At 41.4% G+C, this 250,076-nt stretch overlaps 1 protein-coding gene across 4 annotated transcripts; it reads right to left on the bottom strand.

Moving 5' to 3' along the window:
- Window positions 1-25,796: 25,796 nt before the first annotated feature.
- LOC121282541 (AMME syndrome candidate gene 1 protein homolog) lies at window positions 25,797-167,801 on the bottom strand. 4 transcript variants are annotated; one of them, XR_005944065.1, is made up of 7 exons: window positions 167,486-167,801; window positions 93,895-94,005; window positions 65,517-65,631; window positions 61,531-61,621; window positions 61,186-61,282; window positions 60,863-61,048; window positions 30,468-30,583 (listed from the first exon to the last, which is right to left on the bottom strand). XR_005944065.1 is itself a non-coding variant. In XM_041196276.1 (6 exons), exons 1-6 carry the CDS (start codon window positions 167,767-167,769, stop codon window positions 26,019-26,021), a joined length of 702 nt encoding a protein of 233 aa, XP_041052210.1. In that variant the 5' UTR covers window positions 167,770-167,801; the 3' UTR covers window positions 25,797-26,018. The 4 variants fall into 4 exon arrangements, 2 of the variants coding, with proteins under 2 accessions (XP_041052210.1, XP_041052209.1); XR_005944064.1 differs by lacking the exon at window positions 30,468-30,583 and adding an exon at window positions 32,501-32,546; XM_041196276.1 differs by lacking the exons at window positions 30,468-30,583; window positions 60,863-61,048 and adding an exon at window positions 25,797-26,022.
- Window positions 167,802-250,076: the final 82,275 nt, after the last annotated feature.

Below are 250,076 nucleotides of genomic sequence, written 5' to 3'. Positions count from 1 at the left end.
ATAAAATGTAATATACCCTCTTCTATTTACCCACCGAACTCCTGTAAGATGCAAAAATGTTTGTCACCTCTGATTTCTCTTTTGATCTCCAAACAAACTCTCGCCTTATCCAAAAATGAAAATGTTACATCCAACCTATTTACTTGTATCTTAAGGCCGCCATAATATCTAATCACAAATGCACACCCAACACCTCTATCCTTTCATGTCTTAAACCTCCCAGACAATCTGTCTCCAGTGACTTTTCCCCAGCTTAATCAAATCATTTATATACATGTGCACCACAGAATAACACCATATTCCCCAAAAATATTTTAAAAATAACATCCATTCTCTCACTTTGCAAAACATAACCCATCATGATTTCAAAAAGGTTTCATTTTCTCAACCCAGTTCATATTCCTTACTACATTTATCTATACAAACAAAACTATTACAGTAGTGTACATGCATCAACCATGAAAATATATATACCAATCTGCTGTAAAATAGAGTTCCTTCCAGTCTTTCTCCATTTATTAATATCCAAGTTCTTTGAATTTTAAACCCTTGACAAAGCATCTGCAATTAAATTTTCTCATCCAGTCACCTGTATAATTTGTAAATTGAACATTTGCAATAATAAACTCCACTGGCATTTTTGTTTCAAAACTTTTCCAGAAACTTCAAAGGGTTGTGTTCAGTATATATAACTTTCTCTCAAGACTTTTTTGCAACATACACTTAAATGCTGCAAAGCTAACATCAAACTTCGTCTCTTTCTCTATAGTTGAATATTTCTTCTGTAGTACATTCAACTTCCATGAGAAATATCCTACCGGCTTTTCAATTCCCACTTCATCTTGTAGCAACATAGCACCAATACTCACATCACTGGTGCCGATAACCAAATTAAACTGCTTTGTATTATCAGGTGCTACAGCCTTTAAGCTGCCAAATGCATTCTGACACTCCTGTGTCCATTGGAATTTTCTGTTTAACAATCCAGTTGTGGAGTAACGACACGGCTGTAATTTGGCATGAATCTCTGCTAAAATCCATTCATGCCTAGAATCTCAAAACTTCCCATTTTGTTATATGTGCTGGGAATTCCACAATAGCTTTTACTTTGACACCTCATGGGGCCACTTGACCGTGTCCAACAATGTGACATAAATATGTAACTTGCACTTTTGCAAATTCACTTTTAGCCAAATTAGCTTCCTGTAGTTGATCAAACAGTTCCTTTTAAATGTTGTAAATGTTCCTCCCCTGTTTGAATACTACTAAGACTTCAATATAAACAGCACTTAACAAACCACTGTTACTGTTGACTTTAGATCCTTGCTGTCACACTAGCTCTTAATCCAATTACAGCCTAACTTCCAGCATATAAGAAAATATGCCAGGTAATTATCAGAAGGAAAATATTACAATTTCTTAAGATAAAAGCAAAGCTTTTCACCCCACCAGCCTCTGCATCCAAAGGATCATCCTCTGCCATTTCTGCCAATTCCAGCCTGATGCCACCACCAAACACATCTTCCCTTCACCCCCCACCCCCCCACACCACGACCATCAGCATTCCACCCCCACCCCCCCAAACCCCCGTCAGCATTCCATATTCCATAGGGACCGTTCCCTCCAGGACACCCTGGTCCATTCCTCCATCACCCCCAACACCTTGGCCCCCTCCCACGGCACCTTCCCATGCAATCGCAGAAGGTGCAACTCCTGCCCCTTTTCCTCCTCCCTCCTCACTGTGCAAGAGCCCAAACACTCCTTTCAGGTGAAGCAGGGCTTCACTTGCACCTCCTTCAATTTGGTCTACTGTATTTGCTGCTCCCAATTTGGTCTCCTCTACATTGGAGAGACCAAACATAGAATGGTTGACCGCTTTGCAGAACACCTTCGGTCTGTCTGCAAGCATACCCCAGACCCTGTCGCTTGCCATTTCAACACCCTATGCCCACATGTCTGTCCTTGACCTGCTGCAATGTTCCAGTGAAGCCCAACGCAAACTGGTGGAACAGCGCCTCATCTTCCAATTAGGCACTTTACAGCCTTCCGGACTTAACATTGAGTTCAGCAACTTCAGACCGCCAACTCTCTCCTTCATCCTCATCCCCTTTTTATAATAGTCATTTTCATTTTTTATTATTTTTTTCATTTTTGAATTATTTTTTATCCACTTATTCTTATTTCCATTTATTTTCATTTTTATTCATTGTTTTATCCCCACCTTTTATGCTATTTTCAATCTTTTTTCCCACAACTGTCCGCTCCCCCACTCCACCCCATTCCCACAAGGACTATCTGTCACTAGTTCATGTTGTTCTTTCCAGAGTTCTTACCCTTGTGCTGCCATTATCACTTTCTGATCTTAATGCCACCATCAGCACCACCTTTATCCAGTACCACTATCATTAACACCCTTTTGCCCATGACATCTCTGACAATCTCTCCTTTGCCTCCACCTATCCCTGGCCTCCTATCCAGTTTCACCTGCTCAACCCCCAATAAACAGTACAAATTTCATCACATTTTACTTTTCTTTAGCTCTGAAGAAGTCGTATGAACTTGAAACATTAACTTTTTTTTTCTCTCCGCAGATGCTGTTTGACCTAATGAGTATTTCCAGCATTTTCCGTTATTACAATTTCTTGTTTTCTTGACGAAGGTCAATTTCAGAATCCTTAATTTCTACCCCCTTTTCCTTGCTTTGCAACTACAACAGTACCACCACCTGTTTATCCTCTGTCAAAGTATTTTTTGAGCATATTTACATGGCACACTTGCTGACTCCTCTATCTGGGGCATTCACTACATAGTTTATCTCACTCAGTCTCCTTTCGATCTGGTAAGGCCCAATAAACCTTGTCTTCAATGGTTTGCCCGACACTGGCAACAAAACTAACACTTTTTCCTCAGTCACAAACTTATGAGCCTTTGCCCTTTTATCTGCATTTGCCTTGTTGAGGTACCTTTAAATACTTCCCATTAGCTCACATACCTTGCTTAATCTTCTCTGAATTTCGTCACATAATCCAGGAGAGTAGTTTCAGAACTTTGACTCACTAATTTCTCCTGAATCAATTTGAGTGGTCCTCTTAACTTCATGACCATAAATTAACTCGAAAGGACTGAACTCTGTTGACTCATTAGGGGCATCCCTAATTGCAAACAACAAGAATGGGATCCCTCAATCCCAATCATGTGGGATAGTCTTGACTATAATCATAATCTTTAAAGTCTGATGCCACCTTCCTAAGGCACTTTGTGATTCAGGGTGATAGGCTGATAACCTAAATTGCTTTATTCCCAGGCTGTTCATTACTACTTTAAACAGCTGTGACATGAAATGTAAACCCTGATTTGATTACAAGATATGGATCAAAAGAAATGCAAAGACTTTGGTTATCTCTTCTACAATCACCTTTTCTGTAATTTTCCTTAAAGGTATTGCTTCTGGAAATCTCATGGACACATCCATGATTTTCAGTAAATACTGATTTCCACCTTTAATCTTAGGGAGTGGTCCGACACAATCAGTGCCTATGAAAAGGTTCCTCAAACGCTCGAATTGGAATTAAAGGTTTAATTACTACTTGAAGTTTTCCTATTACCTGACATCGATGAATGTTTGACAGAATTTGACTACATCTTTATGTAGGCCAGACCAATAGAAATATTTTTGTATCTGAGCTTGCATTTCCCTAGTTCCCAAATGTCCGGCCATTGGAATTTCATGAGCACTCTCAAAGTTTCATTCCGGTACCCAGATGCTATCACTACTGGGTGCACTATTGGCCACTTTTCATCTGCCAGAACATGAGGAGGTTTCCATTTCCTCATTAACACATTGTTCTTAATGTAATAACACTCTGGGACTGTATTCTGCTTCTGTTTCAGAATAACTGCTTTAAGACTGGATCCTGTTGCTGTAACTCCACTAACTTCAATAAACTAAACACCTCAACCTCATGTTCTTCGACCTTCTCCTCCTGGGTAATGTTTTCAAAAATAGATTCAGCCAACTGAATTTCATCATCCTTCCTCCGGTCTTTTAGATTCTGCTTCTTCCTGTTCATCTGTTCTTCCTTGTGTATCTGTGATGCCATCACCACACAATCTGGAAACAATCCAGGATGCTCTTTCTGTGAAATCCCTGTTGATTGTGTCTCAACAGGCTGATCTTCTACAGTAGGCATAGTCACTATCTGTGATTCAACTGTATCATTCGCTAGAATAAACTGAACCATGCATTGGGCACCTCTACCACCACAACAATCACCTCTCCTGTTTTCACATCACTTTTTCTAAATTTACTTTATACAATGCAATAGGTTTGACTCCTCTATGAATCCCATGCATTAAAACTCTCTCCTGCAAAAACCCTTCTGGACAGCAGATGGCACTATCCCGTAACATGAATGACTGGCTAGCCCCCATGACCCTTAAAATTTTGACATTCTTTCCTGCTCTTACCTGTAAACATGGATATACATATCTCTCACATATAAAATCTTTCAACATCTCTATAACCTGCCCTTCAGAGCTCCCTTGGGTAGGCTGTGAACACATCACCACTTCTCTAGCTACCACTGATGCTTTCTTCTACACCTGTACAAAAGCTACTGGTTTGTGGTGCCCCAGGATCTCAGAGCCCACAGTACTCTTACTTACAGATCTCTCAGTTCCTTTCACTGCAATCGGCTTCCCGTTTAACCTCCAACAATTTGATCTATCCAGTCTTAATTACAATGGTAATATACCAGTCTCCCTCCTTTTTTTATTCATTCACAGGATGTGGGCTTCGGTGGCTGGGCCGGCATTTATTACCCATCCCTAATTGAGCTTGAGAAGGTGGTGGTGAGCTGCCTTCTTGAACTGATGCAGTCCATGTGGTGTAGGTACACCCACAGCACAGTTAGGAAGGGAGTTCCAGGATTTTGACCCAGCGACAGTGAAGGAACGGTGATATATTTCTAAGTTAGGATGATGAGTGACTTCGAGGGGAACTTCCAGGTGGTGGTGTTCCCATCTATCTGCTGCCCTTGTCCTTCTAGATAGTAGTGGTCATGGGTTTGGAAGCTGCAATCTAAGGAGCCTTGGTGAATTCCTGCAGTGCATCTTGGAGATGGTACACACTGCTGCTCCTGGGTGATGGTGGTGGAGGAAATGGATGTTTGTGGATGGGGTACCAATCAAGCAGGCTGCTTTGTCCTGGATAGCGTCAAGCTTCCTAAGTGTTGTGGGAGCTGCACTCCTTCAGGCAAGTGGGGAATATTCCATCACACATCTGACTTGTGCCTTGTAGATGGCGGGCAGGATTTGGGGAGTAAGGAGGTGAGTTACTCAACACACGATTCCTAGCCTCTGAGCTGCTCTTGTAGCCACAGTATTCATATGGCTAGCTCAGTTCAGTTTCTGGTCAATGGTACCCCCAGAATGTTGATAGTGGGGGATTCAGTGATGGCAATGCCATTGAACATCAGTCCTATCTATCACTTGCTGCTTCTGCTGTTTGGCTCGCAAGTAGTCCTGTGTTAGAGCTTCACCAGGCTGACACCTCATTTTTAAGTGCTGGTTCTACCATGCCCTCTTGCACACTCCATTGAACCAGAGTTGATTCCCTGGCTTGATGGTAATGATAGAGTGGGGGAATACGCCAGGCCATGAGGTTACAGATTGTGTTTGAGTACAATTCTGCTGCTGCTGATGGCCCACAGCACCTCATGGATGCCAAGCCTTGAGTTTGCTAGATCTGTTCATCTGAGGGAGGGCAGAATGTGGTAATCAGCAGAAGGTTTCCTTGCTCACGTTTGACCTGATGCCATGGGACTTCATGGGGTTCAGAGTCGATGCTAAGGACTCCGAGGGCAACTCCCTCCCAACTGTGTACCACTGTGCCGCCACCTCTGCTGGGCCTGTCCTGCCTGTGGAACAGGACAGACCCAGGGATGATGATGGTGGTGTCTGGGACATTATCCATAATATGATTCTGTGAGGATGACTATGTCAGGCTGTTGCTTGGCCAGTCTGTGAGACAGCTCTCCCAATTTTGGCACTAGCCCCCAGATGTTAGTAAGGAGGAATTTACAGAGTTGACAGGGCTGAGATTGCCGTTGTTGTTTCCGGTTCCTAAGTCGTTGCCGGGTAGTCCATCCAGTTTCATTTCCTTTTTGTGACTTTGTAGTGGTCTGTTACAACTGAGTGGCTTGTTAGGCCATTTCAGAGGGCATGTAAGAGTCAACCACATTGCTGTGGGTCTGGAGTCATGTGTAGGCCAGACCAGGTAAGGACGGCAGATTTACTTCCTTAAAGGACATTAGTGAACCAGATTGGTTTTTACAACATTCAACAATGGCTTTGTGGTCATCATTAGACTTTAATTCCAGATTTTTAATTGAATTTGAGTTCCACCATCTGCCGTGGTGGGATTCAAACCCGGGAACCTAGAGCATTACCCTGGGTCTCTGGATTACTAGTCCAGTGACAATAACACTACGCCATCGCCTCCTTGAACTCTATTTTCCACTTTTCCATCTTTAATGGACTGGCATCCTTCAGCTTGATCCTTATTACTAACACTTTTACCAACACTAGGTTTTCTATATCTCCAATTTCCTTGCTGATTTCCATATGACTCTTTTCCCACACTCAGCTGTTTGTGTGAAATATCATACATTTTGGCTAAAACAGCGGCTTCCCTGATCGATTAGGCCTCTTTCTTATAGCCCTAAACTTCAACTGATGAGCTTCATGGCCAAGCTCATAAGCATTTAATATTGCCTTTTTTACTATCCTGTAGTCTGCAGATTGTTCCTCTGATAAGCTTGCACACACATTAATTGCTGTACCTGACAAAACACTCTGTAACATTATAGTCCATGCATCTCTAGGCAAATTCAATTCCTTGGCTATGTTTTAAAATGAGGTGAAATATCTTTCAACTCCATCCTCTGGAATTTTAGGCATCAACCGAAGATTCTTAGTTAAATCAAATTGCTCAAAGGAATCAAAGCTACCAACTAAATCACGATCTCTCCTTTTTTCCTTTATTTTAATTTTCACTTTAGACAATTCATACTGTCTGGCTTCTTTCTCTCTCTGAAGCCCTCTATCTCTTTCGCTCTCTCTTTCCTCACTTGTTAACTTCTCTTTCTGAAGTTGAAGTTCAAGCTTTTGCATTTCTATTTCTTGTAATCTCTTCATAGAGTCATAGAGGTCTACAGCACAGAAAAAGGCCCTTCAGCCCACTGAGTCTGCACCGGTCAAACAAGTACCTAACTATTCTAATCGCGTTTTCCAGCACTGGGTCAAAGCCTTGTATGCCTTGGCATTGCAAGTGCACATCTAAATACTTCATAAACGTTATGAGGATTTCTGCCTCTACCACCCTTTCAGGCAGTAAGTACCAGATTCCTACCACCCTCTGGGTGGAAAAAATTCTTCCCCAAATCCCCTCTAAACCTCCTGCCCCTTACCTTAAATCTATGCCCCCTGGTTATTCATCCCTTCATATTTGGGGAAAAGTTCCTTTCTGTCTACCTTATCTATGCCCTTCATAATTCTATACACCTCAATCATGTTCCCCCCCCTCCCTCAATCTCCTTTTACTGCTCCACTTTTTCCCATTGAAGCTTTTTCAAATTTCTATTTATTTTAATCTATCCTTTTCTTTCTCTTTCTCCTTCCTTTCTAACTTGAGTCTTTTCAGTTCTCTTTCTTTATCTTTTTCTTAAGGTTCAATTTTTTTCAGTTTCATTACTTGTTCAAGTTCAAGCTTCTTCATTTGCAACTGAAGTTTTACTACCTCTAGCTGTGAGACATGAGTTTCAGGTGTCCCTTCCTCTAACTTTAAATGCTAGATAAGTAATGTTACCATATCAGCCTTATGAAATTCTGCTTTATCTCTGCTTGCACTTTATGTGCTAACTCTCTCAGCTGAACTTTAGTCAGAGATTTCAAATACTCCACAGCCACATTTTCTACTCCAAGAAAAGTCTTAGCAATTGCCAAAGCCATTTTGTAGTCCAACCACTTTAAAACCCCTCAACACAAAACTTCTGAGTTCAATGTTCTTCCCTTACTTGTATCCCTTGGATTCAGAAACTTCAACCCAATCAAAGAATTTTAACCCCAGATAAGCCCCCAAATTTGTTGTGACCACAGCAGATGTTAATTGCTCATTAAACCAAATCCCAGAGGAATGGGCCATACCTTTTTTTTGTGTGCTCTGAAAACAAGAAGAAAACATACTGGACTCCTTGCTGTTGGGATAAGTAACACTTTTGGAATTTTAAAAATTATAAGTAAAAGTTTTATTAACAAGAAGAAAAGAAAACTTAAGCACACAAGATTACAGTTACACAGTTAAAATTAGTCTTACAAAACATTCCCCCAAAGGACTCCCTACTTGGTCAGGCACACAAGAAAACACTTTCCAGGCAACAGTCCCTTATAGATGGTTAACTATACAAACTCGGTAACATTACCCAAGGCAAACTGCTGTAGCTTTAATAAAGGCATACCACATTGCTGTGGAAACCCAAGAATTCAAAACAAGACTGCTTTTTGCAGACCAAGATATTTTTGGCTTGACTGGATAGCTGATTCAAACTGCAAATTCTCCCAACCAAGAGCTATTTCCAGGAAATCTTCCTCACATAGACAAAAACCAATAGCCAACAAGCCACAGTACCCCAGAAATACCTTTTTCTTCCTTTCATCACCTGTTCCATTGTTCTCACACCTCTTTGAAACTCAAATCCTTCCAAATATAAAATATTTCATGTTTCTATTTTTTCTCTGCTTTTGGGTCATTAAAATGTAATATACCCTCTTCTATTTACCCATGGAACTCCTGTAAGATGCAAAAATGTTTCTTGTTACCTCTGACTTCCCTTTTAATGTTCAAAAAAACTCTCAACTTATCTAACATTCAAATGTTAGATCCAACCTATTTACTTGTACCTCAAACCCACCATAATATCTCATCACAAATGTACATCCAGCACCTCCATCCTTTCATGTCTTAAACCTCCCAGCCAACTTGTCTTTAGCTTTTCCCCAGCTTAATCAAATCATTTTCTCTCTCACACACACACAGACAGCCTTCTTCACAGAGTAACACAACCTTCCCCAAAAATATTTTTAAAAATATCCATTCTCACACTTAACATATTGGTATCCCTCTGCAGACTCTTTGTGTCTTCACAACTTGTTTTCCTGCCTATCTTTTTATTGTCAGTGAATTTGACCACTGTACACTAGGATCCTTCATCCAAGTCTGTAATATAGATTGTAAATAGTTGAGGACGAGAACTGATGTCCGACGCCACCCCATTTGTTACAGTTTGCCAGCTTGAAAATGGGCCATTTATCCCTGTTTCCTGTCAGTTAGCCAATCCTTTATCCATGTCACTATTACCCCAAACCCCAACACCTTGGGCAGAATTTTGCCCTTGGTGGGCGTGCAGGCCCCACTGACAGACAGCTGACCCCCGCCACCGAAAAGGGGCCTGCCGCCATTTTGAGTGGGTGGGCTGGCCGATGGGAAGCGTGTGCACTTGCTGTGCGGGGGTTGGAGGGATTCCCTATCTGTCAAAGTGCGCTCTTTCGTGCATGCGCAAAAGAGCGCACTGCTCCCTGAGACCAAGTGCTGTCTCAGGGAGATTACTGGCAGGTAAACAAACACCAAAAACAGAAAAATATTAAAATTATTAACATGTCCCTTTCATGTGACAATGTCACACAAGATGGGACATGTTAATAAGAAACGCATTAACTTTATGACACTTTTTAAAAACGGACATGAAACCTCATCCTGCCAGTGGATGAGGTTTCATGTATTATCAGAAGCCCGCTGGGGCTCCTGGCCTGCCTGCCAGCCTTAAGGTTGGACGGGCAGGTATTTAACAAAACAAAAACAGAATTACCTGGAAAAACTCAGCAGGTCTGGCAGCATCGGTGGAGAAGAAAAGAGTTGACGTTTCGAGTCCTCATGACCCTTCAACAGAGTTCTGTCGAAGGGTCATGAGGACTCGAAATGTCAACTCTTTTCTTCTCCACCGATGCTGCCAGACCTGCTGAGTTTTTCCAGGTAATTCTGTTTTTGTTTTGGATTTCCAGCATCCGCAGTTTTTTTGTTTTTAGGTCTTTAACAATCTTAATGATCCTGTCAATGGCCTTAATTGGCTATTGACAGGTCAGTGGGCGGACAGCTGATTTCGCTGTCTGCCCGCCTTCCTGAAAATTTAAAGGAACCGGGATGACGTCGGGGGTCACTCCCAACATCATCCTGCGTCATTTTCCTGTCAGCGAGCGGGCCCCGCCCCCAAATCGCCGACTGGAAAATCCTAGCCCTTGAATTTTTATCTTGTGTAGTAATCTTTTATACATCAACTTACTGAATGGCTTTTGGAAATCCAAATATGCTGCATCTACAGGTTCTCCTTTGTTCCTCTGCTTGTTATATCTTCAAAGAACTCTAATAAATTTGTCGGACATGATTTCCCTGTTAGTCTAAGTGGCCTATAGATCCCTGTTTTGTGTTACATTTATAGTTTTCCAATCTACTGGAATTTTTCAAGAATCTAGGGAATCTTCAAAGATCACAACCAATTTAACTACTTCTTTTAAGACCCTGCGAAGCATGCCATCAGGTCCAGGGGACTTTTCCTAGTTTTTCTTTATTGATCATATTTGTTTCAAGTTCCTCCCTCCCTTTTGCTCCTTGATTTTCTACAATTCTTGAAACTTCTTGTGTATCTACTGTGAAGACAGGTGCAAAAATCCTTGTTCAAAGTCTCTGCCATTTCCTTCTTTCCCATTATTAATTTCACAGTCTCATCCTCTAAGGGACCAATGTTTACTTGAACTATTCTCTTCCTTTTCATATTATTGGAGAAGCTCTTATTGCCTGTTTTTATATTTTTGCTAGTTTATCCATGTTCTCATTTCTCCCTTTATAAATCTTTTAGACATCCCTTGCAGGTGCCTAAAATTTTCCAAATCTTATGCCTTGCCACTAATTGTTGAAGAATTGTATTCTCTCAATTTGATAGCATCCTTAATTTCCTTAAGTTAGCCACTAGAAATGGAAAGATAGTGAGAAGACGGAGGGGTGTAGGGAAGGATTGCAAGAGTTTAGCGCCTTGGCAACTGAAGGCATAGCCACTAATTTTGGGGATTAAAGATTAAAATTGGGGATGCCCACAAAGTTAGAGTTAGATATCTTGGAGTGTTGTGGCGGCTGGAGGAGATTACAGAGATAGGGAGGGGCAAGGCCATGGAAAGATTTGAAATGAGGATTTTAAAATCAAGGCATTGATTGACTGGGATTGTGGCCCTGTTCCCTCAGAAATCTGACAAATCTTTAACATTATTGATGTTTTTTTAAATTTATTTGTTCACAGGGCATTGGTGTCACTGGCTAGGCCAACATTTATTGCCCATCTCTAATTGCCCTTGAGAAGGTGATGGTGAGCTCCCTTCTTGAACAACTGCTGCCCATGTGGTTGTAGGTACACCCACAGTTCTGTGAGGAAGTTCCAGGATTTTGACTCAGCGACAGTGAAGGAACAGCAATATAGTTCCAAGTCAGGACGGTGTATGGCTTGGAGGGGAATTTGCAGGTGGTGGTGTTCCCATGCATCAGTGTCAGGATCAGTCTGCTTGCACATGAGCAGGGGAGAGACCTCATCCTGATGGAGACGCAGCCAGAGTGAGTGTGGGTATTGGCAATTTGGTGCACAGTAGGAATTCGGTGCAGAGGGGAAGAGGTGCCCTTTGCAATTTTTCTTTGCTATCCAACTTCTTAAATCTTCAGAGTGGTCTTGTCCTGCTGCAGCAGTAGAGGCTACAAGGGAGAGAAATCACTGGTAAGTAGTGGGTAAGGTCAGGTAAGTACTTACTACTTTTATCACTTATAGTTTAAGGTCTTTTGGTGGTTTGTAGTTTGTATATTCTGTAGTAACGAGGATCATGAAAGAAGGGCCCTAGAGTAATTGATTTAAGAGGTTTAATTGAAAGGGCTAAGTCATGGTAGGGGAGCTCAAAGCCGTGGTGTGCTCCTCGTGGGAAGTTGGGAATGTTTCCAGTGCCCAGGACCAGCATGTGTGCAGGAAATGTGTCCAGCTGCAGCTCCTGGGAGCTCGGGTTTCAGAGCTGGAACGGTGGCTGGGGACACTGTAGAGCATCTGCAAGTCTGAGAGCATCATGGAAAGCATGTTTAGAGAGGCGGTCACACTGCAGCTGAAGGGACTTGAGGAAGGAAGGGAATGGCTGACCACCAGGCAATCCAAGAGAAACAGGCAGGTAGTTCAGGAGTCCCCTGGGGTCCCGCTCGCAAATCGGTATTCCATTTTGGAGACTGATGAGGTTCCTCCAAGGGAGTACAGACAGAGCCAAGCTTCTGGCACCACAAGCAGCCTGTCTGTACAGGAGAGGAGGATGAGCAATAGTAATGGGGGATTCTATAGTCGGGGGAACAGATAGGCGCAACTGTGGCCGTCAACATGACTCCATGATGGTGTGTTGCCTCCCTGGTGCCAGGGTCCGAGATGTCACTGAACAGCTGCAGGGCATCCTGAAGGGGGAGGGTGATAAGGCAGAGGTCATGGTACATGTTAGTACCAATGACTTAGGTAGAAAGAGGGATGAGGTTGCATCAAGAATTCAGGGAGTTAGGCAGTAGACTGAAAAGCAGGACCTCTCTGGTTGTAATCTCTTGATTACTCCCAGTGCCAAGTGCTAGCAAGCACAGAAATAGGAGAATAGCACAGATGAATACATGGCTTAAGAGTTGGTGCAGGAGGGAGGGTTTTAGATTCCTGGATCACTAGGACCGTTTCTGGGGAAGGTGAGACCTGTACAAGCGGGATGGTCTACATCTGAACCAGAGTGGGACTAACATCCTTGAGGGTGGATTTGCTAGTGCTATTGGGAGGAGTTTAAACTAATTTGGCAGGGGGAGGGGACACCATGTTAGCAGAATAGGGACACATCATAATACAGTAAAACAATCAAGTCAGAGGGACTACAGCTGCATTAAGTTTCAGCGGAGTAAGGCAAGATTGGATGGCCTCTACATTAATGCCAGGAGTATTACAGGTAAAACGGATGAGCTAAGGATGAGGATTGACAAGTGGAATTGTGATACAGTAGCCATTACAGAGACGTGGTTGAGTGAGGGGCAGGATTGGCAGCTCAACATTCTGGGATATAGAATCTTCAGGTGAGACAGGGGAGGGGGTAAAAGAGGAGGAGGCATTGCATTATTAGTTAGAGTCAGTTACTGCAGTAAGGAGAGATGATATCTTGGAGGGGGCATCGAATGCAGCTTTGTGGGTAGAGCTTAGGAATAAAAAAGGGGCAGGCACATTGTTATTATAGACCCCCAGATAGTCAGCAGGAAATTGAGGAGCAATATGTGCACAATTTGCAGAGGTGTGTAAAAACAATAATAGGGTAATTATATTAGGTGATTTCAACTTTCCTAACATTAATTGGGATAGACACACTGTTAAGGGCTTGGGTGGAGTGGAGTTCTTGAAATGTGTACAGGAGAACTTTTTAGGTCAATATGTAGAGGGTTCAACAAGGGACGGCATAGTGCTGAACCTAATTCTGGGAATGAAGCCGGACAGGTGGTGGTGGAGGAGCATTTTAGTGATAGCAACATGGTACAGTTTAAGTTTGTTGTGGACAAAGAAATCGACAAGTTGCAAAAAATGTTTTGGACTAGGAGACCGTGGATTTTAGTAAAATAAGGCAGGATCTGGCCAAGGTAGACTGGGAAAGAGTAGGGCCCATTAGGGACCAAGGGAGCAATCTATAGGTGGAGCCAAAGGACATCAGTAGAGTGTTGAACGAATACTTCACATCTGTCTTCACCCAAGAGAATGAGGATGAAGGTAGGGAACTCAGGGAGAGGGACTGCAAGGTTCTTAAGCAAATTGATATAGGATTGACAAGGTATTGGAGGTGTTGGCAGGCTTAAAAGTGGACAAATCTCCAGGTCCGGATAATTTGTGTCCCAGGCTGCTGAGGGAGGCAAGGGAGGAGATCGCAGGGATTCTGACCAAATTTTTAATTCCTCTCTGGTCACAGCGGAGGTGCCAGAGGATTGGAGAACAGCTAATGTGGTTCCACTATTTAAGGGTTGTAGAGATAAGCCAGGGAACTACAGGCCAGTGAGTCCCATGTCAGTGGTAGGGAAACTATTGGAGAAAATTCTGAAGGAGAAAATCTATCTCCACTTGCAGAGGCAAGGTTTGATCAGGGATAGTCAGCATGGCTTTGTCAGAGGGAGGTCATGCCTAACAAATTTGATTGAATTTTTTGAGGTGGTGACCAGGTGTGTAGATGAGGGTAGTGCAGTTGATGTAGTTTATATGGATTTCAGGAAAACCTTTGACAAGGTCCCACATGGGAGACTTATAAAGAAGGCATGAAGGGCCTCAACAACAATGTAATTCTGTAATCTACTGTCCTTGTCCTTCTAGGTGTTCGAGAACACAGGTTTGGAAGGTGCTGTTGAAGGAGCCTTGGTGAGTTATTATAGTGCCTCTTGTAGATGGTGCACACCGCTGCCATTGTGCATCGGTGATGGAAGGAGTGAATGTTTAAGGTGACAAATGGGGTGCTTTGTCCTGGATGGCACTGAGCTCCTTGCTGCACTCATCCAGGCAAGTGAGGAGTATTCCATCACACTCCTGATTTGTTCATTGTAGAGATGGACAGATACTAATAGCTCAATACTGAATAGACTTGAACATTAAATGCCACTGCCCTACAGAAACAAGGTCCTGATATCTGCTAATTGTTTTGGCCTACTGGACTGAAATATATATATGCTTTGGAACTTGCCGAAACTGGTAGCAACCAATTATAACTATATATTCAGTAAGAATGGGGTAAATTTTAACCCCAAAACAGGTGGGTTAGATTTAGATGATTAATTTAAAAGTCCTAACCTGCTCACTTCTAAATTTGACAACAGCATGATAAAGGAGTCTGGGGCATCAACCTAGTCCCAGGGGGCTGGTTAGCAATTTAAATATTTTAATTAGGCTGGCAATATCAGGTTTAGTCAGTTTTGCAGGTTTAACTTTAGGTGGCCAGGTTTCCTAAGCCTCAGGTAACCTGGCAGATCAAGGGGCTGCTTTGTCCTTATGGTGTTGAGATTCTGGTGTTGCTGGAGCTGCAATCATCCAGGCAAATGGAGAGCATGTCATCACATTTCTCTTATGCTTTGTAGTTGGTAGAAAGACTTAGAAGAGTGAGGAGATGAGTTTCTTGCTGCCAAACATCCAGCCTCTAACTTGCTCTTGTAACTACAGTAATTATGAACCTGGGCCAATTAAGTTTCCGGTCAACATTGACCCGCAGGCTGTTGCTAGTGGGGAATTCAGGCATAGTAATGCTATTGAATATCAAGGAAGGTGCTTAAAATCTCTCTTGTTGGAGATGGTCATGCTGATACTTGTGAGGCACAAATGTTACTTGCAGCTTCCTAGCCCAAGGCTGAATATTGTTCAGGTCTTGCTTCATGTAGTCATGGATTGCTTCTGTATGGGTTACAAATGGTACTGAACACTGTGCGATCATCAGTTAACTCCAGCATGATACCACCATCAAACACATCTTCTCCTTACCTCCTGTCAGCATTCCATAGTAACCATTCCCTCCATGACACCCTGGTCCACTCCTCTATCACTCCCAACATTTTATTCCCTGCTCACAGCACCTTCCCATGCAATCACCAGTGTAAAAGCTGCCCCTTTAACTCCTCCCTCCTCACTATCCAAGGCCCCAACCACTCCCAGGTGAAGCAGCAATTCACTTGCATTTCTTTCAATTTAGTCTACTGCATTCACTGCTCACCATGCAGTGTTCTCTATTAATTGGTTTCACCTGAAAGATTATGCAGTGTTCTCTACATTGGGGAGACTAAACGCAACTTTACGGAATACCTTTGCTCAGTTGACACGCATGATCCCGACTTTTCTATCATTTGCCATTTCAATTTGACATCATGCTTTCATGCCCACATTTCTGCCCTTGGCACTCTACAATGTTCCAGTGAAGCCCAATGCAAACTGAAAGAATAGCATCTCATCTTCTGATGCTTAGACTTAACATTGAGTTCAACAACTTCAGACTCTCCCCTCCCCATTCTGATATTACATTTTGCTGAACTTTATGTCACTATTAGCACCTGCCTTAGACATTAACACCATCATTATCACTCCCTTTGTCTTGTGCCCATGACATCTTTGTCAAATCTCTCCTGAGCTCCCATCTATCCCTGACCTATTTTGCTCCATCCCTTCTCTTCAACAATATAAAACTCATCACATTTCCATCTCTCTTCTGCTCTGAAAATTCATATGGATTCAATGTTACCTGTTTCACTCTCCACAGATGCTGCCAAACCTGAGTTTTTTCAACATTTTGTTTTTTGTATCTAAAAATGAGGTGCCTCCTAAATGGAGAAAACCACCATCAGTTTCTAGCTGAAGTAGCTGATTTAGCCTGCTGAACATATTGCACATGGTACTACAACAAATATTACCCAGGAACCTATAGCCAGACTGCAGGCGACTCACCTTGTCCAGTGACATAAACAAAGGCTACAATAGGAGCTGGAATGAAATACTGCTGCAGATCCTTCCAATGCACATATGTGCATTCAATTAAATGACCCAGTTAAAAGTGCCACTGAGGCTAGATTCAGAGTATAAAAACAGGCCATCTTAGTACTGACTTTGTCTGCACTGGAGTGCCGCTCTGGGCTGCAGTAGACTGCTTAAGTTGGAGTTTGGTGAGGAGGGAACAAGATGATCATTTGAGTACCGTGAGTATGGTTGAGTAAGTATTTACTTTTATCACAGTTTTTAAGGTCTTATTTTGTGGTTCATTGTTTGTAAGGGCTGTGTTCTGTAACAAGGAGCAGGGAAGAAGGGCCCTAGAGTAATTGATATTATTTGATATTAAGTATCTTCCAAAAGCTTTAATTTAATTTAAAGGGGTAAGTCATGGCAGGAGAGCTCAAAGCTACGGTGTGCTCCTCCTGCTCTATGTGGGATGCTGGGAACATTTCCAGTGCCAGGGGCCAGCATGTGTGCAGGAAGTGTCTCCAGTTGCAGCTCTTGGAAGCCTGGGTTTCGGAGCTGGAGTGGTGGCTGGGGACACTGCGGAGCATCCGCGAGGTGGAGAGTATCGTGGATAGCACGTATAGAGACAAGAGACAAGGTCACACTGCAGGCTAAGAATCCACAGGCAGGAAGGGAATGGGTGACCACCAGGCAGAGCAAGAGGACTAGGCAGGCAGTGCAGGAATCTCCTGTGGCTATTCCCCTGCAAAACAGATATACTGCTTTGGATACTGTTGGAGGGAATGGTCTGTCAGGGGAAAGCAGCAACAGCCAAATTCGTTGCACCACAGTTGGCTCTGCTGCACAGGGGAGGAGTAAAAAGTGTGGGAATGCAATAGTTATAGGGGATTCAATTGAAAGGGGAATCGATAGGCATTTCTGTGGCCACAAATGAGACTCCAGGATGGTATGTTGCCTCCCTGGTGCTAGGGCCAAGGACGTCTCAGATGCTACAGAACATCCTGAAGGGGGAGGATGAGCAGCCAGTAGTTATAGTACACATTGGTACAAATGACAGGTAAAAGGGATGAGATCCTAAAAGCAGAATATAGGGAGTTAGGAAGTAAGTTGAAAAGTAGGACCTCAAAAGGTAGTGATCTCAGGATTACAACCAGTGCCACGTGCCAGTCAGAGTAGAAATAGCAGGATATATCGGATGAATACGTGGCTGAAGAGATGGAGTGAAGGGGAGGGTTTCAGATTCCTGAGACATTGGGACCAGTTCTGGGGGAGGTGGGACCAATACAAACTGGACGGGTTACACCTGGGCAGGACTGATGTCTTAGGGGGAATAATTGCTGGAGTGGTTGGGGAGGGAGGGTGTAAACTAAAATGGCAGGGGGATGGGAACCTATGCAAGGAGTCAGGGGAGGGGGAATCAAGGGCAAGGACAAAAGACAGAAAAGGGGAATACGAAAAGGCAGAGGAATCAAGGGCAAGAATCAAATGGCCTTAGTGAAAAACAGTGGGAACGGGACAAGTAATGTTAAAAAGACACACCTTAAGGCTTTGTGCCTTAACACAAGGAGCATTCGCAATAAAGTGGATGAATTAACCACGCAAATAGGTGTAGACAGGTATGATATAGTCAGGATTATGGAGACATGGCTGCAGGGTGACCAGACATGGGAACTGAACATCCAGGGGTATTCAGTATTTAGGAAAAACAGACAAAAAAGGAAAAGGCGGTGGAGTTGCATTGCTGGTTAAAGAGGAAATTAACACAATAGTGAGGAAAGATATTAACTCCGACGATGTGGAATCTGTATGGGTAGAGTTGAGAATCACCAAGGGGCAAAAACAGTTATTGGGGATTGGATATTGACCCCAAACTGTAGTGGTGATGTTGGGAATGGTGTTAAAGAGGAAATTAGAGACACATGCAATAAAGGAACATCTAATTATGGGTGACTTTAATCTGCTTATAGATTGGGCAACTCAAATTAGTAACAATACTGTAGAGGACAAATTCCTGATTTGTATACGGGATGGTTTTCTGGACCAATACGTTGAAGAACCAACTAGAGAACAGGCCATCCTCGACTGGGTATTGTGTAATGAGAAAGGAATAATTGGCAATCCCTTGGGGATGAGCGACCATAACATGATAGAATTCTTCATCAAGGAGAGTGACGTAGTAGATTCTGAGACAAGGGTCCTGAATCTTAATAAAGGAAACTACAAAGGTATGAGACGCAAGTTGGCTACGATGGATTGGGAAATGTTACTTAAAGGGAAGACAGTGGATAGGTAATGGTAAACGTTCAAGGAGCGCATGGTGAACTGCAACAATTGTTTATTCCTGTCTGGCACAAAAGTAAAACAGGAAAGGTGGCCAAACCATGGCTTACAAGAGAAATTAGAGATAGTATTAAATCCATGGAAGAGGCATACAAATTGGCCATAAAAAACAGACCTGAGCATTGGGACCAGTTTAGAATTCAGCAAAGGAGGACCAAGGGATTGATTAAGAAGGGGAAAGTAGAGATTAAGAAGGGGAAAGTAGAGTACGAGAGTAAGCTTGCAGGGAACATAAAAACCGACTATAAAATTTCTATTGGTATGTGAAGAGAAAAAGATTGGTGAAGACAAATGTGGGTCTCTTACAGTCAGAAACAGGGGAATTTTTAATGAGGAACAAAGAAATGGATGATCAACTAAATACATACTTTGGTTCTGTCTTCACAAAGGAGGACACAAATAACATACCAGAAATGTTGGGGAACACAGGGTTTAGTGAGGGGGAGGAACTTAAAGAAATCAGTATTAGTAGGGAAATGGTGTTGGGGAAATCGGTGGGATTGAAGGCTGATAAATCCCTGGGGCCTGATAATCTACATCCCAGAGTACTTAAGGAAGTGGCCCTAGAAATAGTGGATGCATTGGTGGCCAACTTCTGAGATTCTAGAGACTCTGGAACAGTTCCTACAGATTGGAGGATAGCTAATGTAACCCCACTATTTAAAAAGAGAGGTAGAGAGAAAACAGGGAATTATAAATCAGTCAGCCTGATGTCAGTAGTAGGGAGTGCATTATAAAAGATTTAATAGCTGAGCACTTGGGAAACAGTGGCAGAATCGGACAGAGTCAGCATGGATTTATGAAAGGGAAATCATGCTTGACAAATCTACTGGAATTTTTTGAGAATGTACCTAGTAGAGTTGATGAGGGGGAACCTGTGGATGTGGTTTATTTGGACTTTCAGAAGGCTTTCGACAAAGTCCCACATAAGAGATTAGTGTGTAAAATTAAAGCGCATGGGATTGGGAGTAGTGTATTGAGATGGATAGACAACTGGTTGGCAGAGAACAAAAGAGTAGGAATAAACGGGTCTTTTTCCTGAATGGCAGGCAGTGACTAGTGAGGTACTGCAGGGATAGGTGCTGGGACCCCAGTTATTCACAATATATATTAATGATTTAGATGAAGGAATTAAATGTACTATCTCCAAATTTGCAGATGACACAAAGCTGGGTGGGAGGGTGAGCTGTGAGGAGGATGCAGAGATGCTTCAGTGTGACTTGGACAAGCTGAGTAGGCAAATGCAAAGCAGATGCAGTTTAATGTGGATAAGCGTGAGGTTATCCATTTTGGTAGCAAAAACAGGAAGATGGATTATCTAAATGGCTATAAATTGAGAGGGAAATGTGCAACGAGACCTTGGTGTCCTCGTACACCAGTCGCTGAAGGTAAGCATCCAGGTGAGCAGGCGGTAAAGAAGGCAAATGGTATGTTGGCCTTCATAGCCAGAGGATTCAAGTACAGGAACAGGGATGTCTTGCTGCAATTATACAGGGCCTTGGTGAGACCATACTTGGAATAGTGTGTAGTTTTGGTCTCCTTATCTGAGGAAGGATGTACTTGCTATAGAGGGAGTGAAGCGAAGGTTTACCCGACTGATTTCTGGGATGGCGGGACTGACATATGAGGAGAGATTGAGTCGATTAGGATTATATTCACTAGAGTTCAAAAGAATTGGGGAGGGTGGGGCAGGGGGCGGTCTCATAGAAATCTATAAAATTCTAACAGGATTAGACAGGGCAAATACAGGAAGCATATTCCCAATGGTGGGGGAATCCAGAACCATAGGTGTCAGTCTGAGGATACCAGGTAGACCATTTAGGATTGAGATGAGGAGAAATTTCTTCATCCAGAGAGTGGTGAGCCTGTGGAATTTGTTACCACAGAAAGTAGTAAGGCCAAAATCATTTAAGTTTTCAAGGAGTTAGATATAGCTCTTGGGGTGAAGGGATCAAAGGATATGGGGAGAAAGCGGGAGCAGGCTATTGAGTTGGATGATCAGTTATGATCATAATGAATGGTGGAGCAGGCTCGAAGGGCTGAATGGCCTACTCCTGCTAATTTGTTTCAAAACATAGGGATGCAAGGTGTGTAGAAATTACACTTACAGCAGTATTATGTTTATCAAGAGCGGTTTGGCAAATTTTACTGTGAATTATTTGCACTATCAAATGGGCTCCAAATATCAAGTTTAATATATTTGCAATAAGGCTAAGAGAAATGAAAAAAATTGCTTTGGAACATATGAATATAACAATGCTTATGGGTTAACATTGTAGGAATGGTACTTTATATACCAACAGATCTTATATAATCTGAATGACAGTATTGTTTGGAGTTTTTTTATAGCAAATTATTGAAGGCTTTATCTCATATTTCATAATTAAATATTTTTGACTGCAAATATACATCCTGTGGCATTGCTTACAGGTTTCTATTTATCATGGTTCCACAACAATCTAAACATAACTGGATTTGTACAGCATTATAATTGAGCAAATTTACTGAAGCAATACATCACAGGTGAGAAGTTATGCAGCATTATGAATAGTTAAGCCTCTCAAGTGTCAAAGCTAATATTTACAATACTATTTACCAACTTTGCAAAACTTGCTTAAAATGTGAAATTTTTGTACTTATTTACATTATAAGCATTTTCGTTCTACTTCCCAAATTAGAATGCAGCATTTGCTCAATTTGTTCCACCTTTCTCCCTATTTTATGCAATTGAACTTGTTTCTTTCTCCAGTTCTCTCTATGCCTCACCATGCCTTCTGAACTCACCTTATCCATGTGGCCCAGCACCTGCTTCTTAATGCTGTTCACATAATCTGCTGACCACCCAAGTTCCATTCCTGGCCCTTATAACATTGCTAATTCTAACCCTTGCCTGACCAGTTTTGATGAAATTTGGAAGTCACTGAGCTCAACCATCTGTGAAGCATTAGAAGCATCATTTGGTAAAGGTGGAACCCGCAACATGGATTGGTTTGGGACTTAGTTGGCTGAGATCAGAACCATTATCAATGCAATAATACAAAGCCTGTATGATGCAAAACAAACCTCCAGCTAAAACACTGCACAACCCAAAAGTAGCTAAGACAACCAGGCAAATGATAGGGAATACTGTGCAAATAAACAATGGATCAACTTATAGCAAGATATCCAAATTGCCTGAGAGAATGGAAATCTACGAGCTATGCATGAAGAGATCAAGAGGGCACTTGGTCCTCCATCACCAAAGTCGACCCCCTAAAGTCAGCAGATAGTGAAGTATTCAATGACAGAAACAAACATATGTCCCGCTGGGCTGAACCTACTGTTGTACTCCAGGGAGATGGATATTTCCAAGTCTGCACTTGACACTCTCCCGCAGCTTCCTGTCATGGATGAGTTAGATGACAAACCTTCATCACTTGAGCTCAAGAAGCCATGGACTGCTTAGCAAACAGACACCCAGCAAGGATAGAATCTGGTCAAGCATTGGAAGTCCTATCTATTACCACACTTTAACGACCATCACCTCCTCTATTGGAGGGTAGGATCCGTTCCACAGGAGAGGCGCGATGCAAAAATCATCACACTATACAAAAACAAAGGCGATGACTACAGGGCATCTCACTCCCTAGTGTTACGGGAAGGCTGTTCCTAGGGTCATACTTATTACTTGTAGACCGAATGTACTCAAACAATGCAGTTTCCATGATGGCAGATCTACCATGGACATGATATTCCCAAATGTCAGCTACAAGAGAAAAGTATAGGGAACAGGGCATACCTCTACCTCACTTTCATAAAGCTCACTAAGGAATTTAATACTGTCAACAAAGCAGGACTCAGCCAATTTTCCCCAAAATTTTGTAGTCCACCAAAGCTCCTCAGTCTCACCTGCTCCTTCCATGACAAATGCTAGAACTGTTTAGTTTGATGACTCAACTTCCAACAAATGAAACAGGGCTGTGTCCTAGTCCCCAGTTTGGCATCATCTCTATGCTCTTGATCTTTGCCTTCCCTGCAGATATAGGAGTCTACTTACATGGCAAGCTCTACGATCTATCAAGACTGAAAGCAAAGTCAAATACATGTTGTGTCCCGATCAGAGAACTCTTCTATACTTGATGCTGTGGTGGTCCCCATTAGGAAACTCAGCTACAAAGACTTGTTGATTGTCTCTCTCATAGCTGTCACTTGTTCTCCCTGACTATGAGCATCAAGAAAACCATGGTTGTGGGACAAGGTCCATCTCTAGCTCTGATCACAGAATCACAGAGCAGAAGAGGCCCTTCTGCCCATTGAGTCTGCACTGACACATGAGAAACACCTGATCAACCTACCTAATCCCATTTACCAGCACTTGGCTCATAGCCTTGAATGTTATGACATGCCAATGTTCATCCAGGTACTTTTTAAAGGATGTGAGGCAACCCACCTCTACCACTCTCCCAGGCAGTGCATTCCAGACCGTCACCACCATCTGGGTAAAAATACTTTTCCTCCTAAACTTCCTGCCCCTCACCTTGAACTTATGTCCCCTTGTGACTGACCTTTCAACGAAAGGGAACAGCTGCTCCCTATCCACCCGGTCCATGCCCCTCAATCTTGTACACCTCAATCAGGTCGCCCCTCAGTCTTCTCTGCTCCAATGAAAACAACTCAAGTCTATCCAACCTCCCTTCATTACTCTTACTAAACAATACCCCACTGGAAGTGGTTAGTAAATTCTGCTATAGTGGGTCCAGCGCCAGACAATCTGTCTCTTGATACACACTATAGGGAAAGCAGCTCCACCTTTGGCTAACTCATGAAAGACTGGCCCATAGGACCAAGGTGATGATTTAAGGCCTCTGTCACAGCACCTTGTTGTACGGCTATGAAACATGGACAACTTACAGTTAGGAAAATAAACCCAAAAATTTCCACCTTTGTTGTCTGCAGCACATAAGGGTATACGCTGGCAGGACAAAATCATGAATGCCTCGTAAAGACCATAAGACTGTAGGAACAGTAGGACATTTGGCTCATCATGTCTGCTATGCCATTCAATGCGATCGTGGCTGATCTGATAATCCTCATATCCACTTTCCTGCCTTTTCCTCATAATCCTGGATTGTGTACCTCAGCCTTGAATACACTTAAACCCAGCCTTTACAGCCCTCTGTGATAAAGAATTCCATAGATTCACTACCCTCGAAGCGAAGAAATTCCTCATCTCTTGTCTTAAATGGGCACTTACTCTGAAATTATGCCCTCTGGTCCTAGACTCTCCCACAAGGGGAAATAATCCCTCAGCATCTACCCTGTCAAGCCCCTAAGAATCTTATATATTTCAACCAAGTCATCTCTCATTCTTCTAAATTCCAATGAGTACTGTCCCAACCTACTCCTCATAATAAAATCCCTCTATACCTGGGATCAACCTAGTGAGCCTTCTCTGGACTGCTTCCAATGCCAGTATATCTTTCCCTAGATAAGGGGACTAAAACTATTCAGTACTCTAGGTGTGGTCTACCTAGTGCCTTGTATAACTTTAGTGAAACTTCCCTATTTTTATACTCTACTTCATTTGCCTTCCCTATTACCTGCTGAACTTGTATGCTAGCTTTTTGTGATTCATGCATGAGGACCCTCAAATCCCTGTGCAGCAGCTTTCTCCATTTAAATAATATTCAGCTCCTCTATTCTTACTGCCCAAGTACATAACCTCACATTTTCATATTATATTCCATCTGCCAAGTTTATGACTACTTACTCAACCTGTCTATATCCATCTGTAGACTTTTAGCATCATCCTCACCACTTGCCTTCCCACCTATTTTTGTCATCTGTAAACTTGGCAATAGTACATTCACTTCCCTCATCTAAGTCATTAATATATATTGTAAATAATGGTGGCTCTAGCACTGATCAGTAGCACTTGTGGCAGAACCTGCCTCTGAAGGATTGGCCTCTTCAACTTTCAGCAAAGGTGCACCATATGAAGACACCGCACCTGAAATGGATCGTGTGCTGTGTCCATCATCTTTCGCAGATAGAAGGATGCCGACGATGACTATATTTAGTTGCACAAAGGCACACTATATTTTATGAGAAAGGCCGCAGTGGAACTAGGAAATTAAACTATAAAACTAAAAACTACAAACATTGTAACTTCTTAAATTTTTGGCATCTCTGCTACTTTTCCTTTAGCATAATGCAGAAATATATCTGACTTTGGTCTAAACAATTTTAACAAACAGCCACACCCAAATCACACTTCCAAGACATCCCCCTCAAAATAGATGAAAGATTTAACAAAAAACATATACTGAAACATAACTGCAGCAAACTCTGAGTGTTTTCATTGACTTTAAAAAGTCATTATCTGGAAGGTCCCAGATTTGATGACTGGTTAGTTTTGTCACTTGACCTTAGTCTGGACAGCAGTGATTTTGATGGGCACCAAGCAAGCTGGGGAGGAAATCAGACTACTTCTCAATCAATATCCAGTGATCCCTAACTGAAAGATGTTCAGGGATACAATTTAGGTCACAGCAGGTCTCAGCTGTAATGCATCCCACAAACAAACCTACACACACATTACACAAAGATTACACACAAACTTCATCAATTAAACTACACTCCACCATGGATCAACACAGTGGTATAGAAGTTGTGAATATGCTTTAAGGCAGTGTGGGTTACAGAAAGGCTATGCAAGAATACTTGTAAATGTAATACTTTATGAAACTATTCAATAAAAGGAGCCATTTGTTTCAACACTTATATGTGCTTTTATTGATAAAAAAAATTGTGGAGAAAATGCCCCACATATTTCACTAAATATCCTTATAGATTCCCCCACACCCCCCCTCCCCTCCAATAATCTCGAGTTTAGAAAAAGTCACTGTAGATTTCTGCAGGTTCTGGAATTCACGATGTTCTGATTGTATGTGGACTCGCTTCACAGAGCATTGGTAGGTGGACTCCGTTTGCTGTAAGTCCATTTGGATCCACTGGTACTGTTCATACTTTGTGAAGTGGTATCGCTCCCAACTTGAGTGGAAATACTTTCAGTGCCTGCTACCTCCACCATCACCTATTGTACAACATTTAAAAATAAAGTCCATTCCATCAAATAAATTTCATTTCTAATCCACTAAACCCACAATATTTAGCTATTGTGAGGTTTTTCTGGAATCTGTTCATAACTAATATAATATACATAGGCACATGAAACACTCATTTCATCCTGTGTACCAACATAGAGACCAATTAAGTATTAATCTTAATATTTTATTGGGTAAATGCTTTAAAATGTAACAATAGTGTTAAAACTACTACATTGTTCCACAATCCATGTCTCACAGACCCACTGATCATTTTTATTATAAAGTCCCTCCCCCCACTTTTTGACTTACAACCATATTATAAATGCCCATTTCAACAATCATCACACAAATAGTAATTGCAAAATTTTAATGTGGAAGGAAGATCTAGTCATAATGGAAGGGGGTTCTTCACATATACTGTGGTGCCATTATTTAACAGTTACTAACAAGAAAAAAAAAAATTTGGGCACAAGCTACACCAGGTAGCCGTCAACCCAACATCACTGTAGCATCAGTAGGTAAATCAGTCTGCTGGTGACAGTGTTAACTCATCTCATTTTTAACATATAAAAAAAACACTAAAATAACTTAGAAACTAGATCCAAAAATTCTGAAAAGAATCAATTTCAATGTACAAAAACTGTCATACATGTGTTGTTACAAAAGTTTGAAACACAACTCTCTCGCTCTCTCAGTGCGATTGACAACCAGTGCAGTTACTGGGTCCAGAGTAAAATTAAGAAACAAGAGTTCAAACAACAATGGTAAAAATAATTAAACACATCTTTAGTATAAAGATTTCTTGCTGGTCTCTAAGATACAGATTAAAGAAACCCTTAGGTCTGAGAGGCACACTATGGGTCTTCTTCGATACAGCCACTGCATGGCAAAGTTACCAGTCATCAATGTTCAACAGTGCTCATTGAGAATCTTCAAATTAAACTTAATTGAATCAATGTTACTAGCAAAACCAGTTAGAAATTGTACAAAAATAAAAAACAAATTGTTAAAACCTCCTGCAGTAGCCTTGAAGGACTGGAAAGCAGGCTTAATTCACAGCAGCATTAGATCATGGCTGGAGGCATCTTTGGTTCGGTCTGAACAACGACGTGATGTAACCTCTACTGCACAACAGTATATAAAAATTGAACATGTTCAAGAGGTGGCAGGTAATGTAACAGCCCCATAAAAATATTAAATATCTAATGCTTCAGTTTAACTATTTTTCTCAAAGGAAAAAAAAAATGACCAGCATGGACACATTGTCATGCTCCTATAGCTACACACAACGAGATATGTCCCGTTCCACCACGCCATGCAGAGAAGTATTGCTGACCTCGTCCTTGCAAGGCTGCAGGATTTTATTTATTTGTTTTCATCATTATTACACTGGTAGTAAAGTTTTGTATAATATCTGCATATATCAAGATTATTCCGATATGATCTCGGAGTCAGCATGACCAGTCACGTGACCCATTCAGAGTCGTATAGCACCATTTTTTTTCCCCACTAGTGGTGAGCTCAAGGAAAGGGTGAGCATGCCGAGATGATGGACATGATGTTCAGAGAATTTCAGTAAACTAAGTTCCACTTGGCAGCCAACAAGATTGCTCAGTTTGTGCTATTTTTTTTTTCAAAATTAAGGCAACACAAGTGAAATATAAACCATTTCTTTTGGACAATTACTATGGATGCACAACTCAAATTCTTTCAATGTGAATAATGGAAGGAGTCATCTTAAGCTGCAAATTCACACACTCAACTGGCTTTCACAGGATGGAGGCAAAATCTTCTACTGCCAAAGTCTTACCAAGTCCAAAGACTGTACCTTTAATCACCATTTCATCTACACATTTGAGGATATTCATAAGGGCAATTGATGGTTTTCTCCAACTCTGATTAAATTTAAAAATCAGCCTGTTTGAACATATCCAATAAAGCAAACCATTAATGGATACTAGAAATTGCTATAGATCCTTTACAAAGCAGACAGTTTTTACTATAGGGTCTCAAACTTAGCTGATCCTTAATAATTAGCTGGATTTTTAATAAAAGTGCCTTCAAACGAAAACTGAGGTGACAACTGATCTTAAGGTTCTAATATATAATTAATGTTGGTGTATAATTACAATTATTTCAAAATTACATAGCCATATCCATGGCTAAAATTTAAATAGATTCAAAGTTAATGAAATAATAGGTGGATGAGGAAATGCTATTGAGGTATCGTCTGAGATTTGATTCAACTGTTTTAATGACAGTTAATGATCTAAATTGATCTAAAACAGATTAATCTGCTCTCCCAAACCACGACAAAGGAACACTGTCCTTCAATATCAACTGTATAATAATTCCATGTACACGTAACCTAAACTCGTAATTTAGATAGTCACCTGCAGTCTTTTCTTTCCTGATACATGAATTTTTTTTTTTAAAAAGGAAGAACAGGCAAAAGTAGAGCTCAGCAAATAACACCATATTATTAATCTTCATATTTCTAACATATTTTACCATACTAAACCAGAAATTGATGATCTGAAACCTGTGAATGTTCCAGCTAGGATTTGTGGCAACTGAGAGCAGATATCTAAATTAACCCACATCTGATCATCCTGTTTTCCCAAACAGTTCATTTAATTGGAAAATTCGCACGGTCATAAAAAAAACTTTGCTAATTTAAATTTCAAACCCTGACCATAAGTGGCTGTGAAAAGTAAGTTTTACACAGATGTGTTGGGGGCCTCAGGTTGCACAAATACTCCACGTTAATAATTCCTGAGTTATAGCACCTTGCTTGCCCAGTCACCTTGAGTCTCAACTCCCTCTTTTCCAGTATAATTAACAATGCCTCACATTGACTAATGCAATCGTATTTAAGTTCAAAACATAGAAAATTATGTTTAATCATCTATAAACTAAGCAGCTTAACTCAAACTATATTGGTTTTACCAAAGATTACAGGTATATAAACAGGTGCTCGAAACAAAGAATCACAGAAGGCCTTGCTAACAATTGGAAAAAATTAAGCCAATGTTTAGTTTCCTAGAAGAAATTCCACATCCGTACTGTTTTTTTAAAATACTAATTTGGTCAGAAATTGAGCTGGGAGAATTAATTTTTTTTTGAAGAAATATTCATCATTCTGCTGCACTGCCAAAGCCAAGTTAAAATTCAACAAATGGCTGATTATACATTTCAAAGGTGTTTCCTTATAGCTCCAAGATATGCATATTGGGTATACCCATCTTCATGGAAAGAAATTCTAAATCTAGTCATTATCTTCACTAATTCAAAACTAAGTGCCCAATCCCAAAGGAAGTACTGAACACAGAATATATGGCCTCCTAGGTAGTCTTATATACCTTCTTTAAAATAGAAGTTTCCATTATTCCTGGGGAAAACAGCAAGTAGGTAGAGACTGAGTACACAAACGCCAACACAATGTTGTGCAATTTTGATCTGCATAATTACATTTATGCACTTTTAACCCATAAATCAAATTAAATTTAATTTCACTCCATGCAAGTTTTTGAAAAAAACTTGAGTTTTGTCTCAAGTTCCATAATGAAGTCTTTCCCCACAAGGAATAAAAAACTGCATTATATAGGAATTTTATTTATATAATATATACCTACCCACATATGCACACACACACACACCCACCCACCCACATATACACTGCCATATGGTATGAGGCATATTTTTGATTACTTTTCACCTGATAAGTATACCCAATAACAATTCTATGGTGGAAATTTTGAGAAGTATCTCAGTCATGGGAGGCTAAATGCCTATTGAGTACCACACTTAATAGTTTGATACTTGAATAATTCAATGTAGCCCTTTTTATAAACTCTTGTTATCCTCTGAAAGCTGCATTTTAAAACAAAAAGGTAGCTAGTTTAAAAAAGTCATTCATACTAAAATGTTGAGGATGACAAAGGAATTTATGCCAATCAAAAGCAGCAAAGCTGCAATGATGTATAACTCTTTTACAGCATTTGAAACTATATAGTATACTGACTTTTAAGAAAGTTTATCCAATCATTAAAGAAATGGAGGTCTAATATCTGCCCAAAAACAAAGGTACTATTTGAAAAAACTGTTCTTGCAACTTACAGCCTACCTCATTTCAACTCTCCTTCCATTCAGCCACAGGTTTAGGAAATTTTGGGAATGCAAAAACAAAATGTGACAATTTCATTGGAACTTATTTTAAAAAGGCATGCTGAAAGAAAATATATTGATTCGTAATTATGAGATGATACCACCCGTTGCCAAATTGACATCAGCTAATAGCTGCATGCCAATATGGCAACGGAAACTATCATCATAAAATGGTACAGTAATAGAGATAGCTAGACCAAGAAGGGGAAGGGTCCCCTGGGAAGAGGTCCGCTGAAAGATCAAGTGACTGGTCATGCAAGTCATTGTCAGGAATAATGGTTGTACGGTGGTAGAGGGTGTGCAATGCCATTCTGGTAGTGATGATGCTGGCGGTGAGCTAGATACTCTGAGTAACTGAGTGTCATCTTTTCACTATGGTACCTGCAGAGAACAGAAAAAAAAAAGTTCATTAGAGATTTTTTAAAAAGCCTCATAAAAGCACTCAACCAATATGTTGAGCATCCCCATTATGGGTATTTAGACTGCAAGATTATCCTGGGACACAGGATCTCCCTTCCACACCAAATGAATCAAAAAAACTAGATTCTGCGTTCTTTGAAAGGAGGATAATACAGGAACAAAGGTACTATATAACTGAATAAAACAATTCTGGTTTTGGCAAAAAAGCAAATAAGGATTAGTGCTCTAGATCTTACCTCAAATTCTTTATACCAAGACAGCAATTAACAGCTCTATGTTCCATCTATGCCTGGTATTGTACTGTGGCATTCAAGAAATCCGATTCTCTTTTCTGCAACCTTGGTACCACATTCAAGTGTCAATCTAGTTTATGTTCTCAAAGTTTACTCCAGGACTTGAATAGAATATAATCTAACCTGACTGGTTCAGTATCGAGTGAGTGCTACGTTGGTGCTGTTGCCAGCTTTTGGATGAAGTGGTAAGCTGAGGTCTGAGGGGCAGGGACGTTCTCTTGCTGTCCCAAGATTTACCCTGCAACCAACACCACCCCAAACGTATTAACCTGATCATTTATTACATTATTTGTAGGGCTTGCTATGCATAAATGTGCTACCATAACAGATTATACCATAAAAATAAATCATTGGCTGTGAACTGTATAGGGGAATCCTGAGGGCATGGAAAGCGTTATGTAAATACAAGCTCTATTTACAGATGGCTGGAATTGAACAGTGAAGCTGTACTTGAACTTCAAAGTTTGGATGATGTTTAAAATGGTGAAGGGTAAATCCCCAAATATATCTATTTTACCCATAATTACCCTGTGCGTAATCAACCTTTATCTCATTAAATTTTTAACTTTCGCAATTCTGATGAAAGATCAGAGCTGAAATTTTAACTGTTTCTCTTTCCACAGCTGCTACCTGAACTGCTGAGTATTTCTAGCATTTTCTGTTTTTGTTTTATGCAAATATTGCAAATCAGTAAAATGAAAATTCTAAGGATTGTTATAAGTGACACCAAAATTATAGGAACAAGAACTACTGTGAGTTCGACACTCCAAATTCACTACACAGTTCCTGTCACTTTGCAGCTGGAAAGGAAAATTAGAGTATAGATATTACCATAGCCTTTTAGTATTTGTGTCAACACTTACAAAAGACAGGAAGCAAAAGAAAGAATACAATGGTTATATTACATACAAACATACGAATTAGGAGAAATAGGCCACTCGGCCCCTCGAGCCTGCTCCGCCATTCAATAAGATCATGGCTTATCAGATTGTAACCTCAACCCCACATTCCTGCCTACCCGATAACTTTTCACCACCTTGTTAATGAAGAATATATTTAGCTCTGCCTGAAAAACATTCAAGGACTTTGGAACAAGACTCAAAACCCTCAGAAAAAAATTTCTCCTCATTTCGGTCTTAAATGAGCATCTGCTTACTTATAAACTGTGACCCCTAGTTCTAGATTCTCTCACAAGAGGAAATATCCTCCCTACATCCACTCTATCAAGACCCCTCAGGATCTTAAAGATTTCATTCGAGTCACCTGGTGCTCTTCCAAATTCCAGTGGATACAAACCAAACCTGTCCAACCTTTCCTCATAAGACAACCCGCCCATTCCTGGTATTCATCTGGTAAACCTTCTCTGAACTGCTTCTAACGCATTTACATCTTTCCTTAAATAAGGAGACCAGTACTGTACATTAGTGCTCTGTATAACTGAAGCATAACACCTCCCTACTTTTATAATCAACACCCCTTAGAATAAATGATAAAATTCTATTTGCTTTCCTAATTATTTGCTGTACTTGCATACTAACCTTATGATTCATGCACTAGGACACCCAGATCCTTCAATCTCAGAGCACTGCAATCTCTCACCATTTAGATAAGCAGCTTCTTTTTCATTCTTTCTGCCAAAATGAAGAATTTCACATTTGCCCACTTTATATTTTATTTGCCAGATCTTTGTCCATTCACAACCTTTTTTTTTCATTCAAGGGATATGGGCTTTGCTGGTTAGGCCAACATTAATTGCCCATTCCAAATTGCCCTCGAGGTGGTGGTGGTGGTGAGCTGCCTTCTTGAACTGCTGAAGTCCTTGTGTTGTAGGTACACCCAGTGTTATTAGGGAGGGAGCTCCAGGATTTTGACCCAGCAACAGTGAAGGAACTGCGATATAGTTTCCAAGTCAGGATGGCGAGTGGCTTTTGGAGGGGAATTTCCAGGTGATGTTCCTATGCCCTTGTCCTTCTAGATGGTAGTGGTCATGGGTTTGGAAGGTGCTGTGTAAGGAGTCTTGGTGGGTTTCTGCAGTGCATCTTGTAGATGGTATACACTGCTACTACTGTGCACCGGTGGTCCTTATGTCTCCTTCACAATTTACTTTCCTTCCTATATTTCTGTCATCAGCAAATTTAGCAATCATACCTTCGGTCCTTTCATCCAAGTCATTTATATAAATTGTAAAAAGTTGGGACTCCAGCACTGATCCCTGTGGCACACCACTTGTCACATCTTGCCAACCAGAAAAAGGCCCATTTATGCCAACTCTCTACTTTCTGTTAGCTAGCCAATCTTCTATGCCAATATGTTACCCCACCATGAGCTTTTATTTTCTGAAATAACCTTTGATGTAACACTTTATCAAATGCCTTCTGGAAATCCAAGTACAGTACACCCACCAGTTCCCCTTTATCCACAGCATATGTGACTCCTTCAAAGAAAGACAATAAATTGATTAAACATGATTTCCCTTTCACAAAACCATGTTGACTCTGCCTGATTGCCTTTAAATTTTCTAAGTGCTCTGTTATAACATCTTTAATAATAGCTTCTAACAATTCCCCTATGACAGATGTTAGGCTAACTGGCCTGTAGTTTCCTGCTTTCGGTATCCTTCCCTTTTTGTATAAAGGAGTTACATTTGCCATTTTCCAATCTAATGGAACCTTCCCCAAAAGGAGGGAATTTTGGAAAATTAAAACCACTAGACACTTTTTTCAAGACCTTAGGATGAAGTCCATCCGGACCTGGGAATTTGTCAGCTCACAGCCAAATATTTGCTCATTATCACTTCCCTGGCGATCGTAATTTTTCCCCAAGTTCCTCTCTCCCTTCCATTTCCTGATTTACAGCTATTTCCAGGATGTTACTTGTGCCCTCTATAGTGAGGGCCGAAGCAAAATACTTGTTTAATTCACCCGTCATCTCCTTACTTTTCATGATCAATTCCCCAGGTGCACTCTCTATAGGACCGATGCTTTGTTAAGTCTTTTCTTATTTAAATATCTATAGAAACTCTTACTATCCATCTCTATATTACTAGCTAGCTTTCTCTCTTACTTTAATTTTTCCCTCCTTCTTAATCTTGTCATTCCTTGCCGTTCTTTATATACTTTTCAATCTTCCGACTTGCCACCCATCTTTGCATAATTATATCCTTTTTCTTTAAGTCTGATACTGCCTTTAAATTTTTTTTAAAAAAAAAATCATGGATGGTGGGCCCTCCTCTTGAAATTTCTCTCTCATTGGAATTGTGTACTCTGAAATAACCCTTTAAATGTCTGCCACTGAACCTCTATTGACCTATCCCCTAACCTCATTTCCCAGTTCACTTTAGCTCTGCTTTCATGCCCTCATAAGTGCCCTTATTTAAGTTTAAAATACTAGTCTTAGACACACTCGTTTCTCCCTCAAAATGAATGTTAAATTCAATCATATTGTGATCGCTGCTACCTAGGGGTAGTTTCACTATGAGGTTATCAATTAATCCTACCTGGTTGTTCAATATTAGGTCTAGTATAGCCTGCTCTCTGGTTTACTCCAGAACGTGCTATTCTAAGAAACTATCCCAAAAACATTCTATAAACTCACAACGCTACCTTCGCCCATCTGATTTTTCCACTCTATATGTAGATTAAAATCCCCCATGATTATTGCTGTACCTTTCTGACAAACTCCCATTATCTCTTCTTTTATACTCTGTCCTATCGTGTAATTACAATTAGTGGGAGTGGTGCACAGGACCCAAGTGACTTCTTGCGTTTATCATTTCTCATCTCTACCCAAATTGCTTCTACATTCTAGTTTCTTGAACTTAGGTCATCCCTCTCAAATGTGCTAATACCATCATTAATTAACAGAGCCACCCCTCCTTTTCCTAGCTTCCTGTCCTTCCTAAATGCTACATATCTTTGAATATTCAGATCCCAATCAATGTCATCCTGTAGCCATGTCTCTGTAATTGCTATCAGATCATATCTGTATCTATTTGTGCTATTAGATCATCTGTTTTGTTTCGAATGCTACATGCGTTTAGATAGAGCCTTCAGTTTTGTCCTTTTATTATTTTTGTAATGTCTAGCCTTACCTGCCGATTTACTCAGATTTGTACCCTTTGTCCCTTCCTGTCATGGGCTGTTTATCATTTCCCATATTAATACCTCTCTCTCTCTGGCCTTGTCCTTAATCTTTGGTTTACCATATCTTCCCGAATTTGATCTCTTGCCCCCCCTATTCAGTTTAAACCCTCTCTACTTCCTTAGTAATGTGGTTCACGAGCCCCAGCACGGTTCAGCTGTAGACCGTCCCGACGGTACAGATCCCACTTTCTCCAATACTGGTGCCAGTACCCCAAAAACCAAAACCCAATTCTCCCACACCAGTCTTTGAGCCACGCATTCATTTCTCTAATCTTATTTGTCCTATGCCAATTTGTACATGGCTCAGGTAACAATCCAGAAATTATTGCCTTTGAGGTTCTGCTTCTTAATTTGGTGCCTAGCTCCTCATACTGACTGTGCAGAGTCCCTTCCTCATCCTCCCTATGTCATTGGTACCTACATGGACCACAACTACTGGATCCTCCCCTTCCCACTAAGTTCCTTTCTAGCCCTGAGCAGACATCCCGAACCCTGGTACCAGGCAGGCAACACAGTCATCTGGACACTCACTCTTTGCTAGAGGACAATGTCAATCCCCCTCACTATACTGCCCCCTATTGCCACAACATTCCTTCTTGTTTATTTACTTGAATGGCTTCATGCACCATGATGCTATAGTCAGTTTGCTCATCCACTGCTCTCATCCAAATAAGCTGAGAGAACCTCATACCTGTTGGACAATTGCAGAGGTTCACAATCCTGCTCTCTGGATTCCTTTACCTGTCTTACTTGCAGTCACACCCTCCTGCCCCTGACCAAATCAGAAGACCCTATCCTAAATGGTGTGACTGCTTCCTGGTACAAAGCATCCAGGTAACTTTCTCCGTCCCTTATGTGTCACAGAGTCTGCAGCTCAGCCTCCAGCTCAATGACTCTGAGGCAAAGTTCCTCAAGCTGCAAACACTTAATGCAGACGTGTTTGCCCTGGATCCTAAGGTTATCCAGGAAATCCCACATGCTGCAGCCTTGACACATCACTTGTCATGCCATCCTTAATGTGTTTCAATTAATTACTTAATTATTTATATTGCTTTCTTATATATTTCATTAACCTTACCCCCAATTTGCATATTATTTTAAACCTTAGGGATAGAATAGAACTTATCAGATACTCAAACAACTGGCCCCTTTCCCTGCAATAACCAATTCCTACAGGGTGAGAAAGATAGAAAAGGAGACAAACACCTCCTTCCCCCCCCACTTAACCAAACTCCAAGTCTTCACTCAGTTAGCTCAGCTGCACTGTTTGCCTTCTACATTATTTTTAAATCCCTCCCTCCATGGGCTCACCCCACCCCATCTCCATAATCTTTCTATCCCTCCCACTCCCAACTCCATAACCTCCTTCCCCCCCACCTCCATAATTTCCTCCCTCTCCTTCCTGAAATTTCCTCCCTAAACCTCTCCGCCTTTCATTCCTCCTTTAAGATGCTCTTTAAAACATAACTCTGGCCAAAGTTTTGGTCTCTACTATAATATCGCCTTACTTGGCTCTGTCAATTTTTGCTTTATAATGCTCCTGTGCTGCGCCTTGGGACATTTTATTATGCTAAAGATGCTATAAATACAAGCTGGATAAAGAAAACCTATTGCAATGTCGTTTCAAATGATTAGGCAGGCATGAGGTCTCTAAATATAAATTCTAAAGCAAAGCTTTCCATTTCAAAAAAAGCTGAAACTGTATTGTTCAATACTCAGGTTCATCACTCAACAGAAGTCAGAGCACAACTAATCTTCCCACAAATTATGAATATTTTACAGAGCTGCAAACCTATTCCACTAACGTGCAATGTGCAAACAAAGCTCTGTCTTAATGACATTGTGATTTTTCTATACAGTGAAGTTACCTATGAAACTCAAATTTGATCTACACATTGATAGCACAGCAGAATGAAATGCTCATAGACTGGGGATATCAGTGACTTGGGGTGGAATACACACAAAAACAGTTGACTTCTCTTTGCATGTCTCCCCATGTCACCAATTTACCCATCTCACGCACATTTTATTCAGTTGTCATACTGATTCAGACTTTAATAAAATCAAAATGTTATCAAAATTCTACCAGACACAGGAATTTACCATCACACTAAGCCTTGTCAGTCAGTAGGAATGCACCAAGGTTTCCAGGGGTTTGTCCAATAAAATGGAGGCAACACTTCTTCATATTCTGCCTCATTTCCATTGTACTAAATTAATGTCCCAAGAAGCTAGGGATAACACTCAATGGACTTACTTCACCTGTAAAAAGGTTTCTGTGCAATACAGGAATTTGTTGCTAGAATGGATTTTATGTAGCAACCCAACCGTACCATCAGTGTTTCTACTGATTATGACTCAGATTGCATCTAGTATTTTGTCCAAGTGACTGTATTTTATCTGTGAACTCAGTAAGTGGTAAAAAGCTAATAATCTGTGGTAACATTACAGCTAAACCCATCCCTTACCTCAGCCTCTCACTTTGCACCAGAGGTTATAAATATCCAAGAGTGGAATCTGAAATTAATAATTTCCCTTCTCCTGCTCAAGAATGCAGAGATCAATTCTCATAACCCAAATAGGGCCATGGCTGAGAATAATCAACTCAGGACAGATTAGAAATCAAACCTCTAAACTTTGCTTTGTTTTGTACCCTTTGATAATACAAAGAAAATTGACGGACTGCAGCAGTTCATCACCACCTTCTTGCAGGTACTCAAGGATGGGGAACAATTGCTGGCTCTGCCACCGACGCCCACATTCCATGAAATGATATATAAACAATTTTTGTTCCCAGTAGGACCAACAATGCATGCACTGTAGACAACTGGTATTACCTATGACAGACTGAGTCAGTCCACTGCCAGTTTAGAAAACTGCAATAATTGTTACATCAAGAATTGCGAGTAGAGAATCATAAAAAACAAATAAATTCTTGTAAGGCCCAGAGAGTAATTATAACTTTGCTTCAAGGTATTCATTGTTTGAATGTGATGGTAATTCAATATACATTATTTTGATGTATTTCAGATTTGTGTAAGAGACTGATTTCAGATCTATTTCATATTAATAACATTCCAAGAGGCATTAAAGTATTGCCATCTATCCATCATTTCCATATTTTTGTATATTCCCTTTAGTGCCATCATGTCTCTTTACAACCATATGCTTACACTGCATTAAGATAAAAACAAAATACTGCGGATGCTGGAAATCTGAAATACAAACAGAAAATGCTGGAAAAACTCAGCATGTCTGACAGCTCTGAAGAAGTCATACGGACTTAAAATGTTAACTCTGTTTCTCTCTCCACAGATGCTATCAGACCTGGTCAGATTTTCGGGCAGTAAGTCCTTATTGTTTACATTGCATTCCTTTGTTAGTTGTCAACTTGCCCACATTTACTGTCTTACACTGATCCTTTCTCTGTACCCGGACCTTTGTGCTCCCCATCTCCTTCTTTTTACTGTCCACTATTGATGATAATGCCCTTCACCATCTGTTATCCCCATCAAACAAGTTTAAATTTGCCACCATTGTTTTATTGGTCTTTTCAGCAAGGAAATTAGTACACAAAAAAGACCAATGGTAAAAGAAACAAGTAGCATTGTGGGGTGTAAGGGCAGGTTTAGAAGAAGTCTGTCTCTCCCAAATAGCTCATATTATACCTACCTTGCATGCCCTGGACCTTCATCAAAAATAAGGATCATAGTTCCATAGTGAAAAACATGGAAGTCTCCAGAATCAAATTTTAAGATTGGCCAAGTTAGCACAATATATGAGGATTTGCTCAATGAAGAAATTACAGTTGAGTATGAATAATTGCTGCCCTATTACAATTGCAGCAATGCCTAATGCTCTAGACAGTTTATTTATAAATGATGCTGTATCCTACTTAATTAGTGGATGAGAGAATCAAAGACCAGTCAAAATTTTAATGCTAATGCTAGAGGTCAGATCAACTAGGTTTGCGAGTGCATTAAAATTTACATGTCAAAAAAAGATGGTTTGCATCTGAATAAAATTGCTACACAAAGCCAGCTACACAGCATGTTTTAGCTTTCTTCCATAATTCAAAATTTTTACATGGCTGATATTCATTACAGCACCAGGTGATTGCTGAGTAATATGTATTTAGATTTCTTCATTCTGTAAACCGTGATTGTGGAATGGTGGGGGAAGTTCCCATCACGATACTGATTTCCCTTCATAGGCATTTAACTATACTTTAAGTTTACTGAATTGCAAACATTTAATCAATCTGTAATTAGCAATATTGCTGCAGGTATTTTCTTAAAACTGTTGCCTGCATCCATTACTAAACTGTTGCAGAATGATTAAACAATGCAAGATAGCAGTTTACTCAAATATTTTTCCAAGTTTGAAAACATTGGGATAAAGAAATGGAAACTCATCACACTGGGCTTCCATCTCATTTGCCTTCCATTTACACTTGCAGGGTACTTCCAGAATGAGAATGAAACTCTTCCACCTGAAATAGGTGGCCATATATAAATAGTGTGCCAGTATTATCGGAACACCTCCTGTATTATCTTCCAGGGTTTCTAACTAGTGGAAGCACAATGGTGCAACATCTAAATCGGAACCAAGAAATATGGTGGGTTCAGCTTCAGTCATAGGACAGCCTGGGTCTGCTTTGTGCTGGGGTGGGGGAACAAAGGAAGTCTAGCATACATATATGGATTTATAATAACATTTACATAATATTTTAATTGATGCTTTTATACCAACATTTAGATTTAAAATTGCCTTTGTAAACACTTATATTTGTTATTCCTTTTATTGTTGAAAAAAGACATGCTGTCAAAGCTTTTCATCTTCCACTCATCAAGACAGCTGCAAGAATGCCGAAGGGAGCAACAATTTATATTACATGAGAAAAGGGTGCTGATTGGTTGGCAAGTTGGTTCTGATGGGTTGAGGCGCTGCCATGAAGAATGCATCGGGGGCTACTGTCCCCATGCTTTTGTTCAATTCATAAAAGGTACATTGTCTGGACACATTCCTTTTGCCTGCAGCGGACAGATCCCTGCATACAAATGTACCTCCAAGCAAGTGTAAGTGAGCCACATTGTGAGCCTAAATTGATTGTTAGTGTAATTCTTAGCACACTCAGGATCGTTCAGCAAGTGCTGCCCAATCATCGAATCACATCTAACGTTACACACCATGTTGAGTTTTGCAAGCATGGGCTGGTTGAGTACAGTCAGTGCTCTGCTTATTGCAAACAGTTGAAGGGATGTGCTGTGTGATACAATCCAGTTGTCAGGACGTCGTACCGCCCTACGTGCCTGGCAACAGGCCAGCAATTAAATTCATATGCCACATTATTCATTTGTATGGTAGGCAGAACATCTTTTTGGTTTGACATCAGCAACCCAATAGTGGAAAATTCCATTTGTCTTGCTACTACATAGTGGCAACATGAAATGGCCAGCTTCAACTCTGGCTCAAACTTTTGAAGTACTTTACCCTTCTAGGGTAATTTGAAGTAGACTGGGCAATTTTTAGGTCTGAAAATATCAGTCTTAGGCCCATTCGTGAGCATGCACGATGCACAGCGAGTAATGATCTGATGCAGCAGCCATTATCCTGCAGTATAGCTTTGATGTGCCTCATTTCGGCATCAAGTTTGCAAGCTGAGCAAGTGGCTCACTCTATTTACTAAATTGCCGATAAGGCCAATCATATTATGCATTGGGAGCTGTAGGAATCACGGTGTACATTGTAGGCTTCCTTTTACTTCCCCTTTGTTTGTACTGTGGCCTCCATGCCCGTCCATTCAGTTTCATTTTAGCGTGTCCACTTCTTTCTGGGTGTGGATTCCAAACCCAATACACAATGGGACAATTTTTCTCTACTAGCTTCTTCACCCTTCTGCTATAATCAGTCAGCTCCCTCTTCCTTTACTGCTTTTCAAACTGTCCATAAATCATGCTCTGCTTTGCCTGCTGTAGCTCTTGCTCCTCTCGCTGCCCAATCACACCAGATCATACAAGCAACTCCCTACTCAAATTCAGTCTCTTTATAGTCCTGAACTCCACTTGAGCCCTGAATTTCAGGTGTGTCCAGCTGCCATTTTTCATATTTTGATAAAATATATATCGATATCCTTATTGTCCAGTTCTTAAAATTTAGAAATGAGCAAATATCCTTTCCAAATGGCTGAAGTTATATTTGCCAGTGACCCTCAAACAATAGGAGCTAACATTGCAAAAACTTGCATCCTGTTATTTCTGAAGAGACACTAACGCCTGTGGGCTGCAGGGACCAAGTTCAATTAGAACGATACAAAGGCCATTTGCATTTCATAAGCCAGACCTAGCCAACTGAAGCCCATCCATCTGCTAGGGCAAAGAATCCCACACCTCCCTTTCAAGTCTCTGTGGTTGGAACATTTAGCAATCTTAGGGGCCACAACAAAGGGATACATACCCTTTGTCAAAGCCAGAGAAGAGAGGTGAGGGCTATGTGACATGGGCCCTACTTGTGGAACCAGTAATATTGCCCTGTGGAACTGCAAAGCTCAGTCTGCTATTTTAACATCTACAGGCGACAGCACAGAAAAGGGGCTCTGCCCAGATTGAACACGTCACCCTCATTTACACTGTTTCTACTGGAGCTTCTGCACCATCACCTACAAAACTGTTTAATCTCTGCATGCCCATCACCTTGTGCTATGTCAACTCCACTAAAAAAGTGAATTATACAGCATTAGTTTTCAGTGTGCTGTCCTCCATGAAGGAATACCTCATTGGTCTTTGATTCTGGACACACATTAAACAATAATTCTTCTCTGTGGCCTTTGCCCTGTAAATCTCTCTTTTCTCTATCCCTCGAGTGCAAAGTGGGCTACGTGGCAAACCACCCTCCCTCATTTTTGAGTTGTGCAAATAAACTAACCCTATGAGTTCATCCCATCACGAGTTTGCTGTGGGTTATTAATAGAAATTGGATCACACCAAAATTGAGGGGTTGCGAAATGCATCACTGCATATAAAGGGGGAAGCAAACCAAAACATCTTTGTTTATGGACGGGTGACGAGAAGAGAAATCAGGGCTGTTATAATTAAAATCCTGGAATTCCTTGACAGCAATGTGCAAGCACCCATACCACATGGACTGCAGCAGTTCAAGGCAACTCACCAACACCACCTTCAAGAATAATTAGGGATGGGCAATAAATGCTGACCATGCCAGCAAGCCAGCAATATCCAATGGACGAGAAAAAAAATCAGAACACCTGGAAGGTAGATATGAATTAAAGAGCATGTAGAGAGAGGAGCGAGAGGCCATTAAAGAATGGAGGAGGGGGAAGGGGCGCGAGGTGCCATTAAAGAGCACGGAGAGTGAGAGGCAAGAGGCCATTAAAGATCACGAGAGGGAGAGACGAGACACCAATAAAGGGCGCGGAAAGAGAGATAATGAGACACCATTAAAGAATGTGAGGGGGAAAAAAGTGCAGAGAGCAGCTGATTGGCGAGTAGGATTGGTGAGTACTTCTAGGCTTTAAAGTAAAAGTCTTTAGTTTGTGTTTAGGGCTATAGTCTTTTTTTTTCTCTTTTTCTTAAAAATAGCTTGCTAAGTATAGGATCGATACTGGTAGCAGTAAAAATATACAAGAGCAGGGGATTCTTCAAGTGTACTACAATGATTAATGAATAAGTTAAACAAAATACAATAACGATGGCTGGACAGGTGATGTGTTGCTGCTGCAGCATGCCCTGAGGGCTGCTGGACACCAAGGCGATCCAGTGAACACATCTGTAGTAAGTGTTTGTATCTCAAGGAATTTCGGATCAGAGTTAAGGAGCTGGATTCCAAGCTGCAGACATTGTGCCACATCAAGGAGGGGGATAATTACCTGGACACTTTACTCCAGGAGGCAGTCATACACCTCAGATTAGGTAATTCAAATTTGGTCTGTGATCAGGGACAGGAGGGTGTGACTGCAGGTAAGGCAGGTATGGGGACCCAGGGAGTAGCTTTCGAGGGGCCATGGTCCTGCAACTGTCCAACAGTTACAAGGTTCTTGCAAGCTGTGTGGACGAGAACGGGGACTGCAGGGAGGATGACTGAACTGGCCACAGCACTGTGGTACAGGGAGCCAGTCAAATTTGGGGGGGGGGGGGGCGGTGGGGGAATAGGAATATGGTAGTGGTAGGGGACAGTATAATTAGGTGGATAGATACTGTTCTCTGCATCCGTGAGTGTGGCCCAAAGGTTGGTGCTGGAGGAATGGGATTCAGTTCATGGGGCACTGGCACCAGTATTAGGGTAGAAGGGAGCTGTTCCGGTGGGATGGTCTTCACTTCAACCATGCTGGGACCAGTGTCCTGGTGAATCGATTAACTAGGGCTGTAGAGAGGGCTTTAAACTAAATGGGCGGGGGGGGGGTGGGTGGGTGGGAGAGAGAGAGCGAGCGAGCGAGCGAGAGAGAGACGAGAGAGAGAGCGAGAGAGCGAAAAAGAGGGTGGGTTCTGGAGAGGGGATATGTTAACTTACAAAACAAAAGGATATGGCAGCTACTTAGGTAATGATACCCAGAGTGTGACAGCAAGGGGCAGTGCACAAACAAAAAAAGCAACAAATAGGGTCAAAGGGGGAAAAAATGGTAAAAAGGCAAAGTGAATGGTTCTTTACTTAAATGCACGGAGTATTTGGAACAAAATAAATTAATTAATGGCACAAATAGAGGTTACTGGGTATGACCTTATAGCCATAATGGAGACTTGGTTACAAGGAGTGCAAAGCCGGGAACTAAATATTCAGGGGTGTGTGACTTTTTGAAAAGACAGACATGAAGGAAAGGGTGATGGGGTAGCTTTGTGGGTGGAGGTAAGAAATAACAGGGGGAAGACGACACCGATGGGAGTAGTCTATAGGCCCCCTAACAGTAATTATACTGTAAGACAGAGAATGAATCAGGAGATAATGAGATAAAAACAAAAAAACTGCGGATGCTGGAAATCCAAAACAAAAACAGAATTACCTGGAAAAACTCAGCAGGTCTGGCAGCATCGGCGGAGAAGAAAAGAGTTGACGTTTCGAGTCCTCATGACCCTTCGACAGAACTTGCGTTCGAGTCCAAGAAAGAATTGAAATATAAGCTGGTTTAAGGCGTGTGTGTGGGGGGTGGAGAGATAGAGAGACAAAGAGGTGGGGGGGGGGTGGGTGTGGTTGTAGGGACAAACAAGCAGTGATAAAAGCAGATCATCAAAAGATGTCAACGACAATAGTACAATAGAACACATAGGTGTTAAAATTAAAGTTGGTGATATTATCTAAACGAATGTGCTAATTAAGAATGGATGGTAGGGCACTCAAGGTATAGCTCTAGTGGGTTTTTTTTTATATAATGGAAATAGGTGGGAAAAGGAAAATCTTTATAATTTATTGGAAAAAAAAGGGGAAGGGGGAAACAGAAAGGGGGTGGGGATGGGGGAGGGAGCATGAGGGCATGTAAAAAAGGCAGAACATTAATCATGGGTGACTTTAAATCTTCATGTAGACTGGGAAAATCAAATTGCCTTGAGCAAAAATTAAGAGTTTATTCAGGACAGTTTCCTAGAACAATATGTTATGGATCCAACCAGGGATCAGGCTATTTTAGATCTGGTAATGTGTAATGAGGCAGGTTTAATAAATGATCTGAGAGTAAAAGATCCCCTAGGAAACAGTAACGGTTGAATTTAGCATTCAGTGAGAGAGAAACGTGGGTCAGAAACAACTGTGCTTAACTTAAATAAGGGTAATTAAAAAGGGATGAGGGCAGGGTTGCCTGGAATGGTCTGGGAAAGGAGTTTAGCAGAAACGACAGTTAATGAACAATGGCAGACATTTAAGAAAATAGTTCATGGCTCACAACAATGATATATCCCAGTGAGGAAGGAGGATTCTAGGAAGAGGATAAGCCAACCATTGTTAACCAAGGAAGTTAAGGATAGTGTCAAATTGAAAGCAAAAACATACAATGTGACAAAGATTAGTGGTAAGCCAAAGGATTGGGAAAGTTTTAAAAACCAACAAAATATAATCAAAAAATAAAGAGGGAGAAAATAAACTTTGAGGGTGAACTAGCAAGTAACATAAAAGTGGACAGTAAGAGCTTCTTTAAATATATAAAAAGGAAGAGAGAGGCCAAAGTGAACGAGGCTGGGGAAATAATAATGGGGAACCAGGAAATGGCAGAGGAGTTGAATAAATACTTTACATCAGTCTTCACAGTAGAAAACACTAATAGCATTCCAAAAATGCCAAATAATCAAGGAGCTGGGGTGGGGCAGAGGGGAATAAATCTATTATCACTAGAGAAAAAGCACTAGGGACACTGATATGGCTAAAGGCTGATAAGTCCCCTGGACCTGATGGGTTACATCCTAAGATATTAAAGGTAGTAGCTACACAGATAGTGGATGCACTGGTAGTAATCTTCCAAGAATCCTTAGATTCTGGAGAAGTCCCAGAAGATTGGGAAACTGCTGATATAATGCCCTTATTCAAAAAGGGAGGGAGACAAAAAACAGGTATCTAATAGACCAGTTAGCTTAATATCCGTCACTGGTAAATGTTAGAGTCTATTGTAAAGGATGTAATAGCAGAGCATTTAGAAATGCATAATATAATCAAGCAGAGTCAGCATGGCTTCATGAAGGGGAAATCATGCCGGACAAATTTATTAGAATTCTTTGAGGAGATAACAAGCAGGATGGATAAAGGTGAATCAGTAAATGTAATATATTTGGATTTCCAAAGGGCATTCAGTAAGGTACCACACACAAGACTACTTAAGAGCCCACGGTGTTGGGGATAGTATATTAGCATGGAGAGAGGATTGGCTAACTAATAGAAGACAGTTGGAATAAGGGGGGCATTTTCAGGATGGCAACCTGTAACTAGTGGAGTGCCACAGGGATCAGTGCTGGGACCACAATTATTTACAATATATATTAATGACTTAGATGAGGGAAGTGAACATACTATCGCCAAGTTTACAGATGACAAAAATAGGAAGGAAGGCAAGTGATAGGATGACAGTCTACAGAGGGATATAGACAGGTTAAGTGAGTGGGCAAAAAATTGGCAACTGGAATATAATGTGGGAAAATATGAGTTTATGCACTTGGGCGGGAAGAATAGAGCTAAATATTATTTCAGTGGAGAAAGACTACAGAAAGCTGAGGAATTTGGGAGTCCTCATGCATGAATCCCAAAAAGCTAGTAAGTTCAGCAGGTAATAGGAAAGGCCAAATGGAATGTTGGCCTTTATTTCAAAAGGGAGTATAAAATTAGGGAAGTCTTGCTAAAAACTATACAAGGCACTAATTAGACCACACCTAGAATACAGTGAACGATTTTGGTCCTCTTATGTCAGGGGAAATATACTGGCATTGGAGGCAGCCCAGAGAAGGTTCACCAGGCTGATCTTGGGTATGGAGGGATTTTCTGATGAGGAGAGGCTGAGTAGGTTAGGCCTGTACTCACTAGAGTTTAGAAGAATGAGAGACGACCTTATTGAAACATATAAGATTCTTAGGGGGCTTGTCAGGGTAGATGCTGAGAGGCTGTTTCCCCTTATGGGAGAGTCTAGGACCAGCAGACATAATCTCAGAGTAAGGGGCTGCCCATTTAAGACAGAGATGGGGAGGAATACCTTCTTTCAGAGGATAGTGAATCTGTGGAATTCTTTACTGCAGAGGGCTGTTGAGGCTGGGTCGTTAAGTATACTCAAGGCTGAGATAGACAGATTTTTAATCAGGAAGGGATTCAAGGGTTATGGGGAAAAGCCAAGAAAGTGGAGTTGAGGGTCATCAGGTCAGCCATGATCTCAGTGAATTGCGGAGCAGACTCGATGGGCTGAATTACTTCTGCACCTATGTCTTATGAATTAGTTTCAAATTTAAAGACTAGAAAGTATAGAATTTAAGAGCCATGAAAGGTTAATGACATAATGCTTCACGTTGGATTTACAGAATCTACAATATATCTAGGGCTACATATGGATTAAGTTATGTTGGTAAAACAGATAAATGCTAAGCTTGAAGAACAGCAGGCATCACTGTATTAAACATTGGGAAGAAAGGCTTATACAAGATCTGTTTCAGAATGTGGCCAGCCAACAGACAGTGAACCAGGAGAGAGGATGACGGTGACTACTTGTTTTTACATAGTGCCTTTATTGTAGTAAAATGTCCCAAGGCACTTCACAGGAGTGTTATCAAACAGATCTGACACTGAGTCACGTAAGGGAATGTTAGAGCAGATGACCAAAAACTTGGTCAAAGAGGTATGTTTTAAAGGACAGAAGAAAAGTCATGATGGGGAGAGGAAAATGAGGGAATTTCAGAGTTTAGGATCTTGACAGCTGAAGGTACTGAAGGGGTTGCTTAACTGGGAGCCAATGTGGATCAGTATATACATAGGGGCAATGGGTGAATGGACAACACTTTTTGATGACATCAAGTCTATGGAGGGTAAAAAATGGAAGTCCAGCCAGGACTGTTAGAATATATTAGGCTAGAGGCAATAAAGTCATCAATAACTGTTTCAATATCAGATCAGCCAAGGCAGGGATGGAATCAGGCAATGTTAGGAGGTGGAAATAGACAGACTTCGTGATCGTCCAGATATGCCATTGGAAGCTCATTGTGGGGCTCAATATGACACCAAAGGTTATGAACAGTGTAAAACAAAAACAAAAACAGAAATACCTGGAAAAACTCAGCAGGTCTGGCAGCATCGGTGGAGAAGCGCACAGTTGACGTTTCGAGTCCTCATGACCCTTCAACAGAATGCCTACCTTGAAGAAGTTTTGCTCTACTCTCCATCAGGATTTTCGTATCTCTCTTTTGCCTTATTTCTGTTTTTGTTTTGGATTTCCAGCATCCGCAGTTCTTTGCTTTTACCTCTGTGTTTAATTGACTGCCACTTCTCTTCAAGGAATGCCTACCTTAAAGAAGTTTTGCTCTACTCTCCATCAGGATTTTCGTATCTCTCTTTTGCCTTATTTCTGTTTTTGTTTTGGATTTCCAGCATCCGCAGTTCTTTGCTTTTATCTGAATTTAATTGACTGCTATTTCTCTTCAAGGAATGCCTACCTTGAAGAAGTTTTGCTCTACTCTCCATCAGGATGTTCGTATCTCTCTTTTGCCTTATTTCTGTTTTTGTTTTGGATTTCCAGCATCCGCAGTTCTTTGCTTTTATCTCTGTGTTTAATTGACTGCCATTTCTCTTCAAGGAATGCCTACCTTGAAGAAGTTTTGCTCTACTCTCCATCAGGATGTTCGTATCTCTCTTTTGCCTTGTTATTTCTGTTTTATTTTTGTTTTGGATTTCCAGCATCCGCAGTTCTTTGCTTTTATCTCTGTGTTTAATTGACTGCCATTTCTCTTCAAGGAATGCCTACCTTGAAGAAGTTTTGCTCTACTCTCTGTCAGGATTTTTGTATGTCTCTTTCGCCTTGTTATTTCTGTTTTTGTTTTTGTTTTGGATTTCCAGCATCTGCAGTTCTTTGCTTTTATCTTTATGAACAGTGTAGTTCAGCCTCATCCAGCCAAGGACTGTAACGCAGTTGGTGGTTAAGGAACAAAGTTTGTGGCATGGACAGTTTCCCCAATATTTTATTAAAGGAAATTTCTGCTCACCCACCCAGTACTCACTGTAGCAATCTGACAATTTAGAAATGGTGCTGGGATCAATGTTAACATGTACAAGAGCTTTGGAAAGGAAAGGGTGGTTGGATATGGAGCGTTAGTCTGCAAGGAAGATGCCAAAGGTTTGCTTGAGGAAAGGGGTGATGGTGGCAGATTTGAAGGAGCAGGGAATGGCACCTGAGCAGAAAGAAATGTCAATATCAGTAAACATGGGAGCCATGAAAGGAAGTTGGATAGTTAGCAGTTCAGTGGGAACAGGATCAAGAATAGCAACACATGGGTCTCAGGACAAGATGAACTTAGAAAAGGCATGAGGGGATATAGGGAAGAAACTAGAGGAAGATAGATTGGTTGGAGGGGGTGGTGGGAGAATGAGCAGAGGGATATTTAGGGGAAGTTTGGCCTAGTGGGTAGACTAGGGGAGGGAACCAGCAGAAGCAACTGAACAGATGGTCACAATATTAGTGACAAAGAAATCCACACACTCTCTACACTTATTGTTGGAGGAGAGGGGTTTAAGGCCATTTTTCAGTAGAGTAAAGCAGGCAATTGTTTGTGCATTCCAAGATGATTCTGGTAAAGTGAGCAGTTTTGGCAGATGAGAAATGGATCCAAAAGAGCTTTATGTGGTCAATGGCTAAGCCAGTTATCCACTGTATCCATTCAAGTTTGCATCCCTTGAATTTGAAGCAGCAGAGAAAGAGAAAACGAGAGGGAGGTGGAGGAGGAGGAGGAGGAATAATAGGAAGGCGACAAGAGTGATGAATGGAGAAAATGGCCTGTGTAGGAAATCACTGTGCGTCTGGACTTGTCCAACTTGTTGTCCTCATAATATGTTAGCCAAAGACAAAGGCAACAGAGAGGGCAATCAAGACAAATAACTTGCATTTATGTAGCACCTTTCAGGACTTCAGGATGTCCCAAAGTATTTTATAGCCAATAAAGTAGCATTTTTGAAGTGAAGTCACTCTTGCAGTGTAGGAAATGCAGAGCAACACCATAACATCATAGATTAAGGGATTACCAGAAGAAGAAAAAGGACGCTAGCTGTCTTAATAGGAGAATGGTAGCTGTGGGGAATTCTATAATTAGGGGCTTGACAGCCAGTTTTGCAGCTGTGATCGAGTGTCCCAATGGTGCATTACCTCCTGGAATGCCAAGGAAAGGGACACAAGGGAGCAAATATATCTGGAATCAAAGAGAAAGCAGCCAAGATTTGTGGTTCACATAGAAATTAATGAAACTGTACGACGGAGCTCTTGAAGACAGATTAAAAAGAGGTTTAGCTAAAATGCAAAACTACTAGGAAAATTTCAGGATTATTCTTATAGTCACTTGTGAGTGGCAGATTAGTCAGGCCAATGCAATGTGCAGCTAGGAAAGATGGGCTAGGAGAGTTTCATTTTTTAGGATGCAGGATAAATTCTTGGGGACGGGGGGCAGGGCGGGGGGAGCTATTTAAAATGGATGGACTGATGTTAATGTCCTTTCAGAGGGTAACGGGAACAAATACTCCAATACTCCAGCCGACATCTAACTAGAGTTTTACACAAGTTCAGCATAACCTCCTTGCTCTTGTACTCTATGCCCTTTATTAATGAAGCCTAGGATACTGTCTGCTTTATTAACTGCTCCCCCAACTTGTCCTGCCACCTTCAGTGATCTATGCACATATTCCCCGAGGCCCCTCTGCTTTTGCACCTCCTTAAGAATTGTACCCTTTATAATGCCTCATGTCCATCTTACCAAAATGCATCACCTCACACTTCTCCGCATTGAACTTCATCTGCCGCCTATCTGCCCACTCCAACAGCTTGTCCACGTCCTTTTGAAGTTCTATACTGTCCTCCTCAGTTTACAATGCTTCCAAGTTTCGTATCATCTGCAAACTTTGAAATTGTCCCCTGCACATCAAGGTCTAAGAGGTCTGGCAGCATCTGCAGAGAGAGAAACAGAGTTAACGTTGAGTCCACATGACTCTTCGGAGTTAAAGAGAAACATAAATATGATAGATTTTATACTGTTTACGAGGATGGAGCAGGTGGAACGTGATAGGTGGTCAGGGATAGGTGACAGCTAAGGAGAGATTGACCAATCAATCTCTCCTTAGCTGTCACCTATCCCTGACCTTCTATCTCGTTCCACCTGCTCTAACCTCTCACCCACCCTCTCAAACAGTATACAATCTATCATATTTCTGTTTCTCTAACTCCAAAGTCATACGGACTCGAAACGTTAAATCTTTCTCGCTCCGCAGATGCTGCCAGACCTGCTGAGTTTTTCCAGTATACCAACTCCACAAAAAACTTTCCTCCAGCCTGAAAAATATCCATTGACCAATACTCTCTGATCATATATTCGTTGTCCTTTTAACAGTGCTAGCCAGGCCAGTTTTTAAAAATTCACCCCACTCTCTCCCTTTAAAATCTACCTTTCTAAATGCTTCCATTGTAGTCATTCTTTTCTAGCCTAAACCTCAGCTGGGTCTCCACTTTATTAGGATAACTCTCCTAGTCCTGGCTTGCTTCACTATCATGCAGATGTTATTTAATATCTCTACCTGCAGGGTTACTTACATTGGAACAGAATTAAAGGTTCCAGTGTATATGGTATATCAGCACCCTTACCAGAAAGGGCCATTTCCATTATAATAGTTTTCTTCCATTAAAAAGGCAATACCACCTTGCTGTTTGTCTTTTATCTCTGCAAAATAATAAATTTCTGTATTTTGTTGCTAACTTTCGATATTGTTGAACCAAGTTTCTGATACCCATGGTTTCATAACCTATGAACCACATTAGAACTTTTATACCACTGCAGTACCTGCTACTTCAACGGAAGATGAAGGATAACCAATAATATAGCTGCCATGGGTCTATCGAAGCATCTTGTGGTTATTGCTCACCAAGATCCTTCCTTGATGAAATAATTTCTATTCAGTCTACATCACCAAAAGCCATAATATGAATGACACGACAGGCCGAATGGCGTCCTTCTGCGCCATAACAATTCTGTGATTCTGAGAGCATTTTCAGTAATACTTTTACACAGAGTGCAAAAGCCATGCACATCACTAGCGAACAGCACCAAAGGAAAAGTACTGATGTAAGCAACAATGGAAACAATACATGAAAGGAGAGAAATAAATTAAAGAGTAAAGCTACGAATAGCGTGGCGAACCAATACAAACAAAGTAAAAGAGGTCAAGAGATTGGTTCGGAAAATAGAAAATTAACTTAGGAATACAGGGGGTAACAGAAGAAATTAGCCTTTCTAAAAATGTTTGCAACAGGAAATAGTATCAAGTGACCCCTCAACAATTAGAAAATACAGTTAAGGCTTTTCTGTGAATCTTAAATTTATGGGGGTAATGGAAAGAGACTAAGTTACTAGAGAGGAAATAGAAACTTCAGATAAGGAAGTCACAAATTGATTGAAGTTAAAGGAAAACACTCCTTTTCCCCTGATGGATTTTATACATGGATAAGGTGGCAGCTGGCAAAATCAAATTATGTCCTTGTCACTATCTTTAGGGAATCCTTAGAAATGCCAGCTTACCCAAAGGTTGGAAAATAATTAACGTAGTGCAATCCTTAAAATGGAGAATAATTACGATTAAGGAATACATAGGGCAGCAAGTTAAAAGTATTAAGACACCCCAAAAAGAAATATAATAAAACAGGTAACAAACAGTATGGTTAAAAAAAAGGAAGTCAACATGGGTTTTTGGGAGGGGAGTCTTGCCTAACAAATTTACTGGATTTATGTCTGAGGAAATGATCAACTTTCCCGACAATGGAAACTTTGTGGAATAAGGTATTTACATTTCAGCAAGATTCTTAATACTGTGCCAAGAGATTAGTCCACAAGTTAAGTAGGCCGAGAATAGAAGGCAGGCTTCTGAGGCGGATTGATAATGGTCTAACACAGCAAAAACAAAAAACAGTTGTGAATGGAGCTGCAATGAGAGGACAATGGGTTACCAGCAGCTTGCCAATTTGATCAGTGTTGAGTGTAAACATACAATTGGGAGCTGGGGACAGAACCAAAATTGCTAAATTAAAAAAAAACGTGATGACATCAAATTTGGTGGTTGAAGGTGTGTGGGGAAGGGCAATGGAGGAGAAGGTGGGAATTGATTACAATTAACAGGGAAACCAAATCGATCTGGACTGATCAGATGTAGCATGGCAAGTGCAAATGGCATTAAACATGAGCAATGCATAGTAATGGTCTGAAGGGACTAAAACAAACAGTAGGAATTTAAACTAAATGGTTCTAGGTTAGAGTGCATAAAACAGGGGAAATTTGGAGTTTTGATGTGCAGCTCAATAGAACTAGTAGTGGAATATACAGCAAAATCAACGAAAACCAACTATATTTGCAAAGTTGCAGTCTTATTGAATGCTGGTAATTTGTTTGAGATTAGTCCAAACTCTAGAACCAGGAACTTTGAGTTAATCCTATAAGAGGGCAACCACACAGATGGTTTAGACAAAGTATACACAAAGGATTGTTTCCAGGACTGTCACTGACCTGACCTCATCTCCCCTGGAGATCTTCCCTCCACAGCTTCCAACCTCAATCTCCCAACTTCGGACGGCCCGCTTCTACCTCCTACCCAAAATCCACAAACAGGGTTGTCCCGGCAGACCAATTGTATCAGCCTGTTCCTGCCTCACGGAACTCATTTCTTGCTATCTTGACTCCATTCTCTCTCCGCTTGTCCAGTCTCTTCCCACCTACATCCACAATTCCTCTCACGCCCTACGTCATATCAACAATTTCCAGTTCCCTGGTCCCCAAACCACCTCCTCTTCACCACAGACGACCAATCCCTCTACACCTCCATCCCCCAGGATGGTCTGAGGGCTCTCTGCTTCTTCCTCGAACAGAGGTCCGAACAATCCCCATCCGCCACTGCTCTCTTCCATCTGGCTGAACTTGTTCTCTCACTGAACAATTTCTCCTTAAACTCGTCTCACTTCCTCCAAATAAAAGGTGTGGCTATGGGTACCCGCATGGGCCCCAGTTATGCCTGTCTCTTTAAGGGGTATGTGGAACATTCCTTGTTCCGGTCCTACTCAGGCCCCCTCCCACAATTCTTTATCCGGTACATCGATGATTGCTTTGGTGCTGCTTCGTGCTCTCGTCTGGATCTGGAAAAATTTATTAATGTTGCTTCCAATTTCCACTCCTCCATCATTTTCATGTGGTCCAACACTGACACTTCCCTTCCCTTCCTTGACCTCTCTGTCTCAATTTCTGGTGATAGACTATCCACCAATATTCATTACACGCCTACCGACTCCCACAGCTACCTTGACTACAGCTCCACACATTCCGCTTCCTGTAAGGACTCAATCCCATTCTCTCAGTTCCTTCGCCTCCGTCGCATCTGTTCTGATGATGCCACTTTCCAAAACAATTCCTCTGACTTGTCTTCCTTCACTGAGGTTTTCCACCCACGGTGGTTGACAGGGTCCTCAACCATGCCTGGCCCATCTCCCACGCATCCACCCTCACACTTCCTCTCCCTCCCAAAACCATGATAGGGTCCCCCTTGTCCTCATTTATCACCTCACCAGCCTCCACATTCAAAGAATCATCCCCTGCCATTTCCGCCAACTCCAGCATGACGCCACCACCAAACACATCTTCCCTTCACTCCCTCGGCGGCTTTCTGCAGGGATCGTTCCCTCCGGGACACCCTGGTCCACTCCATCACCTCCTACACCTCAACCCCCTCCCACGTCATTATCCCATGCAACCGCAGAAGGTGCAACACCTGCCCCTTTACTTCCCCTCTCCTCACCGTCCAAGGGCCCAAACTCTCCTTTCAAGTGAAGCAGCATTTCGCTTGCACTTCCCTCAATTTAGTCTACTGCATTCGTTGCTCCCAATGCGGTCTCCTCTACATTGCGGAGACTAAACGCAGACTGGGTGACCGCTTTGCGGAATACCTTCAGTCTGTCTGCAAGCATGACCCAGACCTCCCTGTCGCTTGCCATTTCAACACACCACCCTGCTCTCATGCCCACATGTCTGTCCTTGGCCTGCTGCAATGTTCGAGTGAAGCTCAACGCAAACTGGAGGAACAGCACCTCATCTTCCAACTAGGCACTTTACAGTCTTCCAGACTTAACATTGAGTTCAACAATTTCAGATCATGAACTCTCTCCTCCATCCTCAGCCCCTTTCCGACCCCCCCTTTTCCAATAATTTATAATTTTTTTACAACTATATTTTTTTCTTTTCCCTCTTATTTTTAAATTTATTTCGATCTATTGTTTCATCTCCACCTTTTAGCCCATCTCGATCCCTTCTCCCCAACCCACCCGCACTAGGGCCATCTGCCACTAGCTTGCCCTGCTTGCTTCCCTTTATGTCCCCATTAGCACATCCTTTAGATAACACCACCTCCCTCAACACCCCTTTGTCCTTTTGTCTATAACATTTTTGGCAGTCTCTTCTTGGCCTCCACCTATCACTGGCCCCCTAGCAAGCTCTCCTGTCCCACCCTCTTCTACCAGCTTATATTTCATCTCATCTTAGTTCTTATGAAGGTTCATACAGACTCGAAACATGAACTCTCCGCAGATGCTGTCAGACCTGCTGAGTTTTTCCAGGTATTTTTGTTTTTGTTCTAGATTTCCAGCATCCGCAGTATTTTGCTTTTATACATAAAGGATAGCACTTATGTGGAACGGACTGTCAAGGAAGACTCTGCAGAAGCCTTTAATGGCAAATTAGATAGATATTTGAATGAGTGGCCAACTGGGAGTTAAAGTTTTAAAGACTGGTCAGATGGCCTCTTACATTTTTTTGATTTTTCTCTATTTTCCCACGTACCTGATTAATTTCAGGAAAGATCGCTGTAACAGCAACTTGAACGTAGAATTGGCAAAGATATAAATGTTCTCATTTTTGAAAGAAGCCATACTGCTTTTCTGATAGCTCAGCCAAGTGTACTAAATGGAGCCATATAGATTAGGGAGGTCCTAGACACAATCCCTGGTCTTTTCTAAATTAATATCAGTAGCTGGAGTATTACAATTGGCCCCAGTGTTAAGGCCATGCAGGGGAATTCTGACAGGAAAAATACAACAATTCAATTTATAATTTAGGAATCCCATAGAAAATTTACATGTGTATAGCCATCAGATAAGGACAGATTCAAACTGAGCTGGAATGGCTCCTGCAGTCAAATAGCTTGTTGACATGAATAATGCCCACTTGGGTGTCTGCCATCTGTGGACTGTACTTCAGAGAGCGAAAACCTTCAAAGGAGGAGACGGAAGAAAATTTGCAAGAACGTTGAAGAAATCTTGGTGACCTTGACGAAACTCAGTGACACATGCAAATTGTTCTCGGTATTGTGCATTCTGTGAAAGTGTTGGTCTATTATTTTAAGCTAGAATAGTATGTTTTCAAGACAGTTCAACTTGATTAACTGGCAATGATAGTACTGACTGCATATGGTAATTATAGTCCTTAGTTTAAGATAAAAATAAAAACAGCTTCATTTTGGTGTAGTGCAAATATGCTGTGAGAGTTGATGTGGCAAGATGCTTTGGAACAGCCTTAAATTTCTACACTCGGGCAATTATGCTTCCTTTTTTAAAGTTTCCATATGAAATACATTATAGAAGTTATGAAAATTGAAAAGGTAGCCCAAAATGACAAATGAACTATTGCAAATAAAATTTAACATAGTAACGTTCTACTGAAATCCAAGAGCAAGCCAAAAAGCTTTGATAAACAATCGAAGCCACAATAGGTAGAAACCATTTTCGCTGAGAAAAACAAGATTTAGTACTATGTCAACAAAAGCAAGTAAACAAAGTTCATAATGGTTCTTGCACTTCAACAGCGTGGTCACTCCTTTGATTACACAGCTTATTATACTCTCGTTACTGTGAACATTTCACCAGTTTCATGTTCTTCTGATCAGAGTACTTCAAACCTCATTTAGGCAATCCAAGTTGCTGTGACGCATCACTTGTAGGAAAACCATGCATTTGAGTGCCATTGTGAAGCTTCCTTTCATGCAGGAGTAAAAATGTTTAAACACACTGGTAGATCTCCATTGATGTTGGATGCATGCGCAGTCAGAAGGAAACAGAGAACAAGAAGAAGAATGGAATGTAACAAGGTGCCAGAGTGCTTTAGTTAGGTGAACAGGATGAAGACACCAATCTCTGATGTGCTCTGAATGGCCAGTCTTGGCAGTAATTCAAATTCTAGTGCTGTTGTACACCCCTAGCTTACTGTCAACAGTTTCAGAATGTTCATCCCTTAAATTGCATTTTGAAAGTTATCCTGCATCAAGAGACACAAGTGCATTTCTGCAGTTGCAGTCTGCTACCCTCATTCAAGCTAGCTAATAACCGGCTGTGGCATCTGTGGCAAGTGCTTAAAAAATCTATTCGTTCCTTGATGCAAAGGGAGAAATTGCAAACACATAAAAGGTTAAACTATGAGCAAGTTTAATTGTTCTGGTGTAATTTTTTTTCTGTAGGTTTATGTTCCAAGCTTTAGTTTAGTACTACGTTCTTGGTTATAAATACAATCCAAAAGCGTTTGTTTTAAAAAAAAAAAATTTCCCTGGTTTTCCTTATTGGAAGGTAGTGATGCACAAAAGGCCAGACACAGGGAAGGGCGAGTGGTTATTGTATAGGTTGATAGGAGATTGGTACTAGGTACAGAATAGGATATATACAGGGATTTTTATAAGCAGAAGTTTACAAAGGGTAGAGATTGGCAGTGCATTGGAATAATCCAGGCTGGAAGTGACAAAGGCATGAATGAGGGTTTTAGCAATGGATGCTGCTTAAGGAGATGAAGACCGAGCACTAATGTTGGAAATTAAGGAGTGGTTGTATGCACACATCAGGACAGGTAATAATGAACAGCATAGTAATGCTATGGGAGATTAGGCTCAGGCAAAGCCATCTTGTATTCTACGCCAAGCAAAAGACGAGGTATGGATATTTGTAGAAGCAATAAATTGTGTGGCAGTGAGAGGGGTACACTGTTTGTTAGTGGCTCAGTCAATTCTGCTGCAGCAAACTTGGAGATATAGACTCCCTCCCTTTTTTTCCTGCTCCCGAAAGCCAAGGTGGATAAGACATGTGAAGTTTGGTAGTACTGAATTGGAATATTGCTGAAAACAGAGACATGCTGTTGAAGCTGTGTCTTCCACTCATCAGGTAAGACAATACCACCAAATTTCAAAGAGAATAACAACCTATACTGCATGAGAAAAGGGTGCTGATAAGGTTGGCAAGCCAACTGATTGGTTGAGACATTGCCATGGGGAATGCACCAGGGAACTGTTTCCCTCCTTGCTTTTGTTTAATTGAAAAAGACATTGCCTGGACATATTTTTTCTGCTTGCAAAGGATAGGGACCTGCATATGACAAGTTTTGAATTTTGCAAGCATGGGCTGATCGAGTTACTACTCTACTTGTAGCAATCAGCCAAAAGGGCATGCTGATTGATGCAATCCATCAGTCATTGGGGCATTCAGCCTGCATACTTGGCATCACACTGGCATGAATTTGTATACCACATTACTCATTTGTGTGGTAGGCAGAACATCTTTTGGCTTGAAGGCAGCATCCTGTTGGTGGAGAATGCCACTTTTTTAATACTGCATAGCAGCATGAAACAGTTAGCTTCAGCCATTGCTCAAATTTTTAAGGCACCTCACCCTTCCAGGGCAATCTGAGGTAGACTGGGTAAGCTACAGCACTGAAAGTGGCTGCTTTACGTCCAATCACGAGTTTGCATGATATACAGCGAGCAATGATCTGATAGGGGTAGCCATTATCCCACAGGAAAGCTTTAAGGTGCCCTATTTCAGCATCAAGCTTGCATGGTAAGCAAATGGCTCAGGCCATTTACAAGTTTGCTGATAAGGCCAATCTTATAGCATGTGGAGCTGTACGAATCCCAAAGCGTATACTGACCAGTGAAAAGTAGGCTTGCGGTAGAGGGTAGTAGAGAATCCATTAGCAGATTTCTCAATTAGCACATTGAGGAAAGGGAGCACATTTCAAAGATGAACTCAGCACAGGATGGGGCCCATTTAAGGTATATAAGAAAGCTCTTACATGTAGCTGCAGATTTAAATGTAGCAAACATAGCATCTATGCATCAGAAATATGAAAGGGGCAAGAGGTTAAACTTACACTAGCAATCAATTTAAGTTATCAGTCAGGCTCACAACGTGGTTCACTTACACTTGCTAGAAGCTACATATATTCATACGCAGGGTCCTGTCCTCTACAAAAAGAAAGAACATGTCCAGGCGCTGCACCTTTTTCAATTAAACAAAAGCAGGGAGTATAACTGTCCCCTGGTGCATTCTCCATGGCACTGCCTCGACCAGAGTCCACTTGGGAACCAATCAGCACCCTTTTTTTCCCAAGCGGTATAAATTGTTGTTCCCCTTGAAATTTGGTATTCTTACATTTGCCCAATGAGTGCAAGACAAAAAGCTTTGAAAGCATCTCTTCTATCCAATAATACTCACATGAGATTTCTAAAATAAGGATGAACACAACTCCAAACGCAAAAGACTGAATTGTTAAACTTGCATTAGATGTAGACAAGTGTTCAGTAAGCAGAAAATAAACATACACCTTCCATCTGGCAGAGAATTGAAAACTTGGATGAGGAATTGTGCAATATTTATTACAACAGTTAATGACACCAGGATGTGATTGCAGAAATTGGACATTTGTGCACCCAAAAAAAAGTACTGATGTGGAATATTAATTGTTGTGTAAGAAAGAATTCAGGACAAGACCAGTGTGTGGGGTTTGGAGGTAGATACCCAGCACCAGTAATCACTCCTTCCTGGTTGAGTGATATAGCTTTAGTGGATGAAATTGAGAATTCTGGCAAGACCCAAGGCTTATATGATGAGGGACAGTAATTTTGTTATGAGTGTGATGTACTAAATCTTGGTCTGCGTTTTTGAATCTTTAGGTACAACTTCTCAAACAAACTAATCAGGATTGCTATCCTAATATACTGAGCACCATGACAAAAGTATTCACACATACATATCCTCAAAATCCCAGACTGGAAGTTCTCTACATTTTATTTAATACATCAGATTGCTGCCTAGAACTGCAGTTATCAGGGTTTTCACTGAAGGGACTGCTAGATTTTGAAGATAGATTTCAAATGAAGTCATGTGTACAGATGATTCAGCTGTATCTAAAGCGATGCACGAAGATAACTGGTAGGATAAAAGCACTATTGTAAAGCTCTAGTAAGAACAGTTCTTCAATCTTAAATACTAGCATACTTGATCTCCATGCATGTGAACATAGCATGCAAATCACTAACCCTGCACTTAGTTTATGGCAGAATTTATGCCATGTAGTGAGCTACAAATCAAAAATCATTTCTGCATACATCCAATAGCAAAGTCAACTCATGATGCTACTTTCCAGCATACATTTGCAGTGCCTTCATCCTGTGCAATCAAAGCTCCTGCTGAAACAATGCCTGTGCCTCAGGTAACTTCTTTAAAAAAATATAAAACATACCTGCTTCACTCACAAGCTACTACATGATGTTTAATTGTGTCCAATGTGGCGAATGAGACTATTCCTTTATTGGATGTTTTTTCACGAACTAATCCATTCTTAATGAGCTTATATTTAAATAATCAATGAGGTTGCGCTCAAAAGGCATGGCATAAAAATAGAATTTTTTATTCCCAACTGCAAAGGCACAAAAATGCCTATTTATTTTGATGGTGCAATGTTAAAAAAAATAATTTTAAACCCCAGTTTCTTTTCTTGAACCCCATCTTCTATCTAGTTTTGGATTTGTGAAAATATACCAACTCCATTAATCACTGTGGGTAGGCTTTACACAGGAGATGCAAAACAAACATGACCAACTTACTAATAATTTAATTGGGAGAAGGTGCAACAGCAACTTGCGTGCTTTTAATTGAACCCAAAGTAGGTTGATCAGAGAAATAAGGCAGCTCAAGAAGCATGGCAAGACAGGATATTTGGGATAGTCCTAAAATTTCAGCTACACAAATTTTTAAATATTACACTCCAGTGCATCACATGAATACTTGAATAAATATCACTAACCTAGAAGTACCAAAAGTTCATTTATTCTTGCATATCTCTAGAGTAAGAGATTTGTAAAAGCGATTCATGCTGATCTTAAATTACTTATTTTCTAGGAGTCCTTGCTGTTCAACAGACAATCACTGCAATGGTCCTCATATGTTACCAGTTTTGGAATTGTTTAAATGAGGATCCAAGTAGGCAAGCCTAATGTAAAAGGAGTAAAACAATTCAACAGCTTTCTGAAAATATGGTTACAGCATGTCAAAACTGTTCTGCATTTAGTAATCTAGCAATTCTGTTCTGAATATTTTAGGGCTGATGTATTTAAAGAGTGTACTTACCTGGTCAGTTTAATGGTCTTCCTGAAGTCATTAGTGATGGGAGGTTTGTAGCCACCCTTTCGTAACAAGGAATCTATGGTCTGAATGTGGTCCCAGCCTGTAGAAAAGCACAAGAAAGGCCAGATCTTAAACTAAGGGGGAAATGTTACCTTCCTTAGATACAAATTGAACAGGCATAGGAGCATCAGGCCACAGGTTGCAATCCAATCACTATTTTTTAAATAAGCATATGGAGTACAGCAGTATGGTTAAACGCAGAAAAAGAAAACACTATTAAAAAATGTTACTTTAAAATTGGGAAAGAGGGAAATCTGTGTTATACTGTACATAAAGCACAACATTGACCTTGCTCCTTCGCAACCTCCGGCAGGTATGTGGCGGTGCGTTTTGATCCTTTTTCATTGATGAATTCTATTCTAATGCCATGTACACCCACCTGGAAGAAATTGGCAGCTTCATTAGAATGAGATATGTAAAAATTGAACTATGAGGTTTTAGTACTTCATTTAGACTTGACCTTCCCCAGGGTATTTTTTTTTCTTAAGAGATTATATGGTTTTGCACAATACAAATTATACCTCCAATGCAGGACCAATGAGCAATACAACACTGCACTAGGAAAGGTGACTCAAGAACAAAATATAAAAGGTAAGTCAAATCCTGATGGAGAAAGTCAATAAAGATGCAAAGAAAAATACTAAAGGGTGTGAGAAAGAGCAGGGGAATGGATTGAGGGTAGAAAGCACAGCTGTGGAGGTGGGGCTGACACTATTGTGTGGAGGAATGCCATTGGTAAATTGAAATAAACATTAATGCTTTACTATATCCTTGAGCAGAAACACCAAAGCAATTGAATGGAGATGCAACAAACTTCACTGAGCAACTGGGAAATAATATCCACTACTGACATTTGCTCAAAATTGATCACAATGGTTACAGCACAGAAGTCGTCCATGCGGTCTACCATGTCTGTGCTGGCTCTCTGAAGGAGTAATTCACTTAGTAGCATTCCCCTACCTTCTCCCTGTAGATTCTTCCATTTCAAATACTAATGCCTTGATTGAACCTGCCTCTGCCACATTCAAGCTGTGCATTCCAGGTGCTAACCACGCGCTGTGTGAAAACAGATTTTTCATGTCTCTATTATTTTATTTTACCAATTGGCTTAAATTTCTCTCCTCTGGTTCTCAATCCTTCTACCAATGGGAACAGTTTCTCCCTAACTACTCTGTCGAGACCCTTCACGATTTTGAATACCTCTATCAAATCTACTCTCATCCTTCTCCAAGGAAAACAATCCCAACTTCTCCGATCTATGTAACTGAAGTTCCTCATCTCTGGGGCCATTCTCATGAATCTTTTCTGCACTCTTCTCTAATACCTTCACATCCTTCCTAAAGTGTAGACACCCTGAACTGGACACAATATTCCAGTTCAGTCTGAACCAGCTGTTTTGTACAAGTTTAACATAGCCTCTTGCTTCTATGTCCCTATGAATTACAGAAATTTAATCCTAATTAATTTGTAGGATTTAGCAGTAACTTGATCCAAAAGGTTATACAAGTGCAAATGCCGTTTTAGGCTTTGCCTGGATACAAAAAAAAACTATAATATTGCCAAAATAACTGGTGTAAACATTTTAAATGTGCTTTAAACATATGGAAATATTTTATGATTACCTATTAACATAAATGTTGGTTATAAGAGTTGGAGGAATGATGCCAGAGGATTACAAGTCAGTAAGTACATAGGGACTAGATATTAAACTAAGCTTCATTCTCATAGCTTTAACTACTCTGAATCCCAAAATGATATCGTAAACTTTTACTCTATGCATATTTTCTAATAGCATTCAGGGGTCATTTTATTTTTCTATTTTGTTGATGTTGCACAACATAGGAGAATTAAAGACATACCTATTGCCTTTCAGGGTGAACAAAAGTCAATTTCTTGCTTTAAAACTAAACAGCAAAGTTCAATTACATCAACATGGTAAAAAAGTACATTTATATAGCACAAAAGTAAAAACAATCTTTCAGAGCAGTTTAAAGGGGACAGCAATGGGAACCAAGCAAGAAATGGGAGAAAATTATGGGATGCGACTGAAAACATGGTCAAAGAAACATGTTTTGTGGTACAGAGGCAGCAAGATACATGGGGTTTCAGGTGGGATATCGAAAGTGCTGGAGCATGATTCCCAAAGGCTTAGGCACCAGTGCACCAATGAAGTAGTGGAATTGAGAGATGTGGCAGAAGCACAGTAGTCCATAGTTGGATGAGCAGAGACTATATTGAGATGGAGAGTTGGAGAAGGTAATAAAAGTAAAATGTAGTAAGGTAAATGAAAGAATCTGAAGATTAGGGTTTTGAAGTTAAGACTGCGGACAGCAAGTGACAATGGAGGATGATCAGTCGTGGGACAAATTGCAGATCTACAGTGAGCTGGAGTGGTTGCTTTTGTATTGCGTGCCCCTACTCAAAACCCCAAATATAAAACTTGCCTTTATGACTTTACCCACTTACATAAACACTTAAAAATGATGTATTTGCAACCTGGGTGTCTGTTACTTAAGCTCCTCCAACATCTTTCCATCAGATATTCCTCATTTTACCTACTCCAAGAAAGGCATCAGCTCACACTTCTGTATTAAATTGTATCTCCCATCTGTCATTCTTAGTTTTATAATCCTCTTTCACCCTCCAAAAGTCCAATACAACTGCTCTTGCATGGTTTAATTCCTACCTATCTGGGTGTTATCTATACATCTCCAGCAATAGTTCTCTCTTTCCTCTGTCATCATCATCATTCCTTAAGGATTTAACTGTTGCCCCTTCTTTATCCACATGCTGGCCTTTGAGCACATTATTTTTTTATTCTTTCATGGGATGTGAGCATTGTTGACAAGGCCAGCATTTATTGTGCATCCTTAATTGGGTTCGAGGGGGGCATCTGGAGGCACGAGGTAAAATTTTTCAAGGTACACAAATGATATACAGTTCTACCTCTGTACTGACAGGCTGCTTGATGTACATCAGATCCTGGGATGAATCACAAATTTGTACAGCTCATGAGAAACAGTGAGGCAATTGGTTTTGGCCCTTGTCAAACAGCCTGGCGTGTTTTTACTGATCCCATCCTGTTTGCAGTCTTGGTGCTTTGTGAAACCCTGATGCGAGCTTTAAAGCCATCGAAACCACTTATACCCACCCATGCTGTGCTCGGTCTCTAGCTTGACTGTTCCACAGCACATGGATTTTTCAACTCCAAATTCTACCATTCTAACTTCTTGACTTTCACATCCTGTAATTTTCATAAACTCTTTTTCCAAACTTCTATGGCATGGAACAAATCTCTCATGTATCACCTCCCATCCTTATTGAACTCACTGGCTCCCTGACCCACAATGCATTTAATTCAAAAACCTTATATACAAATCCTATCATTCTTCATCCATAGTATCTCCACAACTTCCTCTAGCCCTGTTAATTTCTGAACACTCCATACCTACCTCTAAGCCTTCAAACACCCAGCCTAATGTTTCATCTAATGTCAATCATTAACTATTTGCGCTCCTCTGAGGCATCTCAAGATGTTAAATTTACATTAGAAACACAAGCTATTGTACATGAGGCTGTCTAATCATTTCTCCTTCAAGAACCTCGGAGTTTGACAACCTCAAAATTACAGCCAGTTTAGGGTGAAATCAGGAAGCATATTTTCCCACACTAAAGGTAGTGGAAAGCTGGAATTCTCCTCCAAAAGGCCATACATGCTGGATCAACTGAAACTTATGAGTATGGAGAAAAACAGATTAATGGCAAAGAACAAATCAGTTCTGATCCAACAAAATGGTGGTCTGACTTATTCCTGTTCTAATGTCATACGTTTTCAACTTATACTAACTTTTTAAGTCCCATGATGCAAAGTGGAGATAGCAATAGGTTCTTGCTCTCAAATGGCCCCTAAGACAGTGTTGTACAAAACCTCTTGTACTAGCAGTATGCAATAAATGCTGACCAACCAAAAAGCACTAAGGTAGATGAAATGCTGCATAATGTGGATGCAAAAGGGGAAGGTCATGGGGTATGTCAAGTATGCATCCAGTATACGTCCATCCCACTTTATCCCCCTGCCCAGGTGGGCTACAGTGGCTTCAAGTTATTGAAAAACCAGCCCAAAATTTCCATTATAAAAGTTAAACAAACTAATTACTTTTTGAAAATTGCTGCCACAACCTCAGGAGAATGCAATTCGAACTTATTTTGAACTACATTAGTACAAATTTAGAGTTAGTTTTTCCAGGAAACAGGTTCAGTAAAAAATTACTTACCTCCCAATCTAAATAATCCCCAACATCTTCAAAGTTGGTAAGAAGAGACACTGAGCAGAAAAGCCGTGGTAATTCTTCCCTCGTCATTGGAGGAAAACGACTGTCTTTAAGGGCACTACAAGAGACAGAAAAATTCCTTGATGAAACTGCAATTCACGCCATTACAAAATCATGGATTCATTTTCCTGGATTTTGCAGTTGGCAGTGGAAATGACCTCAAAGTTGCTTGATCTCTGTCCCTTTTCTAACATTAGCGTGAATCTGTTATAAACTCAAGGGATCTCCAGGTGGTGAGCAACATTGATGCCATTAAACAGGTAGGCAGCTAATCACACTGAAATATTCACATAGATAGCAAACCAGGAAGTAAAATGTAATGATTAACCTTCGCTTTGAATTACATTTTATGGAAATAAATGATTGGGGCATACATATGGGATTAAGGTAGAAGCTGAAATATCAAACAAACTTAAACTACAAAGGTGGCATTTATCATAAGAGAAACTTGACATTCCACAAATATAAAATACATTTTCATATTTATAAGAGCCAGAGAGGGTTTTTCAGACATAATTATGAACTTAACATCCCTTTAAGAATCCAGTTACACTTCATTCAACAAGGTACAACTTTTTCCAAGTGTTTTTACAGCAAGGCTAACAGTGTAAAAGAGCAAGTTCTCATCTGTTCAGTGATTTCTATTTGACTGCAGCCTGTGGGAACTTCCACATGGCACCCTATGGAGAAGCATAGAAACTGAGCCATTTCTGAATTTTGGCACTCAACCATACATGTGCAAACTTCAGAAGTTGCTGTCAGTTTCAGAGGAGCAATGACAGCAACGGATGTATTACTACGGCAAAATCCAGTCCTTGATGCTAGTGTTTATAGCATAATAGATCAATATGAGAAATGTAATGCATACTAGAGCTATATAGCTTGGTCAATAAGCCCATCTTTTACAGTATATGACTGGGCTACAGTAGCAAGATACATTTCACTCACACAACTTTCTATGTGTGCTCCTAAAAGATCCAACTGGATAGCCTTTGCAAAATTCTACATTCAACTATGAGTAATACAGGTACAGTACCTCAAAATCCAGCTATCTGAAAATTGGCAGTGTTTGTAAACTGGGCATTTTGTTTTTTAAAAGCAGGCCATGCAAGAATTTTAAGCACTATTAAACGAATGAAGAAAACTTACTGGCTTGTTTGGGGAGTTGTAACATCGGCGTGGTGGCATGCCAGGTAGTTATCCTCTTCGTGTGCCGGTCGTTTCCAGTGCTCCGAGTGGTCGGAGGACCCTTGACCCCACCCAACCCAGCACGGAAAAGCTCAAGGAGTTGCATTTCTCTGCACAACTTCTATTGAGTGATAAAAACAGAAAATGCTGGAAAAACTCAGGTCTGGCAGCATCTGTGGAGAGAGAAACTGAGTTAACGTTTCAAGTCCGTATGATTCCTCTTCAGTGCTAAACAGAAGTAGAAATATGATGGATTTTATACTATAAAAAAAAATTTAAAGAAAAAAATGAAATAAATAAATAAAAATAAATTTTAAAAATGGGATTAATAAAGGGGTGAAAATGGAGGAGTATGTTCATGGTCTAAAGTTGTTGAACTCAATGTTAAATCTAGAAGGCTGCACCTAATCGGAAAATGAGTTACAGTCCCTTGTTTGCATTGGGCTTCTCTGGAACATTGTAGCAGGCCAAGGACGGAAATGTGGGTATGAGAGCAAGATGGTGTATTGAAACGGCAAGTGACAAGGTCTGGGTCATGCTTGCGGACTGAGCAAAGGTGTTCCACAAAGCGGTCACCGAGTCTGCGTTTAGTCTCCCAAATGTAGAAGAGACTGCATTGAGTGCAGTGAATACAGTAGAGCAAATTAAAAGGAGGTGCAAGTGAAGCACTGCTTCACCTGAAAGGTGTGTTTGGGGCCTTGGGCAGTGAGGAGTGAGGAGGTAAAGGAGGTGTTTCATCTCCTGTGATTGCATGGGAAGGTGCTTTGGTAAGGGGTTGAGGAGTTGAGGGTGAAGGAGGAGTGGATCAGGGTGTCACGGAGGCAATGGTCTCTACAGTACCTCATCTTTCGATCAAGCACTTAACAGCCTTCCGGATTTAACATGGAGTTCAACAGCTGCAGACCATGAACTCTCTCCTCACTCTTCACCCCTTTTTAAAATCTTTTTTTATTTTTATTTATTTATTTCAATTTTAAAAAATCCTTTTTCCCCAACCTGCCCCACCCCCACACCCATCCACAGGGCCATGTGTCACTTTTTCCTACGTTGTTCTTTCAGAGCGCTGAACCTTGTTCCAACTATTCTGCCCTTACCTTTATGCCACTCTCAGCACCTTTTTTAGTCTTTAACATTATCATTAACACTCCCTTGTCTTGTGTTCATGACACCTTTGTCAGTCTCTCCTGAGCTCCCACCTATCCCTGACCTTCCATTTTGCTCTACCTCCTTTTAAAAAGTACAAAATCCATCATATTTCTACTTCTCTTTAGCTCTAAAGAGTCATACAGACTAGAAATGTTAACTTTGTTACTCTCTTCACAGGTGCTGCCAGACCTGCCGAGTTTTTACAGCATTTTGTTTTAATTTCAGATTTCCAGCATCCGTAGTATTTTGCTTCTGCTTCCATCTCAAGTGTTTCTCTAGCGCTCCTGTGACTCAAAACCAATAGTTTTTAAGCTGTGGCCTTACCAGTGTGGCTGCCTTAGATTTGACTTCTGTCGATCTTTATCTAACTACACTACAGGTACAGCGAAATACTTTGGGAACTTTTTCCTGAAAACCAGCAAGATCCGAAATACAGCATGGGCTTAGTTCTGAGGTTGCTGGTTTTGAGACACTCTACCTGTAATATCTATGTTTAAAATATATATCCTACTTTGCTTCATGGAATTAAGACTCAAAAAAATGATTCATATTGTTTCAAACTTCCTATACAACATTTGAGAACTTGAGAAGTTGGAACAGTAATTGCAGGTGACTTGTTTCTATAATTTATTGCGTAGAATGTTAAATATTTTATTCCATTAACAAATGAAATTGCTGCACTGCTATTCCATCAAAATGTAGCATTCATTAAAATCAACGCAAAAATAAACACACAAAGTAGCTACTATCATAGGCTAAAAACATAGATCATGAGTGTCAATCATTTCTAGTATTCCAATATGCAGTACATAGAATGCACAGAGAATCATAGGCCAGGATTTTCCATCCATCGGGCAGGCTCGGCAGGAGTAGTCACGGAGGCGCCCACCGCCTGCGATCGGCTCCGCACTGCAATTTCACGTGGGCAGGCCAATTAAGGTCCCCCCTTGCGTGGATTGAGAGTGGTAGCACTGAGCGCTACCTGTGTGGGTGGGGTAGGAAGGGACAGTCGAATCCAGCTGGCGTGCCTCAGAGAAACTGCAGTGCTTTTAAAAAAAATACAATAGATATTTAATGAAACATGTGCCCTCGTGTGACTGTGTCACATGAGATAGGGCATGTTTTTATTTTTCAAAAAAAAAAAAAGTTTTTATTCAATTTGTAAAAGCTTTAGGAAACCTCATCCCACTTGTGGATGAGGTTTCCTAAAAAACATAAAGGCCGCTTGGCCTTTTTGCCTGCTCGCCAACCATTAGGTGCGCCCGCTAAACGAAATACCGCATGACTTCGGGACACACGCCCAACGTCATCACGCGTCATTTAACATTCCGGCGTGTCAGGGGCGTCCCACACGCTGAATGGAAAATTCTGCCCATAAGGTACTTTGCTGTGATCACAGGTAAGGGATCACAAGGGTTTGCACTCCCAGTGTGGCGTTTCATTGTTTGGAAATGCATTATCAGGAATAAATGTGTTTTTGTTTTAACGGACAGAAAATTGTTAGAGTTGGTAGCTGACTTCTTACTATGTTTCTGACAGGTGAAGAGTCATGTCTGGAGCACAATTTTGCAGAATTGTCCCTCTATTGAGTGTATAGCCATTTGACTTTTGGCTGTTGATAAGGGATGCGATCAGAACAGTAGTGAGAAATGATCTTGGTTTGGAGGATCAAGATGTACAATCAGTTTGGGTGGAGATAAAAAATAGCAAAGAAAGAAGTTGCTGTTGGGAATAGTTTATAGGCTAAAACAGAATTACCTGGAAAAACTCAGCAGGTCTGGCAGCATCGGCGGAGAAGAAAAGAGTTGACGTTTCGAGTCCTCATGACCCTTCGACAGAACTTGAGTTCGAGTCCAAGAAAGAGTTGAAATATAAGCTGGTTTAAGGTGTGTGTGTGGGGGGCGGAGAGAGAGCGAAGTGGAGGGGGGGTGTGGTTGTAGGGACAAACAAGCAGTGATAGAAGCAGATCATCAAAAGATGTCAACAACAATAATACAAAAGAACACATAGGTGTTAAAGTTAAAGTTGGTGATATTATCTAAACGAATGTGCTAATTAAGAATGGATGGTAGGGCACTCAAGGTATAGCTCTAGTGGGGTGGGGAGAGCATAAAAGATGTAACAAAAAAAAAAATAAATAATTTTTCCCCCCTCTTTTTATAATGGAAATAGGTGGGAAAAGGAAAATCTATATAATTTATTGGAAAAAAAAAGGAAAGAAAGGGGGAAACAGAAAGGGCGTGGGGATCGGGGAGGGAGCTCACGACCTAAAGTTGTTGAATTCAATATTCAGTCCGGATGGCTGTAAAGTGCCTAGTCGGAAGATGAGGCAAGACTAGGCACTTTACAGCCATCCGGACTGAATATTGAATTCAACAACTTTAGGTCGTGAGCTCCCTCCCCCGTCCCCACCCCCTTTCTGTTTCCCCCTTCCTTTTCTTTTTTTTCCAATAAATTATATAGATTTTCCTTTTCCCACCTATTTCCATTGTAAAAAGAGAAAAAGAAAAAAAAAAAATATTTATTTATTTATTTTTTACATCTTTTATGCTCTCCCCACCCCCACTAGAGCTATACCTTGAGTGCCCTACCATCCATTCTTAATTAGCACATTCGTTTAGATAATATCACCAACTTTAACTTTAACACCTATGTGTTCTTTTGTATTATTGTTGTTGACATCTTTTGATGATCTGCTTCTATCACTGCTTGTTTGTCCCTACAACCACACCCCCCCTCCACTTCTCTCTCTCTCCGCCCCCCCACACACACACCTTAAACCAGCTTATATTTCAACTCTTTCTTGGACTCGAACTCAAGTTCTGTCGAAGGCTCATGAGGACTCGAAACGTCAACTCTTTTCTTCTCCGCCGATGCTGCCAGACCTGCTGAGATTTTCCAGATAATTCTGTTTTTGTTTTGGATTTCCAGCATCCGCAGTTTTTTTGTTTTTATAGTTTATAGGCTCCCTGACAGTAGCTACACTGTAGCACAGGAGTATAAATTAAAAAATAATGGGAGCTTGTAAGAAAGGGACTATAATAATCAAGGGAGATTTTAATCTTCATATAGATTGGACAAATCTGGAGGATGAGTTCATAAAAATATATTCGGAGCAGTTTCTTAGCACAATATGTTCTTCAACCAGTGATCAGGCTATTTTAGCTCTGGTAATGCATAATGAGACAGGATTAATTAATGACTTTCAAATCCATTCTCATCTTTGCTGGAACTTCGTTTGAATCTATCCAATCAAGTTTCTTCTCCTGTTAAAGTACCAGAACAGCTCTCAAAATTACAAATGACATCCTGTGACTGTGACATAGTTAAACTTATCTTCCTCCACCTTCTTGACCTTTGAAATGGTTAACCACACCATCCTTCTCCAACACCTCTCCACTGTTGCCCAGCTAGTTATTATTGCTCTCTTGGTTCCATTCTTATCTAATTGTAAACAGAGAATCACTTGCAATAGTTTCACTTTCTTCATCTGCACCGTTTCCTCTAGTGTTACCCAAGGATTAATCCTTGGCCCCCTTCTATTTCTCAATGACATGTTGTCTCTCGGCGACATCATCCAGAAGCACAGCATTAATTTTCACAAGTAAAATGATGACATCAAGTTCTACCTCACTACCACCTCTTCGACTGTTACTAAATGAACAGGCTGTTTATCCCACCTTTGGTCTACGCCCGAACCATGCTGGGATAACTAGGGAAGTAGAAATAGTTTTAAACTAAACCGGGGCAAGGGATCAAATGTGCGAAAATGTGGTAAATTAAGGAGCAGAGAGAGGGTAAGAGAAAAAGGCATTAATTTAGAAAATGATAAACAGAACTTGACAGGAAGGGACAGAGAGTACAAGTCTAAGAGTAAACCAATAGAGAAGGTTAGAGGTTACAAAAATAATAAAAAAAGGCTCTGTATCTGAATGGACATTGCATGCAAAACAAAATAAATGAACTAATAATGCAAAGAGAGATAAATAAGTACAATCTAACAGTCATTACAGGGACATGGCTACAGGGTGTGATAGATTGGGACCTGAACATTGAAGGGTATGTGACTTTTAGGAAGGATAGGAAGTTATGAAAAGGTGGAGGGGTGGCTCTGTTAGTTAAAGACAACATTAATACAATAGAGAGGGATGGCCTAAGTACAGGAACCCAGGATATAGAAGTAGTTTGGGTAGAGATAAAGGCAAGTCATCGCTTGTGGGAGTGGTGTACAGTAATCACATAGTAGGATGGGGTATCAAAGAAGAAATAGCTTGTCAGAAAAGTAGTGATTATCATGGGGGATTTTAATCCACATACCAGGTTGGAACAACCAGATGGGCAAAGGTAGCATAAATGACGAATTCACAATGTTTTTGGGATAATTTCTTGGAACAGCAAGTTCTGGAGCCAACCAGGGAGCAGGCTACACTGGGCCTGGTATTGTGCAATGAGAAAGGATTAATTAATGGCCTCATAGGTGAAGGCATCCCTAGGTAGCACTGATCAAAATATAATTGAATTTTACTTTCAGTTTGAGGGAGGGAAGACTGGGTCTAACGCTAGTATTTAAACTCAAATAAAGGCATTTACGAGGGCATGAAAGCAAAGCTAGCGAAAATGGACTGGCAATTTTGGTTAAGGTCAATAGAGATCCAGTGGCAGACATTTAAGGAGATATTTCAGAATACACAGAATAGATACATTCCAACAAGAAAAAAAAATTCCCAAGGGGAGGACCCACCATCCGTGGTTAATTAAAAAAGTTAAAGATTGCATCAAACTTAAAGAAAAAGCTTATACTTATGCAAAGATGGGTGGTGATCAGAAGATTGAACAGAATATAAAAACAGCAAAGAATGACTAAAAGATTAGTAAGGAAAGAAAAATTGGACTACAAGAAAAAGCTAGCTAGAAATATAAGACAGAAAGTAAGAGTTTCCATAGATATTTGAAAAAGAAAATAATTAACAGAGTGAGCATTGGTCCTATAGAAAGTAAGTCTGGGAAATTAATAATGCAAAATAAGGAGATGGCAGATGAATTGAATAGGTATTTTGCATCGGTCTTCACAAGTAACATTGCGGAAAAGCTGTAGAGCAGGAATTGGAAGGGAGGCAGGAGTTCAAGAAAATTACAATCACAGGGAGGCGGTACTGAGCAAATTGTTGGAATTACGGGTTGACAAGTCCCCGGATCCTGATGGATTTCATCCTAGGGTCATAAAAGAAGTGGCTAGTGTGATAGCTGATACGTTGGTTTTAATTTTCCAAAATTCAATAGATTCAGGAAAGGTTCCGTTAGATTGGAAAATAGTTGAAAAATTATTGGAAAATGTATTTAAGAGAGGGAGACAGAAAGCAAGCAGGAAAATACAGATCAGTTAGCTTAACATCGGTCATAGGGAAGATATTAGAAGCTATTAAAGACATTATAACAGGGCACTTAGATAAATTCAAGGTAATTCAAGGCAGTCAATAGGGCTGTGTGAAATGGAAATCATATTTAACCAATTTATTGGAGTTCTTTGAAAAAGTAACAGTGCTGTGGATAAAGGGGAACTGGTGGATGTACTGCACTTAGATTTCCAGAAGGCATTTAATAAGATGCCTCATTAAAAGGTTATTGCAGAAAAGCTCATGGTGTAGAGGGCAACATGTTGGCATGGATAGAAGATTAGCTAGCTAACAGGAAACAGTAGGCATAAATGGCTTTTTCTGGATGGCAGAATGTGACAAGTGGTGTGCACAGGGATCAGTGCTGGGGCCTCAACGTTTTACAATTTATATCAATGATTAGGAAGAAGGGACCGATAACATGGTTGTCAAATTTACAGATGACCCAAAGGTAGGTAGGAAATTAAGTCAGAAGAGGGCATAAGGAGGCTACAAAAGGATATAGATAGATTAGGTGAGTGGGAAAAGATCTGGAAAGTGGAATATAATGTAGGAAAATGTGAAGTTGTCCATTTTTGCAGGACAAATATAAAAAGGCATATTATCTAAATGGCGAGAGACTGCAGAGTTCTGAGATGCAGAGGGTTCTGGGTGTCCTAGTGCATGAATTACAAAAGGTTAGTATGCAGATGCAGTAAGTAGTTAGCAAAGCTAATAGAATGTTATCAATTATTGCAGGGGGAATTGAATACAGAGTGGAGCGATTATGCTTCACTTATACAGGGTGTTGGTGAGGCCACATCTGGAGTACCGAATACAATATTGGTCTCCCTATTTAAGGAAAGATGTAAATGCATTAGCAGTTCAGAGAAGATTTACTAGATTACTGGAATGGGCAGGTTATCTTATGAGGAAAGGCTGGACAGGCTAGGCTTGTATCTGTTGGGAGTTTAGAAGGCTAAAAGGCAACTGATTGAAACGTAAAATACTGAGGGGACTTGACAGGGTGAATGTGAAAAGGACATTTCCTCTTGTGGGAGAATCTGGAACTTAGGGTTACTATTTCAAAATAAGGAGTCGCCCATTTAAGGCAGAGATGAAGAGAAATTTTTTGAGGGTTCAGACACTTTGGAATTCTCTTCCTCAAAAAGGTGGTTGAGGCAGAGTTCTCGAATATCTTTAAGGCAAAGTTGAAGGATTCTTGATGAGCAAGGGGGTGAAACGTTATCAAGGGTAGGCACAAATACGAGGTTGAAATCAGATCAGCCATGATCTTTTTGAATGGCAGAGCAGGCTTGAGGGGCCGAGCAGCCTACTCCCACTCCTAACTCGTAGTTCATATGGCTTGTGAAATGGGCAGGCACGTGGTAGATGAAATTTAATGCACAGAAATGTGAAGTGATACATTTGATAGGAAATAGGAGAAGGGGCAATATAAAATAAAGGATACAATTCTAAAAGGGGTGCAGGAGGACGACCTGGGGGGATGGGGTATACATTCATAAATTTTTGAAGAGCAGGTTGAGAGGGAGTGGTTAAGATGACATATGGGATCCTGGGTTTTATAAACAGAGCCACAGAACACAAAAGGATGGAAGCAATGATGAACCTTTATAAAAACACTGGTTTGGCTTCAATTGGAGCAGTGTCCAATTCTGGGCATTGCACTTTAGGAGGGATGCAAAGCATTGGAGAGGATGCAGAAAAGGTTTATGACAATGTCCATGATGAGGGACTTCAGTTAAGCAGATAGACTGGCAAAGTTGGGTTGTTTTCTTTACAGAAGAGGGCTTCAAGAAGGAAATTTGATGAAACTGTTGAAAATCATGAAGGGTCTGGGCAGAATAGATAGGGAGAAGATTCCACTGGAAGAAGGATCAAGAACCAGAGGACACTGACTTTTAAAAATTCATTTAAAGGGATGTGGGCTTCGCTGGATGGGGCAGCATTTATTGCCCATCCCAGTTGCCTTGAGAAGGTGGTGGTGAGCTGCCTTCTTGAACCACTGCAGTCCCTGTGATGTGGGTACACCCACAGTACGGTTCAGGAGGGAGTTCCAGGAATTTGACCCAGCAGTGAAGGAACAGCAATATATTGCCAAGTCAGGATGGTGAGTGACTTAGAGGGGAACTTCTAGGTGGTGGTGTTCCCATCCATCTGCTCCCTTGTCTTTCTAGACGGTAGTGGTTATGGATTTGGAAAGTGCTGTTGAAGAAGCCTTGGTGAATTTCTGCAGCGCATCTTGTAGATGGTACACACTGCTGCTACTGTGTATTGATGGTAGAGGGAGTGAATATTTGTGGATGTGGTGCCAATCAAGTGGGCTGTTTTGTCCTGGATGGTGTCAAGCTTCTTGAGTGTTGTGGCAGCTGCCCTCATCCAGTCAAGTGGGGAGTATTCCATCACACTCCTGACTTGTGCCTTGTAGATGGTGGACAGGCTTTGAGAAGTCAGGAGGTGAGTTATTCGTCACACTATTCCTAGTGTCTCACCTACTCTTGTAGCCACAGTACTTATATGGCCAGTCCAGCTCAGTTTCTGCTCAATGGTAACCCCCATGATGTTGATTGTGAGGGATTCAGTGATAGTAATGCCATTGAACATCAAAGGGTGATGGTTAAATTTTCTCTTGTTGGAGATGGTCATTGCCTGACACTTGTGTGGCACACATGTTACTTGCCACTTGTCAGCCCAATTCTGGATATTGTCCAGGTCTTGCTGCATTTGAACACAGACCGCTTCAGTTTGAGTCGGCACGAATGATGCTGAACATTGCGCAATCAGCAGCGAACATCCCCACTTCTGACCTTATGATGGAAGGAAGCTCATTGAAGAAGCAGCTGAAGATGGTTGGGCCAAGGACACTGCCCTGATGGAGTCCTGCAGTGATGTCCTGAAGCTGAGATGACTGACCTCCAACAACCATATTCCTTTGTGCTAGGTATGGCTCCAATGGACAGTTTCCCCCCTGATTCCCATTGACTCCAGTTTTGCTAGGGCTCCTTGATGCCACACTCTGCCAAATGTTGCCTTGATGTCAAGGGCAGTCACTATCACCTCACCTCTGTAGTTCAGCTCTTTTGTCCATGTTTGAACCAAGGCTGTAATGAGGTCAGGAGACAAGTGGCCCTGCCAGAATTCAAACGGGGCATCAGTGAGGTTATTGCTAAGCAAGCATCGCTTGATAGCACGGTTGATGACCCCTTCTATTACTTTACTGATGATCAAGAGTAGACTGATGGGATGGTAATTGGCCGGGTTGGATTTGTCCTGCTTTTTTGTGTACAGACATGCCTGGGCAATTTTCCATATAGCCAGGTAGATGCCAGTGTTGTAGCTGTACTGGAACAGCTTGGCTAGGGGAACAGCAAGTTCTGGAGCACAAGTCTTCAGTACTATCCAGTGCCTTCAGTCATTTCTTGATATCACGTGGAGTGAATCAAATTGACTGAAGACGGGCATCTGTGATGCTGGGGACCTCTGGAGGCGGCCGAGATGGATCATCCACTTGACACTTCTGGCGGAAGATTGTATCAAATCCTTCAGCCTTATCTATTGCACTGATGTGCTGGGCTCCTCCATCATTGAGGATGGAGGTATTTGCGGAGCCTCCTCCTCCAGTGAGCTGTTTAATTGCCAACCACCATTTACGACTGGATGTGGCAGGATTGCAGAGCTTAGATCTGATCTGATGGTTTTGGGATCGCTTAGCCCTGTCTATCACTTGCAGCTTCTACTGTTTGGTATACATGTAGTCCTATGTTATCGCTTCACCAGGTTGACACCTCATTTTCTTTTAAGGTATGCCTGGTGCTGCTCCTGGCATGCCCTCCTGCACTCTTCACTGAACCAGGGTTGATCCCTTGGCTTGATGGTAGAGTGGGGAATATGCCGGGCCATGAGGTTACAGATTGTGTTCGAGTGCAATTCTGTTGCTGATGGCCCACAGCGCCTCATTGATGCCCAATCTTGAGCTGCTAGATCTGTTTGAAATCTATCCCATTCAGCACAGTGGTAGTACCACACAACACAATGGAGGGTGTGCTCAATGTGAAGCCGGGACTTATCTCCACAACGACTGTGGTGGTCAATCTTACTGATACTGTCATGGACAGGTGCATCTGCGGCAGGTGAGGATGAGGTCAAGTATGTTTTTCCTTCTTGCTGGTTTCCTCACTGCCTGCCGCAGACCCAGTCTTGCAGCTATGTCCTTTAGGATTCGGCCAGCTGGGTCATTAGTGGTGCTACCAAGCCACTCTTAGTGGTGGACATTGAAGTCCCCCATCCAGAGTACATTCTGCACCCTTACCTACCCTCAGTGCTTCCTCCAACTGACATTCAACATGGAGGAGCACTAAGTAACCAGCTGAGAGAGGGCAGTATGTGGTAATCAGCAGGAGGTTTGCTTGCCCTGTTTGACCTGATACCATGAGACTTTATGAGGTCTGGAGTCAATGTTGAGGACTCCCACGGCAACTCCCTCTCGATTGTATACCACTATGCTGCCATCTGCTAGGTCTGTCCTGCGGTGGGACAGGACATACCAAGGGATGGTGCTGGTGGTGTCTGGGACATTATCTGTAAGGTGTGATTCCATGAGGATGACTGTGTCAGGCTGTTGCTTGACTAGTCTGTGGGACAGGTCTCCCAATTTTGGCACTCACCCCCATATGTTAGTAAGGACGACTTTACAGGGTCGACAAGGCTGAGATTGCAGTTTTTGTTTCCAATGCCTAGGTCGACGCTGGGTGGTCCGTCCAGTTTTATTCCTTTTTTGTGACTTTTCAGTGGTTTGTTACAACTGAGTGGCTTGCTAGGCCATTTCAGAGGGCATTTAAGAGGACATTGCTGTGGGTCTGGAGTCACATGTAGGCCAGACCAGGTAAGGACGACAGATTTCCTTCCCTGAAGGACATTAGTGAACCAGATGAGTTTTTACAGCAAAAAACAATGGTTTCATAGTTTTAATCAGACACTTAATTTTTATTGAATTCAAATTTCACCATCTGTCGTGGCAGGATTCGAATCCAAGTCCCCAGAGCATTACCCTGGGTCTCTAGGTCACTAGTCCAACGACAATACTACTGTGCCATCGCCTCCCCATAAGGTGAATGGCAAAAGAACCAGAAGTTGACGCGAGAAAATGTTTATTAAGTAAAGGTTCTGGGATGCACTGCCCAAGTGTATGGTGGAGGCAGATTCAATTGTGGCTTTCAAAAGGGAATTGGTTAATTATTTGAAGTGAAAAAATATGTAGGGTTACAGGCAGGATTCAATATACATGGGGTGGGAAGGAGAGAGGAGGGGGGGGGGGAGGTAAACAGGCAAATTCTCCCTTGGAAGGCCCCAGAAAGCCTGTGAAAATGGAATAATGGGGGTGATCAAAGAAAAGTCGTCCTTGTATATTGAAGGAACAGAATCTGTGAGCAGCTGATTGTCCAATCACAGGTTCCCTCTCTCCCAATTTTGCTGCTCCTCCAGAAACAGAATCTATGATTGGAGGAGCAACAAAGGCAGGAGGCCTAGGGCGCAGATGGACCACAGAGCACAATCAAGAGTTAACTGAAAGCAGTGAACAGATCAGAAACAGGTTAATCCACTGTTATAATGACTCCATTTTGGACTCTCTTCAACAGTAATCAGCTCTTTCACAGTTCCTGCAAGTGGCTCTGAAAAGGGCATTTGAATTATTAGGTTTACATTTTCCTCATTCTACACTGAACTAGCAGCACTCGCAGTGAGAGAGGAGGCTCTACCCCCTTCTGGACCTGGACTCCAAATCCTTGCTATCCCTATACCCTCTGGGAGTAACAGGGCAAGCTTCTCCAAGCTTTCCAGCGATCCCCCACTGTTACGATCCCAGCTGCTTTTAATACTGGACAAGTCAAATCTGAAACCTGGCTTGTAAATCTTAACTTTTTTTTAAAGAAACCATGGAGGAAAGTTGCTGAACAAATTCACAGGAGTCTAATGAACTTTTAATACAAAGAATAACATTTTAATTGAAACAAGTGAACTACATTACACCAGACAAAAAGGTTGGAAAGATCTCAATACAAACAAGATGACAATTCAAATTTCCACTATTCCTTTACCCCAACAATACCTTTCAATGGTCTGTCTGTAAGAGTTACGTCTAGCTTGACACAAAGGGTTCTCGCTTGGAACTGGCACAATTGCCAACAGTTTTCTACCAGTAAATTCCTCAGCATTTACTTGATGCTCTCACCTAGCTCTCATCTCTGAGACACCCAAAAACCACACACTAAATTCAGTTTCTTCAGCTGCACAGCAAATGAATGCCCTACATGCAGTCTTCCAGTAGCACCTCTGCTAAATTGCTCACTTTTCTGAACCCCATAACTGATTATTCAGTTAACTACTGTCCCAATGGCCTGATACTTTTTCTTCTCAGAGCTCAAAAATCCCCATCTGCTCTATCACACACACTGAACTCCAGGGCATCCCCAACCCGTCTTTTTTCCATCTGTGTCCTTGGATTACTGTCACTAGGCAACAGTAAAGCTTTCCTACCTTGTGTTTTAAAGGGATCCAAGCACAAGCCCAGTAGCATCATGTGCCTTCATCCACTTTACAACCCAGCAGAACTCACTTCCAATAAGTGCAGCTAGCATCAGTCTCAATAATGACTGGAGCCAAAGTGAGCCATTTTTAAAAGAAATCCCATGAATTCACTGGTGCACTTCCAATAATTAAAAAACCTGCACAGGAACAAAATAGTACATCACACATGTAACTAATTATTTTCTTATTTATATTCAAACTATGCAACGGATCACTGCCCTTTGATATCTCATCAAGCTTTGTAATGTTAAACCTTGCTAGCCAAGCTAAAAGGTAAAGTGGCAGAAGGTAAGAAGGGCTATCTCATAATATGGGGATGGAGATGGAAAAGTTAGAGTGAAATGCCCCAGAAATTTATGCCAGAGCCTCGTGATCTAACAAATAACCCAGACTCAATGTTAGTGCTAGCAAACTAAGTTTGAAGATATGGGAGTTGGAATCAGAAGGCCTGAAAGCCTTAGATGGACAACAAACCAGCATTTAGATCAGAGTAAATGAAGTCAAATACAGCAACATAAATCTATATAGTGCCTTTAACATAATGAAATGTTCCAAACCAGAAAACAAAGTATGACATGAAGTCACTTAAGGAGGTAGTAGACCAAAAGCTGGTGAAAGTGTGTCTTAAAGTAGGAAAGTGAGGTAGAGGAGAAATGGAAAGGTGTAGGGAGGGTATGCAGAACTTAAGGTCTAGGCATTTGAAGGCATGGTCACCAATAGTGGATTGATTAAAATTAGGGATGCCTCAATTAGATATCTTGGAGGGTTGTGGAGCCAGAGGAGATTGCAGTGGTAGACATGGGTGAGGTCATTTTAGGGGGAGGGGGGAAGAAAGAGGAGATATGAAAATATGGATGAAAATTTTCAAATCAGGATGTTGCTTGATTAGGAGCCAACGTAGATCAGCGAGTACAGGGGTGATAGGCAATGGGACTTGCTGCGAGTTAAGACACAGGCAGAGTTTTTGATGACTTTGATTATGAGGGGAATAGATAGAGTGGACAGGATAAAACTGTTTTCCTTGGTGAAGAATTCTAGAACCAGGGGACATAGATTCAAGATAAGTGGCAGAAGGTGTAGGGGGGAACATGAGGAAGAACTTTTTTTACGCAGAGGGAAGTGGGTGGCTGGAATTCACTGCCCAAGTTGGTGGTAGAGGCAGAAACTTTAAACTCTTTTTAAAAAGTACCTAGATCTGCACCTAAAGTGCTATCAGCTGCAAGGCTATGGGCCAGGTGCAGGAAGGTGGGATTAGAAAGGGCACCTGGGTGTCCTCGGGCTGGCATGGACAAGATGGGTCAAATGGCCTCCTTCCGTGCTGTAACTTTTCTATGGTTCTATGACCTCAAGATTGAGGATAGAATGTGGGAGACCAGCCAGGGATGTGTTGGAATTGTTGAGTCTAGAGGTAAAGGTGGCAAGAATGAGGGTTTCCACAGATTCCAAGTCTATAAAAATTCAACACAAACACAGGAGGTAATGAATAAAGGAGTTAGTGAGAATGAAAAAGGAGTCGTTGAAAGCCAAAAAGTAGCCCCTGAAAAACAAAAAGCAGTCCTCAAAAAAATGTTAAAAGCCCTCGAAAAAGGGAAATTATTTTGACCCCTGGTTACAGGGAAGGGGCAGGGACGTGAGATTATCCGAGTTGCTCTTTCACAGAGTTGGCATGGTCACAAAGATCTGTATTATAACCATTCTAATGATTCATTTTTTGGTCATTTACCCTAAAGGGCAGCTTAGATTTTGTTCCATGCTCCTCGATAAGTTTCTGTAGTATATCTTGAAGATGGTACATACTTCTGCTACTGCCTGTCAAAGTAGCTACTTAATTAAATTTTTGAAGACTGAAGAAGGAAATTTTCAGGCACTTAATTGGGATCTTGACACCTTTATTTAAGCAATCTATGGTAACTTGCCATCCCAAGTGATAGAAAAGGTTAAAAAAATGATAACTGGACTTGTACGCATGTATTGTCTCACTGTTGTTTACATGATTAGACAAAAAAGGACTGAAAAAGGTCTTTTAATTACTGATGCATTTAAATGCAATTAAATGCTTGTTTAAAAGCAGCCCATTTGATTGGCACCCCATCCACCACCTTAAACATTTACTCCCTTCACCATCAACACACAATGGAAGCAGTGTGAACCATCTACAAGATGCACTGCAGCAACTTGCCAAGGCTCCTTCCATAGCAACTTCCAGACCCATGACTTCTACCACCTAGAAGGACAAGGACAGCAAGCCCAAGGGAACACCACCACCTGCAAGTTCCCCTCAAAGCCTGACTTGGACTTATATCGCCATTCCTTCACTGTCGCTGAGTCACAAGTGAATGAATAGCAAATAGTAAAGAACAGTGAATCAAAGTTCTTTAGTCTTAATACTTAAAATGAAACCATCATAGGCTCTCTCTAAACATTGCCTTTAAGTGATAAGCTTCACAATTGCAATGTAGAACAGGTTTCCATTTAAAATCAAAAATTTTGTGCTAGCTAGCACGATGTTAACAGAACACTCATTGCAGACTGAAACATGAAGTACATACGAAGCCCAATGTAAACTATAATTAAGACACTCCTTGCCACTAAGCTGCCCGTCAGAGAGAGCTACAGCCAGTGATCCTGCCCCTTTCTCAAAAGGTTTTAGATGCAGTCAATCAAATCCAGTAAGCCAATAACATGTGTCAAGTGGCTTGAGACATTCACTGCAACCATGCTTACCCACAGAAATATTATGTAAATGAATCCTATGCAATAGAATAAAAGGATTATTTCCCTATTGATTTCAACTGGAAAACACATGTTGGGAAGTTTTGAGCCCAATTATGTTACTGTCCAGGGCAGCTACAAAAAATGCTAGAAAAACTTTACAATGTTTACAATCCAAACAATACATAACGCCCAACCATTTGGACAAGGTGCGAAGGGTCAATTACTTGTGGAATTTCCCCCCAAAGTGTGATGGGGAGAAAAATAAAAAGGAAATTCTTATTGTTTAGATGGCTACGAGAATGTGTATAATAGAGAGTAGCAGTGCACCCTAAGAGCGTATTCTAACTGTATGAAGTCCACATCTTTGTGTTTGTAAGACAACTGCTCAAAATTGAACTTAAAATATCTGAATCAAAACCCAATATGAAAGCGAAAAGTTTTACATCAAAATGAAATTTGCATCCCAATACATTGTTATGGTGACTATCATTTTTGTAGAAAGCACAAGTATTTGGAATTTCATTACGATGCCATGTGCTTCACACCAAAAGAGAGATGGTTCAAGTTAGTAATTACTTTACTCAATGTTGTACTCAATGTTCCATTTGGAGGGGTGAAAGGAAAAACACTGTAGTCATTTGGCAAAGTACAAAATGTGAGATATCTAGGCAGAATAATTCACTCCAGATTTGTGAAAAATGTTTTAAATTAAGCAAGCATGATGCTTCTTATAAGCAAAGATGAACACATGAGGCAGTTTTGCCTTCAGAATTTGAAATACACAATTGAAAAACAAGTAATTTTTATTGCACAGATATTTTTCATACGTCAGTTAAGTCTAGTAATAACATTCAAATATCAGACAGAACCAACATTTAAAAAAACAGTAGGCTATCTGGTAAATAATGAAAGAAATGTTTATACCACTAGTTGATCTTGTAATTATGCTCATTGTCTTCATTTTTCTACATCGGCCTTTCATCTATTTCTTTCTTACTGTGCATTTCACAATCTTTTACTGATATTGAAAATTACAATTTTGAAATGCTAAGCCATGCAGTGCAAACAAACAACAAAAAATACATTTACTTGATCAGAAATAAGAATTGAGTAAGGGGTGGTTTCATTCCACTGGTATTAAGAGAAACATTGATGCTAACCTTGGGGACCACCAGAGTAATGCCCAATTTGTAACTGAGTTTCAGTGAGGATTGCAGGCCAAATCACTGATGGGAACAGGATCTCAAAGCCTGCTACTTCTCAATGTTAAATTTTTAACATGGTATAAGAATAGTGCCCAGCAAAGTGATTTATCTTGATACTGAATGTGATGGTTTGTCACTTAGCACAGACAATGCAGTCTGCAGCACCCTCCCACCCAACTTGGATGCAGGGCTGCTCCTAAAACCTCAGAGGGAGGTAACAGGATTAGAGCACTGGGTTGAGAAAGAGGAGCACAGTGAGTAAGACTGGATAAGAAAAATTATGACAGGCAAAATAAAAGTCACAAATATTGTTCCAGTGTGATGCAGTTTGTCCCAGCTAATTTTAGTCCTTACTAATCATGGACCAGACACTGCTTCAGTCTCAATATATCACAATCATACAGACAAAAATACAGTAGAGAGAAAACGATTCTTTGCTACAATGAAAAGGCAATAGCCCCAATAAAACTGTTTTCAATAAGTCACAAAGAAATTCCATAAGTCCACTAATGAAGTAATTTGTATGGTCAAAGCAAGTAACTTTATACATTATATGCAATATTCCGAAACAGTAAATTCACTCAAACAATGGAGTAGCCAGAAGAAATTAGCCACAGCTCATTTGGGTATGATCTCTTAACCAAACCAGATCAACCAATAAGAATTAAACACTGTTTTATAGAAGACTATGCACAGTGCTCCTTGAATATTTGATTACTAAAATGAATTGCTTTAAAGATATGCTTTTCATGGGTACCAATTGAGAACTAACGTCACAGTTCAACGTAACTGCTAGTTTGCTCTTCATCTCTACTTTTCTGAACCAAACATGAACTTATTCTTCTCTGTCAGCATTGGTTTGAGGATGTCTTTAATAAAAGCAGGTACGGTCCAACCAATAGCTGCTTCTATCCACTAGAGGTAAAGAATGGATGCAATCCAGTTTTAAAGTGATTTCTTTTTAAATACCATGGATTTTAGTCAGCTGAATTTTTCCATTATGGAAAAACAATTTCAAATGACATGACTGACACACCCCTAGACAGATGGGAAGTTCCAGAAATTAAATGGCAATACAATTTGTGTTAGTAAATTAATAAGAACATAAGAAATTGGAGTATACAGCCCATCAAGCCTGCTCCGCCATTCATGCCTGATCTGATCTTGGCCTCAACTCCACTTCCCTGCTTGTTCCACATAACCCTCAACTTCATTATGGTTTTAAAAATCTGTACTGCAGCCTTGAACATATTCAAGGAATCAGCCTCTATTCCTGTTCTCTGGGGTAGAGAATTCCAAAGATTAAATCACGAGAGAGGATTTCTTCTTCATCTCCGTCTTAAATAGCGGTCCCCTCATTCTGAAACTATGAGACCTACCACCCCCCCCCGTTATAAACTCCACATGAAGGGAAGTATCCTCTGAGCATCTACCTTGTCAAGCTCCCTCAAAATCTTATAGATTTCAATAAGATCACCTCTCATTTTCCTAAACTACAATGAGTATGGGCCCAAGCTGCTCAACCTTTCCTCATAAAACGCCTTCATCTCAAGAATTAACAGTGAGCTTTCTCTGACTGCCTTAAATGCAAGTATATCCCTCCTTAAGGAAGCCAAAACTGTATACAGTATAATAGGTGTGGTCTCAGTACAGTTGTAGCAAGACTTCCCTACCTCTGTACTCCATCCTAAATTGGTAGGCAAAGTGGGAATTAACCATTAATAAAGCATTTATTGAATATACATTTCAATGCAAAAATTGAAACATTCACTGCAGTGATTGGAAAAATTATACATCAAAAAAGGATTGAGATTAAGTTTGAATCTAACCGAAATCCTATTCAATGAACACCTCAGAAGTGTATCAATTTTTCAATTAGAGATTCTAGTTTTGCTACCATGCAAATTGTATTGAAGCTTTCAGGACCGGGAAAAATGCATATGGAACTGTAGTAATATTCATGAAAATTAGGTCTGATAGTTTAATAGCAAATGAGTCACAAGGTAAACCAAATGCTCACTGTAGAACAGGTGCCAAATCAACAGTTCATTCATACTGTAGGAAGTAAACTGAGCAAGTTATACCAAAAACTGCTTTAGGTTTGGACAGCGGTCTATATTGTTTGCAAATGCTGTTACATTGTCAAGGTATGCACATGCAAGTTGATTAAACATGGGTACAATTTAAAAGCTTTTCTCTATTATCCCTAATTCAAAGATTGTTATTTTCCCCTTCCTTGCCCTACTAGCCATGCCCTTGTTTTACTTAGCCCCTTGCAGCCTGAATTGCAGAAGATCATGTTTACATTGCTGCTGGTTCTACTTCTGAGTCAGCATGACATTGCAAATGCTCACAAGATCATCTTTAGCACTGCATCTATGTGGAAACTGCTATGCTGTGCTGACTACATGCATCACTTTGCAACACACACACAGATACTTCAAGTAATGCGTCACTAGTATGCTTAAGATGTTCGAAGAGGTATAATTTGTGATGTTTGCTGTTTCTCTATGTAATCAGTTAAGAGCATATATCATAACTGGTACAATAATAATGAAAAAGCTACTTCACGCAGCAAGTCTGGAGCTGCTGCAGTTGAGTGAAATTCAAATGTAGACAAAATTCTTTTCTAATAGCTTCCTGGGCATTTGATACATTCAATTTGCTGATTCGCTTATAAATAAATCAGTTACTTTCTTAATACTGTAAAACTCAAATTGTTGAAATATTACTCAGAAGTCATGAGGCATGATAAGTTGTATTTAACAGGTTAAGAATCTGAGTTTCCTCACTGTTGCCAGATATTTTAATTTAATATGAACACAAATAAACTGCAGTAGACCAAAAGCACATCTCTCCATAATAGAAATTCCCACTACTCACATTATGCCCTTTCTGACAATATTATTCCTTGTTTTCATCAGCAAGATGCCATGGATGGGAAACTATAATAAGAGATTTGACATGATAGTTACTCCAGTGGAAGTAAGGCATCCTCGATTATTCAAGGGTTGCTGAACCACAGCTTATGCCTGATCTTACTACAAGGCAGGGAGAGGAGGCAGGCCCCAAGTCTACCTCAGATAGAACAGGAATCAAACCCCATGATTTTGGCACTATCCTGAAACACGCATTAGCTATCTAGCCAACAGAGCTAACTGGCACCCCAACAGGAAATTTCATTACAATTTTATAACTATGAAGGCTTTTGTCAGGATGAACAAGGAAAGACTACTTATTCTGGTTGGGGAGTCAGTGACAGGACTGTTGTATCTTTTAATGGAAAATGGGTAAATATTTGAAACAAAGGTAGGTACAAGATTATGGGTGGTGTGCAAAGAGGAGAAACCCCCCCCCCCCCAAAAAACTAAATGGGGTGCTTCCATACTGCAAACTTCGATGGTTAAATGAACATTTAAGCATTACATTATTTAATGGAAACTAAAACACCATTTGTGCGTGCACATCCTAAACATCCACAAAACCCCAACCCTGCCCAGCACCAGTGTACAATGGTTGCAGTGTATACTATCTACACAGTACACTACAGCAACTGAAAGATACTTGGGCAGAACTTCGACCACCTCAAAAGAAGAGCCGCAGCAAGTACATGGAAACGCCATTTGCTCCAAGTATCCAAATCACATATCAATTCTGACTTGGATACGTTTTGATATTCCTTCATTACCACAAAGTCAAAATCCGAGAACTCCCAACCTAACACTGGTGATTTAAAAAGGCAACCCGCAAGGATCTTTTCAAGGCAACGAAGGATTGGCAACGTTAGGTTATCCTTATTCACATCAAAAGAATGGAATAAAAAAGAAAAATCAATCACATACAACAGCCTATTTTTACATTGTAGCAAGAGGGGGAAAGTTTTGAATTGATGAAAATTGTTTTCAAATATTAAGTACAGCACTTAAAAGCAATAAATCATACATGTTCTTCCTATTCTCTGCATTTCCTCCCTGGAAGTTAACCTTTAAAAATGGTACAAAAAAAAAGGCAGGAATTAAGTTATGCAGTCGTTTGCTCTTTATTTAATCTGGTCAAAACTTCCTTTCAAAAAGGCAGATTTACAATTGCAGTAGTGTTGCCTAGTCCCAAGAGGTCAGTAATGCAGTCCTAGAATCAGAGCTGATATACTTATTAGTGCCACATTTTAGTTGAAATCAAATGCCAAAATGAGGCATATAAAGACATTTATATAGCACACCTTTCATGACATCTCAAAGTGCTTTACAAGCAATGATGTTTACAGCCAATTAAGTAATCTTTGAACTGCAGTCATCAGTTTGCAGCATTAAGTTTATATTTTACTTTCGGCAATAATATGAAAACAAATTTGCAAAGATCATAAAAAAGTTAGTACTGACTGCTAGAAGTTGAATGAAGTATCTCACATTTTGATTCTTAATGACCAAATGCAGTAGATGTACAAATTTGACTGCTTTTAATTGTCATGATCCTGTGCTAGGTCATTTTGATAAGTTCGAACTACCACCCACATTTATATAACAACCTTTAAAGTAGGAAAACAGCCAAGGTACGTCACAGGAGTGTAATCAGACAAATTTGACAGAGCCAAAGGAAGAGCTATTTGGATGGGTGACTAACAACTCTAGAGGTAGGTTTTAAGGAGGGTCTTAAAAAGGAGTGAAGGATGGAGTGGCAGTGGGGTTTAGGGAGGGAATTCCAGAATTAGAGTTAGAACCTTGGCAGCTGAAAGCACAGTGATCAATGGTGGGGTAAAATAAGGGGAGGAGAACAAGAGGTCATATTTTAGAGGAATGGAAGTTCTTGGAGGATTGCAAGAGGATGAAGAGATAGACAGGCAAGGATACTCAAGGGTCTGAACATGAGGATGGGATTTTTAAAAACAACAGCATTGGTGGACTGAGGCCAATGTAGGTCAATTAATATAAGTATGATGGATGATTTGGTACAGATTGGGAAACAAAGGCAGCAAAGTTTGCTTAAATATAAAATGAGTGTCACAGGGGAGGGGGGGGGGGGGGGGTGGTTCTTTTAAAAGAAAGATTCCTCCAAGAAGAATTATTGACCAGAAATACCACACCAGCTTTTACTGGACCATGAATACTCAAAATATTATTTTTTAATCTAAGAAAGCAAATGAGAAAAAAAAGATTCCTCAACAATAATTGCGTTAGAGCTTCATGGATATTAGAGGCCAAGAATTAATCAACGTCATCAACAGTTTTTTTTTGAAAAAAGCATGAAACAGCACAAAATAAATTCAGGCATATCAATTCCCTTTGTGCCAAGGAACTTATAACTTGTTTAATATAATGCTGTTCAAAAGGGCTGGAAGTGAGGGAGCGTGTGGAAAGCAGTGCCTTTGTTAGACCTTACATTCAGAACTCCAATCAGAGAAAGTCCAACACATACTGAAATCTGTCCTTATTGCAAGGTCACTGTGGATGTAGAAGGATAATCAGCCCATCTTGATTCATCCAGACCCTGTAGAGTTTCCGATTGTAGCATCCAATTGTGCTTTTCTTAAAAAAATGATTTCAGAGTTTTTGCCTCCACTATTCTGCATGTTTGATCCAGCATAAGAAATCATTTCCTGATATCAGTCCTAAAATTTTATTTTACTAATTTGAACCTGTGTCTTCAATTCTACTCATGGTTTGAATGTAATCGGCTAGTTTTATAAAAAACTTTACATTCTGATATACCCCCATCCAAAGGTCATTTCTCAGATGCCTGCTTTACAGGCTAAAATAACAAGTTTCTCTAGCCTCTGTAGACATCAGCATCATGGCTCTTACTGTACTGCCTCCAACGCTTTAATGCTCCTAGTTTCTTGGCAACCTAACTAAACACAGCATTTAAGGAAAAGTCTGACAGAAGTACTATAAAAGCTTCATTATTACCTCCTCCATCATATTCTACTGTATTCTTGGGTCTCTTTCAATTTCATCCTGAGCTATTTCATCATCAGTCATGGTGCGCATGTTGTCAACTTTTCCTTCCCATGTGAAGCACTTTATACTAGTCTGCATGAAATTTTATGTCATCTACCCACGTACTTCATCCAACTTCTGTAATTTTTGAGCTGCTTCCTCCAATTACATGTACCCTCCTGATTTGAACTTAAGTGAAAATTTAACTAAACTGCATCAAGTTCTTAAATCCAAGCCATTTTTAGAATTTTGAAATAGTAGTTCCAGCACCAAGCCAAGGAACTCCACTCTGACACAACTCCTTTAAAGGGCACTCATTATATACGTGCCATAATAGTTGCAGCATTTTACTTACTGGAAATCACAAAGGCTGCCCACAATGTTACCCCCTCTCTTCCACATGATAAAAAAATACCATACCAGTGGATTAGTGAATTTTATAACAAGGAAGACAATGGTCAGTGTCTGTGCTGGCTGCCTGCTGGAACAATTGAATTGCTCTTTTTCCCCAACACCGAATGCCTTAAGGTTGCAACAACTTGGACAATATACTTACAAGTTAAATTCACAAAAGCCACATGACACAGCAAGATACCAAAACAGCCCAACTTAAGTATAAAATTGGATCAAGTCTACAAGAGGTTAACATACCTTCTCTGTAAGAACATGACTCCATAAAGCAACAGGACAATTAGGTGAAACAGTCCTTCACAGTATGTCATGAAGCACCATATGTGGATGATGCAAATTTCCAGGTTTACCCCAGAGTTTGGATATTTTGCCAGAACTAAAAACGAGAGAGAGAATTCCAAATTTTTATGTAGTTTTAAGAGTCTCCGCCTACAGTTCTGTCAACTGTCCAAGATCAAACACACATTAAGTACAGGCTACTGCATAAAATGCTCAGGAACAATTTATGATAATTGGATATCAATTTTTTGTCAAGGCCCCAACAATTTACAATTCAATTTGCACCTAAAAGAAAGCACACGCTACAGTCTTATATCAGTTCAATGACATCAATTTAAATCACCCAAACAGCATACACAAGTACATCCATGTGACAGTCAGTATTGTGTGCGCTCAAGTGTGGCTGCAGGATTCTTGGCCTTTGACGATGTAAATATCCAACATTTGCTTTAAAACCACTAAAGAGGTCACACTATTAAGGTAGTAAAATACCTTGATATCTTTCCCCTTTCCACTCAATGCTCCAGCAAGTCCCAAAAATATGAATATATAAAAAGTTTGCTCCAAGTAACATCATACAGATGTCAGCAGCCTTCCGGACTTACTCAATACGTGGGCATTTGTGTAGTAGGCTGATCTAACCTTCATGCGTGCAAGGTCTTCTATCTGATACTGATAATAACAATGCAAGAGATATCCCAGTAGTTAGTTCATGCAATTCTGCTCTACTAAAGCGAAATTAAATAAGAAATGCATTAAACATAAAAATTGGACTATCCTAGGAAGCAAATTCTGTGGTACGATATGGAATTGAATCTGATCGTTCTGCAGTCTAGGCAGAAAGCAGTGAGTAAGATGCCGGTACAGATAACTCCTGTTGTAATTCCAGCTCTAATACCATTTGACTTCCATTCCAAAAATGGTAGTATGGCCACTGGCACCAGATGATCAAAAACTCCAGGTACAGCTAACACCGCAGTTTTCCCAGATGGATTTTTTTGAGTGTAGAAGGTCAAATGGAGGCAACTTGGGTTTGAAAGTGTATGTTAATATCAGAGGTCATGACCTTATAAATGTTCCTGCTTCATTATAAAGTCATCTTGCAACCTACAAAGATCTTCCAATGACTGCCATGAATATTTGAATTAACATTACTTTTAATTGTTGTAAAAGGAAGATATTTATTTCAATTGTACAATTATAAGCATTGGGAAAATTAGATTAAGAGTTGAGCAACGAACAATATCACTACAAGTAACTATGAGGTGATTTTGTACTAAGGATGTGTGTTACTTCAGTGTATCGGTATTTTTTGACAATTATTATTTGCAATTTAGGGTTCAAATTTCTACTACTGTGCATATTCTTGAATGAAGCTTCCTGGTAGCTATATAATGATCAAGGATTCAGCTCATTCAAATTAATATTCTTTCATGGGCATATTTGTGAATTACCAAAATTATACTACCAAAACTGTCAGCAGTTTTGTTAAAAATCTTAAATCTGGATCTTTGCATATATTCTCCACTTGATTAATTTTTCTCCTTTTTGCACAGTTCTGGCTATCCTCGTTGTAGACAGCATAGCCCTGCAAAAAGTCAGTAGTCATTTACTGTTGTTTAGGCCTTTTGGCTTGTTACAACACAGAAACTGGAGTTGCTGCAGTTGAAGCAAAAAAGAATGATGAGAAGCACTGCTAATAAAAAAATGAGAGAGAATTGTGTGTGACAATCTGTTAACGTAAGACTTAGCAATACAGACAATGGAGCAAATTACTGTTAAAAACTGTTGTTACCATATTTAAACAGAGCTATTGGGAACTTGACAGATCAGAGACAAACAAGCAAAGACATACAGAAAGGGAAAGGAGGAAACAGTGCATGGCTATGTTCATATTTGAGTCACAGTTGTGTACTTTGCTCAGTCTCTAGTACAAGCGAGCTACTTAAGCATACCAACAACGGATGGGACATTAATAACTTTGGCGGAAATACAAACCAAATAACTATGACTTAATAGAACGTCAATTTAAGCTAGCTTTGAAAAAATTGTTTTATTCTAGAATTGGAACCCATTTCACAACTGCCCATCTTCAATTTTTAAAACTTCATTCTTTGCATATGGGTGCCATTGGCAAGCCCAACATTTTTATTGCCCCTTGCTATTTACCCTTGAGAATGCAGGGTGATTTCGTTAAATATATCCTTTTAGGGGAAAACCTAGAACAGCAGTGGCAATGAAGTTGAGTCTCTTTTCCCCCCTCCCCCCAAACTTGGGTATGGACTGTTAATGTATGCACAATGACCTTCAGAATGAAAGACTTACATCATTGCTGAATATTTAGGGCAATTATTTATAGTTGATAACTGGATAGTCAGTACATTTCAGAAATCAATGCAAAGTTTGTTCCTCCAATGAGTCTACTTCAGATATTGAGCAAATCAGTTTCAATTATAGTATTTAAAGTAAATGTACTATTTATGCCATTTTGCTTCCTTTACTCTCCCAGATAGCAACATTTATCCATATATGTACAAAGAAAAAGAGTCCCTGAGAAGATAAAAATTGATTTGTGGTCAATTAACACATTTTAAGAATGAGCTAGATTAGTATTTGTTGTGATGAGAGTTAGAGATATTAATAGCATTGATTTCCTGTACCTTCAAGGGAAGTAGAGGAAGTAACAGGGTGTTCCCTAAGCAATTGATCAAGTGGTGATTACAAAAGTGCATGAACTCAATAGGCAATGTTGAGAAACCAAATGGGCTTCTTTCAGATGTGAACTTAAGCCTTCAAGGTGCCCTATGGCCAAATTCCTCAGAAGCCTTGCTTGCACTTTAATATTAAACTTATCTGCATGGACCTAGTCTGGTTCTGCTGCTGAGTTATTAAAAAACATACCAATTATTTTTCTTACATACACGTTTTTCTTCCCCAAGCTGAAATCATTAGACAATAGTGCATAAAGAGACCTTCTGAATAAACTTAGCATTTTACAATTTTTAAAATGAAACTGCACAAAGTAAATATGCTATGATTATAGAATTGCGTAGACAGGGTCTACTAGCAATTCAGTACCATAGTTTACTCTATTTCACCTAACACAGATTTCCAACTATATATGCAACAAAAAGCCAGCACCTTAAGTGCTAAGGACATGTAAAGAACCTCTTGCAAAAACACAAGTTTCCATATGCTTACCAAGCAATTTTATGCCCAAAATGTAATAGTGTCAAGAGTTGTTCCAGCACAATAAATTAGGTTAGTTACATTTGTATACACCCCCATATTGATATACACTCACCTATTGCACTAGTTACCCATTTAATTTCATTTCTTACTATTTGGACAGGAAATAAAGCTTCAAATAAATGTACCAATGTGCATATCTTTGGGAGTAGCTGGCAAACAAGTGGCATAATATGAGTGCTGAAACAATGCAAGAAAACAAAGCCTCAAAGCTCACCTGGTAAGAGTGTACTCCCTGAGTCCTGAATGTAGGTTCATGGCAGAAAAAGTACCTATGCATCCTCGCAACCGTTTATCACGACCAATCTTCCATGTCACAAATAATGGGCTGGAAAATAAATTAAGTACATAAGCATTAGGGTAATAAATGCTTTTTGCAGAAGTTTCATATCTCAAGTACACACGTTTTGTCCTGACCAAAATTTGAAGCATTGCAGATAATCTGATTTTTCTCCTTTTGATAAACTATTTGTTCAACTTTTACAATTCACTTTTAAAATTCAAAACTATACCATAAATTCTGTTTGTAGTGAACATTTGCTGCCATATTCTAAGAAGGGAGAAAGTGGCAGCAGCAGCCATAATTTATAGTCAGTTGGCTTAAAACTATTACCTCAAAGTTCAGCATTTCAATTCAAAGCTTCCAGTTAAAAACAGGATGCATCACAGGATATTAGCAGCTTACTTTCCACGAGCCACTTAACACATACCAATTTAAGCTGGGCGATATGCAAATCTCAAAAAGCAGCATAAGAAGGAGAGACCTGATGACAGTTGAGAAGCAGCATAAGGAGTAGCAACCCCGCAGGAGTTGAGTAGTGGTGAGAGGGAAGGGAGTAAGAGGGAAAGGCCCAGCGAGAGTCGCAAAGCAACACAAGGAGACGACACCCAGCGAGAATTGAAAAGCAGAAAGCAATGGGGGGGGGGGGGGGGGGGGGGGGGGGGGGGGGTAAGAGATCTGGCAAGAGTTGAAAGGTCAAGGCTGTGGACTAATTGCATTCTGAAATTAAAATTAAGTGTGACATCACAAGGAAACATGTTTGGTTGGCAAAAATATTTGCTTGTTTCTCTTTGAAAATTTGTGTAACTTTTTAGTAATTGTAAGATTTCATTAGTAGTAGTAAGGATTATTAGCAGTAAAGCTTATTGGAGTGGTAAGGTTCATTTCTTATAACAAAATAATTAATACATAATAAAGGTGGCAATACTGGTGATGTGTTGTGGCTGCAGAATGTCAGCGTAATTCTTAGCACAGAGGATTATTTAGCAAATGCTGTCCAATTGCGGAATCACATTTAATGTTGGACACTGTTTTGAGTTTTGCAAGGAGTAGGTGGGGGGGGGGGGGGGAGAGAAGAGAGAAGGCATTGTGTCGAGTCCATACGCTGCCCGTTGCAACAGTGGCAGAAACATGCTATTTGATATGATCCACTAGTCTTTGGGATGTTCGGCCTACATACCTAGCATCACAGTGGCACTGAAATTCATATACCACATTACTCATTTAGGTGATAGGTAGCAGCCTGTTAGTGGCGAATTCCTAAAGTGTTGCTACTGCATCGTTGCAGCATGAAACAGCCAGCTTCACTTGTTGCTCAAATTTTTGAGATACCTTGCCCTTCCAGGGTAATCAGAAGTAGGCTAGACATTTTTCAGGGCCTAAAGTGATGGCTTTAGGCCCTTTCATGAGTTGGCATGATACAGTGCGAAATGGTCTGAGCGGAGTAGCCATTCTCCTGCAGGAATCCTTTGATGCATCCTGTTTCAGTATCAAGCTTGCATGGTGAGCAAATGGCCCTACTTACAAGATTGCTGATAAGGCCAATCTTATACCTTGTGGAACTAAAAGAATCCCAACACTTATATTGACCAGTGGGGACAGGCTTGCGATAGAACATGGTAGAGAACCCCTGGTAGATTTCTCAACTAGTACATCAAGGAAGGGGATCTCAATTGACTGGTCCATTCAAAAGGTGAATTTGAGGGCAGGATGGAGCCCATTAAAGGAAATTATTACATGCAGCTGCAGATTTAAAAATAGCGAACATATCATCCATACTTAAGAAATAGGTAAGCGGTTTGAGGTTAGGTGTCATTCCATCGAAGACATGGTTCTCATGGAATCCAACAAAGATGTTTGAGAGAGCTGGACCGAGAGGAGATCCCACGGCAACACCATCTATTTGGGCATACATGGTGTCATTAAAACTGAACTCAACTGCGCGAGTTGCCAAGTTCAACAAACATTGATTCACACAATGGCGGCAGGTCCAGATCACCATGATGTAGTGCTATAGTGCAAATATCTACGGCTTCCTTATGTGGAACATTGATGAATAGGCTAGCAATGTCAAGTGAGCACACAAATTGCTGTTTTCCCCTTATATTGGTGTTCTTGCAAAGTGTCCTGATAAGTACAAGATGAAAATCTTCTTTTTCAGCAATATCTAGGGTCTTAAAAGTAGCTGCTCCTGAAATAGTAGATAATTGGTTTCAATTTTCCAAAATTCCCTAGATTCTGAAAAGGTCCCAACAGATGGGAAAATAGTGAATGTAACTCCTCTATTCAAGATAAGAGACAGACAGAAAGCAGGAAACTACAGGTCAATTAGCTTAACATCTGTCATAGAGAAAAGGAGGTTATAACAGGGCACTTAGAAAATCTCAATGTAATCAGGCTGGGTCAATTTGGTTTTGTGGAAGGGAAATCATGCTTGATTGATTTACTAGAGTGCATTGAGAAAGTAACAAGCAACGCGGATAAAGGGGAATCTGTGGATGTACTATGCTTAAGATTTCCAGAAAGGCATTTGACAAGGTGCCAAATCAAAGATTACAACACAAAGCAAGTGCTATTGATGCGGGGTAACATTTGCACAGATAAAGGGTTGGTTAGATAACAGAATAGGTAGAAATGGGTCATTTTTTGGTTGGAACAATGCAATGAGTGGAGTTTCAGAGATCAGTGCTAGTGCCTCAACAATTGTTTTTATTTGCTCATGGGATACAGACATCGCTGGCTAGACCAGCATTAATTGCCCATCCCTAATAATCTTTGAGGTGGTGGTGGTGAGCCGCCTGCTTAAACTATTGCAGTCCACGTGTTGTAGGAACACCCAGTGTTGTTTAGAAGTGAGTCCCGGGATTTCAATCCAGTGAAGGAATGGTATTATGGTTCCAAGTCAGGATGGTGTGTGGCTTGGAGGGGAACATTAAAGTGTTCCAAAACAAAAACAAAAACAGAATTTCCTGGAAAAACTCAGCAGGTCTGGCAGCATCGGCGGAGAAGAAAAGAGTTGACGTTTCGAGTCCTCATGACCCTTCGACAGAACTTGAGTTCGAGTCCAAGAAAGAGTTGAAATATAAGCTGGTTTAAGGTGTGTGTGTGTGGGGGGCGGAGAGAGAGAGAGAGAGAGAGAGGTGGAGTGGGGGTGTGGTTGTAGGGACAAACAAGCAGTGATAGAAGCAGATCATCAAAAGATGTCAACAACAATAGTACAAAAGAACACATAGGTGTTAAAGTTAAAGTTGGTGATATTATCTAAACGAATGTGCTAATTAAGAATGGATGGTAGGGCACTCAAGGTATAGCTCTAGTGGGGGTGGGGAGAGCATAAAAGATGTTAAAAATTTTTTTTTTTTTTTAATGGAAATAGGTGGGAAAAGGAAAATCTATATAATTTATTGGAAAAAAAAAGGAAGGGGGAAACAGAAAGGGGGTGGGGATGGGGGAGGGAGCACACGACCTAAAGTTGTTGAATTCAATATTCAGTCCGGATGGCTGTAAAGTGCCTAGTCGGAAGATGAGGTGTTGTTCCTCCAGTTTGCGTTGGGCTTCACTGGAACAATGCAGCAAGCCAAGGACAGACATGTGGGCAAGAGAGCAGGGTGGAGTGTTAAAATGGAAAGTGACAGGGAGGTTTGGGTCATTCTTGCAGACAGACCGCAGGTGTTCTGCAAAGCGGTCGCCCAGTTTACGTTTGGTCTCTCCAATGTAGAGGAGACCACATTGGGAGCAACGAATGCAGTACACTAAGTTGGGGGAAATTCAAGTGAAATGCTGCTTCACTTGAAAGGAGTGTTTGGGTCCTTGGACGGTGAGGAGAGAGGAAGTGAAGGGGCAGGTGTTGCATCTTTTGCGTGGGCATGGGGTGGTGCCATAGGAGGGGGTTGAGGAGTAGGGGTGATGGAGGAGTGGACCAGGGTGTCCCGGAGGGAGCGATCCCTACGGAATGCCGATAGTGGGGGTGAAGGGAAGATGTGTTTGGTGGTGGCATCATGCTGGAGTTGGCGGAAATGGCGGAGGATGATCCTTTGAATGCGGAGGCTGGTGGGGTGATAAGACTCCACCCTGCTCTCTTGCCCACATGTCTGTCCTTGGCTTGCTGCATTGTTCCAGTGAAGCCCAACGCAAACTGGAGGAACAACACCTCATCTTCCGACTAGGCACTTTACAGCCATCCGGACTGAATATTGAATTCAACAACTTTAGGTCGTGAGCTCCCTCCCCCATCCCCACCCCCTTTTTGCTTCCCCCTTCCTTTTTTTTTCCAATAAATTATATAGATTTTCCTTTTCCCACCTATTTCCATTATAAAAAAAAAAAAAAATTTTTTTAACATCTTTTATGCTCTCCCCACCCCCACTAGAGCTATACCTTGAGTGCCCTACCATCCATTCTTAATTAGCACATTCGTTTAGATAATATCACCAACTTTAACTTTAACACCTATGTGTTCTTTTGTACTATTGTTGTTGACATCTTTTGATGATCTGCTTCTATCACTGCTTGTTTGTCCCTACAACCACACCCCCTCTCCACCTCTCTCGCTCTCTCTCTCTCTCTCCGCCCCCCCCACACACACCTTAAACCAGCTTATATTTCAACTCTTTCTTGGACTCGAACTCAAGTTCTGTCGAAGGGTCATGAGGACTCGAAACGTCAACTCTTTTCTTCTCCGCCGATGCTGCCAGACCTGCTGAGTTTTTCCAGGTAATTCTGTTTTTGTTTTTGTTTTGGATTTCCAGCATCCGCAGTTTTTTGTTTTTAACATTAAGGTGTTGGTGCTCCCATGCATCTGCTGCCATTGTCCTTCTGGGTAGTAAAAATACTGATTTGGAAGGTGTTGTTGAAGCAGCCTTGGCGAGTTGCTACAGTGCATCTTGTAGATGTATACACTGCTGCTATTGTGCATCGGTGGTGGTGGCACCTGGCACTTAAGTGGCAAATAACATGCCACACACCAGCCTAAGCCTGAACGCTGTCCAAGTCTTGCTGCATATGGACACATACTGCTTCAGTATCTGAGTCGTCGCGAGCGGTGAACATCGTATAATCAGTGAGCCTCCCCACTTCTGACCTTATGATAGAGGGAAGGTCATTGATGAAGCAGATTTGCAATCTATATAAATGACTTGGATGAAGGAACCAAATGTATTGTTGCTAAATTTGCTGATGACATGATAGGTAGAAAATCTAGCTGTAAAGAGGGCATAAGGGGTTTGGGTAGGTTAATTGAGTCTTCAAAAGTTTGGCAGATGGCATATAATGTGGACAAATGTGTACTTGTCCATTTTGGCAGGAAGGAGAGGAAAGTAGCATATTATTTAATAGGAGAGAGATTTCAGAACTCAGTGGTACCGAGGAATCTGGGTGTCTGAGTACATAAATTAATAGAATGTTGCTGCTTATTGAGAGGGGAATAGAATATGTAGGGATGTTTTGCTATAGTTGTACAGGACATTGGTGAGACCACAACTAGAGCACAGTATACAGTTTTGGTCTCCTTATTTAAGGAAGAACATAATTGAATTATAGTCAGTTTAAGGTTCACTCAGCTGATTCCTGGGATGAGGTTATCTTATGAACAAAGGTTGGACAGGCTGGGCCTATATCCACTGGAGTTTAGAAGAATGAGAGGTGATCTTATTGATAGATAAGATCCTGAGGGGATTTGACTAGGTAGATGCTGAAAGGGTATTTCTCCTTGTGGGAGAGACCAGGACTAGGGGGCACAATTTAAAAATAAGGGGTCTCAAGAGGAGAATTTTTTTTTGAGGGTCATGAGTTTGTACAACTCTCTTCCCCAGAGAGTGATAGAGGCAGGGTTATTGAATATTTTAAAGGCAGAAGTACATAAGTTCTTGACCGCAAAGTGAGGGAGAATATCAGGGGTAAGTAGGATAGTGGCATTGAGGCCACAATCAGATCAACTATGATCCTATTGAATGGAGGGGCAGGATTAAGGGGCTGAATGACCTACTTCTGCTCCGAACACATATGCTTGTAAGTCATGAGAAAACGTATTCAACCTTAATTTAAAAATTGAACTAGAGATAAAAACTGAATAGGAAACACTGCCCTGTGTAGATCTGGCCATAACAGGAATTGATACGATTACGCTTAAAAAAAGAAGAAATGAATGAATGGTATCCACATTTGGGTGCTCTTCAAATTATATTTAAGTGAATAGTACAAAATTAGTTTGCTTAACTTATCTGCAATTTACCGGATGTGGGTTTGAAAGGCTCAAACCAGTTCTCCTTTTTGATAGAATATAATTTGATTCTAATTTGTAAAACCTATGCTTTTTAGTTATATGCAGAAGCTTGTGATTCATAAAGAGATATCAAGTAAGCAAAGGCGTAAAGAGCTGTTTGGTACAATTCCATAATTAGACGTTGGGTTAAGAAAAATAATGTTTGGATTAAGATTTCACATAATTCAGATTTGGTGAATGAGAGTTTGAACGAGGATAAGAATTATTCTCCACCCAGTTTCTGAAGGAGGCAGTTGATGGTGTGATTCCACTAAAATCCGAAAAACTTCGGAGTGCAATTTTCTACTAAATGATAATTGGCAAACAATGAGTCATTTGAAAAGATTGTTGGAAAGAGAAATTTCACAACTTTCAGTGAATCTGCAATATTGAGAAAATGTGCAAAACGGTTTTTATTCTTTCAAGGGGCTGGTGCGTTGCTGGCAAGGACAAGATTTGTTGTCCATCCCTAACTGCCCCTAGAGAACTGATAGAGGCTAGAGGCAGGTAGTTCTACATCCCAACAACAGTCAACTGTTAGAATACCTCTGTAGTGCAAAAATTGAATATTGCTAAAAAAAAAAGAAACATGTTGTTGAAGCTTTGCATCCTGTACAAGAATGCCAAATTTCAAACGAGTGAATGTTTTTGAACTTTAAAGCTTCTGCAATGCTAGTATGCCTCAACTGGAGGATCATATAAAATACCATGTGCTTGCAAAACACAAAATAATTTCTAACATTAGATGTGATTGGACAGCACTTGCTGAACAATCCTGAGTGTTCTAAGAATTACACTCTCAACCAATTTGAGTTGGGCTCACAATGAGATTCACTTGCACTTGCTAGAAGCTACATATGTTCATATGCAAGGACTGTCCTCTGAAGGCAAAATGGACATGTCCAGGCATTGCACCTCCTTTAGATTAAACAAAGGTGTTGAGGGCAATAGCTCCCTGGTGCATTCTCCATGGCAATGCTTTGACCAGAGTCAACTTGCCAACCGATCAACACCCTTTTCAAACACAGTAGGACTGTGGTTCCCTTTGAAATTTAGCACTCCTTTCTGTCCTGATGAGTGCAAGACGAAAAGCTTCGACAGCATGTTTCTTTTTTCAGCAAAAATTAAGAGCTCCCCAAAACGAAACCATAAATTCCCAAAATAATGTTACACGCACAATCTTTGGTAAAGAATTATTCTACTTATCCACCTAACTCACAAATCAGCTACATTAAAATAATGAAATTGAAAGTAAGAGCAAGAGATTGAGAGAAAGGGAAAAATAAAGAGGTGGGGTGCAGCAATGAGAAACACTGACAATCAGGGGAGACAGAGATTGAGTGAGTACATGTAGGAATTTGGTTTAAAGTGGGAAATCGGTGCATGGGGGAAGGAGAGGTGCTTTAGGTAAGGTTTACTCAAAGAAATAAAGTGTGCTGAGTGCGGAGTTTGGCGAAGGGTGGGGAGGTGGTACTTTTTTTTTTAAAAACTTTTTTTCAACCTCCGGTAAGGAGGAGCAGGTAAACCAGTAACTGGTATTATTAGTTTTATCAGTATTGTAAAGTTTATTGGCAGTGCTAAAACCTATTGGGGAGGGGTGGGGGTGTGTAGGCTTTATTAATTATAATTAATTAGCACATGTTGGAGATGGCAGGGCAGGTGACATGCTGCGACTGCAGATGTGGGAGCTCCTGGATAACATTGTGATTCAGGGCAAACATGTCTGCGGTAAGTGTTTGATGCTGCAGGAAGTTCAGCTCAGAGTTGAGCTGGAGGCAGAGTTGCAGACATTGCGGCAGAACATGGAGGGGGAAAGTTACCTGGACACTCGTCCAGAAGGCGGTCACACCCCTTAGGATAGAGTCTTCTGATTTGGTCAGTGGTCAGGGACAGAAGGGTGTGACTGCAAAGGAACCCAGAGGCCAGGAGTGCAGGAGCCTTGGCCCTTGCAATTGTTCAACAGGTTTGAGATTTCTTCAAGCTTGTTTGGATGAGGGTTGGGGAGTCACAAGGAACGTGGTACAGTATAGTCATAGGGATTGAGAGTGTTCTATGCAGAACCGGTGTTCTTGCGAGCTGCATAACAAGGGCAGTTTAGAGTGTTTTGAACTAAGTAGTGGGGGCAAGGGTACAAATTTGGGAAGACATGGTAAATCAAAGAGTAGATTTGGAAAAAGAGAAGGGTATTATTACAGGAACAAAAACCAGACCATGACAGGAAGGGATAGAATGTACAAATCTAACAGTAAATCAACAGAACAGACTAGAGGTTATAAAAAGAATAAAAGGATCAAACTAAAGGCTCTGTATCTGAATGCATGATGCATTTGAAACAAAACAGATAAACTGACAGTACACATAGTAATAAATAAGTATAATTTGATAGCCATTAGAGAGACATGGCTGCAGGAGGACATAGGTTGGGACCTGAATATTAAAAGGATATTTAGGAAGGACAGAAAGCAAGGAAATGATGGAGGGATGGCTCTATTAGTTAATGATTAGCACAATAAAGCTGAATGACCCAAGTTCAAGAAACCAGGATGTGGAAATAGTTTGGCTGGGGATGAGATGAGAAATGGTAAAGGCAAGAAGTCACTTGTGGGAGTCGTGTACAGGCCCCTAACAGTAACCACATGGAGAATTAAGGAAAAAATAATGGGAGATCGTCAGAAAGGCATGATGATAATCATGGGAGATTTTAATCTACATATAGACTGGAAAAATCAGATGGGCAAAGGTAGCCTTCATGAGGAATTCATAGAATGTTTCAGAGATAGTTTCTCAGAACAACATGCTCTGGAACCAGAGAGGCTAAACTAGACCTGGTATTGTGCAACGAGATAGGATTAATGACCTCATAGTGAAGGCACCTCAAGGTAGCAGCGACCTTAATATGATTGCATTTTACATTCGGTTTGAGGGAGAGAGGAGTGGATCCAAGACTATGTTTTCAAACTTAAATAAGGGCAATTATGAGGGAATGAAAGCAGAGCTGACTAAAGCAAATTGACAAATTAAGTTAAGGGATAGGTCAATAGAGATGCAGTGGCAAACAGTTAAGAGGATGTTTTGGGATACACAGAATAGATACATTCCAACAAGTCCAAGGGATGGACACACCAACGGTGGTTAACTAGAAAGGTTAAAGAAAGTATCAATCTTAAAGAAAAAGTATATAATTGTGCAAAGATAGGAAGGCCAGAAGATTGGACAGAATATAAGGATCAGCAAAGGATGACTAAAAGATTAATAAAGAGGGAAAAATTAGAGTACAAGGGAAAGCTAGCCACAAACATAAAGACAGATAGTAAGAGTTTCTTTAAGTATTTAAAAAAGAAACGAGTTAACAAAGTGAGAAATGGTCCTTAAGAAAGTGAGTCTAGGGAATTGAGAATGGAAAAAAAGGAAATGGTAGATGAACTGAACAGGTATTTTGCATCAGTCTTTACACAGGAAAATTACAACCAGAGAAGCGGTACTGAGTAAATTGTTGGAGCTGTGGGCTGACAAGTGCCCAGGTCCTGATTAACCTCATCCAAGGGTCTTCAAAGTGGCTAGTGAGACAGTTGATGCATTGGTTTTAATTTTCCGAAACTCCCTACATTCTGGGAAGGTCCCATTACATTGGACGATAGCAAATGTATCTCCATTATACAAAAAGGGAAGGAGAAAGAAAGGGGGAAACTACAGGCCAATTAGCTTAACATCTGTCATAGGGAAAATGTTAGAAGCTGTTATTAAAGAAGCTACAGCAGGGTACTTGAATAAGTTCAAGGTAATCAGGCAGAGTCGACATGGTTTTGTGAAAGGGAAATCATGTTTAGGCAACTTATTGGAGTTCTTTGAGGAAGTAACATGTGCTGTAGATAAAGGGGAACTGGTGTATGTACTGCACTTAGATTTCCAGAAGACATTTGATAAAGTGTCACATCAAAGGTTATTGCAGAAAATAAAAGCTCGTGGTACAGGCAGTAACATATTGGCATGGGTAGAAAATTGGCTGGCTAACAGGGAGCAGAGAGAAGGCATAAGTAGGTCTTTGTCACATTGGCAAGATGTAACATGCAGTGTGCCTTAGGGATCAGCGTTGGGACCTCAACTGTTTACAATTTATATAAATGACTTGGTTGAAGGGATGGACGGAATAGTTGCCAAATTTGCTGATGACACAAAGATAGCTAGGAAAGTAACTTGTGAAGAGGGCATAAGGAGGCAACAACAAAAAAAAGATATGGATAGGTTAAGTGATTGGGCAAAGATCTGGCAAATGGAGTATGTTGTCAGAAAATGTGAAACTTTCCATTTTGGCAGGAAGAATAAAAGTAGTATATTATCTAAATGGAGAGAAATTGCAGAGCTCTGACATACGGAGGGATCTGGGTATCTTAGTGCATGAATCACAAAAGGCTAGTATGCAGGTACAGCAAGTAATTAGGAAAGCTAATAGAACATTATCAGTTATTGCAAGGGGAATTGAATACAAATGTAGAGAGGTTATGCTTCAGTTATACAGGGTACTAGTGTAGAGTATTGGTCGCCTTATTTAAGGAAGTATGTGAGTGCATTGGAACCAGTTCAGAGGAGGTTTACCAGACTAATGCCTGGAATGGGCAGGTTGTCTTATGAGGAAAGACTGGACAGGCTAGACTTGTATCCGCTGGAGACTTAATTAAAACCTTTAAGATCCTGAGGGACTTGATAGGGCGGATGCTGAGAGGATGTTTTCTCTTGTGGGAAAATCTAGAACTAGAGGTCACTGTTTAAAAAAAGGGGTCGCCCATTTAAAACAGAGATTAGGCGAAATATTTTCTGAGGGTTGAGTGTCTTTGGAACTCTGCTCCCACTGCGTTTTCAGGAAGAGAAAAACTTTGAATATTTTTCTGGCAGAGGTAGATAGATTCTTGGTAAGCAAGGGGGTGATGGGTTATCAGGGGTAGGCAGAATGCAGATTTGAGGTTACTACCAGATTAGCAATGATCTTATTAAATGGTGGAGCAGGCTTGAAGGGCTGAATGGCCTATTCTTTCTTGCTCCTTGGTCATATGTTCAAAAGAGGAAAGTTCAAGATCTTGACTTAATCCTTTGAAGCAATTTTAGCCTATCCACACCATTTGTAATGATAGTTCACTTGCTTGTCTTATGAGAAAGTCAAAGACTGCCTAGGCTCATAAATCCAGCTGGTGTCTTCATCCTGTCAAGTAAATAGCAATCACTTAACATATAGTGTGGTAACTGCAGGCCTACAAGGATATTAAAAAACAAAAAACTGCGGATGCTGGAAATCCAAAACAAAAACAGAAATACCTGGAAAAACTCAGTAGGTCTGGCAGAATCAGCGAAGAAGAGCAAAGTTGACGTTTCGAGTCCTCATGACCCTTCAACAGAACTAAGTAGAAATAGGAAAGGGGTGAAATATATGAAATATAAGCTGGTTTAAGGAAAGGCGGGGGCGGGGGGGGGGTGGTTGTTGGGACAAAAGAACAAAGAGGTGTTGAAGGCGGTGATATTATCTAAAAGAATGTGGTAATTAAGAGTGGAGAGCAGGATAAGCAAGGTAGCTCTAGTGGGGGTAGGGTGAAATAAGTGATGACTGGAATACATTTAAAAATAATGGAAATAGGTGGGAAAAGAAAAATCTATATAATTTATTGGAAAAAACAAAAGGGAGGGGGAAGAAACAGAAAGGGAGTGGGGATGGAGGGGGGAGTTCAAGATCTAAAGTTGTTGAACTCAATATTTAGTCCGGAAGGTTGTAAACTGCCTAGTCAGAAGATGAGCTGCTGTTCCTCCAGTTTGCTTTGAGCTTCTGGAACAATGGAGCAAGCCAAGGACAGACATGTGGGCAAGAGAGCAGGGTGGAGTGTTAAAATGGCAACAGGGAGGTTTGGGTAATGCTTGCGGACAGACTGAAGGTGTTCCACAAAGCAGTCACCCAGTCTACGTTTGGTCTCTCCAATGTAGAGGAAACCGCATTGGGAGCAACGAATGCAGTGGACTAAGTTGGGGAAAATGCAAGTGAAATGCTGCTTCACTTGAAAGGAGTGTTTGGGCCCTTGGATGGTGAGGAGAGGAAGTGAAAGGGCAGGTGTTGCATATTTGCGTTTGCATGGGGAGGTGCCGTGGGTGGGGGTTGAGGAGTAGGGGGTGATGGAGGAGTGGACCAGGGTGTCACGGAGGGAACGATCCCTACTGAATGCCGCCAGGGGGGGTGAAGGGAACATGTGTTTGGTGGTGGCATCAAGCTGGAGTTGGCGGAAATGGCAGAGGATGATCTTTTGAATGCGGTGGCTGGTGGGGTGATAGGTGAGAACAAGGGCGACCCTATCATGTTTCTGGGAGGGAGGAGAAGGCTTGAGGGTGGATGTGCGGGAGATGGGCCGGACACGGTTGAGGGCCCTGTCAATTACCGTGGGTGAAAAACCTCGGTTAAGGAAGAAGGAGGACGTCAGAGGAACTGTTTTTGAAGGTAGCATCATCAGAACAGAGGCGACAGAGGCGAAGGAACTGAGAGAATGGGATGGAGTCCTTACAGGAAGCGGGGTGTGAGGATCTGTAGTCGAGGTAGCTGTGGGAGTTGGTAGGCTTGTAATGGATATTGGTGGACAGTTTATCACCAGAAATTGAGACAGAGAGGTCAAGGAAGGGAAGGGAAGTGTCAGAGCTGGACCATGTGAAAATGATGGAGGGGTGGAGATTGGAAGCAAAATTAATAAATTTTTCCAGGTCCCGACGAAAGCATGAAGCAGCACCGAAGTAATCATAGGTGTACCGGAGAAAGAGTTGTGGGAGGGGGCCAGAGTAGGACTGGCACAAGGAATGTTCCACATACCCCATAAAGAGACAGGCATAGCTGGGGCCCATGCGGGTACCCATAGCCACACCTTTTATTTGGAGGAAGTGAGAGGAGTTAAAGGAGAAATTGTTCAGTGTGAGAACAAGTTCAGCCAGACGGAGGAGAGTAGTGGTGGATGGGGATTGTTCGGGCCTCTGTTTGAGGAAGAAGCTGAGAGCCCTCAGACCATCCCGGTGGGGGATGGAGGTGTAGAGGGATTGGACGTCCCTGGTGAAGAGGAGGAAGTTGGGACCAGGGAACTGGAAATTGTTGATGTGACGTAAGGTGTCAGAGGAATCACGGATGTAGGTGGGAAGGGACTGGACAAGGAGAGAGAGAAGGGAGTCAAGATAGCGAGAAATCAGTTCCATGAAGCAGGAACAGGCTGACACGATCGGTCTGCCGGGACAGTCCTGTTTGTGGATTTTGGGTAGGAGGTAGAAGCGGGCCGTCCGAGGTTGGAAGCTGTGGAAGGAAGATCTCCAGAGGAGATGAGGTCAGTTACAGTCCTGGAAATAATGGCTTATGTCCAGTGGTGGGGTCATGGTCCAGGGAGAGATAGGAGGAAGTGTCTGCGAGTTGACGCTCAGCCTCCCCGAGGTAGAGGTCAGTGCACCAGACAACAACAGCACCACCCTTGTCAGCGGGTTTGATGACAATGTTAGGGTTGGACCTGAGAGAACGGAGTGCAGTAAGTTCAGAGAGAGGAAGGTTAGAATGGGTGAGAGGAGCAGAGAAATCGAGACGACTAATGTCACGCCGACAGTTCTCAATGAAAAGATCAAGAGAAGGTAAGAATCCAGAGGGAGGGTTCAGGTGGAGGGAGAATATTGGATGTGGGTAAAAGGATCCGTTGAACGGGGAGAGGACTCCTGCCCGAAGAAGTGAGCACGGAGACGGAGGCAGCGGAAGAAGAGTTCAGCATCATTCCAAGCCCGAAATTCATTGAGATGAGGGCATAAGGGTATGAGATTAAGCCCTTTGCTGAGCACTGAACGTTTAGCGTCAGAGAGGGGAAGGTCAGGGGATATACTCCCAATGCAGTTTCCTCTACATTGGAGAGACCAAATGCAGACTGAGTGACCGCTTTGCGGAACACCTTCAGTCTGTCCACAAGCATTACCCAGACCTCCCTATCGCTTGCCATTTTAACACTCCACCCTGCTCTCTTGCCCACATATCTATACTTGGCTTACTGCATTGTTCCAGTGAAGCTCAACGCAAACTGGAAGAACAGCACCTCATCTTCCGGCTAGGCATTTTACAGCCTTCCGGACTAAGTATTGAGTTCAACAACTTTAGATCTTGAACTCCGTCCTCCAACCCCACCCCCTTTCTGTTTCTTCCCCATCCCTTTTGTTTTTTCCAATAATTTATATAGATTTTTCTTTTCCCACCTATTTCCATTATTTTTAAATGTATTCCACCCATCGCTTATTTCACCCCGCCCCCACTAGGGCTACCTTGCTTATCCTGCTCTCCACTCTCAATTAGCACATTCTTTTCGATAATATCACCACCTTCAACACCTCTTTGTTCTTTTGTCTGTGACATCTTTTGGTTATCTCCTCCTATCATTGCTTGCTTGTCCCAACAAGCGCCACCCACCCACCCCTCCCATAAACCAGCTTATATTTCACCCCCTTTCCTATTTCTACTTAGTTCTGTTGAAGGGTCATGAGGACTCGAAACGTCAACTTTGCTCTTCTCCGCCGATGCTGCCAGACTTGCTGAGTTTTTCCAGGTATTTCTGTTTTTGTTCTACAAGGATATTTGTCTGGCGATTACAACTTTAGGTATCACTTCTTGAATACAAAAAAAAATTGGACATTACAACAAGTGAAGGTGGAGCTGCTGAAGCTCTCAGTATGGCAATGTCCACTATATCCTGAACATCACATGCAGGGCAGACTACTTTCCTTAATTATTCACAATCTAACTGACCAGGCTTCTGGAAAATTTGAGACTAAATGGAACCTACTGAAAATAGCAAGTAACATCTGTACAAAATACGAATTGCAATGCCAGTGCACAGGGGAAGAAATGAAGAACTTAGAATGAAACCTTGAACCTAGTGTGTGCTGGATGAGGAATGTCATTGATATAGATTGTCTTGCATGGTATGAAGCTCTTAAAAGGTGATTCTGCCATACCTGAAATTGCATCTCATTTCAGGAATATATTTGGAACAATTACATATTACAGAATCACAATCTCTCAGTGCAGAAAAGGCCCTTCGGCTCATCAAGTCTGTACCGACACGTGCGAAGCACCTGACCTACCTACCTAATCCCATTTACCAGCACTTGGCCCATAGCCTTGAATGTTATGATGTGCCAAGTGCTCATCCAGGTACTTTTTAAAAGGATGTGAGGCAACCCACCTCCACCACTCTCCCAGGCAGCGCATTCCAGGCAGTCACCACCCTCTGGGGAAAAAAGTTTTTCCTCACATCCCCCCTAAACCTCCTGCCCCTCATCTTGAAATTATGTCCCCTTGTGACTGACCCTTCAACTAAGGGGAACAGCTGCTCCCTATTGACCCTGTCTTTGCCTCTCAATCTTGTACACCTCAATCAGGTCGTCCCACAGTCTTCTCTGCTCCAACGAAAATAACCCAAGTCTATTCAACCTCTCTTCATAAGTTAAATGTTTCATCCCAGGCAACACACTGGTGAATCTCCTCTGCACCCCCTCCAGTGCAATCACATTCTTCCAATAATGTGGTGACCAGAACTGAGCGCACTACTCCAGCAGTGGCCTCACCAAGGTTATATACAACTCCAACATGATCTCCCTACTTTGTAATCTATGCCTCGATTGATAAAGGCAAGTGTCCCATATGCCTTTTTCACCATCCTACTACCATGCCCCTCCACCTTCAGAGATCTATGGACACACACGCCAAGGTCCCTTTGTTCCTCAGAGCTTCCTAGTGTCATGCCAATCATTGAATACTTCCTTGTCAAATTACTCCTTCCAAAGTGTATCACCTCACATTTTTCAGGGTTAAATGCCAACTGCCACTTATCTGCCGATTTGACCATCCCGTCTATATCTTCCTGTAGCCCGACACTCAACCTCACTGTTAACCACCCGGCCAATCTTTGTGTCATCTGCAAACTTACTAGTCCTACCCTCCACATAGTCGCTTATGTCATTTATATAAATGACGAATAATAGGGGACCCAGCAGAGATCCCTGTGGTACGCCACTGGACACTGGCTTTGTCACTAAAGCGCACATATGTGGAAGCTAAAAGGCTTCTGAACACAGCTACTGGTCAACAATTTCTAACATGCTCCCATCACTTAATTTATTCAAAAAATGTTCTCACTTGCTATTGATCAAACTTTCATACTGAAAATATTCAGAAATTTTAAAAATCAGCTTTATCAAAGATTAAAAGCCTTGCACTGGTTTTTTGCAACATTTTGTATCAGTAATTCACCACAGAAAAAGCTGCATGTCATTATCTCTTCATACATTTACACCTCTTTACAGCCATTTTTGGTCATTTGATTATTCTCTTAACAAATAGTAATGATGAGAAGGCATAACTACTTTTCTGCACCAGCTGCCTAAATCTGACTGTAAAGAAGTAGATAAACCCAACTGTTTGACGTGGGTTAAATAACTTCAGGTCTTAGATGAAAAATAAAATGAAAATAAAATCCTACTTTGTTTTGAAGTTAAAAAAATGGAATGAGATCAACATTTCAAACAGGTAATTAAAAATCCCAGTATTACAGTTTGTTAAGAGTTTAGTAGTCCTGAATATTCTTGCATCAGCTTCACAAGTTTTGAAATTCTTCAGCATTTTTGCTCCTTGCACATTTTATGGTTTTGGTGTTTCTATACTCTCCTGCTCCATTAGCAAAACAAGCTCTTAGGCTTGGGCTTAGTTTTAAGGAACGAAATTGCGCAGGTGAATGGAGCATCAGTGATGACACATTTTGGTGGCAGCAATGAGAAGGCCAAAGGTAGGTCAAAAGTTCAAGTTTAAAATTGGGAAAACATCAATTTTGCCAAGCTAACATGTAATTTGGCCAAAGTGGACCGGAAGCAGCTACTTGAAGGTAAATCTGTGTTAGAGCAATGGGAGGCAAAGAGATAGAGAGTTTGTGAGCAGGCTGAGTGATCTGAAATGCCAGGCTCAAAGAGAAAGTCCTGCAACAAGTCAGGTGTCCTGATCTCTAACTAGAGGTGTGCGATTGAATCCCTCTTCTGACACACCTTTTACATCTTACAGAATGAATGGGAAAATAATTGGCAAATGAAGTTCAACACAGATAAATGTGAGGTAGTAAATTTTGGTACAAACAATTAGGAGGCCACTTATTACTTAGAAAGTACAAATCTAGATGGGGTAGAGGAACAAAAGGGAGTACAAATACATCAAGCAATAAAACTTGCGCCACAGGTTAGTAAGGCGGTCTAAAAAGCAAACCAAGCACTAGGCTTTATTTATAGAGGAATCGAATGGGAAAGTAATGAAGTAATGCTGAACCTGTATCAAAACTTTGTTAGACCACTGCAGGCAGTTCTGGTCACCATGTTATAAAACAGATATAGAGGCACCAAAGAAAGTGCTGAGAAGATTTACAAGGATATCAGAAATGCGCAGGTATGCATATCAGGAAAGAATTGACAGGCTGGATCTTTTCTCCTGAAAATAGAAGGTTAAGGGGTGACCTAATAGAGGTATTCAAATTTTGATGAAAGGTTTTGATAAATTGGATAAAGAGAAAATATTCTCTCTTGTGCAGAAGAGCATAACTGGAGGCCATCAATACAAGATAAGTCACCAGGAAATGCCAAAGATTCATATCCCTTTGAAGACATTTCTCATCACCTCAGGCCCAAATGATCAGCTCTTTAACTTGAAGTTGTGTCCCTTTGCTCTAGATTCCTCAGCCAGGGGAAACAACCCCTCAGTATCTATCCTGTCAAGCCCCTTCATAATCTTGAATGTTTCAAAGAGATTACCCCTCATTCTTCTTAGCTCCAGCTAATATAGACCCAATTTACTCAGCCTTTCAATACGGAACTCGCTTACTCAAGGAGTGGTTGAAGCAAATAGTACAGGTGCATTTAAGATGAGCTAGACAAACATATGAGGGAGAAAGAAATAGATGGTTATGATAAATTTAGATGAGGAAAGATGGGAGGGGTTTGAGTGGAGCATAAAGACGAGCATGGACTCCTTGGGCTGAATAGCCTATTTCTATGCCATTAGTCCCATGTAATCCTATGTAACAAATACGTCCCCACAAATAAATCGCAATTGCCCTGGATGTTAAAGGGCATTCAGGCAGGGTAAGGCAAAAATGGGAAGCGTATATCAGATTTATTTAGTAAATAGGCGAGTAAATAGTCACAGAGCCAAGCAATAGCCTCATCAGTGGCTAATTGGAGTTCTTCAAACCCACCTTCACGTTTAGTTAGCGGACACTCCAGCAGTCGTTGTTTGGACTGCACCACAGCTACAGCCTGGATGCTCTTTGCGACCCCACTGATGTTGGATGGCTGTACAGGCACCTTGGACAGTCAGGAAACAGCTTAAAAAGGACCCACTGTCGCTGTGGGAGATCAAAGCCAGGTTGCTAAGCAGTGAGTCTACAATCAGAGTGTAGTTTCTGCTATACATTTTCTCCTGCCAATCCTCCTGCCATAGGTCCTCAGCTATTAGTCCTCAATGTGGTGGGTTTAACCATACCAGGTGGCTGAGGGAGGGCATACTGCTGGTGGGTTGAGGAAGTACTTGAATAATAGCAGGCTTGGGTTGGATATGTCTTTGCCAATAGTTTGCCTGTTGCATTTCCCCTGCTGAGATTTGTGTGGGCGGGGGGTGGGGGGCAGTGTTGGAGAGTTCCTATGGTGATGCACACTGTTCAGCTGAGTTGCGATAAGTCAGCGATAAGTTTGGTGTGGGCAGATTGGTACTATACTGGGGCGCAGTTTTCTACCATCATTTTGGTACATGATGGCCAAAAGCAGAGGTCCTTAGGGTCTTGGCCTGTGATCCCCAGGAGGTACTGGCCAGTTTATTGAGGAGATTATTGCAGGTTTTAAGTTTTTCTGCGGTCTTGATGGAGCTGCTGTTTGCATGTGAGGGTTCTGTCAAGGGTGTCTTTTAGATAAACGGGGTGGGGGTTGTGCTTCAGTGTCTGGCCATCCAGTTGTCTTTTGGCGCTGGCATTGTGAAGGGCTAGCAAGAGACTGTTTTATTGGTGTTCGACTTTAGGCACCATGCTTTGGAGTAGTCAGCCAGCTTTGCAATATCGTCATTTACTGCGTCTTCCAGCTCAGGGAAAGTCTGAGCCTGTACGACACAGTAGAAGTCATCTGCATAGATAAACTGGATTGGGGGTAGGCTGTTGGTGTACAACTTGAACAGGGTTGGGGCTCACAAGACATAGCCTGGAGTAGCCCATTCACTGGTCTCCAGGTGCAGTCTTGGCACCCATATTCACCCGAACTGTTCATTAGATACCAAGAGCTCAATACCACAGAAAGTTTAGATTCAAAGTGCGGGGGTGAAATTAAAAATAACTTTAGGTAAGCAAAGAGAGGGTATGAAAGAAGTACTGGCATGTAAAATTAAGGAAAACTAAAAATGTTGATAGTTATCCTCTTTATATATGTCTAAGGAAAGAATAGGACCTATTAGATACTAAAAAGGGAACATGCATGTGGAAGCAGAAGACATGGAACTTTACGAATACCTTGCATTTTCTTCACAAAGGGAGCAATGTAAACATTGTAGTTGAGGCAGAGTGTATAATATTGGATGGGATAAGCAGAGGAGCTATTAAGGGATTTAGCACCTTTGAAAGTAGATGACCAACAATCACAGGTTAAGGTGCTGATCCCAGGGTTGTAAATTTCCATGATACAGCACCATCAGTGGCAGCAACTATGAATTACTCATGGAAAGAAAAGGGAAGGGGAAAAAGCTTTTTGGGGGTGTCCTCATGCATGACGCGCTGAAAGCTAGTATGCAGGTACCGCAGGTAATAAGGAAGGCAATTGGAATTTTGGCATTTATTGCTAAAGGAATAGAGCATAAAAATAAGGAAGTGTTGTTGCAACTGTACAAGGTATTGATGAGACCGCACCTGGAATACTGTGCATAGTTTTGGTCCCCTTACTACAGTAAGGATGTAGTTGCACTGGAGGCGGTTCAGGGAAGTTCATCAGATTAATTCCAGAGATGTGAAGCTTGTCTTATGAGGAGAGATTGAGCAGTTTAGGCCTATACTCGCTAGAGTTTAGAAGGATGAGAGGAGACCTAAGTGAGGTATATAAGATGCTAAAGGGGATAGACAAAGTAGACGTGGAGCGGATGTTTTCCCTTGTGGGGCATTCTAGAACGAGAGGCCATAGTTTTAGGCTAAGGGGTGGTAGATTGAAATCAGAGATGAGGAGGAATTACTTTTCTCAAAGGGTCGTGAATCTGTGGAATTCACTACCTTAGAGTGCAGTGGATGCTGGGATGCTGAATACTGAGGAGGAGATAGGCAGATTTTTAATTAGTAATGGGTTGAAAGGTTGTGGGGAGAGGGCAGGAAATGCGAGTTGAGGCTGAAATGAGATCAGCCATGACCGTGTTGAATGACGGGGCAGGCTCGAGGGGCTGAATTGCCTACTCCTGCTCCTAGTTCTTATGTTCTTATAATCATGTAAATAGTTTGGGGAGAAGAGGGAGTAAATAAAAGTACTTGGATTTTGCATAAGCACTGTAAATAGGACAAAAATAGGATATTGCAAATAAGTGAAAAAGGTTTTAGTGAGGTAACTAGCAAATTTTCTGAAGTGGTAGGTAAATACAATTAATTCATTCACATCCAGGATATTTCAGTATTATATTGTTCATTGAATTTGCTGTGAACAAGTTCTTAGGTTTTAGATTACCACAGGCAAGGAGTAAGCATCAGAAATTACTACCAGCATTGTTTAACACAAAAATTAAATAGTTTTAATTTAAATCTGTTTAAATTTCATACAACACTAATTCTGGCTACTCAGTGAAAGCACAAAATGCATTTACAGGAGAACCATTGATACAGCACAAGGGGCCATTTGCTCCATCTAGGCAATGTAAGATCAAAGCAGCTGTAAGCCTACAACTGTCTCCACAGGAACCAAAGTGAAAGGAACCTCATTTTGAATTCGTAAGGTGAAAATGCTTTGCCTGGTGTCTGGTTAAGTCTATGAGTTGCTGTTGCCTTAACGGAGGCTAGTTCAAGAATCTGTTAAAAGTCATGATAGTAGCAATTTGTAGCCATGTGTGTGTTTGTTTAATGTGTTGTAACTTAATAAAGTGTTTAATTTAGTTTAATTCAAAACCTCTCGAGAACTGGTGACCTGATTCCTGCATCTCAAACAAATACAGGTTATGACATTGTTTAAAGTTTCCCTCTTTTTTTAAATAACTCAGCTTTACTGAAAGGCTGTCTCATAACAATTGTGACAATATGCACTGGCTCTTTGGTAGAACTATGCAATTAGGCCCACTCCTCTGCTCTTTGCCTGTAGCACTGCAAATATTTTCTCTTCAAGAATTTATCCAATTTTCTTTCAAATGTTACGACTGAAATTGCTTCCACCACCACTTTGAGCAGCGCATTTTAGATGACAACTCAGTGTAACAAAGTCCCCTCTGCTTCTTTCAGCAATCACCTTAAATCTATGCACTTATGTTACCAATCCATCTGTTACTGGAATCAATCCTTATCTATTCTATAAAATACACATTCACAAATATGAAAACTGCTATAAAGTCTACACATTACTAGTCTCTGCTCTAGTTTGGTCAGTCTTTCTACATAACTAATTTCCTTCTTCCCTTGTACCACTCCAGTTCTGCACCCTCTCGGGGGTCTTGACATCTTTCCTGAAGTGTTGTGCCCAGGATTAAACACACGACTCCAATGGGACCTCGTGTTTTAGAAAGGTTTAGCATAACTTCCTTGCTTTTGTACTCCATTCTTACAAATGCACATGAAATGATCTCATTGAAACTTACAAAATTCTTACAGGGTGTGACAGGCTGAATGTAGGTAAGATGTTTCCCCTGGCTGGTGAGTCTAAAATCAGGGGGCATAATCTCAGGATAAGGGGTAAGCCATTTAAGACTGAGATGAGGAGGAAATTCTTCACTCAAAGGGTGGTGAATCTTTGGAATTTTGTACCCCAAAGGGCTGTGAAAACTCAATCATTGAGCACGTTCAATATACTTCTGGAGGCCAATGATATCAAGGGATATAGGGATAGTGCAAGATAGTGGCATTAAGGTAGATGATCAGCCAGGATCAAATTGAATGGCAGAGCAGGCTTGACAGGCCGAGTGGCCTGCTCCTGTTCCTAAGGAATCCCTGGCCTCAGTAACAAACTTGCCATGCCACCTTTAAAGGCGGTGTACATATATATATATATATATATATATATACACACCTACTGATCTCTCCTTCTACACACCGTTTAAAGATGTACTATTTAGTTCGTATATCTGGATGAACGAGAGCAGCAATGTGTTGCCAATTCTCGTTCTCAGTGCCCAACTGGCAAAAATAATCCTGTTTGCTCCAACGGTACACATGCTGCACTTGCATTTCCCAGCCTTTTGAGTAATTGAGGCTTCTTTGAACTGATCTTTCCAACGAGATCCAGTCACTGTTGTCAACCCCATTCTTACTTTAAATGTTAACCACCCACTTCCCCTCCTAGCCCCATGGCTCCCATTGAATTACTGTACCTGTCCCTTTCAAAACTGCTATCACCAGCCCCTAAAAATTTCTGCCCACCCCAACTCTATCCTTGCAAACACATTACATTTTGTTCTCAAGTCCTGAAAGTGCAGTCACCTTCCAAGTCCATGCCCATATAACCCATACCTCATGTCTGAATCTCAATCATGTTTCCACTTGCCACAATACTGAAGTCACCCTAATCCAAGTCACAAATAATGCTGTGGTATCTCCTACAAGGGCTTCTCTTCCCACACGTGCAATGTCACCTCTGTAGTCCCCAAAGCACCAATTCTTGACTATTCCTCTACCATAGCTACATTTTGACCTTTGATGACTTAATCCAAAAGACACGAGGCAAGGTTCTATATCTGTGTTGCTGGCAGCCATCTCTACCACCTCTTGACCGCTCTGTTGCCTCTATCAACTACTTGCCTAACATTCAGTCCATGGTAAGGCACCATTTCCTCCAGTTAAACATTGGGAAGACCAAAACTATCTTCAGTGCTCACCATAAATTCCATACCCTTTCCACTGATTCCATTGCTCTCACCAGCCAACATCTCAGGTTGAACCAGAATGTTGAGAGCCTAGTTGAACTAGAGCAGAGCTTCCTATACCACATTTCCTTGATCAAAATTGCTACCTTGAACATCAACCACTTCCACCAAGGCCTATCTGCTGCTAAAATATCTAGACCTTTATTACTTTCAATGTTCCACTGACCAGCCTCTCAGATTGCATAAATTTCAGCTCATTTAAAATGGTGTACCAAGTGCCACTCATCCATAATCACCACGCTCACTAATCTACAGTGGCACTTGGTTACAAACACTGTAAATTTAATATTTTAATTTTCATGTTCTGGCTTTCATGCACTTGACCCTCCCCGTGCCCCTCACCCTCACCCCATTTCTGTAACGTTTTCCAGCCCTTCAACTCTGAACTCAGCATTCCTCCATAGCCAGCCCGCTGTTTTTAAAATCCCCACCACATGCACCATGCCATTCTAGAATCAAATTCTGGAAATTCCTCTTTTCACCTCCCTATTCTCTAGCAGTCCTGAAAGTTAACCCCATTAAACATTGTCAACCCTTAGAATAACTTCTCCCTTGCCTCAGTTTTGTCTGATTGCACTGATGTGAAGCATCTTAGGACATTTTTCCATGTTAAAGATGGTATACAAAACCAAGTTATTGTTGCTCATCTACTCTGGCTTTAATAACAGATAAGAAAAGACCAGCAAAGCTTCCTGGAGCAACAAATGAGATGCAAACAAGGCACTTAAAGCTTTTAGTCAACTGACAATTGCAGGCATTTATCCATTTTAAATGAGCTTTTGTGCTCAATGGCTTTTAGAAAAGAACAGACGAAAGAAATGTGAAAGCTATCAAGCTTCAAAATAATGTTAGCTAAAGCTGAAGACCATAGAATTGAAGGCAAATTACTGACTTGGTTAGAAAATTGGCTGAGTGCTAGGTGCAGTGGGTAGGAATAATACAGATACTCTAATTGGTAGGGTGTAACAAGTGGTGTTCAAAGATCTGTGTGGAAAGTCAACTAACTATTCACTGTATTCATTAATGATATAGATGATGGGATAGAAACTCACATCCAAATTTGCTGATGACACAAAGATAGGTAGCATTGTAAGCAGTGCAGATGGAAGCATAAAATCAGAGATAATAATAGGTTAAGTGGACGGGTAAAATTGTGGGAAACAGGAGGTCATTCAGAGATAGAAGTCATGCTTCGGCTAATCAAAGCTCTGGTTAGACAACACTTTAATACTCTGAGCAGTTCTAGGCACACACCTTGGGAAAGGTATATGGGGCCTTGGAAGAAGTGCAGAATATGTTTAACAGAATAATACCTTGACTCCAAGTGCTTAAGTAAAAGGTGAAACAAACTAGGGATGTATTCCCTGGAAATGAGAATGACATAAGGGTGATTTGATCAAAGTTTCCAAGGCATTAAGGGAAACTAATAGAGCACAAGAGGAATTATTTCTGGCAGGAGAGTTGGGGAGTCTCAGGCTAGGGGGCATAATTTAAAACCTGGATCCATCCCTTTCAAGAGTGAAATTAGGAAACATTTGTACACACAAAGGATGATAGAAGCTTGGCACTCTTCTGCAAACGGCAACTGACGCTAGATCAATTGTTAGTTTTAAAACTGAGATCAATAGATTTATTAAGGAATATGGGGCAGAGGCAGGTACATTTGAGTTAGGTCCCAGATCAGGGGGAGGCGATGGCATTGTGGTGTTATCACTGAACTAGTATTCCAGAGACCCAGGGCAATGCTCTGGAAACCCGGGTTAGAATCCCACCATGGCAGATGGTGGGATTTGAATTCGATAAAAATCTGGAATTAAAAGTCCCATGACCATGAAACCATTGCTGTAAAATCCCATCTGGTTCACTAATGTCCTTTAGGGAAGGAAATCTGCTCTCCTTACCTGGTCTGGCCTACGTGTGACTCCAGACCCACAGCAATGTGGTTGATGCATAACTTCCCTCGGAATAAGGGCAATTAGGGATGGGCAATAAATGCTGGCCTGGCCATTGACACCCACATCCCGTGAATGAATAAAAAAAATTGCAGGACCAGCTTGGGGGGTTAAATGGCCTATTCTCAACATAAGAAAGCCCTACACTAATTGAAACAGAACGAGTAGGAAAGAAGCAACTTCTTTGATATAGCATTGGAATATCATCTTTTATGCACTTAAAACATCCCAAAGAACTTCACATTCAATTAAATAGGGAATTAATGAAGGAAAATGCAGAAGCCAGTTTGTGCACAGCAAGGAGATAATGTGCTTAAGCCCATCAAGATTGCTTAGCTAAAGTATTAAGGAGCTGTAAAAACAAAAAACTGCAGATGCTGGAAATCTAAAACAAAAACAGAATTACCTGGAAAAACTCAGCAGGTCTGGCAGCATCGGCGGAGAAGAAGAGAGTTGACGTTTCGAGTCCTCATGACCCTTCAACAGAACTAGGTGAATCCAAGGAAGGGGTGAAATATAAGCTGGTTTAAGGTGTGTGTGTGTTGGGGGTGGGGGGGGTGTGTGTGTGGCAGGGGGGAGAGAAGTGGAGGGGGGGTGTGGTTGTAGGGACAAGCAAGCAGTAATAGAAGCAGATCATCAAAAGATGTCACAGACAACAGAACAAAAGAACACATAGGTGTTGAAGTTGGTGATATATATCTAAACGAATGTGCTAATTAAGATTGGATGGTTGGGGAATTAAGGTATAGCTCTAGTGGGGGTGGGGGGGAGCATAAAAGATTTAAGAATATTTTAAAATAATGGAACTAGGTGGGAAAAGAAAAATCTATATAATTTATTGGAAAAAACAAAAGGAAGGGGGAAGAAACAGAAAGGGGGTGGGGATGGAGGAGGGAGTTCAGGACCTAAAGTTGTTGAATTCAATATTCAGTTCCTGGAGGAACAACACCTCATCTTCCGACTAGGCACTTTACAGCCTTCCGGACTGAATATTGAATTCAACAACTTTAGGTCCTGAACTCCCTCCTCCATCCCCACCCCCTTTCTGTTTCTTCCCCCTTCCTTTTGTTATTTCCAATAAATTATATAGATTTTTCTTTTCCCACCTATTTCCATTATTTTAAAATATTTTAAATCTTTTATGTTCCCCCCACCCCCCACTAGAGCTATACTTTAATTCCCCAACCATTCATTCTTAATTAACACATTCGTTTAGATATATATCACCAACTTCAACACCTATGTGTTCTTTTGTTCTGTTGTCTGTGACATCTTTTGATGATCTGCTTCTATTACTGCTTGCTTGTCCCTACAACCACACCCCCCTCCACTTCTCTCCCCCCCCACCCAACACACACACACACACTTCCTTGGATTCACCTAGTTCTGTTGAAGGGTCATGAGGACTCGAAACGTCAACTCTTTTCTTCTCCGCCGATGCTGCCAGATCTGCTGAGTTTTTTCAGGTAAATCTGTTTTTATTAAGGAGCTGTGATAGTTCTCTACTGCCCTTAAGCAAATAGTCAAGCCTACAAAAGACACACATCTTAGAACCATGAAATGCATGAGTTTTCCTAAAGTATGCAGAAACATTATTTATACTAATCGATCCCCCATGTATAGCAAATGAAGTGAAGAGCTACTGTAACAAAAAGAGGTTTGAGGGCAGGGTATAACTGGACCAGGATATGAAGACAATTCAGTTCCTGTTTTAGAGTTGTTTCTTCTGCCCACATTTTTATACAATACTTTGACAAAACATACTGCCATTTGGAAAATAGTTACTTGTAGCACAAGTTTCTTCCAATACAGTTTGATAGGAAAAATAGAATACTAGAAACTATTAAATGTTGGCGTTCAGAGGGATTTGGGTGTCCCTGTACACAAAACAAAGATAACATGCCATTACAAGAGTCAATTAGGAAGGCATTGCATGGTATGTTGACCTTTGTAGCAGGGAGGATGGAGTACAATAGTAAAGAAGTTTTGTTGCAATTGTACAAAGGTTTTTGTGGGAGTACATCTAGAATACTGTGTACAGTTTTAGTCCCATACCAAAGGAAGGATATGCTGATCTTAAAGAGGTGCAATGAAGGTTCACTAGGTGAATTCCTCAAATGAGAGAGTTGTCCTATGAGGGGAGATCAAGCAGAATGGGCCTAAACTCCAAGCAGCATAGAGGAATGAGGGGTGATCTCATTGAAACAAGGTTCTGAGGGTGACACAGGGTGAATGCTGAGATGCCTTTTCCCCTGATTGCAGGGTCTGGACAGGGGCATAGCCTCAGGATAAGGAGGTCAGCTGTTTAGGACTGAGATAAAGAGAAATACCTTCGATCAGAAGGTTGAGAATTTTTGGAATTCTGTAACCTAAAGGGCTGTGGATGCTCAGTAATTGAGAATATTCAAGGCTGAGATCGATACGTTTTTAGGGGAATCAAGGCAAATGGTGGGACAGTGGTATTGAAGTTGAAAATCAGCCATGGTCTTATTGACTGGTGCAGCAGGCTTGAGGGATCATGTTGTCTGCTCCGCTCCCATTTATGTTAAAGCTCATTACACTTAAAACAGGTTGAAGCACAGCAAAAATCACTGCCTGCAGGATGGGGTAACTAAATGATCTGTAGTATCTAATTGCCTTTGACAAAATGAACAAATTTATAGTGGATTTTTTTTAAAAAAAAATTATCACCAGCAACAGCTGGCAATAAGAACATGCACATCTGAAGTTAAAGACTCTACTCGGCGCATTAGTATTGTAAAGGTAATGCAACCTAAGTTTAATTCATCTTTCTGTTCTGTTTTATTCAGCAGGAATTATTCAAATACATTTGGATCCTGCACATTTGACAGAGATCAGATCACTGTTTATAGGCCAAAGATTTCCACTTAAATGATCAAGTCAGTGACTTGGGCTCTGCACCAATGCTAAATATCTGAAGCCTTGGACCAGAAGCGCTCTCAGCCATTGCACAAGAGTATGTGGAAAGAAGGCACATTAGTGATTGAAATCCAGATGCTTCAAGTGAACATTTGTTTGGTATGGTCCAGAAAATTTCATTTTCTGAAATCAGTAATACCTCCAACAGCTGGCTTCATACACTTGAAATAGCAGATCAAATTTTGTTAAGCACAGAACTAAAAAGCGTTTCATTAGAAATATGAAAGCTGCCATACTGGGAATCAAGGTGGGTGAAGAGTGGTCTTGGTGGTTTGTTTGTGGCGTGTGCGTGGCCGGGGCGGCGGGGGGGGGGGGGGGGGGGGGGGGGGGGTGCAGTTTGGAATATCAGTTGAAGCAAGGGAAAGCACTGCAGTATCATTCTGCCCAATGCAAACTGCATAGAACCGAACAGTATAAAGCCTTCTATTTTCATGCTCCTGAAATTGACAGTAGGCTATTTTGCACATTGTATACTTGATCCATTGCCACCCAAAATCAGGAGATTATGGGTTCATGCTCTATTTCAGGGCCCAAGTGCATAATCTAGGCTGACACATCAGTGCAGTAGTAAGGGCACTGCATTGTCAGAGATGCCATTTTTTTAGGTGAGACTTTAAACCAAAGTCTCTATTTAAGTGGATCACACTGCATGCACTATTCAAAGAGCGAAGAATTTACCTATTGTCATAGATAACAATCATCTCAACCCCGACCATAACATCAAATCAACTGATCGTTTATCTCACTGATGTTTGCAGAACTTTGTAAAACTTGGCTGTGTATAAATGTGTAAAACAACATTGATTGTACTTTTCAAAAGCAATTTATTGGCTCCAAAGCAGTTTGGGATGCCCTGAGGATGCAAACAGCTTCAGATACATACACATCTATTGTTGGTACAGCCCAAAATGCTTCATCAACAAAAGGGTGTCCACAATAAATGATAAAAATACAAATTGATGTGGCTGGCTAACAAATTGCACATCAATAAATAAGCAGTTTTTAGAATAACTCTGGTATAGGACAAGTCAGAATTAATGCTGAACGAAATATTCTATGCTGTAACAGTTACATTTTTAGGTCTTCTAACTTTCTTACCCTAAATTGTTTCGGCTCATTCTACTTTAGATCATTCTCCTGGCCGAGTCCCAGCTGCACAAATTTTTGAGTGTCTATCCTTGCCTCGAATTCTAGGCAAGCTTGCGATATCATGCGTAGGAAACGAACAACCCTGTCCGCCAATTGCCTTTTGCTACTGAACTTACGCCTTCATAAGATCTCATTCTGGCCTTCAGGAAAGTAAGAGCATCACATCAGATTTAGTTTTTAAATTTAAAATATCAAGAAAGAGGCAAGCAAAAACACACAGACATCTAACGATCCCTGGTGTGGATTTCAGCTTTCCCAATGTTAATTTGAATCTGGCAGTAAATCGAGGAAACTTCCAGGTGTCCAGCAACTATGATGTAAGCAAGCAGGATAAACAGATATTCCACTGAAAATTTTTCAAAGTCAGCAAACCAGGAAATTAAAAACAGATGATTATTTTTCACTTTATGGGAGCAAACATTAGGACACATGCATGGAATCACGATGAAATATCAAAAACTTAAAAATTGAACACACCTGAATTTTTATCAGAATGGAGAAATTAGGCCATAGAAAATAATTTTTCAGGGCTAGGCAAGTTGTTCATCAGTAATTATGAATTTGTATACCTAGTTACATCTCAATGAAACTTTTTCAAGAGTTTTACAATGGGGCTAATAGTATAAAAGTGGGAATTTGTCAGTTCAGTGGTTTCTGATTGATTGCAATCTAGGGACATTTCAACAGTGTGCCCTACAAAGAAGCACAGAAACATTGAAAGCAACTTCTGGCTTTTCCGGTTTAACTGCAGGCTCCAAAAGGTTGCTGTCAGTTTCAGGGGTAATGACAGTGAACGCTAACACTTTTTGCCATCATTACCATCATAAAATCAGTCCCATTGTGTTTCTCCTTTCTTTTAAAGATATCAAACTCAATAATGCTGACTCGTCATTTCTCACTTTAGATAGTTTTCCCAAATGCCTAAAATTCAAACAGATTTGTTCTATTCTTATCCCTGCAAGGAGTGTTACCTGGATTTCAACAGTCAATTAAACATTTTTAAAAATAATTTGCTGGCTATGTACATACTGAGCCAATCACACAGCATTGTCTAAAACTGAATTTCATTCCAACCTATAACTACTGAAGCTTACAACATTTTTAATGACAGTGAGTCAATAAAAGATTCTGGCTGAGCAAAGTGTTAAACTCCTTGCATATTAACATTCAGTTTAAAGGGGCAGTCACTAAACAAGTAACATTTTTGTCACAACCAGAATAATAAAAAAAACATGAGGTGAAGGAATAAACAATGAGGTGAAGGAGATCATGTATCTGGCGTAATTCTTATTACCTTGGGCTCACACAGTGCTTTGGCATTAAATCAATAACGGGTTACTTTTCCATCTACCCCACCTAGTTGGTCTTGAAGTTTGAACTGGATAAAGAACTAATCATTGACCTGCCAGGTGATATTTTTGCTTTCCCAAATAATTTTTTATATTGTATGCTACTCAGCACCCAAGTTCTGGTAACCTAGTTATTCGGAAGAGTGTCATATTGGGGTCAGTCTCAGAACAAATTTGCAAACCCAACTTTTTCAGAACGACAGACTTGAAGCACAGGAACAAGGGGAGGACAGCTTACACAGCATTTATTGAAAAGCAATGCAACTTTTGTTAAAAAGTTTTGAAAATACATGTACATGGGGAATAAAATCAGTTGATGACTTCAGTTAATTTCTCCTGTGCTACAATTTCTCCACTTCAATGAAGCATATGATACTGTGAGCTCAAAACAAAGATAAAAACCATGTCTGAAACTAGTCAGGCAGACTTAAATATTCAAAGTGCAATAAACTAAAAATTACACCAAAATACTGATATTTTTAAAAGCTAAAGAAAGTGTATCTGCAGTGAAATAACACTCTTCAATGTCTCCACAAATTGTTTTGTCATAAAGCCCAACACAACCAGTATTGCACTGAGGCACAGTCTTTTGGAGGCCACACCTGCTTCTGAGGTGGACATGAAGATTGCAGCAATGTGTAGCAGGGGAGTCCCTGCATTTTCATGGTCAATACCCATTCCTGAACCAATTAAAAACAAATCAGTCATTATCTCACTGCTGTTTTTGGGACCTTAACTCTGCATGAATTGGCTGTCATGTGTTTACTTTTCAAACATATTTTGTTGGCTGTAAAGTGTTTTGGGATATCCTGAGGTTTTGAGAGGTGCTATGAAAATACAGAATCTTTTTTTTTAAAAAAACTACAAATTGGATTTGCAAACTACTTGAAGTTTGTGGACATGGAAGGGTGTGTAATATAAGTGAGTTTACTTCCAGTCAGTTGATCATAATGGCATCTAATGTCAACATTTTTTTCAGTGGGTCCTGGAATAAGAACTTCGAAAAATTTTTGAGTGACCTAAAATTCATGCACCACCCTCTTCACTCCTATCGCCTCTTCCCCCCCCCAACCACCCACTACTATTCCAGCTGACATGTGCTCCTCAGTAGTGGTTAGCTCATTTGTGCCAACCTGAATTTTGTGCTCAAGTCTTGGGAGTGGGCTTGAACCCACCACCTCTAATCAAGGAGCAAGTGTGTCATCAACTAAGCTATGACTGCATCTTCAAATGTAAAAAAACTCCTGCGCAAGTTTTAAATGTGACAATGCATAATCCAAGATGTAGCAGAGCAGAATACAGGTCAGGAACTGAGTAGCACAGAAAGTGAACTTTTATAGGAAGAAAAAGGTTTAACTGGAAGAAACAAACTGAAGTGATTTGGTCACACTTGCATGTAACTGTGGTATTACTATGCTTCAGTTAGCTCCAGAAAGTAAAAAATATGATCTAAGGCACAGAAAAAGATAACTAAATATACTCTAAACTTCAGGCATTCATTACACTAAGTTTTGCCCAAGCATAAAAAGGATAATAGTCACCTAGTATTTATCATTAGACACTCCCCTTTCACCGATCCTTAACTTATCCACAATTCAGCCAACATTATACTTTGCACGTTAACCTCAACCATTTCGGTATTTGTTGCGCCGAAGAGTTTACTTCAACACACAGCTTTATGATTTTTTTCACTAGCCAGTATTGTAGCACCATATCTCAATGCAAAGTGATATTACCATGTTGTTGAATATCCAATATATTCATTGTGTAATTTGCTAGAAAATTAAAATATGAATTCAAAATATGAATTTACAAGTCTCAAATGGTTACAGAATGAGTAGGCATTTTAATCAACAAATCTGTAGATCATTTTGTCAGGCTTGTATGTTAATTCCAGGAATTCTTAATTGTACAGCAAGTACTAAGTGGGACGCGTTTCCCAAATGCTTGAATCAAGTTATCAATCAAGAGATGCCATATGGCCACAAAGAAAATAAATTTCAAATGAACTCAGAACTATTCTATTCAAAATTAATTATTCCTTTGTTATGAATGATTACAAGACATAGACAAAAGGTAAACCATAGGCCTAATATATATATATATATATATATATATATATATATATATAAAAATAAATAAAATAAATAAATAAAACTGATTGCGAGATGAAAAACAAGCAGAGACCAGACTTTGCCCATACTTATTTCTTGCACAATTTATGGCTTAGAATTAACCACTTGGCAATGACACACCTTTCTGTAAAAGTGATATTTCCATTACTGTGGCTAATAATGTTTACCACTCCCAGCTACAATTAACATTCAACTGGGTCACTGATCTACACCTCCAGTCTATTAACCACCACTGCTCCAGATCCCTCGATACCATTATTTAACATAAATCTATCAACCGCAGTCTTAAAACTTCCAACATCACAGCCTCTTGGAGGAGCAAATTCAGATTTCCACCAGCCTTGCGAAAAAGTGCTTTCTGGATTTTACTCCCAAATGGTTTAGCTCTAATTTTATTATGCACCCTTATTCTGGATTTCCCCACCAAAACAAACAGTTTCTCTGCATATACCCTATTGAATCTCAATCATTATCAAAAAACTATTAGATACCCCTTCAACTGTCTAAGATCAATGAAACACACACCAAGTTTTAGCAACCTGTCCTCAATTTAACTCTTTAAGCCCAAGTATCATTTTGGTAAATCAGCACTGTACCCCTTCAAAGGTCAATATATCTTTCCTGAAGCCTGGTGCTGAGAACAGTACTCCAGGTGAGGTCTGAAAAATTATGGACAACTGAAGCATTGCTTTAAAATTGCAACACCGAGTTTAAAAAAAAACATTTTGTTTGACCTTGATTACTTATCCTATGTATGTATATAGACACAGATCCCAATGCTACTCCACAGCTCCTGATCTTTCACCACTAAGAAAAAATTGACTTGTATTTCCCAGATCAAAAGGGGATGACCGCACTTTCCTGCACTGAACTGCATTTGCCACATTTTGCTCGTTCATTAAGTCAGTTAAGTCCTTTTGTATCCTCTTACCCACACAGCTTACTGAACATTATTGCAATTGTTACTAATAGTGCCACCTCCCTAAAACCAAAAGTTACGCAATAATGTGCCTATGACCGAGACTTGGCTAAAAGGGCAGGATCAGCAGCTCAACATTCATGGTTATAGGGTATTCAGACAAGATAGAGAGGGGGATAGAAGAGGAGGGGGTTTGCAATATTGATCAAGGAATTAATTATATCAGTGAGGAAGGATGATATCTTGGAAGGATCAAATGAGGCCATATGGATAGAAGTAAAAAACACAAAGGGGAAAACACTGTTGGGTGTGTACTATAGGCCCCCAAGCAGTCAGGGAGAGATGGAGGATCAAATATGTAATCAAATTTCAGAGAAGTGTAAGAATAACAAGGCAGTAATAGTAGGGGATTTCAACTACCCAAATATTAACTGGGACAGTTCTAGTGTGCAAGGTAGGGAGCAAAGTTCTTAAGTTGCATCCCGGAGAGCTTTTTAGCCTGTACATAGAAAGCCCAACAAAGGAGAGGGCAGTTTTGGACCTAATATTCAGAAATGAGTCCGGGCAGGTGGAAGGCGAATCAGTAGGGGAGCATTTTGGAGATATTGACCAAAACTCAGATTTAGAATAGTTATGGAAAAAAATAAGGTTGAGCCAGGAATAAATTTCTAAACTGGGGAAAGGCTAATTTTACTAAGATGGGATACGATTTGGCCCAAGTGGACTGAGAGCAGCTACTTGCAGATAAAACTGTGTCAGAGCACCGGAAGGCAATCGAGGAGGAGATACTGGGAGTACAGGGCAAATATGTTCCCGTAAAGACAAAGAGGGGGATCAAATCCGGAGGATCCAGGATGTCAAGGGACATGAAGATTAGGATTAAGAAAAAAGAAAAGCTTAAGGCAGATACTGAGGGCTCAATACAGCAGAGTCCCTAGAGGCGTATAAAAAGTGCAGGAGGAAACTTAAAAAGGAAATTAGGAAAGCTAAGAGTGCATGGGAAAGCATTGATGGGTGGAATAAAGGAAAACCCAAAAGGTTTTTGAAAATATATAAAAAGCAAGAGAATTACTAGGGAAAGAGAAGGGCCAATTAGGGACCATTGACCTAATGCGTCTGAACCCAGAAGAAGTGAGTACACTCCTCAAAGAATACTTTGTATCGGTCTTCATTAGAGTGGAGGACTGTGAAATAGAGGACATTAACGGGGCGGGGGGGGGGGGGCACTAGCTGGTTTAGCAGCCTTATAAAAATGGATAAATCCACAGGCCCAGATGCGATGCGTCCCAGACTATTGAAGAAGGCAAGGAAGAGATATCTTGGCAGTAATTTTCAAATCCAATCTGGCCACAGGTGAGTTGCCAGGGGTCTGAAGGGGTAGACCAGGAAATTACAGGCATCAGTCAGTCTAATCTTGGTGGTGGGGAAGTTACTAGAAATATCCCGTCCCTCAGAATTCTATCTGCACAAGGAGAGACATGAATTAATCAGGGATAGTCAGCATGGATTTAAGGGAAGGTTGTGTTTGACAAATTTGATCAAATTTTTGAGGAGGTAACCAGGAATGTCGATGAGGGTAATGCATTTGATACGGTCTATATGGACTTTAGCAAAGTTTGTGATAAGGTCCCTCGTGGCAGGCTGGTCAAGAAAGTAAGAGCCCATGGATCCAAGGCAAAGTGGCATGTTGGATCCAAAATTAGCTGAGAGGCAGGAAGCAGACGGTAATGGTAGAGGGATATTTCTGTGACTGGAAGTTTTCAGTGGGGTTCCGCAGGGTTCGGTGCTGGGGCCCTTGCTGTTTACGGTGTACATAAATGATTTGGACTTAATGTAGGGGTTATGACCAAGGAGTTCATGGATGACAAAAATTGGCAGGGTGGTAAATAGTGAGGAGGATAGCTGTGAACTGCAGGAGGATGTCAATGGACTAAATAGAATAAATGGAATTCAACCTGGAAAAAAGTGTGAGGTAATGCACTTGGGGAGGGCTAACAAAGCAAGGGAATACACGATGAAGAGAAGGGCTCTGGAAAGAACTGAAGATCAGAGGAGCCTTGGTGTGCATATCCACAGATCCCTGAAGGTAGCAGGGCAGGTAGATAAGGTAGTTAAGGTGACCTTATTTGCCTTAATAATTGCCTTTATCAGCCCAGGCACAGAATACCAGAACAGGGAGGTAATGTTGGAACTGTATAAAACGCTGGTTTGGTCACATCTGGGGTACTGCATGCAGTTCTGGTCACCACATTACAGGGATGATGTGATTGTACTGGAGAGGGTGCAAAGGAGATTTACCAGGATACTGCCTGGGCTGGAGGGTCTGAGCCATGAAGAAAGATTGGATAGACTGGGGTTGTTTTCCTTGGAGCAGCGACGGTTGAGAGGGGACCTGATAGAGGTGTATTAGATTCTGAGTGACATAGATCGGGTGGATAGAAAGGCACTTTTTCCATTAGTAGAGGGGTCAATAACCAGGGAGCATAGATTTAATTTAAGAGATAGAAGGCTAAGAGGGGAGTTAGGGAGACATTTTTTCACCTAGAGGGTGGTGGGAGTCTGGAGCTCTCTGACTGAAAGGGTCAGAAACTCTCGTAACATTTAAGTAGCATTTAGATATTCAGTTGCATTGCCATAGCCTCCAGGGTTGTGGGCCAAGCACTGGAAAATGGGAATAGTGTTGTCAGATCTTTACAAAAAAACTGCGGATGCTGGAAATCCAAAACAAAAACAGAATTACCTGGAAAAACTCAGCAGGTCTGGCAGCATCGGCGGAGAAGAAAAGAGTTGACGTTTCGAGTCCTCATGACCCTTCGACAGAACTTGAGTTCGAGTCCAGGAAAGAGCTGAAATATAAGCTGGTTTAAGGTGTGTGTGTGGGGGGCGGAGAGATAGAGAGACAGAGAGGTGGAGGGGGTTGGTGTGGTTGTAGCGACAAACAAGCAGTGATAGAAGCAGATCATCAAAAGATGTCAACAACAATAGTACAATAGAACACATAGGTGTTAAAGTTAAAGTTGGTGATATTATCTAAACGAATGTGCTAATTAAGAATGGATGGTAGGGCACTCAAGGTATAGCTCTAGTGGGTTTTTTTTTATATAATGGAAATAGGTGGGAAAAGGAAAATCTTTATAATTTATTGGGAAAAAAAAGAAGGGGGAAACAGAAAGGGGGTGGGGATGGGGGAGGGGACTCACGACCTAAAGTTGTTGAATTCAATATTCAGTCCGGAAGGCTGTAAAGTCCCTAGTCGGAAGATGAGGTGCGGTCTGTCCGCAAGAATGACCCAAACCTCCCTGTCGCTTGCCATTTTAACACTCCACCCTGCTCTCTTGCCCACATGTCTGTCCTTGGCTTGCTGCATTGTTCCAGTGAAGCCCAACGCAAACTGGAGGAACAACACCTCATCTTCCGACTAGGGACTTTACAGCCTTCCGGACTGAATATTGAATTCAACAACTTTAGGTCGTGAGTCCCCTCCCCCATCCCCACCCCCTTTCTGTTTCCCCCTTCTTTTTTTTTTCCCAATAAATTATAAAGATTTTCCTTTTCCCACCTATTTCCATTATATAAAAAAAAACCCACTAGAGCTATACCTTGAGTGCCCTACCATCCATTCTTAATTAGCACATTCGTTTAGATAATATCACCAACTTTAACTTTAACACCTATGTGTTCTATTGTACTATTGTTGTTGACATCTTTTGATGATCTGCTTCTATCACTGCTTGTTTGTCGCTACAACCACACCAACCCCCTCCACCTCTCTGTCTCTCTATCTCTCCGCCCCCCACACACACACCTTAAACCAGCTTATATTTCAGCTCTTTCCTGGACTCGAACTCAAGTTCTGTCGAAGGGTCATGAGGACTCGAAACGTCAACTCTTTTCTTCTCCGCCGATGCTGCCAGACCTGCTGAGTTTTTCCAGGTAATTCTGTTTTTGTTTTGTCAGATCTTTGTTGACTGGCACAATCACAATGGGCCGAATGCCCTCCGTCAGTGCTGTAAACGTCTATGAGTCATTGACAGAATAAGATCTTAAAGTCAACGACAAATTCAATTTGTGTATTCAAATGTGTTTTCTTGAAATGAATTATCACAAAAAAGTTGTTTTCGAATATAGCTTATGCAATCAATTCTTCATGAAGTAATTTAGCCGATAGCCTCCATATCAGTGTGCAATGTGTCAGTTTGCATTGAGTTGGGATTATAAAATCTCAATTTAGGTACAGTCTACATTATTGGTTCTTAAATTTTGCCAAGCTTATGGCCAAATACATTAGGTACTAGAATCCCACTGTTTTCAACAGGCAAATGCAATTTGCCTAAAATATCTAGTCATAAATGTCAAAGTGCAAAAGCTGCAGAACGTTTTGCAGTGTATTCAAAGCTCAAACTCTGTATATTTCAAAAACATTTAAATTTTGATTTATCTTTTGATTTAATCACACCTGAAAATTGAAATAATTTAACTTGAAATTTAAGCAAAAGAAACCTAGTTCCAAAACAGCTGTCAAGTCAATGGTATGCATAAAGAATAGCAGGGTGTTCTACATGCGGAGTTCAGCATGGATAAGAAGATTTCTTCTTCAGTTCTCTGTCTGAAGGCAGGTTCAACCCACAGCGCCACAACTGCCACCACAGGTAGGGCACAGAGGCAGCCCCCGAATCCATCCCAGCCACAACAAGAACATTGTGCTATTAGCACCAATCTGATCCAGGCCAGCCATCCAGTCAATGAGCCCTGTAAGGAATCAGTTTTTGTGGCAACGTGCACTTTTACATGCATGTTGTAGTCTGGAGCTATGAACTGTGATGGTAGAGGCTCCAATTTTCCATCACATGGCATCTCTCCTACTCTTACTGCCTGTCATTGGCATAGGAAGGATTTACAAGTTTACTCAACTTGTTTTGGCTGCATTGTGAACACACCTTCCTTCCAGGACCATCAAGTCCTGGAGTGGGACTTGAACCCAGAGCTTTTGGCTCAGAGGCAGGGTTGCCACCCACTGTGCCACAGGACCTCGACTAAGAAACTAATTGATTTATTTAACAAGGTTAGAAACTGTGAAAATAGATTTGACCCCTATCTATGCATTTGGGAGTACCAGTAAATTCGGACAAAGTGACTAACCTCTGGGAATTTTGACATCCTGATATCCATCCATTCTGTTAAGTCTTTGCAGAATTTCAAGTTAGGGAGTGCCTCACTCAACAAGTTACCTCTAATAATATTAAAAATTTAGGAACTCAGTCTGACAAAGTACTTGCTTATAATAAATAGTTGCTGAATTAATTGCATCAGCTAAGAATTTTAAACACAATCACTTGATTAACAGAAATAAAATAATTGTTTTTTGCTGCTAATAATCCAAACTTGCAATTTGAACAGTAAATCATATTCCTGATTAAGTTAATCTTGTCATCTGGTGTTTGAGAAAACACATTCTAAACTAGCTCACCAACCTATAACAATTTAAAATCACTAAAACTGAGAATTTAAGAAAATCTCACGCTTTCATGCATGTTTTTACTGAAAAACAAGGTAGTGATATTGAATTTATTTAAAACATCAGCTCTGCACAATGTAGTGTACAGTTCTCACTTTCCACCAGCATCACTCATCACTACCAGTTTCTCCCCCTCCTCTTCTTGCCCCTCCACACCCCTACTACTCATTAATGCATAGCAACTTAACTGATTAAATGTGAACAGATGAAAAAAATCAGTCACATTTGACTGGCAACTTAAAAGGCAAGTACTTGTTTCAGGTAATCATTCATTTTAATCCCATCAACATGTGACATCTTAGAAAGTGATTTGAGGCATAATGCAAGACTTAAGGCAAACTACTGGATCTCCCATTGTCCTACTATGAATCATTGTGTGGCACTGATGAGGCAAGGGAGGAAATGGTGTTTGGAAAGCGAAAGCGAGACAGAGAAATGCAAGAAAACAACCCAATCAATTTATCCTAGCCACAATTAGCGAATTTTGAGTGCCCTCTTTCACCCATTGATCAACTCCTGTTTAATTAATACATTTGCAGATGCATCTCACCCAGATTCTATGCGTTCAGGAAGCATTTATCTTGTTATTTTACTGCTGTCCCAGGATTTCTGGAAAGCCTTTCTGGTTTTATATTCCCATTTACTCTGATTTCGAGCCACCTCCTCTCCTTCCCCCTGAAGCCAACTTGATTAATTCAATTAATTCCCACATGATGCCCCAAAAGCCAGATTCCATGAATCGAGACTGCAATTAGATATTTAATTAATTTTGGCTGCTCTGATGCCAAATTAATGTTGAGGCTGTATCGATTTAATTAATTCATGGCTGCCTGGCTTCACCAAAGCCTAATTTAATATGTTGAAGCCACATTTTTGATTCATGTTCTAAAGGTTCCTAAAGGCCCTAAAGGTTCCTAGAACTATGCACATTTTAAATCCACTACATTTTCAAAAGATGTCTTGCACTCAAGCGGCAGGAGTGCTGGCCGTTGACATGGCTTGGAGGAGAGTTGAGGCAAGACAGGACCATCTAAGGTAGCAGGGCTGGAATTAGAATGGTATGCATGGAGTAAAAACATTATAAGCAGGCAATGCTCAAATGGTTCATTTCTCATGCCAATAGTGACACAAACTGCATGCCATCCCAAGAATTGCAATACAATGTCAGAGATTGATTAGTAATATATATGTGGGGAATGAAACTCCAGTGCAGTCTTCAGATGAAGTGAGGTTTTAGAAGAAAAAGTAGATGCACAGATGCAGATCAGCTCCCATTTGATGTCATACATTTTTTAAAAATGTATTAATACTTTAGCTTTATTTAATTTAGTTAAATAGCAAACTTACTCCAAATTGAGAAGCTGAGCCTGCTGCAACAGAGATTTCCTTATAACACATGAGGAGGGGCTGAGAGATGCCAAAACAGATACCAAGTCACCAACAGTAAGAAGCCAGAATTAGGGCGACAAGTTTACATAGGCAGTTTTCATTATAAAATGTTGACAAAAAAATTTAGGTCATAAAATTGCTGCGAAATGTTGACTACAGAAATCTTTAAGATTGGAACTTTATGCAGCTGTAGGATTTTTAAATAAATCAAATATCTATGAACTGAACTGACGTTTAAACCAAGTAACAAAATACCAAATGATAGAGATCAAGTTTAAAGCAGGTTCAAATTGGATTAGAAAATTCTTTTTGCAGTTAGTTTTATTGCAGTTAGTGGAAACTTTGCAGCGAAATGTGGTTTTAGACAAAATATTTCAGCATTTTGACTGATACACCAATCACAGTGCAGCCAACACTACAACTGTTACTTCATCTTGCAAAGCTATCAACTCAACTCATGATCATTTTCAGGAAAATGGAGGGCCTCAAAAGTAATCTTGTAGGGCATCAACAGGACTATGAAGCATGGTACAGCTCACTGAGAAACTAGCTTAGTTTAATGCATTGCTAAACAGCAAGATTCTACCAGAAGTGCAAGCAATGCATGATCAGCTTTGAGATGTAGCTCAAGTATCAATTTTCCCTTTCCAAAGCAAGTTGATTAACATACAGATCTTGTTGCACAGAGGAAACTATAGTATTTACACTTTTAGCATTGGTTCAACAATTCAATTTCCATATCTAGATCAACTTTGCCAGAAACATTTTTTTAAAAATCAAAATTAACAGGATATCAGAGGAAGTAAAATCACAATGTTTTTCCCTAAAGATCTGACTGTCAATCTAAACAGAAGCATTAGTTAACTGGAAATTCTTCATACATCTAGTCTTATCTTCATTCACTTACAACATATCAGATGATATGAAAATTGTTAGAGTTGATTTTCCAGGCAACTTTTCTTGGTGGAAACATTAAACTTTATTTACAAGACAGCAGCAGCTACATGTGTGCATCTAACTAAAGAAAAACTCTAGAGGTTCCCCATGCTAACTCATTGGTTTACACAGGTCATGTGATCTTACAAAGGGTTATTCTTAAAGCTACATCCTACGTTTCAGAACCATAATTACTACAATCATAGAATAGTACAGCACAGGAGACAGCCATTTGGTCCATCAAGTCTGTGTCACCTCTTTCAAAGAGCAATCTATTTCTCCCCCCAACCCCACTTTCCCCATGCCTACAGTTTTTTCTCCTTCAAGTATTTATTCAATTCCCTTTAGAAGGCTACTATCAAACCTGTATCCACCACCAGTGGATAGATAGTGCATTTCAAATCCTAACCTTGCGTAAAATATATTTTCTTCATGTTGCCTCTGGTTCTTTTGCCAACCACCTGAAATTTGTGCCTCCTGGTTATCAACTTTTCAGCCATTAGAAACTCACTTTATTCACTGTCTAAACTATTCATGATTTTAAAATATCATAAAAATCATCAAGTATCTATTAGTCTTCTCTGCTCCAAAGGAAACCCCAGCTTCTATCTATCCATGTATCAGCGAAAAAAAATCAAAGTTGACACTCCAGTATAGTACTGAGGGAGCACTGCACTGTCAAAGGTGGTGCCTTTCAGATGAGACATTAGCCCAAAACTATCTGCCTGCCTGGGTGGATGTACAAGATGCCATGATACTATTTCAAACATGAGAAGGGGAATTTTCCCTGGCGTCCTGACCAATATTTATTCCTCAATTATCACAAAGAACAGATTATTTGCTCATTATCACAATGGCGTTTATGGGAATTTGGCTAAGTGCATATTAGTTACCAAGTTTCCTACATTACATTACAGCAGTGACTACAATTCAAAGGTACTTAATTGGTTTTGAAGTGCCTCGAGAAATCTAGTGGTCATGAAAAACACTATATAAATGCAAGTGTTTTCTTTCTTAATCCATCATCCTTGCAACTGAAGTTTCTTCTGTGCCCTCTAAAGTCTTCACATCCTTTCTAAAATGCAGTGCCCAGAATTGGAGTTTCTCCACCCACTCAGCTTTTACATTGATGTTGTACAACAAGAAAAAAGGCAAATCTTTGTACTTAGCCATCATCAGGGTCAATTACACTAATAACTAATAACTGACAATTAAGACTGATACTGGACTCTTCTTACAGCCATCCCAACTCTCAAAAAATTACACCCATGTAATGGTCTTTGTTTTGATATTCAGAGCAGCAGTATAACACATTTTGGATTTTGAATATTCAAGTACTTGTTCTAGGACCGCACAAACCATGTAGTAGATTTTTAAAAATCTCTTATTTCCATTTTATATGCTGAATCTATGAGCTGCTAAATTAAAGACGGCAGATATTTTGCCAATTTTATCTCAATACTGCCCAGAGCATAGCACTCACATATTACAAGATCCAAGTTGACATGGCAGCTGTCAGTACCATTCCATAGTCTAAACCTCAACTGGAAAAGATTGATTAAAGGTGGCTTTAAGGAAAGTAAATGTGGGACTGTAGAGTCTCTGCTTGCACTGTTATGGCGAGTACGCTTATTATACAGGTGAACCCCATACAAAAACACCCACCTAATTTTAACAGTAAAGAAAAATAGCAGCTCTCCCCAGTGCAGGGAAAATAAGTTAGAATACAAAGCCACGTTTAGATAAGCAATATTATATGTCAACAAGTGTAAATTTTCCAATGCCTGATGTATGCTGGTTCAATTCTGGTTTAACAAGTGATCATCTTCACCCACATGGGGTGAATTAATCCAACAGCTAGAAACAATGAGAAAATGTTGCAGCTTGGGTCACAAGTGAAAGCTTCAAATGATGCAAGGTTGAGGTGCAATTACTACTATACTCCTACACTAAAGACTCACTTCAATACAACTTGCATTTATGAAGTGCCTTTAACATAAAAAAAATTCCAAGGTGCTTCAAAGGCATTATGAAACAAAATGACATCAAAACACAGACAGCCAGACAAATAACTAAAAACTTGATCAAAGAGGTAGGTTTTAAGGAATGCTATTAAGGAGGAATGTAAGATAAGAGAGGCAGAGAAGTTTAGAGAGGGAATTCCAGAGTTTAGAGCCCAGCAGCTGAAAGCACTGCCAACAATGGTCAAATGACTAAAACCGGGGACGCTCAAGAAGCCGGAATTAGAAGAGTGCAGACGGCCGAGGATTGGAGGGCCGGGGATATTAGAGCAATTGGGAGGGGCCAGGTCATGAAGGGATTTGAAAATAAAGAGCATTTTTAAAATTAAATTGTTTAACCAGAAGCAATATAGGTCAATGAGCACAGGTGAACAGCTTTGGGTCAGAGTTAGGACATGGGCAGTGGTTTAGATAGCCTCAATTTTCAACGTGGGAGGCCAGCCAGGAGTGCATTAGCATAGTCAAGACTAGAGGTAACATTGGCATGGATGAGGGTTTCAGTAACAGAAGTGAGGCAGGGGCAAAGACAGGTGAGGGTATGGAGGTAGAAATTGATGTTGTCACTCAGACTGCCTACGTATTTGAAAGCTTGGCCTGGCATCAAAAATGACACCGAGACTGAATAGTCCAGATCAGCTTCAAATAGTTGCCAGGGAGAGGGATGGAGTTGGTGGGGTGGGAGCAAAGGCTAGTAGTGAAACCGAAGATGTTGGCTTCGGTCTGCCCAATATTTAATTGAAGGAAATTTTTGCTCATTCAGTACTGTATGTCAGATAAACAGTCCGACAACTTAGAGACAGTAACACTGCAATCAGCCTCCAAGGAGATGATTCTACAAGGTGGCCATGATGAAAGTTCTAGGCATTAATAACAAGCTGCTCCTGGACAAAGAAAGAGTAATGCTGCAGGGATTGATTCTTTATTGTTACAATACATGGAATTTTCTGAGTTTTAGCCCCACTGACATGTAAAATTTTCATTACTGATCACCAGTTTAAAGTCTAGCAGATTATATTTTAATCAAAAATAAAACACTCAAACCCTATAAGCAACTTGCCCTACTAGGTGAAATACTAAGCCAATGAGGTTAGTTCTTGGGAGATGTTATATTGAAGAGAGGGAAAGCAAGAAACTAATTTAACATCTACAATTCAATTTCCACTTCTCCCTTCCCTTTGTTTGCAGTGATATTTAGATGTCCATACCAAACGTAGACATTACATGCTGAACAATGTACTTTGAGGGGTGCTTATTTAAAAAGAGGCACTAGAAAATATTTAAAATGAGGGAACAGAACTCGAGTAAAAAGGACTTACACATTTATACAATATATTCTTGCCAAGTCAAATATTAGTGGAGATCAATGTAAACATTCCAATTGGAATCTCAGATTGCGTAGCAGCTCAATGGGGCGGTAACATAGAATCTTTACAGTGCAGGAGGCCATTCAGCCCATCAAGTCTGCACCGGCTCTCTGAAAGAGCATTCTACCACTCCTCTGCCTTATCCCTGTAACCTTGCACTCTCTTTTTCAAACAGAAACCCAATGAAAATTTGATATTAAACCTGTTTTGCCACATTATGAATGCACCTCCCATGGCCATCATATGTGTAAAAATATCAAAGCTTCATCACTCCAAATGAACGCAGCCATAAAAATACAATCAGTTGTAAGTGAAAGTAAGAAGAAATTGATATCTACATCTGAAATTACAATCAGATCAGCCATGATCTTATTGAATGGCGGAGCAGGCTCGAGTGGCCTACTGCTGCTTCCAATTCATGTTTATATATATGTATGAAATGTAACTAGCTTCTCACCTTGCTACATTTGTTGCATCACCCCATCCAAGAATGGGTAATTTATGTTTAGGCTTCCGTCAATGAATCATAATTACCAACCGCTAGAAAATGCATAAGCTTAGAACATTGCTGCTTCTAAAATCTTTACTGTTTGTGAAGTGCCTGGGTTATTGCATTTGGTACCTTTTATGGCATCACAAGGATAAGACCATGCCAAGATCTTGCCACTGTTGTCAAAATACTAGTACAGTTGACACTACATTTACCTATCCTTGGAAGTTTCAATTAAAGCATTGGTTAAATTAATTTTCAGCATATATTGGAAAGAAAATTGCATACCTTGCTAGAGGAAAAAGTCTCTGCCTTGCTGGCAAAATGTACTTTGTTTAACAAGCTTTACTACTACAAAATAGCATAAAAAGGTACTTCTTAGAAAAACACAGCACTAAAAAAAGTGAACCAATATTTGTTTTTGAAATAAAAAGGCCATTTTAAGCTTGTGCAGGAAAGGGACCCAAGTGCTGTTCCAGTGGAGTGAAACGATTTAGAGGCAAGCACAGAATATGCCCTTAACAACTGTATAAAGCTACTGAATTTCAAAACAAAACATAAAACTACATTAAATTGGTCCAGTCACTATCAAAAGGCATTGTAAAAGGCAGCATTCACATGTATGGATAATTCATCCTTGGGTATGGTGTCCAACAATGAAGCTTAATCACAATGAAATGTTGTGCATCACTATGTTGGAAGGATCAAGACTAATGCCTTATTGGCAGAAACTTGAGAATATAATTCTTATAATAAGAATATCCATCCGTATTAAAATTTAGCTTTACCTTTGTATTGTGATATTATTAGTGAAGATAGGCACATGCCATTAAAAACAATAATCTTCATAAACATTTCTGTATATGCAACCAGTACTTTTAAAAATGTTACTGTATATAGAACTTACAGCAGATACAGGGCATTTCACTTCAAGAGGCTCCTCACATTTTATTTTTACTTCACTCTATCATATCCTTCCATTCCTTTCTCCTTACATAATATTTAGCTTCTCCTTAAATACATCCAATCTTTTCACCTCAACTACTCCACTGGTAGCAAGTTCCACATCCTAACCACTTTTGGGTAAAGATGTTTTTCCTGAATTCATCACTGGATTAGTGACTATCTTATATTAACAGCTTCTAAATTTTTGTACTCCCCAAAAATGGAAGCATCTGTCTGCCCTATTGGACACTTTATAATTTTAAAGACCTCTATAAAGGGCCACATCAGTCCCCCAGACTGTCCAGACGTTCCAGATGGGCTTTAAAAAAAGCTACTTTATTGAACCCAGGTGTGATGGCCATGTGCAGTAACCAGTTGCTCAACGTCCAAATTCTGCTTTAAACAGCTGATAAATTGAGTTGATGAGCAGCACAATGCTAAACTTAGAAATGGAAAAAAATGAAAATTCTTAGCAGAGGGCACAAATCCAATTAAGGTGCCACAGATCCCAGAGTATAAGTCGACCTTTGAAGTCTACAAAAATGTATGCCAACTAAAAAATGTGAACCAGTGTGGATGTGGTTGGTCACCAATTACAATGTGAAAACAAACACTGATAATTCATGTTAAATTAATGTGGCACAGTTTACTGAATGAATTAATTGTGGTTAAAGGTATATTTGTGCAAAGTTTTAAAACCATTAAATAATTCATTGAAATCTGTCAGGTGCCAAAGACAATGAATTCACTGAGTCACTTTGGCTATGGCATCTTCATAAGGATCTTACTCTAGATCATGTGGCACTTTCAGAATAATTTCTCCACAACAAATCATTGCCCTCTCCATCCACTGAATCAGATATTCGCATTTTCTGAGTGATCTGATAACACTTGGTGCAATTATAGCATCCCACGATTTGATAAAATCACAAAACATCAAACAAGACAGCGCACATTTTTCTACTCTTAGAGGTTTTTTCCTCTGACAACCATCCACCTATTTCACTCAGCACAAACATGATCCTTCAATGGCTTGTCAAGGCACGCATTCAAAAGGTTGAAATACGGATGTCAGACCCTCTGGTATAACTGCAGCGTGGGTGTTATTTCTTCACCGGCACCTCTTGATCTCATCGGTTACATGGGACCTGAACTTGTTCCACACTAATAAGCTGCATTCTTAACTGGGATGCATTATCAATCCATAACTTCACCCCATTGTCATCCATCCAACTGTTGCCATGGACATGCTAAAAAAAAACTACTGCAGGGAACATGCTCAGCATGGTTTTATGTTGTGAAAATTACCATAAACTTTAATTTTGTTCTGTCAGCCATGCAGGCTAGCTCTACCATGAATCATGACTTCTCGTGTCCAGTTGTTTTTGCTAGAACTACTTTCAAACCTTTCCACTCCAGTTTGGCTGCTGGGCATATCGAAATTCATGGGTGCTTCACCCATGTTGCCGATGTGCCTTAATGGATACTTGTGCTTTTTCTGCCGTCTGATGAACCATTGGAAACTGGTCATTTTGGCATTTTGGAGGTGTCTTGGTAGTCTGAGCAATATTAGGTTTCTGCTGCAACACGAGGCTTTCGTGCCATAAAGGGCTATGCCAACTAGCTATTGGTCTGTAATCCCTGCTGGTCTCAAGGTTTGTTTTGACCCACTTAAGTGCGTATATTATGTAGCCATGCCTACAATTTGAGGACCCATCCCAATACATGCTTCTCAAGATCAGGCCAGAGGCTGGTCCCTGTTCTGATGACATATTTGGTCTTAGGTATCTTTTTCAAGGCGAACTTCATCTTCCATTCTTGCAACAGTTTTTCATGAACAATTTATTGCCCTGCTGCAGCATAGTTATTTGATGAGTTCACAAATGTTATGACTTTTAGCTTGAAAGCAGCTTCGTACTTCATTCTTTTTGCTGGAGGATACTTCTGCTCATCACACGCCATGCTTTGCACATTCTACTTTGTGGGCACATCTTAAACTCTCGCACATCTTTGCAACAGAACTTATATTGCCTGCTTGATCCCATGTGCTGACTTACATTATATGTAAAATGTGCATTTCTGGAGTGAAAAATTAAGGCCAACTACTAAGTAGGATTTCTGAGCTGAAGTTTGGGGGGGGGGGGGGGGAGGAGGAGGAGGAGGAGGAGGAGGATGGGAGGAGAAAGAACCATTGGTTTGGGGTTGATTTATGGGCCAAGTATATGCAAAAGCACATTTGGTGCCAAAACATGGGGTTGTCTTATATGCCAGGTTGATTAACATACTCAGCTTGCTTTCCTGATGTGGTAATGAGCTATTTACTGTTTAACTTGCCAAGATCTGCTGTACGGCACTGCTTAGGAGCATAGCATAACTTTGACCACTGTAGCTGATCAGTATAAGCAATCGTTTAGACTACTGGCTAACGATAATAACTGGATATCACTATGTACAAAGTTTAACTTTCTTACTCATTAAAATGCTTATTTTACAGGGCTTCCACAAACTACAGAAAGGAGTGCTCATTCTTAAATATGGTAAATCCATTAACACAGAATTGGACTGAAGTTATGCAACCCAAATATGAACAAATTAGAAGCCAGAGTAGGCCATCAGCCCCTCTACCCTGCTCCACTATTTGATAAGGTCATGGCTGATCTGATTGTGACCTCTAATTTTCTACCCCCTATACTCTGACCCAACTCAGCCTTCAAAATTTTCAATGACCATGCCTCCACTGCTCTCTGGAGAACAGAATTCCACAGGCTAATGACCCTCAAAGATTTCTCCTCATCTCCATCTTAAATGGGAGACCCCTTATTTTTAAACTGTGTCCACTAGCTCTGATCTCTCCACAACAGGAAAATGTTTCACAACTTCTAAGTTAAAACAAAATTAGTAAATTTTGCAATCACATCAACAACTTGCATTTAGTGTTTTTATCATGCTAAAATGCCCCCAAGGTGCTCCATGAGTGTTAACAAACAAAATTTAATACTGAGTCAATACGGACAGAGACCAAAATTTTGATCGGAGGTGGGCTTTAAGCACATCTTAAATGAAGAGAAGTGGCAAGGCAGAGGGAGTGAATTCTAGGGACTAAGTCCTAGGCAGCTGAAGGCTGCCAATGGTGGAGTGATTAAAATCAGGGATAGGCAAGAGGCCAGAATTGAAGTGCACTGAGAGATGTAGGGCTGGAGCAGTTTAGAGATAGGAGGTGGCAAGACCATGGAGGGATTTGAAAACAAAGAGGAGAATTTTAAAACTGAGGCAGTCAGATTGGGTGCCAACGTAGGCCAATGTGTAACAGGGATGATGGGTGAACAAGGCTTGATGCAAGTCAGGATACAGGGACCGGAGTATGATTGAGTTAAAGTCAAAATTAATTGAATTCACTGTGCAGTAATAATAAACTAACATTGAACTGGCTTTGCCCAATTACTTGGCAATGGTAGGTGATTATATAATTTCATGACAGTTCACAAGACTCTCAAAAATCTGGATCAGTGATGTTCTCTGAATTGGAGACTGATAAACTTACACGAAAGCAGAGTATGGAAGATAACTTTTTTTTTTAAAAAGGGAGAGGACAAACTAGAGTTTTAATCTTTAACATTTGTAGGGCATATTTAGTGCAGCCTCAAGTGTATTAGCTAGCTTATGAGAGTCTGAAGCTATGATGAGTCAGTAAGTTTGCTGTATGAGAACAATAAACTGGTCACATCTATGCTTGTAGTATGCATCAGAAACTGTGTTCCAATCAAACTTAGTAATACCCACCAAAGAGCAACTAATTATTCTGACAATAAGATTCAGATCTCAAGAACATATCCAAATTTGGTTTAAACCAAAATGTCTCTTTGGCAGGGTAAAGCTGGCAAGGTAAAGCTAGTCAGTGCCACGTGTGCATGACGTTCAATGAAACAAGGCAGCAAATTGTTAATAAAAACAGAAGATGCTTGAAATACTCATCAGGTCAGGTAGCATCTCTGGAGAGAAAAGAGTTAACGTTTCAGGTCAATGACCTTTCAACACTCATTTCCGGCAGCCACAGTATTTTGCTTTCTCATTACTAATGAATTGTTATACAGCTACAAATGAGTATATTAGTTCAAAATAGTTTCAAAAATAAAACAAACGCATTTCTATTTTGTATTACAATAAAAAAAGGGCATTATATTAACAACTCTGACAGCATTCATTGATCTTCCTTTGAATATGATAGGCTAAAAAGGTTTATGAATTCATATTGGCATTTTGACATTACAATCTTTACAAAGTTTTTGTTTTGAATACACATACTTGGCCGATAAGTTGTCCTTGCCTTATTCTTTTCATACCTGCAATGTCATATTGTGATTTGTGATGTGAATCATTTTTATTGGGGTTAAGTTTAGATGTTTGGAATACTAATTTTGTTCAACTGGATGTGCTGAATTTCCAATTCACAAAGCTATTTTAGTAGCTATATTTTTATTGCAGTGGCTTCATCATTACAAGTTCATGCACTACACCATTTGCCCATGCTTCTCTTTATAGCTTATTCGCCACAATTATGAAATGCAAAGAAACAAAATGTCAAATTTGCAGAGTACCACAGAATTTTGATTTTTTTTTTAAAAAGTGAAGAGTTAATTTTATGAATACATATGCATCTGGTTTAAATTTACAGCACAACTGAGTCTGTGTCTGAGTCTCAGAACTTTCCTCTGCCAGTACTGAATGGACCTCTGAACCAAATGTATGTTGATATAAAAATAGATCTTAGGTAGTGGGATGGAAAAGACCTGTGGAAAATCATTGACATCTTCATTTTATTAGTAGCAATGATTTAGGTATTTTTTTTTTTAAATGGGGCCTGCTAGTGTAGCAAGACAGTGAACCACTCAAGTCATTCCTAAACCTTTACACAAATGCACCAAACTCTTGAAACAAAGCTACTGATTTGTGATTCTTGGGGAAGAAAACAAATGGAATCTCAAAATATAAAATCAGAAAAATATCAGGTAAAAATTCAATAAACAAATAAATTGGATTTCACTATCATAGTAATTCTGGCCATAAGTACTAGAAGCATTGTCAAATGTAATTTACAGATATGCTGCACCAAAAGTTACAATATTTCGTCCTATTTAGTTTAACTTTCCATTCAAGTGAAAACACTAGTAATATTGTCTGAGATTAACACAATACTGGAAGCAAATTGCTCCTTAATACTTGAAATTGGAAGGAAGCAGAAACAATATTAAACACGGAGATGCTAGTTAACCATCAAGCATTAGGGTTTCAGAATAATAATTATGGGGCAAGAAAAGCGGGAACTTGTATGTGAAAGTGGAATCTCTTCCAGAGGGTGAGAACTCTTAACTCTCTACTTAAGAGTGCGTAATTTATTATCCAACTGTCATATTGAGGCTTGGAGTTTCTGCTCGAGTGCACTTTTTCGGTGCAATTCGCTTGATAAATTGACGTAATAAAATTCTGTGGTCCTTTACGTCTTAAGTGCAAATTGCTTTCAGTGCGATAAGGTTCCATGAACTTTTGCGCTGGTTTAAAACACACACTACAGGCCATGTCTGCCAAACTGCCATACACATAGCGTAAATTAATCACGATTGGGAGTTTCTGCTGATCAGAGGCCTACAAATGAGCTCAAGGAGTGAAGTGTGAAGTGATTCATTTTGGTAGAAACAACATGGAGCAACAATATAAAATGAAGGGTACAAATCTAAAGGGTGTGCAAGAGCAGAAGGACCTAGGGGTTTTTGTCCACAAATCATCGAAAGTGGCAGGACAGGTTGAGAGAGTGGTTAATAAAGCATGCGGATCCTGTGATTTATAAATAGGGACAGAATACAAAAACAAGGAAGTTATGATAAACCTCCATAAAACACTGGCTTAGCCTCAAGTTCCGTCCAGTTCTAGGCACCATACTTTACAAAGGATGTGAAGGCATTAGAGAGAGTGCAAAAAAAATTCATGAGAACAAAGTTCCTAATCCCTGCAACCAATTACATAGATTGGAGAAGTTAATTGTTTTCATTGGAGGAGAGAAGGTTGAGAATACATTTAATTTTGTGTCTGACAACATGCCAATGTCGAGTGGAAACTCAGGGAGGAAAAGAAATACTTAACAGGCAAAATTTGCATTGGAATCATCAATCCTGCCCAATCCAGGACATGTATTAGGGTAATATGGATTCTGGGACTGGAAGACTCAAATGTCCAAACCAACTTGCTGAATTAATGTGCTTTTGAAAGCATTCAAATTGCTGTGTAGCTGCCTTACACAGATCGTGCCAATAGAAACTGATTTGCCTATTGGCACAGGAAACTGCCACAGCATGGGTTAAAGTGGCTCCCAATTGTCCCATGGGACTCTGATTGGCTCGAGGACACAACCTACATTCCACTAGCAAATTGGAAATTACTGAAATTACTAACATAGGGTTTTATTCACATACACAGCAATTGTTCAGAATGGTGAATATTCAGCGCAATATAGTATAAAGCCCTTTGTACAATAAATTGTTCCTTTCAACAGACATTGCAATTAAGTGCGATTTTTGGCAGACCAGGTCTTATAACTGCATTATCCACCCGATTAAGACAGCAGCGGCCCTAGAAAAGCATGAAGTTCACTTATACTACATGCTCAGATGACTGATAACAGGACCAGTTTTCTATAGTCCAAAAGGTAAAATATTACTTGAAATAATTCAGCCATCTTGAGTCTGGTAGGAAATGGCTTATAAGGCAGTGCAGCTTTCTTGGCATTTTTCATTGACAATAGTTTGTGGCCTCTAGGTTAATCTTTAATAATAAGTATGTGATAGTTTATGAGTTATTTTGTCCCAAATGAGTTGGACAAGAAGTCCTGATCACCTCATGCGTAGACAGGATAGCTGGAATAACTGCTCTTAAGTAATGCAGTTGTGATGTTGAAATCAGAGGAACAATTTATTTCAGCTGAAAAGGAATTTCCCCAGAAAATGAAAACCTGAATGAAAATTATGATGAATAGACTGTCCCACAAAGGCAACAAGGATCACAATCACACCTAATCCTCTGCATCACAATGGAAGAATATTGTGATCCTCAGTGCTGTAAAGCTGAAATCTAATTTTATTCTGTGAGAGGTTACTAGGATTCTACAAATGCTACCATCTGGTTAAGGTTCTCTGATCTTGGCCATGAGGGGAAAATTTAATCAGAGTTGATTTGTCTATTCACAATTGGCTTCTTCACTAGATTTCAGTCAAATTTGCCCTTTGTGACATTAGTAATGTTGTATTTCTAACGTGTACAACTTAACAGACTGCAACATAAAAGTGAGCATGCTTTTCAAAAAGTTTAAATCTATAATATGCAGTTTTTGTCTTACACATTTTCTGACTGGTTGATGTTGATTTGGTGGATGAGGCTTGGTGCACACGGAGATATGTGAAAGAGTGTATGATGGATGTGCGGCTGCTACTGTTGGTGGAGAAAAATAAAATAGCAGAAGGTAAGGGAGCTGAACAAGTTATCCTGGCTGGAGGGACTGAAGCAAGTGTGGGGGGGGGGGGGGGGGGGGGGGGGGGAATGTGTGTGCAGATGGGAGATGAGATGATGATGATGGAATTGGTGAAGTATACTAATTTGACCACAAGTGTTTTGCAGGTCTTTGCTAGTTGAGAATACTCTTAGGCTGAAATCTTGGAGGGAAGGTTTATGGTAGTTCAGGTGTTCAGATAATTGTGTGCATATTTACACGCAGTCTTAAATGCATTTAAGCAAAAGTTCTTTGACATTTGATTATCTTCTTCTATATTATCAAATACAGACCCATTTAGAGCATCAGCCATGCCTTAGTTGGTAGCCCTCTCACTTCCAAGTCAGAAGGGTGCGAATGAAAGTTCCCCACTCCAAGGCTTGAGCATAATCAAGGCTGAGACTTCAGTGTAGTTCAAAGGGAGTGCTGCATTGTCAAAGATGCTATCTTTTAGATGAGACATTAAATCAAGGTCCCATTTGTCCTCTGGAGGCATAAAAGATCCTAAGGCACTATTTTGAAGAGGAGAGTGATTGCTGGTGTCCTGGCCAATATTTAACCCCCAACCAAACAATCTGCTCATTATCACATTGCTGTTTGACAGTGCTTGTTGCAAGTACTTCATTGACTGTAAAGCGCATTGCGACATCCTGTAGTCTGAAATGCACTATATAAATGCAAGTCTCTTTAGGTATTGCTGGTCTCACTAACTAATGTTCTTGAAGGTTGTGCCATACATTGCCTTGAACGGTTTCCACCAGCACAGACTTGTAACCACCAGTAGGTAAATAAAGAGAAAGTTGCAATCAGGAAGTAACTACTTAACATGGGCAGGATATGCAGAAGGACTTTTCAAACTTGGTGCCCTACAAGGGGACAATTATAACCAAGTTTGCAGATTATATCAGCAGATTTCAGGAGAGCCACAATCCACTATTGAGTACCAGAGGCTAAAAGGTTTGCTTAATTAGCACATTTATACTACTCGAAACTCAACAATCCTTAAGTGTACACAGGTTGTCCAAAGTTTAAGTTACAGATTGGATTGTCATACCACAACATTTCATGCAGAAAAATACTAATCAAGAAACTAAATTAAGTGGCAGAAACTCTGAAAACGTGTTCATTTAGTACTTCTGGTTCAGGCAAAGCGACCTGGCACACAAAGGTATTAATTTTACACTGTATTTGAAACAAGTTTTCTAACGTCCTAATGGAAAGAAACATTAGGGTAACTGTTTGAACTGTATTTAAATTTTCCTGCTCAGACAGCTCTTCAAACAAATTGTACTCTGCCCCATTATCCTGACTGCCAAAGCATGAACAAATGTGATATAACCATTGCTCTTTAAATCAAAGTCCCTGGATCATTTTATATACACAGGATCCTAATTATTCCTTTAATTGAAGGTAGGAAGCCCTGTGATTAGCGTGCTCATTCCAAAGGCTTCAAAACTGGGACTTGAGACGACTGACCTCTGACAATCCGGATGTCCTAACATAAATTGATGATTGGGCTCGCCTAAGCAGCAGTTACTCAGAATGATATAAATAACTGTATTTTCTTAAGTGGGGGCGAGGAGGAGGAGGAGGGAGAGGATACAGAAATGGTTTTCCACCTCTTTAAAAACATCCAGCATTCTTATTCCTATGTAGGCCACCATTAAAGATTACTACAGCTTTATAAAGCAAAGCTGATTAAAGGCAGCCCCTGTATCATACAAGCAGATCATTTTTGTATCATGAAGCTAGAACATTGAGTACTCAAATCCTTAGAGTATTATTTGAAGGTTAATATATGCATAATTGGTAAAAAGGTTTTTTTATAAATCTGGAGATTTTAAGAAATGTATGAAACTAAAAACACTTCACAAGACAATATTAGAGTGGGATCTATGCTTGAAGTGTTATCCTGCCATTTGCCCTTATAAGTGCTGATAAATTTGCTGTCTATCCCCAATATTTTGTTTTTATTTTATAATGTTCTCTCAATTTTTCCAGTCATGCAATACAATGTAGGGACATAACATAGGAATGGGAGTAGGCCCCTTAGCCTGTTGAGTTCCACCATTCAATGACATCATGGTGATCTGTGACCCAACTCATCTGCCTTTTCCCCATATACTTTAATATCTTTTGCTAACAAAAATATCAATCTCAGATTTAAAATTAACAAATGATCGAGCATCAATTGCTGTTTCAAACAAGTTCCAAACTTCTACCACCTGTTGCATGTAGAAGCATTTACCAATTTCACTCAGAACATCTGGCTCTTAAGTATGTCCCTTAGTCCAGACTCATCAAGCTGAAATAGGGTTTTGGAGAGAAACTATCTGTTCCCCTTAATATCTTGTTACTTAGATCAAATCACCCCTTAATCTTAAATTTCATGGAATATAACTTTGTGTAATCTCCCCATATAATTTAACCTTTGGGATCCAGCTATCATTCTGGTAAATCCATGCCTCATCTCCTCCAAACCAGTATATCCTTCCTAAGGTGTGCAGTCCAGAACTGTCAAAGTATTCCAGATGTGGTCTAACCAGGGCTTTGTTGCTGAAGCATGACTTCTAACCCCTCATATTATATCTAGAGAACCAGAAAGGCCAGAATTCCATGAGCCTTTTTGATTATGCTCACAAAGGCAATTAGGGATGGGCAACAAATGTTGGCCTTGCCAGCAACAGCCACATCCCACAAGAGTTGTAAATGCTCTCCATGACATTTTACTGATCAATGCACCTGGAACTCCAAGTCTTTCAAACTCCAATGTTTCTAGCTTTTCACCATTTAGAAAGTATCCTGTCCTATCCTTTATTGGTCTAAAGTGGATGGCTTCATTTTTGCCTACTTGAAATCCATTTGCCACAATTTTGTCCATTCACTTAGAAGAACAAAAAAAAATCATGGGATGTGAACATGACTGGAAAAGGCCAGTGGCTATCCTCAATTTCCCTTGAGGTAGTGATGGTGAGCTGCTTTATTAACATCTTTGTAATTTGATGTGTCCATTTACACTGCTTGCAATGCTGGCTTCCTTTATCTCATCAGTGAATCTGAATGTGAGATTTTCTATTCCAGCATTTAAGTTTTTAATAAATACAGTAAATAGTTGAGGCCCCAATACAGCAAGTCCTCACTTAATATTGTAGCTACATTCCTGAAACTATAAATAAAGCAACATTAAGCGAATCAAATTTTCCCACTTAAAACCAATGTAAAAGCTGTAGTTAGGTAATACAGAACTTTTCACAAAGAAAACATTAGGCCCTGTAAATTGATGTACTTTACATTAAAAATATCATTTATGAATATAGAAATTTAGCAAAGTTATTTTAAGTTATAAGAAATACACCAACTTTTTCTATTTACTTCCAGGTCACTGACCCTCTCTCTCCCGAACCTTCGCTGCTCATCGAGTGTCCTTGGACATGAGGCAGGAACAGGAGCATTGAGTTGTAGGGTTGCAAAGGTAAACAGCAGCCTGAAGAGCTGACTGGAGGGAAGTTCGGCAAGTGGGGCAGGACACTCCAAAATGTTTCAGACCCGCAGTGAAATGACGTTAGAACAAAACTCCTGACATTAAATGCAAATATGGACACTATTAAGTTATCAACTTTAAAGAAGGACAACTTCAAATAGGGCAACTCAAAACATGGACTTATTGTACAGATCCATGCAGGACACTACTAGTCACATCCTGCCAATTAGAGTACTTTCTCATTAGCCCACTCTCTCCTGCTCATCCAACTTCTGAATCAGTTCAATCATTTGCCTTAATTCCATGAGCTTCAACTTTAGCTAAATTCTCTTGTAAGGGTATCTTGATAGCCCTTCTGGAAATCTACAAACAAAATCTATAGGCATTCCCTAATCTGTCACTTTAGTCGCCTCTTTAAAAAAAAAAATCTTTTTCATCAGGCATGACCACTTCTTTACAAATCCATACTGGCTCTCTCTGATCAGCTGAAAAATTCCAAATGTTTGGTTACCCTTCCCTTACTTTATAGACTTTAGCAATTTCCTGACAATAAAAGTTCTCCTCTTTCCTTTGTTGAACAGCCGCATGACATGCACAGTTTTCTAATCTAAAGGAAAGTTTCCCAAATCAAGAGGAATTTGGAAGGTTAGTTAGAGCACCTGCAACGTTCTCACTTACTTTCTTTAAAACTGTGGGATGGAAACCATTTGGACCTTGGAATCTGTCACTTTTTAGTGTCATTATGTTTTTATTACTAATTTTTACTTATATTAACTTCAGTGAAGCCCTGTCACCAACTTAGTATTAATTTCCTTATGATGGCTGGCATGCTGACCGCTTCCTACTGTTGTAAATACTGAAAGTATTATTCAGCAGGTCTGCCAATTCCTCATTTTCATTAACAATATCAAAGTTTTCAATTTCAAGGGGCCAACATTTCTCCTAAATGCCTCTTTTCCGAATTTAATTGTAAAAAGAAAAATTATGATTTTTTTATCCCTTACAAGTTTCTTCTCATTCCTTTTTGTAGTTCTTGCTGTTTTGTCAACCTTTGCTTTTATTCGTCTGGAAAGGGATAAAGAGGTCCATGTTTATTTGGCATGAAAAAATGAATATGAAATTCAGTTAAATTATAACCTACAACTTAAAGAAAGCCAACAGAAAGGGCGTCATTAATCCATTGATGTTTAATCTTTGCATTTTTTTCTACATATGGGTGGGGAAAGAATTGGAAAGGAGGACCAATGTAGTGGAGCCCTAGCGAAACTGAAGTCAATGGGAATCAGGGGGAAAACACTTCACTGGTTAGAGTCATACCTAGCACAAAGGAAGATGGTTGTGGTTGCTGGAAGTCAGTCATCTCAGCTCCAAGACATCACTGCAGGAATACCTCAGGGTAATGCCCTAGACCCAACCATCTTCAGCTGTTGCATCAATGATCTTCCTTCCATCATAAGGTCAGAAGTGGGAATGTCCGATGATTGCACAACGTTCAGCACCATTCATGAAACCTCAGATACTGAAGCAATCCATGCCCAAATACAGCAAGACCTGGACAATATCCAGGCTTGGGCTGACAAGTGAAAAGCAACATTTGCACACACAAGTCTGCAGGCAATGATCATCTCCAACAAAACAGAATCTAACCATCACCCCTTGACATTCATTGGCATTGCTATTGCTGAATCCCCACTATCAACATCCTGAGGGTCACCATTGACCAGAAACAGAACTGGACTAGCCATATAAATACTGTGGCTATAAGAGCAGGTCAGAGGCTAGGAATCCTGCAGCGAGTAACTTATCTAATTCCAAAGCCTGTTCACCATCTACAAGGCACAAGTCAGGAGTGTAATGGAATACTCTCCACTTGCCTGGATGAGTGCATTTCCAACACAAGAAGCCCGACACCATCCTGGACAAAGCAGCTCGCTTGACTGTTCGTGGAAGGAATGCCATTCCCCCCACTCCACCACCAACGAACAGTGGTAGTAGTGTGTACTATCTACAAGATGCACTGCAGAAACTCACCAAGGCTCCTTAAGCAGCACCTCCCAAACCCACGACCGCTACTATCTAGAAAGACAAAGGCAGCAGGTACTTGGGAATGCCACCACCTAGAAGTTCCCCTACAAGCCGCAGACCATCGTGACTTGGGAATATATCGCCGTTCCTTCACTGTCACTGAGTCAAAATCCTGGAACTCCCTCCCTAACAGTACCGTTGGGGTACCTATGCCACGGGGACTGCAGCGGTTCAAGGCGGCAGCTCCACCACCTTCTCAAGCACAATTAGGGATGGGCAATACCCACATCCCATAAATGAATAAAAAATATAAACACCCAATTAAGTGGTGAGTCCAAGTCTATGAAGTTTACACAGTATAACGGAGGATTTGACATTGATCAGAGAAAGTCTACTTTGGTTGAAACCAGTCAGATCAAAAAGCCAATAAAAGTGATTTTAAAAAAAACTAGATTTGCCAAAATTGTTCTACATCAATTATCCTAGAAATGCAATATCAATTGTCTCAGTTTGGTTTTTTAAGGCACAAATTGCACTGGTCATGCAATTTTTACACAATAAGCAATGCTGACAAAAATCAGGTATGTCCTTTACCTGAAGTGCCTTGCATACTACAAGCACTGTGCAATAGCGCGCAGCTGCATTTTGTGTTATTGAATTTCAAACCAAGACTGTCTATTGTATGGTCAGTATGTGACATTGCACTGGAAACAGTCTACCTGAGCAGCTCTTCATTAAACTCCAGTAGTAGTGATGCTCCAATTTCCCCCACTCAGCACCAATGCAGCTAGACAACCAACACAGCCACAGCTGTTTGTTCACACTGCTGTCACAATACACCACCTGACTTCATTTACTAGTGCCGTTGTTATGCCACGCTGTTAGAAGTGACAAGAGAACAAAAGTAAAGAAAATGGTAATAGACAGAAAGAGTTCACAGTCAGAATGTCACATTCCCATAATGTACTTTTCAGCTTTAGGAACATACCATCCATTCTCACCCAGTTAAAAGTTTTGAAATTAACAATGTTCAAAGAATGAAATAAAATTTTTCGCTGACTCTTCTGAACCCATTTATTTAATTCAGATTAGATGGTGAAGTTAAGAGGACAGCATGAACAGTAGCTTCAAGAAAAGGAACCAAAGCATAAGACCCTCAGACTTCTACTCTACAGAAATTTTTTAAGCCATGCAGTACACAAAAAGAATTTATCCTGCAGTTACACTATGCTTATTACATTTTCAATTTTCATCTTCAATTTCAACCTCACTCATGTCACTTTACATTTTCAAACCTGACAGCCCTATTACTGTTATAGTACAGGAGGATTTCTTGCCGTTAATTTTAATGTTCAAAGCCATGTGCATTTCCATGTACTTCTGATTATCCTTTCAACAAATTTCTTAAGGTTCTTCTCTTCAATTCAGTGCCACCACTCCCACCTACCCACTTGTCAGCTTTGAGCATTTAACTGCATATACGCCCTTTCAATTTCTCAGTTGATACATTTAGAATACTTTCTTGGCTTGTGCTCACTAATCCAAGGTATGCACTTATTCAGCACGACACTTATGATATTGCTTTTGCCTCCCACTGAGGTGTGTTATTAAAAAATACTCCCCACACCAGTCAGTCAATTTGTTTAAGCACTTGCTACGTTCACTTGAAGTTCTTTTTTTTAAAAATTGTATACCAGAATACTGGCCTTCAGTTATGTTGAGGTCTCAATCACAAGCTTGATTATATGGTAGTTACTATTATCCAGGAGCGCCACAGCTTTTATTCCCCAAACTGAGATGTTAGTTGTCTCTTGTGGTTTCCCTCAAACTCTAGGACATACAAGTAATACAATCGTGCATTTATAAATGTGGACTCTAAACCACTTAACCAACATAATATAATTTGAAAAAGCAGAATACTGGATGCTGGAAATCTGAAATAAAAACCAAAAATGCTGGAAAAACTCAGCAGGTCAGGTATCATCTGTGGAGTGAAACAGGAGTTAATGTTTCAGGTCCGTGACCTTTCAGACAATTTTGGATTGTTGAAGTCTTTCGTTAACATTCCTTCCTCATTTCTTTACATATTACCTGCCTCAATGGGGCATGGAAGCCTATAGAATAGCCCTATTAACATTTCCTTCTGCACAACAAAAAGAAAGTCCAAAGTGGTCCACTAAGCAGCTTCTCTCATGTTCTAAAGGAAATATTTCCTGCATAGGCTTCTTACAACATACTTCTAATGTTCATGTATAAAAACTGAAGCCAGTGAGAATCAGGAAAAAACTCTCCACTTCCCAAAGGAAGATGGTTGAGTTCATTGCAGGCCAATCATCTCAGCCCCAGGACATTGCCGCAAGAGTTGCTTAGGTAGTAACCTCTGCCCAACCATCTTCCGCTGCTTCATCAAGGACATTTCCTCCATAATAAGGTCTCTGTGCGGGGAGGAGGGAATGTTTGCACAATCTTCGGTACCCTTCATAAATCTTCAGATGACAAAGCAGTTCATGCCCACATACAGTAAGACCTGCACAACATTCAGACGAGTTGATAAATTGCAAGTAACATTGGTGTCATACAAGTGTCAGGCCACAACCATTCCCAACAAGAGTCTAACCCCACCCCTTGACATTCATAGCATTACCATCACACAATCCCCCATCATCATCATCCTGGGGGTCACCACAGAAAAGTTACAGCATAGAAGGAGGCCATTCAGCCCATCTTGTCCATGCCAGCCTGAGGACACCCCTTTCTAATCCCACCTTCCTGCACCCGGCCCATAGCGCTGCAGCTTACAGTATTTAAGGTGCAGATCCAGGTACTTTTTAAAAGAGTTTAGAGTTTCTGCCTCTACCACCAACTTGGGCAGCGAATTCCAGACACCCACTATCCTCTGCGTAAAAAAGTTCTTCCTCATGTGCCCCCTACATCTTCTGCCACTTATCTTGAATCTATGTCCCCTGGTTCTAGAATTCTCCACCAAGGGAAACAATTTTATCCTGTCCACTCTATCTATTCCCTCAATTTTGTACACCTCAATCAAGTCACCTCTCAGCCTTCTTTGTTCTAAGGAAAATAACCCCAACCTATCCAATCTCTCCTCGTAGCTACACTTTTCTAACCCTGGCAACATTCTTGTAAACCTCCTCTGCATTCTCTCCAGAGCTATTACGTCCTTCCTGTAATGTGGTAACCAGGACTGCACACAATACTCCAGTTGTGGCCTCACCACTGACGAGAAACTTAATTGGACCAACGAGCTGAATCCTGTGGAAATAATTCTGTGTAATATTCTGCTGCAACTCAAGCTCCTCAAAGTTTCCATCATCTACAAGGAACAAATCAGAATGATGGAATACTTTCCACTTAGATGAGTTCACCTCAATACTCAGGAGGTTCGATACCATCCAGGGCAAAATCAGCCTGCTCGATCAGCACTCTACCCATCACCTTAAAACATTCACTCCCTCCACCACTGGCACAACACAGTGTGTGCCATCTACAAGATACTCTGCAACGACTCACCAATGCTTCTTCATCAGCAAAGTCAGCTCTACTGCCTGGAAGATGAAGGCACAGGGGCTTTGGGAACACCATCATCTCCATGTTCCTCAAAGCCACACAACACACAGACTTGGAAATAGATCATTGTCCTTATGTCATTGCTGGGTCAAAATACTGGAACTCCCTATCTAACAGCATTGTGGATATACCTACAGAACAATGACTACAGGGAGCGGTATAAGAATGCAGTTCACCATCATCTTCAGGGGCAATAAATGCTGTCCTTGCCAGTGACCCAGACATCCCATGAATGAAGAAAGAATTATAAACTCTTTTAGCCCTCAATATCTGAGCTTTTCTTGAGTCAACACTCAGCTGTTGACCAAATTCCACTCATTGGTCTTGTGTTGAATTCCATTAGTTCTTTAATTTACCAAATTTAAATGATTTTTAATATCTGCCTTCAAGTCCCCCGCAGACCAATTTATCCCACATCTACACTTTCTGCTCTAGAACAGTCTAATCTTTATCACCATAGCATCATTATTTTTTCATCAGTTTTCCAGCCATTTGCATGCTGTGGTTTGGTAAACTCATGGCCTGGCAAATCTAGACATCTGTCCAGCAAACATGATGTTTTGCCAAATTACTTTGATACATATCTGTATGGAAATTGACAACTGTAAAGAATTAAGAAAATACTGGGAAAAATTGCATCCATGTCAAGTAACATGTATCATTTCTCTACAGATAAAGTTCCATGTCTGGCCATCTGCCCATTTCCCACCTAATCTGACAGATGAATCACTAGGATTTAACTCGTGTGTTCTGCGCTTGTATATGCTCAGGGTCTCATTGCTGTCTCCTTTGGTCGATAGGAATAGACTTTATTTCATAGCAAAACTAGACTTAGAGCTGAAGGAACCCAAACACCTTTAAAAGGAACAGAATTATTAGTTATAAGCAAAGGTGTACAAGAGATTATGGGGGACTGTTCAATGTAGATCTACTTTAGCTAAACATCAATACATCTGAGATGAGAATGATAGCATGTGGGTGAGCATGCATAGAAGGGAGGTGGGAAGGTTAAATCTGGACTACAAAAAAATCATACACGCCATCCAACATGAAGAACAATGCAACTCCACATATCAATTGGAAACATCTTCTGAAAATACTTCTAGCTCAACAATTGATCCGCCAGTTTGCAATCCCAAAAGCTAGTCCAGTGAAACATAGCTTTGGTGCCTGTATCTTGGTCAATGCTTAATGATGGTCAGATACATTATTAGCATAGATTTTTTGAATTTAAACCAAAGTATGCTGGAGTAAAGAGTCTAAACCCACACATCCACTTACTGTAATTCTCAGTTTTGAACTTTCCCAACAATACTCCCACCTTAAAGTATTAAAATCGGTGAGCTAACTAGATCATTTTTTTGTGATCACAGTTAAATGCATTAAGACAGCAACTATGAAAAGGTTGAAATGCAAATGTGTATGACAACAAGCATATTGAATAGGCCCACAAAATTCTGAAGTATTGCCACTAGTTGGCTCAACCACATCATATGCATCATCATGCAATCGCAATATTCCAGGCACCTGCAACTGAGAAGAGATTAACAAAATTCAGGCTCAGTTATGCCAACTCAAGGCCATAATGCTTTTCTGAAGGCTTTTATATTTCAATTTCCTATGTTCCCACTGGCCACATGTGATTCAATCTCACTAACCACTACCATCAGTTCCAGTACTTGAAGGTGCTATCCAGAAAGAGCATTGGAACAAGAATTAGTTTGTTTAAAATTAAGGTCTAAAATATAATTCTACACTTTAGCTGGCAGGAGTTAAAAAGCGTTAACTAGTGTTAACAGAATATGCAATAAGACATTGCCTTTATCTGGACCATTAGAATGGAATAACTTCAGTAAACCTGGAAAGATACTGGCCACCCCAAAGTCATATCAAGCATTGTGAAGCGTTCTGACAAGGCATTTCACGCATTCAATGCAAACTCTGAAAGAAAATATTTTGCCAATAACGTATTTTCGGTTCAATATGAACACTACACCACTGGCCTGTTTAGCAGCTTCCAGAGTTTCCACTTTGAAAACCATCAGTGCTCCAGGTGCACTTGGGAAGCGAACTTTTTCGGCAAGTTTCTGCTCAAGTTCATCTGCATATTGTCAAATGCAAAATCTTCCATGAACCAACATAGCTGAACTAAACATAACATAGAACTTAATAAAAAAATTGCATTAAAAATATTCCTTGATATTAAAAATAGCAACCTGGTGCAATTATTATAGCTGAAGAATGAATATAAGAAATAAGCATTTCAAATCAAAGTGTCTAGTCCACCACCTGTGAATAACTGGATTTAAAAAGAGACCAAAAATAAACTTTTAAAACTATACAGAACCATTTGATTTGTTAACCAGTTTCTTAGTAAATTTTAAACATTTAAACCTTTTAAGAAGGTGCACGTTAGCGTCCATGCACTTGAAAGACAGCTTTATTTTAAGGGCCTCTAAGACCAGCAAACAGATGCAATTAGTGGAGATTCACCATGGTGATTAATTTGATTTGGCGGGATGGTCAATCTCCAGGATGATGTATTTTAAACCAGCAGAAACTCACTTTGCACTGTACGTAATTCACACTTAAAATTTTTTGGCTTGGACTGCTTCCTTATGAATTGCACTACAAATATCACTACAAGCTAGCAGAAACTCCAAGCCACAACATTTAATACTTAGGGATTTGTACACACCTTTACATAGAATTTAGCAATAAATTCCATACATTACTGTACAATATTGCTTAATGTGCACTCCAAATTGATGAAAAAATTCCACTATCCAAATTTGCAGATAAAAGAATAATGCCTGGGTGCAATGTCAGCTATAGACTGACTTTTTGCATCTTGAGTACCAACATTCAATGCTCCAAAAATAAATATTCATTCAAGAAATTAATAGGCCACTACTACAGATTTGAGAAACTGTTTTTGATTACCAGGAGTACTACTCTGTGTATTGTGAATCAATTGAAAATCTTGATTACTAATAACTCTTGATTTAGGAAGTGAAAAAGCTTTCAAAGTTGCAGTTGTAATACTGAATCTGCAAATGCAGGTAATCACCTAATTACAATTCAAAGTCTGTGATCAAGGCCATCTTTTTGGATTTTAACATCAAATATATTGGAAATTGGCTGTTTACTGAACTCCAGTGTATCAAGCATATTAACATTACAACATTTTCTGAAGAATATGTCACAGTCATAGAGGGCAATCATGGCTACTGGTGAGGAGAGTATATTCCAATGTAATTTATGGTATCAGTAGTAAGAGCAGCATTGCTCAAAAAGCATTGGATTAAATACCGCATAAGAGTTAAGGCAGTGGTAATGGAATTAAGGGAAATGTGATCACATGGGGGAAGAGCTGATCAGAGTGAACGTGGAGCTCAAGGGTATTTTCAAAGGGCAATTAACTGTTTCTCCCTTTTTTTTAAAAAAAAAAGCAACCAGAGAGTCAGCAGAAGAATAAGAGTAAGCTACTTAAATGGAGAAAACTACTTGTGCAAAATTGCTGTGCCAGTGTGTTGTTTTGCTGTAACATTTGATGATTTTATAAAGATAGGGAGGTAAAAGGAAGCTTCTCAGATTTGAAATATGTAAGTGGTGTTCAACATTGCTGTAAAAAACAGAAACAGAAATACCTGGAAAAACTCAGCAGGTCTGGCAGCAACGGCGGAGAAGAGCACAGTTGACGTGCCGAGTCCTCACGACCCTTCAATGGAACTAAGTAAAAATAGGAAAGGGGCGAAATATAAGCTGGTTTAAGGGGGTGGGTGGGGGTGTTGTTGTTGGGACAACCCTATTTTTACTTAGTTCCGTTGAAGGGTCATGAGGACTCGAAACGTCAACTGTGCTTTTCTCCGCTGATGCTGCCAGACCTGTTGAGTTTTTCCAGGTATTTCTGTTTCTGTTTTGGATTTCCAGCATCCACAGTTTTTTGCTTCAACATTGCTGTGTTAGGGTCATTCTTTTTTGTTTTTAAAATTAATTCACAGGATGTGGACATCGCTGGCAAGGCCAGCATTTATTGCCCACAAGACAGCAATGAGTCACCTTCTTGAACTGCTAAAGACCGTGTGGCGAGGAAACTTTCTTAATACTGTTAAGTAGGAACTTACAGGATATTGACCCAGGGACATATTTCCAAGTCAGGATGGTGTGGCTTGAAGTTACAAATGGTAGTGCTCCCATGTGCTTGCTGCCCTTGTCCTTCTAGGTTTTGGGGAGGGGGGCTGAGAAGAAAGCCTTCACAAGTGCTACAGTGCATCTTGTATATGGTGCACACTGAAGCCCTGTTGTGCCAGTGGGTAAAGGAATGAATGTTTATGGTGGATGATGGGGTGCTGATCAAGTGGGGTGGATGCTTGGCTTTCCATCACACTCCAACCTGTAAGTAGCAGAAAGGTTTTGGGGAGTCACTCACTGAAGAATACCCAGTTCTTGCCTTCTCCTGTAGTTATAGTATTTGTGCAGTTGGGCCAGTTAAGGTTTTGGCAAATGATGGCATCACATCCATCCCCACTCACCTCCACCCCCAGATGTTGGTGGTGCGGGAATTTAATGATGGTAATATCATTGAATGCAATGGGGAGATGGCTAGACTCTTCCTTATTGGAGGTAGTCATTGCCATGCATTAATGGTGCATACCACTAACTGGCCCAATCCTGAATGTTGTCCAGGACTTGCTGTATGCTCATACAGGCCACTTCATAATCTGAGGAATTGCAAATGGAAATGAAGACTGTGTATGTATCAGCAAACACTTATGATATTAAGATGGAAGGAAGGTCATTGATGAAGCAGCTGAAGACGGCTGGGCTTAGGACACTACCTGGAAGTAATCCTGCAATGTCCTGAGGTTGAGATAACTAGTGTCCAACAATAACAGCCATCTTTGTGTTAGACATAACTCCAGCTACTGACTTCAATTTTACTATATACATAAAGTATTAATTTAGGAATTGATAGAACAGATATTTTCTAATGAAAACAAGTAGATAATTGTGAAAAAATGCAACAAGACAAAGACTAGCAGGATGGGAAGATAAGCGACAAATGCAGTTCAACATGTAGATAAATTGCAGTAATGCACTTAAAGAATAGGGGAAGGAAATACACAGTAAACAATAACTTTCTCAAGGAATATCACAGGCTATTGGATAAACAGTTTGTTAAAAGGTGATAGTGCCAGTAAATAAGACCACTAAAAATGGCACAACCGAATGCTTAGTTCAATAACTAGATGCAAAAATTAACGTTGAACCTGTGCATAACATTCGTATGGTTGCAGTCGGAAGTACTGTATATAGTTTTGGACTCTACCATAGAAATAATGAAAAAGATTTGATGTAGACATTTTACTACATTAAAAGCAAGCTGCTTTTGTCAGTTTTTCCAAGATGTTACTATGGATAATGGAGAATTGCAGTGTTAGGCCTTTGCCCTCCATTAGAGAAGGTGGATGGGTGACCCAATGGAGATCAAGTTTATGAAGAACTAGTATAAGGTAAATAGTGATAGAATTTTTTTACTGGTTGGTGAAACAGTAACAAGGAGGCTTAAATCCAAGATAATCACAAGAAGAATTCAAAGTTAGAAAAGGTGTAGAACTTCCTGTTACAGTCGAAGCAGAATCCATATTTTTTTGTAATGGGAAGTAGATACACTTTTTAGGAAAGTAAGGGCAGGTGTGGGGTCACAAGTAATTTGGTGTTCAAAATGTTTCGAGGGCAAGTTAATGAACTACAATTGAAAAAGACCAGTTATAATTTGCCTGCTCCGCATTGGATTCTCACTTAAGGTCTCCATGCTAATGTTCCTGTGGCCAAATATTCAATATTTTTACTGCCCCAAATCATTTTTGGCATTTGAGTGTCACCCCTCTATCTCTCCCTTACCTCCCCATGTACTTTGCAAACATATTCACGTAACATCTCCACTCTAGAGTAAGCCATTCTGCAGAAGCCAAATATTCAAAGTTTGTTTCCACCATGCCATGGACAAATCTGGAGCCAATTTATCCCGTCTTCTGCCACTCCAATGTTATGCACTACTTCACTGATGCAATCATTTTTTCATCTTTGTAGATTTGCGTTTTCAAGCCCTGGTGCATATAACAAGAAACTTTAACTACCATCAAAGTTGATGAATATCCTCATCAGTGACACATTTTCTCCATACCTTTCATAAAACCATCACACCTTTATTTTTGTATCCAGTTTGTACCAATTCTACACAGAGTCAGAGCCATTTATGGCACAGGAGGCAGCCACTTGGTATATCAAGTCCACGCCAGCTAACCACAGAGCAATCCATTTACACCTGTCCTCTAGTCCTCGCACTAGGTGCTGGAAAGAGTATTTTTTGTCTATGTTATCTAAACCTGTCATAATTTTGTGACCTCTGTTAATTCTCCCCTCAAACTCTTTTGCCCCAAGTACAACAACCCCAGCCTTTCCAAACTAACCTTGCAACTAAACCCCATCCCCCACCCCAGAATCATTCTGGCAAATCTTCTCTGCACCCTCTCAAGGAACTTCACATCTTTGGCCAGGACTGGATGCAATAATTAGGTGAGGCCTAACATAGGTGCAGCATAACTTCCCTGCTTTTGTACTCAACGTCTTTATTTATGAAGCCCAAGAACCCATGTGTTTTGCTAACCACAATCAATATGTCCTGCCACCAAAGATCAATGCACATGCACCCCCAGGTGCCTCTGGTCCTGCACTCTTTTGAATCGTGCCATTAAGTCTAAATTGCCTCTAACCATATCTTCTGCCAAAATGCATCATCTCATACACTTCTCTTTCAAATTGCATTTGCCATTTGTCTTCCCTTTCTGCTAGCTTCTTTCGTTATGTTACAGTCAATTCACATCATCCTATTTGTCATTCTTCCAGGTTTGATGTCATTGACAAATTTTGAAAGTTTACTCCGTATTCCATTATCCGAGTCATTTACGCATAGCAAAAAAAAGCAGTGGTCCCATCATTAACCCTTGGGGAACACCACTCTCTAACCAGCCTTATATATGGTACTTTATCAATAATATTTAAAATCTAATTAGTCTGCCTTTTACAAATTGTGCTGGCTCTCAATTAACTCAACCCTATCTAAATGCTGTTGATTTCTTCCTTAAGGTTTCCAAAACTTTACCCACCACTGACGTTAGATTAACTGCTGTGTACTTGCTGAGACTTCCTTGCATCCTGTCTTGAATAACGGTGTCAGACCTACCACTCTCCAATCCTCTGGCACCTCCCCAATACTTAGGGAAGCTTCAAAAAATTAAGGCAAGCTCTTCTGCTATCTCCACCCCACTTCCTTTAGGAACCCAGGATGCAAATCATTCAGACTTATCCACCTAAGCATAGCCAGCCTTTCCAGTACCTCCTCTCTTTCAATTTTCACACTATCCATTGCCTCCACTATCTCTGCTTCTATTGATATTTTGTAAGATTCCTTTTCCTTAGTAAGCACCAATACAAAGAATTTAAGTATTCTCGCCTTGCCCTGCACCTCTAAGCATATATCACTCACTTTGTCCCTTAAAGGGCCCATTCCACCTCTTACTATTTACATGTTGGTAAGAGATTATTAGATTCCCTTTTATGTTAACTGCATTCTATTCTTATATTCTCTCTGTGCCAGTCTTATTTTCCTCTTCATCTCCCCTCTCAACCAATTGTATTTAACCCAATTTTCACTTGAACTCACCTGACATGCATCACACAGACTTTTTATTTCACCATAATCTCTATCTGCCTTGTCAGCCAAGGAGCCCTGTTTTTGGCTCCCTCACCTTTCGCCCTTGTTGGAGCGTACCTAGCCTGGACCTGAAGCATCTCTTCCTTAAAGATCACCCATTGGCCCATTTCAGTTTTTCCTGTTAATCTCTAGTTTTGTTTTAAGCTAGTTAGGTCCATGTACAACAACATTTCTTTACTTCTATGCACCTCATAAGATGAGGAGTTTCAGTGCAAGGGGAGGAGACAGTGGCATAGTGGTAATGTCACTGGACTAGTAATCCAGAAACCCAAGCCAATGCTCTGAGGGAATGGGTTCAAACCTCACCATAGCAGCTGGTGGAATTTAAATTAATAAACCTGGAATTGAAAGCTAGTCTCAGTAATAGTGGCCATGAAACTATCCATTGTTGTAAAAACCCATCTGGTTCATGAATGCCCTTTAGGGAAGGAAATGTACCATCATGCGACTGCTGTGGGTCCGGAATGTGGTTGACTCTTAACTACTCTCTGACATGGCCAAGCCCCTCATTTCAAGAACAATTAGGGATGGGCAACAAATTCTGGCCTTGCCAGTAACACCACGCCCCATGAAAAAATAAAGAAAAAACTGCAACTTCCTCTCCGCATTCTTTGCGGGTGTAATTTCAAACTTTATGCATTATAAATGCAGAAAAATATTTAAATATTTGGCAATATTTTGGCAGAATAAGTGCTTATTCTGGACCAGGACCCCTGAAAAGTAAACTTCACATTTTACGTTAAGTTAATTTACAACATAGCAACCACTTAAATATTATTGGCTCAAAATTATGTGCAATTTTAAGTTCCATCTGACAACATGTACATTATTCTTCTCACTTCCCCTCAAAACATTTTATTAAAATAGCTTACTCTTGCTAATTGGGTGAGCAGTTTCCTCTGTTAGTGAAACCAGAGTGTTTCCAGGACTGAACACACGTGACACAACTCAACCTATAGTTAGTATTGAAAGCAGCTTGTTATGAAAAGGATAAGGGAATGATTTCAGGATAATAACTCCAGCACAAATCAACTGTTGGGGTTAAGCTGAGAAAAACATTTGGAAAATTGTAGGTCACAAATTTTATTCACATTTTGGAATTAGAATTTTAGAGTTTGTTAATTTTAGTGTATAGTATAAGTAATATAGTGAAACAATACTTTTTAAAACTCTCCCAAAAATTCACAAAATCTCCTGACAAAAAGGTACCATGACTGAGGATACTCCAACTCCAGTACATTGCATTCAGCATTCAAAAAAGTTCTCAAATCCCTTCTGAATGCCAACTAAATAGCAAGTGCCCATTCATTTTACTGAACTAATCAATAACATTTCAATTTACATACTTTACAAAAGCTACAATTTTTTAAACGTTTTTTGCTGCTTTGAACTGCTTTACTCTAATACCCAAAGATTTAGAAATGTCTCCATTCATCCTCCCGCCAGTTTCATGCAATTAAAATACAAACGGGCACTAGCAATGCCATACAATTGCAATTTAAGGTTCAAATCAAATCACTTCAGAACAGCGCACTAACCACATCCTTAGTATTCAAACTCCACATTGGGCAATTCTTAGTTTTAGAGCAGTTATTTTCATGTCTGTTAAATACCCTTAAAATCTGAAACAAATGCACAAATCAAACTCAAACGTTACACTAGAAGTGCAAACAGACTCGCTAAATTAGACTGTCAAAAAATAAAGGAACACCTTTAAGCCGTAAATCAGATTTTTCAAACAACCAACATAAAAATAGCTGGAGTGACCAAAAGAGAAAACTCTTTACAAGAACATCTGAAGCTTCCATATTAAAAAGTTCTTGGAACATAACCTAGCTTGTCATCAGTTTGCAGATCCGTACAAGGACATTGTTGGCCTCTCGATAAAGTGACTTGGACGACGCCGGTCAGGCTGAAATCAACCGCTTCTACATTTTCTTTGCTTTATTTGCTTAAAGCTGGATTTGCAATATTGACAAAAGTAAAAACGATTAACTTGTGTTACAATACTCCCCTCTGGGAATAAACACAATCATAGTAGAATCGTTCCGAAGTTTCCTTGAGGTAAAAAAAATAAATCACTGAACCGACAAAAAGGGGACTCACTTCATAGTCGAAGCTACAAAGTTCCGACATTGGGTGGTGGGGGGAAAGAGTACATTCCCTTCTCAAACATCTTGGAGAAAGTCACTCAGTAACATATCACCATTTAGAAAGCGCAAACAAAACCCGCCTGAAGTTAACCTACAAGAAAGTGGCCCGTCAAAAAGCACACACACAATTCGGGATTGAAACATAAAAAGTTGTAGGGACGCTCCAAAACAGACTTCGGAGTGCGTCCTGACAAACTTGAATATTGCAAGGATCCTGCGAGCTGTTTCCTTTGTTTGTGAAGTTCACACACAAACCCTCTTGAAAATGAGGTGGGGGGGGGGGGGGGGGGGGGGGAATTGTATTTCTTTCCACTTGTTACGAGACTGACCGGTCGGAAAATGAATTAAAAAATAAAATCAGATCGCCACTGGGTACATTAAAAATCACGAACAAATACTAAAGTTGCAAAAAAAACCGAGACCTGGCCGGCGATGCCATGCCAGTGAGTTTGGGTACTTACTATGGGTCGTTGGTGAATCGTGGGCTCCGGGGCGGCTGATATCCGTACAGATGGCAGTACAGGACGTCGAAGCAGAAGCAGCACATTTCCGAGTTGACGACCATGTTCCTGCCGCCGGGGCAGCCACTGAAGCCGTTAGCGCGGGTCACGTCCTTGCAGTGGTTCTCGTTGGAGGAGGTGGAAGAGGACGAGCAGCTCGACAGTTTCTGCTTCTTCACTCCACAGCACCCCGCCGCCATCTTGGAATCCACCGGCGCTTCCGCGAAGCCCCGCTTTCTACCCATACTCCTCCGCGGTTAGAGAGGGGGCGGGGCCGGACCGGGCGAGGGGGGCGGGGCGGAGGCGGAGCCAGAGAGCGCGTGCGCCTGAAGGTCCTGCAAGGGGAAGGGAAATAAAAACAGAGAAGGGGGAAAAAAAAACTAGATCATATCGCACGCGCTCTGGGCACCAAGGTCCTATCAGGAACAACAATCCAACCAGCTCTGCCGCCACTGCTATCACCATGGCAACGCGGCCTACCAAGTGCGAGCTGTCAGGCCACACACTTACACATAAACATTGGAATTCGCCACCAACAACTTATCACAGCCCGTGAGTGATTTACAATATTTTTAACCTATTAACATATACATTCTCCGTTTTAAAATGTTACAAACCCAACTTTGCACTCCGACGGCTCCTTTAGCAGGCCGCCGTGCATCAGAAGCTGGAAACAGCCGCACCATAATGACATCCAAACAGACAAGAAATTATTTTATGCAGGGCCAGCCGGCGCCGGAATAAACTTCCCAATCGAACCGTGAAAATGATTAAAAAAAACATTAGCAAACAATCCCGGAATCGCTTAAGGAGCAACCTCAAGGGCTTCAATTACAGACGCCTTAGAGCGGATGAACCGAGGGGACGAATGATCTTTCCCATCTGTAGTTATCGTGTGAATGAAAGCGGACTTCACTCGTGTCCTGCAAAGGATGCAGGTTTGATAGAGGTGGGAGAAAGAGGCACCATGCCCTTAAGTCTTGCAAAACCATAAAGTAGTTTCTTAAAAAATATTCGACCAGTTAAGAGGGGAAACTTACTTAAATAAACACAAAGAAACTCGTTTTAGCATTCAATTCAAATAATACACATGGACGAAGTCACATTCACAGAACCTGAAGCTCCAGTAAAATATAATGTATTATTTTCATATTCCTGAGTCATAATTTAGGATTATAACACCGGGAGCCCTGCAATTTGCATAGTAGATAGAATGTGGTAGCACCAGTTACAAGACTGTAACTCACGAGAAAGAGCTCAGTTCAAGTAATTGATGAATAGAAGAATCTTCGGTTGAATTACAGTAACTTATACAGTAACTGCGTTTTAAAAATAAGTTTGTCATTCACACTATTACAACTACTTAGCTGGTGAGATTGAGTCTGGTGAATGGAAGGAATGTTATTAACAGCTAGAAGCTGTACGAAAGGGAACAGAACTATTTTTAGGCAGAAATAAAGAAGGTAAGGTCACAAAAGTAAAGAGATTACAAATTTTAAAAAGTTGGTGTTGTTAGTGTATAAGGCATTGGCAGATGCTATCCAGAACACTGTACAAACACGTAGGAAAATAATTATCTTTGAAAGGACACAAAGGAAACTAACATTTTCAGATACCAGTTTTTTAAATCTCAAGAAAAGGCTAAGGAAATTGGGCTTGTTTTTTTTTAGAAAAGAGAAATTGAAGTTTAAGCTTGCAAAAGTAATTGATAAAACTGATCTAAGCAATCGAACGAAGCTCAAGTCATGCATATATTCAATACAATTTTTTTTCTTTTTAATTGTCACCTCAGCAAAAAAAAAACTTCTGGGATAGGGAAAAGAAGGAATTTAGCACTGTGGAGCCTGAGACGCTGATGAACTGGTAGCTATCAAGGTTCTATGGTACAACATGGGTAATATATATTGTTTTGTTATTGGCATCTAGAGGGTAGCCGTTTGGAGGAAAGTTGATTCCATTGGCTTAATGGAGGAAAAGAATTCAGTTACTGAAGGTCGACACCAGTGATGAAAAGAGAGGAATGGCATTTAGATTGATATGGTGCAATATATAGGAGAAACAAATAGAAAAGGGTGGAATTTGGAACACAAAAGATAAAGAAGACAGGAAATATATACTTTGATAGGGGCTGGGATAGAATTAGAGATTGAGAGGAATGAAAAGGAAGAGGCAAGGAAAGTATATGGAGGCCACTATGAAAATGAAGACAGCAGTTTGAAAAGACAAAAGACTACTGACAAAATAATGAGACACACACAGGCTCTCTCTGCAAAACAAGATTCTATTGACTAAAGGGTGCAGAATTGTCAAAAATATTCCGGTTACTCAAAAGCCATCAGTTAAGATATGAACTAGATTTGTGGATTATGATATCGACAGAGCAGAAAACTTTGTATGAATGACAAGAGGGATGCTAATCATAATTTCTGAATTATTTAAGTGTATATTACAGTATACTTTTTTCCTTTCCAAGAAGAACCATTCTGTTTTGTAGAACTTGTAGAACAGTGTGTAATCAATTGCAGCACAATGTCATGCTATCACACATAAGTTCTCAGAACTGGAAATAATCACTCCTTGTAAATTTAACAGTAGGAAATGATACAGAAATGTCTCATAAAATTCTACTTTGTTATGTCTGGTTTTATCTCAGTGCACTAATTGGTTGTACATTTTTCAGGCTCCATGTAAACAGTGCCTTGTCATTTTTGAAGTTTGTATAATGCTTCATCTCTATTTAATGTCAATAATTGTAACAAAACTAGGCATTTGATTCTAGTACGAAACTATAGAGATTTGATTCAGTTCCTAGACTCCAGTTAAAGCTTTGTTAAGAGAGAAATGCTACATCTGATAATTAAAAAAGATAAATCTCAAATATATCACTATATTACTACAAAGGGTTTTTACAACAAAGGGGTTTTATAAAGACAAAAGATGAACTTAATTTAGAATCTTCTACTAGATTTTCACCCCATTCACAATGAGTGAGTAGAATTTAAACTCAATTAACTAATAGCTCAGTCAATACAGCCTGTTTCTTCATTCTCAGGATGTTTCAACATACTCAGCGTGCATGGTTTCCTATTGTATATATGAGACATTTTTTCAACAATGGACATATTTGTTCCTATATCCTTAACTTCTGTATCTACTGAAAGGTCCTGAAGGTTGAAATAATCCCTAGAATTTGTTTTAAATTCAGGAAGGTAGGACACTGGAACAAGAATTAAATTGACCTGCAAATTCCATGTCTTAATATATTTAGACATTTCAAGAGGTATGGAGGTGCCCTCTAGAATTGTATAGCATGCACAAAATGATGTCAGAAGCTTGGCTTGTTATAGAATTGTACGCCTTTGCGGAACCTCTGCATGAACAGGATACACCACGATTCACACATCTTTATGTACTACCTATTATAAATACAGTATTAACAAGATCAGCTACTGAGTGCTTGAAATTTAAGCATTAAAACATAACAATGGCAGGGTCCTTACTGTGGGGAAAACAGCATATTTATAATGTATTATCAGAAGTAGTTCTTTAACTTTCTGCTTACAAATTATACTGCCTAGTTTCTAATAAATGCAAAAACAATGTTATTAATCTATTCTTTGTTGAATTTTTATTTTAAAATGCAATAATTTTATCCTCCCTTAATCTTTCCACCCCAATCCCAACAAGGCATCTTGTGATGACAAATCTTTTTTTCAATGGTTAAGTATATGTTTCAGCAACTTCAGCTAAAATATCTATAACCTTCCTTAATAAACATGTGGTATTTGGGAGAGGAAAAAAGACTGAGGCACAGCTAGAAAAAATACTTTTATTTGTTTTGCACCTTCCACAATCTTAGGATACCCCAAAGCTCTTAAGTACTTTTGAAGCGTAGTCACTGTTGTAATGTAGGAAACATGGCAGCCTATTTGCATACTGCAAGATCCCACAAACAGTAATGTGATAATGACCAGATAACCTGTTGTAATGGTCTCACAGAGGATGGAAGTCAAAAAGCAGATCATATCTAGTATATTTTTGTTCCCTTCCATACATTCATGAGAATGTAGTTCTTATTTACAAGGATGTTCAAAGTCAAGGACAATATTACCAGATTAGGAAGATACTGAAAATCAACAGAAAGTGTTGGAGAAACAGATGAAAGGTCAACGACTTGAAAGGTTAACTATGTTTCTCTCTCCACAGATGCTGCCTGACTTGCTGAGTTTCCAGCATTTTCTGTTTTTAGGTCAGATAGCATCTATAGGGAGGACAAACAAGATAACACTTAATGTGTGGACCTTTTATCAGAGTTGGAAAAAATATATAGATGAACAACATTTAAGGAGAAACAGGATTGGGAGGGAAAAGGACACAGACATATTTAAATGGGGGAGGAAGTAGTTTGACCTGTAATGTGCTTACATGGAAAAGAGGAGATGGTAAATGATAAAAGTAGTATCAATATGAGGCAATATGAAGAAGCTTAAGACATTAAAAACAGTTAAGAGACTAGAGAATATGTGAATAGTTGAGGTGGTGGTGGGGATTGGCAGCTCCAAAATAAAACAGCAGCCAGGATCTGAGGCCTCCTACACCGCTGTCCCACCTTTTGTATGAGGCAATTTCTCCAACCTGCTCCAACCTAGTATATTGTAGCTGCTGCCAACAGTATTGTCCCCTCCTAAGGAGGGGGTCTCCTCTACATTAGGGAGACCAAACACGGTTTAGGTGACCACTTTGTCAAATACTTCTGCTCTGTATCTAAGCGCAACCTAAGTTTCCTGTCCCATGCTACTTGAATTCCTAGTGCAACTTCTATAATTGTCTCTCAGGCTGGGATTTTCCAGCCCCACCGTGCCAGGACCTGCTGCGGGGGATGCAGTGGCCCAGCCATTGACTTGGATGATCCTGGCGGTGGGCAGGGTAAGAAAAGCCCTCTGCCTTTGGTCATCTACGTTTTTCCAATGAAGCTCAAGAAATAACATCTTATTTTTCCATTATATACTTTGCAACCCTGTGTCCTTAATCTGATTTAAATAACTTCAGATCTTAACTTAGCTCCCACCTCCTTCATAATGCAGGATAGATATATTAAAATTTTTGGACTGAACAGAAGATGACATGAAATGCAGCAGAGTGGCTCATATAGAAGCAGACAAAGCTTCTGTGAAAGGTCTCAAAATCTTTGCTTGGGTTGACACATCCTGCTGGACAGATATTACTGGGATACCCTGGCCCTCCTCTCATTCTGCCTAATTAATCATGCTTCATTTAAAGATTTCTGTTTCCCTCTTTCCCCAACATGTATATCATGTAAAGTGGGATTCCTATTCAGAAGCTCATTTTGTGACTTTGAGATACTAGCTCCCTAATGCTGTTTAAATACAGAGCTCTCTAAGGATATTGCGGAGTGTAGATAAAGCTTTCCAGGGTACAATTACACTGCAAGTATTTTTCAAATAACTAATCCATCAGAAAGTGTAGCCAGATGTCTCCACAAGCAATTACACCTTCCCTTTAAAAAGTACTTCTGCCAGGATGAGCGGGTTCTGGCAAGGTGCACCTTTTAAACATAGGGGTACAATCACAAAGGCATTTGGGGAGGTGCAATCACTGAGTTTAAGGTGGGCGATGATGACCAAACTCTGACTTACATATGGCTGCCACTGAAAGGATGGGTGCTTCTTCAGCACCCGATACTTGCCAGAATTTGTAACATGGCACTTTTGGGATGGACACTTGAGGGATGTTGGGACCACACCAAATTCCTGCCCTCATAATATTGACTTATGCCATCCCCCAAACTAGAAATCACAAGGCCTAAGTATCCAAGTTCAACATGTTATACGTAAAACGGTCGTGGGAATTTTTACTTCTTCGCATCAAGTACATGCTTTACCAAATATTAAAAGAGCAAAGTGACATTTTTACATATATGATGCAGTCTCATTCTGAACCAAAACAGACCAAAAGTTAATTTCAAAAATGCACAATGGTTATTTTGCACTTTTGCCATACAGCACACTTCAAGGTTAGAGATATTGTCAATGGGAGTAAATGGAAACAATGTAAAATTTTCCTGGAAATTGGCAAAAAAGCGTAGCTTCTCTAAGATCTCTTCTATGTCATGGAGAAGATTTTGTGCATACCTTTCAGAAACAACATATTCCATTTTCTCCTTCTTAGTCACTAAACATTTTTAAATATTTGAGATATACTGGATTCTTTAGTATTGACACATAACTATGGATTCTAACAAAGCAAAAGAGCATCACTTGCATTATGTTGAAAGTTGGAGTTTTTACATACCATTAATTACTAAAAATTTAACCAACTATTTTATTTGTGTCCTTTTAGATAATTCTCAGACTCTGTAACTAAGTAATAAATGGTCTGATTTATGTATTTATTTCTGAAAAGACAATGTTTGATTTGCGTTTACCAAAATTATTCTTCATTTAAGAATGTCAAGATTTAAAGTTTTAAAATGCACAGAAACACAAGTAACACATTCAATAAGAGTAAAAAATTGTTGAATCTGAGATTTTATAAGGCTCGTCCTTTATTGAACAGAGAAAATTCATGAGTTTAAAGGAACCTTTCAAAATGTTGAATAATTTTAAGAGGATACACACTGAAAGGTTGTCTTCTCCCCTTGGATGCGGGATGAATGGATCACAAGGTGAGATAGACTCAGGATTAATTATGGAAGAATGAAGGGAGAAGTTAGAAAATTTTTCAAATGATGGGGCTTGATTTTAACTTCTCTCTCAAATACCACACTCCTCCCTACAGCCACCACCAACCGCCCCCCACACACAAACACACACACACACACACACCCCAACGCCCCCAACCAACCAACACCCTGTGTCCCAATCTGCTGGAAACCTGGCAATGGCTGAAGGATGGGTAACTAAAACAGACTGCAAGACTTACCCACTATTTTCTTGCCCTAATCTGACCAACTGTAACTATAAATTTCAGGCAGCAAGGGCATCCTCTCCAAGCTAGTGGGGTCCTATTTCAATGATATAATCAAGGCACAATCTGCAATTTTAACCTAAGTAGTGATAAATTTATTGGCAGGGACAAACTTACCAGGAACAAAAGCCAGGGCCAGAAGAGGCCTAAAACAGCAAATTTATACATTTTAATATAAAAGCAAAATACTGCGGATGCTGGAAATCTGAAACAAAAACAAAAATAGCTGGAAAAACTCAGCAGGTCTGACAGCATCTGCGGAGGGGAATACAGTTAACGTTTCGAGTCCGTATAACTCTTCATCAGAACTAAGGAAAAATAGAAATGAGAGGAAATATAAGCTGGTTGAGGGGGGTGGGACAGGGAGAGCTGGATAGAGGGCCAATGATAGGTGGAGGCAAGGAAGAGATTGCCAGAGATGTCATAGACAAAAGGACAAACGGGTGTTGACGGTGGTGATATTAGCTATGGAAAGTGCTAATGGTGACATTAAGGGTAGAAAACAGGACGAGCAAGTGACAGATAGCCCTAGTGGGGGTGGGATAGGGGGAAGGGATCGAAATGGGCTGAAAAATGGAGATAAAACAACGAATGGAAATACATTTAAAAATAATAGAAATAGGTGGGAAAAGAAAAATACATATACAAATATATATATAAAAGTATATATATATATAAAAAATATATAAATTATTGGAAAAAGGAGGATCGGAAAGGGGGTGGGGATGGAGGAAAGAGTTCATGATCTAAAATTATTGAACTCAGTATTCAGTCCGGAAGGCTGTAAAGTGCCTAATCGGAAGATGAGGTGCTGTTCTTCCAGTTTGCGTTGAGCTTCACTGGGATGTTGCACCAGGCCAAGGACGGACATGTGGCATGAGAGCAGGGTGGAGTGTTGAAATAGCAAGCAACAGGGAGGTCCGGGTCATGCTTGCGGACAGACTGAAGGTGTTCCGCAAAGCGGTCACCCAGTCTGCGTTTGGTCTCCAATGTAGAGGAGACCACATTGGGAGCAGCGAATGCATTTATACATTTTGTTTTGTTTCATTTGGTCCAAGAGGAGTTCCTTCATACCCCATAAGAAAACCAGGGGCCACTCCAAACCTCGACAAAAATCCTGCTACCAGGACGCCTGACAGTATTTCCTCCTGGATTCAGTCTAAAATATGATCTTGAATATAAAAATAAAACCTGGGAGCTGCGATCCCACAAGGCCTCAGCAGCACACCATTTGTCCCGGCTCCTCCCTTGTACCAATCCCACCCTGACTTAAAATCAAGGCCACAGTTATTAGAACATGAACTACAAATACTTATTGAGACAAAACTGTAGTGTAATTTAAACATAATTGGATAAGTACTTTAAAAAAGAATATGAAACAATATAACAAATATTAACAAATATAATTCAAACAAATCATTGAAGATGGCAGGGCACAAGTTGAGAGAGCCGTCAATTGAGCATACAGTATCTTGGAATTTATTAATAGGGGCATAGAGCACAAGAGCCAGAGGTTATGTTGAATTTGTGTAAGTCACTAGTTTGGCCTCAGCTGGAGTACTGCGTCCGCACTTTAGGAATGGTGTGAAGGCATTATAGAGGATGCAGAAAAGATTCATGAGAATAGTTCTAGGGATGAGGAACTTCAATTATGAAGATAGATTGGAGAAGTTGGAACGGTTTTTCTTAGAGAAAAGAAAGTTGAGAGGAGATTCCATCAAGGTATTCAAAACTATGAGGGGCCTGGATAGAGAGACAGGGAGAAACTGTTCCCACTCGTGAAAGGATTGAGAACGAGAGGGCACAGATTTAAAGTAATTAGTAAAAGGAGCAAAAGTGATATGAGGGGAAACTTTTTTATGCAGTGGGTGGTTGAGGTTTGGAATGCACTGCCTGGGTGTGTAGTGCAGGCAAGTTCAATTGAAGCATTCAAAAGGGTATTAGACTGTTATATGAAAATGAAGAATGTGAAGGGTTATGGGAAGAAGGTGGGGAAATGGCACTAGGTGAGTTGCTCATTCGGAGAGCTGGTGCAGACACAATGCCAAATGGCCTCTTTGAGTTAGGTGCAATCGATTCTTATGTGGAATCAGTTTGGGTGGAAATAAGGAATAGCAAGAGGAAGAAGTCACAGGTGGGAGTCGTCTATAGGCCCCTGAAGAGTTGCCTCACTGTAGAACAAAGTATAAATCAAGAAATAATGGAGGCGTGTAAGAAAGGCGCTACGATTGTCATGGGTGATTTTAATCTGCATATTGACAGGACAAATCCGATTGGCAGGGGTAACATGGGAGACAAATTTGTAGAATGCATCAGGGATTATTTCTTAGAGCAATACGTTGCAGAACCTACCCAGGAACAGGCTATTTTAGATCTAGTAATATGTAATGAGGTGGGATTAATAAGAGATGTCGTAGTTAAGGATCCTCTAAGGGGTAGCGATCACATCATGGTAGAATTTCAAATTCAGTTTGTGGCTGAGCAACTCGGTCTGAAACCAGTGTCGTCAACTTAAATAAGGGCAATTACAGAGGTATGAAGAAAGAGTTGTCTAAAACGTGCTGGGAAAATAGTCTAAAGGGAAGGTCAGTGGATGAGCAGTGGCAGACATTTAAGCAAATATTTCATAATGCTCAGCAAAAAAATTATCCCAGTTAAAAACAAGGACTCGATGAGAAGGACAAACCACCCATGGTTAACAAAGTGGCCAAGGAGAGTATCCTATCATGAAAGGTATATAAAGCGGCAAAAGCGAGTGGTAGGCCAGAAGATTGGGAATTTTTTAGAAACCAGCAGTGGGTGACTAAGAAACTAAGAAAGAGGGAGAAAATTAATTCTGAAAGTAAATTGGCAAGAAATATAAAAACTAACAGCAAGAGCTTCTACGGGTATTTAAAAAGAGTGGTCAAAGTGAGCGTGGGGCCCTTCAAGGATGCGACTGGAGAATTGATAATGGGGAACAGGGAAATGGCAGTTAATTTAAACCAATATTTTGCATAGGTCTTCACAGTGGAGGACATAATAAACACCCCAAAGATATCAGACAAGCATGGAGTTAATGGGAGGAAAGATCTTGTAATAGTCTCTATTAGGGGGGACAAAACATTTGACAAACTATTGGGACTAAAGGCAGACATGTTGTCAGGACCTGATGACCTGCATCCAAGGGTTTCAAAGCAAGTGGCTGCAGAGATAGTGGAGATATTAGTTGAAATATTCCAGAACTCACTGGATTTCAGGAGGTTCCCAGCGCATTGGAAATCTGCTAAAGTGACTCCCATGTTCAAGAAGGGAGGAAGACAAAAAGTAGGAAACTATAGGCCAGTCAGCCTAACATCTGTCATTGCGAAAATACTAGAGTCCATTATTAAGGAAGAAATAGCTGGACATTTAGAAAAGCTTAACACAATCAAACAGAGTCAACATGGTTTTATGAAAGGGAAATCATGTTTGACAAATTTTCTAGAGTTCTTTCAGGATATAACAAGCAGAGTTGATAAAGGGGAACTGGTGGATATAGTGTATTTGGATTTCCAGAGGGCATTCGATAAGGTGCGACATAAAAGGTTATTGCACAAGATAGGAGCTCATGGTATTGCAGGTAATATATTAGCATGGATTGAGAATTGGTTAACACACAGAAGACAGAGAGCCAGGATTAATGGGTCTTTTCAGGATGTAAAGATGTAACTAGTGGAGTGCCACAACGATCAGTTCTAGGGCCTCAATTATTTACTATCTATATTGATGACTTGGAGGAGGGGGCAAAGTGGCATGTATCCAAATTTGCTGACAATACAAAAATAGATGGGAGGACATGTTGTGATGAGGACATAAGGAATCTGCAAGGGGATATATGTAGGTTGAGTGAGTGGGCAAAAACTTGGCAGATGGACTTTACTGTAGGAAAGTATGAGGTCATGCACTTTGGTATGAAGAATCAAAAGGCAGACTATTATTTAAATGGAGAGATACTCCAAAAAAAGTGCAGCACAGAGAGATCTACACGTTCTTGTGCATGAAACGCAACAAGTTAGCATACAGGTGCAGCAAGTAATTAAGAAGGCAAATGGAGTTTTGGCTTGTATTGCTAGGGGGTTGGAGTTTAAAAATAGGGAAATCTTGTTACAACTGTACAGGGTGTTGGTGAGGCCACACCCGGAGAACTGTGTGCAGATTTGGTCCCCTTATTTAAGAAAGGGTATACTGGCATTGGAGGCAGTTCAAAAGACATTCACTAGGCTGATTCCTGGGATGAAGGGATTGACTTATCAAGAACGGCTAAACAAGTTAAGCCTTTATTCATTAGAGTTTAGAAGAATGAGGGGTGATCTTATTGAAATGTACATGATTCTGAAGAGGCTTGACAGGGTAGATGTTGAGAAAATGTTTCCACTAGTGGGGGAATCCGAACTAGGGAACATAGTTACAGAATAAGGGGACATTCATTTAAAACTGAGATGCAAAGAAATTTCTTCTCTCAGAAAGTAGTGAATGTCTGAAATTCTGTACCGCAGAGAGTTATGGAGGCTAGATCACAAAGTATTTAAAGAGGAGGTAGATAGATTTTTAAAATATTGGGGAGTTGAGGGCTATGAGGAGCTGGCACTAAAGAGGAGTTGAGGTCTGGGGCAGGCCATGATCTTATTGAATGGCGGGGCAGGCTTGAGGGGCCGAATGGCCTACTCCTGCTCCTATTTCTTATGTTTTGTGCCATAACAATTCTGTGATTTAGTGCTTTGGGGGAAAGGTATGAAATTAGATCGCTCTAGTTGATAAGCTCACATGGGCATAGAATAGGCTAATGGGAATGGTGTCTTTTGTGATTTTGTTGAATGAATATGAGCTTTCATTGCCATTGAACAATAATGCAGTTACTGTCAATGTAAGAATAAAACAGAATTGAAAGATATAGCCTTATGGAAAATTGCACACTTGTTAAATGTTGTGGCTGTGGCCAAATTCTACATGGTATTATCTTAAGGCATGGAGTAGTCTCATTAATTGAAAGAAATATACAGAAAGAGCACTTAAATTGTACACAAATGCACATTGTACACTTGCAATTTTGGCAGCGGTGAAAATATACTCCCACATGACACCACTGGACACCAAATGGAGCGTATATTACTTACTGTAAAAAAAAAACACCTGACCATTTTTTCAGCTAATAATATTATTCCAAGATTAATTTACAGAGATGTATTTAAAACTTACCCATTTTGCAAGTCTTTATCATAGACAAATGCATAGCATCTTTTGGCTGTCAGCTGGGATGATTTAAAAGATTTGTTTTTCTTACAGCTTTCTTCTCCATTACAGATCTATTTGCAAGTAAAATATCACCCAGGCATGCTGTGCTACTGTCACCAACCATGCTCTGTTTTACACCCCCACATTAGGTTTGAAAAATACCTATTAATATAGGGCAGAATTTTCAATTTTGGAGACTAAGTGCAGTGGCGGGTGGGAAAGTCAATGTGATTCTTGCTGCGCGGTGGGGCGGGTTCTCGCACAAGATCGTCTGCTTTTAAGCTCATTATTTATGCAACAATGAGGAGCTCATCGAACCTCGTGGGCTGGGATTTGTCCGCCCAAGCGTTACCTCATGGGGTTGAAGGTCCAGGTGCCATATTTAAATGGGACCACACACATAGTTAACTCATTGTATGACAGGAGTAGTGTTGCGACAGAGCTCCATGGCACTGAAGAGATGCAAACCCTCTGCTCCCAAGTTCAGCTACAGCTCCCTGAAGAGATTTCTCCAGGCAGTCGAGGACTGGCGGGAGGTCCTCTATCCCAGAGATGACAGCAGGATGTCTACCAACCTCAGCACGCCAGCTTGGGAAGAGGTTTCTAGGGAGGTCAGTGCATGTGGGCCACAGTGCAAGAAGAGGATGAATGATCTCATCTGTTCTGCCAGGGTAGTCAACCTTCCCCTCACTCCCAACTCACACTCTCATAAGGCCATCAGGAATTGGTAGGGTTACAGTCAAAAGGATCTCACATACTACCAGCAGAAGGGACATCAGCACTGATTTTCTAATAGGTTAACACCTCCATCTCATGTAACATCCTGCACAGGTCACATCTTCAGCCCTTACTGGGGAGCACTCAGCACACACAGCAAGCATGCATGCTTATGATCTGCTCTTTCATCTGTGGTGCTCACAGTTTATCCATCTGTCTTGTTGCAGGATAAAATCACCCACAACAAGAGGGAGGGATCCCAGACTAAAGGGGGGATGCCAGAGTTGAGGCCACTCACCCCCTATGAGGACCAGGCGGCAGACCTGACTGGAGAGGACAGGGACTGTTCCTGCGCAGAAGGCGAGATCGGCAACTCCCAACAAACCAATGAGGGTCCATGCAGTAGTCATCAGCCACTGCAGACAATGACTGTGAGTGATCTTTAATGTAGGTGACTCTCTGGCTAATCACTATTATCTTTTCTCTCTATTATAGCCAACAGCAAGAAAAGGCAGAGGCGAATTGCCAGCCAGCCCATCAGCCCCAGCCTCCAGAGCACCTCAGATGAGGAGGCTGAGGATCCACCTGACGAAGACCCGTCATTGCATATGCCTGCGTCCTCCACCAGCACACACCTTGGTGGACCTAGTTCTAGGGCAGGCTTGGGGTCACCATCTGGTGAGCACAGCACAGAAACGGGCCCATAGAAGGCAGAGTTATTGACAGCTAAGGTCTCCAACACTCAGAAGGATTGCTGGAGACCAAGCCCCTGCTGAGTCCAAGTCCGATGATGAGCTTCTGTAATCGGCCCTCAGAGAAATCTTGGAGATCCAAACACAGGCAAGGGAACAGCAAGCAGGGTTGTGAGAGGCCGTTAGCAGATGGAAGAGTCCATCCATGGCTGTCTGATGTTGTGGCTCTGGCTTGCAAGTGCATCAAGGTCGCCATTGGAAGGATTGTGGCCACCTTGGAGACCCTGGACCAGCAGTTTCTGCTGCATATGCGCTCAGACCTGCACACCATTGCTGTAGCCATCAGTGGAATCCATCAGTGGCTAGGCAAGAGGATGACAGGGCAACCTGGCCTTTCTCCGGGTACCCCTTTTTTTAAAAATTCATTCACGAGATGTGGGCTTCACTGGCTAGGCCAGCATTTAGTGCCCACCACTAATTGCCCTTGAGAAGATGGTGGTAAGCTGCCTTCTTGAACTGCTGCAGTCCATCTGGTATAGATACACCCATGGTGCTGTTGGGAAGGGAGTTCCAGGATCTTGACCCAGCGACAGTGAAGGAACGATAATATATTTCCAAGTCAGGATGGTGAGTGACTTGAAGGGGAACTTCCAGGTGGTGGTATTCCCATCTAATTGCAGCCCTTGTCCTTCCAGATGTTAGTGGTCAGGGGTTTGGAAGGTGCTAAGGAGCCCTGGTGAATTCCTGCAGTGCATCTTGTAGACGGTACACACTGCTGCTACTGTGGTGAAGGGAGCGAATGTTTGTGGATGGGATGCCAATAGAGTGGGCTGCTTTGTCCTGGATGGTGTCAAGCTTCTTGAGTGTTGTGGGAGCTGCACTCATCCAGGCAAGTGGGGAGCATTCCGCCACGCTCCTGACTTGTGCCTTGTAGATGGTGGACAGGCTTTGAGGAGTCAGGAGGATTCCTAGCCTCTGACCTGCTCGTGCAGCCACAGTATTTATATTTATATGGCTAGTCCAGTTTAGTTTCTGGTCAATGGTAACCGCCCCCCCCAGGGTGTTGATAGTGGGAGATGTAGTGATGGTAATGCCATTGAATGTTAAGGGGCGATGGTTAGATTCTCTCTTGTTGGAAATGGTCATTGCCCGGCACTTGTGTGGCACGAATGTTACTTGCCACTTGTCAGCGCAAGCCTGGATATTGGACATTGACTGCTTCAGTATCTGAGGTGTCGCGAATGGTTTCCTCCACAAGGACTGTGCGGTGGTCACTCCTACCAATACGTCATGGGCAGATGCATCTGCAGCAGGCAGGTTGGTGAGGATGAGGTCAAGTATGTTTTTCCCTCTTGTTGGTTCCCTCATTACCTGCCGCAGATCCAGTCTGCCAGCCCAGTCAGTAGTGGTGCTACCGAGCCATTCTTGATGATGGACATTGAAGTCCCCTAGCCAGTGTATGTTCTGTGCCCTTGCCACTCTTAGTGCTTCCTCCAAGTGGTGTGCAACATGGAGGAACACTAATTCATCAGCTGAGGGAGGGCAGTACGTGTAATCAGCAGGTGATTTCCTTGCCAATGTTTGGACCTGATGTGATGAGACTTCATGGGGTCCAGAGTCGATGTTGAGGACTCCCAGGGCAACTCCTTCCCGACTATATACTGCTGTGCCACCCCCTCTGCTGGGTCTGACTGCCAGTGGGACAGAACATACCCTGGGATGGTGATTGTGGTGACTGGGACATTATCTGTAAGGTATGATTTTGTGAGGATAAGTCACGCTGTTGCTTGACTCTCCCAATTTTGGCATTAGCCCCCAGATGTTAATAAGGAGGACTTTGCGGGGTCGACAGGGTTGAGTTTGCCGTTGTCATTTCAGGTGCCTAGGTTGATGCCGGATGGTTTCATTCCTGTTTTGAGGCTTTGTAGCGGTTTGATACAACTGAGTGGCCATTTCAGAGGGCATTTAAGAGTCAACCGCATTGCTGTGGAGTGACATGTAGCCAGATCAGGTAAGGATGGCAGATTTCCTTCCCTAAAGGGCATTAGTGAACCAGATGGGTTTTTAAACAATCGACAATGGTTTCATGGTCATTATTAGACTTTTAATTCCAGATTTTTATTGAATTCAAATTCCACCATCTGCCGTGATGGGACTCAAACTGGGATTCTGGATTACTAGTCCAGCGACAATACCGTAATGTTATCATCTCCCCCTTATGTTAATATTCCTGTCCTCCCCAAACCCTTTTCTGTTGATGTGCCTATGCCTGATGTCGACCTGACCCCTCCCCTTCTTGAGGCCACATGCACCGTGACTTTCCAGGCCATTCGATCCGCCATGAAAATCAGAAATGGAAAATTCCAACTTATTTAACAGTCAGTAGGAAACTGACTTTTGCAATCACTCCAAATTTTGTGCCCCAGCCCGCCACGAGAAACAAAAAATTCCCAATCTCTCGCCATTTAAATAATACTCTGCTATTATTCACACTTATCCACATTATATTGCATGTGCCATATATTTGCCCACTCACTCAACTTGACTAAATCGTCTTAAAGCCTCTTAACATCCTCCTCAGCATTCACATTCCCACCAATTTTCGTGTTGTCAGCAAACTTGGAAATATTATATTTGGTTCCCTCATCCAAATCATTGATATATATTGTGACTAGCTGAGGCCCAAGCACTTATCCCTTCGGTACCCCACTAGTCACTGCCTGCCACTCCGAAAAAGACCCGTTTACTCCTACTCTCTGTTTCCACTTCCCAATCCAAGCCAATATATTACCCCTAATCCCATGTGCCTTAATTTTGCACACTAAACTCTTAACAAAAGCTTTCCGAAAATCCAAACACACCACATCCACTGATTCTCCCTTTGGTATTCTGCTAGTTACGTCCTCAAAAAAACTCCAGTAGGTTTGTCAAACATGATTTCATTTTCATAAATCCATGTTGACTTTGTCTAATCCCGTTGATATTTTCCAAGTATCCTGTTATCACATCTTTTATGATTGACTGTCGCATTTTCCCTACTACTGATGTTAGGCTAACTGGTCTGTAATTTGCTGTTTTCTCCCTCCCTCCTTTGTTAAATACTGGGATTACATTTGTCACCCTCCAATCTGCTGGGACTGTTCCAGAATCTACAGAATTTTGGAAGATGACAACCAATGCATCCACTATTTCCATGGCCACCTCCTTTAGTGCCCTGGGATGTAGATTATCAGACCTGGGAATTTATCGGCTCTCAGTCCCATTAATTTCCCCAACACTCTTTTTTAGTAAATACTAATTTCCCTTAATTCCTCCTTCTCACTAAACCGTTGGTTCAATAGCATTTCTGGGAAGTTATTTGTGTCTTCCTCTGTGAAGACAGAACTAAAGTAATTGTTTAGTTGCTTTGCCATTTCCTTGTTCTCTATTATAAATTCTCCTGTTTTGTCTTCACTAATCTTTTTTTTGCATACTTACGAGTACTTTGCACCTGTTTTTACAAAGGAAGAAGATGCTACCCAAGCTGAGGTGAGAGAGGAGGTAACTGGTACGCTAGAAGAATTTACAATTGAGAAGGAGGAGGTGTTAGAAAGGCTATCTTTACTTGAAACAGATAAAGTACCAGCACTGGAAGAGATACATTCAAGGGTATTGAGGGAAGTGAGAGTGAAAATTGCAGAAATATTAGTGATAGTATTCCAGTCTTCCTTAGACACAGAGGTGATGCCAGGGGACTGGAGAATTGCAAATATTACACACTTGTTCAGAAAGGGATGCAAGGATAAAGCTGGAAACTGCAGACCAGTTAGTCTAACTTCAGTGGTATGGAAACTTCTGGAAACTATAGGTCACAACAAATTCAGTAGTCACTTAGACAAGTGCAGGATAATTAAGGGAAGCCAGCATGGATTCATTAAGCGAAAATCATGTTTAAATAATTTGGAGTTTTTTTGAGGAGGTAAAGAGAAGGTTGATAAGGGAAATGCTGTTGATGTGGCATATATGGATTTTCAAAAGGCATTTGATACAGTGCCACACAACAGACTTGTGAGCAGGATTCTAGCTCATGGAATAAAAAGGCATTTGGATAAGAAATTGGCTGAGTGACAGGAAACAGTAGTTATAAATGGCTGTTTTTCAGATTGTTGGAAGGTTTGTAGTGGAGTTCCTCAGGGGTTAGTGTTGGGACCCTTGCTCTTCCTGATATATATTAATGACCTACACTGCAGTGTTCACGGCATGATTTCAAAATTTGCAGATGATACAAGACTGGAAACATTGTCAGCTGTGAAGAGGATAGTCTTGAACTTCAAAAGAACATAGACATATGGAGTGGGCAGAAAAGTGGCAGATGTAGTTCAATGCCGGAAAGTATGAAGTGATTCATTTTGGCAGGATGAATATGGAGAGACAGTATAAAATAAAAGGACAAACTCTAAAGGAAGTGCAGGAACAGAGGGACCTTGGTGTATATGTACATAAGTCATTGAAGATACCAGAGCAGTTAATAAAGCATATATTATCTTAGGCTTTATTAATAGGGACATTGAGTATAAGGGTAAGGTTGTGCTGAACTTGTATAAGACACTACTAATTAGGCATCACTTGGAGTACTGCTTCCAGTTCTGACCGCCATACTTAAGGAAGGATGTGAAGGCATTGGAGAGAGTACAGAGGAGATTCATGAGAATGATTCTAGGGATAAAGAACTGTAGCTAGGAGGGTAGATTGAAGAGGTTGGGACTCTTTTCCTTGGAGGAGAGAAGGCTAAGAGGAGACTTCAAAGAGGTATTCAAGATCCTGAGGTGTATGGACAGGGTCAATAGTGAGAAACTGTTACCACTCAAGAGAACATTAAGAACTAGAGGGCACAGATCCAAAGGAATTGACAAAAGGAGTAAAACTGATGTGAAGAAAAATTTTTTCACCCAGAGGGTAGTTGGAGTCTGGAACGACCTTCCCAAGAGGATGGTGGAGGCAGGTTTGATCAAGATATTCAAAAGGGAATTGGATTGCTTTCTGAAATAAAGAATGTGCAAGGCGACGGGGATAAGGCAGGGCAGTGTGATTAGGTAGAATTTTCTTTCAGAGAGTCAGTGCAGACTTGATGGGCCAAATGGCCTTCTGCACCGTAAAGATTCTCTGATCTATTACAGACTTGGTTATTTAAAAGACACTCTCATTCATGAAACCCCATTCAAAACATTTAAACCTCTCAAGTACTTGATCCCTGCTTAAAACAAACATTTGTATTCATAACCCACATCAAAGACAACTAATCCTTTAATAACCTTTATGAACTGTCAATCAGACTGTGACCTTACAGCCCTTGGTCGTCCCCCCCCCCACCCCCACACTATGATGATAGGTTGCAGTCAAGCATTAACAATCGTATAATGATAGCACTTAGGGTTATATTAACAAACAGCTATTGAAACTAACAGAACAGATTTTTTTCAACTTTCAAACACTGGCAGATTTTTTAAATCTTTAAAAAGCAGGGGATTTAAATAAATTGACACTTGTCAGTTCTACAGACTTTACCGACCCTTCACGAACATTTACATCTACTTTAAAAATTCATAACTCTCACATTGCGGGGTACGACTCTTGCTCCAGAGAAATAGGCGGACTGTTTGAACTAAGCATTGAATCAAATGGCCTTGCTGATTTTGGGTTTCCCTCATGTGATTAATGTCACACACCCGTTTCTTCCCAACCAGCCCCGGCGAAATAGTATCTGTCAGACATGGGGTCCGTACACCATATTGGATACTCCAGGCCATCTTGATACAAATCCCAATATGTCTCCTCTTTCATGAATTAAAATATTCCCACTTATCAGGCCACATTAGAAGCATTTGTACACAAAATGACTAATACCCATAGGACTTCTAACAAGCTTTATTCTGAGATAATACTCACAGATCAGTTGGCATTCACCACAGTAGTTGTAATTTCAATAACCCCAGAATGACTGAAGATTTTCGTTTATTTTGAAGTTTTATTCTGCCATTACTGTATGATTTTATCTGCTTAGTTTCTAGCTAACTGCATCTTCATTTTGTGTTTGTAAATGGGCTTCCCCTCTCTGTAGATAAGACTGTTCAAGATCTCTTCTGTATTTTATAAGATTGGCTTTTCAACAAAATCATCAATGTGCACAGTCAGTTACTAGAATGTCATCCAAGTGCACTGTGAAGCCACATCCATACCCCAGTCTGCTGCATTCTTTTACCTTCAGGCAATGACAAACTTTCCACTTCCTTTTTCCCTTTCTCAGGAATGGCATTTACAAACATCAGAGATAATGTTGACCTTTATTTTTCTTGTTTTTTTAAAAAGCTCACTTGTCCTGTAAACAGCTGTTTTTGTAGCAAGATTTATATGTTATTATCTCCTTACAGAGCCAAATATACATCAGATCCTCAATACAGGCCATGCTCCTTCAAACAGTTCTGTTAAACTGTAGATCATCATAGATGATGCAAAGTTAAAAGCAGCTTAATGTCATACTGACTTCTGCCATTTATGTTCATCTTTCCTTGTTTGACCATGCCTGTTAAAATAGGCTAAACAGGCCATAAATATAATCAGTATGCAATTCTGTTTATATTCAGTTCTTATTTTTCAATGTTCATTGCCCTAAAGAATTATAGTCAGAAATCCTCTTGCAAAGCACTACTATTCATGATGTGAAAGTTTAATTTGTGCTGTACTCTTTGTTTCTGCATTTTTGATTACTACTGCATCTGTACGTTTTGTTTTCTTTGACATTGGTTTATTTTTTTCTGGTATGGAGTAAAGAAGCTATTGGATCTAGAGTCATTTCCAAGTTTTTAAATTGCTTTCAAGTGATTGGTATCGTCAGCATGGGATGTTTCCTCTTGAAATCCTAGTAACATTAATTTTGTAATCAATTTCCTAATGAATCACATATTTTGTTTTGTAACGGTAACCTATTTATTTCTTTTTTCAGATTATTAGAGCTGGTAACAGTTTAAATAATCGTTGAACATCATTGGCTGTATGAAACTATATTCAGAAGTTGAAAAAATGTTTTAAACATAACTTGTTGAGGAGACCAAAGTTTTTCTTGGGAAATGTTGATGTTATAAAATGTTCCTCAGAATTTCAGTTTGATCCCGTTAAAATCTTTGAAACTAAACCAAGGTTTTTATGTAACTATTTGTAACATATATTCTATGTTTAAATTATTAGCTTTTTGGTTAACTTGTAAAGCTTTGTGCTGATATTATTATAAAGACAGACTTCCACATAGGGTAATGGAGACAAAAAAAAACTGAAAATATTTAAGAAACAAATCCACTGACTTGGGAGGTAGAGGGCAGCTGCAGGTTGAATGAGGTGAATGAATTAGGATGGACCAAATGATTTTACTCAACTATATCTATTTCATGCATAATTTTCTGTTCATTCCTCATTCTTTAATCCCTCTATATAAATTATTTTATAGTTAAAGGCATTGAGCACAGCAACAACAAGCATCATAAAGCACCTTGAACATAGAAAACTTTCCCAAGATGCTTCACAGAGACATAATCAGATAAAAATAAAATTAACACATTAATAGAGCCAAAGAAGGAGATATTAGGCTACATGACAAAAGCTTGGTCAAAGCAGTAAGTTTTAAGGATGACCATGAAGTACCACAACAAAGTGGAGGGATTTAAGAAGGGAATTGTAGAGCTTGAAGCCTAGTTGGCTGAAGACATGGCCACTGATGGCGAAAAAGGAGTTAATGATGCATAAGAGACCAGGGTGAGAGGAGCAGTGATAGGCAGGAATTTAAACATGATGAGCATTTTAAATTGGAAAGATTGAAGGACCAGTAGCCGATATAAGTCAGCAAGGGCAAGAATGAAGGGCGAGTGGAATGGTGCGGGATAGGATATGCCGAGTAGAGCTTTGGATTGGGCCATAGGAGGTAAGCAGGAGAACATTGAAACGGTCAAATCTGAAAGTAACAAAGGGTTGAATTTTACATGGCCCCCACCAGCTGTGTTTTCAGTGGTGGAGGAACATGTAAAATATGTCAGGTGGCTCACCCACCACCTTCCCGCCCATCCCTGAGCTGTTCCCCATAATATGCTAGGAGGGCAGGCTCCAAAATGTAAGAATACTAGCCATATAAAAATACATAATTAAAGGACAATTAGGCTTGTTAGCAAGCCTATCGAAAAGGAAAGTATGCTGTCCACCCGTAATACTGTTGGTATGTGGCCATTGTTAGTGGCCTAGATGAATGCAGGAAGGAAGGCAAGACACCCACTACTTAGCTCTGCCACTGCTGGGGTGCTAGAGCTGCTGGCCACAGCTCTCGAGGACAGGACTTTCTCCCACCAAGGTACAAAAATCCGACTGTTACCTTGTTTAGCCCTTCCCGTACATGTTACATTTGCGGGCAGGCTTCTTTCTCGTGTGTTGGCTGCCAACCAACTTTACTTCTGGGGGTGGGAAGGTGAGCAGTCTGACCCAAATAAAATCCAGCCCAAAGACATGGGCTGAGTTAGAGGCTGAAGAGATTAATAATGTTATGGAGATGGAAGTTGGCAGTCTTCCTGATGGAAAGGATATGGAATTGGAGTTGAGTTCTGGGTCAGACAGGATGCTAAAGTTGTGAACAATCAGGTTCAGTTTAAATCAGTGACTGGGAGGAGGATAGAACCAGTAGCAAGAGTAAAAAATGTAAGGTGGAGGCTAAGGATGTTGACTTAAGTCTTCCTAATGTTTAGCTGGAAGAAACTTTCTTTCATCCAAGACTGATATCAGACAAGTGTCCTAATAATAGAGGTGGAGGGTAGAACTTGGGGTCAGATTCCACAAGAGTGCTGATGTCACCATGTTTTTGGATGATCTCATCAAGGCTTAGCACATAGAAGATGAATCCTTGGGGGACTTTGTCGGTAATGATGCTGGGTCAGGAATAGAAGCATTGCTGGGATGCTCCGGCTAAGATTGGATAGGTGAGAGTGGACCAACTGAAAGTAGTGCCACTCAGCTGAGCAATGTAGAGGCATTGGGAGGAAGACAGTGTGGTCGACCGTGTCTAAGCAGAGTTCTAGAAGGAATAGGACAGAAAATGCATTCTAATCATGGAGGAGACTATTTGTGACTTTGATCAATGTTGTTGTATTAGGAATGGAAACCTAATTGGAGAGATTCAAACATGGAGCTGTTCAAAAGAAGGGCAATAGATTTGACAGGTGGCAGCACTTGCAAAGTCTTTGGAAAAGAAAGAGAGGCTGGAAATGAGGCTTAATTTACAACACAGAAGAGTCAAACGTAGGTTGTTGAAGTTGAGTGATGATGATTGCGAAAGGGAAATGAATAGTACCTAAGAAGAATGAACTATTTATAATATTAACTAGCATGGGAATGAGGAATGTAAATTGAGTGGTCAGCATTTCACTGGGACTGGAGTCATGGGATCAGGAGTTTGTCCTAGGAGTTAGCTGAACTCAGAGCAGTCATGAGAAGAGACAACTGTACGAACTAGAGAAAGAGGTGGCTTCAGCGCTAGGCCAGAGGGGTAGCCTTAGTTTGGTGTGCTTGGAGAAGGAAGGGGTGCTGTAGTACCGAGGTGCTGAACAGATTGTTTCAATCTTAGTGACAAAGAAATCCAAAAACTCCTTGCGCTTGTCATTGGAGGTGATTACAATACAAATTGTCTAATACTTGCCTAAAAATATTCAACAAGTGAATCACCTTGGCATCATCTGTTGGGTAAAAAAAAAACCTACAGTTTTGAAAGAATAAAATTGTTCAATAGTTCATTTGTATTTCACAGTCATTTCCTACATCTAAGATATTGTTCCTTTTTGCAATGCTATAAAATGTTGCTGTAGTTGCTTTCTAACCATTTTCTATGAATGTATCACCATCTTGGAAACATGACCTGCACATTATTTTACTAAATACATAAATAGAGAGCACAATTACATGATTATTCCATTGGCTGTATGTGTACAAACAAAACATATCATTTAAGTACCTTATTTTAAAAACATCTGGTATAGAAACTATGGGTGGAATTTTATGAACCCATTGCAGGGGGGGCAGAGCCGCAAATATAGCAAGCCACTCAAAAGTCCATTAACTTCAGTGGGACCGTAAAATCCCGCCGGTGTAAAATTCTGCCCAATATTTAAATAGTTTACCACTAGCTGAGATAAGATGATGGATTTGAAATCGAATTATAGAATTTTACAGCATAGAGGGAAGCCATTTGGCCTGATATCTGTGCCAGCCAACAAGGAGCCATCCAGCCTAATACCGCTTTCCAGCTCTTTGGCTGCAGCCTTATAGGTTACAACAGTATTTTTATAAATTCTCCCTCTTCTCTTAACTTTTCAACTTTTATTTACTCCCAAGTCCCACAGTAAGCACGAAGTACTTTTTAAATGTGAGGGTTTCTGCCTCCACCACTCTTTCAGACAGTGAGTTCCAGATTCCCACCACCCTCTGAGTGAAACAATTTCCCCTTGAATCCCTTCTAAATCCCCTACCTCTCCCCCCCCCCCAAATCTATGCTCCCTGGTTATGGACCCTTCAACTGAGGGAAATAAGGCCTGTCTATCCACCCCTCATAATTTTACACACTTCAATTACGTCTACTCCAAAGAAAACAACTCTACCCTAGCCAATCTTCTCTAATAATTACAATTCTCCAGTCCAGGCAACATTCTCACAAATCTCCTCTGCACCATTTCTAGTGCAATCACATCTTTCCTATAGTGTAGTGACCAGAACTGCACACAGTCCTTCAGCTGTGTCTGGAGTATAACTGTCCAATAACTGAGCAACCCAAAAGCTCCCCATTTTAAAAGCTGCAGTAATTTTAGAAATGGCTAATGGCTAGACAAATAAAAATGGAGATATTGAGTACACAATCTATTTTTGGCAGGGATCCTGATATGGCATACTGTGAAAATTTCTCCAGATGAACATTGAAATGTCCACTTGCTAAAAATTACAATTTGGATGTCAAAATTGGGATTCTTCCCATATTTCTTTGAGAATACAGGTGGGAATAGGGAAATGAACAAGGAATTGCCAAATTCATCCGGTCTGTGCGATTTCTAGTGGCTGATCAAGTTTTTCAATAGTGTCAGAAGGGAACACACAAGGTTGCCAATGTTCCCAGTTCATTCTTTTTTCTGTGTGGTTGAAACACATATGGCGCGTATTGTGGGACTTGGGAGTAAACAAAAAGTCAAGTGGGAGAATTAAAAAAACACTATCAGAAGTAAATGAAAATAAGGTAACAGTAGAGGGAAATTGCGTGAAAGTCGGAAAAAATAAATTGTCTCAGACGGAATCCACTGTATACATCAACTGCGGTGTAAACAGACGGTAGATTTGAAGCTCGTGTACAGCCACCATATAATCGAGAGGAACTGTTACCTATTCTTCCACACAGCAACAGGTAAATCAAATCACTGCTGACAGGTTAGCAGGTTTCAATTCATCACCAACGACAGCCGTTTCTGCTGTCACGCAGACTCCGAAAGATTTCTCTTTTTTAACAGCAACTTGCACGTTTATAGCACCTCCTATGTAACAAAGACACTTTACAGAAGGTGGAGAAGGGTGGTGGTGGGAGTATGAGCGGGAAGTCAGAATGAATTGAGACGCTGGCTGAAAGGATAGCTAGCGAGGCAAGTTCGCGGAAGCCTTTGAAGATAGGGAGAGAAAGGGAAAGCAAGCTGAGGTTTTATTCTGCCGGTATATCTGCTCGGTTTAGATTATCACCTAAATCTGCCGCCTTGCTTTTTGTAACATAGGCAACGCTTCCTCCATTTGCCAATTCGATCCTGAGCCGCTTATTAATTGATTGTTGAGAAGCTGTAGCTTTTGAACAAGCAAACAATTCCAACATGATCTTCGTCATATATACTGGCAACTCCTGTGACATCAACATCCCAGAGTATTCCAAAACTGCAGACAAAGGCCGTAGCTAGAAAGGGATACAACTATATCCGTATGATTCAAAAGCAATGAACTCGTGAATAGCTCCTGGCCGGCATTTATTACCCAATCCTAACTGCTATTTAGAAGGGGGTGGTGAAGCTGCTAGAGAGTTCCAGGATTTTAACCCAGGAATGATGGACGAATAGCGATATATTTCACTGTATCACAGTATCTTTACAGTGCAGAAGGAGGCCACTCGGCCCATCGAGTCTGCACTGGCTCTCGGAAACAGCATTCCACCTAGTTGCACTTCCCTACCTTATCCACGTAACATTGCACATTTTCTCTTTTCAGGCAGCAATTCAAATCCCTTTTGAATAACCCGATTGAACCTGCCTCCACCATCAAGATGGTGCTATGACTTGCAGGATAACTTGGGACAGTAACTTAGGAGCTCACCACGGTTAAACTGGCAGATTGGGGAGGGAGGCGTAAAATTGAATGCCACGCCAAGGTTACTGTCCCCAGCACCTATCCAAACCTGGCTCTACCTCTGCTGCTTTTTACCAGCAGTAGGGGAGGTGCCAGGACACCCACCCGTGGGCCCCTGCCACTGGGATTTTACCCATGGCGGGGGGAAGTAAGCTCTAATTGTCCAGCCCTGGGGATTGATGGTCAAACAAGAGGGCTGCCTCCTTTACCAGGACCGTGCCCGTCGGAGGTACCTCCTAATATTTTTCCTCCCACCTGCGTTTTCCCTCTGCTGCCTTGTTCAGATCTCGACCCCTTGACAGAGCTTGCCAGCCTGGCCCCAGTAGGACCCTGAACTTACCTCACCGTCCAGCTCCATCACAGCAAGCTTCCTAATGGGACTGCTGCTGGGACCTGGGTGCTGCCGGCCATTTGAATTGCTGGCAGCACTTGGACGCAAGACTTCCTCCCCAGATTGGAGCAAAAAGTTCACCTCAAGCCAATTAATGTTAATTGGCTGTAAATGGCCACTGGGCAAGCCACCAAGTGGAGGTGGGCTCATCCCTGATATTTACGGCAGGGTAAAATTCAGCCCCTGAACGTGCTGATGTTCCCGTGCCCCTGCTTTTTCTTCTAGATGGTAGAGGTCTTGGGTATGGATGATTCTATCAAAGGAGCCTTGGAGTTGCTGCAGTGCATCTTGTAGATGGTATTCATTACAACCATGGGGCACTGGTCAGGGAGAGAGTGAATGTTTAAGATGGTGAATGGTGTGCCAATCAAGCTTTGTCCTGGATAGTGTCAAGCCCCTTGAGTGTTGTTGGAGCTGCATTCATCTGGACAAGTGGAAAATATTCCATCATACTCCTGACTTGTACTTTGTAGATGGTGGAAAAACTTTGGGGAGTCCAGAGGCATGACAACCCTGCAGAATACTTAACTTCTTACCTGCTGTCATTGCCACAATATTTATATGCTGGTCCAGTTGAGTTTCTGGTCCGAATGATGAATGTAGAGGCTTTGCCAATGTTGAATGCTATTGAAAGTCAAGGGAAGACATTTAGACTCTCTATTGTTGGAGATGATCATAGCCTGTCTTCAGTGTGGCGTGAAATGTTACCTGTCACTTATCAACTTAAACTTGCATGTTATCCGGGTCTCATCCTGCTGCATGCAGGCAAGGACTGCTTCATTATCTGAGGAGTTGCAAATAGAATTGAATACTGAGCAATTATACTTCGGATGATATGATGGAGGGATGGTCATTGATGAAGCAGTGCAGATGGTTGGGCCCAGGAACACTACCCTGAGGAACTCCTGCATCAATGTCCTGCAGTTAACATAATTGACCTCCCATGTCAAAGGCTTGATTGCAGCCATTGGAAAGCTTTCCACATGGTCCATTAACTTCCATTTAACTAAGGCTCCTTGATGTCATGCATGGTTAAATGCTGTCGAGGTGTCAAGAGCAGTCATTCTCATCTCACCTCTTGATTTAAGCTCCTTAGTCCATGTTTGGATCAAAGCTGTAATGAGATCTGGAACAGAGTGGTTTTGGTCAAATCCAACTGAGTATCTTCAGTTCTGCTGAAGGGTCATGAGGACTCGAAACGTCAACTCTTTTCTTCTCTGCCGATGCTACCAGACCTGCTGAGTTTTGCCAGGTAATTCTGTTTTTGTTTCAGTGAGCCGTTATTGATGAACAAGTGCTGTGTGGTAGCACTATTAATGACCCTATCCAGCATTTTGCTGATGATTGAGAGTAGACTGATTGGGCAATAATTGGTTGAATTGGGTTAGTCCTTTTTGTGAACAGGACATACCTGGGCAATGTTCCACTTTGTTGGGTAGATACCAGTGTTCTAGCTTCACTGGAACAGCTTGACTATAGATGCGGCTAGCTCTGGAGCACGAGTCTACAGTACTACAGCCAGGACATTGTCAGGGCCTACAGTCTGAGCATTATTCTGTGTTCATCTATTTCTTGATATTTCATGAAATGAATCAAATTGGCTGAAGACTATCTTTAGTGAGGGTGGAGACCTCAGGTGGAGACCAGATGGCAATTCTGGCTGAAGATATTTACAAATGCTCAGCCTTGTATCTTATATTCATGTGCTGGCTTCCACCAGCTCTGAGGATGGGGATATTCATGGAACCTCCTCTTTCCATTCAAGCCTGGATGTGCAGGACTGCAGAATTTTGACCTGATCCACTGGATGTGTAGCTTATTTAGATCTATCAATTATGTGCTGTTTAACATGGATATAATCCAGTTTGTAACTTCACCTGGTTAGTACCTCATTTTCAGATGCACCTGGTGCTGCCCCCGACATGTGCTTCTACATTCCTTACTGAACCAGGGTTGGTGCCCTGGCCTAATGTAATGGAAGAGCAACGGATATGCCATGCCATGAGGTTACAGATTGTGGTGGAGTACAATTCTGTTGTTGCTGATGACCCACAACACCTCACAGATGCCCAATTTTGTGCCACTAGCAGCAGCCTTCTGTCTCATAAGACAATGGTTTGCACTGTGGTGGTCAGCTTTGTTTTAAGCATCACCTGATGTGGCTCAGGAGCCCCGTTCTGGCATAGCAAACTGACCTGTTCTGAATCTATCCCATTTAGCACAGTGGTAATGCCACACAGCACAATGGAGGGTATCTTCAGTGTGAAGATATGACTTTGCCTCCATAAGAACTATGTGGTCACTCCAACAATACTGTCGGGTATCTGCAACACATAGGTTGGTGAGGATAACTTCAACTAGGTTCTTTCCTTGTGTCGGTTTTTTCACCATCTGACTTATGCCCAGTCAGGCAGCTATGTCCTTCAGGGCTCAGCAGCTCAGTCAGTCATGGTACAACTAAACCACTTTGGGTACATTCTGTCCTCTTACTTCAATGTTCACCAGAGTACATTCTGTGCCCTTGCTATCCTCGGTGCTTCTTCCAAGTGCTGCTCAACATGGAGGAGCTCTGATTCATCAGCTGAGGGAGGGCAGTAGGTGGTAATCAGCAGGAGGTTTCCTTGCCAATTGAACTAAAATAAATTCAGTTGCATCTTTAATGTGGTTTTGCTTTTACTCTTATTATGATAGAAGCATTATTCTTTAACTTCAGTTAAATGTTTAGCTATAGTGTCTTTCTTGTGCTTCTTAGAATAGGAACTAACTTTCTCATCACCATCATAAGGACTTCCTGGCAACACAAATTCTGTCTTGTCACTACTCCTTCCCTAGTCATTACATTGTTACAGTTTGAACAGTTGGTCAAATTGTCGAACAAATTCTGTACCATCTGAACTTAAACATCAGGATGAGAACATTTGGTCTAGTTTTTAATCACATTCCTCTTAACTATTCCGCTACTTAATTTTAATGTTTAAGTAATCTATGTGAGGAGGGAAAGATTTAAAACGGTGGCACATATTGCTTTGATAATAGTCTAATTGGGTTAGAGGAGCAAAGGGATCTGGGCCACAGATGCACAAATCAATAAATACTTGGTAGCAGCGCAGGTTAATAAGGTCCAAATAAACTGACATCGCTGAGGTTGAAAGCTTTGTGGATAGCACGTTTATTCATGTGGTCATCCCGCAGCTTAAAAGTATGCAGGGAGAGAGGGAATGGGTTACTCCCAGAAACACATGCAAGCGATTATAGAAATAGGAGGATAAAGCAGATGAACGCCTGGCTGAAAAGATAATCCAGGAGGGAGGGGTTTAGATTTCTGGGACGTGGGGACTAGCTCTGGGGAGCTGGGACTCGTATCGGCTGGACGGGGTGCACCTAAACAGAGCCAGGACTGATATCCTCATGGGTGGTTTGCTAGTGCTATTGGGGAGGGTTTAAATAATTGGGCAGGGATGTGGGAACCAGGAAGTAATATTAGAAATGAATACCAAGGTGAGACAGATAGCATTAGAATAGGGAATGATAAATTATTGGGTGCGTTCAGAGTAATGGAGAAAGTAATAAAGTCTAAATTAGGGTTTTTGTGCATGTATGTGAATGCACAGTCTAGGAGCTAAGATTGATGAGTTACAGATACAGTTTGCCATGTAGAAATATGATGATGTGGTGATGACAGAGGCCTGGCTCAAAGAAGGGCACAACTGGGTATTAAATATTCCTAAATACAAGGTGTTCAGAAAAGAAAGGAAAGGGGGAGGGGTGGTGGTATTGATTAAAGAGAACATTGCAGTGCTGGAGAGAGAAGATGGCTCAGAGGGTTCAAGGACAGAATCTATTTAGCTAGAGCTAAGGAAGAAAAAATGTGCAATTACATTGCTCAGTGTAATCTATAGGCCACCAACTAGTGTGAAAGATGTAGAGGTGCAAGAATTCTAGAGTAGTTATAATGGGTGAATTTAATAACCCAAATATAGATTTGGATAGTAGTAGTGTAAAGGGTAAAGAGGGGCAAGACTTCCTAGAGTGTACTCAGGAAAATTTTTTACAGCAGCATGTTTCCATTTCAATGAGAAAGGAGGTACTGCTCTCCTAGTTCTTGGGAATGGGGTGGGCAAAATGGATCATGTGTTGGTGGGAGAATATTTAGGGAACAGTAATCATTGTATCATAAGGTTTAGATTGGCTACAGAAACATACAAGAAACAATCCAGGTTAAGAATAATTAACTTGGGGAAAGCCAACTTCACAGAAGCACAGAATCACACAGTGCAGAAGAGGCCTTTCGGCCCATCGAGTCTGCACCGACATGTGAGAACCATCTGATCTACCGACGTAATCCCATTGACCAGCATTTGGCCCATAGCTTTGAATGTTATGATGTGCCAAGTGCTCGTCCAGGTACTTTTTAAAGGATGTGAGGCAACCCGCCTCCACCATCCTCCCAGGGAGTGCATTCCAGACCGTCACCACCCTCTGGGTAAAAAAGATTTTCCTCACATCCCCCCTAAACCTCCTGCCCCTCACCTTGAACTTACGTCCCCTTGTGACTGACCCTTCAATTAAGGGGAACAGCTGCTCCCTATTCACCCTGTCCATGCCTCTCAATCTTGTACACCTCAATCAGGTTGCCCCTCAATCTCCTCTGCTCCAACGAAAACAACTCAAGTCTATCCAACCTCTCTTCATAACTTAAATGTTTCATCTCAGGCTTCATCCTGGTGAATCTCCTCTGTACCCCCTCCAGTGCAATCACATCCTTCCTATAATGTGGTGACCAAAACTGCACACAGTACTCCAGCTGTGGCCTCACCAAGGTTCTATACAACTCCAACATGACCTCCCTACTTTTGTAATCTATGCCTCGATTGATAAAGGCAAGTGTCCCAAATGCCCTTTTCACCAACCCACTAACATGTCCGTCTGTCTTCAGAGATCTATGGACACACATGCCAAGGTCCCTTTATTCCTGAGAACTTCCTAGTCATACCATTCATTGAATACTTCCTTGTCAAATTACTCCTTCCAAAGTGTATCACCTCACACTTTTCAGGGTTAAATTCCGTCTGCCACTTATCTGCCCATTTGACCATCCCATCTATATCTTCCTGTAGCACAAGTCACTGTTAACCACCCGGCCAATCTTTGTGTCATCCGCAAACTTACTAATCCTACCCCCCCAATATAGTCATCTATGTCGTTTATATAAATGACGAATAATAGGGGACCTAGCAGAGATCCCTGTGATACGCCACTGGAAACTGGTTCCAGTCACTAAAGCATCCTTCTGTCATCACCCTCTGTCTCCTCCAACTAAGCCAATTTTGAATCCACCTTATCAAATTACCCTCTATCCCATGTGCATTTGCCTTCTTTATAAGTCTCCCATGTGGGACCTTGTCAAAGGCTTTGCTGAAATCCATATAAACTACATCAACTACACTTCCCTCATCTACACGCCTGGTCACTTCCTCAAAAAATTCAATCAAATTTGTTAGGCATGACCTCTCTCTGACAAAGCCATGCTGACTATCCCTGATCAAACCTTGCCTCTCCATGTGAGATAGATTCTCTCCTTCAGAATTTTCTCCAATAGTTTCCCTACCACTGACGTGAGACTCACTGGCATGTGGTTCCCTGGCTTATCTCTACAACCCTTCTTAAATAGTAGAACCACATTAGCTGTTCTCCAGTCCTCTGGCACCTCCCCTGTGGCTAGAGACGGATTAAAAATTTGGGTCAGAGCTCCTGTGATCTCCTCCCTTGCCTCCCTCAGCAGCCTGGGACACTAATCATCCGGACCTGGAGATTTGATCACTTTTAAACCTGCCAACACCTCCAATACCTTGTCACTCCCTGTATCAATTTGCTTAAGAACCTCGCAGTCTCTTTCCCTGAGTTCGATACCTTCATCTTCATTCCCCTGGGTGAAGACAGATGTGAAGTATTCATTCAACACTCTAGTGGGCTCCACCCATAGATTGCCCGCTTGGTCGCTTAAGGGCCCTACTCTTTACCTGGTTATCCTCTTCCCATTGATATACTTATAGAATATCTTGGGATTTTCCCTACTTTTACCAGCCAGAGCTTTCTCATATCCCCTCTTTGCTCTCCTAATTGCTTTCTTAAGCTCCACCCTGCACTTTTGTACTCCACTAATGCCTCCGCTGATTTGCTTCCCTTGTACCTACTAAAAGCTTCTCTTTTCCTCATCGTAACCTGAATATCTCTGAATATCCATGGTTCTCTGGGCTTGTTAATCCTTCCTATCGCCCTAGAGGGAACATGTTGAGTCTGTACCTTCCCCATTTCCTTTTTGAATCCCCCCTCCCACCCCCCACCACTGCTCCTCTGTAGATTTCCCCACAAGTAGCTGTTCCCAGTCTATCTTGGCCAGATCTTGCCTTATTTTACTAAAATCCACTCTCCCCCAATCCAAAACATTTTTTTGCAACTTGTCTGGTTCTTTGTCCATAACAAACTTAAATTGTACCAGGTTGTGGTCGCTATCACTAAAATGCTCCCCCACCACTACTTCAGCCACCTGTCTAGCTTCATTCTCCAGAATTAGGTCCAGCACTGCACCGTCTCTTGTTGTACCCTCTACATATTGACCTAAAACGTTCCCCTGTACACATTTCAAGAAATCCACTCCATCCAAGCCCTTAACACTATGTCTATCCCAATTAATGTTGGGAAAGTTGAAATCACCTAATATAATTACCCCATTATTATTGTTTTTACTTCAATGGGGTAAGAATAGATTTTTTTCCCTGTATTCTTTCATGGAATGTGGGTGTCACCAGCAAGGCCAGCATTTGTTGCCCATCCCTAATTGCCCTTGAACTAAGTTGCTTGCTTTTCAGAGAGTTAAGAATCAACCACCTTGCTGTGGGTCTGGAGTCACATGTAGATCAGACCAGGTAAGGACAGCAGATTTCCTTCCCTAAAGGGCATTAATGAACCAGATGGGTTTTTACAATGATCAATGATAGTTTCATGGTCACCACTACTAAAGTTAGCTTTAGATTCCAAAGTTATTAATTGAATTTAAATTCCACCAGCTGCCTTGGTTGGATTTGAACCCATGTCCCCAGAGCATTAGCCTGCACTTCTAGATTGCTAGCCCAGTGTCATTACCACTATACCACCAACCCCTCATCTGGGCCAGATAAATTGAAATCAAAGGGTGGCAGGCAAAATGGTAACTGAACAATGTTTTGCCTTTAAAGAAGAGATTGTTTGGGCACAGTCAAGTAATATTTTCACCAGGGGAAAGGTAGATGAAACAAATCCGGAGTTCTCTGGATGACGAAAGAGATAGAGATTAAAATGAAGAAGAAAAAGTATGCTTATGACAGATGGCAGGTGGATAATATAACTGAGAACTAGGCTGAATAAGGTTCAGAGGGGAAGTGAACAAGCAAGTAAGAGAAGCAAGAGAGCATGAAAAGAGAATGGTGGCTAAAATAAAAGGAAATCCCAAAATCTTCTATAGGCATATAAATAGTAAAAGAGTGGTAAAAGGAGAAGTGGAGCCAATTAGGGACCAAAAGGGAGATTTATGCAAGGAGGGAGGGGGTGCAGCTGAAGTATTAAATGAATATTTTTCACCTGTCTTTACCAAGCAACTATGGTGAAAGAGAAAGCAATTCAGACACATGAATGGTTTAATACTGATTTAGGGTAGTCAAAGTTGATAAGGCACCAGAACCAAATGTGAATCATTCAAGGATACTGACAGAAGTGAGAGTGGAAAGTGCAGAGGCACTGGCTATAATTTTCCAGTCTTCCTTGGATTCAGGAATGGTGCCAGAGGACTGGAGAATTGCAAATTGTTATACCCTGGTTCAAAAAAGACTGTAAAGGTAAGCCCAGCAACTATAGGCCAGTTGGTTTAACTTCTGTGTTGGGAAAGCTTCTACAAACAATAATTTGGGACAAAACTAATCGTCACTTGGGCTAATACAGGTTAATTAAGGAAAGCCAGCATGGATTTAGAGTCATAGAGTTTTATAGCACGGAAAGAGGCCCTTCTGCCTATTGTGTGGTGCCAGTCATCAAGCACCTGTCTACTCTAATCCCACTTTCCAGCACTTGGCTTGTGGCTTTGTATGCTGTGGCATTTCAAGTGTTTGTCTAAATACTTATAAAATGTTGTGAGGGTTCCTGCCTCTACCACCCTTTCAGGCAGTGAGTTCCAGATACTTCCCCACCCTCTGAGTGAAAAAAATCTTTCCTCAAATCTCGTCTAAACCTCCTGACCTTACCTTAAATCTATGCTCCCTGAATATTGACCCTTCTACTAAGGGGAAAAAGTTTCTTCCTATCTACCCTATCTATGCCCCTCATAATTTTGTACACCTCAATCAGGTACCCCTCAGCCTTCTTTGCTCTAAGGAAAACAACACCAGCCTATCTAGTCTCTCTTCATAGCTGAAACACTCCAGCCCAGGAAACACCCTGGTGAATCTCCTCTGCACCCTCTCCAGTGCAATCACATCCTTCCTATAGTGTGGCAACCAGAACTGCACACAGTACTCCAGATGTGGCCTAACTAATGTCTTATACAACTCCATCATAACCTCCCTGCTCTTGTATTCAAGGCCTCAACTAATAAAGGCTAGTATCCCATATGCCTTCTTGACCACCTTATTGATCTGTCCTGCTTCATTCAAGGATCCATGGACATACTTCATACATCCTCCATACTTCCTAGGGTCCTACCATTCATTGTGTACTCCTTCCCAAAATGCATCACCTCACACTTTTCAGGATTAAATTCCATTTGCCACTGTTCTGCCCATCTGACCAGCCCATCTATATCGTCTTGTATTCTAAGGCTTTCTTCCTCGCTATTTACCACATCACCAATTTTTGCGTCATCTGCGAACTTACTGATCATACCTCCTACATTCATGTCTAGATGTCAAGGCCCTGCAATAAGATATCATTGTTCCTGTACTCAAGTCCTCTTGCAATGATGGCCAACATATCATTTGCCTTCTTAACTGCTTGCTGCACCTGCATAATTGCTTTCACGATTGGTGTACAAGAACACCCAGGTCCCTTTGTATAATCAACATTTCCCAATCTATTACCATTGAAATAATACTCTGCCATTCTGTTTTTCCTAGCAAAATGGATAACTTCATACCTATATACATTATACTGCATCTACAACACTTCAACAGCAAAGGACCCAGCACCGAAGCCTGCGGCACACCACTGGACACAGGCTTCCAGTCACAAAAACAGCCTTCGACCATCACCCTGTTTCCTGCCGCTAAGCCAATTTTGGATCCAACCATGGGCTCCTACCTTCTTAACCAGTCTCCCATGTAAGGCCTTGTCAAAAGCCTTACTGAAGTCCATATAGACTACATCAACTACACTAACTACCCTCATTTACACACCTAGTCACCTCCTTGAAAAATTCAATCAAATTTGTTAAACGTGACTTCCCTCTGACAAAGCCATGGTGACTATCCTTGATTAATCCTTGCCTCTCGAAGTGGAGATTAATTCTATCCCTCAGAATTTTTTCCAAAAGTTTCCCTACCACTGATGTTAGACTCACTGGTCTATAATTTCCTGGTTTATCCCTGCCATTCTCCTTGAATAATGATACCACATTGGCTGTCCTCCAGTCCTCTGGCTCCTCTACTGTGGCCAGAGAGGATTCAAAAATTAATGTCAGGCAATCTCCTCCCTTACCTCCCACAGCAGCCTGGGGATTTATGCATTTTTAAGCCCGCTAAAACCGCTAATACCTCCTCCTTCTCAATGCTAATTTGTTCAAGTATATCACAATCCCTCGCTCTGATTTCCATATTTACGTTGCCCTTCTCTATAGTGAATACAGATGTAAAGTACTCATTTAAAATTTCACCTACTTCTTCCGGCTCCTCACATAGATTACCACTTTGGTCCCTAATGGGCCCTACTCTTTTCCCTGGTTACCCTCTTGCCCCTAATATACTTACAAAATGCCTTTGGATTTTCCTTTATTTTACCCGCCAGTGTTTTTATATGCCCTCCCTTTGCTCTTGTAATTTCTTTTTTAAGTAACCCCCCTACACTTTCTAAACTCGTCTAGGGCTTCTGCTGTCTTTTGTCCTCAGTATCTACCTTAAGCTTTCTTTTTTCCCTTATCCAATCCTGTACATTCCTCGACATCCAGGGTTCTCTGGACTTGCTGGTCCTACCCTTCACCTTTACGGGTACATGTTGGCCCTGCGCTCTCACTATCTCATTTTTGAATGACTCTCACAGCTCTGATATAGATTTTCTTACAAGTAGTTGCTCCCAGTCCACTTTGGCCAGATCCTGTCATATCATATTAAAATCGGCCTTCCCCCAATTCAGAACCTTTATTTCCGGTCTATCTTTTTTCTTTTCCATAACTACCTTAAATCTTACTGAGTTACCGAAATGCTCCCTCACTAACACTTCTACCACTTGCCCAGCTTCATTTCCTGAAATTAGGTCCAGCATCGCCCCCTCTCTTGTAGGACTTTCTAAGTGCTAGCTTAAAAAGCTCTCCTGGATACATTTTAAGAATTCCGCCCCCTCTAAGCTTTTCATACTTTGTCTATCCCAGTTAATATTGGAGAAGTTGAAATCCCCTACTATTACTACTCTATTATTTTTACACTTCTCTGAGATTTCCCTACATATTTGCCCTTTTATTTCCCCCCGACTGTTTGAGGGTCCATAGTACACACCCAGCAATGTTATTGCCCCCTTTTTGTTCTTAACTTTAACTCATACGGTCTCATTTGAGGAACCTTCTAAGATATCACCCCTCCTTATTGCAGCAATTGACTCCTTGGTCGATATTGCGACACCACCTCTTTTACACATCCCCCACCCCAGCTGTTTTGCCTGAAGATTCTATACCCTGGAATATTGAGCTGCCAGTCCTGCCTCTCCCTCAACCATCTCTCCATGATAGCAACTATATCATATCCCCATGTGTTAATCAATACCCTCAACTCATCTGCCTTATTTGCAAGACTTCTTGCATTAAAATAAATGCCATCCAGCCTTGCCATGCTCCCTTGTGCCTTAACTTGACTATATACACTCTGCTTTCCAGACTGACTTGGTTTTTCTTCTATATTTGTCTGTGCACAACCCCCTACCATACCTCCACTCTGTATCCCATCCCCCTGCCAAATTAGTTTAAACCCCAACCAAAAGCACTAGCAAACCCCTTCACAAGGATGTTGGTCCCATTCCAGTTCAAGTGCAACCCATCGGACTTGTACAGGTCCCACCTTACCCAGAAACGGACCCAGTGATCCCAGAATCTAAAGCCCTCCCTTTTGCACCAACTCTTCAGCCACACATTCATCTGCTCTATCCGCCCATTCCTATATCCATTAGCACATGGCTCTGGGAATAATCCAGAGATTACAACCTTTGAGGTCCTGCTTTTCAATCTGCTATCTAGCTCCCTAAATTCTTGTTGCAGGACCTCATCCTTCTTTCCACCTATGTCATTGGTACCAATGTGAACCACGATTTCTGACTGTTTGCCTTCCCCCTTCAGAATGCCTTGCAGCCGTTCAGTGACATCCTTGACCCTGGCCCCAGGAGGCAACACACCATCCTGGAGTCATGTCTGTGGCCACAGAATCACCTGTCTGTACCCCTCACTATTGAGTCTACTACCACTATTGCTCTTCTTCTCTTTCTCCTACCTCCTTGTGCATCTGTGCTCTGGCTGCACTCCCCAGATGAACTGTCACTCTCACCGTTTTCCAAGACAGAAAAACTGTTTCTGAGTGAGATGCACTCTGGGGCTTCCCTGACTACCTGCCTGCCTCCCTTCTTCTGGCTGGTGGTCACCCATTCTTTCTCTGACTGCACTTCCTTAAGCTGTGGAGTGACCACGTCTACAAAGGCGCAATTCATATAACTCTCAGCCTGTGCCTCCAGCTGAGGTTCAAGCTCCAAAACCCAGTGCCCAAGACAGTGAAACCGGTGGCACTTCCTGCAGGTGTGGTCATTCACACTGTCAGGAACGTCTCAGACTTCCCAAATACTGCAGGCCATGCAACACACGGGACTGAGCTCCCCCTGCCATACCTTTAGTTAAAATACTCTTACCCTAAATTTAAGCCAAGTAGAAAATTATTTTAGTTGGCCTTACATAATAAACCTTACCAAAAGTACAGTTCCTACTTTATTTTAAACATTATGAATAGAATAAACCTTAAACACTTACTAGGTACTCACCAGATACTCAACAAACAGCTAGCTTCTTCGCCAACCAATCAAATTGCTTCTTTTCTGTGATGTCACCATTTATTTATTTTTTTTAAACTCTCCTTTCAAACTCAGTGCAGTTCCGAGCAGCTGACAGGTCCGCCTCTTTGATTGTTCTTCCCAAAGGTGAGTGATGTAGGCCGCGTTCCCTGGACTGTATTTATGCTCTTCCTACTCCGTGTATCTCCCGCAGGTCCACCTCTCCAATTGCTCATTCTAAAGGTGAATCTTTGTTAAGGGTAAATCGTGTTTAACTAACTTTCTGGAGTTTTTTGAAGAGGTAACAGAGATAGTCGATGAGGGTAATGCTGTTGATGTTGTGTATATGGACTTGCGAAAGACTTTTGAAAAAGTGCCGCACAGCAGACTTGTGAACAAAGTTATAGCTCATGAAATAAAAGGGGCAGCAGCAACATGGAAATGACACTGGCTGAGTGACAGGAAACAGACAGTAGTGGTTAACGGATGTTTTTCGGATTAGAGGAATGTTTGTAATGAAGTCCCCCAGGGGTCGGTGTTCGGACCCCTGTTCTTCCTGATATATATTAATGACCTATACCTTGGTGTACAGAGCACAGTTTCAAAATTTGTGGATGATATGAAACTTGGAAGCATTGTAAACTGTGAGAAGTGTAGCCTAGAACTTTAAAAGGACATAGACAAGTTGATGGAATGAGTAGACAAGTGGCAAATGCAAAGTCACCGGCTTGGACCAGTCTCCCCCATGGTTCAAGCTGACAATGCAGCCTTGCAGTACCTGTGCCTGAGCTGAGAGCATAGCATGCAGTCCAGTAGGCAAAGTTGCTGCCAATTGGTCAGGTGAAGTGGGGCAGAGGATGGTGGGATTTTGGGCAGCCATGCAACCCACTAAACTCTGGCCAGCACTCTCTGGGATGCATTTCGGGGCCTTCAGATTTAACCACAAGAGGTTCTTAGAACACTCAAGCTAACGCATTTGTCTCTCTCTTTCATCCTGTAGGAGTAGTACATCAGGAACAGGGACCCTGGTGAACTAGAGAGCGACAGGCAACTGGCTGCGCAGAGGAAGGTACAGCACCTTCAGCAAGAATGGGCAGTTGGGTCTCCAGCATATGCCGCCCAAGAGGCACAGCAAGCCGGCGCTGGTCAGCACCTAGCTAGACCAAGGGTCTCTAGACAACGTCTTTCATTCCTGCAGATAACCGAGAGCCAGTGTTGCTGAAGACTACATGTCTGGGGAACTGGTCAATCACATCTACCAGCTGCTGCAGGATTTGGCACTATGGGGACATGGAGGACATCCACTGTCCGTGGCTGTGAAAATGACTGATCAATTTTTATGCCAGTGGCTCCTTTCAGGGCTCCACAGGTGACCTCTGTGGAATATCACAAGCCTCCACTCACAAATGTATCCATGTGGTCATGGATGCCATCTTCTCAAGGGCACACAACTTTGTGCATTTCGCCCGGGACCAAGAAAGCCAGGGTACAAGAGCAATTGAATTTGACCACATCTCAGGTTTCCCACAGGTGCAGGATGCCATCGACTGCACTCAGATCTCTGTAGCAACAAGCGGTCAAATATGTCAACCACAAGGCTTCCAGTCGCTGAATGTGCAGCTGGTGTGCGACCACCACAAACGCATCCTGCAGGTCTGTGCACTGTTTCCAGGAAGTGTCCACAACTCCTACATTCTCAGTTGGTTACAGATCCCTGACGTCTTCCAGGATCCAGCGAGGCTGCAGCGATGGTTTCTTAGGGACTGGGTTGCCCACAGATGAGGTGGCTGATGACACCCATGCAACGGCCTCAGATTGCAGCAGAGCAAAGGTATAATGAGGCTCAGGCTGCAACTCACAACTTGGTGGAGCAAACCATTGGGATCCTGAAATTGAGGTTCCAGTGCCTGGACCGGTTTGGTGGAGCCATTGTTTTGACCGATGCAGTTGATAAAGCAGAGTTATTTAAAAATCCCAGAGGAAAACTTTAAACAACTGTCATAATGAATAATTTTAAGTGTTATGTTTGAGATGTGACTCTAAACTCAGGAATCAGACCCCTAGTTCTCAAGGATTTATATTAACTAATTGAAACACTTTATTAATTTACACAGGTTAAAATATATGTACACATGGCTACAAATTACTATTATCATAACTTATAACAATTTCCCAAACTAATCTCCATTAAGGCAACAGCAACCCATTGACTTAACCAAACGCCGGGCAAAGCATTTTCACCTTACCAATTAAAAATGAGGTTCTTTCCACTGTGGAGCCAGTTGGAGTAGTTGGAGGCTTACAGCTACCTTTTGAGCTTATATTGCCTCTGCCTGCACACCTGAAAACTACTGAAGTTATATCTACCACCACTGATTGAATTCAAATTCTTATTGCCTCACCAGCCTCTTTTAACTCCACCTTTTAACAATGAAACCCCTTTCATAGTACCAATTTTATCAGTAATATATATATTGCTTGATAGCTGTTAGAAAGGTGTCAAGTTTTCACCCCACTTCTTGAATGATCTATTCAAAAAATGCAAATACACTCTACCTCTGTTAACATCTCAAACAAGCACCCAGACTAGCTGGTTTTAATCCAATTAAGGCATACCCACAGACCAAATCTCTATTTTAAAAGAAAAATATTCTCCAAAATATTATATACATTAATAGTTTCATGACACCCTGCAATATGGTCCACAGAGGGTGTCACACATCATCGTCACCTGCTGCGCCCTTCACAACCTGGCTCTTCAATGGGGAGAGGAGCTGGCTGCGGAGGAGGTGGAGGAGCTGCAGGTCTCCTCTAATGAGGAGGACATAAATGGGGATGAGGGTGAGGAGGTCCTTAAAGGTGACGTTGACAGCAGTGAGGCCCTCGCACTGGCCAGATGAGGCAGGCATGCTCGGGAGGTCCTCATAACTGCTAGATTTGTGGAGGATGATGACAACATGCAGTGAGGAGACAACATAGATCTTCACATTGCACCTATGAACATTTGACTCCAATCTGGCTTATAGCAGTGCCCATTGGAGGCCCTAATAGTCACTCGATTGCAGAAGGAGGATGGCGACATGCAATGAGGACACTCCATAGATCTTCACATGGTCTCTGAGAATGTCTGACTCCATTCTGGCTGGAGGCAGCTTGCTTGCGCTCTACGATCAGGGCCATGTCATGGAAATGCAGCCATGAAACTTTAAAAGTATCTGATCCTTTGTCTGCTTTCAGCACCTGACCCCTTCAAGAGCACAGCATCATTGGTCACAGATGCTGACAAGATGGGGGCCAGCCTCACCTTAAAAGTGCTGAGACCACATGGAGACAATGATGGAACTCAGTGACACCTTCCCATGACATTCTGGCAGCAATGGTAAGCATCATTGAGGTGCACGCATCACTAATGTGTCCAGGAAGTGTGAGGCCGGACAATCACTTTGGTCTGAAGGCTGCACAAAGCACAGGGAAGAGGCCCTGGACTGAGACACCTGCTTTTATCTTGTCCAGAAAGTTTTGCATCTGAGTGACATGAACACTGCTCATTGGAACAAGGAGCCATAGGCAGGGAGACATTGTTGAGAGTTTATTTACAATAGTTGAATATTATGTACAAGTGATTAACACTTGTGACCAGATCTTGTAATTACATCATCTTAACCTTCCTAACACTGCTGCTACATCTTGGTGCTCCCCGGAAATCCACAGTGGAGCTGGAGGCATCCTGCTGACTGTAAGACCCTGTCTGTGATGACTTTGACGGGCATCCTTTGGAAGGCTGAGACCTGGAGGGCCCCGGCCTGCTTTCGAAGTCCTGTTGTGTGGCAGTGGAACCCTCCTCGAGCTGTGGAGCTGGAGCTGCTGGAGTCATAGGAAGAGGGGATTCGGATGGGCTGGATACTCCCAGAGTCAGTTGGGTGGATGGCCCTGGGATGTGCATCTGCTAATCCTCCTCCCTATGGATGCCCGAGGGCACCTGGCTGACTCCTTGAGGCGAAGGGGAAGCCGGAGTGAGATCGAGCTGCCCTGCACCCCTCTCGTGTACACACTGTTGGAGGCCAACTGTGGAGTCAGCGATGGAGTTCAGCTCACGCAGCAGTCAGGAGTGACATCCTAGACCAAAGTCTCGTTGGTGGCCACCATACTACCAATGTTGACCTCAGTGCATTGGCATGCCGGCACTATCATCTCAACCTGAAGGCAGACGGATTCCTACTTCATGCTTTGCAATCTGAGGAGTGCAACGGCCATCCCCTCATGTTCCCAATTGTGCCTCTGCAGCTCCGTCAACTGAGACATAATTGAGTCTAAAGGCTCATCATCTGACTCGAACTCAGCAAATTTCTGGCCTCCAGTCTGACTGCCGGATACCTGGCAAGTCCCTGCCGCCGCCTGCTGTGGATTAGACAGTGCAATGTGCTCACCAGATTTTGACCCCAAGGCTACTCTAAAGCTAGGTGCCACTGATGTGTATGTCTTTGCACTGGTGGAGGGTGGGGGTGAGTGCTGTGGTCGATCTTTAATAAGGATGCCTTCAGATTCCTCTTCTGTGGTTTCTTTGGGGCTTGATTGGAGGCCCTGGGTCATGGATTCTGTCGGCATTTCCCAGATATCCTTGCGAAAGCAAGGAGAGGTAATAAGTGCATGGCAGGGGACTGCAGAACAGGATGCATCATTCACAGCATGATTGTCTGAAGGATGTTGCATTGCTGGATCCTCTCTTGGTAGAGCATCACCAACCCCACCGTCAGCACAGGTATGGTTCAGATCCTCACGGCCAGCTAGATGGCTCTGTTTTCAAAGTCAGTGAAGATCTTGATTTTAGGCATTCCTCCACCAGTCTGCTACTTCTCCCTTTTCTTTTGTGCCAGCTGGTCCTGCATGAATAGAGATGGAGAGAGTGTAAGCAGGATGCCTGCCAGGCCAGATGATAAGTATGCCTGGAATGTGTGGATGATGAGTGGTCCCATGGATGGGATGAGGACAATGAATGTGTATGTGAGAGTGAATGGTCATGTCCCTTGAACTGGCAGTGAGTGAGGGCCCTATGGGTGTGTGATGGGTCCGTGAATGTGTGAATTGAGAGTGACGAGAAGAGTGACTTACCCTGGCAGAACGAAGGAGATCATTCAGCATGTTGTGGTACTGGGTAGCTCTCCTCTTTGCAGGGCGTTGGCGCTGACCATGGCATCCACCACCTTCCATGCTGAATTGGTGATGCTGCTGCCCCTCCTGTGGCCAGAGCAGGGGTAGAGGACATCACAGCGGGCCTCCATGGCATCTGAAATGCGTTCGAGGGATGCATCATTGAACCTGGGAGCTGCAGTCTTCTTGCCTTTCGGGGCCATCCTGTCTTCCATGCAGCAGTCGTGGGCTGGAAGCACTGAGAGGTATGCATGCGCTGCTCTTTAACCGTGGTGTCCGGCATGATGAAGGGGCAAGGTGATGGCATGGCAGGCGAATGCATAATTATTATGGCAGGTTTGGGATGATACGGCATGAGAAGCCACCTTAGCAGCCGCCGGGTAAAACATAATTTCCCCGTGCGCTACCGTACTTGGTGGGAATCTGGGACAATTCCACCCCGGTCTTCATAAGGATTAAAAAAGATGCAAAAATTATTCACAAGAATGATACTACAGTTGTGAGGACACACTTATCTGGAAAAGCTAAACAAGCTAAGGCTCTTTTCTAGATAAGAGAAGGCTGAATGGTGACCTAAGAGTGGTCTTTAAAGTTATCAAAGAGTTTGATAAGGTAGATGTAGAAAAGACGTTATCACTTATGGGAGAAGCCAGAACTAAGGGCCACATATATAAGAAAGTCACCAATTAGGAGTTCAGGAAAATCATCTTATTGAAAAGAACATATCTTTTTATTTCTGTTAGACTGTGGATTAAAATTACAATGGCTGCAGTTTGAAAGACATGTCTACTGGAACAACGTGAAGGATATATACAATGTTGCTGTCCTGGAACAGAGTGTGCCATGAAAGACAGGATGGTACTGAGGAGGAATCCGGTCAAACAAGGAACTGCCTGGCAACAACATTTTAATTGGCTCCTAACCAGGTGACCAAGGTTTGTGTGAGAGCAGTGCAGCAAAAAAAAAAGCTCCTAGCCTGGAAAGAGAAAATACCTAAAACCTCTTTCTCCTGTGTGTGTAAGATTCCAGTAATTCTACAGTAATAGCTGGCTGTTTTTTTCCCCTCATATCTCTATAACCTGCTCTCTCTCTGAAAATCCCCTGTCAAGAGGAAAAGGGAAAAATACTGTTAGAGACATTGAAAAGCAAATGCTCAACCAGTGCACTAAAGACTAAAAGTGCTGGGAAGACTACCTAGTGTCATCAACAAAGTACTGAAAGGAATTTAAAAACATTCATCAAAATCAGCCCACAAATCCTGTACTCTGGAATTGATGCTATTGAACTGTTTTATCCCACCCTTAAAATCCATGTTTTTGTCTGTCTTCTGTATCTTGTATGTATGTGTATAGGGATTTAAGAAGGGGTAGAACTTAGGTTATGGAGTTAGAAATTAACAGTTCATATTTCTTTCCTTTGCCATTGGTGAAAGACAATGTGTTCCATAAACAGTTATTTACTTTATTAAGTTTACAAACCTGGTGCTTGTATTTTGTTAACCTAAATTAAACAATTGGGTGGTTTGATCAAACTTTTCACATTTGTTGCAGCTCAGGGAGCAGTGGGGCATGACTTTGTAGCGCACTATCACCAGTGAGTCGTGACATTATCCACAGAGTGGTTAGAATGTGGAACTCGCTATCAGACTATGAGAGAATAACTTGGATGCATTTAAGGTGAATCTAGATAGGCATTTGAGGGAGAAATAGAAGGGTATATACTGATAAAGTTAGGTGAAGTGGTATGGGAGGAGGCTCGTTTGGAGGGGGAAAAGGTGGTGTGTTGTGTTAATGTTAGTGGACTAGTAATCCAGAGTCCCAGGCTAATGCTCCAGGAACACAGGTTTAAATCCCACCAAGGCAGCTGGTGGATTTAAATTCAATTAATAAATCTGCAATATAAAAAGCTAGTCTCAGTAATGGTGCCATGAAACTATCATCGATTGTGATAAAAACCATCTGGTTCACTAATGTTCTTTAGGGAAGGAAATCGGCCTTCCTTACCTGGTTGGCCTACATGTGACTTTCAGATCTATAGCAATGTGGTTGACTCTTAACTGCTCTCTGAAATGGCCTAACAGTCACTCAGTTCAAGGGCACTTAGGGATGGGCAACAAATGCTAAACTTGCCAGTAACACCCACATTCCATGAAAGAATAAAGAAAAAAATGCTGGCATAGACCAGTTGGGCTGAATGGCCTGCTTCTGTGCTTTATACTTTATGTAATTCTATGTAAGGTGGCAATACTGGGTTGGGCTCCCAAGGTATAGTAGTACTATGAGGTGAGCTCCCAGAGTCTGGGACCATTGGGAGAGTGCTGCTGGGGTTCGAAGTATAATTAAGTTGGAGGTTCCAAAGCCATTCAGGATGAAAGATTGCTAAGAAGAGACTATGGTATCTAGGGGGATTGGGGATGGAGTGCTCAGGTCTGAGAGCAGCTGGTGGATTTAGATTTAGGGGAAAAGGTTTGTGACTGTGGAGAGGGGTTTTGAAGGAAGTAGGAGTCGGGGATGGAAGGCAATGATGATCGAAGGATGAGAAGGTCCAGTCTCGGCAGGGGCTTTTGGAGTGTTAGGATTTTCTGGCAGTATCAGCTGGAGCAGGTTTAACACTCTTGTGGGGTACTTGGTTCAAGGAGAATGGCCCCTTTTTGAACCAATGGGCTCCCACTTTTCCTGTCTTCCTGAATGCGAGGAACCTCCACCACTACTCTCCCTATCGACAGCCAATTCTTTTCTATATGTTCTTGCTAAAATAATTCGACAGAGAATCATTGGGCGGAATTTCACAGGGTGGAGGATTATTGCTTGCCCCACCACTCCCCCGCTCACAATGTTACAAGAATCGGGCAGCAGCGATAACTCACTGCTGGCATGCTAACCTAGCTGCAAGTAGGATGTCTGCCCCTTAGTGGGAGGGCATCCTGCCCTCATGAGCTACTGGCCAATTAGATTGGCCAGCAGCTGTAGCAGTCCCAGCAGTGCCAGAACTGAGTAGTGGGACTGCAAACATCTCCAGGAAGAAGAGAAGATGGCAGCTGGAGCCAGGTGAATCGAGCTTTTTCGAGCGGGGAGGGATCAGGCAGCCATTGTGTGGAGGAGCAAGTGACATGAGAGTGGTGGGTTTTGGAGGCCAGGTGGGAGGCACAAAGGATGGGGCGACATCTTGGTGGGGAGGATGCTCCCGATCTGCAAAGGACACCCCTGAGTGCTGTGCCTCCCCTTTCTTCCCGCCTTTACGAGTATGTTTTTCAAAAGCATCTACTCACTCCCACCCGCCTGTACACCAACTGTATTATGGTGTGGACAGCGTAATATTTGGGTCAATTGGCTTGGTAACAAGCCAAGTTGCCTGTTGATTATTTATTTAAAAAGTGGCATGTAGGCTGCTTATTTCGGCACCTGCCCACCCATCATATTATGGGGACCAGGTTAGGGGTGGGTGGAAAGGCAGTGGATTTGCCATCCCTTGCATTTTATGACCTCTCCTGCTGAAAACATGCCCGACGGCATCGCCATAAAATCCAGCCTACTAGCTGGGGTACAAAATTTCCTGATATACACTCTATTTGTAGCAAAAGGTTACTTTTAGTCAGTTTGCCGACTTATATTCTTAAACAAAGTTCCATAACCAAACAAAAATTATCTCATTAAATACTAAAATTCACAACTTAGACAGTTTCCCAGTTTTAATGTATAAAGAAATTCCATAATTGGTTCAGTAGAGATGTTTTAACTGAATATATACAACCAAAAGCAACAATTGGCTAATAAAAATCCACTGCCTTTAAACAATCTGGGGAGAATCTTAACCTTGATCTGGTTGACTGCAATTTTAAATTGCAGGTATAAAGGACGCCTGCTCAAAGTTGCAAGGCATGTCTTTAAATATACAGATCAGCCTTCGGCGATGTCACTGGGGCCTGACTACAAGATAAATCTGAGACCTGTATGGGGCAGCAATGATGGTCACCCGCTAGATCAAAGCTGACAGGTTGTGGATCCATGGCCAGAAAGGTAAATTTTTAAAAACTTCTTAAAATATCTTTGTGGGGCCAGGAGGAGCACGGGTGCTCCTGGCAAGCTTGCCACATCCCTGCCTGGAACTTAAAACTGACCCTCTGGTTTGGAAAACATGAACAACTGTTCTCTCTCAAATGATAACAGCTGTTTGTCCTACCATATGCTGCTTTTTTCTTTTGATCAGTTGTCTGTAATAGAAAGCATGATTCCATTTATACAAATTCTTCACTTGCCTGAAATAAAAGTTTTGAGAATTCAATCTCTAGTTACTTATAAGATCTTTTGGAAAAAAGCAAAAAATTCAAATGCACTTTCTAACCTTTAACTCCTACTGATGCACTGATTTGGCTGCCACATTGTGCAAAATGCACATTCTCACAATGCATAGACATGATTGAAAGTTCTCTCTTAACTGTTGTGCGGTAGAATGGTCACTCAAAGCCAGGCTTTGAATGTAGGCTAAGGCTTTCAAATAAAATCTTATGAGTTGCTGGAAAAAAGACATATGTTATCAAAGCTTTTCATCTTGCACTCATCAGGACAATTTGCAAGAATACCAAATGTAAAGGGAACAGCAATTTATACTGCATGACCAGAGATTGCTGATTGGTTGACAAGTGGACTCTAATTGGCAAGGCATAACCATGCCAGTTAACTGAAATTAATAGTTAACTAAAAACTTATGTGAAGATACAAAAACGCTTTAAAAGTTGATTGTTTTTCTGGAGATAGTCCGTCTCTGTGACGTATTCCAAAATTGAAACAGTGATAGGGTCCGAACTTGAGAATAGCAGGGAGAGTGAGAAGATGTTACATTCTGCAGTCTTCTGTGGATGTGGTGTAACAAACAGACAGCTTATAATCATAGAGATAAAAACAAAAAAACTGCGGATGCTGGAAATCCAAAACAAAAACAGAATTACCTGGAAAAACTCAGCAGGTCTGGCAGCATCGGCGGAGAAGAAAAGAGTTGACGTTTCGAGTCCTCATGACCCTTCGACAGAAGTTCTGTCGAAGGGTCATGAGGACTCGAAACGTCAACTCTTTTCTTCTCCGCCGATGCTGCCAGACCTGCTGAGTTTTTCCAGGTAATTCAGCTTATAATCATAGCTCTTCACATGTGGAGTTTCGGTCCTGTGACAGCTGCTATTGGCACACAATGGAGAACTATTGATATTAGTGAAGGAGCTTTAATCTCCCATTGTCAAAGCCATTAAGATGCCATCAAAACAGATAGGGGGGTACTTAACACCCTCTTTCCATAATGAGTTCCATTAGTTCTTCTTTGTTCCTGGCAGTTTTCTGAAGTCAGGAAGTCTGTAGCCAATTGCCCTTATGTTTTTTCAGAAAGTTCAGACAGTGGCAGGTGTGAAGTCCATGGGTAGAATTTTCTGCCTGTCAGGCGGGCAGAGAGGGAGCGGGCATGGACCCGATCGCCACTTGCGATCGGGTCCACGACGCGATTTTACGCCAATTAAGGCCCCCCCAGTGTGAATCGCAGCTCCTGAGGACAGTGGGAGTGGGCGGGCCTGGGCAGGACTTCAATGACCCCCGGGTCCAATGGCGACCCGGCGGCCTGTTTCAAAAAGTTGCTGCAGCCTTTCAAAGGCTGTGAATCATGGCCAATGGAAGGGCTCCCCAGAGCACTGCTGGTGAGCAGGCCAGGCAGGAGGGTTTGGCAGGGGGGCACTGTGCCCCTCATTTTTTAGATGATTGCCTTGCTACCCTCCTCGAGGTGGTGGCAGCACTGCGGGAGGTCCTCAATCCCAGGGACGGGAGGAGGAGGCCCCCCCTCATGACCAGATGTGCCTGGGAGGAGGTGGCAGAGGTGGTGAGCTCCCGTGATATGGTGTGGCGCACCTGGTTCCAGTGTCGCAAGCGCTTCACTGATTTGTTGTGCTCCAGAAGGTTGAGTACCATTTTGGCACTGGTCACTTAAGCCAGTAGGTAGGCTTTGTCCCCTGCTGCCCCAGGCCCCCAAGTCTGAGTGTAATGACAGCATTGAATCATTGACGGCATATGTCCTTTGCTGGGTGCGCCAGCAGATATTGCCCATGCCGAGCTCACCCTGAGAGGGTGGTGAAGATATGCGTTCTGCGCCCGCAGCATATGGTACACTGAGACCCGTATTATTGTTTTGGGGGCAACCTGGAGGAGCTGCACCTAGGCCCAGTGCTGGAACTCTAGGACATGTCAAGGTCAGGGTGATAACATGCTGGGAGGGGAGCTTCAAGGTGGCATTGACACTATTGATCTGCTGTCCTCTGTGCTTCACATGCTTGCGCCTCCTTATTATGGAAGGTTAGACCGTGTGGTGCCTAATGTGATGTAGGCAGCATTTGGTCAAGGGGTGGGAGGGGGTTTGACAGGCTTAGCATCTTTGTGTGAGTGTTTGGCAGCAACGGGGTGAGAAGACACTGGAGCCCTGCAATGTCCCACTCTGGTAGGGGTGGGCCGTCCACGAAGAGAGTCCAGGTACAATTAGCACTAATCAATGCTCTTCTCTCCTTTTCAGGAGAAGGATGCACATAATGCCACCGAGTGGGTGAGGACTGGTGGCAGCCCGGCACAATTGGCGATTCTTAACCGCTTTGAGCAGGAGGCCCTAGATTTGGAGAGGCACCATGCGTCCAGGTCCACTGGTGTCGGTGAGGCTAGGGTGCCACGAGCAGGTATGTATGCCCAGCAGTGAGGTTACCATTGTTCTCCCAACAGCCATGGTAGTGCTGAATGTTCAGCGATTGAAGTTTGCAACATGGCTTGACCATTGCTGATGAAAGGATGAGTGCATAATGATCCAGGGGACAGGGATGCACATTGACATTGTCTCCGCATTAACCGATCCAATGTCCTTGTTCTTCCTTTCAGCATCAGCACAGCAGGGCCAGGAGGAGGAGCAGCAGAGGCCCCCTCTCACACCTGAGGGCCCTGTAGTCTCATCAGCGTCACACCATCTCTGCCAGGCAGGTACCAGTGCAGGTACTAGCACCTTGGTGGGAATTAGAACATCGGCCAGTGTCCCAGGGCACAGCAGTGAGGGTACTTCACAGTTGCTGGAGGAGCTGGCAGAGAGTGCTCATGGCACCAGCAGTCAGAGGACTATGCTCAGTTGGTGCCTGATGATGTGCCTCTGGAGTCGTCCACAACGCAGCAAGTGCAGGAAATGTGGCCAGGTGTGCGGGAGCATCTGGTGGAGACACATGAGGCTATGCTTGGCTTGGTGTCCATGGTGGAGGAATGTACACGGACTATCGCCAAAGCAATGAGCCTCATGGTCGAGCACCATGCGTCCTCCATGGAGAGAGTGGCGACTCTCGTGGAGAGGCTCTTCCAGGAGACCCATGAGGGCTCCCTGGGGATACGCTCGGACCAGCAAGCCCTCACATTGCCAATGTGGGAGAACGCCTGGTCACCAGATTTCCCAGCTCGGTGTCCATCCCTCCACAGTGAGCTGCGAGGTCTAAAGCAACCTCATGTCAGTGCAGCAGCTGCCCTATCGTCTCTGCGGGCTCCTCTCAGGGTGCTCCGGATGAGAGCAGCAGCTCCTCCACCCTTCTTCCAGTGACCATTGCATCCAGTGAGGCTGTGACGACTGGGGAGATGCCAGCTGTGGAACTGGCAGCTCCCTCCCAGACGGGGCCAGCGCAGGCTGCACAGGCTAGAGGCAACTGCCAAGGTCATCAAGGCCAACAAGACAGCAGAGTCAGCAGGCTGGCTCAGATGCCACTCCCAGTGAAGAGTTAGCACTCAAAGCGTAAACATAAACATAAGGCTCCTTAGGCACACCGGTGCTTTTGCGTTGGACCGCAATGAGGTCTTTTTGAGTTGGTGTGATTTTTAACACCTTTGTCATTTTGTTTCATTAAGTTTCTTTGGTTGTTATGTTAAATTCAGACATGTCGCCATGGCTGAGGGTGCCCCTTTTCTTCTGCAGGTGGAAGGTTTCCAAACATGTGATGAGTGTTTTGTGGGACATTCAGCTTTATTAACAAGGACCTTAGTTAATATTCCTAACCAGGCAGATTTTGCACTTTGGTATCAAGTATGGAGCCTACAGCACAGGCTTGTCCTGGAGGTCCATATGTGGTGTGCTAGCTGAAGGTTCATTGGATTAAAGCCTTCTGGGTGTCCCTGCCTCCCTGGAGGATGCCCGGGTCAGCGTCTACCCCATCAGCATTTCCCTGTGCATGCTCAACCACGGACTCACTGCTGGACTCATCATGTGCAGCTGCAGCCACTGCGTTGACATTTTCATCGTCCATAGCTTACCCCCTTTTCAGCGCAAGATTGTTGGGAGCACAGCATGCAACCACTATCAGCGACACACGATCTGGGGAGTACTGGAGTGATACTGAGCAGCCCAGGCATTGGAAGCACATCTTGAGAAGACCAATGGCTCTCCCCACCACAGCCCTTGTGGAGGCATGGCTCCAATTGTACTGCTGCTTAGCTTCTGTTGGATGGCGGAGAGGTGTCATGAGCCACCTTCTGAGGGGATAGCTCTTGTCATCCAGCAGCCATCCATCCACCCGGGCTGGAGCATTGAAGAACCCCGACACCTGGGAGTGTCTGAGGATTTGGGCATTACGGGAGCTGCCTGCGTACTTTGCACAGACTTGTGGAATCAGCATCCTGTGATCACACATTACCTGCACATTCGTGAAGTGGGAGCCCTTCCTGTTGACGAAGACACCGGGCTCACTTGCTGTCACCTTGATGGCTACATGTGTGCAGTCTAATGCAGTCTGGACGCGGGGGAAGCCAGGAATGTCCGCGAAGCCTCTGGCTCATTGTGTCTGGCTTGCCTGTTCCCAACAGTAGTGGATGAAGGTCAATGCACACCTGAACAGAGCATCTGTAACCTGCTTGATAGTGTGGACAGCCAATTGGGCGACACTGCAAAGATCACCCACTGACCCCTGGAAGGAGCCAGAGGCATAGAAGTTGAAGACAGCTGTGACCTTTAGAGCCACTGGCATGGGGTGTCCACCCACACAGTTTGCAGAGATCTCAGGCCCAATCATCTGACAGATGTAGTTGACTGTCTCCCTTGAGAGATGGAGCCTCCTTCGGCACTGCACTTCAGACATAGTGAGGCAGCAGTTTCACTGCCTGTATACCCTGGCAGCAGGTTAGTGGCGTCTTCTGCAGCCCCTTCTGCCTTGGACTAGCTCTTGGCCCCGCACCCCTTGTGCCTGCACCTGACCTCCCAAAGGTTGCTCCCCTGGAGGCTGAATGTGCACTCCTGGCATCCTCCCCCTTTCAGCCCTCCCTTCCCTCTCAGAGGAGGTGTCTCCAGTGGAGAGTTCAGCTCCCATTCCCAGGCTAAGGATAAGCTTCCTGAAACATGCAGGCCCAAAAAAGATTTCTCACTGCAGAGTGCTGACCTGAAGGTTCTGAGACCAAGCAGCTGGTATGCGTTTTGAAGTATTGCAGATCACACAGGGAAGTATCAGTAACTTTGAAAAAATCAATATTTGACAGAGCACACTCGCGACCCCACTGAGCCCTCTTACCCTCTTACCCATGGATGAGGTTTATACAAATGTGTTCTACCTGCCTGCCTATTGCGCCGTGTGCCGACCCAAAGATTGCATTGGCGCCCAAAAATTGCCGTCGATTGGCACCTCAAGGGCCTTAAGTCACTGGTTAATTATTGGCGGGCACACATCGGAAATCAACGCGTGCCTACCCAACGAAATATCGCGATGGTGCGCTATGATGGCGGGACGCTTGCCCGATGTCACCGCATGTCATTATACGCGTGGGCGTCGCGGGGCCCACCCCTGCACACCAACAGGAAAATTCTACCTCATCAGACAAACTGCCTAGACATGTCCCCTAGTAACCCACGTTCAGAGGTGGCCAGAAACCTGGCCAATTTGTAGGTCATATGACTTCAACAGCCATTTTAAAACACGGTGTCTTTGTAGTTCTAGTTGTTCCTTTTCCTTTTTTAAAAACAATCCAGCCGATGAAACTAATGATTAATAGTCCACATTGTACATGACACATTGTCGTGACACTTGGAAATTTAGGGATGGCCATTTTTATGGGGAACACAGGGTACAATCCCTATGCTTGAATGCTGAAGCCTGAGGCACTCAATATTGAGCCCCAGGCATTATTTCCATCAAGCTAGTGAACTGTGGAGAGTAGTAGGCAGCTTGTTTGTGAAGTGTGATTACAGGTTGGTCCACAGCATCCCTCAGCTAAATGAGAAACGGAGGAGGGAATGATGGCTGATGAGTTGGGGTTTTTTACCATTACGCTGGTCTATCACCAGGAGGCCACCTCCAACCACATGCTATGCTCTGGATGCCATGGGAAGCCCACAGGCCGACTGGAATTTTCTTAATGTTAGGCTTAATTGGCCTCTTAGTTAACAATAAGCTACTTGCCACTTGCCAGCGGTGGTGCGAAATTATACACCCATGCACTTCAGTTCCCACCCATATTGGCCTCCAAAACTCCTGCTCCATTTCAAGCACATTTTTACAGAAACCTTACATGTAAAATTTTATTCCAACATTTTCTAAGAATGCAAGTAAATTATTTCTGGTGACCTTCATCTTACTTTGTATTCTTTATCTTACTGTAAAAAATAATCTAAGAAACTGCATAAGTTGAAGAGAGTACCAATTTATCAGACATTCTGATAGAATTGATCACTCTGAGAAATTTTCTGCATTACTATAAATTTATAAAAGGTCCGTATATTAACTTAGTAGCACAGGACATTGTTACATTATATTGCAAATGGCATCTTGGTTTTAAACAGGGTAAGATACTTTAGTAATAAAAGGGAGAGTTAATATTCTGAACAACTTACTTACTTCTAAAATATCCTATTAACCTTTCTTAAATACAAAACAGAGAACTGTATTTTATGTTTCTTTCTGGTTCAGACTACTCCCTGCGGAAATTAAAGTGCATTGTAAAACTTCCAATGTCAACAAATCGAGCAGCAAGTGACAAAGAAGTTACTATACAGAAACTTGTGACTCAAACCAGATGCAGAAAAATTAATTAAAAGCATAGGTAGGCAACACTAAATATATCGGTGTCTAATGCTTAGAAATTGTATTTAGTGTCAAGTGGCAGTATCCTAAAGTTGCAATACTCTATGAGATGGATAATGCTATGCCTGATGCTCTGTATATCAGTGTCTGAGGCCTACGCTACATTGTCACACTCAGTACCCCAAGGAAGCTAACCAGCACCATCTGGGAGCCAGTGCATAATCTGCCCAAGTACTATTAAAGCTGCTGTTAATTTTAAAGTTCTGGCACTTCCAAAGTATATGTCTGGAGCACCTGAGCAGTGCTGCAGTTGAACAGCACTTGGGAAGCCCGAATTTCTTGGATGAGCCTGTCCATACTCTAAGGCCATTTAACCTACTTTCTGTGTCAGCAGTGGACCTCTATGGGCCAATATTTTTCCTGTGCAGTGTTCCTCCACCTTCCCTTGCTGAAATCCTACCCACAAACTCAGCATACGAGAAGTGTATTTTATGTTTGTTTTTGGCTCAGTAGTTAGTCCCCTATTGCCTGCAGAAATTTAAGTGCATTGTAAATTTTCCAATGTCCACAAATGCAGTAGTAATTGATAGAGGCTACTGTACAGAAGCTTGTGACTCAAACCAGATGAATTGGAAAAAAAATTATAAAAAAAGGTAAGCAACACCAAATAGACCAGCATCTATTGTTTAAAATGCTATTTAGTGTCAATTGACAATCTTAGATTTGTGATAAAGTTGTAATCATACTTTATGGAACTGATAATGCAATAAACAGGCAAATTTGTTAATGGGGAGAAAGACAGAGGCCTGAATTTGTGCAATGATGAAGAGCCTCTCCATCATTGTGAAAATGTGGAAGAGGCCAAAATACAGAAGTGCTGCACCCACAGTGAAGGGTGGGGAGTAGGGAGGGGGGTTGGTGGGGGGGGAGGAGGTGAAGGGGGGGTGGCGGGAACAGGTCGGGATTTGTGCATGCACATTTCACAGAGGCAGCTATCCATATAAAACAGCAATTACCTCCAGTCATGTCTGATTTTTGTTAGCCAGGAGTGGGAAACACAACATGTGCAGACTAGACCTGGAAGGAGTAGGTCTAAACTTTGGAGTCCTTTGGAGATGTGGGATACCTCTTTGGATATCACCCCAGGACACCTTTGGGGGAGCTAAACTGCCCTTTGTGAGAGATAAGATGCCCTTTGAAATTGTTAAAAGTGGACATGAATGTGTATAAAAAGTGCATAAACTCATTAGAACTGTCAAGAGGAACAGTTAAGAGGAACTGTCAAAAGTAACTGTCAAGTGGAACTGTCAAAAGTGTCAAAAACAACTGTTAAGAGGAACTATCGAGCTGTTAAGGCATTTAAAATTCCTGCCTGTTAAATCTTGAAACAACTGTGTGGAGTGATAAAAATGTAATTGCTTGCTATTTCACTCTGTTGACATAAGCCTGAGGGCTATCATCACTGGATTTATGCTGCATGACTAATTTCACAAGGTTTCATTACTACTGTGGGGTGACTTCCATTTCAGTTTGATTGACATCTCCAAGTTGCTACAGATTCTTTGAAGTGGAACTATGAATTCCAATGCTTGATTTTAAAAGGAATGAAGCATTTGGATTAAATGTTTGTTCTTATAAGAGATTATGTAGTTGAAAGAATGTTAATGTAGTGAATAGGTTTTTATGAAGAGTTTAAAAAAAATAAAGTCTGCAATAGACATTTGAACTTTATTTTATTTAATCTAGCATTGCCAATGATGGATACTGGGTGAGTTGGCATGGTGGGTGTAAGGGCAAAGGGTGGTGCGTGGGGGACATGGGTTGGCATGGCATTAAACACTGTACAATCATCAGTGAACATCCCCACTTCTAACCTCATTGTGGAAGGAAGGTCATTGATGAAGCAGCTGAAGATGGTTGGGCTAAGGACACTACCCTGAGAAACTCCTGCAATTATATCCTGGAACTGAGATGATTGACCTCCAACAACCACAACCATCTTCCTTTTGCCAGGTATGACTCCACCTAGCAGAGAGTTTCCCTCCTGATTTCCATTGACTCCTGTTTTATTAGGGCTCCTTGATGCCACACTCGGTCAAATGCTGCCTTGATGTCAAGAGCAGTTGCTCTCACCTCATCTCTGGAGTTTCAGCTCTTTTGTCCATATTTGAACATGGCTGTAATGAGGTCAGGAGCTGAGTGACCCTGACAGAACCCAACTGAGCATCACAACAGTGGAGGATCACCACAAAAGACTCACAGCAGTTCTCGAACACTTGCAGGAAGCAGGGCTGATGCTGAATGAAAAATGTGAGTTCTCCAAGCCATCAGTTTGGTTCCTAGAACACATCATTAGCAATAAAGGTATCGCTGCGGACCCACAGAAGACAAAAGCTATCATTGAGTTTTTAACCCCATCCTCAATTCCGGACCTCCAGAAATTTCTGGGAATAGTGAACCAGTTGGCAAAATTCTTACCAAATCTGGCACAGGTCACAGAACCTTTGAGACATCTACTTAAGAAAGACCAGGCATGGTGCTGAGACACATCATGAGCGAGCATTCACTCACATAAAAGCAATGCTGGTCTCAACTGATATTCTGGCCCATTCCAACCCATCCCTGCCCACACCATAGCAACTGACACTTCATCCATAGTCCCTGGAGCGGTCCTATTTCAAGAGAAATTGAATGGAAGTTGCTAATTGGTGTACTACCTTTCCAGAGGACTGTCAGACACAGAGACAAGGGATGGTGTCAACAAAAAAGGAAGCCCTTGCGGTCATGTGGGCATGCAAGAAATTTTTGAACTACATCATTGGCCTGAAGGTCACAACTGAAACAGACCATAAGCCACCGATCTCATTGCTAGATGAGAAGGAGCTAGCAAAGACGACTCCCAGAATCCAGAGATTCTGCCTACGCCTTCTAGGTTCGCCTATGTGACAGTATGTGCCTAGGGCAAAAACCAAACCGTGGCAGATACACTTTTCAGGGCTATAGTGGACCTTCCAAGAAAACAGATGTCACTCTGATTGAGGAGCTTGAAGCATACTCTGAATTAACAAGGAGACATCTGCCGGTGACCGCAAGTAAACTCCATAAGTTGGAAGTGTGATAGAATGCTCTCCATTTGTCTGGATGAGTAATTCCAACACACCAAAGAAGCTCGACACCATCTAGGACAAAGCCGCCTGATTGATTGGCATCATTTTCATTTCCTTTAACGTTCACGTCCTCCACCACTGACTTATAGTGGCAGCACTGTTGCAACTCACCAAGGCTCCTTGAACACCTTCCTCCAAACCCATGTCCTTTACAACCTAAAAGCACAAAGGCAGCAAGTGCATGAGAACTCCACCACATGCAAGATCTCCTCGAAGTCACACATCATCCTGACTTGCAAATATATTGCTGTTCCTTCTCTAGGTCAAAATTATGGAACTCCCAAATAGCACTGTGGATGTACACACACCACATTGCCTGCAGTGTTACAACGAGACAGCTCACCACAAACTTCTCAAGGGCAATTAAGGATGGGCAATAAATACTGGCCTTCCTAGCAATCTTCACATCCCATGAACAAGTAATTTAAAAAATTATATGGACTTACTGAACCACACCCAATACCTCATGCCTGAAAAATCTGATTGAATCTTTTGAAGAGGTGACAAAAGTAGTAGGCAAGGGAATGGCTGTGAATATTATTTTTACCTTACAGTCAATATTCCATATCCTCCATAACCATTTCTGGGTATCTCCTGTCCCACTGAAAGGACAGATCCACCAGAAGTGGTGGTATAGTGGTATACAGTCAGGAGGGATTTGCCTTGGGTGTCCTCAAAATTGACTTCGACCTCATGAAGTTTCATGGCATCAGGTCAAACATGGGCCAGGAAACCTCCTGCTGATTATAATCTACAATCCCCCCTCAGCTGATAAATCAGTGCTCCTCTATGTTGAACAGCATTTGGAAGAAGTGCTGAGGGTTGCAAGTGTAGTTTAAAGGGTTACCAGATGGGATATGCTAACGTACGATGTAGATGATCATGTACTACTGACATCAGTCAATCATATGTTAGACTTGAGAGATAAAGAGGTCTGAATCATGCCTTGGTGCAATGTGCTTACACTAACCTGTTTAGAAGTAATACCAATAAACAGTTGTAAAGCAGATAATACATATGCCTATATTCTGTCTAATAACCAAGTCCCATGCCTAGAGTCCAAGGTAGAAGGATCCATCTTAGAACAGCAAGGGTACAGAATATACTCTGGGTGGTGGACTTCAATGCCCATCATCAAGAGTTGCTCGGTAGCATTGATGACCTTTGACCCAGAAGCAATACAGTAAGAAAAATTAGTAATTGCTTTAAAATGTCTGTGGAATCTGTAATTTTTTTAAGAATGTTTGAAAAAGACTTTTAAGAATTTGGATCAACTGTAAAGGGAACAGTTTCAATTTTCTTAGATAATAAAAAATACTGGTCCTTGTGACCTGGTGATCCTTGATCTAGAAGCAGTACCAACAGGAAGGAAGTTAAGAAGGAAACCGTGTGGCTGGCAGACACAAAGGAGAGCTACAAACAGAGGACCTCTCAGGTGAGGGTGATCAGCGTACAGATGCAGACACAAAGAGAAAGCAATCAGTACAGAAAAAGGAGCACAGAATCCTTGTGAGGAGAAGAAGCAAATCATTCTCAGGAAGAGGTCAGCTTTTCTGTTTTGCAGAAGGAAACCTAGAATACTGTGTGAATAGCTCAGCGATGCTAAAGAGTTAAGTGTTTTCCCAGAAGTGGCCAAAATGTGAACTGGGGTGTTATTCGTTGGTCATTTGAAAAGGAACTCTGGAAAGCCAAACCATCAGAACTATTGTAACCAAGGGAGAGAGGGTTCACAGAGGTGTGTCTTGCTGATGATATAACACCCGTGAAACTTTAAGGTGAAAGCTGTTGTCAGATAGGACTCTTGACCTACTGTGCGAATAAAGAACAGCATATTGTGAATCTGTGTAGCTACATAATGCCACATTGGTGCAGGGAGTGATACAAATGCTTGTAGCTGGATAAGATAGATCTTTGTTGTATTGACTATTTAAAGTGAAATTTACATTTTTATTTGAAGTATAATTTGCCTGTTAATTCATATTTAATTTATGTTGGTTCTGATTGACTGTGGCATCAAGGAGCCCTAGAAAAATTTGAAGTCAGTGGGAATGAGGGCAAAAACTCTCCACTGCTTGGGGTCACACCTAGCTCAAAGGAAAATGGCTGTGGGCGTTGGAACCCAACCATCTTAGCCCCAGGAAATCCCTGCTGGGGTTCCTCAAGGAGTGTCCTCGGCCAAGCATCTTCAACTGCTTCATCAATAACCTTCCCTCCAAATAAGGCCAGAAGTGGGGATGTTTGCTGGCGCTTGCACGGTATTCAATACCATGTGCAACTCCTCAGACTATGAAGTATTCCATGTCAGCATGCAGCAAGACCTGGATAACATGTAACCTTGGGCTGAGAAATGGCAAGTAATATTTGCGTCACACAACTGCCAGACAATGACCACCTCCAACAAAAGAAAAATTTAACCATCTCCCCCTCGACCTTCAACTGCATTACCATCACTGAATCCCCCACTATCAACATTCTGGCAGTTGCCATTGACCAGAAACTTAACTGGACCACCCAGGAATACTGTGGCTCCAAGAGTAATCCAGATTCTGGAAACTGTGGCGAGTAATTCACCTCCTGACTCCCCAAAGTCTGTCTACCATCACCAAGGCAAAAGTTGGAAGTGTGATGGAATGCTCTCCATTTGTCTGGATGAGTAGTTCCAACAACACGCAAGAAGCTCGACACCATCTAGGACAAAGCAGCCTGGTTGATTGGCATCATTTTCATTTCCTTTAACGTTCACTTCCTCCACCACTGACATATAGTGGCAGCACTGTTGCAACTCACCAAGGCTCCTTGAACTCCTCCCTCCAAACCCATGTCCTTTACAACCTAAAAACACAAAGGCAGCAGGTGCATGAGAACACCTCCACATGCAAGATCCCCTCGAAGTCACACATCATCCTGACTTGCAAATATATTGCTGTTCCTTCTCTAGGTCAAAATTATGGAACTCCCTAATAGCAATGAGGATGTACACACACCACATTGCCTGCAGTGTTACAAGAAGGCAGCTCACCACCAACTTCTCAAGGGCAGTTAGGGATGGGCAATAAATACTGGCCTTGCTAGCAATCCTCACATCCCATGAACAAGTAATTTAAAAAATTATATGGACTTTCAGAACACCTTTGATAAATTTCCTCATGAGAGACTGTTAGTTAAAATTGAATATCATGGAATTGAAGAGAAATTATTGACCTGGTTAAAAAAATTGATTGAGCAGAAGGAGACAGGGACTAAGGAGAATGAGCAGGTTCTGTAATTGGCAGGATGTGACTAGTGCTGTCCCACAAAGATCTGTGTTGGGGCCTCAACTATTCACTTTATTCATTAATGACTTAAATGATGGAGTAGAAAGCCACATGTCCGAATTTGCCATTGACATAATGTTATGCGGCATTGTACGCAGTGTAGATGGAAGTATAAAATTAGAGTGATATTGATAGATTAAGTGAATGGACAAAACTGTGGAGAATGAATTTCAATGTAGGTAAATGTCAGGTCATCCACTTTGGACCTAATAAGGATAGAACAGAGTATTTTCTAAATGGTAAAAAGCCAGAAGCAGTGAAGGTGCAAAGAGACTTAGGGGTCTTGGCAGATAGAGCATTAACATGTCTTGGACTGTACAGAAAATCATTAAAAGAGCTTCAACTATGCAAAGTCCTGGTCAGATTGTACCTGGAGTTCTGGACACCACACTTTAGGAGGGATATAATGGCCTAGAAAGGAGTGTAGTGTAGATTTAACAGAATGATGCTGAATTCCCAGGGTTAAATTAAAAAGTGAGGTTATACAAACAAGGGTTGCAATACTTAGAATTTTGAAGGTTAAGGGTGATTTGATCAAAGTTTTCAAGATATTAAGGGGAACAGATAGAATAGACATAGATAAGCTATTTCTTCTAGTTGGGGACTATAGGACTAGGGGGTATGGTCTAAAAATTAGAGCCAGACCTTTCAGGAGTGAAATTAGAAAATATCTCTTCATGATAAGTGTGGTAGAAGTTTGGAACTTTGTTTCGCAAACTGCAATTTTTCCGTAATGGACAGAAAACATTTTGATTTGTTTCCCCCTTTATGTCCCATATGGCATATGCCCCAACTTCTCAGTTTTGGTGTGATTCAATTTTCTATTAATAACCCCACAGCAAACCCAAAGGATGGACTCAAAGAGTTAATTTATTTGCACACACTCAAAACCCCAAAAGGTTCATAACATCCTGTTCGCATTCAGATGGTAAAGAGAGGGATAGAGAAAAGAAAGATTTACAGTACAGGGACCACAGAGGAAAGACATATTGTTTCACATGGGTTCCAGAATCCAGAATCAAAGTCCAATGAGGTATTCCTTCACGGAGGTTGGAGGATTGAAAACTAATGCTGGTTAATTTACTTTTCTGATGTTTTGACTTTACACGATGAGATAGGTATGCAGAGGTGAATCAGTTTTATTGGTGATGCTACAGAATTTCCAGCAGAAACAGTGTAGATGGGGGCCAGGTAATCCACTTGGGCAGAGCTCCTTGTCTGTAAGACTGCTAGTTAGATTGTAAACAGCAGACTGACCTATGCAGTTCAGCAAGGCTATATCACTTATTCCACAAACAAGAGTCCCATGTCACATGACTCCCACCTGTCCACCATGTGTTTAACAAAGGATTTGCCTCCATCACCTGGATTCCAAAGCCTGTTAAATGTCTTAGCCATTAGGAATTGAAAGGAAGGTTGTGGGCCTTTGTCTTAGCAGACAATCCATTTCCTTCTAGTCAGCCTGAGTTATTAAATGCAGGTAGGCTTTGTATGGCTCTCTTTGAAGTTGGGCGGTACAGTGCACAGGTGGTTGTTAACGGCTCCTCAGAAATAACGAGGTATGAGTTTTCTTTTGTTTGGGAGTCATGGACAGACATAGTCCCAGCCATTTTAAAGGTCTTTGTTCAGTCTTAAAGTTTTAGAAATAACATGAATACACATAGATATGCATGTCTATATATATCTATATAAATAATCGTTTGGTAGTACAGAACTTGAGTAATGCTGAGAAAAGACATTTTGCCAAAGCTTTTTGTCTTGCACTCTTCAGGACAATTGCAAGAATGCCAATGTTAGGGGAAGCAACAACTTGATACTGTAAGAGAAGAGAGTGCTGATTGGTTGGCAAATGGACTCAGCATAAATTTGTTGCTTCCCCTGACATTGGTATTGTTGTGATTGTCCTGATGAATGTAAGACAAGAAGCTTCAACAAAATGTCTTTTTTCAACAATGTATCTATATGTTATATATCTTAGTCCCTCACAAGTTCTTTGTTTTAAAACTGAGGTTTTTATTAGCCAAAGTTATCAAAGGATATGGGACGAAGGTGGCTATACACAGATAAGTTACAGATCAGCCATGATCTTACTGAATGGTGGAACTCGAAGGGCTAAAAAACCTACCTGTGTTCCAATGCCTTATGTTTCATATTACTGGATATATCATACATTACATGCTGTGAATGCTTAAAAATGATTTAAATGAACTAACCTCAAATGATAATAAAAGCAAATAAAAACTGCAAGTGCTAGAAAAACTCAGCAGCTCAGGTAAACATCTGTGGAGAGAGAAACAGTTAACATTTTGAGTCCAATGACTCTTCTTCGGAACCTCATATTATGTTGTTGTAAGATCAGCTAATTTGGGCACAGCTATGACCATCGTCTTATGAATTGTGTTTTTGATGCCATTGCATGAGAGCCACATTACTGGCCCCATGTGAAACTATAACATTTTAATTGTTAAAGAACAAATATCACCATCCTGTTAAAAGTATTGGAAGAACAGGTTTGGAAAGCATCATTGGTCCACTCAGTCATGTGATGTTAATTAGAACTAACTGATTTTTACAAAGGTGTGGCTGTTAGACCTTTCTCTTTGTGTTGCTTGCCACTGAACCTTTGATGACTAACCTAAAATTGCCTTTCCAACAGGTTTGATTTTCAAGATTCATTTTATTTATTCATATTCAGAGATTTTTATTTCGCAGGTTCCTTTTTTAACAAGCCAGCATTGTCATAGATGTCACTCTTATATTGAGATGTTCCACCATTTTTCAAATCAGCAAACCAATCTTCTTCAACAACCAATCTTCTTGCCTGAAGCTCGTACATCAACAACTCTGCTGCAATTGGCACACTGACACATAATAAAGTAAAAACATAAAATGAATCCCATTTGAGGTTTGTACATTTGCATTAAATTGACTATATCATTTAATCTTCAACTGCTAGGATTTCATCAGCATTCCAGGAAAGATTTAGCTTCACAGCACAATATAAATAATGAAATCAGTCCTTCCTAGATAGGAGCAAGATTAAAAAATACATAGCACTAGGGTCATATTAATGTACTTCAGCAGATTTTTAGACAAAATATGCCTTCGTAAGCAGGACTCATACACTAATCGGATGCAATGTAGGTTCCCACCCCAGCATATATCACATTACTGTTACGTTCTTTTAATAGCACCATGCACACATACAGAATACCACTTGTGTGGTAATGTAAAGGAAACAAAATTCTTCCTAAACCTGAGACCCAGGTTGACCAATTCATGGAGAAACCTAAGAGGCAGTCTGCCATGGGATTCCATCCAAACAGGGCTGGCGGTGGGGGAGGGGGTGCGGGTAGCAGGGTTGCTGCCAGAGCTGTTAGGGCACCCAAACAGGAGGAGAGTGGGAACTGCACATGCACGATATTTAAAGGTCTGAATTATAGGACAGACTGTGTCCCAGCATCATCCAGCCCAGTTCAAGGGACAGTGGACTCAGATATGGAACAATCCCATAAAATAAGGGACGTTGGTCACCCTGTTTAGATCATACTTGGACTACTGTGATCAGTTCTAGTCTCCAAATTATAAAAGGGTGCTGGAGAAGGTGGAACAAAGATTTACTAGAATGACACTAGAACTGAGAGGTTATACCTATCAGTAAAGATTGAACAGGCTGGAGCTCTTTCCTCTAGAAAAAAAAAATTGAGTAGTCATCTGATAGTGGCCCTTAAGATTACGATGGAGTAGACATAGAGAAGATGAGGACAAAATTGGCTGGCCCCCGAAAATGGGCATGGGATTCGCAATGTGCAGTTAACCTGTGGTGATTTATTCCAATGTAGGCAGCATGCAAACTTGTACTTCCTGCTCATTTACATGAGTGCAGTGTACCACCAGCACCAAGTACATTGTTGAGCGGCTTCACCTCTCAGCAGGGGCACAAAATTGTTGGAGGCTAGCACAAGTTCAAGCGAGTCTGCACTATTTAAAACTGTAAGAAATCGCTGTGTAATAATCATATAAAATCTTTAAAAATATATTGAATATTATAGGAATAGCTCTCTCTTGTGAAGAAAGCTTCCTGGGTTGAGAAACACAGGACAGCGTAGGCCTTTTATCTCTGCCAAGGACATATCTCTACACAGGTTTTGAAACAAGGCATTCCTAAATCTGATAAGGGGTAATCTCATGACCCACATGTAAACCAACTCTGAGTAAAGGTTAAACAAAATGTCCTAGCAAGCGATAAGCAACAAGATGACTTCATGGGCTTCCAATGGAAATAGGAGGGATTACCTTGAATATCTGCCCTTTACTAATGGGCAATTGAATAAGTGATTGACGTAAGACCAGCCACCCCCCCCAACAGCCCCCCCACTCTCTCTCTCTCTCTCCCCCCCCTCCCCCCCCCCCACCCCCTCCCCACCCCCAACCCCTACCCCCACCCCCACCAGAAACATAGTATATAAATGGGCTTTTAAGAGGGAAAAATCACTTTGGTCAGGAAAGAGCTTCTCAAGGTGAACTAATGCTGGCTCTGGCATAACACATTGGTTAGCTCAAGAAAAATGAGAACAGAAGAGACTGCCACCTCCAGCTACAAAGATCAGCTTCATCCACCAATCCAAGCAATCCAAGACCTATAAACCATTCTGAGGAGACTGCCACTGCCGGCCATGTGGATCAACCTGGTTCCTCTATCCATTCTACCCATCTGGGACCAATAAACCATTCTCACCTGTTATAAGTCATAGGTCTTTCCTGCCTATTTAACTTACATATCATATCTAAACTGTTGCTTCTCGAAAACTGCTTTAAAATCACCTATTACGTCACCTCTCTTATTAGATAATCTGTGACTCCAGGGACAAAATCTTACAAAACCAACCTTAAAGAGGAGCTGCATTTTGATTGGACCCAGTGCTGGAAGTTACTCTAATCTAGTTTGACCTGGGAAAGCCACAAGAATGACACATCATGATAGACAGCACGCCCCAAGATTCTCTAATGCAGGAGGTACACACGAGTAAGAGAACCTTTATCCACAGGGAAGAAGGAAGCCCTCTGGATAGACACTGCAAAGGCAATTGGAGCAGATAGGTATTATGGTCATTGCCAGCAGTGTAGCTCCCAAGGACCTGGATGCAATGCCCAAGAAGCTTAATGATCTAACATAAGTGGTCAAGGTTAGTGAATGCATCTTCAAATGCCATATCTTCAACTGAACTACAACCCTCACACACTGATTAATTCACCACTCACCCTTCACTCACCTACCAATAATCTCTATCAACTATGACGCATGCTTCACATTCATAGCTTCACACACCTGGCACTGCTGCAAGCCTCACCTCCACAACTTATTGCTTGCCAGCTATTCAACCAAGACAGGCACATTAATTAAACAAATTGCACAATACAAACTGACACACTTCCCTCTCTCCTACAGAACAAAGCGGTTCAGGCAGGCAGCAGCATCTAACAAGAGGAGGACAAGCACTGCTGCTCACGCCAATGGAAGAAATGATGCGCACCATCACTGGAGTGGCCATGACTGAGGCTGTGGCCAGTGGCAGGGCTGGAGTCATGGAAGATGGTGTTATGTTCACACCTAATCCTCCTTCTCACATCGCATTTCCCTATCACCCCACAATCTCTACTGATTTACAAACTGCAGATGATCTTAGGACGCAACTCTTGCTCTCTCCATCTCCCATAATGTTAGCCATGGTTCAGTTAGTCACCCTTGCCTCTGAGTTAGAAGGTTGTGGGTTTAATTCTCATTCCAGGATTAGAGCACAAAAATCAAGGCTGATTTCAAGTGCAGTCATGAGGGAGTGCTGTAATGTCAGAGGTGCCGTTTTTAGGATGTGATGTTAAATCTAGGCCATGTCTGCTCTCTCTGATGTAGAAGACCCCATGACACTATTTCAAAGCTTTTACTGGGCAGTCTCCACATGTCACATATGGACCTCATGTCACTGGTAGAATACCAGTGGCAGTTGGATGAGGCCCTTAATTGGCTATTAATTGACACTTAAGGGCCTCATTTGGCCTCTGGGTGGGAAGGTTGTCCTTAACCTTCTCCACCCTTGACTTAATTGGGAAATTGGGAAGGCGATAGGCACTTAACCCTCTGCCTTCCCTCCTGATTCTAGGGCTCACCCCCGCCTCCCAGCCTGCTTCTGAGGGGGGAATTAAATTCCACCCAGTATATGAGTAAGAACTTATTTGATCTATATTTTAAAATTTCCAGCCTATCCATCATTTAAAACATTTTTCTGTTTGAACTAGTCAGAGGAGGTGATTTTCAACTGTCACTTACCCATTTCCGAAAAATGGTTGAGCATCAGGGAAAAATTGGTTGGGCACCTCGTGCTGCTGGTGCCTTGCAAGTCTCCATGGCCTGAATTGTTCAGATGGCGGACAGGCTCGATGGGAATGGGCAGGGGTGGTCGCAGAGCTGACCGCCAACCATAATCGGCTCCACGCTGCCATTTTATGTGGGCAGGCCGATTAAGGCCCGCCCAGCATAATATGCAAATGCTAGCACTCAGCGCTACCTGTGCAGACGGGGGGAAGAGAGAGAGTTGGGGCCAGCGTTCCTTCACACATGCGCACAAAAGAGCACTTCAATCTCCTTGAGGCATGGAGTTCCCTCGGGGAGATTGAATTGCTATTGTAAAGAATGAATAAAAGGTTTAAAAATGTATTTAAACATGTCCCCTCTCATGTGACTATGTCACATGAGATGGGACATGTTTAGGATTTATGAAAAAAATTTTATTTAATTAATAAAAGCTTTAGGAAACCTCATCCCTCTTGTGGATGAGGTTTCCTAAAAAATGCAAAAGCCGCTTGACCTTTTCGCCTGCCTGCCAGCCAATCGGTTCCTCAAAGGCCTCAATGGCTGTTTACATATTGGTGGGTGCACAGCCGATTCTGGCGCGCGCTCACCAAATGAAACATCGTGGGACTGCACGATGATGTCGGGAAGCATCCCCGATGTCATCAAGCATCATTTCACACGTTGGCGTGTCGGACCCGCTCCCACATGCTGACTGAAAAATCCTGCCCCATGAGTCTCCTTACAATTCTCCTTGCATTAAATAATGGGTAAAAGGTCAAGACGTCCTTGGTATCAGCTTGTAAAACTGATTTTCTTCACAGGGTAAGCCATATTAAATTACATTTTCAACTTTGATTTTAAAATGTTTAATTTTATTTCTCTTTGACAATTGTCATTGTCCTCACCCCCACTCCCCTAGCACCCTGCCACAAACTCTGTTCCCTAACTATTGGTTCTGTTCCCTGTCCATGGCCACTGTCTCAGGCTAAACTAGATGGTTCACATCCACAGTATCTCATTTGTCTCTGAGCTGTGCCTCAGGTACCATACCTTCATCACAAAAACTGCCTACTTCTAATTCTGTAACGTTGTCAGCATTGCCCTTGCCAAGCCATATCCTACTGAAATCCTCATCCATGCTTTTGTTATCTCCAGACTTGACTATTTCATCACTCTCCTGGGTAGCCTCCCATCTTACAGATTTGCACTAAGTGCAGTAGCCGGCGGGAAAAAAGACATTTCACCCGACCACAACAGTGGGTTCTCACGCTCTACTGTCCCATTCCCGGCACATCTTGCCTCATTAATAATGCATTCCTGTGAAACACACTGGATCACTGGTGGAGCAGCCTCTGACTCGCCTGCCCCACCATCACCTCAGGCCTTCAATGATCTGGGCACCATGTTTAAAGGGCCCTGCTTAAAGCCAGCCCTCTCTAAGGGATCGGAAGCTGCTGGAAAGTCATGGTTGCCAAAGGGAGGAAACGTACTGCCCCCAAATGTAGCGATGTCTCCCTCGGGCACCAACTGGACACAGTGAATGCCTGCCGTGAAGTCCTCTACCTCCCAGTCTGGGCGAAGACCAGCAAGCAAGGTGATAGATACAGCATGGGAGGCAGTGGAAGTGGTGGTCAGCGCCAATGGCCTGCAAATAGGATGGCCACTGAGTGCTGAAAGAGGATGAATGATCTCCTCCATTCCGTCAGAGTAAGTCACTCTTCTCTATATATTAGAGCTATGCTAGCTAGAGTTTAGAGGGATGAGAGGAGATCTAATTGAGGTATATAAGATACTAAATGGTATAGACAAAGTAGACGTGGATTGGATGCTTCCCCTTATGGGGCATTCTAGAATGAGATGCCATAGTTTTAGGCTAAGGGGTGGTAGATTTAAATTAGAGATGAGGAGGAATTACTTTTCTCAAATAGTCATGAATCTGTGGAATTCACTACCTGAATAAATTTAAGGAGGAGATAGATTTTTAATTAGTAATGGGTTAAAAGGTTATGGGGAGAGGGCGGAAAATTGGAGTTGAGGCCAAAATGAGATCAGCCAAGATCGTGTTGAATGGTAGGGCAGGCTTGAGAGGCTGAATTGCCTACTCCTGCTCCGAGTTCTTATGTTCTTATGTTCTTTTCTTCTCATTGCTCTCAACTCACACACTCACAAACCCATCACACATGCACAGCGATCTCACTCACTGCCAGTTCAAGGAACATCACCATTCACTCTCTCACACATATCTTCATCTGCTCTGCGCATTGTGTCCTTGTCCTGTCCGTGGTACCACTCACCAACCACACATGCCAGGCATCCTTCTCATATGGCCTGCAGGCATCCTGCTTACACTCTCTCTACATCCATTTTCATGCAGGACAAGCTGGCACACAACAAAAGGGAGAGGTTGCAGACTGGTGGAGAAATACCCGACATCAAGGTCCTCACAGACTTTGAAAACTGAGCCGCCCAGCTGGCCATGGATGATCTGGACCATTCCTGTGCTGATGGTGAGGTCAGTGGTGCTCAACCAAATGTGGATCCAGCAGTGCAGCATCCATCAGGCATGCTGTGAGTGAATTCCCCTTTCTGCAGTTCCCTGCCATGCAATAATTATCTCTCCTTGCTTTCACAGGCACATCTGGGAAGCAACCAAAGGGGTCCATGACCCAAGTCCTCGACTGAAGCCCCTGAAGACATCTTGGAAGAAGAATCTGATAATACCCTCACTGAAGATCTGTCACAGTGCTCACCCAGACCACGCCCCCCCCACCCCCCGCCCCCCACCCACCAGCGCAGAGACACACACCTCGGTGGGACCTAGTTCTAGAGTAGCCTCGAGGTCACAAATCTGGTGAGTACATCGCAATGTCTGATCCACAGCAGGTGGAGGCAGGGACTTCCCAGGTTTCTGGCACTCAGAGGACTGCTGGAAGCCAGTAATCTGCTGAGTCAGACGAGGAGCCTCTGGACTCGGTCATACCTCAGTTTCTGGAGCTGCAAAGTCAAGCTCAGGAACATCAGGAAGGGATGTCTGCTGCACTCTTCAGATTGCAAGGCATAATGGAGGAGTCCGTCTCCCTTCAGTCTGAGCTGATAGCACTGGCGTGCCAATGCACTGAGGGCAACACTTGTAGGATGGTGGCCGCCACAGAGACCTTGGTTCAGGACATCGCTCCTGCATTGCTGTGCGGGCTGAACTCCATCGCTGATGCCACAGTTGGCCTCCAACAGTGTTAATGCGAGAGGGCTGCAGGGCAGCTCGATCTCGCTCCAGCTTTCCCTTCTCCTCAAGGAGTCAGCCAGGGCATCCATAGGGGTAGGATCAGCAGGTGCACAGCCCGGGGCCAGCCACCCAGGTGACTCCAGGAGTGTCCAGCCCATTCGAATCCCCTCTTCCTGTGACCTTAGCAGCTGCAAATCCACAAATCCAAGGAGGGTTCCAGTCCCGCACAGCAGGTGAAAGCAAGTCAGAGCCCTCCAATTCTCGGCCGTCCAGAGGACAACTGCCAAGATCATCACAGAGCGGGCGTAGCAGGCAGCAGGCTGCTTCTGCCTCTGCTGTGGATGTTAAGGGAACACCAAGATTCAGGGTTAGGAAGGTTAAGAAGATGTAGCTGCACAGTCTGGGTACGAGTATTAATCACTTGTACATAATGTTCATTATTGTAAATAAGCTCCCAAGAATGTCTCCTTACCTATGGCTCCCTGTTATGATGAGCAGTGTTCATGTCACTCAGATGTGAAACCTTGGTTCCTGCACAAGATAATGGCAGGTGTCTCGGTCCAGGGCCTCTTCCCTCTGCACTGTTTAACCTTCACACCAAAGTGATGGTTTGGCTTCACAATCATTGGACGCGTTAATGACACCTGCACCTTGATGGTGCTTGTCATTGCTGCCAGAAGCTTGTGGGCAGGTGTCACAGAGTTCCGTCATTCTCTCTGTGTGCTCTCAGCACCTTTGAGGTCAGGCTGGCCCACCATTTCTTCAGCATCTGTGACTGGTGACAGTGTGCTCCTGAAGGGGTCAGGTGCTGAAGGCTGCCAAAGGATCAGGCGCATTTAAACTTTCATGGCTGCGTCTCCATGATATGACCCTCATCACAGAGTGCAAGCAAGCTGCACTCAGCCAGACAGGAGTCAGACATTCACAGAGACTATGTAAAGAGCCATGGAGTGTCCTCACTGCATGTTGTCATCATCCTCCTGGAATCTAGTGGCTATTAGGGCCTCCGCTGCGTCTCCATGAAATAAGCCTGAGCACTGAGGGTATGTGCACTGCCATCAGCCACACAGGAGTCAGACGTTCACCGATGCAAGGTGAGGATGTCAGGACTGTCCTCACTGCATCTCATCATCATCCTTCACGAACCTTGTGGCTATGAGGGCCTCCCAAGTTCACCTGCCTCGTCTGGCTAGTGCAATAGCCTCATTTCCAGCATTCTCAACTTCGAAGGCCTCATCACCATCATCCCCTTCGACGTCCTCCTCATTGGAGCAGATGTGCAGCTCTTCTATCTTCCTCTCAGCCATGACCTCTCCCCCGTTTCAGCGCCAGGTTGAGTATTGTGCAGCAAGCACAACACCCTCGGTGGGCTGCATTGCAGTGCTCCACTGGCACAAGAACCTCATTTTCAAAATGCCTATCATTTGTTCCACCAAAGTTCGGGTCATGGCATAAGCCTCGTTTTACCTTCGCTCTGCTGCAGTCTGAGGCCACTGCACAGGTGTCATCAGCTCATGTCCTCTGTGGGTAGCCTTTGTACCCAAAGAGCCAACCCTGTAGCCTCTCTGGACCCTGGAAGATGTCAGGGATCTGAGACCTGCTAAGGATGTAGGAGTCATGGATACTCCCTGAGAATCATGCGCAGACCGTAGGATGCGTTTGTGGTGGTCACACCCCAGCTGAACATTCAGCAAGTGGAAGCCCTTGCAGTTGACGTAGTTGATTGCTTGTTGCCACGGAGATCTAAATGCCACGTGAATGCAATCGATGGCACCCTGTACCGATGGGAAACCAGAGATCTGAACAAATCCCAGCGCTCCTGCTTCCTGGCTTTCCTGATCCTGGGCGAAGTGCACAAAGCTCTGTGTCATTGTGAAGGTGGTATACGTAACCTTCTGGATGCACTTGTGAGTGGAGGCTTGCAAGATCCCGCACAGGTCACCTATGGAGCCTTGGAACGTGTAAAAATTGAGCACCACGATCACATTCACAGCAATAGATGCCTTCCATGTCACCATGGCGCCAAATCCTGCAGCAAGTGGCAGATGTAACCACCAGTTCCTTAGACATGTGCAGTCTTCAGCGACACTGGTTCTCAGTCATCTGCAGGAATGACAAGTGCCGTCAATAGACCCTGGGTCTAACAAGGCGCCTATAAGTGATGGCTCGCTGGGAATCTTTAGCTGCGTGCACAGCAGGCCCTGTCAGCCCTTCATCTTGAGGATGGTGCTCCTCACATTGGTGAGCCAGGTGCCTCCGCCGCAATCTTCTTCTTCTTCTCTGGTCTCTGTAAGCCATGAGGCATACCACTAAATCATCAGGCTCCGTGATCCTGATGTTCTCCTCCTGCAGGACCAAAGAGAGAGATGTGTGGGTTAGCATATGTGTTCTAAGAACCTCTGTTGATGAAGTCTGAAGGCCCCTTCATGCATGCAAGAGAGCACTGACCACCACTTGGATGTTCAAAGTGTAGTGTGCTTTATGGCTGTCCAAAACCCACCCACCCCTGCCCCACACCACTAGACCGATTGGCAGCAGCTTCGGCCACTGTGCTCTCAGCTCAGGTGCAGGCATTCTCATAACCTGCACTGCAAGGCTGCACTGTTAGCTTGAACCATAATGGATACTGGTCCAAACCTTAATAAAGGCATTCCAAGGGGCTGTGAGTGCCTCCACCAGTGACTGTGCCTTTTGAAAGGGAGTTGTACAACTTGCCCAGTTGGCCAATTTCCACAATTGTACAAGTTGCCCAGTTGCTCTGCTGTCCCCTAAAATGCACATTAATTTGCAGGCTGCACCCGATGGATGAAAGGTTCTGGAGCACTTCAATGCTCTTGCATTGCTTGAGTGGGCAGGAAAGCTTCAAAGGCCCAATTCCAAGCATTTCAATGGAGCTGCAGCTGAACGGTCTCATCTGCAGAAGAATGCTCACTTTTGACAAGCTTTTCCATGTGTGTGGCCGCTTCCCTCACTGGCCCCCCAGCATGCACTTGTGTACTTCCTTCAGTCTGTGCTGCCTTGCCCCCACCACCACCACAACCCCTCCCTCCCCCCACGCCCTCACCTGTACTGGAACCCTGCACTGCACTGAAAGCCAACTAGGAAAAAGTGACTTGACTGTGCAAATGTGCAGCGCAAGGTTGTGTGCACTCACCTCCGGGTTTCCCTCGAAGTTCAGCTCGCCAGGAGCACGTCTTTTAAAGGCAGTTGTGAAGCACACTGTTCTAAAGTCACACCGACATGAGTGGTAAATTTGACCTGGGGGGATGATTCTGCCGAGCAGGGCTTATAATTAGATGGTAACGTATTTAAATTAGGCTCCCGACATGTGACGGCAAAAAAAGTGTCCCACCATTGACGGGTCGAGGGGACAATCGCTAACTGGTTTCACAAGGGCATAAAACTGATTTTTGGCCTTCTCGCCATATTGTTCCCCACCCCCACCCCCGCCCTGGCCCCAAGCCCACCATGATGCCCGATACCAACAGGGCCGGAAAGTTCCAGCCTGCATTTCATCCAAAACTCTGCTGCGCAGATCCTAACTTGCACCAAGCCCAGTTCACCCCTCACCCTTGTGCTGGCTGATCTTCATCGGCTCCAAGTCCAGTAACACATTAATTTTAAAATAATCATCCTCTTATTCAAATTGCTCCATGGTCTTGCCCCTCCCTAACACTGTAATCTCTTCTAGCCCTACAGCCCTCCATACTCTCTGCATTCCTCCAACTCTGGCCTCTTGTGTGTCTACCACTTCCTTCAATCCACAACTGAAGGTTCTGACTTCAACTATCCAGGCCTTAAGCTTTACAATTTCCTCCCCAAAGTTCACTGTCTCTCTGCCTCTCCCTCCTCCAAGTCATTCCTTAAAACCTACCTTTTAGATCAATCTTTTTAGTTGCCCTTCCTCCTAGCTCCTTCTTTGATATGCTGTCAATTTTTGACTAATTACACTCCTGTGAAGCATATTGGAACATTATACTACATTAAATGCACTTTGTAAATGCAAGTTGTAGCTGTCGTTAATTTTGAATCGCCTCATTCCTCCACCCCCACGTAGCTGCCCCATAACTGCAGAAATGATTTTGACCCAATTCCTGATTGTCCCCATCACTTTCTATCCTCTTCCACCACCAGCATGCCCAAAGGTGTTCCTTTCTTTAGCCATGTTCGCGATTCCTGCTTCCAATATAGCCACCAAAGGCCACTTTGCTAGCACCAACTGCTGGTGTAGCACCCCCCCAACAGCTAGTTCATAGAATATAATGTAAGTATTTATACTCTTTCTAACATTAAATTAAATTTTTAAAAATATATATAGGTTAACATATATGTTAACGGTGTGGGTGACAACTCTAATATCAGGACCCCACTCCAATCTTGTTCTAATTCCCCCTGCCAGCTTCTTACCCTCCCCTAACCCCATTCTGACCCACTTTGCTTTTACTCTCAACTCATGTTGTTGTAACTTTCTCTTGTAGCTACAGACTAATTATTCTCTAACCTGTATCCTAGTGCAAACCCCTCCAGAACTCCTAAAGTAACTTTTTAAAAAATTATTAAACTAGAAAAAATTTGTACTACAAAAAGAGGAAGAAAATATATCTTGGGGCAAAAACATACTCTTTAATTCTTCAAGTTTAGTTCTTCCGTGTGCAATCTTTTCTTTAATTCTTTCATTGGGAGTGAGCATTGCTGGCAAGACCAGCATTTGTTGTCCATCTCATTACCCTTGAGAATGGCAATGTAATTAATTGTGGACTGTATCCAATCATCCAATCTTCTGATAAACATTTCTGCAAAGTTTCACCCATCTCCATTTTAAGATGAATCTAATGGAATTCCAGAATATCTAATCTTACTTCCTTCATTATTCAACCTTGACTTCTTTTATTTCAATGGTTCCAGCATCTCTGAAACCATTGTATTCTGTAGAAAATTCATACATCTCTGTCTCTATCTTATCATATAATCCTCCATCAAGTATTCCTCTAGCGCTTTATTAAAGATGCTCAGTCACCATGAAATTAATTACTTTATACGAGAGTCTATTTCACATATGCATAACTTTGGGGAAAAATCATTCTAATCTCAGTCTCTTTTCCTGAGACTTACACAATTCATGCCCCTATTTTCTAGTTCTGTTTTCACACTCCCAAGTTAAATAACCAGTTACTATCTGCGTTATGCAGATTAAAACCTGTATAAAGAGTGTTTCAAATGAAGTAAAATAAGATTGAATATATAATATTTAGATATTAACAACAGGACCTGTACTGATAGCTTTTTCTTCTAAGCCAGCCCCTGGTTTCGAAGATGACTTGCTTCCACACTGTTTCTATGGATTTTGAGAAGTCCAAATGTGCAATCAGCAGATTGCCGCATGGATGGAAGGTGGTGCTTGGAGGATTGGGTAGATGACTTGTTGGGAGGTTTGTGTGCTCTGCGACACCTCGACCGTGCCTCTGCTTATTCCCGACAAAGTCTCTCAATGTGTTCAGTACCTTTACAAATAAACTTTCACCATTTTGGTCGGTCACAAGTCGGGGACTCCCATGAGTTGCAGGAATGTTTGACCTCTTCAGGGATGCTTTGAGGGCATCCCTAAGGCATTTCCGCTGTTGTGAGCCTCCTGCCACAACTGAGTTTTGAGTAGAACAGTTGCTTTGGGAATCTGGTGTCATGCATACAAATGACATGTCCAGCCCAGCAGAGCTGGTTTTGAGTGATTAGCATTTCAATGCTGGGAAAATTGGTTTCGGAGAGGATGCTGTTGTTGGACCACCTTTCTTGCCACTCTCTCTATGAGCAACAACTTAAACAATAAACCTAGTCTGATGAGAAGGAAAAAAGGAAGGAATCTCTTAATGATAATTAAATTGAATGTGAAAATTAAAAATTAGTAAGAAGTGATAGTCTTTAACTTTTATGATAATGAGCTTATAACCCACCCAACATGCATTGCGTCTGCTCCGCGCCAACCTCCCTTTTCTCTCCAAATTCTTTGAATATAGTACTTTCTGCCCTGAGGGTCTCTGCATCTCCACCTCCCACTCACCTTTAAGACCCTCTTAAAAACTTACCTCTTTAACTAAGCTTTTAGTCACCCCTCCTAATAGCTTCTTCTTTGGCCTGGTGTCCATTTTTGTCTGATTACACTTCTGTAAAACACTTTGGGACTTTTTACATATTAAAGATGCTAAATTATGGTAGTGATTGCTGTATATAAGAACAGTGTGTAAGTCAAAAAAATAACCTATTGGTCATAAATTGCTTGGGGTATTCTCCAAATGTGATAAGGTGCAACGTAAATTTATTTTAATTTTTCTACAAGACAGAATGATATCCAAACAAGGAAGGTTTATAAGTAACATCTTTGATATAATTATTATATACAGATAACACATTATATTTGAACAAAACATTCTTTAAATGCTTGTTACATCTGCCAAGTTTCATCAACTTAGCAACTGTTCAGTAGTTTCATAAATCCTCCTCTAAACCACAGATAATATTATAAAGTTCCAGCACCCTGTCCAACTAAAATCTATTCAATAGATAAATATTGCACTTCAGCAGAAATAATATGCAACAATAAGAGATATGAGAAGTGGCTACATTAGAAATAAAGAGCCACAAAGAAAAATACATCTAGGAACTGCTAAACCTCCATCTTGTGATAAATAAAGTGCTAAGTTGTTTAAAAACATTGTTCATCTCTTAGTAAGAATTCCAATTACAAATAAATGTACATAAATAGTTTATACAAGTTATTGAAAGAGATTTACATTTGTGCGAGTAAAAAAAAGTGAAATATATAGTGTGTGTTTTAGCAAAATGTATATCTTCTTGGGAGCAAACATACCAGAACTCATTTCTGGTAAAAGTCGTAAGACACTTTGAGGGTATTCTCACAGCAAATAGATGGGAGTGGGTCAGGAGGGGTATGGGGAAGAGGGATGGAGGTGCATGAGGGCTGAAGAAGGGGTGAAACAAAAGAGGAAGTTGCCTGGGTTCCCCTTATGATTACTATCCAGTGAGCCCTACTGAAAATATGGGCAAGATCAGGAACGGGCTGAGTAGTGATGCTCTTCAAAGTTGAAATATCTACCAGAGTTCGCCACCTGGGTTCATGTATGAAAAAGGCCTACTTTAGTGAGGTATCAGAGAACTTCTGGCACTCATGAAACTAACCGAATTTGAAGAAAAACAGAGAGAAAATCACAGAGATATTAAAATAAGTGACATTTCTCAAAAGACTCTATCAGTTTTGGTTAGTAAGGTTGAAAAAGATTTCATCTTTTCATAGTTTTGAATTACAACTATGGTTCACTAAGATCAAGGTAGTATGGCCTAAGATATATTCTGATTGTCCTTTATGATTGATTTACATGTATCTTTTATGCTATTCTCTATACAGGCAATAAAATGCTAAAGGCAAAATTAAGACGTTTGTTTTAAAAGTAAATTTGTGGTTTCAATAAAGTACTTCAATCCAAAGATTCCTTTGGCAATATACTGAATGGAAACTTTAATAAACTAAGCGTATTTGGACAGAAATCCATCACCTGGCTAACTCTTGGGGCTGTCGACAATATGAATAATCCAATTTAAAACAATAATGATTGAAAATGTCATAAATCTAAAGCTAGAAACCATTAGCTTTGTTGATCTAGCAATTTCAGAATTACACTTTTTAAATTTTCTGTCGTGGTCACTATTTACAAATCTGTTCTGTAATAATGACATATCGCTTGATTCGTAACTTGTCTCCTGTACTCAGTTACTCATACACAAAAATCGTTGCATTTCAAAGTAATTCATTTTATAGGCTATGTCTCTCAGAAATGCCTGAAAGCATCATGAGGTCCTATCTAATTTCAAGAATGGTTCTCAAAATCTTTCTAGAATTATCATCAAATATGTATTGCTTTTTTATCTGCATAGTGATCTTAGGTTTGTGGGATTTTAGGCTTTTTTAAATTAAATGTCTGAGAGGATAACAAGGCTATTGCCTCTATTATTGTGTCATTAACAAGGCTGTCATTTCCAGTCATAGGAAAAAGATTTAGAAGCATGGCTGCCATTTCCAGTAGTGTGGAATAATAGCTTTTAGCCACAGCTGCCATCTCATGTACTGTGCAATAACATTTAAGTGGCCGATTCATGAAATAAAGAACTGGATCTAAGAGACAAGGCTGTTTCTTTTCACACTGTGAAGCTGTATTACTCTACTTTCTGCGGCAACCTACTTCTCTTTCTTTTCAAAAGCATTGCAGAGTCTTGTCACCATATGAGAAAGTACAAATATAGGGAACCTATACAAAATAAAATAAATCTTCCTGCATCTAAATCCTAAGGACTTTGGTATGTCACCCATGTTCACATTTTCTTTTTGTGCCGAGAAGCACACAAACATCAATAGCTTCACATGACACATGAAGTGATGGAGGGTCGGATTTTTGCAGTCTCTCAACAAGAAATTCTCTGCATTTCAGAAAGTGTCCATTTCCAGCTTAGTTTTAAATAAATAATAAACTATACAATAAGGAAATACTGAGAAGTCATTTATCCTGAAAATTCCTGAATCTGCCAAACTACATTAATCTTTAATTATCCTATCATGAATATTTGTCATGAATGATCATAGGCCTGACATGAAAGTCATTAAAGAAATCATTTGCATTTATCCAGCATTTGATCATGTCTCAGAATATCCCAAAGTGCATTACAAATGGATTCCTTTTTTAGAGCAACCACTGTCATAAATTGCTCCAGCCTTTTGCCTTTAGTTGTCAAAGCCCTAACTTTAGAATTTCCTCCCTACACCTCTTCACCTTGTTCCTCCTTTAAGACGCTCCTTAACACCTACCTCTTTGACCAAGCCTTTGGTCACCCGCCCTAATATCTCCTCACATGGCTTGGTGTCAAATTTTGCTTTATAAAGATCCTGTGAAGTTTTTTTAGGGCACTTTACTACATTTAAAGGCATTGTATAGATACAAGCCATTGTTGTTGTTATGCGCACTAGAGCCCCATAAACAGCAAAGTCACCAGATAATTTGGTTTTTTGGTGGTGTTGGTTGGAAGAAACCTATTGGTCAGGTCATAACCTTAATCTTCAAATAATGGATATTTTACATGCAGCAGACTGGGTTTGGATTTAACTTCTTATTCAAATGATAATAATTACAACAATGCAGCAGTTTTTTGGTTGCAGCAAAAAGTCAGCCTAGATTATGTGCTTAAGTCGAAGAATGGCGCTTGAACGTACAACGTCAGATGAGTCTATCAACTGAGCCAACCTGACACTAATTGGCATTACCAATTGAAAGAATGGACAAAATGCATTATGATTTTAGAATAAGCATCAGGACTTCATTTTAAAATTTGTTGTATAAAATTTAATTCCCTGTATCGAACGTATCAATTATATTAGCTCCAGCTAGGCTTGCCCTCTCTTTTTATTCATTACTGGCATGGTTTTAATAGTAAATCTTCACATCAGTGATTATTAGCAGTTTCAGAATGGAGCTCTTTACATGTGACTTTGAAGTAGGAAAAGAAAATTAAACGTTTCTATTTCTGATCATTGATTTTGTAAAACAAAAATCAAATGGAGAAAGGGAAATGTGAAGTCAGCATTTTTAAGATAATATCTTAAAAACTTTCATATGGTGTTTCAAGGTTATGAAATGTTCCAAGGCACTTCACAGGAGTGTTATAAATTAACATTTAAGCCACATAGAGAGATATTAAGTGAGAAAAATTGGTGAAAGGTAAGTTTTAAGTAACACCTTAAAGGTGAAGGGAGAGAGGTAGTGAGGCAGAAAGGTTTAGGAAAGGAACTCCAGAGACCAAAGGGCCTAGGCAGCTGAATGCACAACTGCCAAAGTTGAGCAAATAAAATCATGGATGTTAAAGAGGCCAGAATTAGAGGAACAAAGGCATCTCAGAGGTTTGGAGGTCTGAAAAGGATTACAGAGAGAGCAAAGGGTGAAGGCATGGAAGGAATCTGAAATCACGGATTAGAGTTGTCAGACTGAGAGTCAATGTCGGTCAGCAATATGAGTGAACGGGACTTGATGTGAGTTAGGATATGGGAAGCAGAATTTTGACAGACATCCTGCTTATGGAGGTTGGAAGAGGGGTGGTTGTCTGGCAGAAATAGTTGTGGTGAGGAGTAACAAAGGCATGGATGAATGTTTCAGCCACAGTTGAGGGAGGATTGGCGAGAGACAATGTTATCGTGGTGGATCTAGGTGACTATATGAATAAATGTTCAGAAACTCATTTTAGGGTCAAGTCTGACTGCATATTTTTATTATGATAGTTATTGAAATAATAAGAATTTAAAAAATAAAGTTTGGTTCTGTTTTTACTGTATGAATTTTAAATAACAAAATGGAACTCCTTTATTGGAAAGTAATATATATTCTTGCTGAATTAGCTGATCTCAACTAGGGTGGATGGTGTAAGAGCCACAACTAGTCCCTTTGGTCTTCGCTGAGGAGGAGTGGTGGTGGTGGCAGGGGGAATAGTCAGGGTGTTTGCTGTATTTACTCTCACCTGACCCCTGCTGGAAGGTGCTTGTATGTGGATTTTGGTGAGTACAATATGAAACTCAGTTGTGATGTCTTCCACAGTTGAAAAACCTACCAATATTCATTGTGCAGGCTCGCAAATAAATAAGTCACTTGTAAATTATACCTGAGGTGGAATTGTACCCAGTGAACTAGTTCTTTCGGTTGAAAGGGGGAGAATATGAAAACATAATTATACTCATTTAAAGTTACTGGTAATTGATTAAGCCTGTCCTGATTATATGCAAGAGAATTTAAATGAGGTCCATAAATAAGAAACAATCAGTATCAGTTTATGTATATATATATTATGTGTATATATGTGTATACATGTGTGTATATATGTATATATAAAATATAGATATATAATATATATGTAAAATTTTGTTTTGGAAAGGCATTTGCGAATCAGTATATAAACATTTGTCTCTCCAATTAGTTTATTTGGTTATCTAATATATTTAGGCATATCATTAAAAAGACAGCTATAGGTATTCTTGGTTTCTGAGGGGCATGAGCATTGTTTTATAGCAGGACAGACCAGGAAGATTGATCCCAATCCACCTTGCTAATCTATACCAGAAGAGAGGTCGGAGTTTTATAGATGGGCTTGGTGAGATAGAAACTGTTCAGAATTTCCACTCCTGAATTCTGTACAGTGACCCCACTGGAAGTTCAGTATATGGACGCAGCGGGAGTGGAGAAAATTATAAAGCGAAAACATGACATCACATACAAATACCTTTCACCGCAGCAGGAATATATTGTAAACTGACCGAACATTACTGATGTCAAATGCCCTTTAAAAGTCAAAAGAAGTCTTGCAGCTTGCTAAATTGGAACTAAAGACTGTGAACATCGCAATGGGAAGCTTTGCTTCAGTCATAGAAACACGATTGATTAAAGGCCTGCCCATATTTCCAGTAAAAGGCTGAAAATTAGGAAGGCGTGAAGCAGGGTCCGACTTTCAGCCATTAACCCAACCGAAGGTAGAGAGCGCAGC

Source organism: Carcharodon carcharias, chromosome 9, assembly GCF_017639515.1.
Source record: "Carcharodon carcharias isolate sCarCar2 chromosome 9, sCarCar2.pri, whole genome shotgun sequence".
Classification (NCBI taxonomy): domain Eukaryota; kingdom Metazoa; phylum Chordata; class Chondrichthyes; order Lamniformes; family Lamnidae; genus Carcharodon; species Carcharodon carcharias.
This window is presented reverse-complemented; position numbering and strand designations above follow the sequence as displayed.

What these genes read in the sequence shown, in the direction of transcription:
- LOC121282541 (XM_041196275.1), bottom strand. Translation starts at nt 167,769, where the DNA reads ATGGGTAGAAAGCGGGGCTTCGCGGAAGCGCCGGTGGATTCCAAGATG. An exon ending in GGAGGTTGCGAAGGAGCAAG is followed by an intron (nt 61,283 to 61,530) that starts GTCAATGTTGTG and finishes GCTTTTCTACAG; the next exon opens with GCTGGGACCACATTCAGACC. An exon ending in AAGACCATTAAACTGACCAG is followed by an intron (nt 30,584 to 61,185) that starts GTAAGTACACTC and finishes TGTTCTCTGCAG; the next exon opens with GTACCATAGTGAAAAGATGA.